The 247067-nt window shown below is 40.7% G+C and overlaps 4 protein-coding genes across 27 annotated transcripts; 3 read left to right on the top strand and 1 right to left on the bottom strand.

Annotated features, from left to right (window-relative positions):
* Nucleotides 1-5296: 5296 nt before the first annotated feature.
* Nucleotides 5297-60295, top strand: atp11c (ATPase phospholipid transporting 11C). Of its 11 annotated transcripts, none has more exons than XR_009790406.1 (31): nt 5297-5825; nt 26680-26799; nt 29685-29774; nt 33290-33370; nt 34786-34893; nt 35992-36120; nt 37092-37180; nt 37621-37671; nt 38053-38117; nt 38196-38277; nt 38368-38518; nt 39276-39473; nt 40997-41167; nt 43216-43427; nt 43505-43576; nt 43658-43731; nt 43884-43987; nt 44078-44259; nt 45455-45721; nt 46304-46478; nt 46984-47086; nt 47168-47313; nt 47396-47455; nt 48016-48143; nt 49069-49204; nt 49284-49349; nt 49447-49550; nt 49625-49778; nt 55352-55501; nt 57268-57299; nt 57815-60295. XR_009790406.1 is itself a non-coding variant. In XM_061787081.1 (31 exons), the coding sequence occupies exons 1-29, from the start codon at nt 5799-5801 to the stop codon at nt 50785-50787; spliced, it is 3435 nt and encodes a 1144-aa protein (XP_061643065.1). In that variant the 5' UTR covers nt 5297-5798; the 3' UTR covers nt 50788; nt 57268-57299; nt 57815-60295. The 11 variants fall into 11 exon arrangements, 9 of the variants coding, with proteins under 9 accessions (XP_061643065.1, XP_061643059.1, XP_061643058.1 ...); XR_009790407.1 differs by lacking the exon at nt 57815-60295 and adding an exon at nt 50698-50788 and having other exon boundaries at nt 55393-55501; nt 57268-57284; XM_061787081.1 differs by lacking the exon at nt 55352-55501 and adding an exon at nt 50698-50788.
* A 2913-nt stretch (nt 60296-63208) lies between these two features.
* Nucleotides 63209-103322, top strand: mcf2a (MCF.2 cell line derived transforming sequence a). Of its 8 annotated transcripts, none has more exons than XM_061787610.1 (31): nt 63209-63566; nt 72906-72974; nt 73079-73193; nt 75843-75933; nt 79568-79687; nt 80668-80784; nt 81055-81204; nt 82545-82669; nt 82757-82871; nt 83677-83796; nt 83944-84135; nt 85795-85986; nt 86072-86243; nt 87174-87250; nt 87322-87407; nt 88881-88947; nt 89030-89145; nt 89364-89433; nt 89531-89623; nt 89714-89806; nt 90475-90600; nt 90696-90917; nt 91434-91526; nt 91608-91686; nt 93513-93576; nt 94526-94591; nt 97992-98092; nt 98378-98484; nt 99060-99172; nt 99847-99950; nt 100794-103322. In XM_061787610.1, the coding sequence occupies exons 1-31, from the start codon at nt 63455-63457 to the stop codon at nt 100832-100834; spliced, it is 3408 nt and encodes a 1135-aa protein (XP_061643594.1). In that variant the 5' UTR covers nt 63209-63454; the 3' UTR covers nt 100835-103322. The 8 variants fall into 8 exon arrangements, 4 of the variants coding, with proteins under 4 accessions (XP_061643594.1, XP_061643595.1, XP_061643597.1 ...); XM_061787611.1 differs by having other exon boundaries at nt 94547-94591; XR_009790458.1 differs by lacking the exons at nt 99847-99950; nt 100794-103322 and adding an exon at nt 95157-95330 and having other exon boundaries at nt 97992-98112; nt 99060-99076.
* A 759-nt stretch (nt 103323-104081) lies between these two features.
* Nucleotides 104082-111032, bottom strand: f9a (coagulation factor IXa). 2 transcript variants are annotated; one of them, XM_061787616.1, is made up of 9 exons: nt 110892-111032; nt 110615-110784; nt 110477-110501; nt 108379-108492; nt 107165-107299; nt 106958-107094; nt 106079-106198; nt 104849-104934; nt 104082-104784 (listed from the first exon to the last, which is right to left on the bottom strand). In XM_061787616.1, the coding sequence occupies exons 1-9, from the start codon at nt 110995-110997 to the stop codon at nt 104403-104405; spliced, it is 1275 nt and encodes a 424-aa protein (XP_061643600.1). In that variant the 5' UTR covers nt 110998-111032; the 3' UTR covers nt 104082-104402. The 2 variants fall into 2 exon arrangements, with proteins under 2 accessions (XP_061643600.1, XP_061643599.1); XM_061787615.1 differs by having other exon boundaries at nt 104082-104934; nt 106075-106198.
* A 5097-nt stretch (nt 111033-116129) lies between these two features.
* Nucleotides 116130-228623, top strand: fgf13a (fibroblast growth factor 13a). Of its 6 annotated transcripts, none has more exons than XM_061788273.1 (7): nt 116130-116350; nt 119224-119384; nt 168670-168837; nt 203471-203581; nt 210537-210640; nt 222210-222408; nt 226725-228623. In XM_061788273.1, exons 2-7 carry the CDS (start codon nt 119336-119338, stop codon nt 226859-226861), a joined length of 768 nt encoding a protein of 255 aa, XP_061644257.1. In that variant the 5' UTR covers nt 116130-116350; nt 119224-119335; the 3' UTR covers nt 226862-228623. The 6 variants fall into 6 exon arrangements, with proteins under 6 accessions (XP_061644257.1, XP_061644261.1, XP_061644255.1 ...); XM_061788271.1 differs by lacking the exon at nt 116130-116350 and adding an exon at nt 118543-118974; XM_061788277.1 differs by lacking the exons at nt 116130-116350; nt 168670-168837 and adding an exon at nt 118540-118974.
* Nucleotides 228624-247067: the final 18444 nt, after the last annotated feature.

Raw genomic sequence — 247067 nt, forward strand, 5'->3', positions numbered from 1 at the left:
GTGCCAACTCCCATTTCACATGAGTTTGAATGTGATTGGTTAATTCGGAATACAGCCACATTCCCAGTTACAAGAGGGTGTGCATACTTGTGCAACCACATTTGTTTTTACTTCCCCTCTCAAAAAGATGCTTTTTTTTCAATTGAGTTGTACAGGTTGTAGGTCACATTAATGGTGAAAAAAAGTTTTGAAATGATGTATTATGGTCTCACAAAAACCTGGTATTTGAACAGGGGTGTGTAGACATTTTATACCCACTGTATACTTTGTGTCCTTTTTGTTTGGAGATGTGTCATAAGATTTGTCTAACAAAAAATACCACAAACCCAATGCCCAGTTAGTCCTTTTGGAAGTGTCTGCGACATGACCAGGCAGTCTAGCGCTCTTCTTTGCACAACGTAAGTGTCCATCACAGAGACAGAAGTTTTATCCGGTGTAACATCACACAACACAGCATCACAACTCCAAATTGGAGCTTTCGGAGCACTGGATTTGTATACATATATTTTTTTCTAATACACACTAGTGTCTGCTGTGTGATTCAATAAACAAAAAACACAATGTAGTAAGTGTAGCCCAATTAGTTAAAAGGTCATGTCAAAGAAAAAAAAAAAAAAAAAAAAAAGAATGGTGTGTCGATCTCGACATGCGATCACCACCAAAGTGTTTTCCGCTCCTTCCTTTCCTTTTATCCCACCGTGTTGAACGTTATAGTGAAAGAAAGAAAAAATAGTCGATACTGAAAGACCCTGTGAAGCTGAAGTGCTGGCCCGAGCCCACTCCAGACAATGCCTTACAAGATACTGTTTAAATTCATATCCACTCCTCCTTTCTTTGAGGGGACACCTTTACAAACCGCTGACCCACTGATACACAATTAGAAGTGATGCGGCAGTTAAGGCGACAAGCAACTCTGTTTAACAGACAGTCTTTGACCCTCCGCCATTGAATAAATATAATGCCCCCAATGAGAGTAAGACACTGGATTGGAGTGAAAAGGGAGCCGGGGACAATTTTAAGCTAAGTAGTTAAAAGACCTTTATGGAGTATAACGCCATTATCCCCGCTGAATAAAAATAGGATTTAGTGTTTTTTTCCACTTAATTTAAATCAAAAGAGTCCCCACCTTACATATTGCACTGGTAATGTAATGGAGAGAGCGCCACAAAAAAGGCTTTGTGGCTCTGACACCTCCTATAGTTGGACCATGTTGTCCTGCAAGCAAAGGGAGAGAAAGAGATTTTCTTCCCGGCGTTGCTATCTACAAACACATTCTAATTGATGCTGCTGCATTCCTTCACTGGATGCATTCAGTGAATAACGAGCCTCGGACTGAATACCCATGAATTGGTCCCCAATAAGCAAAGCAGTAAAGCCTTTCGGGCCCCCTGTCCCTCAATCTCCCCACTCTGCTGTTGCAGCCAGCGAGCAGCACCTCCCCTCCTGAAAAAAAAAAAAAAAAACTTCACCAAAAGCTCTTCTCTTAGTTTTACCGCCCATTAAAGCATGACCATTGTGCGGGGATGCAGTCCACAAAGGCTGTCAATCTCTCTGGGTGCTCCGAAAAGCTTGGACTCACATCGACTGGAGTGACGGACCAACCCCCACGCTCCCCACCTACCCCCACCACCTCCTTCACCCCGCCGTACCCCTGAAAATCCTCTCCCAGAAACTTCTCAGCTAACTATCCTCCACCGCTACCGCCACCCCACTCTCTCCCTTGCTCGCTCGCTCTCTCCAGGCCCAGCGCACAAAGCATCAATCTGTCTTCGGCCTCAGCACCCTTGGCCCTTTGTCCCATGTGCAGGTGCCTCTGAAAGCGCCCACGGTCGCCCCGGCCTCCGCGCACGCCACGCCTAGACCGCGGACAGGAACTGCTGACAAAGGCCCAGTGTGGGAATGAGGGATGCGTGCCGGGCGGGAAAGGGAAGGAGGGGGCGGGGGGCTCCTCTAAGACAGATGGCTGGGGAAGTCTCCCAACTCCTCCACAGAGGCTGTCAGTTTAAATTCACAAGTACAACGGAGACACACGAGGGAGAGCCAGAGAGGGAATGCCCACCAAATTCGACTGCCAGTGTGCACTTTAAATCAACAGCCGAGGCCCCGTTTTATGTTATTTGACAAACTTCTAGTCTATACATGCTTTTTGCATATGAGTCAATGCAAAACGTGACTGACAAAAACGTTGCTTATTCGTGTATGTGCAAATTTGGTCAATTTCATATTTTTTGTCAAATCGATACTATTGGTCTGTCCACACGTCGTCTGATATTTTGGTGTATTACTAACCAATTTAAACTGTTAAAAATAGCTTGAGAACAAATCTATTAACTCTTGAACACTTGAATTATTTGTTACTGCGCAGGAGCCGTGCGGCATTGTGTCACCTCAAGATTGGAAGTCTGGATTTTTAACAATAATGTGTGAAAATAGTTAGGTCAGATACACTTGAGTAATCCTGTTTTGATAAAAATTGATAGCTGTAACGCTTTGGTGTAGAAGGGAAGTGGTCAGCCGCAAAGGTAAGCTGCATGCAGATTCATTTTAGCCAGTTGCACTGCTTAGTCAGCTCATGGTTTTAACACATTTGAAAAATAGTTCGGAAAGGGGATGTGACCACAGCCATTTTTTTTTTCCATCCAAGTTCTCCGTGCAGCCCCACCGCACCGCGACCCTTGCGGCCAGCGACGGCGTGCCGAGAGCCACCTCGGCGGCCAGCGCGACGCTGTCCACTCGGTTGGCCTGGTTTGACGTTGTTGTTTTTTTTTTTCATGTACAATCAATTATAAATATATATAAACGGTGATACGACTTACGCGACGACTGAGCGAAAACGGTGATGTGACGTATGCAGTGGTTTTCCAAGCTCAGCCATGTTGACATCTCAGCTCAAGAGAGAAAGGATTTGGTCATCTCTTAGTCTTGAGAAAGAGAGAGAGAGAGATGACCAAATCCTTTTGTTGCTAACCGGAGTTAAATAATCCTGCCAAGAAACGACAATAGTCTCCTTTTGCAAGAGACTGCATGTGTCCCTGTGAGCCTCTGTGTACGCAGTGGGCGTGTGCAAATGATTGACAGGTCATGCGTCCTGTGAATACGCTATCTCATTGGCTATTCTTGTCCCACCGTGTCAAGTTTTTAAATAACAATTAAAATTAAATTACAGTCATTAGATAGGGCCAGAGAGGAATGATTTATCAAAAGATTATTTTAATAATGTTCTACTGTCAGGTCATAGAGACAGTTTTAACATATGTGGCAAAATGTGTTTATTTAAACTGCAAACTTCGGCTTTTAAGGCTTTTTTTTTCTGGTCGGGGGATTAGCCGGCTGGCACAGGTGACATATTCTACCATTTCAACCAATGACAGTGTAATAAATGAGCGATTTTAGCATCTTAAATTAGCAATTGAACTTGATTTTGGGGTGGTGTTGTGCTGATGTTAGGTACATGATAGCAATATAAGGTATAATACTGATGATGCTGTTGTTTGGTAACTAAAGCAAGATGGTGTTTTATTTGTATTTATTTTTTAATTTTCTGAAAAATAGCCATTTTGGAGATTCGATTCAGACAAGAAACCAGATTGGTATTTTTTTTTAGAGGCAAGGTATAAAAGGATATAGTTTAATTTTAAAGTATGCAGTATTAGAAATGCGAGCAAACACATATTTACTGTGGGCTAATGACATCCCACAATTCATACAGCTACAATGAGCCACACTACATCAAAAATATATTCAACAAGAAATATTTTGTGCTATTAATCGCATTAAATTATTTATGAAATATCTGTAGCTTTGTAGCCTTTCTTGCCTGTGGTTTATTCTCCATGCAACAAGTTGAGGGAGTGCGTTATTTGTGTTGATCGACCGCCATCTCCTGGACAAGAACTTCAATTGCAGCTATCTATTGCACAACTGACAGTCTCCACTTTACGACCGTCTCAACATACGCAGTTTTGACGTTACGAAAGGTGCGCAATGATCTGTGTGAATAGGCATAGGTATACATCACCACGATGCGTAAGAAGAGACCAATGGTTGTTTGTTTATATGTGCCCAGCGATTGGCTGGCGACCAAGGAGTGTGCAAAATGGATGGATGGACACGTAAAGCGAGGACACACTGTATCAGGACTTACAATCGTCTTAAAACGCATAATCGGCTCACTCACCCAAGCCGTTTTATTATTATAATAATAATCATAATCATCATCATAGCTTATAAAGATATATGTAGTGTTACACACTTGTATGTTATTTTCCACTTTACAACAAATACAACAAAAACAAAATAGCCAGCTAAAATTAATTGTCGTAAAATTGTATGTTGCTTGTGTTCCCTGGCTACTTGTTGTCCTGGACCAGGACACTCTTGCTTTCCTGGTTGAACAATTTCAAACAAACAAACAAATAAATAAATGAATACATACAACTCAGCGTTTTTGTCGTGTGGACACTGGGTGGCAGTAGAGGATAACATTAAAGATTGTACGACTGCGTCAATTTGGAGGGATTGCTGGATTTTGTCTGAGTGAACACTGCCTAAAATAAATGGGGAGACTTACTATTTTAAATGGAGGTGAATTATTTCAACGGTGCAGCGCGGTTGCCTTGTAATTGTCATGTCTTGCATGTTCTCCCCGTGCTGTTTGTCGATATGGGCCCTGTGACTGACTGGCGACCATTCCGCGATCCTAATGGGGATAGACACCATAAAAAAAAGGGAATGATTGAACAGACGATTTCAACAGCAAACAGAAATGTCGCAGATCTATCTTATTTCCTCACATGATTGTGTGTATCCTATCCTCTTGACAAGCAAACAAGAGTCACATGCAAATTGCTGCATGTTAGGTGACAATTCTACATTCAACATCGACCAAAACTTTTAACACCCGAAATGCAATATTAACATTGAGTCAGTATCATTTGTGTATGATGATTACATCCATTGCCATTGAGTGTAAAACAGTACTGCATATACACGCACGCGCGCACACACACACACACACAAACACACTCACTCACTCACTCTCTCTCTCTTTCTATGTAAACGCCTGAAAGGTGGGAGACGCGTGACGGCATATATACGAAGCGTAACAAAGGTTCCGTGAATCATGGCGTCACATTCAAGCTCAAGCACACACGTACGAGTTGGAAGGGGATTGCGGAAGCGCCTTTTGTAGTCCGCAAGACCACATTACCCAGAGCGCACCGGGGGACAAAGTTGCCGCACCTTCATTCGGGAGGGGCGAGCTATCTTTTTACTGGAAGAAGACGCTGCCACCTCTCAGTCAGTCAGTCGGTCAGTCAGTGAGACTTCTTTCCGAGGGCGGCGACGCCACCGGAACGCGTCGCCGGTTGTAATCACAAGTTAAACGACTCAAGTGGCAATTTCCGGTATCACTGTGAGGCAGGCGAAGAGGCGAGCCTACCGGGATCCTCGCAGCAGCAACAGGGCGCCCGAGGCAGCCAGCGAGATGTCCGTGTCTGCTCCAGCCTGGAGCCTCGAAGGGAAAAAGCGCGACGGCCGAACCGCGACGCCGAGCCTCCTGGCCGGCCGAGGATGCGAATGGTGACGAGGCGGCGGAGTCCACGACTACTACCCGAACAGAGAGGATGTAGCGTCGCCGTCGCGGCTTTTCCGACTAACGTCCGTAGAATAGAGGATAGATAGTGAAGCTAGCTAACGTTTACATGTAAACTTGCTCGCGGAGGAGCGGAGGGGGAACTGTGGAACCGAAGCCGCCGGCGCGGGAGTCTCTTCGGGGCAGGAGAGTTTTGGAAATCAAGATGCTACGAAGAAGCCTCAACCGACTGGTATGTATCAATGTGTGACTGACACACACACGCACACGCACGCACACGCACGGGGTTAGCTCGTGACCCCCCCCCCCCCCCCCCCCCCCCCCCCCCCCCAGTTTGGGTTTGACGCCAAACTAGCATTAACTGCTGTTTGCTCGCACACAGCGGAGCAGCTGTTGGTCTCAATCGGACGTAATTGAGCCCCTTTGGCGGCTGCCTAACTGTGGGCAAGTTCACCCGAGTCAGGAAGTCACGACGCATTGGAAGTTAACCCCCCTTTTCCTACTTTAAGGTCGCACACGGGCAAGGGATTCCGTCAGCTGTCTTTGCTAAGATGCGCTGGAGTTACAAAGGAGTTGGTACAGTGTTTTGGTTCATACATAACACAAGTGATGTGATTAAAAGCCAAAAACGTGCTTCAGTTTTGGCTTATTTGCCCGAAGGACATTCGTCCACAAGTTTTGTGGTTTATAAAGGCTAGTACAGAGAAAGAGTGGACTCTGTTCTTCCACCAGAAAAAAAACGTTTATATTTAGTATCCCCCCCCCCCCCCCCCCCCCCCCCCCCCGTTCTTCAGTAATTAGCTGGACAGCATGGGCTGGTTTCAGTCAAAACACCAAATCGTGTCAAGCAGAACAGTGACGGACAATCTGATGCTTACCTGTTTTTTTTTTTTTTTTTGTGCTATTGTGAGACCTCAAATTATTAAACAATACAAACATGAGTGAAAAGGGGCTTTTGATAGCAAATTTGATAGCAAAATAATTATTTATTTACAGATAAACAGATTATAAGCGCTGACACACTGCATGGCTTGACTGTGGCTTTTTTTTAAGATTGCTTTCCTCATTCACACCATCAACTGTCATCTTTCCTCACGATCGCGACACACACTTTCTACTACCTACTGCAACACACATTCTGTTTATACCATAACTATACATACTCTGTTCGAGTGTGAGAGATGCCTTAACTTGTCCGACTTTCAATGTGTTAGCATTTCTCTTCCTAATAATTGTTGTGACAAGTGAATATCCACTGCCTAATCTTTCTGTTCTACTCAAATGCTGTGCTGATCTCAAATCCAAAGCGATGCAATGCTGCAATCTACAGGTGTTTGTTAGGGATTACAGTGGCATTCTGAACCTAAAATTTTCCAGATAAAATGGGCAAAACCCTCTTCCGTGCCTACCTGTTGAAAAACGTACTTGACAAATCTATTCGTCAGTGGTAGTAAAACTGTTGGGTTCCAAACAGTTGACGAATATAAACGTCCACGGCAGTGAATGAGTTTACAGGGGTTCACTAATTTTCAGTCATTTGTAACTGTAACAAATGTTTAAAATAGTTGGAGGCATTAGGACTGAGGAACATTTCTGATAATGACTTGCCTTCATCGCTAAAGTTATGTGTTGTTCTTTTTGTCTTAATATTTATAGTGTTTTTACACTTGTTTTACAATTAAGGGTGTTTAAACATTGCCTGAGTGTAGAGTTAAAGCTTTTTGTCATGTTGGTGACGATTTGACCATGGAACAAATGGATTCAATTTCCATGATTTCCTAGGGGAAAAAATGTTTCCAAATCTGAAGAAATTGGAGGTCAACCAGCGTTCTGGAATGAAATGTATTCAATCAAAGGTTCTGTTGTATACGCTTCGATATCTAGCAGTTTGCTGAACATTTTTGTGAACCGTCGACCTCTAAGTACTTTATCCAGAACTCTTTGCTGCTTGACTGCCTTACTCAAAAACACATTGCACCTGTTTAAAAGTTCTGACTCTCGCTTCCTATCAGTTAAAGCTTGTTTATGGCCTTGGAGCAGGCAACCTCACTGACATTTTGGAAGCGGTAGTTTCTAACGCTGCCGGAGAAAACAAAATGCGACTTTTAGGCAGCGTTCCCGATGTATTGAAACCTACGAGAGGGTGCTGCAGTGTGACGGTGCGTCGGATGCTTTACATGCAGTGCTAAAGAGCAGCTTTGTATATTTTATTGCGTAGCCTTTTGTTCAACCATTGCTTTAATTGCCCTCCCCATGCTTGTAATCAGTCATCAGAGGGCTGCTTATGTGTGCAAGGCTAAAGCTAAGCCGCCTTTTTATCATCCACTCATGCACCAGGAACCTGTTGTCACCAGCGGGCTGAATCGTACGGTGTCTGAGAACGAGGATATGTGATATAATAATGATAGCTTCTGACGCTCCTCCTGACCTCTCTCGAATCTTGCCAGGTCAGCTGAATGCGCTCCTTGTGGAGAGAATTGCTGCTGTACTTTCCCCTCGCCGTGAGCTGTAAACAATATTTGTGAAGAGACCTCAGACATGGATGCACACAGTGCTGTTATCTCGGGCTCCTAAATCTCACCACCCGGTGCTTACCCACGGGAAGGAGAAAGGATGAGGGTGGTGTTGGGGGGTACGTAAGTGCCTCTACTAAAAGCATCAGAGGAGGCATGCTGTGTCTTCACTTGACTTTCACTCCTTGATTCCCTTTGCCACCAAACCTTTTTCTTTTCAATAAACGTTAAGGATGGCTTCGAGAATGACAGGGCTGTTTTTTTTCTTTTTCTTCTTCTTCGCCAGGCAGTCAAAGGGGGGAAGCTCCAGAGGTTGTAATGCTCTGAAGGGAATGCAAAATCCCACAGTTGCCTTTGATGTTGGTTCAAGCACTTGAAGGCAGTACTGTGTTCTCGGAGAGGTGGAGCCTGGCGGAAATGCGATAGTAGTTCATTGCGGGGAAATCCGTAGTGATTGCATGGAGAACATGCGGAAACACACGACTGTGGTAAATCCAAGGTCAAATCCACTCTCTTTTAGGAGGCTTTATTTTTTATATGAAATCATCATCATTCAATTAATCTATTGCAGAATCCTAAAAAAGTTTATTCATATGGATTGGTATTTGCATACATTTACTTGATCTACTGCTGTTTTGATGGATGGATGGATCGCTGAATGTCCTAAACTCTTTCAATGGAGGTGATGAACTGCCAAATTGAGTTGCCGTAGCATGGATATTGCTCAACTTCCCTCATCTGATGTGAACTTCCTCTTTAGACCAACTAGTTGAATCACAGTTTTAAGTAATTCTTAACGGCCACACAAGTCTAAGTAAGTTAACTAGGGCTGCAATGATTATTTTAATAACTTGAATAATTTGATAAAAAAAAAAAAAAAAAAAAGTCAAAGAAAAATCTATGCCTCGATGCTTCGCAGTGATCATTTTCCCACACGGACTAATGTTACTGCAGAATCAGGTAGTAGGATGGCGCTACGGCGCCAAGCCAGAAGAAAGAAAATGCATAAAAGTCAGAGAATGTCTGAAGTTTGGGATCATTTCACACTAAAAAAAAAAAAAAGAAGACAACAAAGTGCAACGCGTCTAATGCAATGCAGAACTGGCTTACACGACTCCAGGTCTAACAATTGCTGACACAAAATAACGTAAATGTCCTTAGATAATGTAATATAACCTGCACCGCTAGTTATAAAGTATTGTAATACCTCCAGGTTATCAAGGACAGACAGGCTAGCTGCTGGTGCACTTTTAATCGCTTTATTGAACAAACTGTCACAAAATACGTGCGTCCATACACTAACGGCACGGCTGCAACTGGCACCCAATGACTCATGTCACATGGTTAACAGCCAGTTGACAGCCAGCCGCCAACCTGAGTTCACAATGGCCAACTGTACACTCTAATAATCCGTTGACTAACAAGTCACTCACCAGGCCAAGCCCCACCTTTTAAAGCGACACACATTCCAAGGCACAGATACTACAGTGTAGCATGTGAGGACGGTCATCCCCAACTGGACAAAAATAATACTTCCATGTCATATGCATATTTTGTATTTAATGCAAAATAAATTTTTATGCGATTAGACAAATAGTCGATGGAATAATCAGTAGAATAATTGATTCTAAAAATATTCGATAGCTGGCCAGTCCTAGTCCAAATTTTCAAATGGGGCCGACTGTCGCGTTCGGTGAAAAAAAAAAAAAAAAATTATCTATCCATCTATTTATTTTCAAAGATAAATTAAAGGTCCAGTATGCAGTTTTCAAACTGCGAGCAAGATGTATATTTAGCCTCAGTCACTCCCTAGCCCAGCCCCCTCACGTCTCTGCCCAAAGAAACACCCCCAGCTCACTAATGTGTGTGCCAAACACAAATTATTACAGGTTTGATGTTGTATTTTTTGGAATGTACAATCAATCAAAAATATGAGGTGATCAACTCACCTGACGACCTGATGAGAACAGTGACGTCACTGTATATTTGTATTTCGGCGCCGGTGGTTTTGCAAGCCCAGCACTATGCAACTGTTATATATGTTTACCCTTGATTTGAAGTGGACACTTGTCCATTTCCTTCTTTTTAGCTTTTGTTGCTAACCAGAGTTAAATAATCCAGCTAAGAAAATATAGTAGCGTCATTTTGCGCCAAGGCTGCTCTGTCCGCCCTTGCGAGGCTGTGTGTGTGAGTACAAATGACTGACACGTCATTCTGTCACGCCTCCTGTCTCCACAGGCTCTGAATGGCTATTGTCCCACAGTGCCCCAGTTGTAAAATTATAATTAAAATTAGAGGTATTAGAGTCTACTGTCAGGTAAGGCTATGCATAAGCCGGTGGTGACTCAGATTGGGATTCGAGTGGACATTAAAACGCGATAAGTGAATCTGATTTTACTGACTCGAATAAGAACAAATCTTAGAATATCATACTACTTTACTCTGCCAAGAGCTGCAACAGGTGCCACGCCGCATTTACGTCAAAAAATCCAAAATATTTCAAGTTTTTTAGCGCGTGTTTATAACCGGCGACATTTTAACTTACTGTGCATAGTTTCTGCGCCATGTGGCTTTGGTCTGGTTGGCTGCAGTGGGGACGGCAATGAAGTCTATAACCCCCCACCGAGAAGATGATCTCCGTGGAATCAGGTGTCCTATAGCCGATCCTGATCAGCTGCACGGATATTCATGGCAGCGCCACAACTAAAGCTGGAAACGAGCCATTGCGGTAGGGGGCGACCACGGCAGAATGAATGGGAGAAAGTTGATCCAATGCAGCATGGCAGATGATGCGAGCTAGCCGGCTACCCACCTAGCTAACTAGAAAGGATGCAGCTTGTCCCAGGCAGCAAGGATTTATGACACCGACAGGCGCAAAACCAACCTGGGTGGTTTTACCTTTTGCCACAGAAAGGCGACGGAACCTGGTTAAAGTAACCCGCTTTAAACTAAAACGAGGAGGAGATAGAAGCGGCAGCCAAAACATGCCAACGTACTTTCTTTCCAATTAAATAGTTTTCAAATAATCAAATTCGATTTTTCATTTGATGGACGATGAAGTCTATATTTCAGAATAGTACAAGGAGTAACGGGATTTCATTTTGATTTGGAAGTCATTCGTTACTGTCAACACGAATAAGGAATTGGGATTTAAAGAGCAAGTCCGAGCCTACTGTCATTGAATACAGTTTTAATCTAAGAGAAATTTTTTTTGTTTTTAACTGCAAACTCTCCCTTTAACTGAAATTTAACTTCTTTAAACATGTTAGTCAATTCATGACAAACTTAATTGTTGCTGAAACTTAAAAATTGTCAGCTCATCAATGTAAAATTTTCCCAAATCATTGAGTCACTGCCAACCTTTTGTGAGCATTCTCATACCCAGAATGCCTTGCACTGCATCTCCATGTATAATGAATGAAATGCTTGGCAAAAGATCCCGTGTAAACGTGCCATGAACATTTTCCGACAGTCGGCAACCATAATTTTATGTGCAACAAACTCCTGGCATGTGAAATCCTCTAAAATCAAATAATTCTGTTAGGCACCTCCTCCATTGTCAGCAAGCAGAGGAAACAGCCATACTTACCGTACACATCTTCATTTGTTCCAATCCCTTTCTCACTACATTGCTGTGAAGCAACTTGCACACGGGTCACACGCAAACACATTTTTGCATAGTGAGCTGATGGAAACACACAAGTCATGCGTTTGTCCTGTATCACTCAGAGTGACCTCTTGGGCACTGTTATAGAGCAGAAACCTTTTTTGCGCCATTGACCAGTTTCATCGAAGAATCCAAACGTACGTACGTTGCTATGATCGCTTGGCTGCCACAAGACGTCATGATAGCGGCAAGCACCAATCAGAGGAAAGCTGTTTTCCATATTTATATTAAGAATAACAGTGAGTCCATCAGAGCAAAGCTTATTTACTGTACATATCGAATATTAATGAGAAATCCGGCCAACTGAAGGCGGCACGGTGGCCGACTGGTTAGAGCGTCAGTTCTGAGGACCCGGGTTCAATCCCCGGCCCTGCCTGTGTGGAGTTTGCATGTTCTCCCCGTGCCTGTGTGGGTTTTCTCCGGGCACTCCGGTTTCCTCCCACATCCCAAAAACATGCATGAATTGGAGACTCTAAATTGCCCGTAGGTGTGACTGTGAGTGCGAATGGTTGTTTGTTTGTATGTGCCCTGCGATTGGCTGGCAACCAGTTCAGGGTGTACCCCGCCTCCTGCCCGATGACAGCTGGGATAGGCTCCAGCACGCCCGCGACCCTAGTGAGGAGAAGTGGCTCAGACAATGGATGGATGGATGGATGGATGGATGGACGGACGGCCAGCTGAACTGCCAGGTGTTAAAAGACCAACTAGAATAGATTGAAGAAGGGGATTCTGGGCATTTCCAACCCAAATTAACTTGCAAACCTAATGAAAGGACATCAGATTATGAAAAAAAAATAAAAATTGATGGCATTGGACCTTTAATTTTATGCTATTATATACTGTCGCGACCCTACAGTTGTGTTCCGTGAATTGGGGTTAGTGTTACGACTGTCTGCGAGACCCTGTCCATATGTGAATGTGACTGCAAGAGCGAGTGTTTAAATGTGATTAGAGCGAGTCTCTACGGCCATTGCAACAGACAACTAAGTGGAGAGTGAGTGAGCGAGCCTGTGTTTGGAGACGGAAGCGAGCACAGCGACCTGACAACTGGAAAAAATATACTGCACAGGTGAAGTAACCTAATTTATTTAATAAAAAAAAAAGACATTGAGTCTAATGATCAATAAAATATAGAATTTGAGAAACTCCTACTTACGAGATTCTTTTTTTTTTTTTTCTTTCCCCCCCCTAAGTTGCTGTGCTATCTGTGACTCTTTCATGTGCTTGTGTGGGAAGCTAGTCTGTCTTGTCTAGCATCTCTCAGAAACACGTTGGGAATACTTTATTGACAGATGTGAGACAATCGTCCTTGAACAGAGTTGTCTCTTTGGTGAGCAGTTAAATTCCGAGTGTGGCTGAAGGCCACACACACATGCCGTGCGTTGGTGCACAAGGGCCCATGTGATTTATTAGTGCCTTTTTGATTAGGAGCGACGAATGCATATTGATTTTCGCTGCTCAGTTTAGCCGCCGTTAGTCTTGCACTGTGAGTTAGCCGGCTGGTCGGCCTGCAAAAATCGCTCATTTGTTTCCCCTCCCTTCCTCCCACTTTGCGATCGCTTGCACTTGGCTACAGAGCACATCTGCAACAAACGGGAAGAAAATGTAATGTTATGGACCACAGGCAGTGTGAATGGCTGATTGTGCAGTGATGAAATATAGCGGTGGGCAGCCTCGACTCAACCCAGAACCTTGAGTGAAACCAGTGGGTAGATCTTTATCTTACTTGGATGGGCGTAAAAGAGGACCGTCTGTAGCTTTTTTTTTTTTTTTTTCTATCCTGTGGCAGTCATCCATTTCTGTTCAAAAGTGAGGTTGAATTCTCAGTTTGTATGTCTTAATAATTCAGATATCTTCATTTATTTTGAATCATCTTGCCCATGGTTCCTCCTCCTGACCCGCCTGCCAGGCTTGTGGCACTCCAAATGCATCCTCATCATCCATATATGCATAAAGGCTCCTCCAGAGACTTTCTACTCCTCTCAGAGTGGCGTGAAGAGAATATAGAGACGTCTGCTTGAGACTTTGCTCATCATCCCCCACTTTTTGTTTTATTGTCACCTGTAGGGTGTCCTGTGAGAAGAGATGTGGAACCGAAATGTCAATATGAGGATTTAATGAGCGTGTGGGAGACATAGGAGTATGCCCCCTCCTATGCACACACAAAACAGAGATAGTCAACACACCCTTTAAGCAACAGCCGACAATGATTATCGCCATCGTAAACTTACACCCGGGGCAGGCAGTGTTGCGCCGTCAAGCCAAGTGCCATTTTAAGGTAGTCACACTTCATTGAGGGGAAACGATCTAAAAAAAAATTAAATATTCATCAGAGTTCATTGAACTTGAGCTGATTTCCTCAATTAGCGTCTCTGTGCATTGTCTACAGATGAGTTATGGACAAGAAATGACAGAACATAGAGCTGGCTACATTATTATTAAAAACGATATAATGAATATTTTGGAAGATAGCCACTATTTATCTGTTTTTACTATTAATTGACTTTTGTTCAGGGATTTATCTTAGAACCCATACACAAGAAGGGGGAAAGTAACAGGTTTAAGAACCTTCATCTTAAGTAGCTGAATGTGGCAATTTGTCACATACAGAAATAGTCCGGAGAGCACGGGCACTCGGCTAGAAAAAACATACTCCATTTATGGCCACACTACTTTAAATTCTCTTTAATTATAGATTAAAGTGTGACTAGACTGTAGCTTGAAGTCTCCTCACTTTTGCGCAAACTGGAACTTTTCCTCCCCGAGAACCGAGAATGTTTTCTCACTTTTGTCAGTTTCTCTTTAATTCCCAGGAAGCGTGTCAAGAGGGTGGCAGGAGAAGTCATAGTAATTCCCAAACCAGGCCTGAAGCCCGCAGAAGTGAATGCTTTAAAAAAAAAAAAAAAAAAAAAAAACTTGTTAAAAGATAATTTGCCAGTGAATATAAAACCTCCTTCCAGTTGAAACCTCAACTACATTGTCCCTTCGTTTGTTCTAGTCAGCTATTTAGTCTATGCTTCTATTTCAGGAACAGCATGCCTTCAGTCAAAGAACGCAAACACAGGCCTCTGTGAGCACACCATACTTTTCTTGTGGTTTAAGATGATGCATAACTTATATGCTTTTCAATAGCACAACTTTCTTTACAAATTATTCATTTTCTTTGAATCTTTTCCTCACTGGGATCACGGGTGAGTTGGAGCCTATCCAAGCTGACTTTGAGCGAGAGGCAGGGTACCCCCTTGACTGGTCACCAGCCAATCGTGGGGCACATAAGAAAGCTTGCTCATTCACACTCAAAACAAACAGTAGAAACTCTAAGGTCCATTTCGCGACGGAAGTCAACTTCAGATTTGTTGGATTTCCAACCATTTTTCCCATATAACATTTTGAAAATTGCCTTTATTTGGTGGTGGCATCACACACAAAAAAACAAACGACAGAAAGCCAAAGAAAAAAATGAAAGCAATTTGTAGATTTAATCCTTGAAATAATTACCCAGATGAATCTAAATTTTTTCGTTTTTTGAGGAATACAGTGGACCGGATAGGATAGGCACTGGGCCGGACCTTGAAGAGCGAAAATCTGTCGATAAATGTCACCCATTATGTTTGCATTAGAGGGGGGAAAAATTAAAATTAAAATTAAAACCCCACCAAAATTCTTGACTAAACAGGGATAAACAGCCAATAATCATTTTTGGAGTTGGTTTGCACCATCAAAAGAAAATAAAACATGAAAGGGGGCTTTGGGGGAAGGGGGGAAAAAAAAAATCTGCAACTAGGTGAAGCCACAAGTGCCGAACTATGAAAATGTGGGGGTCTGCTGTATTTTCCTTGTAGTTCTTAAAGATTGTGTGACCTATCCGCCATTATTTTCATAAAGACTTGCCTATTCAGGATTTTCTGTAACATGGCAAAAAAAGTCTTTTTTTTGTTTTTTTTTTTCCTGTGGCAAAATATTGTCTACATTTGATATTTATTGTATTGGAGCGTCTATTTATTTGAGACATTGAAATGTTACGGTCGTCCGTAACCACTTCAAAAAACAAAACAACCAGTTGTCCGCCCAACCAAGCTTCAGCAGTGGAAGGCAGAAGGTCGTTTTGTGGTGGAAGTTCCATCTACACACATGCTCACTCGCTCCGCTTCCAGCCCTACACTCGCGCATCCAATCACTAATTTAACAGAAACTGTTAGACAAACAGCGGCAGAGGATAAATAAGATTGCGTCACGGATGGCTGCTGTGGCCACTTTGCCTCACGATAGTTTTGGCAAACTAGGACTAAACATGGCATCAAACCAGTTGAATCCGCAATAACAGCTCAGTGCAACATAACTAAACCTATCTGTAACTGCCAGTTTGCGTTGTCACTGCATGAATCCAGCGTTTTCGGGTCAGTAAATGCAGAAGTGCTAACCATTCAAGCGCTAACTGCTACATTGCCTAATACCATTACTGTAACTCCAATCTAAGTTCACTGTTTTACTAACGGACTACACCGCTACAGTAATTAATCATCATCAGAATTGGTAAGATAGTTACTGTGCAATGTGTATTTGCATGCTTAGCTGTAAGCTGTTTACTGTACAGCAATGTTTGAAGATGTTTGAAATGCTTTTAAAGTGTTTCGTGATCATAGTTTGTAGTACATTTATGATGTAAACTATTAATATAGACAATTATAATCACTTTTAGATTAGATTTTATTTGCGGATATTTGCTATTTGCGCTCTGACTCGATCCTTATCCCCCGTGAATAGCAGGTGTCCACTGTAATAGAAAATTCTCTTCATAGTGTTGCCACCTGTTATGTTGTCACAAACAGCAGTGACATTTCCACAGTTGCCTTCCCACACGACGGGTGACTTGCTCAAGTGGCGTTAACACAACATGTACCACGTTTTGCGAGGCTTCGAAAAACAAGTCGAGGAAGCAGCTCTTATCGCAAGGTCTCGTCTTCCCCTCCCCCCATTGTCGAGGGACTTGGTGCGATGTAGGGCAGTACCAGCCCACGGTACAGAACACAGTGTCTTATGCTGCTGTGGGTATTCTCACAGAACAATGAGCCTTTGCCTTGGGATCAGTCCTCTGTGGAAGTTGTTACTCTGGTCATCAGTGTGTGCAAACAGCAGAATAGTCGCTGATATGGGCTCGTCATGCAATGCCAATGGCCAAGTATGGGGGGGGGATCCAGGATGGAGGTAAATCCTTTCTCACTGCTGGGTAGTGGCGTTGGCGTTTGATCAAATTTTTGATTAATATTAATGTGGATTATTTCAGATGGTGTGTCCATTAAATTGCAGTTACTTTATATTCCCATGGCATTGATCCGTTCAACTGTCAAATTACTTTTTAATGCAGAGACAAGTACATTTGAAGAGACAAAAAAAGTAAAAAATTCTAGTAGCCTTCAAACTAGTTTTTGCACACACACGCACGTGCGCGCACACACACACACACACACACACACACACACACCATTTGTAAGGGTTCTTTGATATTAATTTAAATTGTAATAGATCTGGAATATTACATTTAACTATACAAAGGATCTTAGTGGTGAAATGAGACAAATTAGCCCATGTTTAGAGCTTGTGTGTTTCACAGGAAAGACAACAAAGGGAGAATAATCTGGCGCAAGAATAGCTTTCATATCGTTTGATGTCTTTGAGCTGCTGTATATCATCATCAAAAGACTGTCAAACCAGCAAGCATTTGGTTGTGTAATCCTAACTACTGAGAGGGTCACAAGACAAGACAACTGCATCTACTCAGGAAAAGAAATGGCACGATTGTCCTTGGTAATGCTTTTGTACCATTTGCGCCTGACTTTTGTCCCTTGTGGGCCACTTGGGTGCTGTACTGCAGTTACCACGGAGTGCAATAATTATCCCCATGGGGGTAAATTTGTGTCAGATGTACTCTTCAAAGGGCAAAACTTGACTCCTCTTTTACAACGGAATAAAATCTTCTAGGTGCTTGCAAGCAAAATTGTTAAAATGTTGAGTTCAAGTGTTTTGGGTTTCTTTGTTGCTATTAACATTGTTATAATGTTAAATGTGTTTGGAAGGTATTTATTTGGTTCCGCTCAGATTTAAAGAATCAGGTGTTGCACCCTAGAGCAGGGGTCGGCAACCTTAAATATGCTTAGAGCCATTTGGACAGTCTCCCACAGAAAAAAAGACCAGCAGTCACAAAACCCTTTTGAAATCTAAAGTGAGGATAACACCGCAGATATCGTTTTTTTTTTGTAAATGTTATTTTATTAGTATATTAAAAAAAAAACGTGTTTTTTAAATCAATGAACTGCTACACAGAACACAAAATGGTATTTCTGCATGTAACAAAAACATTTTGAACACTAAAAAAACCCGCTAGGTTGAAGCTTACTTTCAAATGAAATTTTTTGTATATTTGGGTCTTCCTTGTATTTATGGAATTTAAAGTTAAATTAGCCACCTGCAGTGAAACAAAAATGCAAACCAAAAAAACCCGTCTGCTTCTGTGTTCCGTCATCATTGAATCGTGTGTGGCGTGTGCAGTCATTCATTCATTCATTCATCTTCCATCTTCCTCACTAGGGTCGCGGGGGTGCTGGAGCCAATCCCAGCAATCTTCGGGTGAAAAGCGGGGTACACCCTGAACTGGTCGCCAGCCAATCGCAGGGCACATAGAAACAAACAACCATTCGCACTCACATTCACACCTATGGGCAATTTAGAATCTTCAATTAATGCATGTTCTTGGTATGTGGGAGGAAACCGGAGTGCCTGGAGAAAACCCACGCAGGCACGGGGAGAAAATGCAAACGCCACAAAGGGGGGGGCCGGGATTTGAACCCCGGTCCTCACAACTGTGAGGCAGATGGCGTGCAGTCAGCAGTCAATTAAAAACGACAATTGCACTTAACAGTATATTTATATTACCAGGTGAATTAGATTTTTGTTCCCGAATCTCAGCGTAGCGCATCGGCACATCAGGGCTGTAAACATCACCTTCATTTTCATACAGGATTGTCAAATGTCATTTGTGAGGCATGAGTGATGTTTTTAAAACAGTTGAAGTAGCACTTAGCGAGAAACCTTTTTTTTCTTGAGAAACTTTTCCATCTTGTTCAAAGTGCTGTAAGTAGTGCATGTGCAGGTCATAAAAAAGTCCGAGCTTAGTTCCCTAGTGCTGTGTCCACTTCCCTCAGACCCCTCACACCTCATTAAATGTTGAGTATATTTCACTAGTGGATTTTCTGTACATCTCTGTGGCGCGCTTTCTGCACTTTTGTGTTCCGTGTTACCACCCGAAAACTTAACAAATGCACATTTGTTCGTGTCAAGGTACTTTATGCATGGACAGTTTTACTCGCTAAACACTAGCAGAAGTAGCAGCTTTTATGAGTGACATCTCCCCCCCCCACCCCATCTTCCAAGCCAAAATTGCACTATGCCCATGAAAAAAGGGAATTTATAGTTTTTGACTACAGTGACTCACATAGTCACCTAATAAATGTTAGCTATTGTGTAACCTTGTGCAACTGTCCAAAACACTTCACCAACCAATAAGGCAGCAATGCTCAATTCCTTGATTGCCTTTGTCATAGGACTTGTCAGACGTTCAAATCTGAAAATAACATTTGCCCTGATTTGAAGCATTAGTTGAAATATGTCACCTTGAAAGCACATCGAAGTTCTGAAATTATTTAAACAAAGACTGATTCCAAACATTGTTCAGACGGCACATTTGTATTCCTTCAGTGATGCCACACTAACAAAGAGTATTTAATACCCAAAGCGGTACATTTGGAAGAGTGGGTTATTGTGTGGTTGAAGTGACAAATACTCATCTGAAATGTCGGCCTACTTTCATCGGTGGTGCTGACACACTTCCAAGCTGACATGATACACCATCAAAAATAGGTTGTCTTACATCCTCACTGGATAAATTAGAAATGAAGGAAATTTACACACTTGATTGTCATACTGTACTCTCATTTGACACATAATGATCATGTTTAAACTCTGGTTAGTACACAATTACTTGAAATCTAGGAAAGGATTGTGCATTTGTATTATTTCCTTCAAACATAGTCATTTTTAAAGTAGGGCTTCAACAATTAATCAAATAATTCAATTACAGTAAAGGTCAATGCAAAATCTCTGCCTCGGTGCTTAGCAGGGATAAATTTTTTTCCACACGTACTAATGTTACTGCAGTAGCACGCACCACTCCGTCTAGAAAGGAGTTGGCGCGATGGCGGCGAGCCAGGAGGAGAGAATCCATAAAAGACAGGGTGTGGGATCATTGCACACTTTAAAAGGGAAGGTAAAGTGTAATGTGTACCATAGCAGCGCATCTCCAATCAGTAACACAAAGGAACTTATCAATGTTAGCTACTTTAATAAAGCCTACTATAGCTAGTTAGAATGTATTGTAATGCCCCCGCCATTGGACAAGGATAGACAAATCTGCTGATGTACTTTCAATCATTTTATTCCACAAACTGTAAGAAAACAATCGTGTAATAAGCACATTTATACACGAGCTGTCGATGGCCACACCTCACGCCAAGTCACTCAACATGTAAACCGCTAACGGTTTAGCCAATTAACAGCCAGCCAATTCTACGTTCCAAGCAAAGCCCACACTTTTTAAAGCCATATGCACTCAAGTTACAGATACGACAGTAGAATGTTAGAATGGCGCCCCCCACTAGACAAAAATAATACCTGCACCTCACATGCATGTTATTGTGTTAAATAATGCAAAATATTTTTTTCTCTTTGATTGGATAATCGGTAGAATACTCCATTCTAAAATTATTAGATCACTGCAACCCTAGTTTAAAATGCATTTAAAAGAAAATAGGTCGTGTAATAACCAAACCATTTTAGTGTATTGTCTCTTCTTTTATGTAGAGAAACAAATATTTCAGAGACATCCTGTGTAATGCAGTTGGCTGAACAGCATGAATTGCACAAGTCCACTCAACAGCTCTGATGCAGTATCAACATTCTTAATAACCTGCGTAACATTATTTCATCTGCTTTCAAAGGAAGCCTGTAAAAGGGTGCTGAAATGTTGCTTGTGTAAATTTATTGTGATAGAACTACTTTTCTACTTACAGTGCATCTATTCAACTAAGCGTATGGCAATTGTGACAAAGCACATTGTGAAATAAAGACCTAGTGTGGCAGGAGGCGTGGTCGTCAAGAGTCTGGGTAAACCTTGGAACTTCTTCACAATGTGTATGTCATTAAATCTAAACATAATTTGATGGACATTTTCAAGCTCACTCAATTCTGTAATGCACCATTCGTTTCTTAATTCAGCTCCATTAGGGGCTGGTTATGTGCTTTATTGATCTAATTGGTTTGTCGCTGATACCCTTTCATCAAGGAGCACGATCTACTTAGTATTGACATAGTAGCACTTGACTCTTGGCCATGCTTGCTAACTGTGTTGGCATTGAACGCAGCTTTTGACATCTAATGTCAAGGCAAATGCAATCAGTGATGTATTTCTTCGAGAGCAGCGTTTCGTGTGTGCCGGTGAGCTCACTATTTTTAAAGATGACGTTTGGCCCTGTGACCATCATATTTTACAACGAGCAGTCAGTCGAGCGCAGACCTTCGCCAAGGCTGACAAATACTGCAAAACAGTGGTAGTCACCCACTCTAATTAGTGGCCAGCTTAATACTGTATATAAGAGAAACGGCTAATCAGGACATGAATGAGCACTTACAATGCCTCTAAAATCCTCCATAACAAATAAATTCAGGAAAAAAACGAGGATGATGATTGACGTACATGACCTATTCTACTGCTCTTCTCACAAGTAATGTACCATTTGTGCTATCTAAGTCCAGTTTTTAGTTTTTTTTAAGTGATGCTGTCACGTCACAGTAATTTTGACAAATCAACCCTTGGAATTTCGGCCCGTACGAGCTTACCGGTGAAAAGTTTTAACTGAAACTTGTCTGCCAATTGGAGAAGGGGTTCCCTGAGTTGCAGAGGAAACCAAAGGGTTGAGCAGATATTTTGAAAAATAATCAAGTTTTATACTGTTTTGCTCTTAATTTGAAGATGTTTTTGGACCAGATTTTCTCTCTGTGATATCACACAAAAATGTTAAAAAGCCATTTTTTTTCCTGGCACAAACGAACTCAATTTCTCCAGAACCCAGTTTTGCAAATTCTTGGTGTGTTGTACTCAGGTTGAAGTGGCCACTCCAACCATACTCAGCATTTTTACATGACATGTCATTTTTATGACAGTCTTGTTATGGCTAGCCATGTGCCTCAGTAGCGAGTCTATTTTATTTCACCTATTGTAGCCATGCTAACTCTTGTAGCTGGTTGCAAACATTAATTTCAAGACAGTGTTATAGTAATATATTAACATTACCTTGAATTTTATCAAAGCGTGAGAGAAATTCTCAAACGAGATGACTTTACCGACAAAGGAAAAAGTCGTCAAGCTCACTGACTGCTCGCACCAGCAACGGGAGGGGGAATGGTTGTCTCACTTTGTCTGCACTGATGACTCAAAAAAAAAACAAAAAAAAAAAACAGCTCATACCGCTAATGGAAAATGTTATCGCTTTATAAAACCTTTACTTTTTAGAACCACTGGTACCTTGGAACTGGTAACCGTCCCATGCCTCATATGTAATAATGTAGCGGAAGTTGCCCTGGTAGAAATCTGATTTGTGACTTTTATCAAATATGCTTGATTTCAATGTGAAGATACCTGATTCCAGGCCTCTTAGCCTTTTTCTCTTCATACTGCCATGCTGCATCTCTGTATTGTGCTACTTGAGAGAAAAACATCAGAATTGTCACTTGCAATGTATAACCAGCCTTCGAGCTCCCAACATTTCTTGGCGAATGTCATCAGCAAAGGTCAGAGTTTGCACATACAGCTTTTCAGCAATTGTGTTTAATCTACAGTATATGGAAAAACCTGCAACAACCTTTCGTTACCATGGACATTAGCATGGCTCAAGGGCAAACTGTCCTCTAGAGCTGGCTGCAGGTGGAAGATGTATATCAGAAATCCTATTTCTTTTGTTTGTGAGCTTTTCAGATCACAGAGAGGAAGAGTGATTCAGCCATCTGATACTAATAAATGTACAACTGTAGTCCGTTGGGATGCTGTAGTTTCTTTGAGGGGCTAGTTGTTGTTTTAATATAAAGAAGCAGGATCTGCCCATGTGGTTGGTTCCTTTTTGTACTTCCTCTCTCGCACTATTTCTTCCTCCCACTCTCCCACCTACATCCTCTGGCAGCCGGGTCCATCCGTTCCTGCAGAAGGGCTTATTAATGTGTGCCAACCAAGATGGAGATGGGAGATTTGACAGCCACACTGAGGTGTGAACATGGCTGCTTGTGCAAACAGAGGCCTTATGCAAACATTCTGGCTACTTAATCTTGTCTGCTATATGGGAAATGAGAAGTCTTGACGAATGAATAAAAGCATTGTTACCTTTTGGTTCACGTGTTACTTCACTCGTTATTCTGAGTAAATTGTTGCATAATCAGAAATTCTGAATGTTTTGTTGTCGTTCCAAGAATGGTTTGATACTGAAATCCTGTAAGATTGGTTGCTCTAACACACAGTCACTGGCACCAGACCATGATGAAACGTTCATCGTAATTGGCTCCCTCAACCCAAATGCTGCTCAGCTTTATACTGGATAAAACAGATCCCCAGCTTGTCTATAACAATTTTACAGGGACAGTGTTGCCAGGATATGTGGAAACGTGAAATATGACTATTAGGTTTGTGGTTGGGTCTTCTCGGGCACGTATATGTTAACCTACCACCAATTCTTTGATACCAGAAGAAAGATCTTAACTCATTCACTTGTGTGGATGTTTAGAGTCGTCACCTGCAATCCAACCATTTACGGCCCCTGACGTATATAATCATCAGGTGTGTTTTTCAACAGGTACTGTAGGTGTGGAAGAGGGTTTCGCCCAGCTTGTCTGTAGAATTGGGGTTTGTAAACAAATCTAATGACTAAAAGATCATTGTAGATGTTGTCGTTGTATCACTTTGGATTTGAGATCGGCACAGCTTTTGAGTAGAAAATAAAAGATTAGGCTGTGAATCTTGGCTGGTCACTTTGATTTGGGAGATAAATGCCAGCATGTTGGAAGTGGGATAAGTTTAGGTACCTCGCACTCTGAGTATGTACTGTATAAGTATGTCATTAACAGAGTATGTGTGGCGGTAGCTAGTAGAAAGTGTGTGTCCCAATCGTGAGAAAAGATGACTCGGGTCATGGAGTGAATAGTGAACGCATTTAAAAAAAGACACTGCTGTTCAACTCGAGGCATGCTGTGAGTCAGCGTGACTCACGGTGCATTTCTTGGTTGTCTGTCTGTAAATAAATGATTATTTTGCCATCAGAAGTCCCTCCTCAGTCTTGTTTGTTGTTTTAAAGTTGGTGCTTAAGACGTTTTATTTTCACAAAAGCTTGTTTTTGCCGCTTTTTGGGGAGAAATCAGTGTTTTTGGTCAAACTAAACTATTTTGCCGATTACTAAAGAACAGAAAAAGCTAGAAACAAAAGGTTTTTTTTTCTGGTGAAAGAAGAGAGCCTACTGTTTTGGTAGATTTGGTGCTTATATTGTCACAGAACAGAATATTCTGTGGGTCTAGAAAGATTAGTCAAAATGCTCTAAGACAGCTGGCTGGCAGTATGGGAACTGCTTTTGAAAATGGCTGGCGGTGAATGTTAATAAAACTGTTGAATGGAATAGCTCACTTTATGTGCTCATTATGCTTAAAATAGCTGCTAGCTACAACATTAAAATATTTAGGCAGATTCTGTAAGTGCCCAAAGAAGTTTTTTTTAAGGTGTTTTTGCTGCAAAAAGAACAAATCAATAAAACTATAAAAGAAAGCTTTGCAGGTAAATGTCAGATATTAGAATGGCATTTGGAAGAAAGGAATACAGTTACGTTGTTACTGGGTAACATGGATAGCTTTGGAATGGAACAGTGTATGACCTTTATGGAAGAATAATATGTATATATTTTTGTATACTGCATTAATAAATGTGGAAGGTACAGTAAGAAGCTCAACCTGAGAAAATGGTGCCTTGGGGAAATCCCTAAGCAGTTTAGACATTCAAAAAACAACACTAAAATCCTAAAACTTGAGTGTCTTCAGTCTCCCCACTCCTAGTGACAATTCCCAATTTAAATCCCGTAGTGTGCCTATAAAGTAAAAAAAATATATAGTGAATAAAATAACCTTTTTTTTGTCCCCTATATATCCTGAAATAGCATTTTTTCCCCCCTCAGATTTATGTGAAATTAATGGAAATCTTCTATTATATGTTGTCCAGTTGGTCTTAAAACATGGATTTTGTATTGAACACACAAAATGAAGGAAAATAAAATAACAGATTTGCAGTGGCCCAAAAAAAATCCCAATCAAAATATGTGGTTGCATCACTGCTTTTTCAAGGAATACAGTAGAACGCAAATAATTAAAATAGATGCAACAGATCTGTAAGTAACATTTAGGATGGCGAACCAGAGTTTTAGGAACACAAGTTTCTCATCTTGTTCTATAGCTGCCGTTTTGTCCAACTGTGGTGTCTCACTCTGAACACGACGGGACACCACGTAAATAGAGTAAGTCTATAACACAAGAAGAATTAAGACATGAAAAAGAAACATGGTGGCATGTTTGAATGGATACTGTTGCTGTGAAATGAGCTTTAAATAAAGTGAATAAAAAAGAAATGTGACTTTTTTCAAAATACCAAGTAGCCCAGACAGCGACGGTCGGCCCACTGTAAAAATTCTTCGCGGTGATTGGTCGCACAGCGCAGCTCCCAGCTAATGCTAGTGTGAATGCATGCGCCTGTTTGTGACACACTTTCTATCTCTCCAATGATTGGCATACTAGTACATTACAGTGGGGCAAAAAAGTATTTAGTCAGCCACCAATTGTGCAAATTCTCCCACTTAAAAAGATGAGAGAGGCCTATATACCTCACCTTGAGACAAAATGAGAAAAGAAAATATAATAATTTATCAGCAAATTATGGTGGAAAATACATATTTGGTCACCTACAAAGAAACAAGATTTCTGGCTCTCACAGACCTGAAACTTCCTCTTTAAGAGGCTCCCCTGTCCTCCATTCGTTACCTTTATTAATGGCACCTGTTTGAAATCGTTATCAGTATAAAAGACACCTGTCCACACCTTCAAAAAGTCACACTCCAAACTCCCACTATGGCCAAGACCAAAGAGCTGTCAAAGGACACCAGAAACAAAATTGTAGACCTGCACCAGGAGACTGAATCTGCAATAGGTAAGCAGCTTGGTGTGAAGAAATCAACTGTGGGAGCAAGGGCATTGAAGATGAAACGTGGCTGAGTCTTTCAGCATGACAATGATCCCAAACATACCGCCCGGGCAACAAAGGAGTGGCTTCGTAAGAAGCATTTCAAGGTCCTGGAGTGGCCTAGCCAGTCTCCAGATCTCTTTGGAGGGAGTTGAAAGTCTGTGTTTTCCCAGCGACAGCCTCAAAACATCACTGCTCTAGAGGAGATCTGCATGGAGGAATTGGCCAAAATACCAGCAACAGTGTGTGAAAACCTCGTGAAGACTTACTGAAAATGTTTGACCTCTGTCATTGCCAACAAAGGGTATATAGCAAAGTATTGAGTAATTTTTGAAAAGGTCCAGTATGGCTGATTAACTCGGCCGGCCAATTAATCGGTGGGGCGCTACATAATACACAAGTCAGTTAATTAGCACATTTAATTATGTGCTTGATTTTAATTGGTATTCATTTATGATCTAGCTTTAATCTCTTATATCTTTGTCTTTATTGTCTCTATCTCCAAACACATCCATGCTTACTCCTTTGCTCCTCCCCTCAGCTTAAAGGCGATGAAAGAAGAGTAGACAGTAGGACAATCTACGTTGGTCATCAGCCAGGTTCTGCCAGCGAGCCTTTCATCCCGCCAAAGTTTTGTGACAACAGAATTGTGTCGTCCAAGGTAAGGTGCCACTTTTGATGTACCCTTGCACCACGGCACATTTTAACTGCACAGTACCAGCTCAGCTAAATTTCTCTTTTCCCACCTCAGTGTGTGGTCAGTTTTTCACTTCAAGATTGTACTGCAGGAAACTGCAAATAAATAAATTAATGAATAAATAAAATACAATAAAATAAAGACATGTTGCATGTCGTGCTGGCATATGTGACTTTTTTTTTATCCTTGCCGAAATGTCTGCCACATACGTTTTGAGTGCTGAGTAAGTCTTTAGGAAAATGTTGGAAGATAAGTTTATTTTAGCAACTTGATCTGGTGAAAAGTGGCACACAACATTGCTCATTTGAGCCATCCACCATTTTATGGAATTTAAAAGTATCCCTCGCATTAATTTACTAATGTTTCTGGCAGTTGAAGCGCTCAAGGATTTATGTCCAATTTCCCGCTGTTGTGAAAGGACCATGAAGTTAACCGGAAACTTAATTTGCTGAAACCATATTTGCAGATCTCTGGTGAGATCAGAAGTGCATCACGGATCTGGTGCACGTAGTCCATTGAACGCCTGAGTTGCAAGGAGATACACTAACAACTAAAAACAAAGGTGGAAACCCAGGGTTAACTGACTTCTCGGAAGCGATAAAATGGAGCACTGCAGCAAAATGGAGACTATGGAGTATAGTACTGCTGTGTCCAGTGCTCAGGTGCAGCAACATGGGCAAGCTAACAGTTGCTTTTGGCATTTCTTTAATAAGCAACATGACAAGTTGTCCGTTGCTTGGAATTCTACCTCCTGTGATATTTTTATTTATTTATTTTTAAATCCTCCTTTCCAGTGCCTCTCCAGATGCTCAACCTCTCTTTCAGCAAAAGACAATTATTAGTGTGTCAAGGGAGCGCTGGCTTTGACATACACGTCTATTAATTTCCTGGCAGCTTGAGCAATACAATCATTCTGGGCCCTGATAGAATGCACCCTCCCCTACTGTAAATCTCAACCTCTTGCTTCTGATGCAGGTTCGGGCTAAATTTGGGTGGCTAGCTTATGGTTATAACGGGTGTTGGATGGAAGGAAGCCGGCAGTACAATGGCAGCTGGATATGCAGAGGGACCCCCGTGAGAATGGGCCCATCAATTGCTTCTGCCCGTATGTCAGGGTAAACAGACTTTAATTACCCTGGCTGCAGTCTTTATGCTCCTCCATACCTCGGCTCTGTCATGATTTTGCTTTCGCAGTATGCATTGGCCCGTTGCCACTTTATCCAACTCTTACTTGCTGTTGCACCATGCCGCTGAGACCACCACCACCACTCCCTGCCGCCCCTTTTTTCACCACTCCCGCCCTCTTTTCTCATGACTTCTCCCCCCTTTTCTCTGACAAAATGAGATGGACTGTTCTGCTGTGGCTGCATTTCAAACCCGCCACATGCCTGGTGTAGTATATTCATAAACACCATCTTATTGCTTTGTCTGTGTGTAAAGTATATATGTCAACATTCTTTCCCGTTTGTGTGTGAGTGTGTGCATGTTTTTTTGCCCTGGAGCTGGACCAATACTCCCTTTTCCACCCCTAGTTGTCTAGTTCTCTATTGTGAATGTGTTAGCACAGATACCGATTTGTGTGAGTATATGTTGTGACTCAGCGAGATTGTAAATTTATCTTCTTGGCTGATGGGCTTCGTTCTGCACCCAGAAATTACGTCTATCCTTTATTTATTTATATTATATACAGGCCTACTCAAATGTCTCAAGCCTCACTATTTTCACTGTCTATCAAAGATTTCTTACTCATTCCGACTTTCCATCTTGAGGAGATATAATGCCGCAAGTCTCCCATAACATTTGGAAGAGGTGGAGCTATGACACTTTACAGACAGTTGAAGTGTCCAGTAGGGTTAAGAGATTTGCGCTCAAGCTATTTTCAACACTTTAAATTGGTTATTAATTTGTAAAATGTGGGGACTGACCAATAGTATCGATTTGTGGAAAAAAATATGGAATTGATCAAATTTGAACATACAAGGTTTCCTTCTGTCCAACAGCAACAATAACAATGACTTACTCCCACCTCTGACTACCATCTATTCATCCATCCATCCATTTTCTGAATCGCTTATTTTTTTGCTCCTCTCATGCTGACTGATAACATGACTGTAGTACTGGAGGGGCTCCTACTGCTGCAGAAAAAATCCTTTTGTGTTAAACATACCTTGGCCAATAATTATGATTCTGATGGTTAATGTAAACCACTGCTGGTCAGTCATTGGTAAAGGAGCTTTGTCAGGGCCACCTCTCTAACTTTTGTACTTGACTAGAAATGACAAAAATAAACATGGTAACATTATTTTAACATGTTGCTGTGACTGTTGCTATACTCTAAAGTCTCCACTCTGATGCAGCAGTTTTGCATTTTCTTGCTGTGTGAAAATGGCCTTCTGACCATGGCAAACAGCCACGTCAAGAATTAAAAAAAGGAGACTGGTCCTGCGCATTAGATGTCCAGTGCCAAGTTACCAGCAGGGCTTGGGTGAACTTTCTGTTCGCTGATTAAGGCGCCACTTCTTCCCTAATGACATCCACAGCAGTTATTTTCACTTCCAAATTGCAAAATACCCTGAAACAGTTGCCAATGTCATGGGTTCATTGGCACTGTTCAAGGGTATTTAAATTAAAGATAAATCTCCAGTTTTAATCAATGCAAAACATGTTGCTCCCATGGTTTGCGTCTCTAGTTAGACAAAGTCAAATCTATTGGAAATTGCCGTTGCTCTTCTTCCTACTCCCAGACTGAATGCACATGCCTGTAAATCTTAAATAGTGATTTGTACATTATATTATGTGTAAAAGACATGGAACAGAGTTATTAATCTATTTGTTTTTCATTCCCATAGTATACCGTGTGGAACTTTTTACCAAAGAACTTGTTTGAACAGTTCAGAAGAATTGCCAATTTCTACTTCCTTATCATCTTCCTGGTGCAGGTGAGTAATCATTCACTGAGCACCCTCTTGTCACAGAGTGTTGTTGTAAACTTCAAATATTAAATTGCTCTACAAAGGCCCTCCAGTTGCTGCAGTCCTTCCCTTCCGTTTTGTGCTTTTAGTGACAAGTCTTAAAAATAAAAGGGCACTTGTTGCCTAACCTCCCATCATGTCATACTTTCTCTCTGTCCTCCTTTCTCATCCACACAAATCTTCTCCCCCTGCAGCTGTTACCGCAACGGTAGCTACAAACAGGTCCTAGTGTAAACAGTTGCTCTGGTGCGTCCTCCCTCTCATTACATAGCCTGCAGAGTGACTGCCTCCCAAAGCTTAGTGCTAAACTAGGGAACGTCTTCAGGCCACAAAGGAAATTCCGTCATTATCTAGTGTTGTTGACTCTTTCCTCCATGCTCCTAAAGTTGACAGGACAGCCTGTATATTCCAGTCTGTCTGGTTTGACTCTCCTAGTGGATCCGAAAGAGTCTAAACACTTGCGAGCACTCACCCTGGAGGCTGTTAGTTTTGCTAACCATCTTAGTGTGTGTGTTTACATGCTGCAGAAGAAACAGTGGAAGATGAGGGATGGATCACTTACCAAAAAAAATTAAAAAAACTTCCATTTCTTTATGTAATAAATACAATCATGTTCACTTCTTCGCTTCGTTTTGTACTGCTATGGAGTTACTCATTTTACATTTCTTATTGAGGTTGTCATTAGCAATGGTGCAGAACTGCACAAATGTAACTGTTGCCATTCAAAGAGGTTTGGCATTGAGCTGCAAAGTATTCTGTTGATTGTGTTTTGTAACTAATCATGTTACGTATTTGTATTTATTTATTTTTATAAATTATAAAAACTCTATTTAAAGAAATGTGAGAGTGACTTTTATGTGAGAGCCAGCATAATGCAGTGCAGTTCTACACCACTGCAAACTACACCCAATGATAAGCACTGTTAATATTGTGCCTCTTCAACATGTGTAATCAAGTTCTCTTTTGATTTTGCCACTGTTACGGTGTTGTGGTAGGGAATGCCAAGCACGTATGGCTTCACGGGTGTCCTGGGTTTGCTGAAAACCGTTTATCCAAGCTGCAGCCTGGCTGGCATTTCTCCACTAATCCAAACTCTCTTGAGGGGCTTCTTATTTCTAAACACTCCTTTTTCCCCCCATGCGGGATTCTAACATATCAGAGAAAGCAAAGAGGGGAGATAAACAGTATAGAGACCTTATGTGCACTCCTCCTTTTTTGCCCTGACATCTCTTGGACAGAAATAAACCTTTTCACTCCCCCGTGAGAGCGGTTGTCATGCAAGTGCTGCACCATCAAGCAAATGTCATAGTTCCTCCAAACTGTTCTTTTCGTCTCTTCCCCTTTTGTCAATTGGTGTCTTCCCCCTTTTTGGTTCTCACGTCTACCCCCCCACCTTCAACTTATCTCTGCAGCCCTGCACTGCTAACGTCAGCAGCCAGGAAGCCCTCTGTGTGATTCTGAGCACCACAAATAGGCACAAGGCTGATAAAAAAAAAGCACCACTTTCCTATAAATAGCAATGCGTGTCTTTGCACGAATTTGATCAAATGGGAATAGAATGCCGTGAGAGAGTAAGAGACATGGCACTGAAAGCTCAAGAGAGGAAAAAGGCGGAAGAACAAGGGAAAAACAGGGTGTGGGGTTAGAAAGGGAGAGAATTGGGAAGTGAAGGAGGGAGACACAAGCAAAAACATGCATGCATACACACGTTCTCTCTGTCACTCTGACACACTTCCAAGCTGATACGAGGAGATTTCTGCTGGGCTGATATCACACCAGCACATCGACAACAGCACTGAGAAGATTTTTTTTTTTTTTTTTTTGCATTTTGGTGCAGAGGGGGAAACATACCTGGCTGTTTGCTTGGAGGTTGTAAGATTTTGCCTGTGGTCTGTTTAATAGAAGAACCAATGTTTTGTCAATTCAATTGATGTTTGCTGTTTGCATTTTTAGCTGTACTATTAAAATCACAAAGGGCGTTGACACCCTCCTATTCCAAATATGGTTGTTGTGCTGAAGATAGTCCATCCCGGACTATTTTGAGGAACAGAGATTGCTTTTTATAGTCTGCATTCACCATTAAATTTGTCACAGAGATGACAAATGATGAATCAAACAACAGCTTGGGCTGAAAAGTAAGCTTTGTTGTGCATTCTCTCGATCTCGTTTCCTCCGTGCTGCGGTTTGACCATCTGGCTGGTGCATCACAGGCACATGCTGTCCCCAGTCCTTGGTGTTGTTTTTGTTAAAGCTTCCTCTAATTAGTCAATCCTCCTTTCCAAACATGTGACCAAATGTTTGCTGTAACTTTTTTTAGGAGGATGGACAGTGCTTCAATCGCCCTCTAACATTACTCGCATCAATGCTGAGGGCAGTGTCTCCCCTTGCCCCTTGTCTTCAACCATGGTTAATGACGTTTATGGCCTAGTTCTAGTTAAAAAATGCTTATGCGTTGCACATCATTGTTCTTTAGAGCACAAACTTCATGAGACTCAAATCATGGCGCCAATACTGGCTGAGGCTAAATTGTGCACTCTATTTGGTCTCAAATGCTTTATGATGTGATTCATCCACAATCAATGGAAGTCTCAACCATCAGTCAAGTAATTGTTTTTTTTTCTGGACATCCCTAACCACCAGTTTAGTCTACAGTGTGTTTTTGAATGGTTGGTGTCAGAATTGATCTTTTGTAGGCTCATTTCAATTTTAAAATAGTTAATAGAGTGGTGCCTTGAGATACGAGTGACCTGACTTTCAAGTTTTTCAAGATAGGAGCTGCCATTTGAAGGATTTTTTTTTATTTAATTTTATTTTTTTTGTCACTTTAACTTGCGAGCAAACATTTGAAATACGAGCGCTGTAAGTTGGCAGTGGACTCAACATACCATGTTCTGGCTTACTGAGTGAGACCGGGATCATAAATTCCAGTGTAAATCTCATGATGGTTATAGAAGGCCATTTGTGTGGTTTTAGCGGAAAGCTTTGGTCAGGTGGTGCTCCACAATGGGCTGTTTGGGATTACTTGATTACTGATCCAAATTATCAAACTCTCCCGTTAGTGCAAGGGAAAACTCACATGCTTCAGCTTTTGTGCACACAAACGTTAAACCGGTGAGTCTGACAATGTTTTGGGATTGCCCTTGGCACGATGGTGCTGACAGATTAAGCTAACTCATCCAAAACATCAGTTAATCCACGTGTTTTTGTATTTTTCACGCCTCAGGGGAGTAATTGTAATTTCTTAAAGACACGGACGGACTGCACCCTGCATTTCCTGGAAGAAGGCTTGTCACACCAAACCACTTCCTCTCTCATTCCTCCCACAACAACCATACCCGACACACTTCTGCCGCTTATCAACTCTGCAATGTGTTGATTCAAAGCAAATGGTTATCTTCTAAATGTGAAGGTTACATGTTTAACAGTCTTGATTGGTTTTTATTTTATTTAATTTTTTTTCTCTCTCCCCCCACCCTCAATAGGTGATAGTGGACACCCCCACCAGCCCAGTCACCAGTGGCCTACCTTTATGTTTTGTGATTACAGTGACAGCGATCAAGCAGGTAGGACCCTGCCTATCAAGCCTAGTGTGTGTGTTGATAATATAGTTCTCATGCAATCATAGACCTCCTCCTCGTTCTAACAAGTCACCATTTGTCCTTTTTCCTGTAATGTACATGAGCAATGCTCTCCTGGACTTTGTAATGTAATGCTGTTGAATTCTGATTAGGGAAGATGGAAAATTGGGCCTCTGAAGGAATGACCACTGGGAACTTTTCAATAAGCGTAACTGTCTTTGTTGCTGCCGTGTCCCCTCATCAGATGTATTGTTTAAGGACTGACTTTTGAGTTGGTCTACCGCTGGGGCTTTGAAATGCAGAACAGTGGGTGGACTTCCTTCTGTATATGTATGGGAACCACTGATAGAGTTGGATGGCCTTTTGTATGGCTTTTAAATGGAACAATGTGGCCCGCTTCATGACTCTTTTAATCAAATGTCTTGTTAAACTACTGGCCACTGACTGATGTTTCAAGGGAGATATGGAGATATGAAAACGATGTTTTTTAGGTGTCAAAATATGTCCCAAGTAATGTTTGCAAAGCCTTTAAGGCACATTTGTTTAAAGTCCCTGTCAAGTGAAAGTAAATAGTCTTCTAAATTGGATACACCACAGAGAAAAATGTTAACCCTGCCAAATTGTAATGATTAAAAAAAAATTGACAAGTACTATAAAATTCGGCTTTTAAAATTATGAAAAATCAAGCCAGTCTCCGCTCTCGAATGCTCAGATACCTATACAACAATCCGGAAAAATGGATGCTCTATGTTGACTTCTATTCTGCTTTAAGCAATGGATACATTTTTCTTGACTTTAACTACTTGGCAGCACAAACACATTTACAATTGCAGTCGTAATGCATTTTATACATAGGAGAACCATCCACTAGTTTATACTACAGGATAATGCCTCACATAGAAATTGTATAATACTGTATGTTCTGTATTTCATTGATAAGACTGTATTGTGTTTAACCATGTAGTTTCCAAGTACAGTTTGTTTTTCCTGTCAAAGTGCATGTAAATAAGATGCTCTGATACCATTTAGGGTTTTTTTTCTTTTTCAGTTTTGCCTTTCAACCACCTGGCATCATCACACTCCTTTCACCTTTCCCTGTAATTCTACTTTCTGGCTCAGGCCCTGCCTTGGCTCACCTTCGGATTTGTCTCTTTACCTTCTTTATCGCTGCACCATTCCATCAGTCTCCATCCTTGAGTATTTTTTTGAATACACCTACTCTAGTCTCTGCAAGCGCTTCTTTGCACCTGATACACGTAACACTGAAACTAGTAAATGCTGATCACATGCACCTTCCTTTATTCCTTAGTTCCCTTGTGATTGCTGAGAAAAATAAAGTGCCGGAATGTCTTAATTTCTTTGTTGTATAATCAAAATGTGCCATTCTGAATACGGCACAGGGCTATGAGGACTGGCTACGACACAAGGCTGACAATGAGGTGAACAAGTATCCTGTGACAGTGCTTGAAAATGGTCGGAGGCTACGGAAGGAGAGTGAGAAGATCAAGGTAGCTTACAGCATCCCCGCTAGGCTTTTGAGAAATATAGATTTTCCCAGGAGGTGTAGTTCCAGATGAGAAGATATTAGGACATGCGCTGACTGCTAAACAGATGACATATTTCACTTTTATGATGATGTCTGTCTAGAACAGGGGTGTCACAAACTAATTTTTGTGGTGGGCCGCATCGTAGGTATGGTTTACCTCGGAGGACCATTATGACTGAACTAGGGATGGGCTCGTGCCGATACCAGGTGTCTGCATCGCGCCGATACCAGGTGTCTGCATCGCGCCGATACCAGGTGTCGGGCTCGGGCCGATACCAGGTGTCGGGCTCGGGCCGATACCAGGTGTCGGGCTCGGGCCGATACCAGGTGTCGGGCTCGCGCCGATACCAGGTGTCGGCATCGCGCCGATACCAGGTGTCGGCATCGCGCCGATACCAGGTGTCGGCATCGCGCCGATACCAGGTGTCGGCATCGCGCCGATACCAGGTGTCGGCATCGCGCCGATACCAGGTGTCGGCATCGCGCCGATACCAGGTGTCGGCATCGCGCCGATACCAGGTGTCGTTTCAAGGTAGAATGGTACTTGCGAAGGCTGCCGATACCAGCCACAGATACTTAAGACAAAAAAAATAATCTGACAAAGTCCTACTCGGCAATAGTTGGCACTACACAGCGACGTTTGACACATCGGTGAATTATTATGTGGGTCAGAAAATTAAAAACACAACAAATTAACGGATAACTAGTTTTGAAATCAGAAGTCAGTAAAGTTTAATTTAATTTAAATAATTACATTTAAAGTCAATTTATTTTAAAGGGGATTGGTAAAAAAAACTGAAAAAAGAAATGCTTGCAATATCTCAATCTGCAGTTTTGTTTTTTTTAGCAAGAGATGACGTCGACTCATATTATTTGCATTCGCGGGCCACATGAAATGATGCGGTGGGCCCCCGGGCCATGAGTTTGACACGAATGTTGTCTGCTAGTATTTTTGTAAGTCTGCTAATGTATTAAGTACAACAATAATGTTATGATATTCAAGATGGATATGGATAAATTTTTGAGATGTGGTGTGATGGCCAAAAAATCTCTTGTTTAGGTGGGAGATGTTTTAGAGGTGGAAGAAGATGAGACCTTTCCCTGTGATTTAATCCTGCTCGCATCCAGCAGGGGTGACGACACCTGTTTTGTTACCACTGCTAGTCTGGATGGAGAGTCCAACCATAAAGTAAGTTTAATTGTTTGCAGGCGTATAGCTCAAGGGGAGGGATGTAACACAGAGGAACAGTATCTAAATACAATACAGTGGACCCTCAGTTTTCATAATTAATCCGTTCAAGAAAGTCTGACGAAAACCAAAGCAATATTTCTCCTTAGGAAGGCATGTGAATCCAATGAATCCGTTCCGGACACCCAAAAATAGGTTTTATAGAGAATGACTACCGTTTTAGATACAGAAAACTGTAAAATAAATATTAATGTGTAATGAAGTGGATAAATGAATGTTTAACATCACTTTTTTTCTTTTTGATATCTCTTGATGGCATATGCAGCAAGGAAGGGAGAGAGGAGAGCCATTTTCGTACTTTGCTACGAGTTCTTAAATTCTACTGTCTTCTTTGCCTTTTTTATCAATAGGCTCGGCAACGCTCAGACAAGTTGGGGCAACATCGGCATAACATCCAGTCAAAAGTCAGGCCTTCAAAATAAAATATCAATATACAGTAATAACAGTCTCACTACACCTTCTCTGGCCCATGGAGAAAAACTGTTATTATAATGTGTGCTTTTATTTTGAAGGTCTGACATTTGACAGGATGTGTTACGCCGATGTTGCCTGAGTGTTGCCGAGCAGACCGGGAGGGTTATTGCCTTCAGTTAATAAAAACTTGCATTGAGGACTAGGCCTTGCAGTCTGTTGAACCCTTTTTGCACAACTTACGAAATGCCTCGGACGAACTCTCATCAATTCTGGGAAATGAATAGCCAAGTCACATTTGTATTGTACGGAAACTAAGTGGATATACCAAAATTATATATAAATATATTCATTAATTTTCATTGATAATCGAAACGTACAAAAACTGAGGTTCCACTGTATATGAGTATTTTTCTTAATTGTTTTTACCTATATCAAGGTGTTTTGGTGCTTTTATCCATTGTGTTACATTCATGATACTGCCTTTTCCGCTTCTTCAGACACACTACACTGTTCCAGACATAGAAAAGGATCTGGAATCCCTCAGTGCTACTTTGGAGTGTGAACAGCCTCAGCCTGACCTTTATAAGTAGGTATTCAACAGATTCACCCGACAAGTCTGCATCATTGCATCTCTGTGTTGAAATGTGCAGAATCATTTAAATCATGGTATTTATGGGTTACCCAAAATTATTTTTAACAATTATGGTATCTTGTTTGAAAGAAAAACCCACAATGATCACTAAAACAACATGAAACTGACAAAAGTAATACAAATCAGTCATTGTTAACCTACAATCCAAACTGAGATAACGTGAATCTGATGCTTGGAATTTTCTTAAATGCATATTGACAAGCCATAGTATTTTATTGTGTTATTACCTTTTTCAGTTTCAAGTTATTTTATTATATTTATAAAAGTTTTTGGTAATTGTGGGTTTTTCTTTATTCAGTGGAAGGATAACAAATTGTGTCCATGTCTGTAGTTATGCTTAGCAAGTCATTAATGCGTGTGCGTTTTTGTACTAGGTTTGTCGGCCGTATGCACATCTACAAAAGCAATCAAGAGCCTGCAGTGAGGTGAGAACACTCATTATAGTCCACCGAGCTCAGTTTTCAGTGAGAGCCTGATCAAAACACACTTTGCTTAAGCACCCGTTCATTTGCCTTTCCAGCAAATCATTCTTTTATTGATCCTTTATCGTAGCGCGCTGGTAAAATTAAAAAAGGGTGGCTTGGATTCAGAAACTTCTTCCAAAGCATTCCCTTAATGTAGACATTTATCACTGGCTACCTTCGTAATAGCTGTTTAAACAAATGCCAGTGTCTCTCCCAGAAAAGCCCAGACTGCAGTCATACGGGCATACAATTCCAGCTGGGCTGCCAGGTTTCCATTAAATGAAAGGAGAAGTATGTGGAATTCACTGCCACTGTTTGACTTTTACCGATGTTCCTGTGCAGGTCTTTGGGCCCGGAGAATTTGCTGCTAAAAGGGGCAACTTTAAAGAATACTCAGAAGATCTCTGGTGGGTCGATAGTCACTTGCATCAAGCTTTATTACCAAAAGTAATAAAGTAACTATTCTGCTTCTTATCTTTTTTAAGGTGTTGCTATTTACACTGGCATGGAGACCAAAATGGCTCTCAATTATCAAGGCAAGTCTCAGAAACGCTCTGCTGTGGAGAAGTAAGTTTACACCAGGGTGCCAGTATGTTCCTCCATGTGTGATGCCAACCTTTTGGGTAACCGACATATTTTTTATGTCTTCACTCTCAGGTCCATCAATGCCTTCCTTTTGGTGTACCTTTGCATTTTGGTGAGCAAGGCCCTGGTGTGCACTACGCTCAAGTATGTGTGGCAAAGCAAGCTTGGGCAGGATGATCCTTGGTACAATGAGAAAACCCAGAAAGAGAAGGACACCAATCTGGTGAGTAGATACAGAACATCAGTCGAAAGATGCGTCTACCTCGGATCACATTAGTGGTTTACATTTTGCATACACGGGAGTGCTGTTGTAACCTCTAAGGCACAGGTGTCAAACTCGGACCCGGCGGCCAGATCCGGCCCGCCACATCATTTTATGCGGCCCGCGAAAGCAAATCATGTGTGTCAACTTCCATGATTCTTGCCAAAATCTGTTCCAAACTTCATATTCATATGTAATAAATAGTAATGAGTTATTGTAAGCATGTTTTGCCTCCAAACCCCTTTTACAGTTACTTGAACAATCGCTGAAGAAACCATTATCCTTGACTTATGATTTCAAAACTAGTTATCCATCAATTTGTTGTCTGTGTAATAATATGATGAGGCGATTAAACATTGATATGGTTTTACAATCAGAATGGCCCTCTGAGGAAAACCGTATCTAAAATGTGGCCCGCGACAAAAATTTGTTTGACACCCCTGCTCTAAGGCAACAAATTCATGCACCATATTTTTAATCTTATTTTACAAGCCTTACCCTTTACTGATTGCTCTAGTAAAGTTATGTGGTGTGAAAACGGCACCACAGACCAACACTGTGAAATTGCCCATTTTATTGACTGTTAACCTTCTGCACCAATCAACTATTAACATTTCAATCCTAACAACATGGTTTATTACCCCAACACTGCAGCAGAATGGTTGTTGGTACACAAAAGTAAGATTTATGTTGTGTCCCCCTGCCGCCTTCTCACCAGTATCTAAAGATGTTCACTGACTTCCTGTCATTCATGGTGCTCTTCAACTTCATAATTCCCGTGTCCATGTATGTGACGGTTGAGATGCAAAAGTTTTTGGGATCCTTTTTCATCACCTGGGACAAGGACTTTTTTGACCCTGAAATCAAGGAGGGGGCGCTGGTCAACACCTCTGACCTCAATGAGGAACTCGGTCAGGTCAGTCTTTAACAGAAATTTTTGGGTTTAGCTTATTTACACATAATGCACAATTAGGTTGTCATGTGCACAACCGGTCAAATGTTTTAGAACACCCAAAATGTTTTTATTGAAAGTCAAGTAGTTCAAGTCCAATGAATAACTTCAAATAGTCCAAAGGTAAGTGGGTGAACTGCCAGAGGTTAGAGGAGAGCAGGCATGGTTACCCAAAACGGAAAAATAATGTACATTTCAGAATTACACAATAAGGCAAATGAGCTGGTTCGGGATGAACTGGACAGAAGAGTGAAAACAAAGCATTTACTGAAGAATATTTGATTTTCATTGAAGAAAGAATGCCACAAGTGTGTTTAGCTGTTATATCAGCCTAGGGTGGGTACTTTGAGTCAAAGGTTCGGAGTACATTCTGGTTTAAGGATTGATTCCATGATTTCTTTTGTAACCTAAATTATTTGTTCGGTGCGTAAATTTCAGAGTACAATGAGACATTGAATTGCATGAATTTCAATTAAAACTACAAAAAAATGTTGGTGTTGTAAAATCAGTAGTGTAGAACGTGACTGGTCCCAAAATGGCTTGGCCACAACATTAGGCACACTTGCACATTCTAATGAGATTGGTTAGGTTGAGTTGCCTTTAAAAAGGATAATAATGTTTGCTTTTTATTGACCCTGTCAATTTCCGACTGCATTTAACACTGTGGTTGGTCACCCAGTTTTTGAAACACTTTACAGTGTATAATTCAGTGCTTAATATTGTATTTTTTTAAAGCCGCATTTTATGTACAGCCATTAGATTGTGCATGTTATACTATTGAATCAATCCATCCATTTTTCGTACCTCTTATCCTCACTAGGGTCGCGGGTGAGCTGTGGAGCCTATCTCAGCTGACTCTGGGCGAGAGGCAGGGTACAGCCCAAGCTGGTCACCAGCCTATTGCAGGGCACATATAAACAAACTCGCACTCACATTCACACCTACGGACAATTTAGATTTTTCAATTAACCGACCATGCATGTTTTTGGGGTGTTTTTGGGATGTGGGAGGAAACCGCAGTACCCGGAAAAAACCCACACACGCACGGGTAGAACATACAAAGTCCATATAGGCGAGGCCAGATTTGAACCCGCGTCCCCAGAACTGTGATGCAAATGTGCTAAAGAGTTGTCCACTGTTCTGCCCTACTATTAGATTATTCCAGAAAATGATGAAACATTAACTGGCAGAATGTGATCTCCCCTCTGATTACAACAGATGTACTTTTAAATGCTAATAGGTGACCCCCGAGCACTCCGTGTCATTTTGACTTATTTAGTTTTATGGCGCTTTTAATTGCAGTCAGTTGCCATTGACATTTGGATTTGCCCGGTGATTGAGATGAGAGAGATGCAAATGTAATGCAGTGTGGAAGGTTAATGATCAATCCAGTGATATTCTCTCATTCTGCCTCACTGTTCAAATTGACAACACGTTTTTTTTTAAATGACTTTGGCATTGTGTTTTTTGATGTGTGCTGCCTGCAGGTGGAGTATGTCTTCACAGACAAGACGGGTACCCTCACTCAGAATAACATGGAGTTCATCGAGTGCTGCATCGATGGATTCCAGTACAAGCATCAAGACGCAAACTCAGAGTTAGATGGATTTTGTGTCACAGATGGCCCCGTGAGCAGACTAAAGGAAAAAGCTGGCAGGGTAGGTGTTTGGCAGTGTCGCCCCATCTGTTGTACACAAAAAAAAAAGAAATTCATGCAAGCGGCAACATATGGCTGCAACATCGCTCAGTGCTCCGGAAGGCCCTTCACAGGTCACCCACATACAGTCTAGTTGCCATGTCAGCATATGTATTCAGCAGCCTGATGACTCTTTTATAGACTGTTGTACAACATGTATGTTGATAAGAAGTCTGTTCGGACAATTGGCCGTAAATCTTGAGTTTTAGCTAATCTCTCGCTACTGTATATGACATTGGATCTGCAAACTTGCACACTTGTGTGACTGTCACCCCACAAGTTCCCAGTGGAGGCTTAAGTAATCACACAGGAATCATTACAGCAAATGTAGGTTATTTAAGGTTCAACTATTTTAAAATTTATTTATCTCCGCTCCCTCCTGTGGGGAGTCTGACAACAACTGTATACACCTTGAGACCACCAACAGTCCGCTGGTGGAACAAAAGTCAGCCAACATAAGGACTGTGGGCCTTTTCGGATTCTGCTTTTTGTGTAGGGACTTTCCTTAGCTTTGGTATCTGAGAGAGCTGACTCGAAAGTACTTGAGGAAAGGTTTTTGGAATTCTAAAAACTAGGGGTGTCCCGATCCGATCACCCTGAGACCACCAACAGGCACCCAACATAAGGACTGTGGGCCTGTTTGGATTTTGATAGAAACTTTCCATGTCTTTCGTATCTGAGAAAGCTGACTCGGAGGTACTTGGAGGAAAGGTTGTTGGAATTGTAAAAACTAAGGGTGTCCCAATCCGATCTTTGAGATCGATATCAGTCTGATAAAAAGTAAAAAAAATGTATATCGGTTCGGATTGGACTGATTATTGTTCTCTGTTTGAGTAATATCACTTGATCAAGCCTTTTCCAACATCCCATACTACACAATAAGTAATGTATGTATGATTATTTATGATATTGGATCAGACCGATATCTATATATGCCAAAACTAAAGGCTGCAATATCTGTATTGGGTTAGTGAAAAAGTTGGATCGAGGTACCCCTAATAATGAGGGAGCATTAATTCATTACATTCATTCATTTTCCACACCGCTTATCCTCACTAGGGTTGCGGGCATGCTTGGAGCCTATCCCCAGCTATCTTCAGGCGAGAGGCGAGGTACACCCTGAACTGGTTGCCAACCAATCGCAAGCCACATATAAACAAACAACCATTCGCACTTACATTCACACCTAAGGACAATTTAGAGTCTTCAAATAACCTACCATGCATGTTTTTTTGGGATGTGGGAGGAAACCAGAGTACCCGGAGAAAACCCACGCAGGCACGGGGAGAACATGCAAACTCCACATAAGTGAGGCCAGATTTGAACCCGGGTCCTCAGCACTGTGAGGCACATGTGCTAACCAGACGCTCTCCGTGCCAGGGATCATTCATTATTTGCAGATTTTTACTCTTTGTGGTTGAGCTAGATCTGTAAAGAAATAGATTTTAATTAGAAAATATTTAATTTGTTATTTAATTAATGGATCTGTTTTATTTTCATTATTCTGTATGTCTGTTCGATCTTTATGTGCAGCACTTTGTTACAGCTGCGGTTGTTTTTTAAAGTACCTGCTCCCGAAATAAAATTCAGCTGAGTATGTATTAGTTCATTTGGAAGTTAAACATGATTTACATATCCATCAGTGAGCTAAAGGAAAATTCCAGATTTAAAACCTAAGGACAACACAAAGATGAGTACAGAGTAATTTAAAAATGTTTGTTGTTGTGATTTGCTATGGTGTAAAACTGCACTGCATCTACATAACAGCTGTTTCTTTCTAATATTTTGGTTATCATAGCAACATGACTCTTTATAGTACAAAACCACTGCAAACAAGTTCTAAACACAATCATAGACATGTTTTTTTTCCGGTCACAATTTTTCATACAACTATTTACTGCATTTGGTAAGCTTATGCAAATGTACCCAATGTTGTGGCCACTTAGTGTTTAATCTTAAATACAGACTTTTGGCTCAAATCATTTTTATTCAATGTGATTGAATCGCTAGGAGCGTGAGGAGCTGTTTCTGCGCGCCCTTTGTCTGTGCCACACGGTCCAGGTGAAGGAGTCACCTGTGCCGATTCAGGTCCAAGACAGCAGAATGGCCGACCAGGTGGATTCCCTCGGAGTGGATGCCATCGTGTTCCGTGTCCCCCTGGATGAGAGGGGCTTGATAGCGTCCTCCCCTGATGAGGTCGCCCTGGTCAAGGGGGCCATGAGGTACGGTGCCAGCTGCGGGATTAATTTCTCACTGAACATATGGAATGAATTTTTCGGTGGTTTGTCTCCACCTGCAGGTATGGCTTCACATTTCTGGGTCTCGAAAGTAAAGCCATGAAAATCCTCAACAGGAGCCATGAAGTTGAAGTGTAAGTTAGCACATAAAAACCCACATTAGTCTGTCCTCATTTGTGTCTTAGTGGAATGTTTTTTTTTTTTTTTCTTTTCAGTTATGAACTACTTCATGTGCTGAATTTTGACCCAGTGAGAAGACGGATGAGTGTAATTGTCAAATGCAAATCAGGTGAATGAGTTAAATGGTTTACTTGAATTTGATTTATTTACCACCAAGTAGCACCGCGACCCTAGTGAGGAGAAGCGGTACAGAAAATGGAATGGAACCACCAAGTAGCAATGTCCTAACAATGTGTTGTTGTGCTTATCAATGTCATACAGGTGATATTGTGCTCTTCTGCAAGGGAGCAGACTCCTCAATTTTCCCTCGCGTCAGACAGGAAGAAGTGGGACCGATACGTGTGCACGTGGAGCGGAATGCAAAGGTGGGTGGATGACACATCCTCGCACATCACTAATCACTTCACAACAGATTTATATTAGGCTCTCTTGACACGGTGTGCTTTGCGATGCAGGAGGGCTACAGAACACTGTGTGTGGCTTACAAACTACTCAGCACGGAGGAGTATGCCCGGGCGGATGCACACCTGAGGGAAGCCAGGCTGGCTTTGCAGGACAGAGAGGAGAAACTCATGGCTGTTTATAATGAGGTGGAGACTGGCATGAGTCTCATCGGTGCGACTGCAGTTGAAGATCGGTGGGTGGTTTCTTTGTTTTGTGTGATACTTTAACTTTATGCAGCTGTTTTTTCACACTTATATATTCCTCCTCAGTACATTGTCACCTCTTCATATTTTAGTGGCGGTACTTGGCTTTTTTGTTAGACGATACTGCCATCTGGCGGTTCACATAATGTACATACAGTACACACTAAAGGTTGGGGATGCTGGACTTTGCTTAGATTCAACTCAGCTCAGTTTAGAGAAGGTAAAGATTAAGTTCACCTGTAAATGTTATCGTGCATTTTATCTTATCGGTAATCCTGAAATTTCACCTATAAACCCCATATCCATAACTTTTTTTGTTTTTTTTTGTGAGTAGTGTATCTTCAATCATACTACAAGTAATATACCTCAATTTGCAGCCTGCATTCTTATTTTTACTTTTTTTAAAGTTATTTATTTATTTATATTTTTTTATTTTGTCGGCACATATTGTAGTGGTTAGTACGTCTGCCTCACAGTTAAGAGGTTTCAGGTTCGAATCTCAGTACCAGCCCACCTGTGTGGAGTTTGTATGTGTCACACGACACACCAAAATTTGCGCGTTAGGTCTGTTGAAGACTCCAAGTTGTCTGTAGGGGTGGATGTGAGTGTGAATTTTTGTTTGTCTACATTTTCACTGCGATTGACTGGCATCCAGGGTGTACCCCGCCTCTTGCCCAAAGTCAGCCAGGATGGACTCTAAGCTCACCCATGACCCTAATGAGGACAAGCTTTATTGAAAATGGATGGGTGGCAGTATTTTCTTTCAGATGTTCTGAGAATATTTCCATTCAACTAGGTGAAAATCCACATCATAAAAAATGATGAAAAACTTTGATTTAATTATTATTATGATTATTTTATGATTGGAAGAAGATTAATAAAAAAAAATTTAAACCATCTCTCAAATCATATCCAATTTCAGCATGTGTATGCAAAGTCAGAAGGTGTCAAAACAATTTTTATCAAATTTTGTTTTGCGCCAGCAACTGGTCCAATTTAACATATCCAGATGCTTAAATAGTCCCGTCAGGTTGAAATTCTTGTGCTGGGATCCAAGTAGCTAAAAAGAGGTAAAGTTTGATCTACTAGAATTTACAGAGATTAATCCACATAGCCAAACTGAAACGGTTTGATTTCGCAGTTTTGATTTGATTGAGTTAATGTAGTAAAATTCGTCTTTTGCAGACTTCAAGAAGAGGCTGCAGAAACAATGGAGGCTCTGCAGGGGGCAGGCATTAAGATCTGGGTCCTGACGGGGGACAAAATGGAGACAGCAAAGTCCACCTGTTTCGCCTGTCGCCTGTTTCAGCGGTCCACTGAGCTGTTTGAGCTAACAGTGCGCACTCTTGAAGAAGGAGGTCGGAAGCGCGAGGAACGACTGCACGAGCTCTTACTCGAGTATCACAAGAAAGCAGTGCAGGATGCGCCATCCTTAGAAAACAGTGTCAGCAGGTTGGCGTCTCATTTTGTGATATTTGCTGCATCTCACCCAAAAAAAACTCATCCCTTACATTTTTCCAATTTTTTTCGTTTTCTTTTAATGCGATAATAATGAAGAGATGACTTTGCTGCTATGTAAAGTAGTCAGTGTGCGTCTTACTTTACTGTGCCCTAACTATTTCTCAACACACAGTGATTAAATTGTAAGTAAAAACGGCAAATTTAACACATTCCCCATTCACACCTGAGACCTTGTAACACCAACTAGTCACATGATGCAGGGTAAGGAAAATGGTTAATTTGGCCCACTTTGGGCATTTTCACATAGGGGGGTAGTGCACAGTTTAGACTGATTGTTGTTGTTTTAAGGGGACAGTAAATTCGCACTGTTCTACAAGCTGCACACTGGTTACATTGTAGCAAAGTGTCATTTCTTCAGTGTTCTCCCATGAAAATACACAGTAAAGTCTTTACAAAAATGTGAGGGGTGTACTAATTCTGTGAGCTATTATATCAACACAGTGGAGTAAGAAATTGAAGTGCATGAAAGTCTTTCCTCAAGTGCTTAAAGCCTCATTGTTTTTTTCCAAACAGGAACTGGTCAGTTACCAACCATGAATACGGTTTTATTATTGATGGAGCCACTCTGTCAATGGTGCTCAACTCCACCGATTCCAACTCCAGCCACTACAAGAATCTCTTCCTACAGATTTGCCAAAATTGCACCGCTGTGCTGTGCTGCCGCATGGCTCCATTGCAAAAGGCCCAGGTCAGGAAAAATGTCCACGTATCCATTTTATGTTGCCCTTATCCTCATTGGAGTCATGGGTGAGTTGGAGCCTATCTGAGCTGACTTTGGGCAAGAGGCAAACTACACCCTGGACTGGTTTCCAGTCAATCAGTGCATATATAGACAACCAACCACCCATCTATCCATCCCATCTTTCTGTACTGCTTGCCCTTAGTCACATGTGAGCTGGAGCCGATCCCAGCTGGTGTCAGGTGAGAAGTGGGCTACACCCTGGACTGGTTGGCAGCCACAGGGTGTAAATAGACAAATTACCATTCACCCTCAGCTTCACAATTTATTGTCTTCAATGAACCTTATGTGCTTGTTTTGGGGGATTTAGGGAGGAACCCAGATTGCCCAGAGAAACCTCACACAAGATGTGCTAACCACTATTTTACTGTGCTGGCACAAAAACATTCACTTGTAAATGAATAAATAAAAAAATCTGTCAGATTTCTCATTTGCTGCCTTATTCTTTCTTCAGATAGTAAAACTGGTAAAGAACTCTAAAGGTAACCCGATTACACTCTCCATTGGTGATGGCGCAAATGATGTCAGCATGATTTTGGAAGCTCATGTTGGCATTGGTGAGAAATCTCGTGCTAAATCTGACAAATGCCCAAGTACCCAAAAGTCTTTTGACGAATGATCCGTTGTTGGTATTTCAGGCATTAAGGGTAAAGAAGGTCGACAGGCTGTGAGGAACAGTGACTACGCCATTCCCAAACTAAAGCACCTGAAGAAACTCCTGCTGGCCCATGGACATCTGTACTATGTTCGCATTGCACACTTGGTGCAGTATTTCTTTTACAAGGTAGGATAGCAAAACACTACCCCACCCCACCCCAAACAGGCTAAGAATATGCTTTTGTGCCAATCATCTCATTTGTCTGCAGAACCTGTGCTTCATCTTACCTCAGTTTTTGTACCAGTTTTTCTGTGGCCATTCCCAGCAGGTGAGTATGCTTTGGGAACTTTGGAGGTTTCAAAATGTTGTGATCATAAAAGTAGGCCCTCAAACTCCCTCCCTGTCCCCCATCTTCTTCCCTCAGATTAACCCTCTCTTATTGCCCCTCAGATGTCTGAACGTCTATGCTAGATTCAGACATGTTTTGCATCCCTCAGAGTACAAATGTCTGATCTGTATGTGTAGTGGCAGTATAGACTGTAACTGGAGTTCAATAATTAATTATACACTATCAATATCAAATGGCCTCTTATAAAAGCTGCACATTCATAAATAGAAGACAGTCTAAATCAATTAAGGTGAGAGACTAACTTCATTCATTGTACTCATCTGTTTCTGCAAACAGCTATGCCTCCTCAAGCCAAAAACAAATACTCGAAACATTGTGGAGTAGTAAAGTCGATAAATTAACTAGTTGTCTAGTTTGTACAACCTGTGTGTGTTAGCTTTTTCCGCTCCATGATATTAACCCCTGGTGTCCCTATCCCTTCCCAACCTCTTTTTCCGTTCACATCCCCAACCTCCTTCCATCTTGCCCATCTTGCCTAGCCCCTCTATGATGCAGCCTATCTGACGATGTACAACATCTGCTTCACCTCTATGCCCATCCTGGCTTACAGCCTCTTGGAGCAGCACATCAGCATTCAGGCTTTGCTGAGCAATGCTCCCCTATACAGGTAAACCCTGGAACCTTATCAGATCTGCAAAGTTGTTGTTTTATTTACCTGAACCTGAGCGGTTGTATGCATATATATATTATTTTTTTTGTTAACTCATTTTCTGCCAGCCCTTTTCATACCATTTTGATTGATCTTTCAAGATACAAAGGATAGTGATGTTTTATTTACCGACTCGTGGTCAAGGCATAGACCTACAATATAAGCGAACAGATGCACCAAAACAATTGAAAATACATACATGCATATTTATTCAACAAGAGGCAGTGCTGCCACTGTTTCCAAGTCTGGGATTGGTATCATGGTCCCTTTAACCTTATGTTTGATAAGTACCGAATGATTAAATTTTTTGTCATTCATCCGGCAGTGTATTGTGTATTAAATTTCTTAGTATGGTCTGCAAAGTATTGACTCTTACACTTGCAGTAGTCCATCTTGATCAATTGAGAAATAATTGCAGACTGTGTTTATAGGCTACTTTAACTCCCTGCAGACTAGTTTTATTATGATTTGACCAGAAATGTGCCTTATCAATTGGAGTGCAGTATGCTCTGAGCAAAGAATTTATCATCAATACCTACATGCATTGAAATTGCATCCAAGCATGTTTGCTTACTTTGTCACTGTACCAGGAATAATGAAAATCAGTTAGACATCTCACAATTTGCAGCGCTGAGGTAAAAAATAACTAAGTACACAGCTATCAGTTATTTACAGAACATACTGTTGTTCACATTTGAGAGAACGACCATATTATATGTATAATAATAGAACTAATAATACTAATAATAGTTGTGTAATTATTTACATTCGGGTATTTTCGCAGATTTTTTTGATCAGACATTACTGCACACTTCTTGCTTGTATAGCTAATAAAAAATGTCTCATTTTAATGAAGTGTCGTTTTTTTCTTGCCCATCTTAAGAGAGATTCGTAAGAATGCCATGTTGCGATGGCAACCCTTCCTCTACTGGACATTACTGGGGGTCTTCCATGGTTTGGTCTTCTTCTTCGGTGTCCGATGTATGTTTAGGAACTCGGCCCTGCAGGATGACGGCCAGGTTTGTTTCAGTTCATCCCTTGCCTTGTTGTACTGTGTGAATTTGAGCTCATGTGCTTTGCGTGTATCTTTACATCCAGGTTTATGGAAACTGGTCCTATGGCACAATTGTCTTCACTGTCCTTGTCTTCACTGTCACACTAAAGGTGAATAGCAGCTTAGATGAATACACACTGAATAAGTTTAGCAGGAAAATACGAAGATGTCTCATTTTTTTTTTTTTAACTCATTTTTTTCCACTAGCTTGCTCTGGACACTCGACACTGGACATGGATCAACCACTTTGTAATATGGGGCTCTCTTGCGTTTTACATGCTTTTCAGCTTCTTCTGGGGAGGAATTATTTGGTGAGTAAACAGTAGTATCTTACTCATGTTTCTCGCAGCTCGTGTCAGCCATTGTTTTCTCGACACTGCTGCAGGCCGTTCCTGAGGCAGCAGCGTTTGTATTTTGTGTTTGCCACCATGCTGAGTTCTGTGTCAGCCTGGCTGGTCATCATCCTGCTCATCGGGCTCAGCCTACTGCCAGAGATCCTTCTGGCCGTCTTCCGCAAGCCCTGCAGTCCCTGTTCTCAGGTAGCGCTTGCACACACACACACGCATGCACGCAAACGCTTGGGCGTATATTATTTATTTTGTTTTTACATTAATCCTGCTAAATCCCTAAGTTTTTCTATTTGCTTTTTGTTGGATTTAACCACGTTAAGAGACATGTTACTACTGTACATACTTAGCTAGTCTGGGGGGGGGGACACACAGCATTAGGTACACCTGTATACACACTTGCTTCTCAAACCTTTTTCATCAGGTACCACTTAAATAAAATGCCTTCAAAATAACACCATCATGACTAACATGAAAATACAATAGCGTACTAGAGGCAAACGAGAGAGATTTTATTCCTAAAAAATATATTTAGTATCATTGTAACCCACGGTAACATCACGCAGTTTCACTGCACTTAAACAGGCAGAAAAAAAACTACTTGAATGATTCAATGAAAATATATCTTGAAAATGTAAACTAATAAGTTAAATACAACTACACTCTTTCGCTGTCACCCAAGTCATTCGCCAGGCCCCACACAGTCACAGACACTACAGTATTGAATGCAAGTATGGCGACCCTAAGTGGACAACAACAATACCTGCACCTCACATGCACATTTTGTTGTTTGATCATGCAAAATAATTTTTTTTATCTAAATATTCAATGGGATAATTGGTAGAATAGTCATTTCTAATCATATTTCATAGCTACACTCCCTGCTAGAAACCCAATGATAAACATTTTGTTAAATTAAATTATGCAGGTGTACCTAATATTATGTCTAGTGTGCATATGTATACACCGTGCTTTCTGATGTAGATTGCCTATTGTTTTTGGAACTAATTTTCCTTCCTAGAACCGCTTTCAGTACTTAACACTTTCCCCTCACTCTACTTCACTGTCTCTGCTCTCGCTTCCTCCGTGGACCCCCGCCCCGGTCTTAAAGATGAAGCACCGCCTTCCTTCCTCGGGGACTTCTACCATCTTCATGTTGTCGCAGACCGCTAGCACGCACAGCTTCTCATGGAGTGACTGAGGTCTCTTTCTCTTTCTGTTAGTCTCTCTGCCCTTTCTGTGTCTGCACTTTTTCATTCCTTTCCCCACTGGAGTCTCCTCGTTTCCCACCCTTCACATAATCACTTAATCAAAATTTGCAAAAAGCTTGATTGAATCAACCGGCACCTTCAAACCTTAATTTTAGGACTTAAAGAGGAGGAGCAGAGTGATGGAGGACTGAAAGTCTGTGCCAAAAACAGAACCAAAAAAAAAACATAAATTGATCAAGTGTCTCATTATTTTGTGCGCGTTTGTGTCGGTCAGGCGTGTGTCTCCCTGCTGCCACAGCATGTGCAGTGCAGTCTGGTCAATTCAGCACACCCAAGCATCCCAGTCTGCATGAGGCTCAAGTCAGCAACCAGATAATGGACACACACCGCAAAACCCCCTTCTGGCCACTCCATTCTGTTTGTCTATGTGTGTGTATGTTTAGTGTGCTTCAGAGTTCAGGGCACGAGTGGGAGAACTTTTGATTTTTGAACATTTGTTTTTTAAAATGGACAGATGGGCCAAATCGATTGGCATTTTCTTATTTGTAATTATACAGTAATTATGGCTAACCAATTGTGTCGTAAAAAATGTTAAATGTGTGGTGTTCCTCGCATAATCTCAGACTTTATTGCTTTGGCGCCATTTTCTGGCATCTACAGCAATTCTTAACCTTTTTGGGGGGATTTCAATTACCCGCGGTGTTCGCTATAACGCATATAACGGCGGAACGCGAATAACGGCGGAACACTGTGTGTAAACATTTTTTTTACAATTGTTGGTTTTACTTACAACATAATGTAATAGATCAATTAAACTGTTAAATAAAACATTATTACGTACTGTACATTTTAATTACCCACTTGTTAGGACAAATGGCTTAATAATGGCCGAAACGTATTTGCAGGATTTTCTGATTGCCGGATTTCACCTTGACGAATAACATTCTGCAAGAAAACTTTTTCAAAATAAGTGCACTTTTCAGATAGGTTTTGCTTTTCAGCCTTTACATGATAATGGATCATACAGGATTTTCAAAATGCAAATGCTTGGTAGGCCGGACAAAATAACAGAGTAGGCTCTACGTGTCTCACGGGCCTTACTTTGCCCATCCCTGATATAGGTGCTGGACCTATAATTATATTGTATGTCATGTTAAATGTTAAATGTTCAAATAGAGTAGCTACATGAGTCTCAAACAATTGAGTCAAAAATGTAACTTTAACGGTGGTAAGCAAAGAAGGAGCAGGTATTATATTTGTCTGATTTACTGTTGGAAGAGGTGTTTTAAAAACCTTGTCAATGTTCATGTGTCTCGCTGTATCAAGTCCTCTTTTGTATATTTCTACTGCTTGTGTCTGACAGCAATCATAAGACAGAGTAAGGCCTGGTACACACAAGGATTTTTCAAATCTTTATGGATTTTTTGATCTGTCTGACAGACCCCACACACAAAGATAAAAATCGGGCATTTAACAGTTTTGGTCATATTGTGTGTAGTGTGTTCCGATAATCGCAACACATAACACCACACGCATAAGGATTCTGTTCCACCACTGATCTACAAACAAGTCAGCGAAGGCAGATACAGTATATCACATGATCACACGTGATCTCACAAAAACGAAGAGGGGGAGACCCTTCCGGTTATGTGCAGAGTGTTGTCGAAGGGACAAAAAAAAAAATAAAACTTTGGAAAATACTTATCGTCTGGGGAACCCACTTTTACACAAAAAACAACATCGGGTAAGATATGTTTGTTTTTATTTACGGTCATTTCCTTGTTCGTCACTAAGGGCACTTCTTGATTGGCTACATTCCATTTCACGTCACAATTCCCGGAGTCATGACTCGGGGAGACGTCGGCTTTCCCCACACCCACACGCACAAAGATTTTTGGTCGTACATATTGAACTCGTTAAATATTTAAGATTTTCGGCCCGACCCATTTCTTACTATCGAGTCGGGACAAATTACTCTCAACACACCTCAGACGTAAGGATAATCTTCTATGATAATCTTATAAGACATACGATTGCCTGGCGTTTGACGTCCTTTGTTGGGAAAGAGCAAAATCGAGACGAAACCAGCCCGATGGTCTTTGTGTGTACTAGGCCTAAGGCCATGTATGTGTGTGCTTGTATGAGGGGCCATAAGGAACCTAATTCAGGATTACCTCTCATACGCACTATTGAAGCACTCTCACATTCAACTCTCATGTTTTTCACTCACACAAGTGAAAACGCTCTTACACTAGTGAAACACTTAAACACGAGTGAAATGCCCTTATAGACACTAGTGAAACACTCATACACAAAAAGGTTGTTTTTTTTTCACTCACATCCACGAGTGAAACGTACTTACTGGTTGGTGAAACACACAATAGTGAAATGCTCAAACACTAAGCTCTCATACAGACAGCTGAATTTTAATTTTTTATATTGATTTATTTTTTTGCTCCCTTTCAGTGGTAAAACACCCTCAGACACACTACTAATAGTCTCATACACACTACTGGAATGCTCTCACACTCTAGTGAAATGCTTGGATACACACAACCTTTTTGCCGCACACACCACTGCTAAAACGCTCTCATAGAGACTGCTGAAACACCCACACACTCAGGCCAGTCAAACGTTCTTATAGACCATGTGTCAAACTGGTGGCCCGGGGGCCATATTTGCCCCGCCACATCATTTTAAGTGGCCAGCCAAAGCAATCATGTGCGGCGACTTAAATGTTTTTGCTGAAATACTAAAATTGCAAATGGCCTTCCCTTTCAATAACGTTGCGATATTAAGGATTTTTTTGTTACCAAGCCCCCTCTTGAAGTAAATTGCATACGAGTTGAACAGTTTTTTTTTTTTTTTACTGGCGTCTGATTTCAAAACTAGTTATCCAACAATTTGTTGTTTATATGTACAACCCCAATTCCAATGAAGTTGGGACGTTGTCTTAAACATAAATAAAAACAGAATACAATGATTTGCAAATCATGTACAACCTATATTTAATTGTATACACTACAAAGACTAGATATTTAATGTTGAAACTGATACACTTTATTGTTTTTAGCAAATAATCATTAACTTAGAATTTTATGGCTGTGACACATTCCAAAAGAGCTGTGACAGGTGGCAAAAAAGACTGAGAAAGTTGAGGAATGCTCATCAAACACCTGTTTGGAACATCCCACAGGTGAACAGGCTAATTGGGAACACGTGGGTGCCATGATTGGGTATAAAAGGAGCTTCCCTGAATTGCTCAGTCATTCACAAGCAAAGATGGGGCAAGCTTCACCTCTTTGTGAACAAGTGCGTGAGAAAATAGTCGAACAGTTTAAGGACAATGTTCCTCAACGTACAATTGCAAGGAATTTAGGGATTTCATCATATACGGTCCATAATATCATCAAAAGGTTCAGCGAATCTGGAGAAATCACTGGATGTAAGCGGCAACGCCGAAAACCAACATTGAATGCCCGTGACATTCGATCCCTCAGGCGGCACTGCATCAAAAAACAACATCAATGTGTAAAGGATATCACCACATGGGCTCAGGAACACTTCAGAAAACCAGTGTCAGTAAATACGGTTCGGCGCTACATCTGTAAATGCAACTTGAATCTCTACTATGCAAAGCAAAAGCCATTTATCAACAAAACCCAGAAACGCCGCCAGCTTCTCTGGGTCCAAGCTAATCTAAGATGGACTGATGCAAAGTGGAAAAGTGTTCTTTGGTCCGACGAGTCCACATTTCAAATTGTTTTTGGAAATTGTGGACGTCGTATCCTCCGACCCAAAGAGAAAAACGAACCATCTGGACTGTTTTGGATGCAAAGTTCAAAAGCCAGCATCTGTGATGGTATGGGGCTGTGTTAGTGCCAATGGCATGGGTAACTTACACATTTGTGAAGGCACCATTAATGCTAAAAGGTACATACAGGTTTTGGAGAAACATATGCTGCCATCCAAGCAACGTCTTTTTCATGGACGTCCCTGCTTATTTCAGCAAGACGATGCCAAACCACATTCTGCATGTGTTACAACAGCGTGGCTTCATAGTAAAAGAGTGCGGGTACTAGACTGGCCTGCCTGTAGTCCAGACCTGTCTCCCATTGAAAATGTGTGGTGCATTATGAAGCGTAAAATACGACAACGGAGACCCTGGACTGTTGAACAGCTGAAGCTGTACATCAAGCAAGAATGGGAAAGAATTCCACCTACAAAGTTTCAACAATTAGTGTCCTCAGTTCCCAAACGTTTCTTGAATGTTGTTAAAAGAAAAGGTGATGTAACAGTGGTAAACATGACCCTGTCCAAGCTTTTTTTGAATGTGTTGCAGCCATAAAATTCTAAGTTAATGATTATTTGCTAAAAACAAGAAGAAAATGTAGTTGTGTGTGAGCATTTTAATAGTGTACGTAAGAGCGTTTCACTTGTATATATGTATGTGAGAGGGAAAAAAATAATCTGTTATGTTTCAGATTGTTTCATTCGTGTGCATGAGAGGTAATCCTGAATAATGTCCCTGACAGCCCCTCATTTGCTTGGCAGCTTAGTTACGTCTATGGTGTCCTCTTGCCTCACCCTTCCAGAAGAATCCAGTTGAGTCGAATGCGGGGAGCGTCCCGTCCCCGCGGTCATCAGCCAGGCCCCTGCTCATGAGAACCTTTACAGATGAGTCCAATACTGTCATTTAAACAGGTACCAGTCCACCTTCGGGCCTTTTAAGCCAATCCAAGACTGGCTTCCAACCCTACCGCCTCAGCCGGTATCTTCACAGTCCTGGGTCCTAACTTAGTCTTTAGGCACCAAATCCAAACAAGACGTCGTGTGTGGCTTTGTGTTGTGCAATCTGAAATTGGTTGGCTGAAGAGATGCACGATTTCTATCAAATTTGTGTTCACTTTTCAATAAAACTGAAAAACATTTTTAAATACTATTTTATGACCAAATCCTTTCAGCCTCCCTTTTGATGCCTCCCCGCTCTCACCCCACAGCACGTGCTTTGAAAAATCGAAATGTGTCTTTTGAGTGTGACTGTTTCCAGCATTGTTGCGTTTACCCACCAGTCAGTGTGTATCAATACAGCTGATGCGTTTGATTCTGCGTTTGCTATTTTAGTGCAATGAGGTGGTCATGTGTGCATGTTGGAACTATGCCTTTATTGTTAGTTTTAACCTCTAGCAGAATGCAGCTGCAATACATTATATCGGCACAGTGGATTTAAAGAGTGGCCTGTCACTATAGTACTCATCCTGGTTCTTTCTCAATCAAACTTTATCAGTCCCTATTTCTATTTAGTAATATTTGGATATGCAGTGGTGCCTTGAGATTTGAGTTACCAGGCTTTCGATTTTTTTGTTGTTTTTTTTTTGTTTTTTTGTTTTTTAGTTTTTTGTGTGTGTGTGAAGTGAGACGTAGACAGAACACTCACAGGCATATATATTTATCCTCTGTGAAGAACGACTAATATTACTACATCTTACTGAGCATACATGACTATCTCATTCATTTGCATCCATATGTTAGTATTAGTCTGCCTCCTGGTGGCTAGGGCACCGGAAGGAGCAGCACAATATCCATTGAATTGAGGCAAAAAACTTTGGCAAATTTTTAAAGATTTATTTACACTCTCTTTAAATGGGTAATTACTGTATGTCTTTAATAAAGCACATTATTATAGAGTGCTAGTTCTCATTAAAAAAGAACAAGTTAAAAACATTTTTATTGAATTTGGAGGAGTAGTTGATAGTAGTAGGTGAGAGATTAATGGCATTTACATTCATTTCAATTGGGCAAGATAATATTCTGATATGAGTGTTTTGATGACCATGTAACAAATTAAACTCATGCCTGTATTTCAAGCACCACTGTATTGACAAACTATTAATTTTCTAGTATGTTTGCTAATTTTGACCAAAGCAAAACAACCAATCACAACTTTTCAATATGGAATCAGGTTGAAAAGATTATGCAATTTTTTTACGTAAAAGTTGATTAATTAAAATATTTGTGAAAAGAAACTGGATGACTATGTTTTAACATGTATCAGACATTTTTGGTGTTACGGTGACTAACAGTTAATGACAAAGAGGCTTTTCTACTGTCAACATTTGGTTTTCAGTGTCCAAAATGTTCATATTGCAGCTGATTCAAATGACCTTGTAACTGCTAAGTGATATTTTTGGCAACATTTTTTAGAAACAATGTGAGCAAAGTCCTATCTCACGCTTCCCTCGGAAGCTGCAAACTTCCACCAATTCTCTCTGCAATGTGAACATCCAAAGCAGCAGCTGTGTGGTCAGAGGGTGTAGCTATTTTGTTCATAGTAGTTTTGTTTTTGTGTGTGTATGTGTGTTTTGACCACGTCCTGTAGCTAGAGCGAAGTGTGACCGCACCGTGACTTCTGAATGTGTTGTTGAACAATGGCATCAGGTGCTTAACCTTCATTTGTGTTCTCCAACTAGCTGCCCGACGATGACTGCCAGTGAGCACCCAGGTAAAGCAAAAGGAGAAAGACTAATATTCACTGTTGGGAAGTATCCAAAGTACAAATACTTCCTGACTGTACTTAAGTAGATTTTGCAGGTATCAGTACTTGAATTTGCAATTTTCTGATGAATTTTCACTTTTTTCCCCACATTTGAAAACATCTGCACGTTTGTTCTCCTTACTTTGTCAAATACTCCATCAATGGCCTCATTTATGAGAATTGTTTGTTGATGGGTACAAAAATAATTTGTGGTTGAAAAATGTCTTATGCCATCTTCAAAACTGGTGTTAAAAAAATTGTCTAAAACAAAAAAAAAACATTTGCTACCTCTTGACTGTTTCTCTTACAGCCTTCCTTCAATCAAGAGAATTTGGCCTACTAATTTCTCTGTACATCTGGTTGCAGTTTATTCTCTCTGTGACGACTTTTTTTGTATTATTGTTTTTGCCCTTTCAGCACTTTGCTGGTGCATACATTAACCACCACCCCCTACCCCCCCCCCCCCCCCACCCTCCCTTCAGGCTGCAGATGTGACACCCATCTCATACAAGCAGCTGAAAGAACGCCAGTGAAGCGACACACGGCAAGAGTGGCAGCAGCAAAAGCAGCCACATTTCAGGGTTCCATGCCAATCAGGTCAGATGCGTGACCATCACGGGAGAAGGCAAAACGGCACTTCTGACTCTGGGTTGAGGGGGGGGGGGAACTCAACTCTCTGTCCTCCCTTGTCCAATTTTGACAGCCGAACACACACACACACAGGGGCGCTGCTCTTACATGCCTGCAGGCCAGTGCCCTGCATTATTTTTGAACCTATCTACTCAGAAGACAGACCACTATTTTGTCTTTTACCTACAAATGAATGCATACACAGCTGCCTTGTCCCAATCTCTGACTGCTATGTTTTAACAAGCAGTTACAATGTTACCACTCACACCCAACGCTCGTCTGCATGGGGGATAATAATAATAATAATAAAAATCAGTCTTTGTAAAGCAATGTTTTAAAGATGACATGGCCAAGGTCTGTTTAATGGTTATTTTTTTCATTTCCAACATAGATATCACTTTACTCATTTTTTTTTCCTCAATCAAAGGTCTGGAAACCTGTCGCTCAAGTCGGAGTGTTAGCGGATACCCGTCCATGCGCTCTAAAAAGTCCAAAATGTGTGTGCCTGTGTGTCTGCGTAAGATTAAGGAATAGATTAGCGATTTAGGGGCACTGTGGCAAAGCTCATAGCGTGACCTAAATAGTCACGCATCAACTGTTTGTGTTTAATTTAAAGAGTCCAATTAAGATGAGAGAAATAATATATGTGCTATTCCGTACGGATCTCAGATGCTGAAAGCCAAAAAACACGTATGTGACCTAAGTGGGTTTTTTTTGTTTGTTTGCTGTCCACAAAATTCTGTAACGGGACAAAAGACGCTACAAATGTCTTTGTGACTACTTGAATATGTGTTCTTATGAGCATTTACTTGGTAATCGAGTTTGATTAGTTTGCCACATAAAGTGGTGCCTTGACTTACGAGTTTAATTTGTTCCGAGACCGCATTCTTAACTCAAATTATCTTTGATGTCAAGTTTGGGGCTGGGTCAAAGGCGAGGAATGCAAGGCAATAACATGGAGGACCCAAGTACAGGGAGGCAATGCAGTAGTGCATTAAAAAGTATATTTAATTCCGGAAACAAAGATCATGAAAAAGTCTAAATGCTAAATTAACAAAGTCCAAAATCTAAACACAAAGTAACAAAAACACTTTAGTAAGCCCAAAACAAGAAACGACATGATTGGTGAAATAACTGAGCGACAACTGGCGACTATGACACGGCACAGACAGACACAAATACACCTGGCAATGACAAGAACTGAAAGAAACCAGGGAACTAAATACAAACGGATTGACGAGACAACGAGGAACACCTGGACAAGACACGATTGGCTGGAGAGAGCTGATTGGTCGACACAAGGTAGACAAGACGACAACGACAAACATGGAACACAAAAAAACATGGAACAAAACTAAACACAACCCAAACCAAAACACAGACCATGACATTTGAAATGAATTGACGTGCCATTAATTTGTTCCAGCCTCCCAAATAAAATGGTTAGAATCAGCCAAACGACAACTTGAAAAACTCTTAAGTTGGGTCACTCGTATCTCAAGGCACTACTGTATTTGAAGAAGAAGAAAAAAACCACCTCCAAATACATGGCAGACATGCTGCTCAATAATTTAAGCTAGATTTACCCAAATAAGAAGTGACTTGGGTCAATGTTACTTTTCGGAATCCTACTAAATTCTTCAACCATTCCTGCACTGTTGGTGAAACGTCAGGAATGAAATGTTAATGGTTCACCAAGGCACATGGACCTCTGTATGTACAGTATGACCCACTGTGTGGTTATATAATGCATATGATACATTCCATTCAATCATGCAAATATTTTGAGTTACACTATATCAAGGCTTTGTTTTTCAATGAGTATATTGTTACATATTTATTACCATTGTACTCACAAATGTTCTATTTTTAAGTCTTTTATTATGGAGGGTTAGCCTGTGTTGATATTCTTACCAAAAAAAAAGGAAAAAAATGCTTTCAGGCTTTTTTGTTACCTCCACACTGCACTGTGCTGGCAACAAAAGTCGAGCCTGGTTTGTTAAAAAACTTTACAACCTTTAAGTGGCATATGTGATGCTGGTTTCCTTTTTTCCAGTGCTTAAAATCTTTGTGGAACCTAATGTTTTGCTTGTCTAAACCAGAGAATAAATCAAAAGAGTGGATTGTATTTTTAACTTTTTTTCTTTCTTTCCCTAGTCACTTTTTTGTAAGAAAATCAAAATGTACCAAAAACCAAGAGGTTATGGACACTGTACCATCTCGTGCCCTTTTGGCTCGCCGGCCTCAAACACTCCTAAACCTCTAAGGTGAATGTATTGAAATCATATTTAAATCCTGAAGGTTTTACCGTAATAAAGACCATTTTGAAGAAATCGTCCCGTGCTCTTTTTTTGTGTTTGTGCGTGTGGTTAGTTGAGCACACTAAGCATACGCTGTGCAGTAATGACATGGCACGCAGGCTAAGCTGGATCAACTGTGTGGCTGAGGCCTTCCATGTACAGCAGAAGGGTCCAAACAACAAAGGCTGCAATGGCCATTTTCACATTGTTCACTTGTAATTTATTAAACACGCTAAAACCAATCTGTAAGTGGAGGCAAAGATAAACATACAAAGGAAAGGCAAATAGCATAAAGTCGAACGAACAGTTGCGATTCATACTACTTTCCTCTAAAATGAAATGACTAGTTATCTAGGTATTATGTATTTTAGTTGTAAATTGTTTTGTTGCAGCTTTCCATATTGAGGAAACGTCTACAATTATTTGTAGTGGTAGTTGTCATGGGTATCGCAACCCCCACTGATACTGCCCTCCCGCCCACCTTTTAAATTTTTTATTTTTTTAAAGTGTCAAATGTTATTTTCAGTACTGCTGGTATATACAGCGGGCAGTCTTTTATAAGGTACCTGAAAGCAATACCTGAGTAAAAGTACAAGTATCATCATAAAATAACTTTGGTAGAAGTTGGTAACCTTGTAGAATATTACTTGAGTAAAATTCAAAGTATCTGGCATTTGCTGTACAGGTAAGTTTGCAATTTTCAAAGAAAAAAAGATAATGATGATCTTCCACTACTGACCTGCTACGTTGTCTTCCCAGAAAAGCACCTTATTCATAACTATTATACTACTATACCACCACTTTGAATTTTTCATTTTTTGTGAGGCCACAAGGGTGTGCCTGCGTGTTTGTGACATGATTGATGCCTCCTAAGTCACGCCATCTGCCTCTGATTGGTTGTTTGTCCTTGGGCATGGTGGTTTCTTGTATATCACAGTAGAGATGGCTGATTATTTCTCACAGATCCTTTTTATCATGTACTACTGTCAGGTTATGACAGTTTTAACAAATGTGACAAAAAGTGTTATTTTTTTATTATTGCTAACTCCCGCTTTAAGTATCAAATGTGCTTTTTTTTAATGAGTGGTTCGAGTTTCGAAAATATAAAAACCTAATGGATACATGTTGGCTACTATGCATGTATAAAATGCAATGTATGTTTTGAACTCCAGTTTGAGATATATTTAATTCACCTCAATTCAAGATATAAACTTGTCCCTTTTCAGATTTAAGTTTTAACTAGGCAAAATGAGATGTATACTGGAATTAGCACAAAAGTTAGGTACAGTGGGAGGAAAACGTGACATAACCTCGAGAGCTATTCACAGGAATCTTGATAAACTGCAAGAGTTTTGTAAAGAGGAATTGTTCAAAATGTTGAAAAAAGATGCACATCTGATCCACAACTACAGGAAACGTTTGGTTGAGGTTATTGCTGCCAAAGGAGGGTCAACCAGTTATTAAATCCAAGGGTTACTTATTACTTAGAGAGGCACTAAACAAGCCCAAAGAAAATGGCATGTAAATTCGACACACCACTGAGAAGAGTAATGTTAACAAGCTTACCAAATTTGAATGAAAAAAATTATAAAAAATCGCTAAGTATATAAAATCATGTTTCAAAGGCCACCTCTCAGATGCTGTGGATGGAATCAAACATATTGTGGGGTGTGATAGCTTATACGATGTAAAATCACATTAGGAGGCTTAACTTCAAAATGGAATACTTTAATCATAAAAATAAGCACACAACTCAACTTACCATTGTCGGTGGTGATGTAACGTCACAGCTGAACGCGGCACCTCATGACTGCGGGACGGTAGGAGGAAGCCCAGGTGGTAAGACAGTCGGCACTGCCCCATTCACTCGTATCAAGTTACCTACGGAGCCATGTTGTCTGGTGAAAGTTTACAAAACTATGCGTCGTAAAATGTGCACTGCAGAGTTGGGTGGTGGTGTTGATGTTCAGCTTGCCATCTATGTGTGTCTTTAAAAAGTCAATTTCATCACTCTCTTATTTCCTCATGTTTTGGGGAGCTTGAAAAACATCATAGAGCTCTTTCTTTAAATTGAGGCATCCAGCGAAGACGGATTTCGGGGTGTAGCTGTCATTAGCTTGCTAACTGCACACTGGAGTTGTAAATGGGCCTTGTTATGGCAGCTAACCACAGTTAACTCACAACTGAGCAGCATAGCCAAACAAAATGACATCACTTTGTATTTATAGTGAGGGAGGGAACTCGCGCTAGAAAGTATACGCCCCAGCCTTGTGATGTCATTTAGCCCCGCCCACAAAATCAGGAAAAATCAAATGGTTAAAAAGATGCTTAAGCTATATCTCAACAATTCAGCACTATATTGTTTTTAGTCTTTGCATACGTTGTCAGCACTTCAAACATATCAGTGTTTTGTTTCTAAATACATTAAATATCTGCTTAGAGCCTCTTTAATGGACGATTTTGCACTAGTGGGGCCGCAAATGGCCGCCGCGCCATAGTTTGGACACCCCTGACGTACAGGAAACGTGTCTGCATCCGTCATGTCGTAGGCCTCGCAGCCCTCGACTGGATCTAAGAAAAGATTCAGTGTGGGTCACTTTAATGCACAATGACACGCTTGTTCCCTTTGAATGTGATTGCTGTGCGGCAAATTGCCGACTAAGGGTGTGTTGGGACTTTCTTGTGCTCTCACAAAAGCGCTCTCTTCCACAGCTGCTTCATGTCGGTGACTCCAAGAATGCTCGCAGCCAAACAATTCTCCCCACTGTGTAGCTTTCAGAGCACTACACCGAAGCCATAAAACATGGGAGCATGAATTACAGTGAGGAGTTGGCTTGCTGTCAGGACTTTTTAGTGCAGAGGCGACACACGAAAGCCCAAAGAGAGGGAGAGGGAGCCAGGGAGGGAGGGAAGCTGGAGGAGGGGCAGCACACAGGCAGTAAGTGGTCAGACGGAAGGAATCATGTTTGTTGTGAGTGAGGAAACAGCTGATCGAACGTTTGCTTTCTCTTGCGCAGAGGCGCCGCGTGCAGCTGTAGGTCAGCAAGTTCCAGCAGCTTGAATGAAGCCTGGCTGGAGATGCTTACATACACTCACAAACTGTGTATGTAGAACTGGGAAGAGGATGTGAGAGGCTCTGGATTACTCTTCTCGTCTGCTGTCTGGTTGCGTTCCGGCCACCGGCGAGGTGGAATGGGCCCGGCCTCGATGCAGGAGGAGTCCAGCATGGCCGAGACCGAGGAAGAGATGGAGAGCTATGGCTGCCTCCTGCAGGCCGGATCCCAACTGGAGAGCACACTGCAGCGTGAGTACATTTAACGCATTTAACACAATGGGTGCTGTAAAATAATGCACTGGTAATGTATAAATACAGTGAATTTGCTGAAGTCTACACACACCCCTTCAAATGGCAGGTTTTGTGATGTGAAAAAAAATTAGAGAGGTGAATGATTTCAAAACTTTTTCCACCTATAACCTGTTATAATGACCTATAATATGTACAGGGGGAGTGAAAATAAATGAATGGCAATGTGGTGGCACAAGTGTGCACACCCTGTTAACTGGGGATGTGGCTGTGGTCATTCAGAATAAACCATTTAAACCCATCTTCAATGGGACTCAGCACACACCTGCCATCATTTAAAGTGCCTTGATTAAAAACAAATAAAGTTCAGTTGTTCTAGTAGGTATTTTTTTTGTTAATTACTCAGTTACAAGTTACATTTACTTAGTTGCAGTTACAGTGTCTTATTTACAGTTGGTTACAGTTACCTACTTGGTTACAAACTTCAGAATTAGCCAATCAATCCTATCTCGTGTTAAATGGGAGTAGAGGTGGGAAGCCACAAATTGTACTCAATTAAGAGTACTTTAGAATAATATGACTCGAGAAAAGGTAAAAAGCAGTCCTCCAAATAATTACTCATGAAACAGTATTCATTGAAAAAAGTACTCGAGTACTGAGTAACTTGATGTGTTTGTGTTTAATCAAAGCAAGAACGTCAAGTAGAAAAATATATAAAATGGGAACGCGCAAATTCAGATATTAGCCAATAATATCACTTTAACTGAAACAAGTAAACAAATTTAATCCCTATGAAATAACTGCCATGCACATTTTCTCATGTTTGGGAGATTTTGTATTGGTCCGATGAAACCAAGGTATAACTTTTCGACCATGGTTCCAAACATTGTTTAGCGCAAACACCAAAAGAGTGAAGCACGGTGGTGGTGGCGGCATCATGCTTTAGGGGTGTTTTATTACATTTTTTACTTTTATTTTTTTTCCAGCTGCAAGTGGGGCTTTAGTCAAGGTGGAGGGAATTATGGACAGTTTGAAATAGCAGTCAATATAAGCACAAAACCATGAGAAAGCAACAAAAATGCCAGGAAAAAGCCCACTAGAACAGCTAAAGTGTGTCTGGGGTTATTTAGAGGCCCTTAAATGGTGGCAGGTGTGTGCTTACTCACTCCCTTTTAATGAGTTTGAATACGAATTTGTTTGATTTTTTTCAATTGAGTTGTACAGGTTATAGGTCACAATGGTGGAGAAAGTTATGAAAAGATTTACAACCCCAATTCAAATGAAGTTGGGACGTTGTGTTAAAGGTAAATAAAAACAGAATACAATGATTTGCAAATCATGTTCAACCTATAGTTAATTGAATACACTACAAAGACAAGATATTTAATGTTCACACTGATAAACTTCATTGTTTTTAGCAAATAATCATTAACTTAGAATTTTATGGCTGCAACACGTTCCAAAAAAGATGGGACAGGGTCATGTTTACCACTGTGTTACATCAGCTTTTCTTTTAACAACATTCAATAAACGTTTGGTAACTGAGGACACTAATTGTTGAAGCTTTGTAGGTGGAATTCTTTCCCATTCTTGCTTGATGTACAGCTTCAGCTGTTCAACAGTCCGGGGTCTCCTTTGTCGTATTTTACGCTTCATAATGCGCCACACATTTTCAATGGGAGACAGGTCTGCACTGCAGGCAGGCCATTCTAGTACCCGCACTCTTTTACTACGAAGCCACGCTGTTTTAACACATGCAGAAGGTGCTTTGGCATTGTCTTGCTGAAATAAGCAGGGGCGTCCATGAAAAGGACGCTGCTTGGATGGCAGCATATGTTTCTCCAAAACCTGTATGTACCTTTCAGCATTAATTGTGCCTTCACAGATGTGTAAGTTACCCATGCCATTGGCACTAACACAGCCCCATACCATCACAGATGCTGGCTTTTGAACTTTGCGTCCATAACAGCCCGGATGGTTCTTTTCCTCTTTGGCTCGGAGGACACGACGTCCACAATTTCCAAAAACAATGTGAAATGTGCACTCGTCGGACCACAGAACACTTTTCATCAGTCCATCTTAGATGAGCTCGGGCCCAGAGAAGCCGGCGGCGTTTCTGGGTGTTGTTGATAAATGGCTTTTGCTTTGCAAAGTAGAGTTTTAAGTTGCACTTACGGATGTAGCGCCGAACTGTATTTACTGACATTGTTTTCTGAAGTGTTCCTGAGCCCGTGTGGTGATATCCTTTACACATTGACGTCGGTTTTTGATGCAGTGCCGCCTGAGGGATCGAAGGTCACAGGCATTCAATGTTGGTTTTTGGCCTTGCCGCTTACATGCAGTGATTTCTCCAGATTCTCTGAACCTTTTGATGATGATATGGACCGTAGATGATGAAATCCCTAAATTCCTTGCAATTGTACGTTGAGGAACATTGTCCTTAAACTGTTCGACTATTTTCTCACGCACTTGTTCACAGAGGTGAACCTTGCCCCATCTTTGCTTGTGATTGACTGAGCAATTCAGGGAAGCTCCTTTTATACCCAATCATGGCACTCACCTGTTCCCAATTAGCCTGTTCACCTGTGGGATGTTCAAACAGGTGTTTGATGAGGATTCCTTAACTTTCGCAGTCTTTTTTGCCACCTGTCCCAGCTTTTTTGGAACGTGTTGCAGCCATAAAATTCTAAGTTAATGATTATTTGCTAAAAACAATAAAGTTTATCAGTTTGAATATTAAATATATTGTCTTTGTAGTGTATTCAATTAACTATAGGTTGAACAGGATTTGCCAATCATTGTATTCTGTTTTTATTTAGGTTTAACACAACGTCCCAACTTCATTGGAATTGGGGGTTGTATCTTGCTCTCTTTTTTTTTTTTTTTTTTTTTTTTTTTTTTTTGCATCACAAAAACCTGGCATTTAAACAGGGGCGTGTGGAATATTTTTATCCACTGAATGTGCAACTTCCAGGCTATGGAAGAAGTGAACACTGTATGTTTTGCTCAGTATCATTCATGTTCCACTTCCCTGCAGTTACAGGGATTAAGTTTCCCATTTGAAGCTGTCACAGATGGTTTCCTAATTTTCCTTCCTAAAAATTTGTCATGCAGTCACATACTCGTTCGCCACAGCAATTTGGAAAATGTGCCTTTTATAAACATAATAATGCTCACTTTTCAGACAGGCTTGTCGTTTGCATTGTCTAAAGCACACTGTGTTTGTAGGGACTATGCTGCTGGTGTACCTAAAGTCACCAGTGAGTTTATAGTAGAGGAAAACTGCTGTAAACACTGAAAATGTTTACATGATGTGTGACATCTAAAATCTGTTACTAATGAAACTGCTCTGTCATAATACAATGTTAACGTATACATTTTAGAATGTTTTATTCATGCAATTTGAGTAGGAGGTGCTGTATGAGTGTCATGGAGACTCTCACCTCCCCCCAGAAGCTAATAGGATTACTTTGGCAGGCTCATCTCATTGTTTAATTAACGGTCCTTTGCCTTTTCCGTCTACGTTTTGGTGTGTGTAAACTGAGAGCACAAGGGAAAAATCCTTAGCAAATTTGTTTTTGTATATGTGCAGATTAGGTTAATCTTACAAGTGATCGATCCAGTGGTAAACATAAACAGAAATTCATGATGTGATACTGTAACCTGAGATTGATGGTTATCATGCATGTGCCTTATCTGTCATAGCTAAATGAGAAAATTGTATTGGGGGGGAAAAAAAAGATCAAGAATAAAAATTAAAATAGAAGACGAATAGCATGAAATCAAGATTTGTGACAGTTGATGGCTTAATCCGTATTGGTACTGTTGTCATGGAGATAATCCCTTTTTGAGGCATTATTTATTGATGTAGATCATTTTTGGGGTAGGATATCATGTTATGTCATTTAGTAAGCGTAAAGTCAATTCAACCCTTAATTTAAAGTAATTATTGTCACCATTTCAAACAAAAGAGCAGGCCTTAATTATCCTAATCAAAGACACAATGAACTTTGCTATGCTGTTTTTATTTACGAATGTGTAATTACTTTGTGATCACTGTAAGAAGTTTCATTCTTTTTTATATGCTGTACTATATGAAAATAGTTTCGTAAAATACAGTAACATTTAATGAAGGAGAGGACATAGATTCGATCTGTTTCACTCTACTGTAGTGATTCCAGTCCACTGTGTTAATGTACCGTAAAATATCATTAGGTGTTCCGCGGGAAATTTGGCTTAAAATTATTCTTTATTTACTACCAAAAAATGTATCTTTATTTATTTATGCCAGTGATGTATAGCTACAGGCAGAACAATTAAATGTTCTTCCAACTAAACAGACCCACATTTCACACCAAGTAAATCATTTGTAATTGAGACGAGATCATCATTATTTCAGAATGTACAGTACTTTTTGTAACATTTTTGTTTGGTGGTGTGCCCTGAGATTCAGGAAGTCAGTAGCACACACCTCAGACCATTTTCTGATTAACTCCAAATAAAGTTCAGATGTTCTAGAAGGCTTTTCCTGACATTTTTGTTGTTACAGCCATGATCTTCCACAGCATCAGAGGGATCTCGTTGTTCAAAGGTATGAGTTAAGAGAGAGGTACAAAACATTTTCCGAGGGATTAAATATACCACAGAACACAGTAAAGACAGTGGAGAAAATATGGCATAACGGTGACATTAGTGAAAACTGGACGTCCCTCCAACATCTACGAAAAGATGAGAATAAAACTCATTGTGGAGGCTTCCAAGAGGCCCACAGCAACATTGAAGGAGCTGCAGGAAATGTCAAGAAAAGCCAACGAGAACAACTGAGCTCTGTTTGTCGTTAATCCGAGGCACTTTAAATGGTGGCAGGTGTGTGCTGACTTCAATTAAACATGAATTTCAGTGTGATTGCGTAATTGTGAACACAGCTGCATCCCAGTTATGAGAGAGTTTGCGCACCAAATGATTTCATTGGTTAATTTGTACTTACTCTCGTAAAAAATGTAAAGGTTTTTCTCTTTTTGAGTTTTAAAGTTTAGAGGTTCATTAATTTTTGAAATCTACTGTATCTTGGTCTCATTTTTTAATATCACTAAAACTTGGCATTTGAACAGGGGTGTGTAGATTTTTATATCCACTATACACAACTAAAAACTGAAGTTTTTTTTTTTAGTATATATAAACAGGCAGTTGTGTAAATGTGTGGTGTTATCCTTTGACACAACACAGGTGCACTGATCCTTGTTTTAAAATAGTACAAAAACACAAACCGCATTTACGTTTTTGTCCAATTTCCCACTAAATTCTGCTTTCAATTAGAATGCATTCACCTCCTAAACTTTTCCTGTTGCACACAAAGCGTGTTGGCATATTCTCTTGACCCAGAAAGTGCTGCAGCACGAGGTTACCTCTCTCTCTCTCGCTCTCTCGATGTGTATTAGAAATGTATTTGCACGTTCATGAAGGGGATTTTCGTGCTCGGGGGATTAAAGGTGTTTGCGCTTTTTCTTTTTTAAAAAAAGAATACATCTTGTGCTATTTCTACAGGTTACATCTTTTACAAACGTTCACAGATTATTCATCCATGTTTGCGTCAAAACTGATCATTATGTGTATGATAAAAATCTCAGTGTTTGGTCAACACGGAAAAGTGCCACCATGTCAGATTACTTTGCCAGATTTGAGGGATTTGTAGGGGGGTGACAACTAAACCTTGTTTTCTCCAACATTCCTCTACTCAGGATTATTTCATTCCCACCTCTGCAAAACCTGGAAAGGTTGTGACAAATCTCTGAGGAACGCGAACACAATTGGCCTACTGGAGATCTTGGATGATTGTTTATCTGGGTCAAGCTTCTTGTGTGACGTCAGTCTGCTGTAAAATGTGACGCTTTCTCAACCATTAGAGGCCCTATCAAGTAGCACCTTTATTATGTATTATTATTATTATTATTATTATTATTGACACCCTTTTTGGAATTCTAGTCCTTCCAAATTTCTCAACTGATTGTAACCATTCCAACTTCAAAATTTCTGGCTCATTCAGGACATCATGTGAACTATTATCCTCATTCCAATAATGATCTTTTAAAAAAAAAATTATTCCACACTTTCACAGTGAAACTTCCAAATGAAGAAACATTTTACATGCATAATGTATTTATCTCCTCGTTCCACACTTCTCGACCGGTTGAAACCACTCCAACTTCAAAATGTTCACTTCATTTGGGGCATCTTGGGAACTATCCATTTAACATTACAGAATTCCACACTTTTCACAATAAAATTCCAGAATAAAGAGACATTTTGCAAATTGACCTCCTCCTTGCAAATTTCTCGACTACCATTCCTACTTCAAACTTTTACATTCCAAAAATAATGCTCCCTGTCATTGTTCTACTAGTTCTATATAAACCCCAATTCCACTGAAATTTTGATGTCTAAAACGTAATTCAAAACAGAATACAATGATTTGCAAATCAATTTCAACCTATATACAATTCATACACTACAAAGACAAGATATTTAACTTTCAAACTGATGCAAATATTCTCTCATTTTGTATTTGATGACTGCAGCACGTTCCAAAAAAGCTGGGACAGGGGCAACACAAGGGTGAAACTTCACAAATGCTCCAAAAACAACTGTTTGGAACATTCCACAGGTGAAGGTTAATTGGACACAGGTGAGTGTCCTGATTGTGTATAAAAGGAGCATTCCCCGAAAGGCTCAGTTGTTCACAAGCAAGAATGGGGTGAGATTCACCACTGCATGAGCAAATAGTAATAATAATATCACCAAAAGATTCAGAGAATTTGGAGAAATCTTCTCACGTAAGCAGGAAGGTGGAAAACCAAAATTGAATGCCCGTGACCTTCGATCCCTCAGGTGGCACTGAGTTAAAAACCGCCATCGTTGTCTAAAGGATATAGCCACGCGGGCTCAGGAACACCTTAGAAAAAAAATTGTCAGTTAACACAGTTCGTCATCTACAAATGCAAGTTAAAACACTACCGCACAAAGTATAAACCGTATATCAATGACACACAGAAACGGCCCCGGCTTCTCTGGTCTCAAGCTCATCTGAGCTGGACTGACGGAAAGTGGAAAAGTGTGCTGTGGTCTGACGGGTCCATATTTCAAATTGTTTTTGGAAATCATGGACGTCGTGTCCTCCGGACCATCCGGATTGTTATCAGCGCAAAGTAAGCCAGCATCTGTGATGTTATGGGGGTGTTAGCAGGGGTTACTTGCACATCTGTAAAGGTGCCATTTATGCTGAAAGGTGCATACAGGTTTTGGAGCAACATACTCTTTACCGACATCCAAGCAACATCTTTTTCAGGGACGTCCCTGCTTATTTAGGCAAGGCAATGCATTAAATATCTTGTCTTTTTTAGAGTATTCACTTGAATATATGTTGAAAAGGATTTGCAAATCATTGTATTCTGTTTTTAGTTTTACACAATGTCCCAACTTCATTGGAATTGAGATTTGTATTTTATCAATGTTCAGCGATTGCTTCTCTGTCAGAGCAAGCAAACTAAAGTGATCAATGTTCCTTGTCACGTTGTACCTTTTACCCTTTTTATTTTGAATGATATTCAGCACATGGTAATGGAGCTGTAGCTGAAGTAACATTTACAGTAACTTTTCTCCTCATTACATTCTACAAATGTTCACAGATTATTTTAGAGCCAGCTATTGATTTTTGAATTGTATTTATTTATTCACTGCCTTGATGGTAGAGTTGTCTACTGGTTGTGACATTTCCTACCTAGCCAGTGGGCTGGAAATGCTCTGTCCATGAGCTTGTGAAGGCATCTTAAATTCTCTCTCATGTTCCTGAAGTGCAGCACAGTGTAAATGTCAATTTATCCCAGGTAACTTCATTCCGCCTCTCCCTGTGGCTTGGCTCGGGGCTCAGACGCTCTCAGTTACACACACTCGCATCAAATATTCAGCAGGTAGGATCAGAGCTCATTACATGCTCCCTCACCAGCCCGACAAACTCCATTACAGCATTCAGTGCAGCCAAACGCACACCTCACTCGCTCCATTGCTCGCTATCTCTCATCTTTTTTCCGGCGTTCTGCTCAAATTAATTTTTTATTTCGCTCCATTAAATATGAGCAAATACTTCATAGGGATCAATGCCATCTTCTTGCATTAATCACAAGTATTAGTCTTTGTTTGTGTTGTTTTCCATATTTTGGTTTCAGAGAAAAGGGATAGAGGTGTATTTTGGCCACTTTGGCCAGCAATGCATCATTCTAATGTATTCTAATTTAAAAAGAGGCTACAAATGTGAAGAAAACAGTTCATCTTGTGTTTTTTTATTGTTGAAATAAGTCGGCTGTAAAAAAAAAAATTACTGTGAAATATAGAAATACGTGAAAACACAATTTATGATGATGAAATAACAGTGTCCTGGCCTTTCCGGGTACAGTAATGTTTACATTCACTGTGGTTACTGCTAGCCCACCATCTCGCAGAATGCAGCATAGCTTTAGCATTGCATTTTGGGGTGTGGTGGCCATTTTAGGCAAAAAAAAACAATGATACCTGAAGCACAGAAGCAATGATGTGTATGCATCGCAAGAAACAACACAAAGTTCTGAGCCTTCAGCACCCATGCCAAGACTGGCTGTAAAAAGAAAATAGTCCCCAACCTGAGGTAATTTTTCTTTTAAAAAATTTTGTTCATAAACCAAATTGTTCATAAACCGGGTCATTCATAAACCGAGGTTCTGCTTTATCTGTATACTGTATATGACTAATTATAATTACCAGTATTTACATTAACATATAAATCAAACAAAATTTTACAAATTCTAATTAGTAATGTTTTACCTTCTTTTTTTTCAAATGTATTTAATTTACTTGCTCAAAGGCAACACAATCAGTTGAAGTGCATTTTTATGTTATTGTATTATTAATTTACTATGATCTTATTTATTTCCACCTTTCCCCATGATTGAATCTGTGGTGGTAATCTTTAATTGTTTTCCACTTTGATGTAATAAAAAGAGTCTCTATTCTTTTGCAGGTTTATTTTATTATTTATTTCCAATGTATTTATTTTTGTCTTCCCTGTGATTTCATTAGTTAAAGTTGTCATAGGAAACACGTGAACCCCATCTTGCTTGAACGTGATAGAGAGAGGAACGAGGTCTACTTTTTATCCTTGCACTAAAACAAAACATTATGAGGTTATAATTAACATAGAATACATTTTATAAGTGAAAAGGGATACTGTATTTGTCTAACACAAGCCAATAAACTGTTTCTCACCTCAAGGTAATAAAAAAATAGCTTTGCGCTTTTTCTATTTTCTTGCAGAGGTGAATGTACCCTTGAGCATGAAGGAAGTCAGAGGCTACATTGAGAAACAGGTTGCATACCTGTCAGGTGAGGTATTTTTTTTTTATTAAAATGAGTAACCACGTGTGTATTGACTCCCCAGAGAAGCACACAGAACACATACTGTATTTTATGTATGTCCACCACCCCAGGTGGCCGTGGAGAAGACTCCAGCGTCATCATCACGCTCCCGGAAAGCTCAGCCTTCAGGGACATACCAGAGGAGGCCTTGGCTAAAGTCTTCACGTACCTCACGCTCATCCCTCGGTTTGTCCTGACGTCATTCTGTGTGTGTGTGTGTGTTTGTCTCTCTCTCTCTCTCGCTCTCGCTCTCATGTAGCCCCAGACATACGAGGAGAAAAAATATATATATATAATTGTGGCCACTGCATACAGTAAATATAGATTAAGATAGATTTTACATATTTACCTCCTCCTCCTTGCACATTTCTTGACTGATTCAAACCATCCAGGGAATTGTTAATCACATTTTCAAAATCCCCACATTTTCCAGTACAATTTTCCATGTTTCATTACAAAATTAACTCAAATGCTGATTTTTTTTTTTTTTTTCCTCCCCATATTTATATCCTCCATTCTACATTTGACTGATTCAGACTATTTCAACTCAGAGTCTCGCATTCTACAATTAATTTAAGCTCATATCTTCAATATTTGTGCAGATATTGCATTCTGTGTTTATTTCTCTATATCAAAACAAGAATGTGTTGGTTTTCAATGAGCTGGCAGTTGACAGCACAGTGCATTAAATGATGAATACTAATACTAATTTGCGGACACAATTTAGGTATAGTTTGAGCATGAAAGGTGACTTTGCGCCCATGAAGTAGGTATAATAAAATAAAAGTTAAGAATGTTATCATTTCTGGACAGTTGGCTAAGCAAACAAATTGAGCACAACTTCTCTAGCTAGAAACGATAGTGTTTCCAAGTTTTTATTGAGCCACGGTGCAAATTTTACACTAAAAATAATCTCACTGCACACCACTAAAGTGAAAAGAATGTCACAAAAAGTATGTATATTGAAATAATGGCAATTTTACATACAAATTTACCGACTCAGTGTGAAATATTTGTTTAATGAATGACATCAGGTGGCTACACCGGTTAATGTACCTTCTGCCGTCAAGTGGAAGAGCGTTTAATTGTTCTGCCTGTCTCTATACGTCAATGGCTTAGAAAGGGTAGATGAACAACACAAAACGTTCCAAAAAAGCTGGGACAGGTTCATGTTTACCACTGTGTTACATCACCTTTCCTTTTAACAACATTAAATAACGTTTGGGAACTGAGGACACTAATTGGTGAAGCTTTGAAGGTGGAATTCTTTCCCATTCTTGCTTGATATACAGCTGCAGCTGTTCAACAGTCCGGGGTGTCCGTTGTCGTATTTTACGCTTCATAATGCGCCACACATGGGAGACAGGTCTGGAGTGCAGGCAGGCCAGTCTAGTACCCACACTCTTTTACTACGAAGCCACGCTGAACACAGAACACTTTTCCACTTTGCATCAGTCCATCTTAAATGACCTCGGGCCCAGAGAATTCGGCGCCATTTCTGGGTGTTGGTGATAAATGGCTTTTGCTTTGCAAAGTAGAGTTTTAAGTTGCACTTACGGATGTAGCGCCGAACTGTATTTACTGACATTGTTTTCTGAAGTGTTCCTGAGCCCATGTGGTGATATCCTTTACACATTGATGTCGTTTTTTGATGCAGTGCCGCCTGAGGGATCGAAGGTCACGGGCATTCAATGTTGGTTTTCGGCCTTGCCGCTCTGATTTCTCCAGATTCTCTGAACCTTTTGATGATTTTATGGACCGTAGATGATGAAATCCCTAAATTCCTTGCAATTGTACGTTGAGGAACATTGTCCTTAAACTGTTTGACTATTTTCTCACGCACTTGTTCACAAAGAGGTGAACCTCGCCCCATCTTTGCTTGTGAATGACTGAGCAATTCAGGGAAGCTCCTTTTATACCCAATCATGGTACCCACCTGTTCCCAATTAGCCTGTTCACCTGTGGGATGTTCCAATCAGGTGTTTGATAAGCATTCCTCAACTTTCTCAGTCTTTTTTGCCACCTGTCACAGGTTTTTTGGAACGTGTTGCAGCCATAAAATTCCAAGTTAATGATTATTTGCTAAAAACAATCAAGTTTATCAGTTTGAACATTAAATATCTTGTCTTTGTAGTGTATTCAATTAAATATAGGTTGAACATGATTTCCAAAACATTGTATTCTGTTTTTATTTATGTTTAACACAACGTCCCAACTTCATTGGAATTGGGGTTGTACAATGTGGCCACAATATGCTGCAGTGCACCAAATGTGTTCTGTTTACATTCTGGGCACAGCCTCACCAGGGCCTCACCAGACAGTGTTTCAGAACTATTGCAGATGCCAGCACATGCAATGATTCAGGGAATTCTCACATTGTCTCTTGACAAATCTACAGCGGCAGTTGTCAGACTTTTGGGCCTAGGGACCTCTTACAGGGCAGAATTTTTCCCCCTCAGATCTGCAAATTAAAACACAAGTGTCATGTGCACCCCTAAATATAATTGGAATAACTTTTTTTTTTTGAACAATTAAATTCATGATCTGTTTAATAGAAAGAAACACAACCAATTTCAAATAAATTAAATTAAATATTTATCCATCATAGCTAGCTGATGTGCATTGCTTCCACTAACAACATGGTTGCGAACAGGTCGGTGATTGTTTACAAAAGCGGTCAGTGGTGCCAACTTAGCCATTTTATCACGACTTTTTTGACCACAAGGCAACTGTTTTTAAAAAAAGTCATTAGTATATTTAATTAGAAACAGACAACTTGAGCAGGGCCATGTTCACATAGCTTTGATGTGAATCCTCCCCCCCACCCCCCCACAGAACGAGGCAACCGGGAGTAAAGTTCATCATCATTTTAGACCGGAGACTGGACACCTGGGCTTCTATCAAGACTGCATTGGCCAGAATAGCAGTGAGTTTTTGTGTCTTATGTTTCTTTTGATTCCGTTTGAATGTTTTAAACTGGTCCTGTACGGCTGCTTAGTCACTCATTGTGGTTGATCTGTATGCCTTTTCATGCTGGTACAGCTTTGCTGTGCCAGAGGAGAGTTTCATATATATTACTCCCTCTCTTGTAAATTGCATCATGGACAGGACAGGACAGGATGTGGCTCGTGGTAAACAGGCCTGGACTGGACAGGACACAACAACTCATGACAAATAGGACCAGACAGAGCAGGACGGGGCATTGGTGGACTCGAGAAGTAGCAAATATGACAGGACTGAATTGGACTGGACGTGACTAGGAGCAAACAGGACAGGTAGGGGCTGGACAAGATGAGTAGCAAATACGACAGAAAAAGACTGAATTGGATTGGACAGGACACAACAAGTAGCAAACAGGATAGGACAGGACAGGATGTGGCTAGTAATAAACAGGACTGGACAGGAACAGAAGCAAATAGACAGGGCATTACATAACGAGTAGCAAATAGGACAGGACGTGACAAGTAGCAATTAGGAGAGACTGTAACGTGTAACAAATAGGACAGGACAGGTTGTGACTAAGTACAGGGCTAGACTGGGCTAAACTGAACTGTACAGAGTAGGCCAGGACACAACGAGTAGCAAATAAGAAAGGACAGGACATGATGAGTAGCCAATTTGACTGGGTTGGACAGGGCAGGATACGACGACTAGCCAATAGGACAGGACACTATGTGGATGGTTTTCAACACTTTCTGCTCTCAACATTAGGTATAGCTAAAAAAAAAAAAAGATTATTAGAAATATTCTCCCTTTACAACGAAAATAATTCACTGAACATTATGTTTATTATTGCTTGCTTGTGGTGGTGCACAACTGCAGTGCTGCATCATTCTCAGAGCGGTTTCAAATATTTTGGAATGACCTAGCACTGATTGAAATGCAAAACAACCCCCCCCCCCCCCCAAAAAAAAGTGTGATGACGCGGGACTCTGCAGAGAGGATGAAGATGAAGATGAGGAGGCAGACACAGAGTGTTAGCCTGCATCCTTCCTTCTTCCTTGTGTGAGCGAGGCAGCTGCTGCTTGCTGTGTCCTAATGGAGCTGTAAAATATTCAAGCCAAATAGATGTGCTGTTATCGCAACATGGCTGAGACATGTTGCCGGAGAGGATTCGCAAAGATCCGGACCAGCCCGGTAACGACTAGTTAAATGTTTTATTCCCTCGCTGCAGGAGTTTGGGTGAAGTTTGAGGGTGGGAATGCGGCAGTGAGTTGAGCGCTGTTGTGTGTACGTGTGTGTAGCGCTCGTCTGCTTAGTCATGCAGGAGTCTCTGCGTGGAAGGAAAGGAAGACCCAAGTGGGCAGAGTGTGCCATGCATGTTCGCCAACATGCGTGCGTCAATGACGTCAGTCGCTCAGTGACAAGGAGGGCGTGTCAGGACAAATCAATGTCAACAATTATTTCACATTCAAACACGTCACCCTGCAACGGGAAAATAGAAAATCAAACAACTAATGAATACAGGTTAACGTTGAATGGGTTTAAAAGACGTATTTGCATTTTTTGAACACAGCAGTATACTTTAATAGATACAGGAGTGCCTTGAATTATTTTTTTATAATGTGGAAAATAACTCGAAATGATTGTGCTTTAAAACATACGGTAATAACACAATTGAATAGAACAAAGAATCAAACAGTGTTTGCATTATGATGATTCAATGGGCGTTGTGCTGCTTATTCTGGTGTGCACACCTTGGACACAAGGGGGAAGTATAAATCATACAGTCATGGAAAAAATTGTTTCCACCCTTGTTTCTTCAGTTTCGTGTTCATTTTTAATGCTTGGTACAAGTCAAGGTACATTTGTTTGGACAAATATGATGATGACTACAAAAAGAGTTTAATTTAAGGGCTGATATCTAGTCATTTTTTGGGGTTTTTCTTCATAACCAAAATCACTGGGAATACAGTTAAACTTTAGCATGTCACATAAGACAAAGTTTTATGGAATCAGCTGCATTTCTGTCATAGTGATTGTATTCTTCAAGTAATATACCTTTGTCGTAACAGGCATTAGAACAACACTGAAGAAGAAAAAAAGGTCGAATAATTTTTTTCCCCATGACTGTACGGACATACTGTGCTACGTGTAGATTTGATAATGAAACACAGAAGACAGTCACAAATAAGCTCCAATAATATTAGCCATTTTTTACAGAGGATAAATAATATATGCCTGTGAGAATTGTTGTATGCGCTGTCTGCAAGTGTTGCTCCTGTTTGTGTTCATACAGTATATATGTTGTTGATGAAAGGTTAAAATTATCGCAACATCAATGCTAGTTCTGTTAGCCTGCTCGTGATGTTTTGCATTGTGTGTTAGCATTAAGCTAGACTTTTGAGTGCTTAAAGAAAGTCCCAATTCCGAATCAAGTCTACGCGTTTGACTGCTTGATGTCAGGTGCTAAATAACTCATGTGGCGTGTCGTAATGATTCATGAGAGGAGAAACAGAGATCTACTGCTTTAAAAAAGCTGTAGCTAGCTTAAAGTAGCTGTCTGGTGGGTGCATATGCTAATTAAATACAGTTAATAATTTTAAGATAAAAATGCAGCATGTGAGGCGGATATGGCAAGCTATTTGAGAATTTATTCCAGATCCTACTTTTGCGCTGAAGTGTCCATGCACTAGTACACTCGTTGTCCTCACAAGTAAGACTATTTAGTGCACTAATAGAACGACTAGGGGCACTATTATAATGACTATATGTTACTAGTGAAGCGAAACTGTGCACTAGTTGACATTTGCACATGACTAGCACTAGAAGTGAAGCGCTAGATGTTAACTACTAGAATTTTATGACACTAACAGTACTAGGTGGACGCAGTTGGCAACTAGTGCACAGTTTTGCCTGACTTGTAACATTAGTCGTTCGACTAGTGCGCAGAAATGTCACACTGTAGTGGAAAGTAGTAGTGTAGAACAACTTCACTAGTAAGACAGTTGCTCTACTAATGCAACCTAGTCTTTCTACTAGTGCACAGAAATATCATACAGTGGCGTAAAAAGTTATTAGTAAGACAGTCAGTCTACTAGTGCTAACCTGTTTTACTATTGTGCATAAATGTTCAAACAATAGTGGAAGGCATTATTGTAAAAATGTCACTATTAAGATGGTCATTCTACTAGTGTGCCCTAGTCGTTTTACTAGTGTGAAAAATGTCATACAATAGTGAAGGGAAGAGGTAGGAAAAATGTCACAAGTGCACCCCCGTGGTCCCACTAGTGCGCTGAATGCTCTTACAAGTGAGAACAAAAGAGCAGACTAGTCTTGTACATCAGTGGTCCCCAATCCCCGGTCGACAGCCGGTCTGTGAAAAAAAGCCTACTCTAAACCGGTCCGTGGTGCAAAAAAGGTTGGGGACCGCAATTCAGCGCACTAGTAGGATATGGACTAAATGCTCAAACGGCTTCCCACAGGCTGACGATATCACAAGTCACCTGTAAAGCCGTAACCCTCTTTTCTGTTGTTCAGAATCAGAATCAGATTCTTCTTGAATCATGTGATTCGAGTGGATCTTGTGAATGTTGTTTTGTTCCATTGTGAAATTGTAGGCCTCCTTTCCCGGGAACCTCCACCTGGTCCTGGTCCTCCGACCCACCAGCTTCTTCCATCGCACCTACACCGACATCGGCTTTCGCTTCAGCCAAGAAAACTTCATGCTCAAAATGCCGGTAAGGCAACCTAACTTATATTATATTGTATTATATTATTATTATTAAATTATAGCCAGTTGGCTCTTAATATGGAACTTAAATATGGTTAGGGAAATATATTTGAGCATAATCATGACTAAAATAACCATATTTCATGCAAGTACAGCAGTACCTTGACTTACAAGTGGCCCTACTTATCAAGTTTTTAGTTACGAGGTGTCACTTGGTCAATTTTTTTGCTTTGTGCTGTGAGCGCTGTAATGCCCTTGTATGTGGGAAAGGAGAGCTTTCTATGTATGTCTGCATATGACAAAACAAAATAATGTATTACCCTAAATTCCCAGCTAATTCACTTCTCATGCAAAGTTTCCAATTGGGAATTTTGCAAATATTTTCCCAGTTTAACTTCCTATTGTAATTTACCAGAGATTTACCATTAAATTTGCAACGCTAGTCATGGGCTTAACTTCAAAAGAATTTGATTTGGTAGAATCCTGTTGCTCATGCGATGCCATAAATACAAATACTGTATCTCTATGTATTGTTTTTGTATGTTTAATGTAAAAGGTTATCAGAATCAGAATCAGAATCATATTTATTTGCCAAGTATGTCCAAAACACATATGATATAATATAATAATATACCTTTACAGGGCAGGGGATCACTTTCTTTTTCTTTACATTTCATATAGTTATCACTTGGTTTTACGGTTCATGACTCAAGTTAGGTTTTGAGAATTATTATGCACACGTAGAAAAATGGAGTTGATTTAATTTTAAAGTGCAATCCCACAGTATCATTTTAAATTCCAAATGCCTGGGACTTGAAATTTTGTGCTTTTCTATACAAGCACTGTGATCACTTATAATGCGCGCATGTGGATGATAAACTAAGGAAAACTGCATGTTTTGTAAAAAGATACTTCATGAGATTTTCACAATGTATTTGTATTTCTATGGTAAATATATGACTTTATGTTTTGGATGTGACCAATCAGGTGGTGATGCTGAGCTCCGTCACAGATCTGCTGAAGTACATCAATGAAAACCAGCTGACATCAGAGTTTGGAGGCACTCTCGACTACTGTCACAGCGACTGGATTGTTTTAAGAACGGTATTCTAGTCTGTTGTATGTGCCCAGAACATTAGGTACACCATTGTTTGGCACAACAAATCTGTCAGTGTCTTCCACCAATGTGGGATTTGATTTGTTTAGTTAGTATGATTACGCCCATACTAAAACTGATTTGAGCAAAACCCTTAACCCTGTAGGTCTTGAAAAAAAAATAAAAAAAATAAAATCATCATCATAATCATAACTCCTGATTTAGAAGATACATTTTCACATATTTTTCTGTTTGTACCCACTCTGGTTCTATTGCAGGCAATTGAAAGTTTTGCCGTCACAGTCAAAGACGTGGCACACATGCTGCAGGCCTTCGGCACTGAACTGGCCGAGACGGCCATGCCCAGCGAGGGCGACGCCATCCAGAGTCTCCTGGAGTGTCACAGTGAAAAATACAGGAAGCTTAAAGTACCTTTTGTTAACATGATATTTGTTTGTGTCGTTCCAGAATTGCAGGATATTTTCTGCCCCCAATGAAATATCAAATAATCCATGCAGAAAATACAGAAAAAAATGCAACTGTAACTGTAGTAAACCTTTTCCCTATATATTGTTTAGAATAAAATAGCTCTTGAAGACAGATACATTTTTTTCTCTTCTAGATGATTCAAGGATTCAAGAACTTTGTCATACCAACACACATTTACACATGATATGGGACAAAATTTTATACCCAAGGTCACATATTAGCCCAATAATTCTTAAGACTCGCTAAACAAATAGAATAAAAAATGAGGTCAAATAAGACAGCAGCAAGGATTTTAATGTAGCAAAAATACAAATGCCAGAGGCTTGAATTGGACATAATATTGATCAACTTACATATCAAATATAACAGATAAAATAATTTTTTTATATTTTTTTTGTATAATTTTCTTGATATTTCTTCCTTGTAATTGTTAAAAAAAAAATTAACACATACATATAATTATTAGTGGTGATTCCACTCTAAAGTTGTCTCAACATACAGAACAGCAAAAAAAATTGTGAGCGACTGAATGAATCATCAGAAATGTCATCATCAAGCTAATTGCTCTGACCATGGGTAGAGCCAAGTGTGCTTCTATTTTTAATATTTAATATAAATCTCAGTGTTTCTTTTTTGGAGTACAGCTAAGTTTGTTCTTGGCGAGTTAGCACAGCAGCTAAAACTGCTACAATGTACTTTAGCGCAAAAACTCCGTTAGCATTGATTTGCAAACCTATTACTTTATATACATCCATCCATCCATCCATCTTCTACCGCTTATCCGAGGTCGGGTTGCGGGGGCAGTAGCTTTAGCAGGGACGCCCAGACTTCCCTTTCCCCAGCCACTTCATCCATCTCTTCCGGGGGGATCCCGAGGCGTTCCCAGACCACTTTATATACAGTAATACTCAAATTAAATTAGTATTAAATTTAAATGTATTTAATTGTAAAGCAATATTTTTTTTTTATATTTTGTTTTTCAGGTAACGGAGTATCTGTAGCAGGTTTTATGCCAAACATAGCAAAATATATGATATGACAAATGAAATATAAAAAGTGTGCTATTGATAGCTGAGCTGTACAAATCAACATATAGGATGGTTTAATACCAGTTTTATCTTGAAAACATAAAATATTAGAAAATAAATACTGTACATAGTCTTCTTTTCAAAAATCTTGTTGTCTAAATTGTCCTTCAATTCTGCACTAACTAGTTTTTTCTCACAAGTACTATTGTAGCTCATGATTCATTGCAATAAACGCTGTTCACCTGTGACAGGAGGCTATTCGATCTTTGTCAAAAGAGGGCCAACGTCTTCTCTCAAGCCTGGAGACCACCACCAGCACCAGGGACAACGATGACCCTGACTGGGACGTCCAGCTGGACCGGGAGACGGTTCAACGGTGAGAGATCTTCAAGCAGCACTCAACTCAATGAGATGACTTGTAAATAACCACAATTGCTCTTAATTGTCTTCTTTTATTTTGTAGGCTCCTGGCTCAACTCCGAGACATGGAGTTGGCCTTCGACGGCTACTTTGAGAAGCACCGTCTAAAACTGCACCAGTACCTGCAGTTGCTCACATATGAGCAAAGCTTTCAAGAGGTAAACATAAATGTCATGTATTTGTGCTGTCAAAAAAGAAAAAAACATTCATTTTTCTATCAGTCACAAAATTAATTTTTGTGAGATTAAGGTTGTATATTTTTGCTAAAATAGTTGTCTATTTTTTGAGACAGAAACTCCAAATATTATGAGCATAAGGTTTTGCATTTTCCAGAATAAAAGTTGTATTTTTAGAAAATAGTTATATTTTTTAAATAATAATTGTAATGATTAATGATAACTTTGAAAGAAAAAGGGTAAAAAAAATTTAGATAAAAACTAATATTACAAGAATGAAGTTGTATATTTTTACCACCAGAAATTATATATTTCTTTTCGATTTTAAATGAATGTTGTAATATTGTGAGTATAAATTATTGTTTTTATTTTATGCGAAAGAAAGTGGTTATTTTTAAGGAAGAAACAACATTTTCAAGAGAAAATTTTGAATATTTTTCTAGATTGCAGTAAAGCTGCGTTATTAACAGAATAAAGTTGTATAATTTCAATATATCTAAATATTCTAAATATTTTATTTTTTCTAAATTAAAATCATAATACCGTATAATTTCATAGTATTTTTTTCCCCCTCTTGAGTGCACTACTCCTTCATAAAAAAACAAATCTAAGGGCTTCTTTCATAATCTTGTGTCATAGGATTAATTTCAGTCATCCGTGAAACAAGATATGTAAAATTAGACCTTGTCAGCCCTTACTGGTCCCAGTTGTCATTGAATTGTCTTCAAACTGCATTTCTCTAGGTCAGACCACAAACCCTCCTAATTTTGTTTTGCTGACTTTTCAGATGGAGTCGTGTCTGTCGCGTGTGTCGTCTCAGCAGAGCGAGCTGTCCACGTCCGTCGACACGCTGGCTCAAGTCGAGCAGGCTCTCAAACAGCTGGACACTTTGGAAACATTTGCTCAGGTTTGTGACGTGACGGTGAGTCAGCTGCGGGAGGGTCCAGCTCCCTTGGACCCTGAACAGGATAAGAGCTATGGGAAATGGAATGATGGAAGTTTTGTCACTGCCATCCATTGTAAAACTCGCAATCTGCTGCTTTCGCCCCGACAGGAAGTGATGTCACACGCCCAGATCATCATCCTCCACGGGCACCAGCTGTCAGCGGGCCACCATTACGCCACCGCTCTTATCATGCAACGTTGCAACGAGCTGCGGCATCACTGCGATGGCCTCACTGCTGCTCTGGGGAGCAAACGCTGTCATCTCCTCCAAGCGCAGCAGCTGCTGATGTCTCTGGACCAGGTAGCTCCATGAATGGACTTGAACCTGTGTTGTGAAGTCATGAAGTACAAATACTTTGTTACTGTACTTAAGTAGAATTTTCCGGTATCTTTACTTGACTGGAGGATTTATTTTTCTCACTACTTTTTACTTTTGCTCCCTACTTTTGAAAACAGACATCTGTACTTTCTACTCCTTATTTTGTCAAATACGCTTATTACTTTTTCAACCATGGTAGACTGTATTTTTTCAGTGGTAATTTTGATTTAATTTAGCATTTTTTTGGACTTATTTCACAATGTTAGTAAAGCTATGGAAACGTCGTTTTGATACAATAATGTTTTGTTTGTTATCAAAATGGGTGTTTTATATAATTGTCAGTGAACATACGTGTTTCTTTTTGTATTTAAGTACATAAGTACTAAGTAAAGGTGCTGAATTGCTACGTCTACATCATAGGTGTAAAACGCAAGGCCCAGGGACCAGATCCGGCCCGCCACATCCTTTGATGTGGCCCGCGAAAGCAAATCATGTTCGTCGACATGTTTCTCGATGAAGTTCCACAATGGATTGGGAATTGCAGGCATTTTTGTTACCAGTCCCCCTTTTAAAATTAAATGAGTTGAACAGTTTTCATTAGTTTCTGATTTCAAAACTAGTTACTGGTATCCATAAATTTGTTGTGTGTTTGTAATAATATAATACATTTATATGGTTTCACACTCATAGCAGACCTCTGCAAACCATAACTACGATGTCGCCTCCACCAAAAAAAATGAGTTTGACGTCCCTGTATAATCTACATTTACCATAGTTTTATTTATTTATTTTTACAATATCTTTTTACAAGTGTCTGCACTTCTGCTTCAAGTTCAAAGTGTGAGTACTTTTGCTTCCAGTTATCATTAGCTAATTTAGCTTTTTTTACTTGGTTCACTTAGTCAACAAACTTATATGAAGACATTGTTTTGATAGCATAAATGTTAGCAAAAGAGGGAAAACTAATTTGTGTGCATAACGTCCATCCATCCATTTTCTCTACCGCTGATCCTCACTAGGGTCGCGGGTGTGGTGGAGCCAATTCCAGCGGTCGTTGGGCGAGAGGTGGGGTACACCCTGAACTGGTCGCCAGCCAATCGCAGGGCTCATATAAACGAACAACTATTCGCTCTCACATTTCGAGTCTTTAATCAACCTACCACGCATGTTTTGGGGATGTGGGAGGAAACCGGAGTACCCGGAGAAAACCCACGCAGCCACAGGGAGAACATGCAAACTCCACACAGGCAGAGCCGGGATTTGAACCCCGGTCCTCAGAACTGTGAGGCAGATATGCTAACCAATCGCCCACCTTGTGCATAACTTGTGGCAAGTTATCAAAACGTTCATTTTTGTACTTAAGTACATTTCATAGTCTGTATTTTTTTTAAGTGCAGGAGTTGAATCAGTAGTTCAATTTTACCAGGGTCTTTTTTTATGTATTTATTTATTTTTTATAACACAAGTACCTTTAGTTCTACTGTACTGTGCTTGTGCTTGAGCAGAAGAATGCGAGAATATAGGTGATCGTTTGCTCATGAAAGTTTGATTCCGAACAATTTATCCTCCCCGCTTTTAAAATAATGGCTTCACCCTTCATCTGCACATACATGGGTATATCCTTATCTTCACCCGCTTTAGGCCCAGACCTGGTGTGATGATGGAGCCTATCTGCTGGCCAATCAGCTCATGGAGAACTTCCAGTCCAAGGAGGGGGCTCAGACTGCTTTGAAGGCCATCGAGAGCTTTCTGGAAGGCTCGCCGTCCGTAATGACATCTGGACCTGACGTTCTGGCTCTGGAGTATGAAGCTGTCATTACCCCTCAACTGCAGGTCCGGTATATTTAGGTCTGTTGCAAAATGCTCCAGAATAAAGAGTCTGAACGGGGACTTATGCAATGTTATCCTCATCCGGTAGGGGAAGATAAGTAAAACGTTTGAGAAGCACGCAGCCGTGCAGCAGATGATCCAGAACAGACGGGCTGGTCTGAGGAAGCTTGCCGACAAACACGTCCGACCGATCCAGTTGGTGGCCCCCCGTGCTGAGAACCCACCTCGCTCTAAATCGCCAATCTTCTCTCCCAAGCATTGTACAGTCTAAGCACATTATTTAAAAAAATATATCGCTATACACTATTGTTCAACAGTTTGGGGGCATTTAGGAATGTCCTTATTTTCGAAAGTAAGCACAGTAAATATTCAGTTTTTCACAAAAGTGAGCCCACCCCTCACATTTTGGTGAATATTTATTTAGGTTTTTTTCATGGGACAACATTGAAGAAATGACACTTTGCTACAATGTAAAGTATGTTTACTTCAGTTTAGTGTATTCACATGTTAAGTAATACAGCTGCACACACACAAGCATTGATCCCAGTCAGAAGATTTAAGCAAATTATAAATACACGGACAGTAATACAATTTGTAGTTTCCTCTTGAAGATTGAGGGATTGGATAGTTTTTTTTAGATGATCATGAAGCTGGTTCCAAATCTGTGGACCGTGGCACACAACACGTAGGCTGGGGTTTTGTAGCCTTAGCTTTTTCCCAGTGATAATATCTTTATGCCTGCTGTTGTGTGCATGTAGAGAAGAGCTAGTTAAGATAAGATAAAACTTTTTTTGAATGTGTTGCAGCCATAAAATTCTAAGTTAATGATTATTGGCTAAAAAAAAATCAAGTTTATCAGTTAGAACATTAAATATCTTGTCTTTGTTGTGTATTCAATTAAAAATAGGTTGAACATGATTTGCAAATCATTATATTCTGTTTTTATTTATGTTTAACACAATGTCCCAACTTCATTGGAATTGGGGTTGTAATAAATAACAAATACGCACTAGTATGTTGTACAAACGCGACTAAATGATTATTAAACTCACTTTTTGGCATTTACACCAGAACTTCAGAGCAAAAGCCGACACGTACATGACCCCCATTTGTGCATATTATGAAAATAGACTGCACTGTATCACACAAACATATTTCAATAAGTTGACGATCTGATCTTCTTTTTACAGCTGACGGTTTAAAATTCACATTTGATCTCCCTCTGCCCGGAAAGAGGGCATCCAGAAAAGGCCCCAACGCTCGCAAAGTAAGACATTTTCACACACACTTCTGGTTTTTGGACGAGTAAACATGACTTAAGGAGATGCGTGTGTCCAGATCGAGGTGATTCACGACTACCAGGACAGCCGCAGCTGTGTGTCGTACGGCGTGGAGGGAGAGGACAGCCCGGATGTCCTCAAGCGGTGAGGACAACAAGCCCTTTTGTCCATCTTCATGTTGTACTCTCTGATTTTATTTGATTTTATTTGATGTATTTTTTGTACTGCAGGGGTGGGCAAAGTATGGTTCTTGAATACATTCCAATGAGCATTTACATTATTGAGTTGTGTTCAATTTGTTGCATTCATTTAGCTGTTTTGGCTAAAAGTGGTTCACTAAAATGTATTCATTTTTATTTGTATTCATTCACTGCATTGAATAATTTGGTAGTTGATTTATTGTCTAGAGTAAAAGAAACAAATTGTAAAATAAAAATGTTATTTAATTAATTTATTTATTTTAGGTGGCAGGTGGATGACTGGTTAGCACATCTGCCTCACAGTTCTGAGGACCGGGGTTCAAATCCCGCCCCCGCCTGTGTAGAGTTTGCATGTTCTCCCCGAACCTGCGTGGGTTTTCTCTGGGCACTCCGGTTTCCTGCCTCATCCCAAAAACATGCATGGTAGGTTGATTGAGGACTCTAAATTGCCCTTAAGTGTGAATGTGTGCGCGAATGGTTGTTTGTTTATATGTCCCCTGCGATTGGCTGGCGTCCAGTTCAGGGTGAACCCCGCCTCTCGCCCGAAGATGGCTTGGATAGGCTCTAGCACGCCTGCGACCTCTGTGAGGATCAAGCGGCACTGAAAATGGATTCTTTATTTTATAAAATAATTGGTCATTTGATTATAGTTACATTAATTATGCATAATGGAGTTAAATAATGAGAATGAGAGAGAGAACTGGTTTCGCGGATTTCTGTGGCAGCCTATCTGCCCTTATTTGGCAAAAAAAATCGAACTTATTTGGTAAAAAGTCTAATTAAGAAATAGCTTATACACGTTACTTATTGTGTGTATGTTACAAACAGACAACCGCTTTGCACTAATAAAGCCAATGTAAACAGTGATGCGTTGAAATACGACATAGCAGTACACTAATAGTCTTGTGGCATATTGGTGCCAGGGAACTGTGTTGAAGTAAGTTGAGGGGCTTCATTTAGACATGAGCATTGCTTTGCTGCCATCTTTTTGCCAAGTAACTATGTTGAAGTGAGTTGAAGAGCTTCATTAAGACGTAAGTAGTGCTTTGCCACCACTTGCAGCATCTTGGCGCTAAGGAACCATGTTGAAATGAGTTGAGAAATTTCATTTCGACAAAAGTAGCGATTTGTCACCATCTTGTGTCATCTATAGGCAATTATAAATCTTTTTAGGGGGGCTGTCAGTTACTCATGAATTTTGGCTATTAGTATGTTAATGTATTATTTAAAATAACTATATGACATATTTTATAAGCATCTTTTTAACTCTTTTTTTTTTTTTAAGCTTCATCTCCATTTGAAATATCAAATGTGGCCCACCGCTGCTCGAATGACAGCATTGTGTCTCCCTCCCTTAGTCTAACGTGTTTATTTTTACCTTCTTTTGCATGTTTGTGTGCCCATGTGTGTGTCACAGTCATGTGATAAGGGAGCTCATCGAGACGGAGAGGATCTACGTGGAAGAGCTGCTGTCGGTCCTCCTCGTGAGAACAAACGTCCTCCTCCTCCTCCTCCTCACCGTATGCGATCCGGTCGTGAGGCCGGCTGACTGTGATGCCGTTACAGGGCTACAAAGCGGAGATGGACAACCCGCTTCTGGCGGCTCTCCTGCCGCCCGTCCTGCGGGCCCAGAGAGGCGTCCTCTTCGGAAACATGCCCGACATCTACAACTTTCACAGCAGGCAGGTCCTACATGGCTGCGACCACGTGTGGAGAATACAAGCCTGAATGGTCAAGCTAATTGCTATAAAAAAAAAAACTTTCCTTTCTTTTAGATGTAATGGCCAGGTGTCTCGATATTTTTGTCCCTTTCGAGTTCTATGTGTCAGTGTCTATATACAGTATATGCATCTAAATTGATGTTTATTTGTTTGTCCCTGACCTTTTTTGGCCAACCCAGCATGTTTCTCCAGGACCTTGAAGGATGTCTGGATACTCCTGAAGGTGTGGGAGTTTGCTTTCTTGCCAGGGTGAGAAGGCAATTACAGTATTCTAAAATATGGTTTGGTTATTGTATGAAAATGTTTCTTTTGTTCAAAAAATCAAATACGATTCATGTGACAACAGAAGGAGAACTTCCAAATGTACGAATGCTACTGTCAGAATAAACCCCGTTCAGACGCTCTGTGGCGACAGTTCTCTGATCGCCCCTTCTTCCAGGTCATTTCACCACATGATAATCCACATGTGCAAATATGTCTACAATCACAACGCCCGTTTAACTCGTAAATAATCTTTGTATTCATTCAGGTGTGCCAGAAGAAGCTCGGCCACAAACTGGGCCTGGACTCTTACCTGCTGAAACCAGTTCAACGCCTCACCAAGTATCAACTGCTCCTCAAGGTATAACTAAAGTTGAAAACGTGCACAAGCTACACAGACAACACAACCAATGGTGGTACTAGCTTGAATGGCGGCCTGTGTGAGACTCCCCACCATAATTATTTTATATGAAACATGCATGTAAATGAACTAAAATTATGTTGTTAATGTGTAATTAACTAAACTATCAATACACAAATGGTATTGATAAATGGTGAAAAAAAAGGGCCCATTTAAATGCAATTTGTGTACTTTTACTTTCCATAAACCTACACATTACCATCAACATTTTTCTAAGAATGATAACCTTACTTTTATGCAATTATTTGAATACAAAAAAAGTAATAATAACAGGGTTAGGGTTAAAATAATAGTAATTTTATGTAATGAAGTCATTACTGTATATTTTTATAAAGTACATTATCGAGTGCTAGTTTTCTCTTTAAAAAAAAAAAAAAAAACACTACGAAAATATTTTATTTTTGGGCATTTCCAAAGAATGATAATTTGAGTGTTTTGAGTTACGATCGTGGTCACGAAAGGGATTCAATCTATATCTCAAGGTACCACTATTTGTTAAATGAGTACCAAATATTTGGGTGAACACTGTATTGTATACAAGCCATTAAATAGTCATTTTTACACATTACGTTACATATGAAATGTTATCTGTGTGTTTGTGCTCCCAGGAGCTGCTGAAACACAGCACTGACTGCGATGGATCGTCTGAGCTGCAGGGGGCGCTAACAGCCATGCTTGACCTGCTCAAATCAGTCAATGACTCCATGCATCAGATAGCAATCACAGGATATGAGGCGAGGCCCATAAAACAGGCTTTATTTATTTATTTTAAACATACCGTTTCCAGATAAATAAGCAACTTCCCGCCCGTGTCCTTACACTGCGTCAGGGGGACATTTGCGAGCTGGGCCGCGTGCTGATGCAAGGCTCTTTCAGTGTGTGGATCAGCCACAAGAAAGGGCCCACGCGCATGAAGGAGCTGGCCCGCTTCAAGCCCATGCAGCGCCACCTCTTCCTCTACGAGAGCGTGCTGCTCTTCTGCAAGAGGAGGGAGGAGCACGGCGACGGCTGCGATAAGACGCCCTCGTACGGCTTCAAGCACTGCATAAAGGTGGGCCTTTTACTTCCATCCATCCATCCCTCCATTTTATATACTGTAGTCATCCCCTAAAGATGCCTTGTCCAAATAGGAAAATAGTACACTAATGAGGGAGTACTGGGTTAGAAAAAAAATGTCTGACAAACAACCAACAAAATCCACAATAAGAAACCTACTGAGTTGTTAAATGAATACTGATACTTTCAGTCAAAACTGAGCATTATTATCACGACAGAATTTTTCATAGAGCTGTCTGATTGGATCTCATTATAATCTAAATTTGGCTTTCAGAAATCCTACCCATATTTCTACAACAATCCTAGAACATCTGGTAATGGGCTATTAAAAGTGTTGACATCATCTGATGGATTTCTACTTTTATGAAATGATAATATCGGACAAATTCTGATTCATTACTCGGGTAGATGTGACAAATGTGATAGCTGATGTAAGCCCTGTTTATGATGATGATGAGGATGTTTTCGCTATTCATGCCCATATGCAGTGTGTGTGTATGTGTCTTGGCAGATGACTGCTGTGGGGATCACAGAGAACGTCAAAGGAGATCCAAGGAAGTTTGAGATCTGGTACAGCGGCAGGGAGGAGGTGTATGTGGTTCAGGTAAGGAGTCTGTAAAACAAGTGATTTGTCACTAAACTGCAAACAGGTCACAAATAGAACGCACGTGTTGCTCTGTTGCAGGCTTCCAGCGTGGGGGTGAAGACGTCGTGGCTCAGCGAGCTGCGGCGAATCTTGACCAACCAGCAGAAGTTGCTCAGAGGTCAGTGGTGGACTCGTGCACGAATAAATTAATAGACAATACGAAGTCGGGTTTGGGACAATTCAAAACAATGTGATTGTTAGTGCAGCTAACTAGCGCAAGTACAGATATAGCGGTGTTTTGAGATACTAGTTTAATTTGTGGAAATGGAATGAAAAAGGCCATTAGTCCAGCCTTCCCCCCAAAAAATCCCAACCCCAAATTTTTGTTGTTTTTAATGAAAAAAAACTAGCACGCTATAATATTGATATGATATAATGAAATCGAATGTAGAGAATTCAACATTTTTTGCTTCAATTCAGTGGTCAATATGCTTCTTCTTCTGGTGTGCTTACCTTGGCCACATAGGGGGAAGTATAATACAGACATGCAGATACATGAAGACGGTCACTCCTGAGTAAGCTGATGTAATTAAGACTATATAGGAATTGGTGGTGACTCAAATAGGGGTTTGAGTGGATGTAGAAAAGTCATTAGCGAATCTGAATGTTCAGACTCGAATCAGAACGACTCTTAGAATATCATACTACTTTATTCTGACAAGAGCTACAACTGCTGCCATGCCGCATTTACCTAAAAAAACAAACAAACAAAGTATTCCACGATTATTAGCCTGTTTTCATGGCCGACGGCATTTGGACTTACTGTGCACAGTTTCAGGGCATGTGTGCATTTGGCCTCAGTGGCTGCAGTGGCAACGTCGATGAAGTCCACTAAGAGAATGATCGCCGCAGAAGTATGCGTTCGATAGCCGAGCCCGAGGAGCTGCACGGATATTCATTGCAACCAAAGCTGGAAAGCAGCCATCGCTGGATGGGGGCAGCTGCAGCAGAATTAATAGGAGAACAGCGTGGCAAGATGACGAAAGCTAGCCGCCTAACCGGCCACTTTGCTAGCTAGCTAGCTGGAAACGAGGCAGCTGGTTCCAGTCAGCAAGACTTTACGGGATTGAGAGGCGTAAAACCAATCCGGGTTCTACTTTTAGCCACGGGTTAGCGGTACAGTGAGGGATCCTGGTTCAAGTAAGCCATTTTAAACTAAAAAGAAAAACTTTTCCAGAGGGAGAAGTGGCAGCCAATACGTGTCAGCATACTCGCTTTCCGGTTGAATAGATAGATTTCAAATAATCCAATTAGATTTTTCATTTGTTGGATTATGACATGCCTGAATTTCAGAATAGTACAAGGACTCATTCGTTACTCTCAACGCAAATAACGAATCAGGATTTACAGGGTGGATGCCAGCCCAAGCTGTAATATTAGTTGGAGATCAAAAAATATACCATATGCATGTAATAGTATTGTTAGGTTACCTGTCTCCTGTACGTATTGCTCCCGTTTGATATTCGTTGTTTTAAGGGTTATAATGCCACAACACCAATGCTATCATTTTGCATTTTTTTTCTTCGTGTTAAGCTAAATGGACTAAACCAAAGCTATGTGGTTGTTTTATATACACAATGCGCAATTGTCTTTTTATCTCACACAAGTCAAAGCAAAAAGTCGGATGAAGGATGGAGCTTGTATATTAAAAAAAAAATAATAATAATAATTAATTCGGGTCACTTGTATCTCAAGGCACCACTGCATAAAAAGTGGCTAACGTGAGAATACATGTTTTGACTGAGCAAGATTGTGTGACTTGGCTTACGTATGACTTACTGAACTCAAGCAATGACTTGACTCGACAAATAAATGACGAATCAAGATATGCAAGTTTTTTTTACTCAGTCTCAACAATTGAGCCCTGAGACTTATTTATGACTTACGCATATGTGACTTACTCCAAATAGTCACCAGGTGCATAACTGTCTGTTCTCCTTCCAGACGAGGCTCATCAAAACGGACAACTGGTAGAGCACATGCATCTTTCTCCACCACCTTGTGAGAGGTCAGTGCCCCTCTTTTTCTCAAAATTGACCTTTTCACAATGTTTGTAAATAATCGGCGCCAGGCTACTTCAGGGTAGCAAAAATGATTGACTTCCACTGACTTGAACTGAAAACGATGACACAAACTTGTTTGGGGTCGCATCCCCATATATACTTTTTCTTAATGTTTGTGAACACTAAGCGCTGGAGTACTTCCGGTAGATGTGATAAATAGTTATGTAAATAAGATCGCAAGACCGCCTGGGAACCAAACTTCCATAATCGCATTAGTGGAAGACATTTTCTCACAGTTATGTATAAAATGTTTATTAGGTTGTCTTACAGTAATTTTGACAAAACATAATGGCTAACCTGCTAGCTAAGGTCAACTCTACAACATACTATCCATTTCACAGTCAAAAGAGCTTGTCTGTGAACTAATCCAAGCGACAGAAATTAAATCAACAGAATGAATTCAATTAATTACAGTTTATTAATGATCTTGTTAATGAATCTGAATATCCAGCACGTCTATTTTTGAATCAATCTACCCGTTGAAATGTCCCAATCACATTTTTTTTTTTTGAGTCCGAGTCCAGGTCTGAGTCACTTGATTTTGAGTATCTGCCGATACAGAGTCCTGATCCGATACCTCGGCAATGCCTTAAGAAAAAAGACAGCACGTTCAAAATGTCTCAACTTTCTTAACTTTTATTTATAAGAAAGAAATATCCTAACATGATACCTTTTTATGTATACAATGTTTGGTTGGGTTGTCTTTGAGTAATTAGGCAAAACACAATGGCTAGCTTGCTAGTAGACTACAGCAAGCTATCCATTTCAGTGTCAAAACAGCACGTCTGTGCCATTAATAAGAGGAACAGAAAAGTCAATCAATTAGCCAGTCCCTACCAAGATTTCTCATGTATAATACACTCTTGAGTATAATACTAATAGGCTCTGGGACAGTTGTCCCCTTTCCCCCCCCAGTTCGACACCCCTGGGGGGTGCCCGTGAGGACATCATGATTCTCGGGTAAGCATCGAAAATGTACCTTATTATACTGTATATTAATTTGTAACATTAAAAATTACATATTTTGGAATGAAAGTACACCTATTTCACAACCCCTAGGTACATGTATACTTTTATACAATGTGGTAAAAAAATCCTTTTATCTTTGTATAATACGCTCTATCGACATTTGATGAATTTTCTAGGGGAAAAAAGTGTATCATGCATGAGAAATTACGGTATGTCTGAATTATGTCCACCACATAACATCTTTTCAGCTGAAGGGTTTGTTTACTAGTGGGTTTGTTTACTAAAGATGAAATTGGAGTTTTTGCCACCCGAAAGTATGTGTGACATCATGTTGAAAAGGTCTATTGTTTTTCAAATACTGTACATACAGACACACATGGCCAGGTGGTGTTACAAATTGCGTAGTTTCACATACATAGATACGATCAATGCAGATTGGGTCAAAGCGACATCACATAGACAGAGTCCACGGCTTTGTGTGGGCGCAGCAGCCATTATGTCCAACTGTGTCTGGTTGACACCCCCCCCCCCCCTATACACCCACCCCTCACTGCAGGGGCATGCGGCCATCCAGAGGGGCTCCGAGGGGCTGTCTGCCGGGGCTGCACTTGATCTCTGCAACATCTGACGTGTTTATGTGCCTGCGCTCCCAAAGCCCCCGTCACCGAAGCCCCCGGCAACGGCCCCGTCTTCGCCCCCAGTGCCACTGACCTGCCGTAAAAGCTCAGTGGTAAACTTAGCCCATGTGTTTCCATAGCGGCCATGACTTTGCAATCTTATTTGCATATTACACAAAATCTGTTTTTGCATGCTGAAACAAACATGAGTTTTGGGCTCTTTTCCAATATTTTGGAAGTGCATCGAGCCATTCTGGGTGAAAACAACATTAGGTACAAAAAACATAATCCATCTATCCATCCATTTTCTATAGCACTTGTCCTCATTCGGGTTTAAATGGCTCAACTTCCTAACTGCCCTTGCTAGACACAACCTACCAAGTGAATATCGAGTGACAGGAGGGAATGGGCAGTCATGGTACTACTCCAAGACATGGAAAAAAAATGCCACCCATTATACACTATATTAAATCCTTCTCAACCTTTATTCAGTTGAATACACTACGAAGACAGGATATTTAATTTTGTAATTGATGAATATTATGTTATTGTCAGGCGACAATGCATTAAAAACCGGCATCATTGTGTAAAGGATATCGCTTCGTGGGCAACACTTCAGAAAACCATTGTGAGTTGACACAGTTCGTTGCAACATCCTACAAAAGCAAGTTAAAACTCTACCAAGCGAAGCGAAAGCCATATTTCATTGACACACAGAAACACCGCCAGTTTTCTAAGTTTATGGAGACCACAGCTGTGTTACAAATTGTGAATGCTGAGACTGTTGATGAACTTTTGAATAGATTCACCTGGAAAACCTCAAATGTCATGAATGCTGTCGCTCCTATTAAAAGTAAGACAATCTTGAGGCGATCTAGAACACCGTGGAGGAGCACAATGATGGTAAAGACCTCTAAATCAAAGTGTAGGAAAGCAGAACGTAAGTGGAGAGAAACTAAACTCCAAATTGACTATGACCTCTACAGACAAAGTCTGTCAGCAGATAAATGCAATGAATTTTGTTTATTTTAGTGTGAAAATACAATCCATCAGGTTAAATATCAGCAAAATGACAAAATGATGCTATATCTGAAGCCACCCAGGAACAACTCTATTACCATGTCAGAATTTGATACAGTTGGCCAAAACACTGTAGAGAAAACGATTTAGCAGCTGAAACCATCAACGAACTGTCTTGACTCAAATGCCAGCTGACTTTTTAAAGCTATTGCGAAGTGTGTGCTCGCTGATTTGCAGGAAAAAATTCATTGTTCACTTCAGTCAGGCGAGTTTCCTAAAGCTCTTAAAGTAGCTGCCATTAAGCCACTTCTTAAAAAAAAATAAAAATAAAAATAAAAAACGCTCGATGCTTCCATGTTAGCAAACTATAGACCCATCTCAAATCTCCGCTTCATAGCCAAGATTGGCAATAAAGTTATTTTTAATTAAACTTAAATTGACTTTTTGACAAATTTCAATCAGGTTTCAGAAGTCATCACCGTTCAGAATCAGCTCTTATCAAAGTGCTGAATGATATAAGGTTGAATACTGACTCGGGAAAGGTGTCAATTCTGGTCTTGTTCGATTTCAGTGCAGCTTTTGTTACAGTAGATCAAAATATACTGCTGAACAGGTTGTAAATGTCGGTAGGACTAAATGGAATAGTCCTTAAGTTGTTCAGGTCTTACCTGGAGTAAAGGAGTTATTTCGTAACCGTTGGAAGTGTTCAATCTCATCGAATGGCAATGACCTGTGGGGTCCCTCAAGGGTCAGTTCTTGGACCCTTCCTGTTCAGCCTGTATATTCTACCCTTTGGTCAAATTCTTCAGACCCTTAAAGTTTGACTATCATATCTATGCAGATGGCACTGTTAAATCTAGCAGTGTCTCCAGATGACTACAGTTCAATTGAGTTGTTGTGTCACTGTCTAAAACAGATGACAAATAATGACAAATCCACTGAAATCTTTTATTACCCTGCAGTGCATTGCATTAGACTGGGAAGTATTTTTTGGGAAGCGGGGGGTTAAATAAAATAACGCATGCTGCTAATGTACACAAGGTGGCATGGTGCATTATTTCCTCCCACATTCCAAAAACATGCATGTTAGGGTAAGTGAAGACTGTAAATTGTCCGTAAGTGTGTATATGAGTGCAAAGGATTGTTTGTCTGTATGTGCCTTGTGATTGGCTGGTGACACATCCAGTGTGTAGCCTGCCTCTCAACCAAATTCAGCTCGGATGGGCTGCAGCTCACAGGCAACTAATGGGGACAAACGCTATAGAAAACGAACAAATGAATAAATCAAAAACAAAAACAAAGTATCATTGAGCAAGTGTACCTGATTTTGTCTCCCCTGAATGTTGCACATTTGAGCTGACATGCTTTCAGTTTCCACCTGAACAAGGCTTGGGTGTCACTCCATGCATTCTCCTTCTTTTGTCATGATGACCACTTTTTAAGGTGGCTGTTATCTGCTTTCTAAATAAAATATAATTGAATTTACTTATCCCCCCCCCCCCCCCCCCCCACCCCAAATTCGGATATCGTCTGAAGCTTTCCTCATGCTAGCTAAACACACAAACGCAGTTAATCCTCTATCTATAGAGAAGCTTGCACACATCTGCTCCAATGTCCCATCATGCCGTCTGGCTGTCTGAATGCTCATACTTTACATGTACAGGCAGCAGCGCATATGTTGTTCCATGACATTAAACCGCGCACCAGCTTTCCGAACAAATGACTCAATTTGTTTTGTGTGTCATTCTTACCAGTAAGCAGCAGAGAGAGTCAGTGAGCTCAGAGGACACCGAGTCGGGAAAGAGCAGTCCGGACGCCCAGCAACGTGCCCCCAAATACCAGCTCAACCGCAGGAGTGCGTACAACTCACAATCTGTGCGTCAAATGCAACATAATCAAGATTGCTTTTATCACAATAATACTGCAACGGTTACTTAGCTCCAGTACGCTCGTTATTTCTCTTTTGATGAAATATTCTGATTTATTCAATACTGGAAGTGGGGGAAAAAAAGTGTCTGAAAAATAAGTGCTCAAGCACAGATCCCTGAAAAAGAATCTACTTAACTAAAGTAATCAAGTATTTACAATATATTTTGTTACTTCCCACCACTGTTCAGCACTAAACAGAAAGTTTGTCCAGGTTGGCCGGGAGCTCATCATCAGTCGGTGAACATCTGCAAGGGTCTGGATGAGAAAAGTGGCAGTCAAGACAAGTTCCACCAGTCTGACACACAACTGGTGAAACTGGTGAGCCCTATTAAAAGCCCTACACTTTGGTTTATTTTGATATAACCATTTTGTTTTTGTTTTTTTCCACTTCCATTGTTAAAAGTTGAGACATTCATAGTTCCTTTAGAATGTCACCCCTTACTACAACTGGTGGTGTTTGTCTCTGGTGGGTGAAGTAAATAGCGGGACTTCACACTTAAAATTTAGAACTGAAGAAGGCTTTTGGATTAAAGGTGAAATGTCTTCAACAAACAAGAAGAGTCCAGTTGCTTTCATTGACTTTTATATTTTTGGTTAGAAGAGAATGTTACAAATGATGTCTTTATACATTCTCAATCACCCAGGTCATCCGTACCTTCTGCCATGTAGTGAAATAGCATATATAGTAATTGTTCTGCCTGTGTGTTGCTGGTATAGATAGATGAACAAATATACATTATTTGTAGTAAACAAATACAGTAATACATTTTGGACCAATTAAGTAAAATCCCACGCACACCTGATGATCTCTCACTGCACATTACAGTGGTTGGGAATCACTGAACTAGCTCATCCTCACTAATGGAATCTGTTTGCCCGTATGTCTGTGTCAGTCTCGAGGCAGATATCGAGCCTTGGCCGACTGCCTTCAAAACGGACTGGACAGTGTCCTCATCAAATGCGGCGATGTCATCCAGTTGATGTGGGAAGACAACAAAGGCCGCTGGTGAGTCTGCCACCCTGTCACCACTAACGAGGCCACATGTGAACACACAATGTATGGATTGACACATGTAGCAATACTAGGAAGGGCCTCCAGGGACAAAATTCAGGATTACCTCTCACATACATTTCTGAAACGCATTGTAAGTGAAAAGAAAAAAATCAGTACTTTGCGTGTGAGCATTTTAGTTGTGTGAGAGAGCGTTTCAGTAGTGCATATGAGCAAAAAAAAAATACAATAAAGTGTGAGAGCATTTCAGTAGTGTGTGTGTGAAAGCTTTGTAGTAGTCCTTATTAGAGCATTTTCGGTAGTGTGCTTGAGAGCACTTCAGTATTGTGTATGAGAGCATTTCAGTCGTATGTATGAGAGTGTTTCAGTCGTGTGTCTGAGAGCATTTCAGTAGCATGTATGAAAGCGTTTCAGTAGTGTGAATTAGTGTTTCAGTCGTGAGTGTTTCAGTTGTGTGTGAGAGTATTTCAGCAGAGCATGTGAGTGAAAAAAATTCTGTACTGTATGAGAGCGATTTAGTGTTGAATGCGAGAGCCTTTGTGTACTGTATGTTAGCAAAAAAAATATTTCAGTAGTGTGTGAGAGGTAATCTTAAATTATGTCCCTGATGTCCACTCATATGTATTTGTCAACTTTTTCCTTCTCCCACATGTTACCCGCCCGGTCAGGCTGGTGAAGAATCTGAGTCGACACCAAGATGGCTTCATTGCGTCTGCTAGCCTGCAAGTGACCATAAGGGGGAGCAGTCGAACAGCCTCCTCCAGACTCAGGGGTAAAAGGATTTTGGATTTCAGCAGAGGTGGCAAAATTATTCTCACACCGTATTTGAGTAGAGGTACAGACTCTGAAATCCTAATTAACTCATTCACTGCTGTGGATGTTGATATTTGTCAACTGGAATACAACAATGTGTTGCCACACAGGAGAAAAAAAAGTATAAAGTGAATGTTTCTCACATCGATTAAGAGGGAGAGAAATGCCAGCACGTTGGAAGTCGGACAAGTTTAGGCACCTCACACTTGAATGTATGGTAAAAATATATGAGAAATGGTAACGCATTTTTATGTACTGAATGATGATGATGAACGCCATGTAAAAAAGCCACTGACGTTCAACTACGATGAGTCAACATCGCTCACGAAACATTTCTTATTTCTATATCTGTAAACTCATTATTTTTCTCTTTCTCAGTCTTGTTTTTGTTGTCTTATAGTTTGAGGTGTCACAAAAGCAAATATTAGTAGCGTCAGTCACTGTTCTGCTTATCGTTTTTTCACAGTAAGCTCATTTTCTCTGCTTTTGGCTGAAACCCACCTATGTGCGACTACTGATTATCAATCAAATCAGAAATTAAATTAGAAATAAACTTTAGCGTTCACTCATTCTTTTAGTAGGTTCGGTTCTTATATTGTCACAGAATACAATATTCTGTGGGTCTTTAAAGAACAGTCAAAGTGCTCTAAAACAGCCGACAATATGGGGAACTCTGCTTTGAAACGCCTGTCAATGAATGAGTTAAGTACTGGAAAGTATTTATACTTTGTAACTTCCTACAACTGGATTTGAGCATCTGTGACAATGACTTTGATCTCATTCCGCTATGTTTTCCTTGCAGAAATGGGCAACGCCAGGGCGAGAAAGCTTAGTTCTCCTTAGAGAGAAGGAGATCAGACCAAAGAAACAGGTCCAGTCCTCGCTTTGTGGCACATTGTCTCATTCCCTGCCATTGACGGCTATATCAGTCAAAGTATCCATGTTTACTGTGATGGCTTGCAGTGAATGTTAAGGAGTTGGATTTCATATCCCTACATGTTCGGATTGACAATCCGGATTCCACTGGTGTTTTCTCATCACGCTGACATATTGTCAACGTATGCCGAGGACGAAGACTGTGGGAGAGGTGCGTGCTTTCCTACGATTCCAAAGTGCGGATATGACTCTCAATTGGACGTGTGTGTTAGGCTTTACTGAATGGATGCTCAAGTCCAGGACTGCAATGGATTTTCCACAGCATATTCATGTTTGACTGCAAGCAATCATCATAGACAAAATGGCTTGAAGAAAATCATGGATCTGAAGGTCATAGCACATACTAATCAGATTGCGCTGATCTAATTCCAGTACTCCTCGGAGACACCAGGAGGCATTCTGTACTTTCATGGTATCTGAGGGCTGCTACAATACTTTGTATTTTTTTTAGACATCTGCTTGACATCACACTCACTTTCTAAGGGAATGTCTTGCCCTTTGTATCAGTCCTTCTGTGTTCTGCCTCATGTGCTCTTCTGTGTGAAAGTGCCAAAATAGGGTTTTCACTGGGGTTTTTCCTTTTGTTTTAAGGTTTTAATAAGTAAGAATCACAACGACAATCTCTGTAACAAAGAAGGAGTGTGGCCTTTGTGTGCCGTCTGCCTGGCTGTTTATTCCTGTGTTAGCATGTATGAGGTATATGAATGGGATGCACAACACCAGACTTCAGCAGGGTTCATGTAATATAGTGAACCCCCATTTATTGTGAGCGACACGTTTCAGACGCACCAGTGATAAGTGAAAAAGACGTAACAGAGAGACCTTATAATTGTTTATATTATATAATAGACTCCCGCCGCATAAGGCCCGCTGCACACCGAATGACACAACCGAACGCGACAGAACTGGATAATCGTGAAAAACATAGCCGCTCACTGCCGCACAGCGCGATTGACCCTTGCACACCACCAACTCCCTGCAGTGAAAACACTTCTGGTGTTCTTATCGGGAAACAATGTTTTGAAGCACCACATATACTACTGTATTCTTTTTTTTTTTTTTTTTATTAAAACCACGAACATGGCATGATTGTCGAGGAAGAAACCGATTGCCCTGGCCAACGTGTCTATATTATAGCAATACAAAAAGAGGAAAAGGGCGAGAAATAAAGGAAAGGGTCTGGATATTGAGCGGCTATTGGCAATGATCACACCATTCCCTAATTGCACTAAGAGCGTGTATTTCAGTGACAGAGACTCTTCACACTTTTTGTTAGCTACAGTTACATAATGAAATTATAAATATAGTTGTCCCTCACGATATTGCCATTCCCTATTTGCAGCTTTGCTACATTGCAGATTTTTAAAATCGTATTTATATCGCCGATCAGTCGCTATATCGCAGGATTTTGTGGTGATCATTTTTCCACACGGGCTGTTACTGCAGAGAAATAATCACGCTGCATCTTATGTTCAGTAGCGCCCGGCATCTTGTGGCACAATGTGGTACTACACTGAAATCACGCAACTCTAAATTCGGAACGTTTGCTTAAAAACCCGCAATATAGTGGTGGCATGAAAGATGAACCGATATACCAGGGGTTCGCTTCGCTGTCCACATGATGAAGATGAATACAACCGACCAATGGTAAGGGAGCGGTGCTCCTTACTTCCTGTTGTTAGCCCCGCCCTCCACGCTTCCCAAGTAGGCTGACTTTAATGAGAGGGGATCATGATATATCAATGCGTGTTCAACACTTCATGAAATATTGATGGCATATCTAAATAAATTTACCAAAACCGATTGAGCGCTCCCACCGAGGAGCAGTTTTGGAATGGCCGCGACGTTTGATATGTAAATGTATCTTGGAAGCAGTAAGAGCCTGGTCACATGACATGTTTCCGTTGTTCAAATATGTATTTTTCCTTCACTTTGCATGCCGTCTCCCCTCCCCAAGTGAAATCCTGTCTCCGTTTATTCATAAGAGCCACGATTGTTTGAATGCTTATACGCAACAAAATGAGCTGATATTTTGTTGCTGCAGATTTTGCACAGATTTTCCAAACACGGAAAACCTTCTCAAATAAAAGCTTGAAGCTTTTATTCATCCAGTTGAGCCAAGAAGCCTAAACCTGGCTATGAATGTTTCTTTAATCCAACTAAACAATAGATAGATTTGTATTGTTAGGTTTGTTTTCACATTTTTAGCCACGAATTTGCAATCTGATTATTGAATAGATGAATATTTATTGCAATAACTGCTGTGTTAATAAGGCTACACTTTTCATAATTACAATGTTTAAGAAAACAGTCCATAAACCCCAATTGAATCAATTTGTCCCATTTGCAGGGTTTGGATTAAAGCCTATGACAACAATAAAGTGGTGCAGATGTTCTCTTTGTGGCTTTTTTTGCCCAGAAAACAACACTGTTGAATGTACCTCTGCATGGAAAACTGTTTTTATTTTTTTTTCCTTTTTACCAGCAGATGGCAGCAAGTTGATGCGGTTAAGCGGTTTATACATTGAGCTACTCACTATATGATAATCTTCCACTTGAAGCTTTTGAACAACCTGAAATACGAACGGGTAAACATTTATCACCCTCCGAAGCATCCGCTGTAGTGAGCTTTTCTTGATACCGATCAGGTTCCAGTAGCAGTGTGACACGATTTGGCAAAAGTTCAAATATTGTATGTCAAAATGCTGAGTCTGTTGGAATGGCCACTTGACCAAGAATTTACGAAACTCTGTGATGGGTTTCGGAGAAATTGAGTTTTTTTTTATTTTGTTTTTGGGGGGGGGAGAGAGAGAGAGAGAGAGGGGGAACGTTTTTTGTGTGATATCGCCACTAGAAAATCTATTTAAAAAAAAAAAAAAAAAAAAAACTCTTTCAAATGACAGTAAAACGGTATAACTTGATTGCTTCTTAACATATCTCCTCAACCCTTTCGTTTTGTCTGCCCTTTTCCGATTGTCTGACAAATTTCTGGTAAAAACATCCACCAATAAGCTCATATGGGCAGGGGCGGACCTACGTGGTGGCAAGGGGTGGCCCCGGCCCCCACAGTCGAAGAAAAAGAGCAAAAAGAGTGTGAAGTGACTTTTGAGACACCTCGTATATGAGAATTTCCAGAAATTATTTGGAATAAATCCTCAAGGTAACATTTTTATTTCATTGAAGATATAAATCAAGTTATATCCACAAATCTGGCCTGTATTGTAATTTCTATAAATCCAATCCAAGGAAAAGATTATATTTGACACTTCCAGCCTACAAGTATTACCTACTGTATACCAATTGGAAGCAATTATGGCAAACTTGAATTTAGTTGTAATCCCAAACTGTCCTTTTCAAAGTTGGTTCTGATGCAAATTCTTCAACTAACAACTATCAAGTTTATTGCCATGGCAGAAGACCCATGTCATCTTCAGGCCTTGGCGTGACCTCGTGGTGGTCCGACCCATGGATCATGTTATGGATCCATTTGGAGTAAGTAGACACGCGGGTGTACACCCCGTATTTGCCATCCTTTGCACACTCTTCCCCCCAGCTCACGATGCCCGTCAGGAACCACGTGTTGTGGCGCCTGTTGGAGTGAGGACCCCCGCTGTCGCCCTGGCACGCGTCTTTGGACTCGTCGTAGTATCCGGCGCAGAACATGGCGGGCGTGATCCTGGCGCTGCTGGTGAACTTGCACTCGGTCCGGCTCGTGAAGGGAACCTCCACCTTTTTTAACGTGTTGGACGGGAGTCCGAGGTAGCGCGTTCTGCCCCAGCCGCTGACCGTGGCGGGTGAGGCGCTCTTCACCAAGGCTTCGGTGAAGGCCTGGGGCCCGATGCAGATGGGCCGCACGTCTGTGGAGAAGTTGATGGGTGTTTGGAGGTGGAGCAGGGCGATGTCGTGATCGTGCAAGCTCACGCTGGCATTGTACAGCGGGAACATGTGCTGCTGGGAGACTTGGATATCCTGCTCTGTGTCCTCTTTGACTTTAATGTTGTATTCGCCTGTGGGAAGACGGGACGCAGTCACATCAAACAGAGTTACGAAAAGACGTTTGGCCATATTCTCCCATTCGTGCGAAAATACATTACAGCAACAGACATTCTTCGGTCCTTTTCTGACTTATGTACACGTGAGGATATGGGCCTTAGTCCATTTTCTGAAGGTCCATGTAGGCTACTAGTATGCGCTTGACAATTCAGTGTAGTAGTGCCTCTTTTATCCTAATAGTAAACAGTTAATCCTTCCTAGCATGACGGTACATGGACCCTAAAAGGATCGTTCATTGAGCAGGCAGCAGTCAATAGAGTACTCGAAACTATCTTAACGACAGTGCAACGAACAGAGGAGTCCCTAAACAGAACAACGACTTAAGGTACCGTGAAACGTACAACATGCGAGTACTATTAACTAAGAGGGAAACACACAGCTACTAACATTAATGATAAAAGATGTGATTAGCTGCAACTGTCAGCAAAATTCCACCAGGTCGCCTATGCTGGCATGTTTGCATCAATTTCCGCGACGCTACCGTATTGAATAAATGATCAAATGGCAGTTTGAGCATGTATTTTATTAGCACAGAGGACCCCCACAAACAGTATTTGTAGTTGTCTATCCCCCAGGTTTTTTCGGAAACCCCTGCGAGCATCAATTTTTCACAAATTTTCCCAGTCCGTAACCCCCACGCATAGCAGGTGTCCGCTGTAGTAGCAGCAGCAGCAGCACACAGATGGCAACTAGAGCACATTTTTGCCTTATCAGTAAAATGTAGTTCTCCTACTAGCAAGCCAAAGAGTACTAGTACATGGACCTTATATGGATATCAATGATATCATATCCTTGATAAGCAGGTGCGTAGATACATGTTTCCTAGTTGGGAAAAATAGTGTTACTAGCGCAGCACAATAGTTTACTAGTAAGGTTTAACTGCATACTAGAGTAGAACAAATGTTCCACTTCGTTAAAAAACGGTACTAGCAAGACCTCGTTCTACTAGTGCACCCTAGTCATTTTACTATTGCACTAAATTGTCCCACGAGTGAGGATAAAGTTGATACCAATACAGAGACCTTAAGCTAGATATCAATGATATTGAATACTGTAAATGTTTTGCATTGTGAGGAGCTAAAAAGGGGTCGTACCCACTCTCACGTAGAAGGGGCCCAGCGACTCGGCCAGACAGTGGGCGGCGGTGATGACCCACTGCTCACCCAGAATGGAGCCCCCGCAGAACACCGCACCAGATTTACTATCTACCAAGGCCGCCTGGATGGGCAGAAAGAAAGGTGAGCTTGTGGTCAAGACGAAAACGTTGTACTGCATGTGGATGTATTTTGCATGTTGTTGGTTTTTTGTTTGTTTTTTTGTCCCGTTCGGCTGTTGGGTCAAGCAGAATGGAGGATCTTGTATCCCTTGTATGCCGGAAGAGTTTTACTGTGTCACAGTGGAGTTTTTAAGCTTCCGCTGTGTCTTCTTAGTATCATAATTGATGTTTATTGAGAATCAGAATCGATCAGTCGAACAGCACAAAGTTTCTAGAGCGGAGAGAGAAACGAAGACAAAAGACAAAGCACTAATTGTAATTGTAAATGTTTTCAACGTGATGTGTGGGCCAGTTTAGTTGTACACAAATGTATTATTCTGTTGTATGAATGGCAACAGATTAATTCAGTGTTTCTGAACTGTTGTCAACCTGGGACCCGTATTTCCCTATTCTTGAAAACTCATGACCCACTTTTATCAAAGTTAAGAAAAATAAAGATAATATATAGTTTTTGCTACTTGCTGTCCGTGACCCACCCGTATTGGCTCTGCGACCCACTTTTGGTTCCTGAACGCACCAGTTGAGAATTACTGGGTTAATTGTACTTTCTATCATCATGTGGAAAGCATTTAAATGACATTTTATGTCATTGGCATGGAAAGATGAACAAGTATACATTATTTGTGGTAAATAAATAATAATATTCAGACAAATCAAGAATAATTTGATCAATTGTGCACATGTGCACATTATGTAAATACCTGCCAGGGGATCTCTGCTGGGGTGACGAAATCTCCACCAACAATTCGCGTCAGGGTTTGCGGCCAAGTTGTGTTGGAGGTGGGGACGAGAGACCGAGCTGTTCTCATCAGAGCAGTCCTACCGCATGCGAACTCGACTTGTAAGGCAAATTATTATGATTATAAAATGCAGAATTATTGTGATTTTTCGTAGCGTGGCTGATGTACCTTCTGGTTCACAGCTGATCCCATCCTGCATCAGCTTGTATCCTTCCGCACAGTAACATTTGCCTCCGGCATGGCCCATTGATTCACAAAAATGCCCACAGTCTCCATTATTGAGATCACACCTTTTCTGTAAATCTGAGAAGAGATTATTTTTTTTCTGTACATATGGGCATAAAATCCTAGCATTGTACAAAAAAAAAAAACAGTCTAACCCTCTCTCTCAACTCACTGCTGGCCATTTGTGTCCACCACGCTTTCCCTATTTTGAATCATTTTAGCTGTGTTGAGAATTATTGTCTGATTCTTCCCCGACTTCAGCTCTTTAAGTAAATCGATAATATACTCTAAACATGAAATTGTACCCTTTAGCTCTATTGTGGGCACTTTGGCTAATTGAAACCCATGGAAATTGTTAAAATGTTTTAATACGGCGGCACAGTGGACGACTTGTTAGAGCGTCTGGCTCACAGTTCTGAGGTCCGGGGTTCAATCCCCGGCCCCGCTTGTATGGACTTTGCATGTTCTCCCCGTGCCTGCGTGGGTTTTCTCCAGGCACTCCGGTTTCTTCCCACATCCCACAAAACGTGCACGGTAGGTTAATTGAAGACTCTAAATTGCCCGTAGGTGTGAATGTGACTGCGAATGGTTGTTTGTTCATATGTGTCCTGCGATTGGCTGGCAACCAGTTCAGGGTGTACCCCGCCTCCTGCCCGATGATAGCCGGGATAGGCTCCAGCATGCCCGCGACCCGAGCGAGGAGAAGCGGCTCGGAAAATCGATGGATGGATGGATTGAATCAAACAATTTAGATAAAATGGGTTTCATTCTAGACTCAACACTTGATGAAATGTTAGTTTAAAAAATATATATATTCTCTACTAGATTACATTATCGGTTTTTGGACAATAGAGCTCTTTCATGTAACAGTTTTAGTTTCCAAAACGGGCTGAAATGGCCTACAGCACTCCATCCGATTGAATCAGAATATGAAAAAATGGAGAGGTTGAAAAAGTCACTCAACAAGTGATGTTAGTTAAAAAATCATGTATTAACAGAAGCAAAGAAAATATATGGCTGTGTGCGCGCATGGCCAAAAATTGCCATGAACAAGCTTTAGGGGTAGTAAAATACAACAAGGTCTGGTGGTTAAACGAGTGCTAGTTATTGCCGTTTTCTGTACATTCAAATAGACAGCTGGATGATTTGTCCCTTACCGATCTCACAGTTGACGCCGCTGAAGCCGTTTCGACACTTACACGTGTAGGAGCCGATGCCGTCATTGCAAGTGGCCTTGTGGAGGCATGGTTTCAACTTACACTGGTCACCATCTGAGGACATTTCAGGTACATCAACGCATATCACCAGGTTTTTCATGCCATACCAACCAATCACCACCAACCATCGTTACGCAACTGACTCCCCTTTTTTCCTTAAACATTCATGAACATGACGCGAGACTGCTCTTAAAGCAACAAAAGATCGAGAAGGCTCCAGGCCCGGATGGTGTGTCTTCCTCCTGCCTCAAAGTCCATGCTGATCAGCTGGCTTAAGTATTTACTCAGAAATTCAATCGGTCTTTGGAACTCTTTGAAGTCCCATCCTGCTTCAAATGCTCCACTAATATACTATGATAATCCCAGTCCCTAAGAAACCAGCAATTTCAAGCCCGAATGACTGCAGGCCTGTCGTTTTGACACCTGGGGTCATGAAGTCCTTTGAACGCCTCGTGTTGAACCACCTGAAGAGTGTCACAAGCCCATTGTTGGACCCCCTGCAGTTTGTCACTGTAGAGAAAAGGTCAATGGATGATGCAGTCACTAAGCACTCCAACCTGGAACATCTTGACGCCGCAGAAACCTATGCGATAATCCTGTTCGTGGACTTGAACTCCACCAAGTTCCTCCAGCTCAGCCATCTGCCAGTGGATTTATAGCTTCCTGACAGGCAGGAGACAGGCAGGTGAGGCTCGGGGAAACCACCTCATCCACACGCACCCTCACCACTGGGGCGCCCCAAGGATGCGTCCTCTCGCCGCTGCTGTTCACTCTCTACATGAACGTCAATACTTCAACGCTCCCAGCTGTCAAACTCCTGAAGTTTGCAGATGAAACCACAGTCATCGGCCTTATTAACAATGGCAACCGGTCTGCGTATCAACAGGAAGTGGAGCGACTGGTGCTCTAGTGTCACTCTTCGAGACCTTCAAGTTCCTGGGAAAATAATCTCTCGGGACCTGAAGTGGGAGACCAACATTAACTTCATCCTCAAAGAGCGTTAATCATCCATCACAGTCTGGTTTGGTCCTACTATAAAGAAGGACAAAATCTGGCTGCAACGGACAATCAGGACCGCTGAGAGGATCATCGCCCACTCTTGAGGACTTGCACGCAGCAAGAAGACCAGCGCAGGTAAAATTATCTCGGAGTCACCATACCCCGGACAGCTCCTTCACTCTTGTAGGCGCTACCAAACAATGTGCACATTAAAACCAGCAGACACTCCAACAGCTTCTTTCTCCATGCTATTAACCTCTTTAACAGTTGACTCATAATTTCATAGTGACAACTTGTAATTTTTCCACATCTCTTTACTGCCATTACTACTGCAATCACTTGCAAAACTGTTGTATCAGTATTACTGCACTACTAGACAATTTATATCGTTTCATGACTCTACTTTTATGTTCATGTCCGATATATTTTCGTTTTCGTAGATTGTCTGCTTTAGTACTAGAGTGGCTCCAACTACCGGAGAGAAATTCCCTGTATGTTTTAACAACTAATAAAGATGATTTTCTGATTCTGGAGCATGGTGTCAAAGTATGATGATTCTTTCGAGGATGCTCTGTGAAACCTTCACACACCAGTTTCACCGATTGATGCGGAATTCGGTGGACATGTTTATTGTAACAAGACACACACAAAAAGTCTCAAGAACCCATAAACAAAACTGAACAGGAAGTTCAGTTTGGTTGAAGCGGCCATTTTGGTGGAGTTCCGCGGCTTGTACTTTAACAAACTCCTACAAGGGAATCTCCAAATGATCCCCGACCAGAAGAATGTATTCTTAGACAGATGGGTGACGCTGCATTGCAAAACCTTTGTGCCTACACCATTGATAATGACGTCAAAGTTTGATGATCACTTTAAGGATTCACCATGAAAAAGGCGGTCCAGGGCCCTGTTTCTTGCTGCTTTCAGTCTTTGTATTATTTTTAACATACACAGTTTCTGCAAACTATGCCTATGAAATAGTTGAGTGATGCGCTCTGACAAAATGAAGTACATAATATATGGGTTTTGTCATCCTTACCCATGTACGCATTCCAGAACTCCACCTGAAACAACAGTGATGCTGCTTTCAATGACCACGGAAAAAAAAAACAAGCTGTGGATCAATGGAGAAATTGGTGGAGAAAAAAAATCAAGTCAATATAGGGGAAAGACGCACTGTTTTTTCTGTATTCTCAAAGATCTCCCTGGCCTCCTCAAAGTCACATATTTCCTCCACACATTCTCTTTCCAGGTTGCCCTCCAGCAGCTCCTCAAACACGCCCCTGTTTTCACGCTTGTTTCTCCTCAGGACGCCATGAGCCGCTTTGCCGGACACGAACACTGGGCCTGCAGCCAAACGTGTCAATGGGAGTTATCTTTCAAAAACCAAATTCATAAAATAAGTAACATATGACATCTGAGGAGGAGAAACGTTTCACATATTTCCGTCATACCTGCAAGACTCAGTTGAAAGGACGACAACAGCGCACAAGCGAGAAAGAAGTTCGCCATCACAAACAAACACAAACTCCAAAGTGCACAATGATTGTGTTTGCACATGCAGACTACACTCGCTGTGGGTCATGTGACCCATGTGGAAAGTTTGGGAAAGCCTGACTGTGCCAACACTGGGTGTTTTAACGGAGCCAAAGGGTGAAAACAATTTTTAAATACAATACATACTGTGACCCCCATGTATTTTATATCCTGGTTAAAAAAATAATAATAATAAAAGAAAAAATCTGCAAAAAGCCAAATTCGTGAATGACTAGTGGGAATGAGAATGAGGTGCACTTTAGCCTTTTCCCCACAAGAGGAAGCACAAACACCTGCAACATAAACACAGTAAGATGATCAAGCAAATATTTGCATTACTTAACGCGTAAAAAGGCCAATATATTTATATATAGCAACTTTAAAAAAAAAAAAAAAAAAAAACGTTCAAGCATTCCATGATGCTTTGTGGCTAGAGGGCTGAAAATGTGGCTCTGCACTGTTTTGTCCTTTATATTTCATTGAACCCTGAACGGGTCGCAGGCACATACAGACTATTTCATCTTCAATTAACCTAACGTGTATGATTTCAGAATGTGGGAGGAAGCCGGGGTACAACATAATCAACAACAACAATGATAACCACTTTAACAAGCATTAAAAACAATCATTCGAACATCACTATTCCTAATAACCACAACAACTGTGATAACAACCATAACAACAACAACCATAAGAACAACATGATCAGCCGTGCTGCGAGTTGAGCAGCCTAACAACTGACAGTGCAGTTGCACGGATGGATGGAGCTGAGGCCAGCTATTGATTGGCGAACATCTCCTTGAAGTCTCTGTCTTCACTCACTCGCCCCTGGCATCTCGGCTCGGCCGAGGAAGCCATGCCGGGTCCAATTAGATCAGTCTCCACAATAGGGTCACGCACACATAATAGTAATGAAACAAAACGCTCTTCATGCTATCTGAGTGCTTTTGGTGTTTCCGTACAGTGGCACTGTTGCTGGGATTGAGAGGAGTCAGGTTAGGCCAGATCAGAGCTCAGGCTAATCGCCATGGAAACCTGGGGTTATTCGCGGATCCTTAATATCTTTTCCCGCATCGCACTTTATGGAACTCAAACAAGAGCTAAATAAAGTGGGGTGAGCACACAGTGTTAGTGTGAATAAGTCAACACACACGACGCACCACATACACACGCAATCCATGCAGATCAGCTGTCAGGCTGATGAAATTTACACGTGAACCCGCTGCTACGAGCGTAATAAAAACGCAATCTAGGGACGGGCGAAGTCAATTACGGCGGTCGGCGCGGCAGAAATACGAGGCGCTGTTGCCACTTTCGACCCTGACCTCTCTTGGATTTGAAATAACTCGCTGACCCCGTGAGGACCTTTTGGGGACCGAGGTCAGGACGCCACAGAAGACACATGGGAGGAACGAGCCGGTGCAACAATCTGAAATGAGGAGTAGTGTTTAACGAAGTCCATCAGTTTAACGCGCAGGCCTTTGAACCAAACATCCCTCCCGGATTGCTCATTAGCATTTTAGCTCCCCCTTAGCTTCTATCATATTGCCTCACTGCTCTCAGGTTGGATTTACACTGCATGGGTCAAGTGACACAATTTAGTGTTTTTGTTTTCAATTGGCACAATTAAACATGCGGATATGCATCACAGCACCGTGAATAGAAAAAAAACCTCCGCATATTTGCGGTTTGGCATTTGCAAATCTGCTTTGTCCCACTTTTTTGGGGACCTAGCTTCCATTATTTGCTGAAAAACTCACTATTTCTTTGCTGAGGTTAAGCCGTGTCGCACATAAATATATTACTGGGGCACCATTTGGTGTGTCTTTGCGCCAAGCTCCATGTTGAACCAAGGGGAGGAGCTTCATTTAGTCAGGCCGTATTGTACAAGAACTTTTTTTAATAGTAGACAGCAATGCACTACTAGTGTCTAAAAGCGCCTCAACTCACTTTAACATAGGTCCTTGGCACCAAGATGCCGGCAAAGCACTACTTTTGTCCCAATGAAGCTCCTCAACTCACCTCAATATAGTTCCTTGGCACCAACATGCCGCAAGATGGCGGCGATGCACTACTTTTGTCCAAACGAAGCAATGTGAGAAGAATCCGCCCAGGCTCACTAAACGCTCTAATCTTTCAAGTCTGTGCTTATATACTGTATTATTGTTCAGTTCAGTGTTTGTCACTGTATCGTGTTGACGCTTGTGGCGTTACTTACGTGCAGTTTGAGAATGTAAACACAGTCATATCGGATATGCGTCACTTGAAACTAGGTATTTAAAAAAAAAAAAATAAATAAAAATCGGATACGGATGTTAAATTGAAATCGAGCACTTGGACCTGCCATGTAAATTCAGCCCTCCTGCTCCTAAATTGAGCATTGCACTGTATCCGAAACGCTCATCTTATCGGCCATGGCCAGCTTGAACTGGACCTGAACCTGCAATCAGAGGCAGATTAATAACCACACTGGATGCCATTGGGATATTGGTCACACAACAAGCATCCACTTGCTCCCGCGGATGACGTCAGGAGCGATCTCTCTCACAAGCGTCACTTGCCGTGAATATACAAGGTCGGTGTGCAATTGGAAAACTGATTACAAAAGCACACTTTGAAATAAAAGGCTAAGACACATCCTAGACTGACTAAAGAAGGTAACTATTGAACAGGTTTAACATTTACGATTGTCCACCCCAATTGTTTCTCAAGCAGATCAGGAAGGAAATGTCTCTCTTAACACACCACAAACCTGAGGGTAATTGCTCATTGCTGACTTTGATTGCAAGGCAAGGGGCAAAGTAAGGTCAAATTAGGTCTGATTAGCGGTATGTGTGTATCCCGCTTCATTGTGCATATTCATTTAGGATACTTACACAAATATACATTTTAAAGAAAGTCATGGGGAAAAGAATGGTGCACAAAAAAAAAAAAGAATTCTTCCTAAATGCTACCATCCTCAATCTATTTTTTTGGGCATTTCCTTTGCGATAACATCAGCATTTACACGCAATTCTATTATTGTTCATTATCCAATCAAATACAAAACTAATGCTTAGTGATGTTTTTGGAATACCTGCCGTATAATTGCAGCCAGTTTAATGTTTATTATGATAAAATTGAAAGCCTTCCGCAAACTGGTCCCACAAGCTGGAAATGTGCAATTTTCATAGTAAAATGGAGACTTAATATCCTAAATTTGTAATTCAACCCCAGATTAGTTAATTAATAAAGTAGCCTTAATTCCACTATTCAGTGCAGTTAAACAAATAATTTTCTGTGACAATCCACTCATCTTTTTTCAGTCTAATCTTGATTCTTGTTCTGTGTCTGTGACAACAAATAGTCTACCCTCTCTCTCAATTTACAATAATAATCGGATCTGCACAAAAGTTGCTCAGCTATCATCATAATCATTAGTATTTAGTGGCAAAAAAAAAAAAGACTGTCCCTTTGGGGGTCCGGAGGTGGAAAAGTGCCCCACCCCCCGAGGCCTCGTTTGGTTGGGCAACAATTGGAGCAACCCTAGGGACTTGGGGGGGGGGAAACATGAAACAAAGACAGGAAAGCCTCCTTCGTTGGATCTTATTTGCTGTTCTTTTTTACTTTTATTTGCTCATCTTTATTACTTGTATGCTGGAACTGTAAACCAGACTGTATTTCCACTGAGTGGAGAAGTGTCGGCTTGTGATGTCACGCATCAGAGCAGCCAGAACTAGGCTACAGGGCGACACTTTAAACTGGCCCGACGGGGCGATGCCTTTCTTGCAAAGGGCAAAGGGGGCCACAGGCCACGGACACTGAGTGAACGCAACCCAGTGACATTTCTGCATCTAACTGACCCCCACCCCCTCCACGCTCTCCTGACTCACTGCCAGCACCAGGCTGGTCATTCACTCCACTCGTCAGACCCTCAAATGTTATAGACTGAACTCCCGTGATGTCGCACCTCTTTAAATCGTTGGCTTTTACAGCATTTTGACTGGTCTTGCAAGACCCACAGAATATTGTGTTATGTGACAATATCAGCACCAAACTAACCAAAAGAAAGAGTAGACTCTTTTCATTTACCAGAAAGATTTTTTTTCTACCTCTTTCCCTTCTTTAGTAATCAGCCATAGAACATGGGTTGGTTTCACCAAAAACACCTGTTTTTGATCAAAAAGCAGAGAAAATTAGCTCATTTGTGAAAAGAAACTTCAAGCAGAACAGAAATGTTAACGCACATTTTTTTCTTCTTCTGTGACACGCCAAACTATATAACAGAGACTGAGGAAGGGCTTTTCATGGCAAATACTCTGTTTATACCAAACATATACAAGTACATACTCTTTTCGAGTATGAAGTCACTAAACTTGTCCGACTTCCAATATGTTGGCATTTTTCTCTCTCATAGCCAACGTGGTAAGCCGTGATTCACCGCCTAATCTTTAGCACCTCAAAAGCTAAGTTTATCGCAAATCCAAAGCGATGCAACACCGCCATCTACAGCCATCTGTTAGTCACTACAGTGGTTTACAAACCTGAATTTTACAGACAAGCTGGGCGGGACCACACCTACCTGTGGAAAAACGTACTTGACAAATATATACGTCGGGGGCAGTAAACGGTTGGCTTCCACTTGACGAATATAAACGTCCATGGCAGTGGATGAGTTATTATAGCTGGCATCAATATTAGTTAATAAATATTTTAAAAATACATAGATTTTAAATGATTAACTAGATAGTACATGTTATTTGTCTTCTAAGATTATGGGAGCTTCTTGAAACTTTCAAGAATAATTGTTCTGTACTACATTCAGAACCATGTTGACTTTGGATAAAACCAGACACCAGATTCTGGACAGTTCAAAATCATACACTGTTACTTATCAGCTTTCCTGTCACTTCACAAATGTCCTATCAAGTAATTAGAATAAAATCAACAAATATGCTCTGCAGAATCCGATTTATGACTACGGCTGCAATTGTTTCAAGAGTGGTAGCGAAGTCACTAATTGAAAGTGAGCAAAGAGGCCATAGAGGTTGCCTCAAACATCTCAGCGAGATTAGAGCATGAGGAAAAGTTTGAAAGGCGTCCAGTTTCTTCTAAAAATAGCCAGCATAAAGATCGTGTGACCCTCAAGGCTGCAGGTCTTTTTTTCTTGGCGGCCGCTGGGTGCGGAACACCTTCAAGGCCAAGACGGGACAAATAAACCCTGCGATAGCCTGAGAGGAGATGATTAATAAAGATACTCCTCATAATAAGCACACTTAACGTTTATGTTAATGTTATATGTTATGTTTGTGTGGAAATAATCAGGATTTTTTTCCACTGCCTTGCTCCATGTTGTGAATGTGAGGAAAAGGATGCTGCACCTCTTTTAGGGCTAAAGGTAAGCATGGACTGGTGCTTTTATTTTGTGTGAGGCCTCTTTAAAAGGTTACATGTTAGTCAACAGTCACACATGGCATGGGCATTATTGCATTGTATTGCCAGATTTTTTTATTTGGATTTTCTTATTTACAAATGAATTTAATGACCATTAAGCAAAATGACATGCACATTAAACACCAGCACGACAGGTACATATTTTATCTGCAAGCCAATTCAGTATGATTCCAAGATTGGACTTGTTTGTTGTCATTTGCTCACTTAACCACTCAAATCTTTACAAAAAAAAACACTGACTGGACATTTTATTAGGTAAACCCACCCAATGTAGAAGAGCTTTCAGTATGATGTCGTTGTTCTTTCCTACTGCAATAATAATAATAATAATAATAAAAATGAGTAGCTGTGATTGGCTGGCGACCAGTTCATGGTGTACCCCGCCTCTCGCCCGAAAATAGCTGGGATAGGCTCCAGCACGCCCGTGACCCTATTGAGAATAAATCGGGTCAGTTCTTGGACCCCTCCTGTTCAGTCTGTATATGCTACCTTTTGTTCAAATTCTTCAGAACCTTAATGTTGACTACCATAGCTATGCAGATGACACACAGAGATATCTAGCAGTGTCTCAAGATGAGTACAGTTCAATTGAGGTGTTGTGTCACTGTCTAAAACAGATAGATAACTGGATGAGCCAAACCTTTCTTCAATTAAACCGCAACAACACTGATAAATTGTTTTTGGCAATAAAGAAAAGAGGATTGCTGTGAGTAAATACCTGCAGTCACTCTCTTTAAAAAGCAAAGCCCAAGACCAAAACCTTGGTGTATTGATAGATTCCGACCTGTCTTTCAACTGTCATATCAACTCAATTACTAAAACTGCCTTCTACCATCTGAAGAACATATCCGGAGTGAAGGCTTGCATGTGCCAAGCAGAGCAGGAGAAGCTCATCCATTCTTTTTATATCAAGTAGACTTGACTATTGTAAAGGTCTTCTGACTGGACTCCCCAAAAAGAGCATTAAACAGATGCAGCTCATTCAGGATGCTGTAGCTCGGGTTCTGACCAGAACAAAGAGGTCAGAGCATATTACTCCAATTCTAAAGTCTCTCCACTGGCTCCCAGACAGCTTTAGAATAGATTTTAAAGTTCTGCTACTGGTCTATAAATCACTAAATGGTTTAGGTCCTGAATACATGAAATAAATGCTAATGGAATATAAAACCAGTAGGGCTCTGAGATCGACAGACTCAGGGCAAATAGTGGAGTCCAAAGCGAACATGTTGAAGCAGCATTTAGCTATTATGCTGCACACAAATGGAATAAGTTGCTAACAGAAGTGACGTCAGCCCCAAGTGTGAATGTTTTTAAGTCCTGGTTAAAAACTCTTTTTTATTCTTTTTAGAGCATTTCCACTTTTAAATATTTATTGCACTGTACGCCGTTTTAATTGCACTTTTATTTTCTCTCTCTTTGTTTTAAATGTTTTTTTTTTCTTTTAAAAAGAAAAATGCTTTTAATCATGTGAAGCACATTGAGTTACATTGTGTATGAAATGTGCTATGTATATAAATAAGTTTACTTTGCTTTTGCTGTGCTACTACTAATATAATAATAAAGCTTTGTTCTCCATTTTTATCAACAACAATAATAATACTAATAATAATACAATTGATACAAAAATAAAGGCCTTGTTTTTTTTATATACAGTCCAGTAAATTAGATTCTACTGGTGTCCAAAATATATTTTGCCAAATGGTAACCAAAATATTAGGAACACCTCTCAGTATACACTCCAACACCACTGCAACCTATACAACCATAATCATGTTTTCACTACTACTAATATAAAGTAAAATGAATGAGAACATTGAAGTCTGGATTTACAAAAATAAATAAAATAAAAAATTTGGGGATGCACTGGATCTCATTGAAATGTGCATGTGTCCCTAATATTGTGACCAGTGAGTGTATGACACACACGCGCGCATACACACACACACACACACACACACACACACCCATCTATGCATTCAATCGCATCATGTACGTCACGTGATCACCGCGGAAGCGAAAATGCGCAAAGAGCGCCACGGCCAGACGCAGCATCTCGACACCAGCTCTCGAAAAAGACCACATTTGCCATATCCACGAAAATACGATTTAAAAAAAATAATTAAAAAAAATGTTTTATTTTATTTATTTTTTCCATTTTAAAGCAACACGGATGGGAGCGAGCCAATCGGCGCGTGCGTGACGTGGGAGCGCGCTGTGGTTGCGTGTCCTGTTGATTGTGACCGAAGGGGAGAAAAAGCTCAGACAGACAAGCTCGAGAAGCTCCACTGACAAGAAGCCACACTGGATGGCCTCGCTCCAGCGCTTTGTTTGTACATAGACCCCCGTTTTTCTCCTTTTGGGACTGCTTTTTATTTATTTTTTAAATATATATATATATATATATATTTTTTTTTTTTTTAAGCGTCATTTGTTTCTGCACAGTCTCTCACCGTACTGCGCGTCGTTGTCCCCTCTCGCTTGCGTCTATGCAACCTAACAGCATTGATGGTGGGAGCGTGTGCTTTTATCCACGTGCATTGATGTAGCACGCAGCGAGGACGAGATAAGGTAGGATCGAGCGGAAACGCACACGTTCACAATTGCGATTTGTGCAGACGTGCGTGTGCGTGGCATATGGTCCACGTAGCATCCTCACGCTGTTTGTTTTCACTGCTAGAACCCCCCCCCCCCTTCCACGCGCACACACGAGCGAGAGGGACCATTGTCTCAGTCCTCATTGCTCCCCGATTGCGCGTGGAAAAGCAAAAAGGGGGTAAAATGCAATTCGGGTGACTCTCTGCCCCCTCTCCCATACAGAGCCCTTATCTCAGCACCTGGAAGCCTGCGGGAGGATTTGATTGAGGACAAAGCAGCCATCAACATAAGGATTCTTGTCGAAATCGGGAATTACGCATCCAAACTGGGATCTATGAGCGGAAAAGTGGCGAAGCCTAAAGAAGACAAGGATGCTTCCAAGGGTAAGAGGCGAAATCCATTTCATTTGGCCTTGCTCGGAATGCCTTATTAACAGCCCGACTTCAATAATAACAATAATAATAATAATTGTAATAACAGAAATGAGGGTTGTTCATTCATTCCCCCCTGCATGGTGCACCGGGTCACTGTGAGCAATGATGGTGAGCAGTTGTCAGCATGTGGACGCAGCAGGCCCACATTGTGCACGATGAGCTTTTGTTTTGGCGATTGCAATGCCGCAACCAATCATAGCACACATGCAGATTGTAAAAAGAAAAAGAAAAAGGATGCAAGCAGAAAGGTGGAGACGTGTGCTATCAAATCCATTCTGTCTTCTCCTGGCATCCTGTTGACTTGCACGAATGTCTTCTAGGAAAAAAAAACAACAAAAACATACATTTGAACTTTCTTTTTGCTACCAATTGACAAAGGTGGCGTGGCTGTTTATCGCCATGGCGACACGGTGTAGTCAAGGTTACCGGAGAGACCAGTACAGGTATACTTCGCGTACACACACAAGCATACAGCCGTATGGACAGTTTGACACACCAGTGTTTCTTCCCACTAATTCAATTGCACGCTTACACTGGAAAGTATGAAATGTGTGCTACAGATCAATATACGCTTGACGGGCTTAATTAAGCACAGGTGCTGCAAGTTGTTTCACTTGACTCACTTCACTTGAGCCTGTTTTCAAAAAGGCGTTAGGGCCATATACGAGATTGGCGAAGAACTACGATTCAAAATGGGTATTATTATATTCGTCCATCCATTTTCTGTGGCGCTTCTCCTCATTAGGTTTGCAGGTGAGCTGGAGTCTATCACAGCTGACTTTGGGCACAGGCAGGGTACACCATGGACGGGTCTTTTGTTTTTTTTTTTGCATCACAGACTAGTTTTGCGTAAAGATATTTTGTCAGATAAACAAATGGTTAAAAATACATTTCACTATTACATCGAATGCAGTTGTTGTAATAAACGGGAGCGCCGCGCTTGCTTCTCTCTAATGAGCCGGTGCCATCTTGGGCTAATCTTATTTTTCTTTCAAAAATTTGCTAGGGATTCTCTTTTAATGCCTGGTATTTGGGCTCCATGTGCCATAGCAGTATCGATGGCTTCATTGGCTCATTTGCAAGCTGTCGTGATATATTATGCGGAGCGGGTTTAGTGCGTGCGAGTCAGCTAGCAATAAACCCGTAGAACTGCAGATACTGTCTCCCTAAATACAGCTTTCTTTTTGTTAAAAGTTGTAGACTCTTCTTCTGTCTCATTATCTGGCCCGTTCCCGTCTTTGAAGAAGCTCTCAAACATGTTACTATATAGATTTTTTTTTTCTACACATTTTTGCTACTTGCTTGTGGGCTTAGGTTTGCTTAAACAAACTACAATTCTTTTCTGGAAAAAAAAGGGAGGAGGTTTAATGACATTTCAAATTAAACATCGACAGCTTCAATCTTTTCTGTGAGTCAACAAGTTTGACATTCTGCCAAAGTCGCTAAATTGTTGCTAGCCATGCAGCCGCTCGCCAGGGACTGAGCTGCAGCGGCAGTTACAGTTCCTGTCCCTTACCTAATATGTTCTGTGTGGGAACCCTAATAATCGCGTCCTATATTTTAGAATTGTTCCTGCATTTAATTATTATAATAAAATAAAATAAAAAAAGAAACAGTTTTGAACAGAAGTCACGGCAAAATTGTGGCAGTCTTTCCTGGGCCACATAAACTGAAGCGGAGGGTCGGATCTGGCCCGAAGGCCTTGAGTTTGATACCTGTGCTATAGACTGTGTGTCTTTTTCTAAAATTAAATGTAATTTAATTATCATAATTATGAATGTGACATTATTATCATTGAATAGCATACGGGGTCACATGCTTAAGTGACCAAGTATATCTATTTTTGAAGCTACTGTCCTACCTTTATGTTAATGAGTATAACCTTTACTGTCTAATCCGATTGCATGGATGACCTACCAACTTGATGTGTTCTCTATTTGCCTCAATTACTGGAAGAGGTCCTTGAGCAACACACTGAAGATTTTAATTGTTCCTGATGAACCGTTTGGCAACAGTAGCCACCAATACTCAACGTGCGTATGTGTGTGTGTGTGTGTGTGAAAAGTGTAAAGTGAAACTATATCCATACTTATATCGAAAAGCATCTTTAAAAAAAAATAAGGGTATATTACCCTTTGCTTAGTTCGTGACACTTGGAAACACTCAACTTTGAAATGTGCGTCTGTTGTTTTGTGCTGACAACGGAGTGAGAGAAATGCGCTGGCAAAATTGATTCCGAGATTAACCTCAAGAGCAGCTTTCCTTCTTAAACTCCCCCTCCAAATCAATGGCCGCTGTGAATGGCTGACTCACTCAAGTTCTGTAGCATGGACCGATCCCAAACACGTCTTCATCTTTACACAAGAACACAGTGCAAAAAACACAGGAAGATCCACATGAGGGCTCTGCATAAAAAGAAAAAAAAATGCGTGGAATTGTTTGTTGATTATTGGGGGAAAAAAAAAAAAAAGAGCAACATGACACACAGACAAGTTGCATCAATGCGACCTCTGCTATGGCATCCATTTCGATGGTTTTTATTGACGACAACGGACATCAGAAACTACTATATCATTATTTGAATTTTGGGCGAATAATCACACATCTGTGGGTCAACGTTAGCATTAGCATACCTGAAAGCCTGTTAAGAGTGCACTGCTGCTGAAGCCGTGCTCCACACACCATCGTCCAAATTTGAGCATTTAAACCTTTACATCAAAAAAATGATCCTGAACAATTATCCTGTTGTGTGGGGTGTATTAACAATGATTTTTGTTCCCCAACAAAATTTGCATCGTTGGTGAATAGCATCTTATTGTCACAGATGTAACGGCGAATGAAGAATGCACATCACCCAAAAAAGAAAGAAACTGTAAGCGAGACCCGAAATTGCCGAAATTCTCACACGTTTCCTCGCTTTGTGGTAGTCTGCTTCTTCCTTGACAATCACACCATGTTTTTCTGGTTCAATGGAAAAATAACAGTGCGGTATACTGTAAGTGAAGCCTCAAAAACCCATACAGGATCGCAATTTTTCCGTTGGAGGGCGTTGGTAGACATGAGGTGTTCAATCTTTTTGGTGTGCGGCGAAGTGTCGCCGACAGTAATGTTTTTCAAAATGGTCCACGTCAGTCGCGTTCTGCTGCGACGCTCGGTGTGCGGCGGGTCTTACATGCGTGTTTTTGGAATGTGGTTTTTGGACGTCTGAGAACCCGGAGAAAATCCACACAAGTGTGGCGAGAACATGCAAACTCCAGAGAGGAAGGCCGGAACCCAGATTTGAACCCTATACCTTAGAACTGTGATGCAGTCCCCGGTAAAATTTGATAATTTTTTACAGCTGTTGGGAATCACTGCTCTGCAGATATATCATTCGGAAAAAGTTATGTCACATAATTATTCATTGTGCTCATCAAAATATGAGCCAATATAATGTGCGTGCCGGGAGTAAAGCTGACTAATTTTACCCAAACACCTTTTACGTGACACACGTGTTGTTCAAGTGTCTAATCCAGAGTTTAACAAAGTTAACGTTGTGCCCTTTTAGTGAGAGTAATGTAATTTCTTCCGTGCGGGTCATCCAGTCAAGGCCACGCCGCTCCTCCTCCTTTTCTTCCCTCTCGGCCGACACACGCAGGGTGGCGGATGTGTCGAAGCATCGGCGTGGATATCAACACCAGTGATTCACGTTGTGTTAGGTTCCTCGCTGTCCTTGTGAAGCTAACGCAGGGCGACAAAGTGATGTGTCGATCCATGACGCACGCACTCCCTTGGCTCTGCGGCGCTTTCGCTCCTGAGCCGGAAAAGTCTTGATAGATCGACTCTCGTTTTGCACAACGAGTATTAAACATAAGAACAGCTCCGTCTTAACTGGCTGGCCTGATGACACAAGTAAAGATCTTTTTATTTTATTTTTATTTTTTTTCCACTGACAATCTTGCTGATGTGGCAAAAGTACTCACACCCTGTACGTCAGTACAGATACAGTGGATATTGTGGAAAAGTCTAAACACCCCTCTTCAAATGCTCGTTTTTTTTTTTTTTTTTTATATATAAAAAGAATGACAGGAAGATAATGCATTTCAAAACTTTTCCCCACCATTAATGTGACTTACAACCCGGACGTCTCAACTGAGAAAAAGAAGAAAAAATAAAAAATCCTTTCAAGACGGGAAGTAAAAATAAACAACTGATATAATGTGGTTGCACCAGCTGCACCCTCTTATAACTGAGATGTGGCATTCAGAATGAACCAATGACATTCAAACTCGACCTGCCACTGTTAAAAATGCCTCTGATTAAACCTGAATAATATTCAGATGTTCTAGTGGGCTTTTTCTGACATTTCTGCCTGTTATTTGAAACTGTTTATCCACGACAGCCCCAGTTTCAGATGAAAAAAAAAACCCAGTCCAATAATGGCCAAAAAGTTCAGCCTTGGTTTTGTCTGACCATAACATATTTTTCCACGATTTTGTTCTAGGTAATAGGCCACATTAATGGTGGAAAAAGTTACTTCACACCACACTGCATTCTTGCCCAATGGACTGTGAGTATCAGTCGATTTGCACTGCCGATCATAACGCAGGCATATTATCATTCACAAGTCAATCAATAAATGCCCAGTGAGGACGCGTGGAACTGCTTCATGATTTAATTGAATCATTGCACTGAAGTTAGCACTCAAATGCAACATAGATTCCGCGACACATCCACGAGACATGTTCCGGTGAGAGTGATGCGGATTGGTTCCCTGTCAAAATTCTGTCCCGTTACTGATGTAGATTGGGCCGCAGCGCCCGGAGCAAAGTGACTCGCCTCGCATCAGAGATGTGCCACTCTCCATCGCGGCATCGCGTGCGGATCCGTGTTTGGAAGTGTTGAGGGCTCGTCCTCGCTTCTGGTGTCAGCTCGGGTTTGGGAGTGACGCTGGTGTCATGTGATTTGTGCTTTAGCATTTTGTTTTTGAAGGAGAAGGATGGAAAAGCTTTGTTTAATCCTTGCATAATGTGAGTGTCAAATTGACCCGTTTTGACATTTGACTGCAATAAAAATAGCTTAAATGTTTTTTTTTTTGTGTGTTAAAATTGAATAACCTTTCTTGAAATTAATTATTTGTGTACACTGAGGCAGTTCCGGCTCAAATTTAACCCGCGTCTACTAAAATGGATTTTAGATTTACCAGTGTTCATTAAATCAAGCAAAATTGTGGGAATATTGAAACTGTACATGCTATAAATGTGTGTGTGTGTGTGTGTGTGTTTTTTATTATTATTTTTTTTATGGACAGTGGTAAAAAGAGGAAGCTTGAAAGAGTCCTGAAAACTGTCCGAGTTTCCACCATTTGAACAAAAGCCCGCAGGTCTCAAAACATGGAAGGAGTAAAACAACATAAGAATGATCGTATAGGCTAATACTACCGATAGTTATCCAAAAACAAGTGGAGTAAAACAAAATACAATTTCCCTTTTCTGTGAAGCATTGATTAGGGATTAATAATTGAATTTCATTGTAATTTTTTAAATTTACGAATTTAAGTTTTTTCAATTTCAATTTCATGTTGAAAAGATCTGGCGTTCATAATTTGAAATGCACAATTATTATGAGTACAGTTGACCTGGGTCAAAATTGACCGTCACACTACACTTCCACGTGTGCATGGAAAATGAGCAGTATGTTTATAATTATGACATCATGTTCACATTCGAAAAAGACCCCTCATCGTCAATTATTGTACCTTCAGATGCCAAATGCAGAATCCTTAATAACACGATGTCATTGATCACATGTTCCATAAGAGGCGAGCAGTTCTATAACCAGTGCTCCTCTTTGCATTATGCGATAATAGAAAAGCTCACTGTGTATTCCTTTTGTTTAATTTGTTTAATAGCTGATAATCTTCCCCAAAGTGCCACTTAGTCTATTGTCTACCGCTCTCTATGCATTTTTGCTGTCTATATTTAGAAATGTATAATACCACCTACCATTCTCATGCAGACAATACCCATGTGTACCTCCCACTGAAGCTACGTATGTGTCCTGTTTTTATCTCAGCACAGAAGCACTGATGGTGTAACAATCCTGCATGGCTGGCGCTAACTTTTCTTCTTTTAAATTGAAGTTGCTCTAAAACAGCTGGGGCTGTCAAGTTCTTGCATGGGTACCATATTTCTTCTCCTGTGGCGATATCATTTCATGCCAATGTGTCATGATTTTTGCTTGTTAAATATTTCCAAATCACATTTTCAGTTCAGCATTTCACGTGGCGATCAGTAAATATTTCTCTGTAGAGGAAACTGTCACGTTTATTGGTTAGGTCCAAGCGGGTAAAACATCCGAAGCCGGAAGCCAACCATTTACTGCCGCCGACGAGGTTTTTAAACCACTTTAATAACTAACAGCAGCGTTGCATCAATTTGGATTTGAGATCAGCACAGCTTTTTAGTAGAAGATAAAGATTAGGCGGTGAATCTCTGTTTGTCACGTCGATTACGAGGGATAGAAATGCCAACACGTTTGAAGTCGGACATGTTTAGGAACCTATGTATGTATGTATTTGTATGTTACAAACAGTATGTGTCGCCGTAGGTAGTAGAGCTTAAGAGCGTAAGAAAGTGCGTGACGCGGTCATGACAAAAAAAGAAAATAAATGACGCAGTTCATGGAGTAAATGAGGAACACAATATAAAAAAAAGCCACTGATGTTCAACTCGAGCTATGCGTCAACGTCGCTCACGGCGTGTTTCTTACGTGTACCTCTCTAAATAGATTATTAGTTGCCATAAAAAAGTCCCTTTTTAGTCTTTGATGTTTTGCAGTATGAGGTGTCACAAAAGCTAAAGAATTCAAGTGTCAAAGTCCCTGTTGTGCTTGACATCTTTCTTTTCACAAAAACCTGTTTTGTCTGCTTTCTTGTTCAGAAACCGACTCGTGTTCTAATGCTGGTTACTAAAGAATGGAAAAAGCTTGAAACAAAAATGTTTTTTCTCTGGTGAAGAAGAGTGTTGACGCATTCTTTTGTGAGGTTCAGTGGTTATATTGTCACAGAACACAATAATCTGCGTGTGTTGACATATTACTCAAATGCTGTAAAATGGCTATTGGTGAATGAGTTAATAAAGAAAAGTAGCATTGTTAAATATTCATATTGATTAATTTTGTAACAAACACCCCAAAAAAACAATGGAAATGATTTTTAATGTCGAAATTAGCAGGCATTTGGAAAGTGTTTTCCCAAGTGTTTAATGAATCTATATAATGTATGAGTACTGAAATAAATTACTATTTCTACCATATTCTACTTTGAGATGTATATGTATTTTAAAATCTTTCCATCCTCAGAATTGCATCAGCGTTGGTTTTTTTTTTCTATTGCAATTTGTATTTGTTTTTGTTACGTCACCTCTGCCAGTGTTTTTTGTTTTTTTTTGCCCTCAAAGCCCCTAAACACTTGAATATTCTAGTGCATTAGTCAGCGTGCGGCTCTAATCCGCAGAGTTTCCGAGGTGAACGGCTTTTGGGAGCTCAGCGGCCGTCGCATGCAGTTGGCACTGATATTCTGTGGCCACACAACTCGCAAAAACAATTGCCCGGGTTTCTTGTACTGTGAGTGACCCTGTTCGCTACCTCGCATCCTGCTCTGGTTTTCACTCACAGACCCGCTGACGGTTTGAATCTAATGTAAAAGCATCTGGCCGTGCGCCGACGGGCTCTCGTACTGACAACAGCACTGACGCGATCGCGCGTCGGCGCCATGTCAAAAAAACAGAGCAGCTAACACTGTGTTGATGTTTAGGATCGAATATTATTGTACTTACTGATCCATCAAACTAGTTTGTTTGTTTTCAGAGTGAATAATCAATCTTATGTATACACAAAAGTTCTCATCAGAATAATGGCGTTGTTTAGAACTCCACATAGGTAACCGATTAGTACCTCAGGGATTTGGATTATGGAAAATGTTACTTTCAGAAAAGAACTCGGTCGTGCAGCGGTAGTTAATCCCGTCTAAATATCATCCTCATAATTGTGGCGGTGTGTCTCACACGCCCCCAATAACAATAATGCATTCATTCAACAGAAGATGAAATTGTTCAGATCGCTGATCTGTTCCTCTGGAATGCTAAAATCGTGGAGCCAACTTGGCTCAGCACTTTAATGGACAAGGATGAATATGTGAGTACATTACTGGCTTAATATCTCTTTTTTAAAAAAAAAAAAAAAAAGAAGATGTTTCTGTTGAAGCCACGAGGAGGCCACCTCCACAGAACTGCGAGGAATTGGAGTACTGTCACGTGGAATTATTGTGATTTAACATGAGTGAGTTGAAAAAAATAGATGTTCTGTGATCGGGACAATACTGGTGAAATATTCTTACATGGCCAAGTCAAGGTCTCACACTTAGACTATGTTGTGTGCAAAGGTTTTACAGCATGCTGATTTCTACATTTTAAAATCCCACCCAGGATTAATAGTTGCTGTGGACATGAACTAATTAAAGTTGGTGAAAACTATAAAGGGGATTAAGGCGAAGTAGGAAAGCAAGGCGATAAGGCAGGACCAGGCCTAATAAACAGGGGTTACAGGCTGGAACTGAGCAAGCCAGGGAGGCCACGGGTCCTCCGTAGCGCAAATGATTGTTTCTGCTTTGAGTCCAAGGCGGATTAGTGATTGCTCCCGAACTTTCAAGCCGGAAACTCTGAATTCAAGGTTCACCAAATGGTCACCGCCAGATCTTCTCAAATCGTGCTGTTTACTTTAATCTACTATTTATTTAGTTTAAAAAATAAAATAAAATGAAAACACTGCATCTACTCGCCTACGGGGGCTGCCATTTTTACGTCTTTGTGTTTCCAAAAGTTGCGAGAATGTGACATGAATCTGCCCCTCCTTCCGGCGACAGGGAGGAAGTGACGTCACTGTGTAACTACTAGCTTAGTTTGTTAAAAATTTATTTTTAGGAACTACAACTGTGTCAGGCTGTCACTATCCAAGGTAAGTTACTGATATTTTTATCTTAACTCCTAGTTTTCCCCATTACCTTCAGTTCATCATTTAGCATTTAGCTGACAAAAAGTTGACATTAGAACAAATATTAGCTTGAGAAGTTAATGAAACACGGCAACTAGATGGTAGTAAACCGTCAAGAGGTTCCTGCGTTAATGTTGTTGTGACACGAAAACGAGCTACGTTGGGGCTTTCATTGACTATTTCGGCTTACCATAATTGCATTAGTTATTCTAGTCAAAGACTGTCAATGCGCCACTCGCATGCCGCATTTCAAGGGAATGAGAGAAGACGCTTCGATTGGACAGAATTGAAGTCGTCTGTGATGACGCCCACACCAGAGCACACGTCCCACTTTTAAATGCACTGGGCTACGCTGGTTCACGAAATTAGCAACACCAGGTCTAACCCACCTCCTCGCGGTGTTACTCCAAGCGCAGGGCTGGATTTAAGCCAGTCACGCAAATAGAGCCCTATATGTTACAGAAGGTTGCTGTGTAGTACTCTCTATCCAAGAGTTGAACCTAGACCTCCTAAAATAAAGAACTAACTGACCACAACATTAAAATACCAGCCTCTTGCTTGGTCATGGTCATGCAGTAAAAACTACTTGTGTAAGACTCGGTCGCACGAATAAACAAATATGAGAACCCAAGAATACCTGGTTTAAAAAATACATGGGAACATAACCTAAAACCGACTTGGAAGGGTACTGCTTAGGTCAAATAGTTGAGTGCCTTTATGTGTTTTGGTAGGTGAGACTGCAAAGTTTGTCGGATAAGAAGTTCAAGACGATCAAAAGTAAGCAATTTGAAAAGATGTCCGTTAATTAAGGCACTAAGTGACCCCCATACCTTCAGCGACGGGCCACGCTCCCTGGAGGTTAATACTATTGACTGCATCGATCTGTGGGGCGCTCTCTCAAAGAGGCTGCTTCATTAGGACTGACATGTGGACATGTGGATGCCAGAAATTACTGCCAATGTCTAGCTGTCTAACAGGTGAAGATGGGGTGACATTCATGAAATATAAGGGATTATTCAGTAATTCAGTCATAACTGACATTTGTAGTAATACTCAAGAAGTTGTATTCATTTTTCACTATACACAAAACAATGGCAGCTAATTTGAAGACGAATGCATCAGAAAGTAGATTCATGTCCTAGTTATTGTCTAGAGTGGCCAGAGCTCTTTGTATTGGTTTCTTCTTGAAGTGGAATACGGAAGATGATATATCGCGGAAAGCCATTAGCACCATTCTGCAGGGAAAGCTAAGCCATTCAGCGCTGATGAGAAGAAGGAAAGATGGAAGGGTAATGCTGCCCTAGTGACATATTCAAGGCAGAGAGGATGAAAGACGAAATGGCAGAAGGTTGGTATCCCAGCATATGGAACCCGGAGGTACTGTATTAGATATCCTCTCAAATAAAACGCAGCGGCCATCTTTTCATGCATGTTTAAAACGTTTTCAGTGTGGCATTGCTTTCTATTTGGGGAACATTTGAAACAACGCTGAAGAAATACACTGTGCAGACGATTGCTAAATATAGCAGCGATCCTTCAACAGTCCCCGAAGCCAATTTGAGTCTAGAGAAGGCTGAACATCACGGCTGCGCCTGGCTGTTTCTCATCAGGGAGACGTCATTTACATAATGAGGTGCTGCCACGGCAACCACGGCATCACGCTAAGACATGCTCGCAGCCCGAGAGACACCCTCCGTATGGAAAGACACACTTGATTAGGAAATAAAGGGTGGGAGAGCAGCTGTAAATGAGCTGTCCTCTGGGGTGGGTCTTTGGTATTCTGCTATGATGCTCCATGAACTTATCATAACCCTAATTTACAATCTATGACAGTCTTTGGTTGAATGTGGCGTTTTACCAAGCATCATGCTTATATATGCTACGATACATTCTCTTCACAGATTTTCAGTTTACTTTAAGACACGTTGCAGTGAAATTGCGCTATAGCGAAAATCCTTGCATAATTGACAGATATGTTTAAAATGGCCTAGACGTTGCGACAAAGCACTACTTTTGGCTAAATGAAACTCCTCAGCCCACTTCAATCTAGTTCCTCGGTACCAAGATGCCATAAATTGGTGGCAAAGCACACGTTTTGTCGAAATGAAACTCCTCAATTCATTTCTAGTGAATTTGCAAATGCCGAGTTCATTTTACTGATAATCAGGCCAAATTAAAGTATTTATTTTCCCCGCTTCCAAGCAAAGTCATCAAAGGCTCGATTTTCGGATCGCTCTAAAACATTATTCTGGAGTGTAAAGAGTGATTTTTCTCCCCCAGTCTGCTCAGAAAACACTCGGGGCTGACAGTCTTTAATGTTAAACCGGTTTAATATTTACATTCACAAATCCTCGACATGAAAAGGCACAATGCCTAATTAGGAAGCGACTTGAAATGTGTCCAATGTTGCCGAACACAATTAGAGGAACAGTTGGTTGTGTTGAGTATTTGTATAACGCAAGCCCCAAGTCGTTCAACACAATGACAATGCCATGATGACTGGAAAAGATGACCGTTATTTCTATTATTACTCTTCCTTCTTGCTATTGTCCAGCAGTCCGGATGCCCGGTGGCACCAAGCTGCCTCTCCCAGGTTAATCTTTGTACTACAACAGTGATCTGATTAGTTTGTTGGTGGAGCTACTGTTGTGCATGTGTAGTGAGACCATCTGCAAGGTAACTTTAGTGTCGGATGGCGCAGAAATAAAAGTTTGTGTCGCTGTAGTCTGTACGCTGTCAGATCCAGTCACTTATACAAGGATCTTTACGATATTTGTGACTATGATTACTATTAGTAAAGTCGCACTTTAAATGAAGTTTCACAAGCTCGGTCCGAGTGTTTTCATTTTCTACCCTTACAAACTTTTGGTTTTGTCACATGTCATCAGAGATTGTCCGTGGTGAGCGAGCGCACGGTTTTCAGCATGATGAGGAGGGACAGGTCGTTGCCTACACTGCAGTATGGGGTGAGGGGGCTATGACGGCGAGAGGGTGAAAAGCGAAAGGACAAACAGTGCGAGAGAGAGAGAGACAGAGAGAGAGAGAGAGAGAGAAAGCGAGTTGTGATCTAATAGTATTCCATAACAGCAGAAATGACGAGCATAAAGAATATGAACGCCGCTTTAGGCCAAATGAAAAGGTTGCCTGCAATGACAAGAAAGCACTTCAGCTGTAGTTAAAGGTTACCATTGAAAATTAAGACAGGGACAATGTTCAAATTCTTCTGTTCTGTCGGTCCCTTAATTTGACTTTTTTGACACCACAGTAGGGGGGCACGGTGGCCTGCTCCTTTGCATGGAGGCCTCAGAGTTCAGACTTGGAATTTGCCTGTTCTCCCCTTGCTTGCCTGGGTTTTCTCCAATAGATAGGGTTAAGAATCATCTGGTTGTTGATGATGTAGATAGATAGATAGATAGATAGATAGATAGATAGATAGATAGATAGATAGACCGACAGACAGACAGACAGACAATGTGTTACCACAGGTAATTTAAACTGGGACCTTTTGTAAAAACAAAGCTTGAACTTTTTGGCCATTATTCCAAAAAGTAGGCTTTACAGTAACACATGGTGGTGATAGAATCTTTTTTTTTAATGTATTTATTTTTATTCAGATAGACTTGGATAAGGTGGAGGGAATCAGTCAGTCAGTTTCAATAAGAGTTGCATGGTTAATTCTGAACACACCCACGTCATAGGAGGGTGTGCACGTTTGTCCAACCACATAAGCTCTAGTGTTTATTTTTATTTCCCTTCTCAAATAATTTCATTTTTCTTCTGTCTAGGTCGGGTATAGGTCACATTAATGCTGGAAAAGGTTTTTAAATGTCGCTGTAGTCCTTATCTTGTTCTGATTTAAAAAAATAAAATATTTTTTAATATCACAAAAACCTGGCATTTGAACAGGGGTGTGTAGACTTTTTATATCCACTGTTTGTGTGTGTGTTCTCTGTCATGGCATAGAAGGATTGCAGATCTCGCTGTAATTGGCTGAATGCGAAACGAAGTCATCTGCAGTTTGTTTATAGCTCCGATTGCTGCCATGTTTGCCTGCCATGACGCCACCGCTCTGAATTGCAGATGTCATATTTATTCATACGTGGTAGTTTACTTTTCGTGTGTCCCCATCATGGGGCGGTGATAGAACGGAAACAATGATTCACTGCCAGTTTCAATTTGTCTTGCTTGAGTATACCGATTTAAGAGTGTACCTTGCATAAAGGGCAAGTACAAAAACATCGCATGGAAAAATGATGACTTCATCATCTGCTTAAATGCCACCATAGCATAGACTGATGAGAGATTGTTAACAGAAGTAGGAAGTTCATTATATCAATTAAAAACAGGCGTTCCTTGAGCTGTTTCTCACTGGAGTCGGCACAGTGATCTGTAAATAGACACCATTTATAGCCTTAATATTGATTCAATACTTGGGATGTTTTCCATTTGTCAACTGTGACAGTTGGATGAGTGGCGGTGCAGGCGGGATGATATGATAATCTTGAAATGACAGCAGATATTTTTGTGTCAGTGGGGGATTGAGAGGAAGTGCTTCTTGTGCCGTATATTGTATCTGCAAATGTGCATGCATGTTTTGGCCTATGGCAAACCAAAAGCCATTTATCAACAACACCCAGAAACGCCGCCGGCTTCTCTGGGCCCGAGCTCATCTAAGATGGACTGATGCAAAGTGGAAAAGTGTTCTGTGGTCCGATGAGTCCACATTTCAAATTGTTTTTGGAAATTGTGGACGTAGTGTCCTCCGGGCCAAAGAGGAAAAGAACCATCCGGGCTGTTATGGACGCAAAGTTCAAAAGCCAGCACCTGTGAGGGTATGGGGCTGTGTTAGTGCCAATGGCATGGGTAATTTACACATCTGTGAAGGCACCATTAATGCTGAAAGGTACATACAGGTTTTGGAGAAACATATGCTGCCATCCAAGCAACGTCTTTTTCATGGACGCCCGTGCTTATTTCAGCAAGACAATGCTAAACCACATTCTGCACGTGTTACAACAGCGTGACTTCGTAGTAAAATAAGTCCAATACTGGCCTGCCTGTAGTCCAGACCTGTCTCCCATTGAAAATGTGTGGCACATTATGAAGTGTAAAATATGACAACGGAGACCCCGGACTGTTGAACAGCTGAAGCTGTACATCAAGCAAGAATGGGAAACAATTCCACTTAGAAAGCTCCAACAATTAGTGTCCCCAGTTCCCAAATGTTTATTGAATGTTGTTCAAAGAAAAGGTGATGTAACAGTGGTAAACATGACCCTGTCCCAGATTTTTTGGAGCGTGTTGCAGCCATAAAATTCTAAGTTAATGATTATTTGCTAAAAACAATACATTTGATCAGTTTGAACATTAAATATCTTGTCTTTGTAGTGTATTCAATTAAATATAGGTCGAACATGATTTGCAAATCATTGTATTCTGTTATTATTTATGTTTAACACAACGTCCCAACTTCATTGGAATTGGGGTTTTAAATTGGCCGCATAATTTAATCACAATCTGGCAATAGTCAGTTTCTAATGGATTTACATTTGAAGTTGAGTTACTAACTTGGTCATGCAACAAATTAAACTTGTAAGTCAAGGTACCACTATACCTGCAGCAGAAAGCAGCCACACAATAACATTATGTAATCCTTCCCACGTCTGGCTTAATGCATTTGAAATGTAATATTCACATGGCGGCATGAATAATAAAAGGAACTGTGATTCTTCACATCTATTGCAACAAAAATCACAGCCTTTGTGCTTGTGGCTTCACTGAAGACGTACAATATGAACTCGTCATTTGAAATGTTAAACCAACTCCATTTCATGCACATCTTTTATTAGATGGGCCAGCAGAGAATCAAAGTTAACATGTTTTTTAGGGTTGTATGAGCAGATTGTGTGTAGGCCGTCCTCACACTTGTACCGCAATTAGTCATCACAGTCGTTTAATAGATGCACTTATGCGCCTCCTTCCTCGTGAAAGTAAAACAATGATTTCTATTTGTGTCTTGACATCTCACTCTTTTTCTTTCTTAGCTTGACCTTATTTTAAAAATCTAAAACTCATAAGGAACATCTGTGAACCTCTCCAGACTCTTATTAATCCTCTCGACACTCCTATTAACCTCTACCACTCTACCAGACTCTTATAAATACTTTCTATACTCTTAAAAAAGTTTGAAACTTCTAAACATACAATAATCCAAAGTAGTATTGTACACTATTTACATTGTGTTGTTGTTTTACAATGTTGATGATTTACAATGTTGATTTTACCACAAAAGAATTACAACATACACTCAAAATCCTGCCATATGATGAATTATGTGTGCTATGAATATGAAAAAACAAATCCCCACTGCATTGAATCCGCAATAGGTGAACCGCAATATAGCGAGGGAACACTGTACTTGAGTACTCATTTTATAGACTTGGCAAGTTTTTTTTAATCATTCAAATTTCGTAGGTTTTTTAACCACTTTCTTCTCTGTGGTGTGTAAAATTTAGCGGACATTTATTTAGAGTATTCCCAATTCGCCCAGATGGCTTCGACTCCACCTTCCCAAAAGTTACAGTACATGTCAGGCTGGTGGCATCGTTGTCGTAGTATCGGAGCATCTTTTTTTTTTCAATTCAAAGTACCGAACACATCGCCGACTTGCCGCATCTAAACGTAAAAAAAAAAAAAATTTGTGCTCCGCTTGGGTGACTAACGTGACAAACACCCCTGCAATATTATGCACAAATATTGATGTCACATTATAAATGTATTCACTCGTGGATTGTAAGGGAGGATGGTTGCTTTTTGCGTTTGCTGCTGACTCCTGTGAAATTGCTCAGTGTTCAACAGCGTGTGTGTCTGTGTGTAGAAATGTGTGTGGGTGAGTGCATGCTCAGTGCTCCATGCTGTAAAAGCTTTGAGGGACAGATGGCAACTCGGGCTCAGTGTGACTTGGGCTACCGGTCCTCTTGTCTTTGGCTGCATGTCTCCATCCTGTCTTGGCTGCAGCATCACAGCATTAACAAATCCACCCAGCCACACAGTGCTCACAAACACAAACACAGTGTCTTCTGGACCAATATCTGGCTCCTCTCTTTTTTATTTTTATTTTTATTTTTTTAACCTTGCAGGATAACTGGGCTGGATAGCCTTTAAGCCCTACCTTCTGCTTCCACCTGACCAATGCTCAAATTCAAACCAACATACTAATGACTGAGACACTGAACACGCCCAGCAGTTTTTTTTTTTCATTTCCACTTAATGGCAGCACATCAAACTCATATATATATATATATATATATATATATATATATATATGTTCGCATACAGTATGTCATATTGTAGATAATAGGGAACCTGTGCTACCAGCATATACCATGCAACTAAAAGCTATGTGTTCTTCCAAAAAATGACTATTATATCGGGCCTTTTCTCCCAAAGACAGTGACCCAACTTAAGTTTTTGAGCTGTCGTTCCCCCAAATTTTTTTGATTTTACTTGCCAGGAAGAATTTGAGATCGAGCACTCGATGGTGGCAGTGAACTCAACTTCACAGCAAGCAGTTCTTTGGCAGATAGTGACCCACACAGCTTTGGCTTCCGCTAACTTAACGCTAACACACAATGCAAAACACCATAGACAGGCTTAACGATTAGCATCGATAGTCGGGTTGTTATAACCCCTCAAGCAACAGACATTTGAACACAAACGATGCATCAACACATGTAGACAGACGATATAACAGTACTCACAGGCATATATTCTTTATACTCTGAAAAAAAAACAACCTATATTTGACTCACTCACTCACAGTATTGTGACTGTTTTCATCGTTTGTGTCGTAATTACTTTTTTACACAATTGAGACTAGTGGCCAATTAGGTCACACTGCATTTAATTGATCATGATGCACAAACTATTTAATTCTTTATATTCTATTTAATTTTTGGGAGGCTGGAAAGGATTAATGGCAATTCTATTCATTTCATTGGGAAAAGATGATGAGATTCAAGAGTTTTCAGTTAAGAGCATGGTCATGGAACAAATTAAACTTGGAAACTAGGAAAGGAACACATAGTCGTGTAATGAACTAAATCTAATGCTATCAACACATGACAACAGATTAACAACAAGGCCCTACCTGCTACACACACTGCATGTCAGTGTGTGTTTGTAGCATTATGACAAGTTAAAATTGTGGAAGATGAGTCACTTGTATGAAGTGTCCTTGTGACACTCTTCTATCACAAAGCTTTTTGAATATATTTACATGAAACAGCAAATTTATTCCCTTCTAAGCTGATGAGAGTATGCAAAATGTCCTTTTAAGGGGAACGGAGGACAAAAATTGCAATTAATTATGAGCAATCAAGCGATTAACGCGTGTTAACGTGTTTTTCAGCTCTATTGATGGCACAGTAACACTCGAACTAATCAGTAGAGAATAACCTTTAGCGAGCTTATTATTTATCTAATGCGCTTTGAGGCATGTTTTATGAAATAGTATTAGCGCGATAGGCACGTTGGGCCCATTTTTGATGTATTTATTCAGCCACACAAAACGGGAGAAATAATAGACACAACTGTCAGTATGATACAGTGGAATAAGAAACATACAGTGTTGCTACATAAAAACCTCCCTGGGACTGTCACATAGAAATGGGCAACATTTTTATTCCGTACCACTCCCTTGTAATCCTACACGCATTAGCTCAACTGTTTAGCCCTGACTTAATAACTCAGCGATAATTATCCACCGACTGCAAACCAAATTAATGAATGATGCAGTAGAAAAATTTGTGCAGCGTAAATCTCGCCCTATCGATCTTCAAGTGGAGGGAGACAGCTGGATGATGAGAAAAGGGCCGTAACGCTTACGAAAATTTATGATGGCTTCTCCAGCTATCGTTCATCCTGCTCTCTCTCTGGGTAAATAAAAAAGAAGAAAACAGACAATGGAACCTCTAAAGTTGAACACAATCCATCCTGGGATAGTGGTGGCATACATCCAGTCATCCATTCATCCTCCCTCCAGTGGTATGTGAATGAATCACTGCCTAAGTACAGTTCAGTTGTATTTAACTTTTAAATTCAATATATTTGCATTTACTCTTAAAGAACTGTTTTATTTTTATTTATGTTTTAGGTATTAGGTAACTTTTATTTGCAAATACATTTGAAATGATTCATTATTTATTAGTATTTTTATTTTTATATATTTAAAGGCAGTGTTCATTTTCAAACTGCATGTTACAGTGGCTTACAATAATATTAAATTATATGCTTTAGTAATAAAGGCCTACTATGCTACTGTGATTTGCGTCATCTGTTCTCACAGTCGCAATCACACATACTCTGCTTACACCATACATGCAGTATACAGTGCATACTGTACTCCAGTGTGGGGTGCCTAAACTTGTCCGACAGCCAATGTGTTGGGATTTTTCTCCCTCATAATCAACGTTGCAAGCCAAGATTTGCCACCTAGTCTTTATCTTCAACTCAAAAGCTGTGCTGACCCCAAATCCAGAGCAATGCAATGCCACCAATTACAGGGATATGTTAGTCATTACAGTGGTTAACAAACCTGAATTTCATACCTACTCTTTTAAAAACGTACTTGACGAATATATACGTCTGTGGCAGTAAATGGTTGGATTCCAATTGACAAATGTACATGTCCACGGCAGTGAATGAGTTCGTGGTCATGATGGTGGTTCTTGGAAAGCTTAGCATTTTGTTTAGGTGGTACTTGGTGTTTAAAAAAAATGTAAACCACTGCTTTAGATGCTCACTGAGCATAAGTCTACCAATCTATACTAACACATCGCAAAATTTGCTCTCGCATGACATCATCCTTTTGTAGTTTTTTTTTTATTTCGGTTGGACTCCGACCTTTTGTTCAAATTTCGAGGTTTGTATGTACAGCATTTTATTCCATCATGGCGGCGTCTTCTTTCTATTGATGTGTGTTACAGATCAAAATGTGCTTGTGTTGTTTCTATTTTTTTGCTATTCTATTTTTTTGCTCCAAATAGCACCCACACAAACAGGGTTGGTAATATGGATCAACATGCAGGTGCATCCATCAAGGCCACAAATTTACAATGTAAATCACCTGGCTCCAGTTAGCACGAACCAGCGTCGAGATTTTATGTTTTCATGGAGTCAATGTGGTAGAAATACTGAAGGCAAACATCATGCCATTATAACAGAATGACAGCAGCATACCAACAATCCAGTGAGGTATTGCCTCATTGATATCCAAACATAGCAGGCATTTAATTGCAGTGTTGGTGTTGCTATGTTTTGCGCCCCCATCCTTTTCAAAACTATTTGGCTCTGAACTTAGTACAGGTTTGCGGCGTCTAATTGAGGTGTTTGTCTTTGCAAAACGATCCCCGCCAGCCCGCCGCTGCCTGGCGGCTAATGAGCACTTGGGTCGGGGCCCCCTGCCTGCTGATTGAAAGGGGGGGTAAAAGACGACAAACGGAAGAAGAATGGCCCGACGGTGGCAGATATTCATGCAGCCTACGCTGTTGCTTCTGCTCGTTAATGGGCAGTTATCTGGTTGCTTTATGTGGTCATTCTGTGGAGATTTGCTGAAACTTTGATTTCTTTAATTTAGAGGTAAATAAAACCTCAAAGAGCACCAATTTGCAATGAACTTGCACGTAGCAATTGCTTGTGAGCTGATTCCAACTACAGAGGTACCTTGATGTACCAGAAGAATGAAGAAGAATCATCTTTTATTGTCATGAACATGCATGCATGCACACGAAATTTGTTCTCTGCATTTAACCCATCACAGTGAACACATACACATGTTAGTGGAACACACTGGAGCAGGGGGCAGCTGAAGCGCCCGGGGAGCATTTCGGGGTATCAGTGTCTTGCTCAAGGACACCACAGCCGTGAGTCCGGGGGATGTTGGCGGTGGTCCAGTCGGGGTTTTGAACCTAGGTCCCCCACGGTGGCAGGCGATGATCTTAACCATTGGGCCACGGCTGCCCGTGGCCCAATGGTTAAGATCGTCCATATTTCGAGTTTTTTGAGTGACGAACTGTCACTTAGTGGATTTTTGTGCTTTGTGTTAAGAACCAAAATTTTAGTTACAACTAAGCAAAATGCTAATTTATTTACAGATATACAACTAAGAAATGTGCCGTGAGCAACGAGTGTGGCTTTTTTACATGGCGTTTACCGTTCACGATCTTTTCTCACGATCGCAACGCACACGTTCTACTACCTACCATGACACATACTTTGTTTATACCATAGATATAAATACTCTCTTTTATTTTGAGGTGCCTAGATTTCTCCAACTTACATATTTTTGCCATTTCTCCCCCTCATAATCAACGTGCAAAGCCGAGATTCACCCCCATCTTCTCCCTGTGAATGAGTTACATACGCAATCTTAATATGTCTTCACCTTGACCTTTTGTACCAGCTTGTGTTAGCGAAATACGAGCTTTTGTTTTGAAGGGTCTGGATTTGTCTCAGAGGCGAGGTGGAAGGGCACATCTTGACCTCATGCCTTTCCCATCTGTTTTGTGCATGTGTCTGTGTGTGTTTGTGTGCGCGTGTGTGTGTAAGAGCCTCGTGCTCTTGTGCATGTGGTCTGATATAACATGGAGAGAGAGAGAGGTCAAGTCAGTCTTGTGTTGGTCCTCAAACATCACATACGAATGGCGATTCGGGACATAATTCAGGATTACATCTATTACGCTATTGAATTGCTCTTATATACACTACTGAAATTCTGAAATTCTGTCATCCACATTATTGAACGTACCTCAAACACACTTGATTTTTTTGTCGCTTATGTAAACTACTCTCTCTCATACACAACTACTGAAATGCTGTTCTACACTCTACTGAAATTGTTTTGCTCATATACACTACTGAAACGCTTTCATATACACTGCTGAATTTATTTCACTCGTGGGACTACTGAGTCACTCTTGTTCACACTATTGAAAGGCACATTTCAATATATTAAATGAACAAATTTATTGTGTGTGAAAGGATATCAGTAGTGTGTGGGAGAGTGTTTAACTGGTGTGTATGGGTGTGTTTTAGTAGTGTGTATGGGAGTGTTTTAGTAGTGTATATGAGAGCGTTTCGGTAGTGCATGAGTAAAAAACTATTCAGTAGTGTGTTTGAGAGTGTTTCAGTAGTGATATGAGAGCATTTCAATAGCACATATGAGAGGGTTTCAGCAGTGTGTATGAGAGTGTTACCGTAGTGGCATGAGAGCATTTGAGTAGTGTGTATGAGTTTTTTGGAGGGGTTACTTTACTTTTTAAAATTCAAATTAATTTAAGTGCGAAGGCATATTTTTCTCATAAAATAGAACATTTTCAACATAGAATATCTACCATGTCGTGACTTTTTTTTTTTTTTCTCCATTTGGCGCGCCAAGGCCGAAGGTTTGCCGAATTTTTCGTGGGAATTCCGACAAAATTGTCACTTGAAGACATGGTTCTCTCCGCTGTGCACAGCTGTGTTCATCCTCATATTTGACAACACTGATGTATCACGCCCATTTGTGCATGGCTGAGGCCTATGCGCTGTCTGGCAAGTTTACGTCATGTGACTCTTGTCTGTCCCTCCCCCTTCTTGTGTCTCCCTAGTTCTTCATGTGCGCACAGATGACTTGCTACAGATGGTGTATAAACCCTCCTTAGAAAGATTTGAAATGTGTTCTCGTTAACAGCCAGCAGCGTGATGAAGTATTGCGCCATTATGACAAATGAATGAATGCAGTTTTCAGACTGTCATTGATTTTCTTGGATTTTTCATGCAATAATAACAACTGAATCGAAATGTTCTTTTACCTCACTCCGCTTCCTCTGCGCCATTACCTGTAATTTACCCTAGCAGAACTTTTTTAAAAAAAAAGGCTTTAAATCATTCTGCCTGTCTACTTTGCGTCTGTAACTTAACACTCTCCTAAAATGCTCTGCTCTCTGCCTCAGCAATACTTATAATTCACAGTGTCAAATTTGACGTCGCCTTGGTGACCAAAGAGCTTGTAATATACTCGGCCCGAGGTTTAGCCGTTTGCATCGGATGACTTGTCAAGAGTGCAGCGTGCGCAGGAATGATGACAAACATTACTTGTAATTGTGTGATAAAGCAGAGCTGGTCGGACAGTTGACGCTATGACTTTTTACCTCAGCTATTCATAGCTTAGATTAAGTCAAGAAGTCTGACAAGTGCGCAGCTGTTCGAGAAGGTCTCTAGAATGCTTCGTTTACAAAAATCAGCTTGAACCACTCATCTGTAGTGGCACCTAATCAAGTTATCTCTCTGTACTTTTTAATATGGAGTCGGTTTAGGACCATGCTTCTGATAATATAGTAAAATTGTTCTTCATAAATAAAAGTTATACTTGTCTGTGATTTTTCCAAGTTTAAGAAATCACATTGTTTGGATTACGTTTGCAATGGACTGCCATGAAATCAGTAAGCTGCACATGGCTGCATTAGCTAGCGACAGTTATAGATATCTTAACCAACATTCTTTGCCTACGCCATCAAAAATATAAACAATAATATCCACAGCAAATGACTTGCTGATGATCGCCAGCACTTCCTCGAATTGCTGTACGATCATCTATCGAGTTTGGGTTCATAGTTAAAGCTAATCGGGAGTGTTTACTAGCTTCATCGGTAAGAACCAGCGAACTTTGGAGCCGTGAACACACTTAGCAGCACAAGCGGACAGACCTTTTTTTACGTCCTTACCATTATTGATCAAATCATATGAAATTGACCCTCAGAGTCTTTGAAGTGTAAGGCACAGCTGTTCTTTAAACAGCTGTGCAGTCGGCCCCCGTACATTCGTTGTTCAACAGTTGCGAACTACGTTGATTTTTTTTTTGGGAACTGAACCCTTTGAATCCACAGAAATCCTCACTGAGTTGCGATTTTCTATGACATGGCAAAAAAAAGTACAAACATTTATTTTTGTTTCATTTCGTGGCAAAATACTCTTTATAGTATGTTTGTACTTTTGGAGAACAGGTTTGAGGTTGGAGTGGTTAAAATGTCCCATTTTGTTACGTACAGTCTATTAGTCTATTATATTGTTTATCTACGATAAGGGCTAGAGTTGTCATGTTGACCCACGGTGAGATGTGAACAGCGAGGTTGAACACAGCACTGAACTATTTTGCTAGATAAAATAACATCAGCACTTTAGCATTCAACATCCATCCAGCAGTATTTATCCATCATCTGAATACGATATTCCACCCGTTCACTGTTGTTAACTATTAAGCCATCTTGTCGAGGTACCGCACTGACAACAGACTAGTTAGCGGCTAGCCTGGTGCAGAGCCTAAGGAGCAAATTAGTTTTTGGATGTTCTTAGGACTGAAATGTCAGATGATAGAAGATGTTTGTAAGTGTACAAAATGTCATTAAAGTGTGATCATAGTTTGTGGTACATTTGTGGTCTACACAAGTAATATAGTATAGCAATTATAACTTTTTCCCTTACCACAAATTATGTCACTTTTAGGGGGCATCAATTTTATGCGTGAATTTGCTAATTGCGGTCTGGCTCTGTCCCTAACCCACGCGAACAGCGGGGGTCCACTGTATCCAAAATTCAAGCATTATAATCACATTCATGCATCAAGAATTTTAAGCACTGCAGGGAACCCAAGTTATCAACCACATTGTTTAAATATCAGAAAATGAATGATACAATAATTGAAGTAACCCTATTACTTCACAATTAGATGCATTAAACAGATATTTAAGTGGTCTGTCTTATTGTCATTCATCGTCCCTTGTCAACATCACTGATGTATTGTCACATTATGCCATTCACCAGGACCTAAAGTCTTGTATTCTTAGAACAGTTTCTCCTCGTGCACAAGCAAAAATGGCGAGAACAACATAGGGTGTAGATCCCAGGGTGCAGTGGGAGTGCTTGAAGAAATGTAAGCAGCTTAAACAGTCCATGATGTTGTCATCTGCTCTCAGCTGAGCTCCCAAAATAACAGGCCCTCCGGGTAGCGACTGGCAAAGCAGAGCGGGGCCAACCAGCCAACAGACAGACAGAGACCCAGAACAGCCCGGCCCAGATTAGATCCACTTACTCGGTCCACTTAGGAGCAGATTCGACACACCTAAGAAATGTATATGCTGCAAGTGGGCCATGTTCTGTGTAGTATGTCCGTTCCAAAATCACCTGCCTGCTCACTTTGACTGACAACTTGGAAAAACTTGAAAATGGATAAAATGAGCTTTTATGTCTTTATATTTTATCGCTTGTTTTTGGTTTTGTTGTATTGTTTTTGTGACAGTGGCCTCTTGGAAAAGTAAATTTGGACCTCTGTATGTTCCACATATATTGAGGACTGACAATAAATCCGACCATACTATAGCATTCCGTCACTGCCTAGCCAGAGTCCAGTTTGCACGGCGGCATAAGAACACATAGTCACTTAGTTGGCACAAGAAGGTAAGCTCACTGCTTTTAATTGTTTTATTCAGATTTATACAATTTTATTAATCCCGCTACGGGCAATTCATTTACAGCTTCCAGGTCCAAATGCACATTCAGCATCAACAGATAAACATAATAAACAATATCGTAATATTGTACATTTATGGCAGAGAAATTTTTCATCCAAGATATGAACTGTAATTTTCACTTTACTACTGAATTCGTGTAGGTTAGTGATAGACTACGGTGCATTCTGACTGACATATATATTTGGGTTACGTCGCCACCGTAGGAACGGAACTGTCATGAACCGAGGATAAGACAAAGAAGAAATTAATGAGAGAGAGAGAGATGAGAACAATAGATGGAAATATATCTACCAAATGGTGATGAAACGGTATACGGGTTTATCCCTATCCCTAAAATTCCAGACTATTGCCATTACCTTTTTAAAGTGTAATTATCGTTACGACTGTGTTTAGCGTCTGGAGGTCTAATGCACAATCGAATATTGGTGGAGACATGGCGGAAGAACATTTTCATTATTTTAGCTCTAATGGAAGTAAGGTTCACTGCTACATGTTTTTAATTGTTTTATGATTAACACCAGTTAAAAAGAATGCTGCTTAAAACCTTACTTTACCTCTACAGTTAAACTCCTGGAATATATTAATTATATTTCTGTCATTCAAAACAAAAAATCAATGTAACAGTGTCCTATACTGTGCCCAATGGAGACTACTACCCTTAACCCTCGGAGGCTATCAACCGTAGTGCTATTGGGTGTGTTATGTAAGGCAGCCATTGCTCTCGATCGTGTGAGTTATACGTAAAGGTCGGATGGTTCTGACTGAGGTAGCCTCATTTATAAGGTCTTGCTGCATGACTCGCTGCATTATTTATGATCCATGACACTACGTGGCAGTGGCAAAGAGCTGTAAGGGTTACTGGAAGAGCAAAGCCCGGGGTTTCTTACTATGCCCCCTGTTGATTTGTGATTGCCTAAACCCAGCCAAGCCAACCATGTCTATGAATGACTGCTTCTCCAAGGTCAGAAGCCTAATTGCAATCATATCACCAGCTAACAGAGTCCTTACTGACCCCACAGTAAACCGCCACCTGCCGCACCCTGACATCAATTCTGCTTGTTAGACCCCTGGTTGTGGTCAGCTGTTGTGTTGCAAGAGCGGTTTAATTTGAGGCTTTAATTGCTTGCTAAGTTGTCATCATGCGCTCGGCCTTGGAGTGGCATGTTCACAGTCCCGCTGCTTCGTGTGTTCCAGTGCCTGTTTACGTGCCGGGTCAAGGAGGAGGCTGACATGTTGACTTGAAGGCATGCGGAGGATGGGGAGAATGCTGCTAGTTGGAGGTGATTGGGTGCTGAGTGGCTCTGAAGTTTTATAACCTTATGTTGTGGCCGCGGTGCGTAGGCTGCAGGGTGACCTCTGAGGTTTCGTCTTGTGACAGGTGGCAGAGGCACAAAGAAAAAGAAGAAAAAAAGGAATCAGGTCATTTGGGTAACATATCTACTCGCGTCTATTTTAGATCTCCTGAAATATTTGTGTAAAGAAAGGGGCTATTCAGGTTTTGAATAGCATGTTCTTTAAAATGGACATTTGTCTACATTTCCTTAATTGACGATGTGGGGAAATTGACCAGTTGTTCATTACTGTTTAAAAGCTTTGGGTCACTCAAACCATCTCATGTTTTCCATGAAAATACACTTTTACAGTATATACAGTATAAAGTACTGTTCCAAAGTTTGGGGTCACCTTGAGATGACCTTAATTTTTTAAAGAAAATCAAATTATACTAAAAAATTATAATAATAAAAAAAATACCCACATGGGTACTGACCAATAGTATCAATTTGTGAAAAAATATGAAATCGAACAAAATTTGAACCATTGAGGTTTCGGCTCAACAATGGCAATAGGAGGATAGGAACCTTGGCTCAGGCCTTCCTGTGTGGTGTTTGTATGTTCTCACTGTGCTTGTGTGGGTTTTATCCAGGTACTCTGGCTTGCTTCCACATTCCAAAAAGATTCATGTTCGTTTAATTGAAGATTCAACATTGAATCAGCCTTTTTAAAACTTCCTTGGATTTTGGGTTAGAAGAACCTGCTTCATTTTGAAGCTCGAACCCAAGAGGTGGTAGTGGCCAAAGTTCAAATCAGTGCATCATCCTTACAGCTTTGCCAAAATCAATCTTTCACTGACCGACTGCAAGAGCCTTAATGAATCGGAATGATATCCAAAGCCAGATTCTAGAGGCAAAGGTCATATGGGTTTGTGCATTTTTCAATTACCTTTATTTACTGCAAATCAATGAGTACTGCAGACTTTTATCTATTTTTCAACTTTATTTAGAACTTTGGTTTGGGATAGCAAGTTGAAATAGTGAAGTACAGCTATTCTGCCTCTATTTGTCCTCACAATCTATCAATCATTCCCTCACAATTTGCTCTTGAAGCCTCCCTCCCCTGGTATTTCAGCTGTCCGGTATGATCCTAAAACATACCTCATCCAGTCTTGCTGTATTACCCACAATAAGACAATCTCCCAATCCCTGAGCCGCCACCTTATTGTGGGGGAGGCCTTTGTGTGTCCCATTAATCATAGGAGCTAAGTTGTGTGGGGCTTTACGCCCCTGGTAGGATCTCCCGTGGCAAACAGGTCCTAGGTCTGGTACCTGACAAAGCATGGCTCTGAACCCCCTATGATGAGTCCTAACTTTGGATCACGTTTTCTCTCGTCCGGACGCAGACCTTCTACAGCCACTTTTCCACTCTGGAGTTTCCCCCTGTGAGAGGGGGCGAGCAGGTGTGGGCATGATGATTGCCCCCCGGCGCGGTGCCTTTACGTTTGGGTTTACATCAGTAGATGAGAGGGTAGCCTCCTCTTTTGGGTGGAGGAACGGATCCTAACTGTTGTCTGTGCCTATGCACCAAACAACACTTCAGATTACCCACCCTTCTTGGAGTCCTTGGAAGGGGTGCTGGAGAGCGCTCCCGCTGGGGAGTTCCTCGTTGTGCTGGGGGACTTCAATGCTCACGTGGGCAATGACACTGAAACCTGGAAGGGCGCAATTGGGAAGAACGGCCTCCCCGTTCAGAACCTCAGCGTTGTGCTATTATTGGACTTCTGTGCTTGTTGTGAGTTGTCCATAATGAACACTATGTTCAGATGTAAGGGTGTCCACATGTGCACTTGGCACCAGGAGCCTCTGGGCCCCAGTTCGATGATTGACTTTGTGGTCGTGTCATCAGACTTGCGACTGCATGTCTTGGTACACTTGGATGAAGAGAGGGGCAGAGCTGTCAACCGATCACCACCTGGTGGTGTGTTGGCTTTAATGGTGTGGGAAGACGCCGGTTCGACCTGGCAGACCCAAACGTATTGTGAGGGTCTGCTGGGTACGTCTAGCAGAGTGCACACTGCAGATACTTTGTTTATTGCAACGCTAACGTAAAATGGATTAAGCATGGGTTGATTGGTCAAGTGTGGAGATTGAGGCTCAAGGATGACATATTAGAGAAGCGACCATTGTTGTGTTACTGTCTGAGATGCTTTAGTATAGCAACGGAGCAAACTCAATACTGCACACATATTGTACGGTATATCGTACAGTAGACATTTTTGATGCAATATTGATGCAATGTTGGAAAAATTCAGAACCAAATTACACCATAGTTGTATCCTTTAACATTACCAGGCAATCTTTTTCAAACCTTCAGTGATTATCGTATTAATTTTTAACAATTTCAACAAAAAATGCATGATGTTAGCTTAATGTTAAGGTCTGCGTTCTGAGGGAAACTGAACTATGTTTTCAATACAGCTAGCCTTCTACTGTTAACAGCTCTCGGAGACTTCCGCTGGGCTGTATTATTTTTATACACTGTGACATGAATGCGGCCATCTTTTTGGCTTTAAAACAGCAAGTGCTGCTATGGATCATCCCAAGTACTATGGCCTTACGACATAATATCAGTTGCTACACTTGTTTGCATGCTGTCGTATCACGGAGCAGCGAGCATATTGGGTTTATTCTTAGTAGCGCTTCATCTCAGTTGAATGGGACATCTGGCCTTGTGGCAATCCAATGATAGTATATGGAAATGAAGGCTGCATGAAGGATGTTGCCACTCCAGCAATTTTGACATTTATATCCAGTAGGTTGCAGCTGCAGTCTTCTTGAAAAAAAGTCCACGACTGTGGGTATTAGGTTACTATTACCAGTGATTCTTTATCACTGCAAAACGTCTGTGCGAGTGTGATTTATTGGTAAGAACGGGCATTATGCCATACTTTAAATTGAAAAGCTGGAAGAGTTTAACATTTTTAGATGTACCATATTAATGAGCTATAATATTTCATGGCGGCTCATTAGCAATTTATTTTCCCAGTGCTTTAAATGTATTGCGAATAATACAAAGTGCACAGCCAGTGACTGAGCCAACACGTTGCTGCAACACGTGACCATCAAATATTGATTATTACACTCACAGTGCTTGCCAATTATTCTTCTTGAAGGGAAGGTTTGTGGATGTTTCACCCATGTGCGTTCAAAAGTTTAAAGAAAGTCAAATAAAGTTCACCTGTAAAAGTTATAGTGCACTTTAGGTTCACCCTTAAATTTCAGCTGAAAGCCCAATATCGCTAACTTTTCGTGAGAAGTGTATATGACATGCATGCAAACACGTAAACAGCTCATTTTCACGGAAGCATGGCTTGGCGCATATGCACTGTGACATTAATCACCAGGTGAAGGCCCAGTTAGCAGCAAGCTGACAACGCAGACACGAGGTCAGATAGCGAGATGTAGCGAGCAATGAATGCTGGATTGTGATAATTGTTCTCTATTAGACAGTTATCGAGCGGCGCACTAACCGCCGGCATCCCTCGGGGAGAAACTGCCTCATTTCGGTAACGTTGCGGTACTGCTGTTTTAGGTGTCGTCATGGTGATTATTGCGACAGCGCAGCAGTTCAGTGCTTTGTGGCTCAGCCGTGTTGGCGCATGCAAACACACACACACACAAAGTGGCAGCTATAGTAATCTGCCTGTGCAGATGTGGAAGGATGCATGGGGAAGGCATGAATCATTGAGGAGATCAGTCATTCCCAATCACATTAGTGTGCCGTGAGAGGTCAGCAGTTACTGTATACTGTGGCAAATTATCCAATTTAACTAAATTGGTCCAAAAAGAATTAATTATTTGTTCCAGTAGATTGATTGATTAAACAGTTTATTTTGAAAAATAGAAGTACCAACAAAAACAAAGAAATGAATTATCTCCAATATACTGTAAATACCCCATACTGCTACACCATGTGACCTGCCGGTCGGAAAAGGATTAGGGAGAAGTTGAAACTCACTGAGATAATACCCCTGTGTGATGACCCACAAGAAGGAGACGTTCAGGGATGTTTTTGTTCAAGGGAGGGGCAGGAGATGAAAGAGTCAATGGGAGTTGTTGGCTTCAAAAGGGATTGGCTTCAAAGGGCATGGTTGACTGGGTTAAAAAGTTGAGTTTGTATGTGGAGAGTAAAATGACCTGAATGGTTCTGATTTACTCGTCTTGTTATTTACCACATCTCCAAAATTGTCTCCACACCTTCACAATTACCTTAAATAGGTCATCCATTATTTTTTGTTTTGTTTCTTACTGACAAGACTCCAACAGGTTTGGGTGAATGGATCCATTTCCAGCAGCAGGCTTTCCTGTAAAGGTTCACTCCAAGGTTGTGTCCTGCCAGCATTGCCTTTTCTAAAGTACAGACAGCTGTAGAATGTAATAGTCAGGAGGGCAGTCATATTGTGAAGTTTTCTGACGATACAGCTCACCTGTTTCTTCTCCACGGCCCATAGAACGATTATGGTAATGCTTTACCAGGTTTTGTCCTATGGTGTGATGATAACACCCTGGATCTTAAGGTTCTTAAAACCAAGGAATATGCTCATAATGATGAAGTTGAGCTTGTTGACTCATACTAATAATACATTGGCACTGTGTTCATCTCACAGTCGAAGTTTGACTTGAGCACAGTTGCGGTTGTAATGCGAGGTCAACAAAAGGATACATTTCTTGCAAAAGCTCAATTTCTTTTCTGTGTCTGATAATGCTTTATGTAATTTTTATCCGTCTTATTGAAAGCTTTAACCTCGTTGGTTAAATGGGTTGTCAATCAAAGACAAAAAAAACTGCCTGAACATCATTGCTGAAGTCTGCTCTAACAAAACTGGAGTCAAGCAGAGAGACTTGAACTCTCTCCTTGGGAGAAACAGGTGGCAGAAAAAAAAAGCCATAAAAGCTATCACCCAAAAACAACATATTCTTGCCACAGAATTTGTCCTGATTTCCCCAGGAAGATGTTACTGTGTGCCCCTGAGGAGGACAAAGACATACTCAAAGACACAAGCACTCTTTTTAAATGAATCACTTGTCTTTTAAGCTTTTAAATTATGCGAGTTTATTGTGTTGAAGTGCTCTTATCTCATTGTTCTCATTTATGCATTTCTTGTAACTGGTCACATAACCTTTTTGTCTTTTTTTATTTGTATTTTTTTTAATGACAGTATTTATTAAGTGTTTGCCTGTTGAGGCTGCATGTGTGCTTGGACCTGGAAGCTGCAAACAAATTACCAGCACTGGGATCAATAAAGTTGGCTCAGTCTGAATCTGAATCAGAAATGCAATCCGAAATACATACAGACTATACATAACCATATAGGCACAAATTCCACATAAATACCCCCAAAAACCTATTCGGTGGTGTGCCGTGAGATTTTTCTCATGTAAAAATATGAGCCTCGGCTCAATAAACGTTGAGAAACACTAGAGTTGATTATTGATCAAATAAAAAATGAAACCAGAGCCAAGTACAACCAACACTGTGGCCTACTGACCTACGCCGACTCTGGAACAGTAACTGGAACGTAACAAGTGGCTTCAGTTACAAAAACAATTTTCACACAGTGATCGCCCGGCAACTGATCCCTTCTTTCACCTCCGTCTGTCCCTCACGTGAGGCCAGTGCATACTTGGTGAGCTTGTTTCATGGGATGTGTCGATGGTTATTTATTTATCAGCAGTCTCGCGCAGCCACATTTTGCTATTTCTCACATTACTGTTTCACCAGCTAATCTTTTGCACGGGTCAGGATTTTAAATCATTTGCTGTATTTTGTGCCAGATCAGCAGATTAATATAGTAACCTCATGAGCCATTGAAGTGTGCAAACGAAAGTAGATAAATAGCTCACGGTTGTTGTTTTTTTTTTTTTTGGGAGATATTTTATACTCATTTTACTTTGAACCCTGTAAACTTAGCCAAATGATAATTTTACTACCAGTTTTGCAACATGTTTTTGCTCCCCTACAGTTTAGAGTGTAATTTATTTACAGTATATTCCTTTACTATATTTTTTTTACTTATGTTAACTTTTCACCCCAAAATACGATTTTAATGATAATACATACTGTAAATGGCATACTATTCTTTCATCATACTTATTTCGGAATGGGCATTTGAGTAAATTTCTTTCATAGATGTTCTGAACTTCTCGCCATCACGCCCTTCCTCACTGTCATATTTTTTTCATTTTTATCATTTTTGATTGCCTCACTCATGCTATCACCAGCGAACACGTTCTCATTGTTTTGTCACTCTAATAAAGAACAAAAGAAAACAATAACAAAGATACCTTTTCTTTTCTGATCATCTATGACAAGTGCTTAATAACACTGTCTTTAGCAGTTTATCTTTTCTTAGTAGTGATTCGGACTGTACAGCCCTTTGATTACTTGTTTAGCAAAAGCTCCGCCCGCCGACAACGCACCTACCAGCGCGTTAATTCATAACGCTGCTTGCATCGGTGTTTGACTGAATGTGCGTAGGCTAGACTTCTGCGGAGCTCCCGCCTGGCGAGGACAGCTAGTTTGACATGATTACGTCGACATTAACCGTTTCGTGTCTTAATTAAAGACACAACTGTGAACGTTAAGAATGACGCGACCATGGTTGCCGTGGTAACAAAAAATACACCGTTTCCCTAACTACAAGCTCTAGTGTACAACTAAAATGACTATAACTAAAAGTAAAACATCGAAGAACTATTTTGGCTGCAAATATGATCCTTGTGGCCTCTCAGTCTGTGAGCTATTTGTGTTGGCTGTGGATGAAAATATCACTACATAGAATAACTACTGCTCTCATGAAAAGCCTGGGTTAGTCGCCCAATTGCTAGTGCAAGTGCTTGTAGGTCCCTGGAGGAGTGTAGCTTTCCATCTCACGTTTGTGTTTTTGTGTGTGTGTGTCTTGTGTGTGCTGTTCGCGTCTGGTGAGCGTGGGTGGTTTGATAGCGCTGAGTAAAGCAGCTGTCTTAAACAGTTCCTATGTAATCTCACTGATCACGCACCCTGTAAACACCAGAAAGTAAACCCAGCCTGGAGCTGGACCCAGAAATGGAAACACACACACGCACATCCACACACACGCTCACACACACTTTGCACATGCCTGTACAAAGAAATCTAGCCGCAAAGGGTGAATTATTAAAATAACGCCATAGAAATTTCATGGACACTCACTGCTCTTGCTTGTGCTTTCCACCATCTGCACAGCGTTACATTCTGTTCATTTTCCATGCACCCCTAGTCTGTTCTGGGGCATTTTTGACTCAAGCCAAGAAGATCCTCAGAATTAATTTCTGAATCAAAATGTATTGATAGCTTGTCTGACATTTATAAATGGATGATTAATCCTGAATAAATGTTTCAGAAATATGGGAAAGTGTATTTTTTTTATGTTACACCACTCATTTTTGGATAAAAACATCTACTGACGTATACTTTTATTGCAACTATCTACTGTAAGTAAATTCCATTTATACTTGTTTTTGCAAGTACAAATCTCGTGCCACTGACCTCTGTATGATTTCTCTTCCTTATGTTTAGTATATATGATCACTGTGACGCTGTTTTACCATTTCACTGTTTAGAGATTTTTCCATAAGCCTTCACAGACCAACAGGTTGGTGTTTCTGCGGTAACATTTGCAAATGTGGTGGGAACACCGACTATTCTCACAGGTTCAAGCTCCATCTTTAACACTGTTATCACTGCCCAGTAAAAAAAAAAAAATACACACATTTATGACATTTACAGTTTAACGGTTTCAAGATTCTCACCATTACCACCATTATCTTGATGTAACACACACTTGACACAAACACAAATTTGAATTCCATTTTAGTAGACATTGGTCAAATTTGAACCTGGAACAACTTTAGTGTAAACAAACTTTGTAACACCTGTACTAGATAATGACATGTTTAAATATTTCCATTTTTGTGTAATTTGGGTGTCTTTATTTACAAAAAAAAAATAAAAATAAAAAAATAAATCAAATTTCATAGTGAAAGAATGACATTTAGCGTATTTTTCCTGCTGTCAAAACAGCTCAAATTTGTATTTGTATTTAAGGGTTAAGCAAATGACACGCTTTCTTTCCAAAGATCCCAACTTTCCACAGATGGGCTCATGTTCTATGAATATCTTGTAACAGTGACAGGCAGGCAGCAAACTGTGTGTGTCATGTTGAAATACTTCAAGTGCACCGCTGGCATGAGAGGGATGCAATGCAGTGAAATCTTTTCACCATCACATTTGGATGTCAGGTGACGGTGGAAGCTTCCACATCCTTGCACCTCCTTCTCGTCGCGCTAAACTAGAAGTAAACTGTAAATTGTAAGGCATTTATAAAAGATACACCGCAACATGTCTGGATGACCTCACTGCATAATTCATGTGGCTAAATCCTGTGCCCTCAAACCCCCACCGCCACTGTTGCTACATTCGTCCACGTCATAAATCGACTAATTTTAACCCACGACCACCACCACACACACACACAGTCACACACATATACAGAAGAAAACACACCCTAACAGTCTAGTGCAGAGACTGAAGTACAACTGATTTGCAACCCTTTGAGGCCATCTTTTATCCCAATTTACCTCACATGTAGAAAGGAAAACATTCCACATGTATCTCAATGATTTCAATATACTTGAGAGACATAATGTCACAAAACCATGTGGAAATGAGGGAATATAAAACAACAACATTACTCACACTTTTGATATGTAAGAGGGCCGTATCGAGGTTCAAATGGTGGCGTAAAATTGCAGGACTGTACCATTTTTTTATTATGGGGGTGGAAGAGCATTTGCATTTTGACTCAAATGATAAAAATAGAAAATAATTTCCATTAAAAAAAGGGAAAAAATTATGGACTGTCACACTTTACGCAGATGAACCTGACTCCACATTTGGGGTGGGATTGGTGCTTCTATTGCGCCTTACACGGTAAAAATCTTCATCTTCTGAACCGCTTTAATCTCAAGCGGGTCGCGGTAGTGCTGGAGCCTATCCCAGCTTACTTCGGGCAGGAGGCGGGGTACACCCTGAACTGGTTGCCAGCCAATCGCAGGGCACATAGAAACAAACAACCATTCGCACTCACGTTCACACCTACGGGCAATTTAGAGTCTTCAAATAACCTACCATGCATGTTTTGGGGATGTGGGAGGAAACCCGGAGAACGTGCAATCTCCACACAGGCGGGGCCGGGATTTGAACCCCGGTCCTCAGAACTGTGAGGCAGATGTGCTAACCAGTCTTCTGCCGTGCCGGCAGAAAATTAATTCTTCTACTAAAATTGGATAGAATTCAATAGGGCTTTGTGCATGTGATTAAAAAAAAGTAAGTCTACTTGTGAGCACCATACTTGTGGCTCCACACTGTCATTGTTCTCTGCTTCATACGTGCATGTGCGCGCATGTGTGTGTGTGTGTCCATGTATATTAACAGCTGTGATAGCTTGGCTGATGGGGTAGTAAATGTTTATTCGACCAAGGCAGAGCAATTGAAGAAAAAATGGCTCAAATGATGATATGAGCCTTCTCTGCTAGTTTGAATGTAAATCGAAAAGATGTTATGTGAGGTAAATTATTGCTTGGACGGGAGACGGAATGGCAAATAGGAAACAATGTGTACACAAATCTTTGATTCAGGGTCAAATTGTCACCATCGTTCAACCTTTATGAATTGGAAACGCATCAGTAACATTACTTATTGTGTTCCACACATTTTTAAGATTTCTCCTTAAAATGCAATAATAACACAATTTAGGTGTTTTCCAAGTTGACCATAGCCCAAAAAGGGCTCCACATTGGAAATGCATGTCATCAAGAAAGCAAGCCGTAACATGCTAATCCCACATATTTGATGATTCAGATAGCTGTTCCTAAATCCTCCTCTCCTCTCTCTGAATGCCTGGATTTGAATGCTTTACGTAATCCTGCACGGAGGCCAGGCTAGTTGGCACTCGTGGGTCGGAATTGATCCTTTGACTCTGCTTTTGTTTGCTTGTTTGCCTCTTTTCCACTGCTATTGTATCACCAGGTTAGATAGTAATATATGACTAGATGGATAGATGGTAAATGGGCTTTTACTCTTATAATGCTTTTCTACCTTCAAGGTACTCAAAGCGCTTTAACACTGTCTCCTCATTCACCGACCGATGATGCAACATCAGGAGCAACTGGGGTTTCAGTGTCTTGCTCGAGGACACTCCAACACGGTGACAGGGCTTTACGATCAAACTCACAACCTTTAGTTTGAGAGACAACCACTGTACCACGTGAGCCATGCCGCTCCTCTTTTCACCGCAGACATATTTCGCGGTTGTACTATACTTGATGCTCGATATTGAACATATTTACTCCTCTTTTCACCTCCTCTGCTTATACTGCAACTTCCTGCTCTGACAAGCAGAGGAGGTTTTAAGCGTGCGCGTTCTTCGGTTGACCGTCAGGGATGTGATTTGTTTGACGGAAGGAAGACGCTGCTCTCCCAAAGACTGTATTATCTTTGTGAAAGACACTCGGAACAGGCTTCTTTTTTTTTTTAAAGGGAATAATTCATTAAGAGGTTTTCCACGATGTGGGAAGGATGAGTGCTAATTTGATTTGATGGTGCTCACAAGTGTTTTGTGTGTACAAAGTGATTATGAGATGAGAGCATCATTGATATAGCTCTTACTGGATCTCACTGAATTGCGCAGGTGTACCTAATGTGTCCCGCGAGTATGTCGGATTTCATGATGCAGCTGCTCTGTTTTTAATTCACACACTGTTGCGCAACTACCTCAGTGACATCTGTTGTTTCCCCCCCCCCCCCCCCCCCCCTTGTTTGTTATTTGAAGTCTAAGTAATTGCCAGTACGGTATATACATTTCAAGGGAAGTCATTGTTTTAAGTTTAGCTTAATGCATCTCTTGGTTTTGCAATTCTCTGCTATTTATTGATTAATTTTTCTGTTAAAAAAAAAAATTAAAAATTTCAGGCATAGGAAATAATCTTTTCCATGGTTAACTGTCACCATAAAATAACCTGTATCAAATGTACAGGACATTTCAGTAATATTTAAAAATTCTGAGCTGTCATTATGATGCGTATGGTTAATAAAATGTGAGATTTATTAGTCCTACAATAGGTACGGTAGGTCAAATTTCACTGTATATTTACTTCTTTTTTTTCGCATGTTCACTTCTTAATGCCCCTGTTGTGATTGCTCCATCTTTGTGAATAAGCACTGCGAGAAAACAAAACAAAACAAAACACAAAAAGTCAAGAAGAAGCAAAACATGCTGAGCTGATGTCTAGTGTAGTTGTAGTGTGTGGTTTCAAAGTCAAGCTTTGTGTCACGTATTTTCCCTCAAATATTGTTCAAGTTCCGATTTGTAAATGATTAACCAGTAGAAATGTTTTTTCTGGAATTTTGGAATATGACTAAAGACCCTGTAAAGAGACCAAAAAATGCCCTTGTGGATTTGACACACCACAGAAAAGAGTGTCGTTAACAAGTTTGCCAAATTGTAATGATTTAAAAAAAAAAAAAAGATTCCTAAATCATTAAAAATAAAGCCCGCCTTCAAGCTACAAGACTGTGTGGGCGTGTCCACTGAATGTAATTATAATATCTTTTGGTAATGTGTGACCATGCAGCTGCTGTGTTTAACGCACTGGTTCATAAGGACTGTGAGGAGGAGGCACTGTACTAATCATTTTATGCGTAAAAAGACAACAGATGATCCCTATTAAAACCTTTGATGAATGCTATTTATAAACATTATCGCCAACAGCAGACTGTCCATTGTGCTTTAATATTTGGGTGATAAGCAGGCAGTGACAATGGAACAAATGGCAGCCATATATGGCTTTGATACAGAGTTGTACAATTAAGTGTAGGTACAATACATGTATGTACATACAGTTGCATGTATAATAAGCACGCAGTATATGTACAATAACTATTAGAAATTGACATCATAAATACGCAAAAAACAACAACTGTCAAGGCACAATTTTCATAATCATGTAGCATAGACAATAAATAATTCATAATTGGAGTTTTCATAGACTTAAAAAAAACATTTCACACCATGCATTGATCATAGTATAGTAATGAATAAATTAGAGAGATATGGATACGAGGTCTGGCATACAAGTAGATGAAAGTTACTTGGAAGACAGATTTCAATATGTGCAATTTGATAATAAATACTCAAATCAATTAAAGATCACATATGGGGTTGTCCAAGGATCTGTGTTGTCCCCCAAATGTCACCGTTTGCAGGTTTTTGTGGTGTTGAAAGCAGGAGGTGGTGGACCCAAATGTGAAAGAATCACTGAATTAAATATACAGTAAATTTAAAACATGAAATACAGTCAAGCACATTGGAAGGAATGAAAATGTTCTATTTTCCTATATTGAAGGGCAGTCTTAATGATCTAACGGTGCATAATGGTGCAATGTCTTACAATAATATTAAATATGCTTTTGTAGGAATAAAACCTCTGCCTACTTTTTGATGAACAAGACGAAACATGCCCAAGTCTATCGCTAATCTATGCTAATGTATTAGCAGTCGTATTTATAGTAGTCATATCTGTGTGAACACTTCTAGGCCATAAATATCCAACAATACAATGAAAACCAGTAAGTACGGCGGCAACCGAGCTTGCCTTCTTGTCCCGCGTGACCTTGTATTCTTACGCCACTGAGCAAACTAGATAAATGTGCACCGTTTGTCACCTCAAAACATCTTACTGTATGTCAGTACAGTCAGGAGTGGGACCCACTGTCATCCCCCTGTAATCATGTTAAAGCAAGAACAGTACAACAATGTATCAGTCTTAAAGCCATAAAAGAACAGAAATCCCAATTTAAAGCAATTCTATAGCAGCCATCATCCAAGGTGCTGCATATATCATGCTTTACATTCCATTTGTCAAATCCGTTTACAAAGGAGCCTTTTGAATACATCCACTGTTAATATATACTGTATATTTTTTAATCATGTCACACACACTTTTGTCTTATCAGAACGAGTCTTTGTGTGATGTTTTACATTTCAATCCCACACTACTTCCATCACCCACCAGGTTCATAGATTGATGACATACATCTCTGACTCATCAAGTGGTGCGCGTGTGGATGTGCACGTGTACTGTATGTGTGTAGACCACAGCCAATTTGGGCTCTCTCCAAGGCCCTTCTCTAATACCGGATAAAGACTCTTTCATATGAGCGCTCTATACGTCCATCATGAGCCAGTTAACGACAGTTTCATCACATGCATACATTTTGGCAGGCAAGCACTGGTATCGCCCTACAACACCCACCACCTACAACAGCAACAAACGCACACACACACACACACACACCCGACGCACACTATATCAACTTGCCAAGCCTGTAATGATGGAGCTCATCTATCCTCAAATTTTCCTTCATTATTGTGGCTGCAGTTTCCTGAGGGCGTTTTGCCACGGTCCAATAAATGTGACATGGGCGGATTCACATTCACATCAGGAAGTCACTTGCTATCAAAGCTAGTGTTTTAAAAAAAAAAAAATATGTTTTGTACATTTTACATCTCACTCGTCTTTACGTTTGTATGGCCATCAATGTTGCAAGTAGAGTTAATGGGTCATTGGCTAATTGTTAATTTAGCATTTTTTTGATGCCACCTTGGTTTTATATGGGTAAATGTCTCCCATGCTGAAAGTCCTATTTTCGAAAAGCTATTGATTTAAAGTTTTAGCCATTCTTAGTAAAGTTAATCATAATAATCTTAATAGTTGCAACACTTTCACATATTCATACATATGTATTCATATTTAAGAAATAACACAATTTATTTTGCTCTCCGCTGTTGTGTGAATGCAAAATGGTTGCCTCATACTGGCACTTCAGCTCACATATCCCTCTGGTGCATTGCGACAACATAATGAGGCTCTCTCCAGTGGCATTAACAGTAAAAAAAAGTTTGAGTGACAAAAAAGGACCATTTGGAAAAGAGCCCCCCCCCCCCCCCCCAAAAAAAAAAGGAACTCTAAAGACACTAATATGCATTTGTGTTAGTTATCATGGAAAATGCATATTAAGCAATACGAGAAACCTCTTATATAACAAAAAAATGTCATTTGCATCTTCAGAAAACGTTGCAAATCATGAAACTTCATTTCGGACACGTCTGAAAGGTATGCTGAGGTATCGTGACGGCTTGTACTTGAACTCAAGGGACTCGACTCTGACTCGGGTGCAAAAAAACATGATTGGGACTTCCCTAGTAACTGGACAGGAAAATTGTTTTTCCACTGATGAAGACATTATGCTTTTGGCTTCCTTTGTTTACATGTCCAATATGTCATGAGATGAAAAGACATAAATGATTGCAGAGTGCAATGCATGAACAATATTTTTGAAGTTTTGAGTAATTGCCAGTATTACTGGAAACTGATTTTCTTCATGCATCCTGCTTCTTTTTACACAAACAGAATTAGAATCAGACTTGAATCATTCTCACTAGAGCAGCAACAACATTTATCCTCACTGAGTGATGGATCTGGATACGGTCCCATCAACTTTCTGATGGGTTTCGTGCTCGGTTACTAGTAATTCTCTATCTGTCTGGCAGGGATCATTCCGTAAATTTGGTATCATTGTATGTCAAAACCAAACAATAAAGCATAACAGACGACGGCTCAGAAAGGGAGGTCACATCTCCAGGTGCATAATACTTAACACTTTTAATCTCAATATCAAACTTTCAGGTCTTTGTCTTGAATATTACCGAACAAAATAAGCTTTTGTTAGCTTGGGTTCTGACATCTGTAACTGACTGGTGAACGGGTGTAGTCCACCTTTCGCCTAGAGTCAGCTGGGATAGGCTCATGTTCTCTGTGACTATAAACAGGATAAGTGGTATAGAAAATGAATGAATGGAGGGATGGGTTCTGGGGTAAAAGCTATTTTTCTCTGTCGAAAAGTTGTTATAGTGGAGATGTTGTGGCACTACATACACAGACATACTTGTTCTCCTACTCAGGCGAAACGACACAAGGTACTCAGAGCGGCGTCATCGTGGTTGAAATTCCACGAGGACTACCTGCTATTTGTCAAGTGTTTGACGAATGCTTAGAATCCATGACTTGAGTAAATTAAGCATATTGTGTGTCATAAATTATTGTGTCTCATATTTCTGCGGAGCTGCCGGGGCTCCACTTGATAAGAACTCCTCTCGGAGATAAGACAGGCATTGTTAGCAGGAGGGTTCAACTCATAGTGGCCTGTTACATAACAGCTTGTCTACACACAATCAAGTGTGCTTGGACAAGGAGGCGCAGGATGGTTATTGCATATCACTTGCTTTATACTCCGTGGAGTAAATAATACCTGCACCGATCACATTAAAGCTACTAAGGCCATCAATAAAACTGGAAAATGCCTTTTCTGTCAACGGGGGGAGGTTTAAATAAATGAGCAAGTCACCTAAGAGAGATACAACTCAAGCCTGCTTCTTCTATTGGACTCACCTCACCCTTACGGAACGATTTATTTCTGTCAGAGGTGCAAGGACATCTATTGCAACCTACTGAAGGTCCAGTGTAACAACGCTGGTGCCTGTAGATCATGGACCATAATGAACCCTTGGTGACAGCTCACTCCAGAGTGCTTGATCTGATCGAGAGTGAGATCCCAGGCCCTGCTACGTCATCCATCATGTAGCCTTTCAATTCCAATATGTGCTCTTCATCAAGGCTGTGGCACTGATGAAGGAGACAGGCTGTAAAAGACGGGCTTCGACCTCCATCCCTTGTTTGTCCTCAGAGTTTTCATGCATCCATGCAGTTTGTTGTCTCATAGTGAAGAAAGAGACACGCTGCAATCGGGCTTTTGCTGAAGTTGTGTTTTGCCGTTTGGGAATATAATACAAGAGACATGGCAGCAAGGTGGAGCATGTGTCTAGCACATCTGCCCCCCAGAAAGTTCGAGTCTTGGCTCAGACCTTCCTTCCTGTCTGGAGTTTGCTTGTTCTCCCCATGCTTGCGTGGGTTTATTCCTCCCGCATTCCAATAAATATGCATAATAGATTATTTCAAAACTCTAAATCAGTGTTTCCCAACCTTTATTGAGCCAAGACATTTTGTCATCCATCCATTTTATACAGCTTATCTAGGGTTGGGTCGCAGGGGGAGGCAACCTAAATAGCCAAGGCAAGACTTCCCTCTTCCCAGCCACATCATCCAGTTCTATCGGGGAGATCCCGAGACCATCCCAGGCCAGGCCAGAGTCTCCAGCGTGTGCTGGGTCTTCCCCAAGGCCTCCCCCTTGTGTGTTATGCCAGAGAGGCGTCTAGGAGACATTCCAAACCAGATGCCCAAGCAACTTCATCTGGCTCTTCTCGATGCGGAGAAGCAAGGGCTCGACTCTGAGCCACTCCCACAAGGCCAAGCTTCTCACCCTATCAATAAGGGAGAACCTGGACACCAGGCGGACGAAACTGATTTCAGCCGCTTGTATCCGCAATCTTGTTCTTTCATTCACGGTCCACAGCTCTTGACCATAGGTGAGGGTAAGAACATATATCGACTGGTAAATCTTCACCACGACAGACCGATGTGGCATAACTGCAGACACAGCTCCAAACTGCCTGTCGATCTCCCACTAAATTATTCCCTCACTTGTGAACAAGATCCTAACATACTTGAACTTTTGTTTAAAAAGAGTTTTGAGATTAGACAAATCCCACGGAACACCAAACTAAAATGTCTCAATTTACTCACAACATACTGTACATAGTGTGAAATGTGAGCCTGTTTAGTTGAAATTATGAATCAGTTTTATGAATGGCAACAGATGGATCACAGGCATGGATAGATGAACAAATATACATTTTTCATAGTTAATAAATCATGATTTCCAGACCAATTCAGTGAAACTGGATAATTTCGCTCGGCACTCCTAATGATCTCTCACAGCACACTTAAGCGTAATTGGGAGGAATCACTCAATTTTCCATAGGTATGAATGTGAGTGTCAAAGGCTATTTGTCTGTAGGTGCCCTGTGATTGCCTGGCAACCAGTCCAGGGTGTTAGCTGGGAGTGGCGTGTACTGCATAAGCAGAGGAAAATGGATGGCTACAAGAGTGCATTGTTGTGACGAAATACAGTTGAGGCAGGCGATGTTGGCTGACCTCCGATTTGCTCGCTGCCATAAAAAATTTTTTTTTATTAACTGTACAAGCGTTTCTTCATCTTAGTTCATCATTATTGTCATCTTAGCCATGTTGTACTTAGCAGCCAGGTCGGACAGACAATTGTACAGTATATAGCTCTGTTTCTGTTCGAAAGCTGTCATCACATTATTCCTATTCTGGTATCACCTGTACCCTTCCCTGGTGGCATTAGGAAAATCCTAAATAAAGGCTCACACAAAAAAAAATTAAATACAACTGAACTTCATTTCAGCAGTGATTCTTTTGCATACCATTAAGGGAGCCCTCATACACTTGTGTATATTTATCTGCTCACTTATCCGAGGTTTTATGTTAACAGATGCCTAATTGAGGCTCAAGCTTTGGATTTGAAATTTAAAGGAACCCTTCATTTTTTTTTTCTATTGTCTATCACAGTTCAAGCAAATGAGATGAAACTAACTTGGGAATTTTATTCTGGTTTTATGAGCTGGAAGACACCATTCTCCTGAGGTCTTTTTGGACGTCATGGTTGCTTGCTGCCGAGAAGATTGCATTTGATTTTCTCAATCAATTTGCGAGACGTGTGTGGGTTAGTTCACCTTGATGGACGGCCACAGACCTTCCTCCCGGGGCCTCAGTTGCAGCAGAATGGGGTCAAATTCATTGAGGGAAAGAAACTATGGCACTCTTTCAGTCATTCCTTGGCTGCATTAAAGTTTTAGTAGTTGTGGATTTCTTCCCAGGGGGCATGTCTGTGGGCTTTCTCTTGTCCTTCTACTGGTGCAGAAATGTCGCTGTAGGTTATTTAGGAGCCTGTATGAGGAACAGGGGATGCGGGTATGCAGGTCAGTATTTAGTAGAAGCACCCTTTTGAGCTAATCAGCCATGAGTCTTTTTGGGAATGATGCAACAAGTTTTTCACACCTGTATTTGGGGATCCTCTGCCATTCCTCCTTGCAGAGCCTCTCCAGTTCTGTCAGGTTGGATGGTGAACATTGGTGGCAAGCCATTTTCAGGTCTGTCCAGAGATGCTCAATTGGGGTAAATACGGGGCTCTGGCTGGGCCATTCAAAAACAGTCACGGAGTTGTTCTGAAGCCACTCCTTCGGTATTTTAGCTGTGTGCTTAGGGTCATTGTCTTTTGAACCTTAGGCCCAGTCTGAGGTTCTGAGCACTCTGTCGAAGGTTTTCGTCCAGGATATCCCTGTACTTGGCCGCATTCACCTTTTCTTCGACTACAACCAGTCTCCCTGTCCCTGCAGCTGAAAAACACCCCCACAGCATGATGCTGCCACCACCATGCTTCACTGTTGGAACTGTATTGGACAGGTTATGAGTAGTGCCTGGTTTTCTCCACATGCCACTTAGAATTAAGGCCATCAATTTCTATCTTGGTCTCATCAGACCAGAGAATCTTATTTCTCTCCATCTTGGAGTCCTTCCGGTGTTTTTTTTAATGAATTATTTTTTTTTAGCAAACTCCATCCAGGCTTTCATGTCCTGCACTGAGGAGAGGCTCCCGTCAGGCCACTCTGCCATAAAGGCCCGACTGATGGTTGACTTTCTAGAACTTTCTCCCATCTCCTGACTGCATCTCTGGAGCTCAGCCACAGTGATCTTTGGGTTCTTCTTTACCTCTCTCACCAAGGCTCTTCTTCTCCAATTGCTCAGTTTGGCCGGACGGCCAGCTCTAGGAAGGGTTCTGGTCGTACCAAACGTCTTCCATTTCAGGATTATGGAGGCCACTGTCCTCTTAGGAACCTTAGGTGCATCAGACATTTTTTTGTAAGCTTGGCCAGATCTGTGCCTTGCCACAATTCTGTCTCTGAGCTCTTCAGGCAGTTCCTTTGACCTCCTGATTCTCATTTGCTCTGTCATGCACTGTGAGCTGTAAGGTCTTATATAGACAGGTGTGTGGCTTTCCTAGTCAAGTCCAATCAGTATAATCAAACACAGCTGGACTCCAATGAAGGTGAAGAACCATCTTAAGGATGATCAGAGGAAATGGACAGCACCCGAGTTAAATATGACTGTCACAGCAAAGGGTCTGAATACTTATAGCTGTGTGATATTTGAGTTTTTCCTTTTTAATAAATCAGCAAAAATTTCAATTAAGTTTTTTTCTGTCAATATGGGGTGCTGTGTGTACATTAATGAGGAAAAAATGAACTTAAATGATTTTAACAAATGGCTGCAATATAACGAAGAGTGAAAGATTTACGGGGTTCTGAAAACTTTCCGTACCCACTGTATGTCCTGTGGCACACAATGGATTAAGTGATGAAATGTTTCCGCCTGTGCAACCCTGATTATCTGCCTTTTTGAGTGGACGTTTTATGCAGTACGTTTTTTGACATCATTATTAATGACTCTTGTACGCAAGTGGATTTTGTGCTTGAACTGTTGTTAAATAGGCGTTCCTTTTTTCCCCATGCTTGTCATAAGATGATTTAAACCCAGATATTATATAGTTTGCCTAAAAAATACAGCCAAAAGTAAGGTAAGAGTGACATATCAAATATAAAGTTGTTGGGCTCTTATTCTAAATAAATGCAGTATGGTAATTTTTCATCTTTAACGCGCTCTCAAGTATAATACGTTCCACCAAAATCGCCCTTGCCTGGCAGAATTTTCCTATGTATAATATACACCCTATAAGTGCTGGTATCCATGTTTAAAAATATTTGCGTTTTTTTTGTTTTTGTTTTTTTAAATTAGGTTTTTCGAAAAGAAATTCTGCTTTGTGTGCATGCGCTGAGGAAAAAAGTATTGTTCAATTCTGAAGATTTTAATCAGATGACGTTTGTGTCGCTTCCTCACTATTTCTACTCGAGTTCTCATATTAGCAAAGAACAACGACAGTGATCGACTCAAATCAATGCTCAATGATAAGTATAACGTTTTAATAGCACTGTTGAAATTATTACAGTCTTACATAGCAGTAAACAATTTACCGTTACTCTCTACACACCGTCATTCATTCGCTCGGCGGTTCGGTCGGGGACTTGAGAAACTCTGTGCCAGCCTCTGTCGCCCGTCTGGGGTGAGGAGTGGCCACTGACGAGGCGTCAAGCTCTGTGGGAGGACCGCCGAGGAGGATAGAGCGTCTCTGTCTTGATGCGGAGCGGGTCTGTCGTGCAGGTGTCAGCCCGGGTGGGTGTGTACGCCCTGTTCGGAGGGAGAAAAGGGTTAGAACGCTAGCGCGAGGCTGGCCGGCGGGGGCTCACCAATGGCGTTGTCATGATTCTTGGTGAGGAGCGAAAATTATATGTTGGCGCATATTGTATATGTATACATTTGTAACATTAGACATTACATACTGTATAATATTGGAATTAAAGTACACCTTTTTTACAAGCCCTAGGTGCCGGTATATCGATACAATGTGGTAAAAAACAAGTTTCGTTTTCCTTCTACCTATGTATAATATGCAGGCAGAGAGATATTCATTTAGCGATATTATTATTATTATTATTATGGTTGTAGTTTGCACTGATGTATGAGTGCATTGCATCATATTGAGAGCCGTTCAATATGTTTTCGTTACTTTAGTTACCCCCTTGAGGGCGAACTGTAATAAACTATTAACTATTGGGAAAAAAATATTATTAAAAACTATTATGAAAATAGCACTCGATAATGTTGTACTTTATAAAAACATAGCAATGACAGTTAAATAAAATGTAAAGAATTATGCAGATTTAAACACATATTTTTGCTTCAATTCAATGGACATTTTGGTGCTTCTTCAGGTATGTGCGCCTCGGCCACCTGGGGGCAGTTTAAAACAGACATACGGATATACAGTACATGAAGACGGTCACTCCGCAGTAAGCTACAATTATATTAGTGATTCTTCTCAGAGGATAAAAAATATATGCCTCTTTGTATTGTTATACTATCTGTCTACATTTGTTTCTCCACCTGTTGTGTTCAAATATCTATTATAACACTGCGACACCCATGCTATTCGTTATCCTGTCTATGCCATTTTGTATTGTTGGTATTAAGATCAGCAGATCCCTTTATCTAAAGGCACCACTCTATATATATATTTTTTCAGTAATTATGGAAATACATTGTTCACACATATTCTAAATGTAGATCTAATTTGGCTTTTTTGTTGGTTGTGGTGATTCCTAGTTAAATTATTATTATTATTTTTTTTTAAAAGTCATTTCCATTCAGAGGAAGGCACACTTAAGTCCATTAGAGGAAAATAAGACTGCATTTATTTGTCCTGATTTTGTTATTTGGTAATCCATCAACAGTGAGAAAGTGGGTCAGTGATTGGCGCCAAGTTGGGTATGTGCCCACAAGAGGACAGATGCAACAGACACACACACACACACACATGCAGACGCAGGGCTTTTCACAGGATCCCAGAAGACGATTAGACACATATGTTCACATGTGTGCACATACATACAGTAAGTGCTTAGCATCACTCGGGGTGAGCATGATGCCGAGTGTGTGTCACCCTTGCCTGGTGTGACGCAGGGTTCCCGTGCATGCCTTCACACCTGCTTGCCTGCTTGTAAATGGAATGTGTGTGGAAGTAAAAGCGGGGATACTAGCGATTTTACTAATGACATGACCTTGCAGTCTGCACGCTTGCCTTGCAGTTTGTTGCAACTGTTGCTGCAGCCCCTTTTTTCAATCCCTGCCATAACATGAATATTGAACAGTGAGCTATTCTGCTGTTTATTTTCTATATGAGGTTCATTTCAGATGTTTGCTTTCCTTTTTTAACCATCAGGCCTTGATTAATTTTACTACCCTTTCAGCTTGTTGGTGGCTATCTTTGACCACGTTCAGACATTTTAGATTTTTATGTTTTTGCTTCTTTTACTTGTTAAAGTTTTTAAACAACATAAGCTCTTGTCATTAGTACAAACAATTCCTTTGCTTTTTATTTTTAACCCTTTAAATTCCAGTTTGTTTGCACAATGCACAAATTGTTAAAAAACCTAAGAAATTATTCTCATACAAACTTTATTTTATATTGCTACAGCCAGTAGAGGGGTCTCTGACTTCTTAAATTATTACATGAAATTGTTCAGTAAGTTATAAATAATATAATCTAGTAGAAATCATAAAAAAATAACATTTCCAAGTGTTGACTCGAGAATGAAATCCATTTTACCCAAATTGTGCAATTAAATCTAGTACAAAATTGGCTAAAAGTGGCCACGATAGAGCCATAAGGTACAATTTGATGTAAAGATATTTATACCCGCCAATGATAGCTGACGAACAGCCCTAAATCCTCACGTCAGCCATCAACAAATTCCTCCAACGCCCTCCTGTAAGTCAAAAGACAGACAAAACTATATAATCTGCTTTGATAATGAAACAAAGACAAGCAGTGGTTCATCAATAACCTATTTTTTGTAAAAATGTACAGTTAATATCCCCAAAGAAATCCAACCATCGTTTCTCTCAACCTTGTTCCCGCTCACAATCCTTTTCCCCCTTCCACAAGCCCCACCCCCGACTCACGCATCCAATCACAAATCACAGATGCCTTTATGGTCTCACAAAGGGTCGGATCTTTTTAATCTCTTGCAACAGTGGATGTAACGCAACTGCAGGTTTGCTACAATACATTATTGCAAAGCATTCCTGACTCCTGTAATTATTTTTAATGTTACGTGAATTGGCATTAGATTTTTACAATTTCTGATTCTTTGTGAGGCATAAAAGTGTCTGAATGTGATTGGATGAGCAAGTCGGCGGATGGGGCCTGTGAGGACGGTCACAGCAGGGAGAGTGAGTGAGACGGCCATTGTTTGGAGGCACTTACAGCGAGATGGCAACTGAAAAAAAGAAAATAAATCAAGGCTGTCATCGAATATTCGAAGTTGACTCGAAGATCATCACCTTAGTGTCGACTACAAAACATTTGAAGTCGTTCATCCCTAAGTAGACACGAATGGCCAGCATAGACTCCAGAGGAGTAATCTTTATCTAAAGCAACTTTTGTTGGCTCTTTCTTTGCCTGTGTGTGTTTTTTTAAAGCATTTTCTGTTGTTGTTGTTTTTCTTTTTTCTTTCTCTGTGTGTGGTGAGTTTTCTAACCTCAGTTCATTCTGTTATGGCACCGCCGCAGTCCAGGATGATGCTGCCCCAGGTACCCAGGAGTACATTATGTTACGGCAGGACTCCATCCACTCTGCGGATATAAGGAGTAAAGGTTCCCCGTTTCGTGCTAAGTGTCACGAAATCTTCTGCTGCCCGCTGAAGCAAGCCGTCCACAAAGAGAACGCTGAGCCCGAAGGTTTGTTTGCACCCCCTCCTTGTTTTTGATTTTCTGATGCTCCCCGTGCCTGTATCCGTCTTGTCCCCACTCCCCACCACCAGTCTCTTTTTCTCTCGCTCTCTCCCTCGTATTCTGTGTGACCTGGTAGGTCCCTCCAAGCCTCCAGACTCTTTTATTCCTGCCCCATTTTTTTTGTTAGAGAGAAACGGTTGTCTCTCTCTAGTCTGTTTGTATACAAACATGTGTTTCTGAATGTTTAGCCTATGCTTCCTTGCAGGGTGACTTCGGGATTGTTTACATGACACCATTTTCTTAAAAAGTGTTCTTTTGGTGTTTCATCTACATGAAAGTGACGTTTTACAGCATAGGTCTCGAACTCATTTTTGTCACAGGCTGCATTGTCGTTATGGTTACCCTTAGTGGACCGCTATGACTGTGAAAACCATATAAATCTATAATAACCTCAACATATTCAGGGCTCCATACTAACTTTTTTTTTTTTTTTACTTGGAACACAGTGGCTTCAACTTGAAATTTTAGGGGTGCACATTGTAAATCAAATTGCAGTAAATATTTTCTCTCATTTTTGCTGTATTACTGATAAATACTGTGACAATAAATGCAGAAACTACAATGTTTTAAATTCACATTTTATTGTAAACGTTTTGACAACAGAATCAAAATAAAGAAGTTATAACGCTTAAATACTAAAAATGAAAAGTCAATGTTTAGGCCAGCAGTGCCAGTATATTATCAGCAAATTTCGTGTTCCCCGCATGTTGTGGGTATTGACAATTGACCTCTTCTCACGCCACAAACGCAACACAACCATTTCTTTACAAAACGAGTTGGACTCATCAGGATTTGTCTCCTCTGTCTCTTTAGGACAGGTGTGTCAAACTCATTTTGTTCACAGGCTACAGTGTAGTTATGGTTTCTGTCAGAAGGCTGTTACAACTGACTCATCATATTATTATTTATACACAAAAAAACTAATGGATAACTAGATTTTAGGGATAATAATTTGTTCAACTATTTTTCAAGAACTGTAAAAAGGGTTATTGTAACAAAAAAAAAACTCTTATAAAATCTCAACATTATTATTTATTACTTATGACAATTAAACATTTTGGTACAGATAGTAGCAAGAATCATGGAAGTTGACACACACGGACCACATAAAATGATGTAGTGGGCCAGATCTGGGCCCCGGGCATTGAGTTTGAGACAATGCTCGAGGAGGTTTGTTGGGGAGGAAGTAAGCACTGGTAGTCCTCTTCGCCATTGTTTACAAGCGTTATGTGAAACCTGTAAATTTGCACGATAACACCCAGACCCGCCTTTTTTTACACATTAGCCAATCACAGTGGTCATTGGCTTCCCCGCTCTTCCGCACATTGGCCCACCTTCTTCTCTGGTGTTCGTCTCATTTCTTCTTCTTCCGGAGTTAATGTTGGGTGGCAAAGCAGCTCTTCTGTGCATTATTTCTAAAAACTGGGCTGAAGTGTGGAGCAGACGTTTGTCAGCAATGGAATGACATAAAATAAAATAATAATATATATATATATATAATTTATATATATATTGTGTGGTTTTTTTCAAGAATATAGAGTCGACCCCATCTATTCATGTAGGATAGGGTCGCAGCGTGACAGCAAATAGCGAAAATCCTCGAACACCAAATAATTGATGGTCCCCTATAATTGCCATGAGGAAGAAAAAAAAATACAAAAAGAAAAACGAATAACCAGCGGATTGGGTAAAAGAAAGTGAATAAGTGGGATGGGGTCTGCCCCAAAAATCTGTGAATAGGTTAATTTCCCCTCCTTGAGCTGTCACCTTATTGTGGTGGGGGGTTTGTGTGTCCCAATGATCCTAGGAGCTAAGTTGTCTGGGGCTTGATGCCCCTGGCAGGGTCACCCATGGCAAACAGGTCCTAGGTGAGGGACCAGACAAAGCAGAGCTCCAAAAACCTCAATGAAGATGGAAAATTCAGGAAGACGTTTTCCCTTGCCCGGACGCGGGTGCCCCCTCTGGAGCAAGGCTTGGAGGTGGGGCTCGAAGGCGAGCGCCTGGTGGCCGGGCCTGCACCAATGGGGCCCGGCCGGCCACTGCCCGAAAGAGTAACGTGGGTCCCCCTTCCCATTGGCTCACCACCTGTGGGAGGGGCCATAGGGGTCGGGTGCAGTGTGAGCTGGGCGGTGGCCGAAGGCATTGGTGATCCAGTCCCCGGCTACAGAAGCTGGCTCTAGGGACGTGGAATGTCACTTCTCTGGCAGGGAAGGAGCCCGAGCTGGTGTGCGAGGTCGAGAAGTTCCGATTAGATATAGTCTGGCTCGCCTCCACACAGCTTGGGCTCTGGTACCAGACCTCTTGAGAGGGGTTGGACTCTCTTCCACTCTGGAGTTGCCCACGGTGAGAGGCGCCGAGCAGGTGTGGGTATACTTATTGCCCCCCGGCTTGGCGCTTGTACATTGGGGTTCACCACGGTGGACGAGAGGGTAGCCTCCCTTCGCCTTCGGGTGGGGGGAAGGGTCCTGACTGTTGTTTGTGCCTATGCACTGCTGGGGACTCCAGCGTTCTGCTGGGGGGACTTCAATGCTCTTGTGGGCAATGACAATGAGACCTGGAAGGGCGTGATTGATTGGGAGGAACGCCCCCCCTCCCCCGATCAGAACCCGAGCGGTGTTCTGTTATTGGACATCTGTGCTCATGACCGATTGTCCATAACAAACACCATGTTCAAGCATAAGGGTGTCCACACGTGCACTTGGCACCAGGACACCCTATGTACCGAACCCCCTTATACGGGCTGTTCGGTCCCTGTACGAGTCAGAGTTTTGGTCCACATTGTCAGACTCGTTTCCAGTGAGGGTTGGACTCCGCCATTGCTGCCCTTTGTCACCGATTCTGTTCATAACTTTTATGGACAGAATTTGTAGGCGCAGGGGAGGCGTAGAGGGGGTTCGGTTTGGTGGCCTCAGTATTGCATCTCTGCTTTTTGCAGATGATATGGTTCTGTTGGCTTCATCAAGCCGTGATCTCCAACTCTCACTGGAGCGGTTCGCAACCGAGTGTGAAGCGGCTGGGATGAGAATCAGCACCTCCAAATCTGAGACCATGGTCCTCAGTCGGAAAACGGTGGCGTGCCCTCTCCGGGTCGGGGATGAGATCCTGCCCCAAGTGGAGGAGTTCAAGTATCTTGGGGTCTTGTTCACGAGTGAGAGAAGAATGGAACGGGAGATCGACAGGCGGATCGGTGCAGCATCTGCAGTGATGCAGAGTTTGTATCAGTCCGTTGTGGTAAAGAAGGAGCTAAGCCGAATGGCTAAGCTCTCTATTTACCGGTCGATCTACGTTCCTACCCTCACCTATGGTCACGAGCTGTAGGTCGTGACCGAAAAAACAAGAACCCGGATACAAGCGGCCGAAATGGGTTTCCTGCGCAGGGTGTCCGGGCTCTCCCTTAGAGATAGAGTGAGAAATTGTTAAAATTTGACTTTAATATATTATTATGACTTTATCTTGGTAAAATAGGTTTTCATCAATAACCTATTTTCTTGTAAGATAATGACTTTTTACCCCAACAAAATTGTAAAGATTACGTTTTTGCCTTTATTCTCATAACATTACAATTTTTTCTAAAAAAAATATTAATTTCTTATTCTAAAATTTTATTTTAATTTTTAAAATGTTCTATTTCTTTTCTTACAGCTTCTAGGGGTACGCATGGTAGTTATGGATTACAGTAGGATTACAAGGGAGCCCTTGGACTAATTCTTCCCTGGACCCAAAAAGTTTGAGAACCCCTGTATAATAGGTATTTCTATAGTTCCAAAAAAATAAATATGTTAGTGCTCCACTCCAAGCATGCTACGGTAACCTGCAACAACTGGCACTCGGCCACAATGAACCACTCATTTATCATCTACCTCTCCCAAAAGAGTGTTGCGATTGTATAAATTGCTTTCCTTTGCACACTTGGTGATAGCTAAGATATCAATTAGTTCCTGTCATGAACGGAACAGAGGATAGGACCCAAAAATGCACGACTCCAAAACAAATGGACAGTTTCAAAAAGAGAGGTTTAATATACAGGCAGAGGTCGGTACAGAGGCAGGCAATCTAAAAAAGGCAACAGTATCCAAAAACGTGAGGCAAAAAGGCTAGGTCGATAATCGGAACAGGGTCTATTCTTACTGTGAGTCTGTGACGTGGAAACAAGGAATGCTGGAACACGACGACAAGGTACAACGAACTGGCGACTAGAAATAATGAGACACGAGGTTAAATGCAAGGGGTAATTAGGCTGAACGAGGCACAGGTGGTGAAGATGTTCTCAGAAGCAGGTCTGTGCGAGACGGGGGGGAAAACAACAACCGGAACACACACCCATGACGGTACCCTCCCCTTAATGGCTGGATGAGCGAGTCATCCACGATAAACGCAGACTGCACCCATGAACGTTCCTCAGGCCCGTAGCCCTCCCAGTCCACCAGATATTGAACGCCCCCCCCCCAACCTCCCTCCGCCTCCGACGAGACGACAACAGCCGCCTCAGAGTGAAGACAGGGCCCCCATCCACGAACCGGGGTGGGGTGGTGGGGGGGGGAGGGTGCCTGGAAGCCGGGACCAGAGGGGATTCCCGGGCGGGCTTGAGCAGGCTGATGTGAAAAGCAGGGTGGACCCGCATGAACCTTGGGAGCCTAAGCTTCACGGTGACAGGGTTGATGATCTTTGTGATGGGGAAGGGCCCAACGAACCTGGGAGCGAGCTTCATGGACTCCACGCGGAGTGGAATATGTTTGGTAGAGAGCCAAACTCGCTGACCCACTTGTACACTTTCCACCCACTTTCCAACGGTCAGCATCAGCGTTTTTGTAGGACCGTCCCTGGCGCAGCAGCATCTGGCGGGCTCGCTCCCAGGTCCTCCTGCAGCTGGAACTGTGGACTCTGGGACTATGGCAGGAAATAGAGATTGTTGGTAACCATGCGCAACGTGAAAAAGGCGATAGACCAGTGGATGCAGAGGGGAGGGAATTGGGAGAGAATTCCACCCAAACCATTTTCTGAGACCAGGATCGTGGCTCCTGTGAAGCGAGACATCGTAGCCCAATCTCCAGGTCCTGGTTCAGCCTCTCAGTTTGTCCATTTGTTTCAGGGTAAAACCAAGATGACAGACGGTAGCACCTCTGACATTGCAAAACTCCTTCCAAAATTTTGAAATGAATTGGGGACCCCTATTGGATACCACATTCTTGGGGAAACCAGGGAACTTGAATACCGGGTGTATCATTAACTCGGCAGTGTCTTTAGCTGAGGGGAGTTTCGGGAGTGCAATGAAGTGTGCCATTTTAGAGAACCTGTCCACAACTGTGAGAATGGTGGTATTTCCTTTCAGTAATCCCAGTAATCCCGTCACAAAGTCTACGGAGATGTCTGACCGAGGACGTTGTGGTATTGGCAGGGGTCGCATCTCCCCAGAAGGACGTTTACGAGAGGACTTGTTAGCAGCACATACCTGTCAAGCATTGACATAATTGGTAACATCCCTTCTAACATTGGGCCACCAAAAGCGCTGTTCGACCACAGATTTGAGTCTTAGCAATGCCTGGGTGACACACAGTCCGATTAGTGTGAGCCAAGTGGATGACTCTTCCCCTTAAGCTCGGAACCACATAAAGCCTGTTTTCAGGGCAATTTTCAGGGCTAAGAGTGTTCTTCAGAGCCACCTTTACCGCAATGTCCCAAACAAAAGCAGATACGAAACATGACTTGTGCAAAATGGTTTTAGGGTTGGACAAAGAATTCTAGCCGTCAGTTCGTTCTGTCATGAACGGAACAGAGGATAGGACCCAAAAATGCACGACTCCAAAACAAATGGACAGTTTCAAAAAGAGAGGTTTAATATACGGGCAGAGGTCGGTACACAGGCAGGCAATCCAAAAAAGGCAACAGTATCCAAAAACTTAGGGGGGGGGGTGCTCTTACATAAGCTGCTCACGAGGACGTCATTATGGAGGGAAACTGGGCTAAACCACGTCAAGCAGGCAACACACCAACATAGATAGACATGCAGCAACATTCAAATGACTGTGACACAGCAGATTTTTGAGAACTCTGTTTGTTGATGACGTATGTAATTTCTGCACCATTCCCTCCTCTTTGTATTATCACTGCCAATGGCTAATGGTTAATGGTGAGGTTTTATAAGTTTTGAGTCTCCATATTGTCTATTACATATGCATGAAGCTTAGTTCATGTTAGACCAGCTATCGCGTAGCTAAACTGTGACTTTAACGTATCTTACCTGTCTTTGTAGGTTTTATAGTGACGGATTAAGTTATATTACGTAGTTGTTGTGCCTCTTATCTTTGAATTACGAACCTTGCATGTTGACATTCTCTTTTTCTTTTAATCCAAATTTTATAATCTTCAGAGCTCCCCACATGATACTTGCTTCTTGAGGTGGCCTCTGCACTCAAAACAGTCAAGTCGGGTTTCATGAATACAAAGCCAGTCGTTTTTTTTTAAATATCAATTTTACCCAAGAAAGTCCTATAATTGGCGACTTGAGTCATGACACAATATGTGACACGAGTCCCCCACCTAACTTTTATGTGGTGACTATCGGCCTCAACCTCTTGGGTTAGGAGATACTGTAAAAAAAGAAGAAAAAGACAATACAAGTTGTATTGTTAGTAATCGAGTTTCCCTGCAGAAGTTGATCGGATCAAATAGTTAATGCAGTTGTTCCACTGTGTCCTTCCAATAAGGAACACAAATAAGTGAATCAGGTTTGGACCTGTGGCGCCACTGATGAGTCACAGTGACATCGGAGCAGAGCTGCAGAGAAACACAAGGACAAAGATCTGAGGTTTAACTTGACTCTTCTTCAATAGACATGTCCGCTACCTGCTCCCTATCAGTACTATGCATTTTCCTTTCGGCTCAGACTGTGTCACCACCTCTGGCTTCTTCGTCTTTCGTGTGTGACTCTTTTAATATGCACCGTTTCTCCAGAGCTGAAACAAAACAGCACGCCTGAGGGGACAGATCTGTGCAAATAGCGCATCCATATTTCAGGCGACTGCGAGACTTTGTTTATACTCGCATGTTCTGTGATTTATAGATGCACCGACAGACAAATATCCACATTGATGTCTAAACAGAAACATATGGTGTGAGCAGTGTCTGCCCCTTTAACACTTCTTGTAACAAGGAATACGCTGATCTTCCCAATTCTATTAGGGCATTTTAAATGGTGATCTCAACTATGACTATCAATTTTATCTGTATTTTTATCTCCCTCACATAGTAGCTATAATCCATTGCCGCTTTGCGTTCTTTCCAATTTAAATATAGACTTTCACCAAATGGTGAAGATTATTTAACTCAAAATTTAACCAGGTTATGAATCGTTTTCGACATTGATTAGATTAATTTTTTTTTAACTCCACGTGCAAAAAAACAGAAATATTGTACCAGTAATTGTTACATTGCGGCTCAAAGTTTTAATAAAGAAGACCTTTTCTATGATTTTTTTTCTTCTTCACTTATCTTCTAATAAGCGTATATCAATCATCACATATAATCGCTATTGAAGCATAATTTTACGATATTGTATCAAGTAACTCTTTGATTCCCACTCCATAATATACTGTAGTGATAAAGTTTTGTACAATTTCCTCAGGCTAAAGCAGAGATACCAGAAGCTACTTTCCACAAAGTAAGAATTTATTTAACCACCTGTGCTGCTCAGCATTCTGTTCAATATCAACAGCAATTACTTTAATCTGTGCAGTGAAAATAGCTCATCTGACGCTCATTCAGTCACGAGAATGTAAACAGCCGTACAGCAAGAGTGAGGCCCATCTTTATTCATTTCCCACGCCCCATGCAAAATGCATGGTGGTGATTCACCGCAAAGCCGACGCAGTGCAATTTCCTTTGACGGCGCCGCCATCGCTCCCCATAACCACGTCCCGTTACAGCAGTGTCTCATCTGGTCCTGCACCACAACCGCGTTGACAAGATACGGACGCTCGGCCTTGGGACGCTCTGATAACAACATGCTTCATTTGACTTTTGCACTCTGTCTTTCAGCCCGGACTCGTGTTTATCAATGTCTGCTGATTGATGATAAAATGATGCGAGTGCTGATGTGATTTGGTGCACGGAGAGTGTCGGCTAGGCTGGCAGGAGAGCATCAATGTCACATCTGCAGTTTGGCAGCGCTTCTCTGACCTTTTGGGGACCTTCTAAAAGCTTAATAGGTCTTTTTCCATCATGTTAAATTTTCACTAAGTGCCTTTTAGATATAAATGGTTGTGCCAAATAATCTTACACAGTGATATAAAAATATCCAGTAAAAACTGAAAGACCACTACAAAATTAGCAGTTTTCTGATGTTGCTCTTTATGCTGTAGGTACAGGGCATATGTTTGAGTAAAATTAATGTTTGTGTTTCATTCAATAAACTACTGACAAAATAACTTTCAAATTCTGAATACAAATATTGTCATTTAGAGCATGCATTTGTAGAAAATGGAAGAAAGAAATCATCTCCTTATATATATACAGTGGGTACAGAAAGTTTTCAGACCCCCTTAAATTTTTCACTCTTTGTTATATTTGTTAAAATAATTTAAGTTAATTTTTTTCCCTCATTAATGTACACACAGCACCCCATATTGACAGAAAAAATGGAATTGTTGAAACTTTTGTTGATTTATTAAAAGAGAAAAACTGAAATATCACACAGCCATAAGTAATCAGACCATTTGCTGTGACACTCATGTATTTAACTCGGGGTGCTGTCCATTTCTTCTGATCATCCTTAAGATGGTTCTACACCTTCATTGGAGTCCAGCTGTGTTTGATTATACTGATTGGACTTGACTAGGAAAGCCACACACCTGTCTATATAAGACCTTACAGCTCACAGTGCATGACAGAGCAAATGAGAATCGGGAGGTCAAAGGAACTGCCTGAAGAGCTCAGAGACAAAATTGTGGCAAGGCACAGATCTGGCCAAGGTTTCAAAAAAATTCCTCTACACTTAAGGTTCCTAAGAGCACAGTGGCCTCCGTAATCCTTAAATGGAAGACGTTTGGGACGACCAGAACCCTTCCAAGAGCTGGCCGTCCAGCCAAACTGAGCAATTGGAGAAGAAGAGCCTTGGTGAGAGAGGTAAAGAATAACACAAAGATCACTGTGGCTGAGCTCCAGAGATGCAGTCGGGAGATGGGAGAAAGTTCTAGAAAGTCAACCATCACTGCAGCCCTCCACCAGTCGGGGCTTTATGCCAGAGTGGCCCGACGGAAGCCTCTCCTCAGTGCAAGACACATAAAAGACACATAGAGTTTGATAAAAAAATAATAATAATAAAAAAAAAAACACCTGAAGGACTCCAAGATGATGAGAAATAAGATTATCTGGTCTGATGAGACCAAGATAGAACTGCTCGGCCTTAATTCTAAGTGCTATGTGTGGAGAAAACCAGGCTCATCAGCTGCCCAATACAGTCCCAACAGTGAAGCATGGTGGTGGCAGCATCATGCTGTGGGGGTGTTTTTCAGCTGCAGGGACAGGACGACTGGTTGCAATAGAAGGAACCATGATTGCAACCAAGTACAGGGATATCCTGGACGAAAACGTCCAGAGTGCTCACAATCTCAGACTGGGCTGTGTGTACATTAATCGGGGGGAAAAAAATGAACCAAGCGCGCTTGTGTTGGAATTCAAAAGACACTAGAATGGAATCACTGTTATATATGTAGAGATGCTGATTTAAAAAAAAATGCAATCGTCTCTTCATTTTTTCCTGAGCTGTATGTTGCATGCACTACATACGGTGACTTTAACATAGCGTTGACAGCAGTTTGTCATATAATCTTGCTGTGTTGTATAAACCCATGGCATGTACTGTATGTCTTATGTCAGGGTTCACCAAGGAGTGTGCCAATCTGCTTGCCATGGTCAGCTCATGAGGCAGCCGGTTTCTGTCATCATGCAAACATGTCAGCAAATGAAGATGACTTCCAGGAAAGATTAAAAGTCAGGAGAGTAATTTTTTTTCACATTCATTGTTGTCACAGGAGAAAGAAGAACTTTAAAGTCAAAATATCTGTCTTGTCTCTTCCCCATCTCCTCTTCTGCATTGCACATTTTCACACGCCGGCCATGACACTGATTGTTTGTTTACTTGCTTCCTAATGGTGCTTAATTGTCTGGAACATGTCCAGCATGTTTCGCGCTTGCTTTTGCCAATTCAGTGTCAACTCTAGTGATCTGTGGGCAATCTGTTCTCCCTCCGATGCTCTTACAGCTTCTTAGGAAATAACTAATACTAAAACAAGTGATTTACGATCACATGAAGACAACATATGAGGACGCTTGCTGCTGGTGGGCACCTGTGTTTCATATTTCACTCTTTAGCTGTTGCTTAATATAGGATGATAGTCGTCTTTCTACTGAAGCATGACAGTGGGGTTCTAATCATGTTTATTCATGGATTTGTTTTTAATAAATCTGTTGGGGTGTACTTAACTAATGTTAAGTACTGTGTCTTGTCTATGGGTTAGTGTTATGGTTAGTTTTTTGGAAGGGGGCCATAGGCAGAGGTGGGTAGAGTAGCCAAAAAGATTACTCAAGTGAAAGAATTGTCACTTTAGAATTATTTTGACTCAAGTAAAAATAGAATAGTCTGTACTGACAAACTCCTGAGCAACCTCTGAGTTATTATTATTATTTTTTATTTCAGATTTCAGATAGACAAGAAAGAAGGCAGGAATGTGCACACTCAGATCTTGTCCAACAATATCACTTTATCTAACACTTTATCTAATATAATGAACTTTCTTTGTTTGACATTCATTAAATGGCACAAGGCCGCACGGTGTAGACTGGTTAAAGCGTCTGCCTCACAGTTCTGAGGACCGGGGTTCAATCCCCGGCCCCGCCTGTGTGGAGTTTGCATGTTCTCCCCGTGCCTGGGGGGGTTTTCTCCAGGCACTCCAGTTTCCTCCCACATCCCAAAAACATGCATGCTAGGTTCATTGAAGACTCTAAATTGCCCGTAGGTGTGAATGTGAGTGCGGATGGTTGTTTGTTTGTATGTGCCCTGCGATTGGCTGGCAACCAGTTTGGGGTGTGCCCCGCCTCTTGCCCGGAGGCAGCTGGGATGGGCTCCGGCGCTCCCGCAACACCGGAAAATGGATGGATGGATGGAAATGGCACAATAAGCTCACCAGCGAGACATTACATTTTCCCAAGTTCAAAGTGGGGTTCTTGTAGGCTGAAATGTGGACATTTTTACGGAGACACAGATGACAGACAGCGCATGGCGTACTGTGGTCAAACGCCGTTGGTTCTGCCAAGTTTCACGTAAATGAGTCACGTTGAAAACTTTGCTTTTGTGTGGGGCCGCCATGACTGTGTGTGTGGTCATGTGACTGCCTGCTGGCTCTGTTTGATTAGTGAAATGGACCCAAACATCACCAGTGGTTACATTGGATTGGTGAAAGAGAGTCAGGTGACAGCGCCCGAGGCAGAAGTCTGTCTGACACCCCCCAAAAAATTAAATAAAGTAGGTCGCATAAGCAATAATAGATTAATAAAAGTGATAGTCGTGAGCAGAATATAGCTCAATATAATGGAGTAAAAGTAGTGTTTCTTCTTAATAAAAATAGTCAAGTAAAAGTAAAATATATGTTGCATTAAAGCTACTCTGTCAAGTAGCAATAATGTGTGATAATATCTGAGGCTAAATGTAATAATATCGCTTCTCCAGGACAAAAGACTAATTTCCCGAATAAACGGTCAAATAATTTTCTGATTAATGCATCAGGCATGAGCACCGATGTTCTATGAAAAGAGTCAAAATACTCAATGGAGCGCACGTCGAGTGGTCTTATCAAATATTCATTCCCTTTCACTGCATCATTAGGAGCCCACTGTGATCAAGGTCATTTTAAATGCATGTGCCAAGACAATGGAGATCTTCTTTATAAATACTGCATACTGTTAATGAAAGGATCATTCTTCAAGTGTCAGAACGCGAGCCGGCTCCCTGTAGCATGCAGTTCACTTCAGTAGGGCGTGCAGCACGCTGCCGTTTTCAACCGCAGGTGTTTGTTAAACGATTCCCCCGTGCGAGTTACTCATTTGGGCCACGTGACGTGCACTTCATCACCTACAACAAGTCCCAGCAGAATGTACTGCCGCTTTCGGTCGCGCTTCGTCGTTCTTACTACACACAACTGCACACGTCATGTTTGGCTGTATGAATTTACAACTTTTGCCATTTTGGAGAAAAATATGGAGCTATAAAAATCAAGAACCCCCAACTGTCGTCATGCATCACGTCAACACACAAGCTGACCATTTCGCACTGTTCAGTTCAGTTAGCATTTAAATGATGAACTCCAGCTTGGAAATGGGAGTCGGCCCAGTGTTGCAAAGATGGATCATGAAAGGTGTTGAGTGTAATAATGGACAAATACGTCAATACTGGAACTAAACCATAATTTAGACCAGTGTTCATCTGAAATCTATGCTTTTATTGCTTCATTTCTGCACTTAACATAAAAATGACGAACATGTATTTAGCCCACTCCAGTTCTTAGTGGCTCTTTTGCACGTGTAAGCTATGTGCACTTGCATATTCACATTTTATTGTCAAGCTTAGTTTGTTTATATTCCCTGAAGTCCTACAGCCTGATCGCAGTCATTAGCATTTGCTCGCAAATCCAGTAGCTGCTCTTGCAGTTATTTGAATTTTGCACATCTAATCAGAGCCTGCCAGAATTTATCGACAGATGTGCAGTGTATTTTATTCTATCGCGCTTTCACTTCTGTCATTTTTTTTTTTTGCACATATTCTCTGGAGGAAATATTAAAAAGACCTTAAAAAGAACCTGCAAACACAATTTTCTATCATGTGCTAGTAATGTGAAGGGAAAAGGGCAACAGGGTTTTGATGAAAAACAACGTCTCTTCAGTGTAATCATCAAAATGCCACAAAAAAGGCTCTTGGGCGTGCAATGCACGTGTGTGATCTGGCGGGCTTCTGTTGCGTGTTTGCGAGTAATGTGATGTAATGGCCCCACTGGGAGTACTGATGATCCCATGCAAATTTTCATCAACATCAACATCATCGTTATCACGAAGCCGCCATCTCTAATCTGTGCTCCTGAATGCCAGAGCGTTGCTGATTATGTCCTAATCCCTTTGACCCTGCCTGATGATGGTGCATATTGCAGGTCATGCCTCGAGATCCAGGAACTTTACTGCTTACCCTTTCTTACGCTATAAGATTCAGATTTCTTGTTGCTGACCTTTTCGATGTAAAATCAACACAGCCGCAGCTTGCTTCACCTGCAGAACTTCAGGCTTTCTAATGTGGTATGAGCTACAGTGATTTTGCACTGATCCTTCAATCGTGCTCTGTGGAATTATTCAATCATGTTAAAGCATAACCTCTCACGGCTTGCATAGATGGCTTTAGGGCCTCATAGGATGGGAGGGGCCCAGTGGGAATAGGCGACATTGTGTAATTACTCCCCCTTTGGTCAAACAACGATATGCAGTTCATTGTTATGAACAGTGGAGGAGACTTATTTGATTTGATTGACTGTGTGTTCTCTCATTTACTAAAAAACTAGGGCTGCAAATTTCAAAATAGGAGCAAGTCCATCCATCCATCCATTTTCTGAGCCGCTTCTCCTCACTCGGGTCGCGGGCGTGCTGGAGCCTATCCCAGCTATCATCGGGCAGGAGGCGGGGTACACCCTGAACTGGTTGCCAGCCAATCGCAGTAGGAGCAAGTCATACGTGTTCAAATAAAGTGCTTCACGTCAGAAAAAAAAAAAAGTTTTCCCCTTTTCTGTTTGGCATCTTAATTGACACAACTGTGAAGTCTCAAGCATTTTTACATATTTTAATTGAACAAATGTTAACAACAGAGCCGTTTTAGAGGTTTTGTTTGTTCAGAACCTTTATGTTTTGTTTCATAATGACGTTTCTCTGTCTTTAACTCAACTTCCACGCTGAGTCTGTTTCCCTCTCCCCGGCTACGTTTTTCCTCGTCACTGTCTTGGCTAAGACTAACTAACTAAGTGATCACCGCCTGAGATGCGGATTTCATTGGCTGAAGCGGTGGCAGTGATTGGTCGGTATGATTCGGCACTACCGTAAAGCCTATAATGCTGTGCTGCTTAAAATAGAAGCGCCTTGTATATCTTTAATCATAACCTCTTTTTTTGGCGACAGAGAGGTTCCATATGGGACTGCTTCTGGCTCCGGACCCAGACCACGGTCCGCCAGTTAGTGCCTGCTGCTATATGGTAATAAATAGAATACTATAGCATCTGTGTCATTGCCATGGAGACTTGAACGCAACAGGTTACTCAATAGAATAAAATAGAATAGAATGATTTTCTTCCTGTGCCTGGGTGGGTTTTCTCCGGGCACTCCGGTTTCTTCCCACATCCCAAAAACATGCAGGGAAGGTTAATTGAATATTTTGAATTGTCCGTAGGTGTGAATGTGAGTGTGAATGGTTGTTTATATGTGCCCTGCGATTGGCTGGCGACCAGTTCAGGGTGTACCACGCCTCTCGCCCGAAGTTAGCTGGGATAGGCTCCAGCATGCCCGTCGGCGACCCTAGTGAGGATAAGCGGAACGGAAAATGAATGAATGAATGAATGAATGAACGAATGAGATGAATGTCACAGGAACAAAGAAAAATTTTCACAATTTTTCAGCACTGAGGTGTACAAAGTCTCTAATAAGAGCATGATGATCAGAACATGTTTCTTTTCACAAAATGATGTTATAACTGATTTTTGACTTGACTTTTTTACCTTCTTTTACTTCAGTTTTTTTTTTTTTTTTTTCTTTGCACCCATCACAAACTGTGAAAACAGAAAAGAAAAACCTGTCTCCTAAACCTAAATGGTACTGCTTGATGGCCAGGCATACAGTATATGTTGAACAACACTGGCAATATTAAGAATCTGACTTTCTACAGTACAAAATGTTAATTGGACAGAATCGAAGCTGCAAACCTGCGGTTTCCTCTGTGTTCTTGTCTTGGTATTCAGAATTGGTTGTAGTGTCAAACAGAGTTGATGGTTTGTTTTCTGTTTTTTATTTTTTCAGTCTGCCATGCATGCAAATTGACACCAGAGAGAAAGAAAGAGGGGATTGCACTGAGATGAGTTTCGGGTTAGGGTTAGATGAGCAGCATTTATGAAGAAGAAAAAAAAAAGATTTGTGAGTGAAGCAATATCCAACAAACACACACTCCAAAACAAAACAAAAACAAAATAATATACTTTTGTGCCTTTGGATCATTTAGCTTCCCTTTCTTGCTTTTTGATGACTTCATTAGCACAGCGAGACCGAAGAATGCATGAATATGAAACAGGGTTCGTTCCTATTTAACTGCGATTAGATGCTGCGTGAGAGCATAAACAGATTACTGATGTCGCCATCCACAGCGGGCGGTCGCTGTTTCTGTTTTTACTTCTGTTCTCCGTGTAAAACAAATGCATCACATACAGTTTGCATTCATGAATTCATTCATTAGTTTTTATATAGCGCAATGGGCTCATGTGTTTAAGGCACACTTTGGCCTCAAACTGACCTGTTTTCCCAGCATCTCCCTGCAGGCGAGTTTTGAGATCCCATCACCGTGTAATGCCGACAAAGGGATTAGATTAGAACAATGTGTAAGGATTTAAGCCTGCGCTGCAATATCACCAATCCAAAGATTGTCTTTTTTAGCAGTGTTACACTCCACGTACAGACAGAGACCCACTATTGCCTCACTACTGGGTTTTGCCCTACTTTTTATTCCTCCACTCTGGATGGTTCTCTCTCAGTGCCGCACTGCTCCTCCCAAACAGTCTCCTCCCGCCATCCATCACCATTACGCGTCTATTGATTGGTCACTGGGCCGACATCACTAGCAAGCGCGGCGAATGAAAGGCAGGCATCGGGCTGCTCAGGTTCTGATTGGTAACATGGCCTATTTACTCAACAGCTCAGTCACGTTTGAGTCACTATCACCATAAGGTGCATTTGAGAATTCCCCATTTCACCCCCGAAAAGAATTTCCATTGAATTTTGTATTTGTTATTTTAAGTACAGTATATGTTATGATTAGGTTAATTGAAGACTCTAAATTGCCCGTAGGTGTGAATGTGAGTGTGAATGGTTGTTTGTTTATGTGTGCCCTGCGATTGGCTGGCAACCAGTTCAGGGTGTACCCCGCCTCTTGCCCGATGATAGCTGGGATAGGCTCCAGCACGCCCGCGACCCTTGTGAGGATAAGCGGCTCAGAAAATGGATGGATGGATATATGCTATGATGTTAGAAATGCATACTGGTCAAGCTCCGACAGTTGTTTATGTATTAACTGCAAACACGTTGCACATCGCAATTGTACTGCATAACTGCTAATACGAACCAAGGCGCTCAAGTTCTTATATAGCGAGGGGGGTGCGACTCATGCCACAGCCCAAAAAAAATTATCAAAACTGAAACAGTACAAAACAATTAAACGCTATATCGTCACAATTAAGTACTACATACTTCTCAGTCCTTGCACATTTTTCCCCCCAGCAATTATCTTCAAACGTATAAACAAATCTCTGAAGTCACTTTACAGGGTCTTTAACCACACACTGTAGTTAGCAGAGAAGTGTGTGGGACGTGCAAACTCATGTACATCCAATAGGAAATAAAATTAACAAAACATTTAAAGAGATTTATCATTGTACAGGTATGTGTGCAAATGTTTGGTCACTTATAATAGGACCTCAGACCTTCATTATTCTGCTCCATTTTCATGTGGACTGAGCGGGTCTGATGAGGACAGCAAAGGCACTTTATAGTAATATTTGCCGTGTACTGCCTCCACCCTCTCCATTCCAGCTACTGCTTTGGTCTTTTGAGCAAGTGGAAATAATCCCAGCCAATCTGCGCCGTGCAATCCTCATGGCATTGTGATCCATTGTGGGATCGACTGGTATGCTTTTGACTTTCAGCCTTCTCCGCCTGACCTGCAGTCAGCTACGATCGCGGTGCAGTGTCACCTACGCGAGCACACCAGCGGCGGGGGAAATGCAGTGAGCGACTGTCTCCGAACTGAAATGAGCTTCATTAATGTTCATATCCAAGTTGGCTCCACTGCACATTTGACCTCGTTGCATAATTTCCAGTTTTCCTTGAGGACGAGCCTTGGAGATGTCATGGGGTAATACTGAGGACAGAAACATGCGTAATAGTCTTGAAGACAGTTTTATTTTTTTGTAGAACTCAAACAACCGCATGAATGAAGATGATGACAAATATCAAATATTTGCCAGGTTTCCATGGATACTTTCATTTTATTGCTGTACAGTTAGATTTTAGACAAAGTTTAGATTATTGGGGAAAAAAAGATCTGTTGGATCAGTTTGCTTGTTGAAGTTTTAGATAACATAATAATAATAATAATAATGATAAAATATAATAGTTTTTATAAGTTTGAAATAAAACTTAAAATTTTAGTTTATTTTTGAAATGATTATATTAACCTATTTTGTATTTATTTTATTACTTTACTTAATTTTAGATAACATAATAATAATAATAATGATAAAATACAATAGTTTTTATAAGTTTGAAATAAAACTTAAAATTAGAGTTTTTGTTATTTTTGAAATGATTATATTAACCTATTTTGTATTTATTGTATTACTTTACTTAAATTGTAGCTAAATAAAAATAATAAAAATTAAATACAGGGCTGCAACTATAGGATATTTTTAGAATTGATCATTCTAGCGATATCCCATTGATTATTCAATAATGAGAAAACAATCGGTTTTGCAATATTTAACAACAACACCAATACAAAACATGCATGTGAGGTGCAGATATTACTTTTGTCCACTTGGGGTCACCACCCTCACATTCTACACTAATGAAATTTGACTTCAGGACAATCTAGTTTCGGGATATTTTCATGCACTGTGTACATGAGCTAAATTTGTATCTTTTTTAATTTCACCAATATTTCACCAATTGCCACTGCGTAAGAAACTCTGTTCCGTGGGATGGACTGTGGTTGTGTACCACTATGCATCTGTTGTTTTGTTTATAGAGTAACAGTACGGTGCTGCCTTGATATACAAGCAACCCGTGATACGAGCTGTCATTTGGACGATTTTTTTTTGCTTTGACGTGAACAAAAATTTGAGAAACGAGCACAGTATGGTGGCAGTAAACTCATATCAGTTCATAACAAACAGCAGTTTGGAAAATAGTGAACAATTATTTTTAAAAAGCTTCAAGCTGTAGTTTACTATCAAACTAAACACACAGAGTTTTGCATTAAAAAGTCTGCTTAGCTTAATGCTAAAAACAATGCAAAATGGCTTAGATGGGCTAACGAATAGCATCACAGTGGGGTGTTGTAAACAGAATAACACTCACAGGTTTGTTTTATCCTCTGTCAAAACAACTAATATTGCTGAAGCTTACTGAGTCACTTACAGTAGTTAATTTAATAAATAAATAAATAAATAAATAATTCTTGTCTGACAGTATTATAATACCCTGCGGTGGCCACACAACAGGAGCCACAATGAGTTAATTATTCATGATGCACAAAGTGTTTGATTCTTTACATTCTATTATTTATATTATATATATTTCTATTACTATGGTTTGCTAAAGGTCAATATTATAGAATGCTTTTTTAAATAATTTTTGTTCTTTTGTTGTTGTTTTTTTTATGTTTTTTTGGGGAGGCTGGAAGGGATTAATGGCAATTCCATTCATTTCAAGGGGGAAGGTTGATTTGAGACATAAGTGTTTGCGTTATGACCGTGGCCACGGAACGAGTTACACTTGTATCTCAAGGCATCACTGCATCTGTTTTAGTGAGATAAAACCATTGGCCTTTTTTTGTAATCTTGATGTAAAGTATCAATGATATTCTAAAAAAAAAAAGCAGCTTTCTATAGTTTGAAAAGTGGTTGAAAATAGTCTATGAGCACTGAAAAAAAAATCTAAAATGAGCATCCTTTGTTGTATCGAGCAGTAAATAGAACATTTACTCCAGGTTTGTCTCAGAGATTAGATCTTTTATCTGATCTGTGATGTGTCACAATAGTGAAGCGTATATAGGTCAGCATCATCTCACTCGCTGTATTTTTGGACCGTGACTGAGGTAAAATTAGCACAGTTTTATTAATACAAACATTCAGACAGCTTCTTTGACAGCATCCCCTTCAGATTCCTTGATTTTATTTTTTGTTCCCGTTGTCTGTGCCGTGAGCCCATTTATACACGGTTACGAGAGTGAATAAAAATGATGGGGCTACTTATTGTCTTTTCTACTCTTAAAATGCAGTTTCGCTTTGCCAAAGGGCCTCCATTGACTCACCATCTCTAGTTCACACTTTAGATTGCTCACTTTTTGGCAAGTGACCATCTCCTGCTCTCGATGCCCTCCTCACTCCAGCTACCTCCTGTTGTGCTGCTGGCAGGAGCGATAATGGACGTGCTTCTGACAACACTCGTTTAGAAGCATGTGTTCCATTTGGCAGGTTGGCTGTGGTTGCTGCGTGTGCTGCTTGTGCCTGTTCTCCAATTGTCTGCATGCATGCACACATCCGACTGAAGGTTCTCACAGTGTTGTGCTGGAAAAAAATATGTTTGGAAGATTCAAGTAAGCAATCGCTTCACCTTAGCATAGCATCTCTGCTGTTGCAGTGGCAAACCTACTGATACTAAGTACTGCAGTGCAGTGTTGGGAAAGTTCATTTTCTACACGAACTAGTTCAAAGTTCAATTCATTGTTCCCAAAATTAACTAGTTCAGTTCATAGTTTGTAATTTAAAATTTTGAACTAAGTTCACTGTTCCAAAAATGAACAAGTTCATAGTTATTGTTTTTTCAATCATGCATGTTGCTGACGGAATATTACCCTAAAAAACTGGCATTTCATTTCCCAATTGTTGCCGCCTAGTAATCAGCTGCAGCCCTACAATCTCAAAAAACAGGAGGAAAAACCTGTTGCTTGAATGGTCTTTTTTAAAACGAGAACCTAAAACAAAAACAGGACTTTTGTCCTTAAAGTGCAAACACACAACACAGTATGACAGGAGCAATAGTGAAAATATATTGATGACTTTGTATTCCTAGCAGCTCTGGCTGACTGTACTAACAAAATATTTTTATCTTATCTAGTCTTATATCCATCCATCCATTTTCTGAGCCACTTCTCCTCACGAGGGTCGCGGGCGTGCTGAAGCCTATCCCAGCTATCATCGGGCAGGAGGCGGGGTATACTCTGAAGTGGTTGCCAGCCAATCGCAGGGCACATACAAACAAACAACCATTCACACTCACATTCACACCTACGGGCAATTTAGAGTTGTCAATTAACCTACCGTGCATGTTTTTGGGATGTGGGAGAAAACCGGAGTGCCCGGAGAAAACCCACGCAGGCACGGGGAGAACATGCAAACTCCACATAGGCGGGGCCGGGGATTGAACCCGGTCCTCAGAACTGTGAGGCAGACGCTCTAACCAGTCCTCACCGTGCTGCCTAGTCTTATATTACAATACAAAATAAATTCCATAATATGACAGCGTGAGGCGGCACGGTGGCCGACTGGTTAGAGCGTCAGCCTCACAGTTCTGAGGACCCGGGTTCAATCCCCGGCCCCGCCTGTGTGGAGTTTGCATGTTCTCCCCGTGCCTGCGTGGGTTTTCTCCGGGCACTCCGGTTTCCTCCCACATCCCAAAAACATGCATTAATTGGAGACTCTAAATTGCCCGTAGGCATGACTGTGAGTGCGAATGGTTGTTTGTTTCGATGTGGCCTGCGATTGGCTGGCAACCAGTTCAGGGTGTACCCCGCCTCCTGCCCGATGACAGCTGGGATAGGCTCCAGTACGCCCGCGACCCTAGTGAGGAGAAGCGGCTCAGAAAATGGATGGATGGATGACAGCGTGATACAGTGCGTTATCTAAAGCATTCTGATGCAAATATTTTTCCTAACAAAGAACACAGTCTCTCCCATTTACAGTGTGTCGCTGACCATACCTCGCACAGGTAAACATGAATGGCGGCCGCACTGAATCGGTTGCCAGGCTCATATATAGTGTGTTCAGCCAGGTTTTGTTCTGGAATTCCCAGACAAACCCTGGCACTCTTGAATGAAAATGAACTTTCGTTCAAAAACCGTTCACAGACGCCAGAATGAGGGCGTCTTTCATGAGGTAGAAATTAGCAAAATTCAGTCCATGTTCGACCAAAATATAAACTAGTTCATTATATATATACAATTTTAGGACATGGGACTGCCTTCCAGTTATCTATCTTCCTTTTTAGCAGACTAACAATCTTAGCTAGCGTGCCACTATATTTGTGCCACTTTACCCTTGTTTTTGGAGTTAACTTTTTTCTAGCTAATTGACCTTTGAGTTACCGATCTTTCAATTTTGCTAACTAGCAGGCTTGCCATATTAGCTAACTTGCTACCATGTCGACCAGCTTTAGCCTTATTTCTAACTTTATAGTTTTCTATCTCGCTAGCCATGCTTCTAGTTAGCTATCTATCTTTCTAGCAGGCTAGCTAGAAAGAGACTAAGCTAACTTACTATATTACTTTATCGACTGTCTTTTCTACCTGTCTATCTGTCTGTCTACATGGAATTGTTAGAGGAAGCCTGGGAGCACGAAATATTGATCACAGTTACACACAAAACCTTGTGACACCCATTACCTCTTCCATCAATCCCTTAATTTCTCTCACAGGAGTAATAAAGTATGTATGTCTATAAATGTAACGTCAGCAAATTGCCATACACATGAACAATGTCGTCTATCTGATAGCAAGTCAAATATAGGCTTGTACTCTGTCACCGATATCACTACTTAATGACACTGATTTTCCATTACAAATTTTGACCTTTAATCTCAGCTTCAATATGATGCAGGAAGGCAGTTTTACAGCTAATGGCTATAGTGCGATAGATCAGTGGTTCTCTCAAAAAGTGCATACCCAGTACCTACATATGGGGAGCATATGCCAATAAAACAAACATACTGTACTAAACCATTTACGCTGCCCTACCTTACCTTTGAGCCAATTATAAGTTGACTTTGTCATATCATCACAAAAATCTGACATCGCTGCATTAATAGTATTTTTTTTAATGAAAGATGGATTATTACAGGGAAAAAATCAAATACTGAATCTTTTAAGAACAAAATGCGGATTTTTTTTTGATAATATAGTCCTTTTTAATAAAAGGTGTAACATTGCAAGAATCAAGTTGTATTTTATTTAAAGTACTTACTAACCTCATTAGACTTAGACTTCAATATCATAATATTGTGACTTTTCTTTTCTTTGAAAGTACAACTTTATTTTTGCATTTATGCAGGGCTTGACATTGATCCCAGCTTTAGATTGGAAAAAGATTTAGTCAGAATCAATATTGCCAACAATTATCTTAATAATAAATATCATTGTTTATTTTTTTTAAGCTATGTTTTGCTCTCAAAACTGCCTCAGTAGCCTCTTGCTGATGCTGCTCTTGTCTGCCTTTTGTGATGATGCACATGCGCAGTAGTGGTCATCCGGGATGAAAAGCTGCGGCTAACTGCCATCAGTAATGGAGCCCAAACATTTGAGCATTTCACCAAAAATGCTAATTATGGGAAACTTTATTAAAAGCTAAATGTACTATTGCCTTAATTGTCTTTAGTTTTCACATACTGTACCTTAAACACTTCATGATGGTTATATAGGAGCAGCTAGCAGCTGTTTGCTGGTGCGATAAAGTGCAAGTGACATATAGTCCGATTAGTCGACTAATCGCAAAAATAATCTGTGCTTTTGACAAATGCATTTTTTGTGGCTAGTAAAAACGTCGAGTGCCTTGTAACTCTTGGAAACCAGTAGTCACAGTGTCTGGTGAGCTAAGAAGTTGTCATTCCCTGTTCCCATAAAGTGAAGCTTTGACAACCCTTGTAGATTATGGACATGAATGCTGTCTTTCGAGTGGAAAACCCTCTACAGAGCCGCACTTTAGGTTTAGGTTTGTTTTGTTAGAAGAAGACCACAGCACGGTGTCCAAGTTGTTTGGCCGAGTTAGGGTTACAGACAGCTGACCGTTGTGAGGTCCTGGGTTCGAACCTTGGCTCTGGCCTTCCTGTGGGGAGTTTGCATGTTCTCTCCGTGCTTCCATGGGTTGTCTCCGCTTACCCCTTCTTCCTCTCACACCCCCAAAACATCCATGTTAGGTTCATGAAAGACTCTAAATTGTCCATTGGTGTGAATGTGAGCTTGAACTGCTATATGTCTACAGTATATGTGCCCTATGATTGGCTAGCTACCGCTCCAGGGTGTACCCGGCTTTTTGCCCACAGTCAGCTGGGATAGGCACCAGCTCACCCGTAACCCTAATGTGGATAATGTTGGATGTTACTGTATCACTATCAATATGAAAACAAGTGAAACAAATATTGCTGTGCATAGCAAACATATTTGTCCAAAAGCCATTGTATGAGTTGCTTGTGGTAAGTTTGTGAAGGTCCAGACTGCTATTTATTTTACACCTATTCTACAATTTGTACGATTACGAGGCAAACTCACGGACAACAAACACCTGGCAGCGTCCACGCATCCCGAAATTGCTCCAGTGCTTTGTTTCGCTGCCATATTCAGCCTCCATTGATGATCTGTAAAAAATATTTTGGTTGTTTCTGTGCTCAAGGAGAAAAAAAAGTGAGATAATTTGTGGCAGTGCTGATCACAAGCACTTTGAAGCCAGTGACTGAACAAAAGTTTAGAGGTTACATGACAGATGCCAGGAATTCTGTCTGTGCCTAATTAGCTGCAGCATATTGCTTTGCATGTGTGTGTGTGTGTGTGTGTGTGTGCGTGCGCGTGTGTTTTAAGTGATATCAAGCTGGAACTGGTGATGGTGTAAAGAGGAACATCTTTCTTTCTCTATCTATCTTACTGGCCGGCTAGCTTTATTAGGTAACATGCTATTTTATTGTCTAGCTTTACCCTTGTTTATTTTACCTTGCTTTTTTTTTTTTACCTAGCTAGACTTCCATATCACTATGGCTTAGTAGCCGGCCAGCTCTTGCTAGCTAGCTTAGCTAACCCTGCTACTCTCTCTCTCTCTCTCTCTCTCTCCACCTCTTTGGGGGAGAAACTTTATTCACAAAGACCACAAACCCAAAGTACTAAAACATAAAATATGTATAAAAAATTATCATAGTGCACTGCCACTACTTGCAAAAATCTGCAAATGACAACCGTGCAAAAAGGTTTGTAATTGCATATAGATGCCACAAGATGGCAGTAGAACAATATTCTTATGTTAAACATGGCTTTGACCTGAACACTAAAACAGCGAATGAGTTTTTCATCAAATAACTGAGGCAGTTCCCCTTGGAAAAAAATCTGTGAATAGGCAAATTCATAAATGTAGAAGAATAAGGTATATGTCGTTCAGCATATTTATTTGTAGATTGTGCTAACAAAATGTAAATATGCAGAACCCATTGGCAAAATTCAGTTGCTCTAACTTATTAACTTATTTTTAAACAGAATACAATTGCTTGTAACGTATTATGAATAATGAAGTAAGGACCATAGAAGGTGTGTTGAATGCAGCCGTGTTGATCTTGCGGAATTTGAGTGTTTTCGCTCCACGCAGCACATTATCTCTCCTCCCCCTTCCGCCTCTAGCTCACACATCCACCTATGGATGTGCAGTCTCCATGGCAACGCGTATCACATGGTAGACCACGGTGGTCCAGCGTGTGGCCATGGATTTACTACATCCGTGAGCACACGGAAGTGGAACGCAGCCCGCAGCGTGATTGGATCCAGTGTTTTCTCTTTCACATTAAGTTGAATTGGACACAGTTATAGTATCCAATGAGGCTAATTAAGATGAATATTTAGGGCAAGGTGCGTTTATTTGGATAGCACCGATCATACACAATGCAAATCCATAGTGCTTTACAGAGGCAAAGAAATAATGATTCTAAACAAGATGAAAATCAAGATAAAATGATCAAATAAAAGCAGCATAAATGAGAAAACACAACAGTAAAACACGTAGATGGTCAAGTTCGAGTCCCCAAATAAAAACAAGATGGTGAAAACAAGAAGTTATATTTTTGATTTATGAAAAAGCAGGAGTGAACAATAAAGTTTTTAGGCAGGATTTAAATGTATCAACGGTTTGCATTACATTGTTTGGTTCGGTTTCTGGAAACACTCAATAAGGACGAGGAACTGTGTTGAATTGAGATGAGGAGCTTTATTTAGACAAAAATAGAGCTTTGTCACTATCTTGGTGCTGAGGAACTATCCTGAAGTGAGGTGAAGAGCTTTATTCAACACAAAGGTAGTGCTTGGGGCCAATGAACTATTTTGAAGTGAGTTTAGGAGATTCATATAGACAACAGTAATGCTTTTCCACCATCTTGTGGCATCTTGGTACCAAGGAACAATGTTGAAATGAGTCAAGGAGCTTCATGTATACAAAAATAATGCTTTCCCGCATAGTGTGGCATTTTGGTGCCAAGGACTTTGTTGAAGTCAGTTGAGGATCTTTATTTTGACAAATGTAATGCTTTGCTGTCATCTTGTAGCGTCTTAGAGCCAAGGAGCTATGTTCAAGTGAGTTGAGGAGCTTTATTATGACAAATGTAGTGCTTTGCTGCTGTCTTGTGGCATCTTGGTGCTAAGAGCTATGGTGAAGTCAGTTGAGTAGCTTCATTTAGGCAATCATCATCATGATCATACTCATCTTGTGGCATCCATAGGCAATTGCAATATAAACCTTTTTAATGGGGAGTCCATTTCTTGTGGATTTTTGGGGGCTTGGTCTTTAAATATACAGTACTGTACATCCTGTGTGTGCGTGCGCGCGCGCGTGTGTGTAGCGTGTGTGTGTGTGTGTGCGCGCTGGGTGGCTGGGTAGCAGTATACAGTAATTGAAGTTGAGACCAGAATCCCACAGCGGAGTGACCGAAATTCTTAGGAACTACAATAATTAAACTACTCGTGACCACACAAACAAGCAATGACTAGCACCCAAACACACACACAAACACACAAAAGCAGTTTGCGCTGTTTGTGTGTGTGAAATGATGACTTTAAGTTGAACAGAAGTGTCGAGGTTACCATTCCTGACTTTTTAAATGTTACTTTCATTTAAATTAATGCATTTCAGATTTGGATGATGGTTGTTAGATTTTTGTGACTGCTGAGCTCATGCCCCCCCCCCCCCCCCCCTCTTGTATTTAGGCCTTCTAATCTAAAATAATGAGATGAGTTCACTTCACTGCTCGATATAATCTATACCTTTTAATAAATAATACATTAATTTGTTTTCCGGGTACACTGGCTCCCTCCCGCATGACAAAAACGTGCATCAACATTGAAGACTCTAAATTATCCATCGCTGTGAATATGTACACCGCCTCTCGCCCAAATTGAGGTGGGATAGGCTCCAGTTCACCCGCCACCCTAATGAAGAGAGGAGCTATAGAAAAAAGATGGACATCTCTCTGCCAAATGGAGAGGCCAATGTCCTCGCTGTAAAATGCACTCTCGATAGCCAGTTGTTTTCTGCCATCTAGTGGTCACAAGCTATAACAACTGCAGCTTCCATCCATTTTCAATTGTGCTTTTGTCCTCAATGGGGTGGCGAAGGGAGATGGAGCCTATCCCAGCTGACTGGGTGACAGAGGGTGATGAGCAACGATAGAAACATTAGGTATGGCAAAGGGTGGCAAGTACTGATTTCGCCCCAAGGTTGTGTTCAAACCATCATGTCATCAGTCCCTAGTTATGCTCGTTATCTATCTCGGCATACACAGGAAGTCCACTAACCTGTTTTCCGGGTTTGCTCACCTGACGTTCCGCATAAAGGGAATTTTCACTATTCATGGTAGGGATGTGCCCTTTTTCCACTGCAAATAGTTGGGGTTCAACGCATATTTATTTATAAAATCCATTTAAAACAAAGTGCTGTACGTAAGATTGAACATAAAACATCAAATACAATACTAAAAACATAATAAGAATAGCATGAATCAATAATATTTTCTCATGAATGTATAGAAAAAGTGCTCCCTTCACATTTGCATTTGGCATACAGGTCTGGAATTTTATTTTATTATTTTTAATTTGTCGCACAGTCTACATGTTGTGTGAAGCTGTTAGTGGATGAGAGAGAGAGAGGCAAACATAATTGAAGACTCCAATGACCGATGACCAGTATGAGGGCTTGCATGACAACACCCTTGATAGCTGTAAAGTTTGAATGTAAACAAACAGCTGTTAGTTTGTCTACACATACAGGAGGAATGGTTCAAAATCTCCTGTTCCATTTAATCTTCTCTCTCGCTTCACATTACTTCGTTTCAGCACCAACTCTCGTCCCTCTCCATAGCGCCTCACGGTTTTAGCATCGTAGACAAATGGCGAAAGTCCGATAGTGCCGATCGTCTCGGCTAAATAAAATATCCCATCTGAAACGCTCTGATATTGCAAACTTTTTAGCACGACACAAAAAGAATAAGATGGTGGAAAGTATAAATAAAGAAGACAAAGGAGCTGTTGTAAATGCCTGACGATTCACAGGCGCACACAGCCAGCGCTGATATTCTCCCCTAAAGAATGTCACGGCTAAAACTCTGTAAATCATCCAAAATGGTTTAGCACAATGCACAACATCCTATGTAGGTTCCATGAGGGTCCAAAAGTCCAATGACAGAAAAGGTATCATAACATTACAAGCGTCTATAAATAGAAAACATCATACCCGAGGTTATAAATAACAATGAGTACTTTTATAGGATGCAATGAAACCATAGCACATGATGAATTGTGAAAGCTCTAATGCGTGCATGTCATCAATTTGTCAAAGTTTGCAGAAGCAGGGTGCTTTTTGTTAGGACCTGGTACTCGCTTTGACAGAGGAGACAGATGTCCTTGTAAACATTCTTTGTCTAAGGCACACGCTGCCATATTGTTGTCTCACTCGATTGGCCGTCGATATTTGTTCAGTTCAGAGTGGAAAGGCCCACAATAACCGGTTTAGTCGGTGCATTATCGGATCACTTTACAGCATCTGTGTAACATGAGAGCAAAGTCTCGTCTGCTCCCCCGGATGACAAGAAGTGTCCATTTTTCGACCACTTTTACCCTCAACCTGACCCTCGCGCACACACACACGTGCGCACACATGCAGCATCAGACCTCCAAATGAATGTTTAATGAGCCTTTAAGTCCTAATGTCGCTTAACGTCCTCTAATGATCTGGCCACGCCTCGATGCTCGCTCTTCTCTTGCGCGCATCTTCTCCAACTTTGCTGAATGCGCGCCGGAGGCTTCTCCACTCCGCCCGACACCGCCCGGAACGCACTTGCTGCACACAACCATGAGTTTTCCTTTAAGAAAAACAGTCTCAGGTAGGTTGCGGGGTTTATTTTTAGCATCCTTGATTGTGTTTTTAGTGTTATATTTTTAGAGCTGCGTTTTAGTAGTGTAGCTCATGTATGAGCTCTCCTTGGTGCTGAAATGTGAATTTGTGGCTCATTGTGGCTGTTTAATGCTGCAATTTGTTTTTCGAGCATTATGTTTATGTTGCATTGTGCTTCATTCATGAGATACCCACCTAAAACATTTTTTGTAGCTTTTGTGGGTAAATTCAGCTTTTAAGGATTTGCTTCTCTACACTTGGCAGTTAGCACTTGATTTTTTCAGCTTGAGAGGAATCAAACTGTTTATTATACACTGTAAAAAGTACTTAATTTTCAGTTGCACAGGATTAAAATGTGGTAAAAGCAATGTAATTGTCCCCTCTTAGTTAAACACATTTTAATCCTGTGCAACCAATGTACGTCCGCATTAAGTACATACAAAGAATTTTTTTTTTTTAGTGCAGGAGACACTACATAATTTAGGCAGCATGGTGAACAAGGGATTCGCACATCTGCACAGCAGCTCTGGGTTTGGGGGTTCAAATCCGGGCTCTGGCCTCTCTGTGTCATTCCAAATGCATTTTACGTTCGTTGAAGACTCTTAATTGTCCTTAGGTGTGAATGGGAGTGTGCTGTTTTTTTTGTTTACATGTACCCTGCGATTGGCTGCCGACCAGTCCAGAGTTTACCCTACCTCTCATTCAAAGTCAGCTTGGATAGACTACTGCTCGCCCTTCAACCTAATGAGGACAAGCACGATGTGTAGAAAATGGATGGACAGCATAAGTTATTTGAGGGACAGAAAAGGACCATAGATGGTTTGTATACAAACAAAAGCCACCCCCCCCCCCTCCAAAAAAAACCCACGTTTTAGTGCGCTCTACGAGTCGCATTTTGCAAGACAATTTATATTTCAAAATATAAATGTAACATTATTTGCATAGTGCTGGAAGTCGGGGGCGGCTGCAGTTTTGCTTAGAGACGCCAGAGGGAGCCATCGTTCAGTTTGTCAAGCTCAGAGTGTGTCAGGTTTGAGGTGAGTGTGGCATCGCCTCTCTACGTCGTATATTTATGGTCACTTTAACTTTAATGGTGTTACCTGTCAAACGAGGGCGTTGATAGAAAGAAGAATAGTGGGAAAGGCTATCGATTATGAAATATACATGAGAATGGACCCTGAACGCCTCACGATGATACAAGCAGTGGATGAGCAGTGTCAGTGTCAGCTTTATCATCAGGTAATTGGTGAAGACAAAACTAACAATAGTAAGACGTGTAAAGTCGTGATCATATCTCAAGCATCCATCCATCCATATTCTGTACCGCTTATCATCACTAGGGTCGTGGGCGTGATGGAGCCTATCCCAGCAACTAAAATGGAAAAACTCACAAAGAATGTACAATTATTGTTTAGGGTTCAAAATTCGATTTTTCAAGTCAATGTTTCAAGTACCGAACTGATATGTTTTCTATATAAGTTATATTTTTTTCAGTAATTTCTTCATGTTTCAGATGAAAAAAAACAACATCCATCCATCCATCCATCCATCCATTTTCTGAGCCGCTTCTCCTCACTAGGGTCGCGGGCGTGCTGGAGCCTATCCCAGCTGTCATCGGGCAGGAGGCGGGGTACACCCTGAACTGGTTGCCAGCCAATCGCAACAACAACAATGACGTTTTAATTTTAATCAGCATTTACTTAAACCTTACTGTACATACTGTTCATTTTCATCAAATTATGAACTACGGATCTTTTTAAAATGTATTAAGAGCCTGTCTGACATTAATAAATTTGTTGATTACCCTTAACCAATGCTTCACAGAAAAGGGAAAGTATACTTTTGATATTTTACTTTACATATTTTTTAATACAATAAGCACATCTCTGAGTAGTTTGTTGTATTTAATGTATAGGAACATTCTTATGCCGTTTTCCTCTACTTTCAAGATTCCCCCATGACCCTTCAAAGAGCAACAGGTGCATGTTTCCATGGGAACCTGTGCAAAGATGGTGGAAACACCGACAGTTCTCGGGGACTGTTTCAAGCACCCCTGTGAACACTGTTACACTGTCCCATAAAAAAAAATTATAACAATAATACACACATGTATGGCATGCGTAGTTTCAAGATTCCCATCATTAGCACCATTTTCCTGAATTTAACACACATTAATACATTTAAAATCCATTTTAAAAAAAGCTTAGTCAGCATAAACAAACTTTGTAGCACCTGAAAAAAAACGACATTTTAAAATATTTTCATTTTGGGGTATTTTAGGCGGCACGGTGACCGACTGGTTTGAGCGTCTGCCTCACAGTTCTGAGGACCGGGATTAAATCCCCGGCCCCGCCTGTGTGGAGTTTGCATGTTCTCCCCGTGCCTGCTTGAGTTTTCTCCAGGTACTACGGTTTCCTCCCTCATCCCAAAAACATGCGTGGTAGGTTAATTGACAACTCTAAATTGCCCGTAGGTGTGAATGTGAGTGTGAATGGTTGTTTGTTTGTATGTGCCCTGCGATTGGCTGGCAACCAGTTCAGGGTGTCCCCCGCCTCCTGCCCAATGATAGCTGGGATAGGCTCCAGCACGCCCGCGACCCTAGTGAGGTGAAACGGCTCAGAAAATGGATGGGTTGATGGGTATTTTAGGTCACTTTAGGAAAAGTCATCACATTTCAGGGTGAACGAATGACATTTAAGGTGTTTTTGTATTGCTGTCAAATGTCAAAATGGGTCATATCTGACCCAAACATTATTCAAGGGTTAACCTTAAAAAAAAAAAAAAATGCAAGAATGGTTAGTTAACCTAACAGTCAGCATAAATTAGGATTTCTGCTGAATATGCACAATCTACTTTACTACCCTTCTGCTCATTTCCCAATGGATCAAATCAGATCTGCCTTATTAGTTGATATTGACAATCCCTTGCACACTTGCTGTCTGCGTCTGTGCACTCGCTCCAAAACCCCCCACCGTCCGCTGTCCACCGTCCACCCCCTCCATGCTGCTCATCGTATGAGTTGGAGGTAGGATGCGCTCAGGCAGCTCTCGGCAGTCTGCGCCTCGCCTCCAACATGAGGCGCGCACCGCTGCCACTTCGCCTCGCCTCACTTGAAGAGAGCAAAGAAAAAGCAATGTCAGTGATAGGCTGACATCCATCCGAGCCTCCCTCCCGCTTTTATCGTCATCACGTCAACTACTGAAGACAAGTGTGCCACAAACAGGTGTTCACCAGTGCGGCTGCACGTTGGATCCTCGCTCAGCAGGAGCGTGCGTGCAGCTGCAGCATGATGTAAAGGAGCTTCAGAGAATATTTGCGGAGAATATGATGCAGCTGAAGGGAGAAACGCTTTGCAAGGATGCGCAATGGAACGGCTTCTTTAATTCCAGGAGAAGTCAATTCCTGACTTGTAAATTTTCAGTTTGACTCCAGACTGAAGCTTCTTCACTGTTGTTTATTTAGCAAGTACGGGTGTCGGACCACCATCCCTGTTTGTGACTTGGACTCAAAACAAGAGGTGGTGTTTGTTATCTTCCGGCTGTCAAAGTGGCTATGGCCGCAGCCATCGCCAGCTCCCTCATTAGGCAGAAAAGGCAAGCGAGGGAGCGGGAAAAGTCCAACGCCTGCCGCTGTGTCAGCAGCCCCAGTAAGAGCAAAGGAAGCTGCGACAAGCCCAGCCGACTCAATGTTTTCTCCAGGGTCAAACTCTTCGGATCCAAGAAGAGGCGCAGGAGGCGACCAGGTCTGTTACGTAACATTCTCCTCGGCTATTGGAACAAATGTGAAATTGAGCTCTTTTATATGCAGGAGTGGAAAGATGAATGACAAAGTTGGTAGCAGAATATGGGGAATCCCGTCTGGTGTTAAATGTCCACTGAGAAGTCACCTTTAGCTTCTGAACCTTAATTAGCGGAGCGACAAATTAAAGCGACGCTTCATTTGTTATTCAAAAATTCACACCGGCTGCAACACGCTTAAGTACTTGTTATGCTGAATGTGTTATAGTTATTTTCTAAATATTTCATTGTTTACTGTGGGTGAGTTTGGTAAGAAAGAAGAGTACTGCATTGTTGATAGATCTCACCATACCTAGTGTTTCGCGACATTTATTGAGCGAAGGCATAATGTCAATTTTAACATAAGAAAAAAACGGCACACAACACACACAAATATCACAAAAAGTATACATGCCAAAATGATGATCTCAGTCTCAATTTACACACAATCTTTTGTTGACCACAAAGCTGATATACTGCACTGATATTGAATTATTCACCTGTCACTATTTGTCGCTGGCATAGATAGGTGAACAGAGATATATTATGTGTAGCGAACAAAAAGCAATTTGTACACCACACAGTGGTTGGCAATCACTAACTTAGACACATCCACAGAACACACAATGCAAAAGTTTAATCTGAAAATATGCCTTTGCAAAGATAATGATGCACAGTTTTGAATACTGTAATTTCACATGTACCGTGCAGACCCCCCCTCCACAAAAAGTAATCAAAACTCAATAGTGTGTATTAGACAAACGTATAGTAAAATATATAAAAATCGTTCACAGTGAAATGAGGTATATGAGTAGATATGTGTTTTAGAACAAGTAAAGAACAAGTAATCCTCAGTATTAATAATATTACTGATCAGAATTGATTCGAAAAACTAATGAGGAGATGGTCACCATTAACATTTATTACGATGATAGCTGGGATAGGCTCCAGCGCTCCCGCGACCCTTGTGAGGATAAGCGGCTCAGATAATGGATGGATGGAGATATAAATTGGATAGAAAGTCATGGGTGTATGGGCAATATACATAGGAAAAAGGGTTTTCCTAATTTTTTTGAGTCAATTTTGGGGGTGCGCATTATACCCGAGTGTGCATTATACACAAGAAATGGCGGTATGTTTCATGATAAATAAGGTTAGTTGAAACAAATTGTAATACCTCAATCAAAACTTGCATTTTATCTTTGTAAAGACTTTTTGAGGTTCATTGAATTTAACTGGTGGACCTAATAATTTGACCTAAATTACACAACTTGACATTAGAAGAAGTGGCATTAATTTTTAAAGACACCTAGATAACATTGTATGTTCCTCAGTGCAGGTCCAGCGTGCTTCTTGTTATTGCAGTCCAAGTATGTTGCACTCTGAGGCCCAAAGCTCTCCTGCCTGTATATCCACTGAGACAACAGCTAAATATCTGATCTTGCCTCACTGGTACCTGGTGCTCATTTTCTGACAGCTTTGCATGAGGATGGCATGGCATCATATACTGTACTGTCAATCATCAGCCGTTCAAATGTTCAGATTTTTGGTAGCCTTCTGCTTTGACATTAAGAGTCTGGGACATATTGGTAACGTTTAGGTCATGGAAAAGATAAAACAAAAACAAAAAAAGGATTACCATGGAGTTCCGTTATGTAGCGTGTTTTCAAAAGTTCCTTGGAACTCAGTCCTCAAAGTGGATCAAAAAGATAACCTGAAGAAATGTGACTCTTTGCATTTAAATTGCATTAGAAAGCGTATCCAGTTCTACTTCTGGTCCACTTCACAGGTCAAACCACTTAGAGATATAAATATAACACAAGGAGACTTGAAACAGAACCACTTTGCATCTGTAAATAAGCAAATTCACTCAATTAATTTGAGTCTTGAGTTGTTGTTTGTGTTCAGATATGCACAGAATTTGCTGACTAATCAGTCTGTTTGCTTGGACAGCATGTCAAAACACCCTCCAACACGAGTACTTCTTTCATTTGCATCAAATAGGATATTTTACATTTCCAGCCATCGCTGGGATAGAATAACAAGAAACCTTTTCGTAAAGGTCAAATGGGGGTATGATTAAGATGAAAAGGCTGGGGCGCCTACATTTGGGACCGTAACAAAGCAGTAGAGAGCGTCTAGGTCTTATCACACACCGTGCTGATGGAAGACCGGCAGGCGGCTTCTTGTATTTAGCACCGATGCACTCACAAATGAAATGTTGTTGCTTTCGTGAATACCAGCGTAAAAATAAGGAGACGTCACAGTATACACATAAGACAATTGGTGTGTCTGCTTGTGCCCCACCAAAAACCCAAACTTCTTTTCCTGCCTCCACAGAGCCCCAGCTGAAGGGGATTGTGACCAAGCTGTACAGTCGACAGGGTTTCCACCTACAGCTGCAGGCAGACGGAACCATTGATGGAACCAAGGAGGAGGACAACGGCTACAGTAAGTCTCTGGGGAACACTACTAGAACAATAATGACAATGCAACCACCACTCAAATGAGTCAATAGCCTGATGTTAATTTATTTTTTGGGCTCATCTCATTTCTGTATTTACAACAACCTAGCTCCTACCACCAGAAATTCCATCGCGCAGATGAGGAGATTGACCTAGGAACAAGGCGGTAGGAGCTAGAAAAGTTTGGGGGAAATGAGACAATCATTCCTCGATGACATCATTTCATGGGGACGTCTACTAAAGATGACGTCAGGTCATTGACGTGTGTCACAAAGGAACCGTGTGCGTGGCTGAATTATTACTACCACCGCAAATGACCACTTTATACTTTGTGGGATTTAATAAAGTCAAATACTGTTAGTATTCATAACTTTGCAGATGCAAAGATGACCGTGAGTAGTCTCCCAAGTCTGTCTCCACCCCCCATGTGCACAGCGCATATTAAGATTGGCTCATAAATATGTATAAAGTTTTGATATGTTGCTTGAGTATTACTTTGAATGCAAAAACTGTGTAGAACCAACAGAACATTTTTATTTCGTGTATGTCTAGAAAATTTACTTTTTCACATTAAAAAAACTATAATACATTTAATGAATGAATTTAATGAATGTAACATGATAATATAATAATAGTAATAAATCAGGTGTGATTCTATTGGCTTTGAAACAATGGTAGCATAAAGTGTTTTTATGGCAAAACACCATTTTGAGTGCTGAATGTCCACACCCAAAGTGAAAGTCATGTTTCAGGAAAATGACAGGATCTAGTTAAACAAACCAAAAATTTTAAAATATAGTGTGCACATTTTTGTACCATTTTCTATAAAAGTATTCCTTAGGACTCCCCACCCCCCCACCCATAAAATGTAATATAAGTTAACTACCTCATTAATGGGGCTCTCCTTTTTTTTGAATTTTTTTTTATCATTACTCAAATGTCTGTTATGTTGTCCAATTTGTTGTACTTTGTGATTCAAAAGCACCCAATCATAGCTAGGCTTCATCAAATTCTTCTTATATATATATATATATATATATATATATATATATGTATTTTCTATAGCCATGGCAAAGTTCTTGTGTGCAGCATTCTGTTGTGTAAACTGATGCGCCCCAATCGCTGCCTCTCTGCCCACTGGCTCATTGTTTTCCAATAGACAGATTAAAGAGGAGATCAATGGCAAAGCAACAGCGCAGCCACTTGTCTGCTGTAGAGATAATGCAGCAGCAATGGACCGCTTATAATTAGCTGGTGCTTTTACACGAGTGCAGTTTAATGAACCTGTGCGATATATCTACTTTTCCTGTGTGCAGGAAATCTGCACTGAATTAACACATTTTCCAAACAAAAATGAAACTCTATTTTGTGTCCAATCATCTGCCTGAATGAAATAGCAGCAACTTTTACCACTGTCCTAAGAAAGATGCATCACTCTCTGGAAGAAAAAAAAAGACAATTATGTTACACTACACCTGCATTTCCTCACTTACATGAAAAACTAGCACTACAATAGTTGTGAGGAGAAAATTAAAGAGTGCTGCCTCAATTGGAAAAAGGAGCAAGAGTGAAGCTCTTTGCAGGACTCCAAAAATAGCGTTGTTAGGTGCTGGGTGCGCTTGTCTCCATGGTGACGGAGAGCACAGTCCTCTTGGAGCTGTTGGTGTCTTGTGATGGTGGGGGAGGACCTACTGACGCGCACATGTGCACATAAGCAAGAACAAGAGTTTGATCCTTGTTAATGTGGCTCCCTTCCCTTAACTAGAACAACATCAGTAAGAGCAAATCAGATCCTAGTATAGTCCATTAATTTAGCTTAAAATCCCCAAAAAGTAATGCATGCTAAAGACAGTGTCTATGTGAAGGGGTGGATGGGAAGCGACAGTTAAACAGGCCAAAATCAAGACAGAAGTCGGAGGGTGAGGCAGGGTGAGTGATTAGTTATATGTTAGATGCAGTGTCACCAAATGCGACAGTGTGGAATTAAGTTTAATAATGACCCGAGTGAGGATAAGCGGTAAATAAAATGGATGGATGGAAGTATAAAATAAGTCAACATTTTTATTGAGGTACCCGTTCTAATTTCCTCGGGTAGGACATTGCAGAGTACAGGAACCCAGATAGAGAATGCTCTAGAACCTGAGGACTTCTTTTTACTGCTCGGAGTCACCAAAAGACCAGGATGTGTGCCAAAGGCTCGAGTGGCACTATAAGCCAGAAGTGTATGGCTTTACTTTTGACCAATCGGAAGCCAGAAGAAAGGTCAAAATGGAAACAAAAAATAATAATAAAGAATAATGCTGACGATAACACACCCCCAAATATCACATGCTAAATCGCAATCGCAATATTTAAATAAATAAATAAGTAAATAAATAAATCACAATTAGAGTATTTTCCCGAATCGTTCAGCTATAGTCCTGATCGATGACTAAATAATTTTAATTGGGCCCACATCATTAAAGCTTATTGGCTTTCCAGTGACAAGGACTGGCTAAGTGTGGTTAAACACACACCTGATGTTGTGGCTTACTACACACAGGAGATTTTTTCATACTGTTTAGCCACATTGGCTAAAACGTTTCATGACCCAGTGCCAACCCTGGTGTGGCATTAGTTCAAGCAGACTCGTGTTTGTTTATTGTTGTGATCAGATTATATTAAATTCAGTAAATTATGACCAATTTATGCAATTCTGCAATTGGTCATTCAGGGTTCACATACATTTGCTCCTACTGTATAGAACACGAGACAGACTTTTAGGCTCCCCCGAAGCCTTATTGCTATTTGTGCACCGGCAAAGGTCAATAAGTGATTTGAGGCCTGCACTGGTTGCCCTCCTTCAGGGTGCTCAGGTGTTTTCCAGCAGCCGGGAAGTAACTGGGCTCTCCCGTCTTGAGAGTGAGCAGCTGGTAACCATGTGAAATGAAGACGACTGATTGAGTATGTGCGTGCTTGTGCGTGTGCATGTGCGCATGTTGCAACGTGAGAGGAGTAATCTCAGTGAGGAGGAGGGCATTTCTAAAAAGACTCTTACTTGTTGAGAGATGTTGACATATTATGAAGGAAGTGGAAATGGGAGGGGCGTGGTGGAATGCTACCAGTCTTGTGAGAAGGTCGATTCTTCCGCGCCACACTCGTCCAAGCTTTTCGCCCTAGGGTGGGTCATTGGTGGTGGTAATAATAATTAGGATACAGAAGGAACTACAATGAATCTCCACCTTTTCCCTGTTCGCCATTCACAAATTCACCTATTAAGCTTTTTTTTTTTTTTTTTAAGAGACCATCCTTAGCTATTCTCTGAAAAAAAATCACTTATTAGCAGTTTGTGGTATACTTATGGTTTAAACCAGTGGTTGAAGGCCTAAATATTCATCAAAAAATAGGCAGTTTTTTTCTTAAAAGGCATATTTAATGTTGTAATCCACTGAAACTATCTGCAGTTTTAACATTAACACTGTGCTTAAATATAGGCAAATAAAAAAAATTGCACATAAGGATTCAATCAAACTGTATTGCACATAAAACAAAAAATTAATATATAATTGTAGTATAAAACCTAAATGTTTGAAAATGAACATTTCTGAAATGTTTAATGCACATCTAGTACTTCAAAGTTTAAATACAACTGACCTGTACTTAGCTAATGTACTGTACTTGATTAAGTTTAAGCCAGTGTAACATTATGCACAGTGTGAACATTTAATTCATTGATTATTTTGCACACATTAGAGGCAGCATGCGTACCTACCACACTTTTGAGTATTACCGATTTAAACTCTTAATATAGAATTTAAGTACCTTTTTTTTTTTTGCTATTTGGGGTAGGGCTGGTTCCCTATCCCTCACAAATAGTGGGGGGGGGGGGGGGGGGGGGGTGTCAATGCCACCCCCAATTGAGTAAAGAAGAGTGTTCCAGTACTTTTGTCTACATAGTGTGTTTTGCAGTTCTGCCGCGAATTCCGTTTTCCTCAAAATTGCACACGCCTGGTCTGGCTGCCCCTCAGGAGCAGTCAGGGCTGTCTTGCTCAAGTACAGTTGTTGGATGTGCAGACAGGTGGAGCCGGGAGAGTGGAAGGGCCGGGAGACGGTATCGAAGCTCTTGGCCCGCGAGGAGTTGACAGTTGACAAGCCACTGCAGCTTGTGGGTGTCTGCACTGTTTAGGTGATAAGGGTGAACGTAATGGCCCTTCTAAAAGCTCCAACGGGGCACTTTGCTCAGAGGTGTCCAACGACAGAGACAATTGTAAGGACACTCTGTGACCTACAGCTCAACTGTTCCGAGAAGTAGGGACAGACATTGGAACACATAATCTTGATTTAAAAAAATATTTTTTAAAAATTGCATTTTTTTTCCACAATGAAATATCTAAATAATTATAATAACGATGATAGTAATGATGATAATAATAATAAATATTCAGTCCATTCATTTTCCACCAGTCTGAGTTGTAGCTATGAAACATACTGTACCGCAGTATTAAAAAAAAAACTATTGCAGTAGAAAAACATGTTTCTGGAATCACACTCGAACATGTACATCTTGTTCTGACTTCTGTTGCATTGATGAAAATATTCTTCGTCATCTTCCTTTTTGAACATATAAGTGTGTGTTTCATTGTCTATTGTTTTTATTGATACTATGTTTGGTGTTGTTTTCATGTTTCAGATAAATGTTTAAAACCAATTTGAAAATCCACACAATTATAATCAAAAATTAATTACGCCCACCAGTAGTGACTATGGAAGTATTTTTCGTCAGTGTTAAGTCATTGAGAATCATCAAAACATCAGTCGTAGTTCCACAGGGTTGTGTCCTAAATCCTGTCATGTTCACATTATTTGCATCAGGTAAAAGATAAAATAATCTCTATGAATTTATTATATGTAATATTCCATATGGTTAACTAACTTCTAACTTCCATATGGTTAACTAACTTCTCATTTTTGGCTTTGCAACTATGGTGTGTATAAAGTGGGGAGTTTTCATAGTAAAATCGAATATTTTGTGCAGAATGTTCTCATTCTAAGTGAGGGCCATGTTTCAGGTAAATAATCCAGTTCAAACAAAGTACGAGTAGTAGTGTGTACATTTTTAAACAATTTCATACAACATTTTTATGAGAACTTCATTTTGCCATCCATTTTCTACACCACTTATCCTCACTAGGGTCACAGGTATGCTGGAGCCTATCCCAGCTAACTGCGGGCGAGAGGCGGGGTAGACCCTGAACTGGTTGCCAGCCATTCGCACGGCACATATAAACAAACAATCATTCACACTCACATTCACACCTACGGGTAATCATTCACACTCACATTCACACCTACGGGCAATTTAGAGTCTTCAATTAACCTACCGTGTATGTTTTTGGGATGCGGGAGGAAACCGGACTACCTGGAGAAAACCCACGCAGGCAGGGGAGACTTTGAGGCAGATCTACTAATTAAATATTTTTTTTGTAAAACAAAACAGTTCCATAATAACAGCATTATGAAAGAATACATCTTGATATTTAATTTAATTCATTTTTTATAGGTAGGTGAAGGATCTGCCTTATTTAATAACTCAGATCAAACATAGTGCTTAAAAAAATAAGTATTTGATACATGTTATGTTACATAGACCTAACTTCTAAACTATGCTAAGCTATGGTGGGTTTGTGTCAAAATAGCATGTTGGTACAGAGGTTTTACACAGGGAAATAATCAAGTTAGAAGAAAATATAATGTGTACATTTTTGTACAATTCTCTAATAATTTATTGAATGGTTTTTTTCCCCTCCAATTATTAATATTATTATTTTAAAACAAAATAGAACGTGTGGTCAGATTATTGTATCAGTGTTGAAAGCAGCACTGTTTGGGACTCTGTCCAGATTAGAACAGAGACGTTTCACTGTTTGTTGTCTGCATTAGCAAAGACTATTGGTTGCATTTTGTTGCCTCTATTCAGCTTGTGGGTTCCCTGCCAGCATTTTATGGAGCACAGACGCTCTTATACAACACAAGGCTGATATTAATTAGTTGTACCTCATTGACCAGCGAGACTGCTGCTGCTGCTGTTGGTTCTCTCAGCCGCATGCTTCACACTCTGCGCGACACAGACCTCGTACACGATGTGTATGCGCTTGAGTGTCTACAATGTCAAAAGAGGATTCACAGTAATTGTCTTCCTTCTGAACAAGGAACAAGTTGGTAATTATTTTGTGACTGTATTTACAAAACATAACAAAACATGTTTCTATCACTTGAGAGGCACAGTAAATACTGGCATGCATGAAACTGTTGAGTTTTAGTAGCCCAATTTACATAAGCAACATGTAATAAAGCCTTTAAAGGTGCCTGTAAACCACAAATTTTGTTTTGTTTTAGCCTTGGGGCTGTGAAGGTAATTTGATTTTACACTGCTATTCTAAATCTAAATTGACTGCAGTGATTGCATGGTTGTTGAAATTAGTTTGCTATCTACTTGCTACTAAACTACAAAAGGTTGTTTTATAAATGTGTCAAGACACGCACCATTTATCAATCCATCCATTTTCTGTACCGCTTATCCTCACTAGGGTCGCGGACGTGCTGGAGCCTATCCCAGCAACTAAAATGGGGAAAAAAAAAAAAAAAAAAAAAAAAAAAAATCTGTGAGCAGTGAATTTCTTAAAAAGTAACTTTTCTTCCCGCTTTTTTGCATTATGTTGTTGGTTTTTTTTATACCATCAAGTGACACCTCAACCATTTGGTAGAGGCTCATATTTTAAAAACTATAGATTTGTGTTCAAACTGCGCAAAGGAAATATAAAATGCTAACTTTTTTAGTATTGGTTGTTATAGAGCTAATCCAATCTGAATTGTAATCTTAGTCATTGTTTTATTGATGACTTAAAGAAGTCTGTCACAGGCGCTCTATTTGCTTTTGTGTGTGTGTGTGTGTTTCTCTTTAGCCACTTTCAACCTTATTCCGGTGGGTCTACGAGTGGTGGCCATCCAGGGGGTGCAGACCAAACTCTACCTGGCTATGAACAGTGAGGGCTACCTGTACACGTCGGTGAGTCTCTCGCCAAATGTGTGTGTTGACAAATGACTGCATATGTTTCTTATTGAGAGTGATAACATGTTGCGTTGAAGGGCATCTGTTGCTTGGCATCAACCATACTTGCTTTCCAACAGTTTTACAAACTAACATACTGTACGTCACGATTCACGACAGATGGACTTTATTGTGCGTCGGTCTGTCAAATGTCGTCAACTGTTATTAGCACAGCTATGCTAATTACATCGGACGTTCTGTGCTCACACTGTGTTGGCGTTGGAGCCTCAAACCACATGTCAGCTGCTGTGTGTCATCATAAACAATTTTAAACAGACCACTCTGGAGTATGGCACATACATTTCACTAGATTTGACTTTTATTAGGAATTAAATGATTTGCGTTTTACCAATGAATCATAAAAGAAACGGTTAGTATTACTGTTTCAAATCTGACTTATCGTTCATACTGTCTTAATGCAGTGATTCGTAACCACTGTGCCACCGCACATTACTGTACCGAGGGAGCTCCTTAGGTGTTCCTTGATAAATTACCCAATTTCCCTTTAAAGTTATTTATGTACTACAAACAATATATCTTTCTTCATCTGTTAGCAATGTATAGTGACAGACAGAACAATTAAATACTCTTCCACTAGAGGGCAGAAGGTACAATTACTGTATTCACCTGTCAGCATGACGACATTAGAACTAAAAAAAATAATAATTCACAGCGACAATTCTTAAACAATTCTTCTAAGAAGAGGCTTGATGCTTTCATTGCCACTCCCAGCTCACGTTTACTGTCAACCTAAACATAAAACAAAGACAGTTATACTTTGTGTACTTGAAACAACCACCTTCTGCTCAGTTAATGGTAATACACATTGCAAAACGCCATAGATGGACTAATGAATACCATCGATAGTTGTGGTGTTATAATCATTTAAGCAATAGACTTTTGAACACAAAATCTGCAGCAACACATCTAGACAGACAATATAACAATACTCACATGCATATAAACACTGGGGAACAATGTGGGAAAAAAAATTCTGAGTTAGATTTTTATGCTGATTAAAACAAAAATTGGCATGCTGATTCCAAAATTGCAGTCAGTATGCTGTTTTGTTTTTTAGTTTTCAAAGCTTGTAACTATTACATCTTATTGTTTTATTTACATAGGTATAGATTTCCTTTGTTCCACTTTGTTCTCACTTTGTTCAAAAACAGCTGTCAGACCAAACTCAACAAAAATTGTGTTCCCCAGTGTTGTACTCTTCGAAAAACCAAAATGAATGGTTTTTTTTTTTTTTTCAAAAGTCTACTTGAGACAAATCTTGCAACTTTTTGGGTGTTATTGGGGACTTTTGAAGAACCAAAGCCCTTCCCAGATTAAGTCTGAACTTGAGACGTTCACCCCTCCGCATACAGACTCCAAGTTACTGGCTGATTTTATCTGCCACCTCATCATCAGTAGAAACTAGTGTCTGCAGGTAAACAATGAAAAAAGTTGGATCCACAGAGAAACCCCAACAAAATCTGTTTTCCTGCATTGAAGGGTAAACTGGGAATTAGCCCTGAATTGCAGGTATCCCTGAGTACAGCCCTCGAGTCCCAGGCACAGATCGGTCTGGAGCCTCAAGCAGGAACGACTAACAGCTGGATAAAAGTATTTGAATTGACAAAAAGTTGAATGTAGCCAACAGGAGTTAGAGCCTTGTGAATATTATCAGCTCAAAATGCAGCAAATCACAATCCTATCCTAAAGAAGTCTTTGTTAAAAAATTGCAATTATCTGTTTGTATATGACTTATATTTCCTAGTGTAAATATTATCAGCTCAAAATGCAGCAAATCACAATCCTATCCTAAAGAAGTCTTTGTTAAAAAATTGCAATTATCTGTTTGTATATGACTTATATTTCCTAGTGTAAGCAGCAGAACATTTAAGGACATTTTTTTCATTTCTAGCCACTAAATTTAAACAGGATTTCTTTAGAGATAGTCATAGAAGTAGCTATCAGTTGTTCAGTTAGAACAAAGGAAGTAACGTGATTCAGACTTAAAATAACAACATGACTAGTTTGCTGTCAAGTGCCAACCTAGCCCTTATTTATAATTAAACGTGCGACCTCCATGAATAAATCAGTTGCAGGCCACTGAGAAGAGCGTCAGGCTGGCGGGATGTGCACCCAGGGGGTAGCAGACTAGACACAAGTATGCACTTGCCAGACAATCCTCATAGTCAAATTAGTAAAGATTGTTCTGCACGACTAAAGGTCTCACTTGGCAGCGTCAATCTTTATTGAAACAAAAAAGCTTGTTTGTTTTCATTCTATTTGCAGGAAATAGTTGCCTTTAGGGCTCCCTACCTCTGACCTTCTCACGCTTGCGTGGAAATGCATTTATACACATTCTAGTTGAATTTTGCTTCAAGCAGTCATTCTATTAGAGTCACTTCAATTTAAAAGTTAAATGTTGTACAAGAAAAGCAATTAAAGCCAAGCTCCGACAAAGCATCTGCAAGCTTTTTGACAGTACAGTACTTTAACACTTAAATCTTTTTGAACACAGCAGGCGCTGTAACGTCTTTACGATTGTGATCAATTGCTTGACAAATTAGCACACCTATGGGGAAAATATCATGGTAATTGCTATAGACTACACAATCTGAAAAACCCCTCCCACACATTTAGACGCTGTATTTATATCTCACCGCTCCAGGAGTCCACGGCTCCCAGTGAGTGATATTGAATAATGTATACTGAGTGTGTCCAAATAAAACAACATATGCAGCATGATGTAATGTGATTAATGAGAAAGATCTATATCGCGAGCAATTTTTTTTTTTCACTGGGTTTTGATTCTTTTGTTTAATTATGGAATAGTTTTAAAAAAAATCTATTTTAACTACATTGCTGCCTTACGATACGAGTGACGCGGCTCAGGAATTTTTCAAGATATGAAAAGTCATTCGGCTGATCTTTTGCTTTGACTTGCGAGCAAACATTTGAGATGAGAGTGGTGGCATCGAACTCAACTCACCTCACAACAAGCAGCAAATTGGCAGATAGTGAACAATTATTTTTTTAAAAAAGGCTTCAAGTTGATCATTGCAATTCCCAGTTACCTTTGTTCTTGTTTTTTCTTTGTGCTCTTTTTTTTTTTTAACCATCAATTGACATCTCAACAATTTGGTAGAGGCTTATATTTTTAAAACTACTGTGTTGATTTTTGTTATAACTGTCCAAAGAAATTATAAAAAGCTTTTTGCTTTGGTATTGTTTGTAAAAGGGTTAATACAATCACGAACTTTGCTACGCTGGTGTTCTTATTTATTGATATGTACCGCAACTGTAACTGCTCTCGGCCATTCTTGAAGAGTTTTATCCTACTCGTGGACATTTTTTCAGAGTTCCGCAGGGTTCTGTAGTAAGCCCTATTACTTTATTCTTTATTTCAGACCCAGGGCGGTGTATATCACAGAGTTAAAAAAATATTTAAAAGGTAAAAAAACCTAATAATAATAACAATAATAAAGTGAAGCGAGCTATTATAATTGCTTATGTTTCCATAGCTGTATGTGCAGTTTTGTCAAAAAAACACACAGCATAGTGACACGTGCATGCAATTCAGGAACACACACAAGCAACGGCAGTCACCTCATCGTGTCAAATACAGAATATGTCTTCTGGTTAAGCTACACTGAAGGTAACATTTTCGGACGTGGAGTGTGTAGTCCTGATAATGGCTGTCTTACTTGCAGTGCAGCAGAATATAAAGTGCTCTCTGCAAACCATACATGAACATAGCCAATGACTAGTTGGTATTTCTGAAAGACTCCCATTCAACAAATGACCCAATCTGGACTGACAAATAGAGGGTCAGGTGCGGCATCTGTTACATCAATTAAAGGAAACACACATAGAGTAGTATGTATAAAAGGAGAGACGCAGCATGTATGCAATTGTAAAGTAAATTTACCCAACAAATGAATAATTCATGTGTACAATTTTCTTTTTGTGCATTTCAAATTTGCAAATCTTGAGCTTGTGCACGACGCATACAGGAGCCTACATTAGGTAAAAAGAGAGCAAGCGTGTGAGAGAACATGGGCAGTGAGAGGAAGAGTGCATGTGTGGGTGAGGCAGAATGCACCAGTGAAAATATATTCATCTATCAGCGTCAATGTGTGGGTGAAGAAGCAGCAATTAATATGTATTTCACTATACTACTGTAATCTCTTCCTCCTTCTACTTTGGCAAAAGTAGATGCATGTATAAAAACATTCAAATGCAGCCAATGTAGAAATTCAAGCTGATCAGGCTTAATAAGTTTCAGATCTTTTTGTATTTTTGTTCGATTATGACCTAAGTGGTGCTGAGCGCCCACATATTTCCCCTGATGCTATTAAGTTCTCGTCATATTTCAATTATACTGACTCACCGATGCTCCTGTCTCGTCTGGACCGCGGGAGAAATTGAGAGTAAAGGCTCTCTAGTTATGAGGTTACGCGGTTAAGCGTTACCTTGAAACACGGCTTACTATTTGATGTGGCCCATTTAAAGACCATGAAGTAATTTTGGAGATTTGTTTCTAAATATATTATACGTTTTAAGGTAATTCCTGAAAACGTGCAAAGAATGGTTTTAAAGAGTTTTCCCCATTTCAGGTTTCCTGATTTTTTTTGGGAACCAATAAGGAACGATTGTGGTCCTTCTTTTCCCCCTCCATAGCTGTGAAGTCTAATTTACTTTTAAGTCACTGATATAGTTATAGACAGTAGTGCATTTATATTTATATATACTGTTGGGGTGTAACTAATTCCATGTAACAAGATCACATAATTTATAACAAAATTTATATAATTCTAATCCAATCTGAAATTTCCATGTTTACAATTATAGTAATATTTGAAGAATAGCTACAAAAGCTTTGATTTCTATTTTTTTTGTTTTTTTTGCGTATCACTTCCTCCTTCTAAAGCTGACGCTTGTGATTGGCTCTCTCTGGTCATGTGCCATTCTGCTTTCGTCTCAAACATGACATATTTTTCCAAATATGACATCAAAGTGCCACCTTGCGGTGCAATCTATTAGCTCGCCTGAGATTTTGAAAAGGTTAGACTCACAGTTGAACACATAAAAAAAAAACATTGACGTTTGAACAGTTTCATCTTTATACAGTAATTTTTTGTATTTTTATTTTTTACAGAACTTTCACTTCTCTGGGTTGTCATATGAAGCAATATTCTCTAAATTGTGCACATTTGTCATTAGGTCATCTAGTGGTTTTCCACATGCTCTACACGTAATGTGCCTGTTAAAACCCAACAGAATTGTGTTATACTTACCAACATCACTGTCTGATTATTTTAATTTACATTTGTTTTATAAAGTTTCCTCCCTTTGGTAAATTGAAATTCCCAACCCTTTTTTTATACCCAAAATAAAAATATGTAAATATAGGATTTCATAGAAAGCGTTTTTTGAATGATAAGGTACAATCCCAAACAAAAGTTCATTTGCAATGTTGCCATCTTAAAAACAGCAAAATGTCTGATTAAAATTTGTATGATCTAGTTTTCACAGATTTTGCTTGTGTTGAACTTTCCAGTAGTTTATACAGTCACCTAGTTTTGATGTTTTTTTTCCTAAATGTCATTTTAGATTGTAAAATACTTTTGTGCTTTAACTTCCCCCTTCCTTTTACATTCAAAGAGAAACGTCTGCCCTTCTTCTACACAATGAAACATCATCCCTGTATTGATTTTTAAATGCATAACTACAACATCCAGACTTAATTCCAAAGCAAAAAGTAAACAATTGTGCTTGAGTAGTCTGGCCTTGTGTTTCCATCCTGTTAAATATGTACTTTGCTCACATCCACCCCTTTTCAACCATGCAAGTTCAATACTTTCAGTAAATAACCATTGCTGTCATGTTCCACTCCACTGAGCCGCATCATTTATGCGTGTGTTGGCCTCAATGTGTATTTCGGTTGTGTGGGTATATTTTAAGGTTTCATTCTAATCCATTACACTCCAGACAGGGAATTAGAAAAACAGACATAGCAAAGTTTATCTTTCGTTGTTTGTCTAGAATTGCGCACAGTGATGATTCCAATGGTGTGATTGGTGTCATTTTATCGTGGATGTGGCAGCTAAATGCACCTGGGGCGTCGCTCGGCATCGATTTGGCTCATTTTGTGAAAGAAAAGCCACGCAGCCGATATCTCCACCGAGGAGATTAAATCCATTATGCAAGTATTTCTCCTGCTGCTGATTGGATCAGGAAAACATTACTGCGCAATGATTATTCACCTCAAGCCAACGTAACGCAATCTTAGAGTGGATTATAATTGATAGTTTTCTTGACAGGACCACAGAATCAGTTGCCTGCTAAATGCTAATTGCATGTTAGAGCAGAGCTGGCAATGCAAAAGAAACAGAACCTGATATGAGTCATACTGTAAGTCTGCATTGGTGCGCCTGCTGTGTTCAAAAAGGTTTAAGTGTTGAAGAAATGCCGCTGGGTGTTGAGGACAAGAAACAAGCGCAGAGGTGGGGGAAAAGCTGCTGCAACCACCAATAACAATGACACTATAACAAGTAGAGCGGATCAGGATGCAAGTGGACTACAATGAACTATTCTATTAACAGAAACAAAATGCTTTTTTTCGTAACACTTTAAAATGCCACAAGATGGTGCCAAAGCCCTGGCTAATTGGAAAGTAGAAATTGGTGTCAAGGAAGTTAGGTTCACAACATCTGAGCAATTCGACTTTTGCAAATTCACCTATTAACCAATTTTTTTTTGGGGGGGGGGGGGGGGGGGGGGGGGAGCTAGTTAAGTTAAGTTATTTGCTGAAAAATTCCTCTATTCATCATTTTGGTGTTCCGGCTGCTTGTGCTGTTTATCAGAAGTTAACACTGTTCTCTAACGCTATTCTGTGTGTCGTGTGTATTGTGGCAGGAACTCGACTCAACTTACTTAGCAGCGAGTGAACAATTTTTCAAAAACCAGGATTCTCACACCCATTTGAGTTTTACTGTCAAATTAAACATGAAACCCCGATAATTACATTTTATCTATTTAAAACAACCACATAGCTTTGCCTATATTTTGCTGGATTAATGCTAACACAACGGGAGACTCCATAGATGAGCTAACGAATAGACTCTGTGTTGCGGTGTTACAGCCCTTCAAGCAACAGATGTTTGAACACAAATGGGGGAGCAGCACATGTAGACAGATAACATAACAATACTCACAGGCATATATTCTTTATCCTCTGCAAAGAATGAGTGACATTACTTGCTTACCATGGATGGAGCAGCACAATGTCCATTGAATTGAAGCAAAAACTGTTAACTTCGTGACATTGTATTTAATTATGTCATTATTGTATGTTGTTTTTTTTTATGAAGTACAATATCATAGAGTGTTATGTTTCTTATTCAAACACATTGCAAACATATTTTTGGTATGTTTTTGGGAGGCTGGAACAAATTAATGGCATTTTCATTCATTTCATTTCAATAGGGAAATATGATTAGAGATAGAAGGTCACAGAACAAATTAAACTCGTATCTCAAGGCATCACTGTAATATTGTTCTATAAATATTTTCCTTGCAGCTTATCTACGTCATAAATAAAGTCTGGACTCGATGTAAGTTCATCAGCATTTCATCATTTGGCTCAGGCCTTGCAATACTTTTTATTTAAGCATCGAGTTGGTGTAATGGGCTCATTAAAAGTCCATCCCAACACAACAGGCAAATTTGGGAGGGAGGCAGGGAAAGCACTTGGCTGATATTATTACAATGGATATACTGTCTTACTTTAAATAATGTGCCCTCACTCCATCTGGCACTGATGTTAGTGAGAGATTTTTTCCTCGACTGGCAGACTGGTATCAGCGAACAAAAGACAATGGAAGGAGACGCTGCTGGCTTCTGTTCAAAAGAATCTCAATGTTCCTGTCAATCAGGGTCCATCTCAGAATAGAAATGGGGATTCCCCCCACCATTTTGGGCCCGCCTCGTGTCAGTCGGAGCAAATGGTGTCGCCCTTCGAGCTGGCCCAACAAGGCGGAACTACTCGCCAGCAGCCTGTCTTGGCACCAATAGGGCCTGGATATGGATCTGTTTATCAGCAGGCGCCTTTTTTTTTTTTTTTTTTTTTCGCTACACTGAATGGAAGCAGCCAAATGCACATAAGCCAATTACTAGAGGTAGAGCGCTACTCTTGCCTCGAGAGCTGAGCAGCATTTTGCGTTGCTTTGAACGTCCGTTCGTGCGCGAGCGAGATGGATGATGCCGAACATCTCGAAGAGCGGCGACGCTTGCCGGAAATTTGAATGGAGTCAGAAATAAAAATAGTTAGGCTTTTGAGGAAGGTCAGCGTTATTGACAGGCAATATAACGTTGACCCTTTACCCAAACAAATCTGTTTGATACAAAGCAGTGACTGGTCCTGCATCACTAATACAGTTACTGATACTGAAAAGGAAAAATAAGTAATCAAGTTGTCATTTGGGCGGCATAGTGGACGACTGGTTAGCACATCTGCCTCACAGTTCAAACCCCGGTCCCGCCTGTGTGGAGTTTGCATGTTCTCCCCATACCTGTGTGGGTTTTCTCCAGGCACTCCGGTTTCCTCCCACATCCCAAAAAAACATGCATTAATTGAAGACTCTAAATTACCTGTAGGTTTGAATGTGAGTGCGAATGGTTGTTTGTTTCTATGTGCCCTGCGATTGGCTGTCGACCAGTTCTATGTGTACCCCGCCTTTCGCCCAAAGATGGCTGGGATAGGCTCCAGCACCCCTGCGACCCTAGTGAGGATAAGCGGAACGGAAGAATGAATGAATGAAAGTTGTCATTTGAAGTTGTCACCTTTCTATTGACTTCTCTCTATTTTAAACAGAAAACCCCGAAGTACTTGATCAATTTACAGTTTTTCTCGCTTTTTGCCAGACAAAATGATGGAACTATAAATACAATGCAACCTCTGTTCACAAATGTAATTCATTCCATGACTCTTCACGAACTGAAAAAACATTCACAAACCGAGGTAATGCAGAATGTAGATTTATTGACGTTATTTTTATTGTTGGGTGGTTCAAAATAAACATTGCACAGCATAAAAATAAGTGAAAACACACTTTTATTATGAAGAAATAATGGTGTCTTTGTTAGCAAATCACTTTTAAACATCTTAGCCTTTTCACATAGAGTGCTGTTTAAATTCATGAAAACTGCTAGCCCAAAATGGCCACCATAACACACCATGCGAAGTGGGACGTGGCATGACCCTTCCGCACATCCATACCAGGACTTTTTGCTAACCGAAAATAGTGCGTAAACAGAGATATATATTTTTTTTTTTAATATTTAGTGCGTAATCTGAATTTTATGTTTGCCGCTGCTTTTAGAAATAATGCACAGTGGTACCTCAATTTGCAAGAGCCCCAATTTACAAACCCCAATTCCAATGAACTGTGTTGTAAATGGCTGGAGTCAGAGCACCTGATGTCACTCACTAGGCCACACCCTTTGAATCCACACGTCACCACACGAATACTACAGTGTGTGTGTGTCTTTTATCATTTAGCATTTACAATACAGTGCATAAAAAATGCAGTTTTTTTGGAGGGGCTCGATCGGATTAATGGGATTTTAACAGTTTACAGCAGGGAAAATCGTTAGATGACTTGATCCTTTCGATTTGTTCCTCTTACTGGAGCATATCCACACCCTTTAGGTGATAAGCTCTCCGAGGGTGCAGTATTATGGTAGTGATGTTCATACTCACTCTATATGGCGAATTCTATACTATCCTTGCCTGTAAATTATGAAGCAGATTGTTTTTGTGAGCGTATTACCTCTGGTGCTGAAGCTTGGCAATGCTAACACAGTGAATGCATCAGTCAAAAAAAATGTTGTGTTGTCGCTGCAAGGTACTCTTGAGGTGGATTTTGGCGAGCGCCATACTGCGCAAAAGTGTTTCTCCTGTCTGTCTGTCTTCCACTTCGTATTCCAAACAATTTTAATATTTGCTACATTTTTGTAACTCGTCACGATTAGATTGTGTTTTCCTCAAACTTGGCTCTTTAAGGTATTTTACTGATCCTTAAGCAGGCACTTTGTTTCTTGGCAAAAGGCAATTTTGTCTTGTGTTTGTTGTAATATAATTATGCCTTGTGTGTTTTTATTTTATACGTGTATTTTAGTAGCACTAATTATATATTTTTGGACATCTGAGCAGGGGCGTAATTAGTAATTTGGGGCCCAAAGCAAACCCAGTCATGTAACTAGTTTTTTTTTTTAAATCCTCAAATACTGTACTTCAGTTCAATTTAGGCCACTTTGTCCTCCTTTTGAAATCTGTTACAATTATGTGACATCTGAAGCTCCTAGATACATAACTGTTTTTATGTCGTCCCCCCCATCCAGTGAATAAGTGTCATCAAAGATTGGGAATATGAATGTTTATCATCAACTAGAAAGTGTGATTTGGAGAAAATTTCCTGAGCTAGATAAAGTACCTGAAATCCTAATTGTCTAAAAACTGAATCATCGCAACGCTTTTACTGTAATTGATAAGAACATTAATCACCATTTAATATAGTCTACCATTCCGCCCACTTCATTAATATTACTCACAGCTTTGTGATAAAGTGTCACTCTTGTCACTCTCCACTTCATCTCTACTGCATCCTCTTCAGCTAACACTGACTGCCGTGTTATAATAGTGCATGGCTCTTGCTGTTCTCAGTTATGTCCATTCGTTGTTGTTGTTTTTTTGTTAGTAGTTTCTGCTGGCTTTCTCCTATTCTCTGCTTCACTGGGATAACTCAGTTTCATACTCTCAACTGTGCTAGCAAGTTGTTTTTGCAGCTGTCTTCCTGAATCAAGTCTGCACATGCGCAATAAGAAGATGGAGTAGTCCATTACGTGAAAATGGAAGGAAGGACAATCGAAATGATTAAGCATGTGTTTTTAGCATGTGAATTTTAATTAAAAGGATTATAATTCCTTGAAGAAAACCTTAATCAGTTTTTGAGACTTTTACAGGCCCCTGGAAATATCAGAAACCACATTTAGAATTTTTATTTTGAGTTGAGGATTTTTTGTCTTCTGTCTTTTTAATCCAGGAAGTGCATATTTTATACAAAATGCTAATCTCAACGTGTAATTACATATCTAATGTTTGGTTTTAGACGAACAAAGACATGGAAATCTCATACAAAGCCAAATTACCCAGTCCTGCAAAATCTAAAATTCAGTAGGCCTGAATCATAATGAAGTAGCCGTGCATAATTAACAGCTCAGAGCAATATGAGAATATGCTCATTATCTCTCTCTTTTATTAATGCTCATCTGTATCTGTCATTTGTGTTATCTGTGCTATAACGCAGTAAATGCAATGAATAGAGATTCAAAAGAGCCAATAGCTTTAATGCAAATGTGCATGTCTATTTTATGATGTAGCAGAGTTCAATGCACTCTCAATTGATTGCATTTTAGCTGTTTGTGCTTAGACAGGCTGTAAAAATTGTTCCGCTTTTCCTTCCTCCAGGAACACTTCACGCCGGAATGCAAATTCAAGGAGTCGGTGTTCGAGAACTACTACGTGACATACTCCTCCATGATCTACCGCCAGCAGCAGTCAGGCAGGGGCTGGTACCTTGGTCTGAACAAGGAGGGAGAAATCATGAAGGGCAACCATGTCAAGAAGAACAAGCCGGCAGCCCATTTCCTTCCTAAACCTCTAAAAGGTGAGAAAATCTAATAATGTCTTGTCTGCCGTCTTGTGTAATATCATGATCAATCACGTTCGATTCTCAAGCTATCAATCAAACTAAATACATACAATACGTTTTACAATATAAATCACACAAAAAGTTTTGTACTTTTCATGGGGGATAGGAAGCAAACCCTACCGCGAATAGCAAAAATCTGCGAATAATTGATGCTAATTGATGATAATTGGTTTATAATTTCCTATAGGTGCCACAAGATGTTGGCAATACACTACTTTTGTCAGTATGAAACTTCTCGACTCACTTCAACATAGTTCCTTGGCACTAAAATCCCACAAGATGGTGGCAAAGCTCTAGTTTTGTCTAAATGAAGCTCCTCAACTCAGTCACACATAGTTCCTTGCCACCAAGATGCCATAAGATGCCAGCAAATCAGAAAAGCAATACTTCTGTGTTTTGGCCTGAGCACAAAACATCTGTAAATGCTAAACCGGTAATATGCATGGGTTTACTGTACTGTATCATGTTCACAAAAGGGCATTTGTACGGCAAAATAAGCGCCACTGCTCCTTTTATGTTGTCATAAAAGGTCCTGCCGCAACACACTTCACCATCCTGGTGCTACATTTAAAACATTGTTTCACAATAGAATATTATTACAAATTCAATGCAGTGTCAAATCATCAAATAACAGGATAATATTCTATGAAGTCATCCCAGTAGTAATATGAGTTATGAACTATGGTTAGAGAGGGAAACATGCCTCTAACCTTAAAAGAAAATGTGGTGGTTGATTTATGGTCCCTGGTTTATTTATGCCCTGAATAAAGAGAAAGAACGATGTATCGTCCATCATAAAAACATTTACACCTTCATTATGTGACGACCTTTTGTCAAAAGAGCAAACATTTTCTGGTTTTATTGGGTTAGGTCGATCAATCAATGGGTTATAAATCAACCATCACATCCCTTTCTGACGTAAGCAGGCCTGTTACCCTCTCTATAGGTGTTTTGAGGTTAAATTATAGTCGTGATACGGCTTCTTCGTCTGTGGGCTTTGTCGAATCTCTTCCGGCTGGCCTCATTAGGAATCCATGCGTGTGCCCCTTGAGACCGCTGTAATAGCCTTTCGCTTTCATTTAACCGGCCATCCAGGGGGTCTTACATTCACTTAAGGATCCATAGCCACAGAATGATTGTCTTGCTTTATGCTGAGAAAGGACGACGTGAGGAAAAGAACACACTGAGGTGAGATGAATTCATGGAAGTGGGAAAAGGGCCATTGCCTGCTTTTTTATGCATTTGGTCAAAGAGCAAATTCTGAATCTTCAGGAAAAAGAAAGTGTATCTTTATCAGTACAACTAATATTTCTTATACTGTTGCTGTAATAAGAATTAAGTCCTGATACTTCATGTACTGACTGTAGTTTGTGAAAAGCTTAGCGGGTGAAACAAGCACAAAGAGGAATAAAAGCGAATTTGTTGTATGGGTTGATAAAGATTCAGTGGCCATGCTGTTTCAGGGCACCAATTAATTAAGAAAAGTCGGCGGCAGCATCCCTTCGAGCTATTACTCTCCTCCTCCTCTTGTTTTTCTTCTTCTGGTTCCACTTATTTGAAACTCAAGTCTGGATGATGCAAGTGCAGCTGCTATTATTTCATCTTTTTTTTCCCTCAGAACAATCATGTTACAGATCATCAGAATGGCCACTCGCTGGACAATACATGAAGTAAACCGGCAAAATCTAATGAGATTCAATGCAGGAGCTGTGTCAAACTAAGATAAAAATGATCATCAAATTAAGTTTGTTATTGTTATTTGCAGTGGTGTAGAACAACACTGAATCATATTTAGAGTTGCTTCTAATATTTGGCCCCTCGCATGTAGCTTAATAAGTTGCTGAAATATTTAAGATGGTGGTCAACAACAAGGTTGATAATCCTTACATATTGTTAATGCTTTTGAAATAAATAGAAAGAACCATTGGTGTTTGAGGGGTGAGGTCAGTTGCCACCATTTTATCCCTGTATCGCTAATGAGACAATGCATAGTACAGACTACAGTGAAATGCATACATTGACTGATGTGTTTACAGTGTTGTCAGGATCACTGCTCTAACCCAAAAATGCTGGGCTCAGTGAAGTGTGCGAAGGAACGCGTCTGCTGTTTCCGTCGTGGCCTCCCTTTGGGATGAACGTCGAATAGCATTCTAGGCAGAAGGATGTTGACAACATCCTGAAACCAAATACTGCGGACCTTCGATTACAGCGATTCTGTCTCAAAGTGGCTGCTGAGAAGCAAATTGGGCGAATGCTGCACACACAGCAGAGGCAAAGCACATGCAAATGCTGAATTTATAATGCGAGGCTGTGAATACAGGATTTGTTTTTAAGTGCAGCACCAACTTGATCGGCTGTGACGTCTTGATTCAGCACTTTGCAGCAAGTCAGCCCCGTGCAGGACCCTTTCTGAGCTCATCGCTTTGGTTTCCACACAGACATTATGATTCACTCTATGAATCATAGGAGCTTGTTTTCATGAGATTTTTTTTTTTTTTTTTACGTATCTTAAAAAATGTGTTGTAAGATTATTCTTTAACTGTCCCACAGTGGGCACGTGTTTGATTGTATCGCTGTTTTCTTTTGTACGTTATCATCCAACTCCCAACCAAAACTCTTCGTTAAGGTTGGGAGTTAATGGTAGGGTACGGGTTTAGGGTCCGAGGGGTTGGATTAGGGTTTAGATAGGCTTTAGGTTAGTGTTACTGTTAAGAGTAGGGGCTTAGGGTTTAATTTAGTTTTTAAGATTAATTCAGGTTGATTATTTGTTAGACTAGGCTTTTGGTTGGGTTAAGGTTTAGACTTTGGGTTTAGGTTAGGGATTTGGATTCGCGTTTAAAGGGGACATATTTTGCCCAACCAACTTTTTCTAGTACTTGGGATGTAATATTGACTCTGTGGTGCCTCAGTAAACGTGAAATTAAAATCGTCCACGCATTCCTGAGTTCCAGACGTTTTTCTGCCGAGAGGCCCGAAATCAGGTCATTCGTCTTTCTCGAGCTTAACTACGTCACTAGCAATGATCTCCGCCTACCTCTCCGCTCCCGAGCCAGCGCTGTCAGCATAACAAACACGTGTGCTCTTACAAGTGGGTCTTCTACATGGTGGCAACCAATCAATGGAAAGGGGGCGGTCTTAGCCAAATATGGACAAAGCAGATACAAAACTGGGTCAAACAGCAGTAGGTGTCAGAGGGGCCTTTTCTGGACACTCGTATGACAAAACCAAGGTGTTTTTTTTTAATTAAATTGACACTTTTATCCTAAGTCCCTGTTAGAGAATCACTCTATAGATGGAAATAGCCAAAATACCGGACCTTTAAGTTCGGTGTTAAGGTTTAGTTTAGGTTGAGTGATTTGGTAGGGGTTAAGTTAGGCTAGGGCTAGTGTTAATCGCTTAGCGTTTAGATGAAGGATAGAGGTAAATTTCAGATTCATTTTAGTGTAGAGGGGTTAATGGAAAGTGATAAGGTTTTCGTGTGGGTAGCGTTTAGGTTAGGAAAAAGGATAAGGGTTAGGGTTGTGATTATTTTTATAGGAATTGTTACGGTTAGGATTTGACAGGGTTTAGTTTAAGGGTAAAGTTAGTATTTGGGTTAAGTCAAAGGGCAAAGCTCCACTTGAAATTAATGTGGAGCTGGCATGGGCTCAGGTCCTCCTTTTTTTTCCCTGTCATTTAAATCCTCCCTCTGGAAATAACAAAACAAGATGAAACAGAACATTCTCTTTAAGAAAAACATTTTAATTTTTTTTTCAAGAAACAAGAAAGGGGGGTTGGTTAGGGTAGTGCGGTGGTTGGTTTGGGTAATCAATCAATCAAAAGGTTAGCTTTAGTTTCAGGGGTAGGATTAGGGTGTAGTTTAGGGGAAACAATATTTTCTATCAGGGGTGGGACAGTTGAGTTAACTGCGTTTTATGGGCCAAGTAAACAACCAACGCTACTTGTGTCACAGATTAAGCAAGATGGTGCTTCTTAAAATGTTCATCTGTTTGAAGCAGGATGCAGTTACAACTGTGAGTGGGTGAACGCGTTACAGGCGTGCTCACACACACACGGCATCGATGCAAAATGAATTACAGAAAACGAAACCCGCGGCGGTCCAAGAGCGTATTGTCAGTGCAGAGCATAACAAAACTCTGTTTTACCGAGTATCATTCAATTTCTAATCTCTGCTTTCAGTACCATTTCTTACTTAGTTCGTGCGACAACACACCAGAGTGGTGACTCCTGGAATTGTTTTTGAATCTACCGTTCTCTCCTCCTTTCCACAGTGGCGATGTACAGAGAGCCATCCCTCCACGACCTAACGGAATTCTCCCGCTCCGGTAGTGGCACACCCACCAAGAGTCGGAGTGCCTCTGCAATGCTGAACGGCGGCAAAGCTGTGAGCCAGAACGAGTCAACGTAGCGCCGCCTGCCAGAGTCAACCTTGAAACCTTACCTCCAACAGAGCGTGAATCCAAGCAGACCCTTTCTCCAATCAGCAGTTCAGCGCTTGCTGCAACGTACCACACATTAACTCCTAGAAAACATCAATAACTATAATTAAAACACACTTAACACGGCGCATTTATCATGACTTCCAACACGTTAACAACGGCATTAATAGCAAGACATGTCACGGCACATTAACCATCCTAGACACAAAATGTAGTCTAATTTATTTACTATTTACTCACCAGTTAGCTCATCTATTTATTGATGATTTTTCTTATTTTCTTGTGCACACAAACATTTCTGAGCTCATGTAGAGAACGAGCACTTGTGCGTCCATCAGGCAGGGACAGGAGGTGAGTGGACATTCAGGACAACCAGGTGTGGGTCTTGGAGGCAAGCCCTGATCTCTGTCTCATCCATGCTTCTGTGAATACAAAGCCTATAAACTCCCTGGCGTGGCCCGACCCGGTTCTGCTGGTGACCCGAGGCCCCGGCCAGACAGTAGCTCTCCTTGCGTCCCAGTGCACATGCTCAGAGACTGAGCTCTCTAGCATGGGGAAAACCAAGCCGACGCTAATCGGACCTGACATGTGAGGTCCGAGCGTGGAGGCTCTTTTCCCTTTTTAAGAGACGCCACAGCTGCCCTTCTTTCTGCTAATTTCACAATTAGCCAAGAACGTTTCATTTCTTTTATCGACTGGTTTTCATTTGTCCCCTCTTGTTGTCCCACCCTCAACATTGTTCAGTATTTTGGTCGCACAGTTGAAAGGGGTTCCAGCAAACCAAAGACTGAACAAAAGAGTGTCCCTTTAAGTCGAAGATGCCAGTATGAAGGCAAAGCTGGATTTCCCCCCCCCCCCCCCCCCCCCCCCTCTCCAATGTACATTTATTTTGGACTAGTGCAAACATGGCTAGAGGAAATGATGATGTCAGTCACACTGGAGTGTTCGATGTTTTTTGTTTTTCTTTTTGAGAGGATCCGCTTGACGGCCGAGGTACGACGCGACTATTCGGTGTGTCCCCCGTTCCCTTCTTGTTCTGTCACAATGTCTGTCTCTTGTCCTTGTGGTTTGTTTCTTCCGTGCTCGTGTCATAACTCCACCTCGTCATTCTTTTTGGTCAATTTCTTCTGACTGACCATAGAAATATGGCTTTTCAGGATGCTCGTTATATGTTTGAGTAACTTGTTGTGGTGATGATTTTTTTCTATCTATATTTAAAACAAAACAAAAAAGAATACTGTGCACTTTTAGGTGTCTTTAACATTTTATAGGGATGTCATATTTGTAAAAGTATATTTAAAAAAAAAAAAAATGGGTGGGGCGGGCTTCATAAATTGACATCTTCCCTCTCTTGCATAGGGCATGTACAACACAAAGATATACAAAAAAAGGACCCTTTTTTTGTGTCCGTTGACGCTACATATTACTTCTTTCTGGTACATGCTTTTTGCAGGACTTCTTGTTCTCGGTTCCCTCGAGAGGTGGTTTGTATTAGGTGAATCTATCTGTTGCATGGGAGAACGCAGGGGACTTGTGGTCTAGAGCTGCATGATGTAGGCTGTATGTAATTACCCCATGTTGGATCATATGTTCCAAGCTACCAGGATAAACTCAAACAACATTATGCAGGCAGATGTCCAGGCTGCCTGATGACTTCCAGTTGTTTATTATTTGTTGTATACACAAAAAATGCACTGAATAAAAGGTTTATATTAAGATATACTTTTAAAATGTGTCACAATTTCTTATTTGGTTCTCTTTGCTTACCTTTTCGGCTTTTCCAAATTACACTGCCTTTATTGCACCTTCCAACCATGAATGTGATATCAGAGGGTAATTCTTTTGCATTTGAGAAGCTGTAACCGAAACTCTTCCTGGAAACTATTCGACAGCAGGGGTTTTGTAGTCAACGCTGAAGTGATAATGGTCGAGTTGACTTCGACTAATCGATGATGCCATCAATATGTTTTGGGGGGATTTTTCAGCCGTCAACTTGCTGTGCGCAACACAAGACGGATGCTCACTCACTCCCCAGCCATCCTCGGTTGCACAGGCCCCACCTCCTTACATCCAATCACACTCAGGCGCTCGCTCCTCCAATCACATTCACGGACTCGCATATGGTTGGAACTTGCAAAACTCTAACCCCAATTCACATAGTTGCTACTTTTTGTTTTCTTATTCCACAATAAGGAGCTGCCCCAACAAGGAGTGTTAAAAGAAGAACGTGGGAACGAAAAAAGAATACAGGTATACACCGAAAGTTATGTGACATATGTTGACTCCCATTTAAAGCTGTAAGACTCCAATGTCACCATACAATACACATTGTCACTTGCTAAAGCTTTTTATGATGGCAACCGTGTGACCCTTGAAAAGATTATTATTAAATTAATTCAAACTTTTTCCCAAAGCCAAGTCAGAGCTTGACCTTGTGTTCTGTACTGTTATACGCAAGCTAACTCTTTTCCAATGTATTACAATAACATCTCCAAGCAAGAGCATTGCTCACTGTCTAGTATTATAATTAGGAGAATAACACTTGAGTGCTACTTTAAAGTATATTTTAAAAGCGAAGAGGAAGGATACAATGCAAGGTGGCAATTGGGTGACTCGCCATCTCTAAGACGAGGCGAGAACTGTAAAGGAGGTCAAGTTTTGGTAATAAGGTCACCTCGTTCTGTCTGTCGTCACGGAGAATAGCACTTTCGCTAATTGGGGGTTTTGTTCATGATGAGTCTCCTCGGGTGGACGGCCACTCTAAATGTCAGCCATGATGAGGGTAAAGGATGTCAAAATGAGATGCAATAAGTAGGGGTGTAGGAAAAGTGCAAAGAGAATCAACTGAAAAATACAGAGGGCTTTTTGACATCTTTGAAAAAAAAAAAAAGGCACAAAAAAGGCATCACATACAGTATTTGCCTGTCAACAATATATTAATGTTTAATAGGACATTTTAAAAGCTTTGCAGTGTGTTCCTAAAATTCAACTAGTAATGAAAATTGTCCAAAAAAATAAGTCTCATGATTTTGGCATTTAGCAAATAGAAATAATTTTGGTAATTCTAATTGCGTTAAAACAGGGAAGGTTTAGTCTGATTTCATGTCAGACAGTGAGAGAAAAAGTGCATGTGTCTTTTTATATAGTGTATGCACACTTCTGGTTTCAACTGTATTTACATTTGTTACAGCAGTCTAGTGGTTAGGACAAAATATACTCAGGCTTCCTCCCACATTCCGAAATCCTAAATTATCCATAGGTGTGGATGTGATTGTGGATGGTTATTTGTCTATATGTGCCCTATGATTGACTGCCGACCAGTCCAGGGTGTACACCGTCTCTTGTCCAAAGTCATTTGTGATTGTCACCAGGTCACCTGTAAAAGAGGACAAATGCTAGAGAAAATGGACCACCAAAATGCCACTAATCGCTTTTCCATCCCGCAACAACGAGGCACTCTAAAACAGTCACACTAGCCCAAAGCCCCGCCCGGTCCACACACTGGCTGTCAAGTCAGACTTTTTTTTTTTTCCTCCCCATGTCGTGTGTGCACTTATGGCTGACAACAAGGTGGTCTAAAGCGGCCACACCAGCGCAAAGCACCTGTCCACAATGGCCATCCAGTTGGAATTAAAAAATAAATAAATAAATAAATAATCCCCCCATCTCACTATTGTTGCTGTTGCTTTATCTGCGTCATGTGCAGGTACTCATGGCAGACAACGAGGCACTCTAAAGCAGCCACGCCAGTATTCTATCCGAAGAGAAGATTCAATTTAGAGGTGTAGGCATAGCTAGCGAGGTAACCATGTCTCAAATGTGTCGGTTGACTGCTGATGCAGATGAAGGTGCACAAAGTTTTTGTATAGATAAGGGAAGGGCTGCCCGTGACAGGGCCCAAGTGCGTCACAGGACCCCATTTTATCCATCACCAAAACAAACAGGAAAACTGAAATGTTGAAAAAGACTTTCACATGTATGTCAAACATGTATATTGTATTTAGAAACAAAACTCTGAATTCACTTTTCATGGTGTTTTAAAAGTACATTTAAAGATGATTCACTGAAGACAGAAAAAAAATTGAATCTTTTATTCAACAAAAGTGAAAAAGCCAAGATCGACAGAAAAAAGATATTCTGTGATCAAGATCACACCTCTCCAAGAGTGCGGAGTTTTTAGTTGCTGGAAAATGTTACTGACACACAAACAAATGGGAGTGCCAAAATCACCTCTGCGTTGGAGGCAATAATAAATGAGTAAAAACATAGCTGCTAGATGGCACTTTGCACATCCTCACGTAGTCCCTCCTCCTCCTCCTCAAAAGGTTGGAGACAGTGGAGGCATCAATTTGGTCTTTGGAGACTGCCTCATTACGCCCATCGCCAGCAGAGACAGGAGAACTAATAGGCTGCTGTAATATTGGCCCTGATATGAGCTACTTCATCGTTCATGTAGTTTGACATCTCCCTACTCCCTTCATTTCCTTTCGTCCGTCTCTAGACTCCATTCATTAAGCGTCGACAGTCCAATTCATTACAGAGTCTGCCTGGTTCAAACACGGGGATGGGAACAAGCGCCTACTCTCCTTTAGAGAAACTGTCATCTGCCCCTTCCACCCAGATGTTGTTGATTCCCCACGTAATAACAAATAAAAAGCATAGCTACAAATACCAAGGCTGTGACACACACACACTAATTGACTGTATGTCTATGCTTGACCGAAGAACTTAAATATAAAAAACTCTCCTAGCCCAACTATTTCTGATTACAATCGATTTTTCAAAACACTGTCTGCTTGTCAACGCTTCGCTACCAAAGGAAAAAGCTTCAGCGGACGACAGGCCCTGCTGCCCATTGTGTCTGTGTGCCTTTGTGTCAGGCTCCAAGTAAGTACAACAGAGGTCTTTTTTTCATTAAATTTCCCGCAAACCCAAACCCCTAAGTAAGTAACCCAAACCCCTGAGTAGGTTTTTTTTTTTTTTTTAATTGTCACTGGAGATTTGTTTTACAGATAGTAATTTTCCCCCAGCCAGTCAAGAAGCCAATGCGTGAAATTACAGTTATTATTAAAAAAAAAAGACGTTACTCTATAACTCCAAGCCAACCTTCAAGAAATAAAACCCATGTTTAAACAAGAAGAGTAGTAATAATACAACAATATTTTACAAATGTATTTATAACGTAAAGTAAAACAGTACTAATTGTTAATAATACATAATTACATAAACTAACTAGATGAGTTTTTGAGCAGAAAAATCTAGCACTATTCATTCAGTCAAACATTCAATAGTACGATTCCACCTTTTATCGTGTAGTGTGACAAACTCAGATCACAATCATTTCTTAAAGTCCATCGTTTAGTTAAGGGTTGGATGCATTCATGTAAGGAAAATGTATGCATCAATATACGGTATATATCTGACACGTTATTTATTCATGCTTTACGAGAGATGAACATTAAGTGCTGCACATTTCCACTGAATGTGATTTTTACATCAACTAATTACACAGTGCAAATAATAAACAAGAGAGCTTCGTACTGTGGCCAGCGGAGGTAAAAATCTGCAGCGAGAGAGTTTGTCTGCTCCATTAATGATGCATGTCTCCCAGAAGGATTATTAAATGTCAGAGGCAAACGGCATGAAGCTCTTCCTCTTTGGACTGACTGACTGGAATGGCATCGGCTACTCCCAAGACCCAACTATTTGTATTCAAACAACAAAGTACATTTTCTGTAATATGTCCTTTTGAATCAAGTGTGTGCTAAGTGCAGGTGATATCAGAATCGGATAACAAAAGAGGATCAATCAGCTGCCCTTTCGTCTTTCCGTGTTGTTGCGTTGAAAGGATCAGTGAGTGTCTGTGTCACTTTGTCAGGTGCATTTCAAACAAACCAAAGTAGCAGGATCGCAAAGACTTTGTCTGCGTCTATGTCTGTGATTTCACACAGTGACCACACTGAGAGGTCATACACCTGTCTTTCTGGATCTCATTGCCATCCATCAAACAGAGACTAGTGGAGAAGTACATACAATACTGTGGGGTCACACCAGACAATTTCATCTTTTCTATTGTATACTGTATATAAACTACCATTCAAATGTTCAAGGGTGACTTCGAAATGTCCTTATTTTTTTTGGAAAAGCAATGATTTTACCATTTTCTTTCAAAATAAGGACATTTCTCCTCAAAGTTTTTAAAGACATAGGTGCACACTCACGCATTTGTTTAAATCATACCTACCAAAAGTGACCCAAAATGTTTGCAACCCATATAAGAGCCTGCCATTTCTACAACTGAAGATGGAATTGCTTTATTTGTTACACAAATGAATTTGATTTGATAAAGATTCAGTCCTTACATTTGGTTAATCATGGTTGTAATTTCTGCCTTCAAGTCTCTGATTGTCTGGGGGTTGTTCTCATAAACATGGTCTTTCAAATCATACCGGCGATTCATCCAGGTAACAATTAAAATTGAAACTTCCCTCGAGATTTTGCCTGCACAGATTGAAATGACCTGGTCTGAAAATAGGTTCTCCATGTAAAATAAATCCTCTGCTCAGTTGTCCAAGGCATTTTCAGAAAAAGCTACTGAAGGTTCATTTTGTTATCCCTTCCTTTCGAATAATCTAAAAAATAAATAGCATTTTTTAATTAGGGGTGTCCCTAGCCGATCTTTGAGATCGGAAATCAGTCCGATGTTAGCAAAAAAAAACAAAACAAGGAACGGATCGACTGGATCTAAAATCTTGGATTTTATCACTCTTGTACAAGCAGTTCATTCCCTGCTCCAAACCAGCACTTCTATCCAGCAGGACCTGGATGCCATTATTGTTCTCTGTTTGAGTAATATCACTTGATCGAGCCTTTACTAACATTCCATACTACAAAATAATAAATTATACTTGATTGTTGCTGAAATCGCATCTGACCGATATCGGCCAAAACGCAAAACTGCAACATCGGTATCGGATCAGAAGTGAAAATGTTGGAACGGGACATCCCCATTATTAATAACAGTTTTATCGGCCGTAGTATTGTTCGCAGTCATTTTGGGTCGCCATTATGCCATTTTAGTCTCTTGCGCTCCCTTACCCCCTGACATCTGGATTATGTTGCTGTCGTATGTCGTTGATTAAGGGCTACAGAAATAAACTTGACCTGACCTGACGTAATCATTTTTCAATACTTAGCTAAATGCTAGCAATGGAAAACAAATAATTCATGTTGTTACACGAGAATTAAAAGTTCTTTTCAGGTGTCGAAGCAGCCATCATTATGCAACAGAATAACACTTCAATACGCTTCTGTTTTGTTGCTTCCAACTGGAATTGCTTCATGCGGTAAACGCTGCTGCACAGCCAAGTGGCTCCCTCCGGGCTGGAGGAACCACTCGTTTCCCCACCCTGTTATTTCATCTCATCCTACTTAGCAGACTGCAACGTCAACACACACTCGTTCAACCCCTACACTCTTGTTTTTTTGCGATTAGCAAATTTTTAGAACCAAGCAATGGGTTGGCTTTTCATCACCTGTTTTCTTCCTAATGCAGCACGTTGCTCCCACCCCAGTTCTCTTCCACCTGTTCTCCATGTGCAGGAGGGAATCCCAACGCTCGCCTCGCCGCGATGGATGAGGTCAGGTGCTTACATAACTGGGGGAGAAGGCAGCAGACAAGCAGCACTTGTCAGCTTGCATGGAAGCAATAAGACAGGCAAGAAGCAGCCAGATCAATTATTAATCAAGCCTCTGCAGCGTGAATGCATTCTGCCCTCCCGCTGTGCCACAGTGTAGCAGACAGCTTTAAGGTGAGGGTCTATATGGAGAAAACAGTTTGCCTCCACTTGTTTGTCAGGCTTTGTTCACGCCACTGGAGAAATAACAACTTTACCGACAACTGCAATATGTCTGTGTAGATTGTCAGTTAATCCCGGTCACGGTGAGCCGCAAAGGTTGAACTGGACGCTTGTTTGTTGATTACGTTTAATCTAAAAGGCTTCTCCAGTTCTTCATTTTTAGGGGTGCTTCTTTCACACCTCTTTCAAAGTAGCATTCCACAATTTGGATATCATTGTCCTCAAAGTCATTTCATTTTGAGATGCAATGCCAAATGAACTGCTGACTCGGGACCTAGAGAAGCTGCCGTCCTATTTCTGCCTATACAAACTCTGCCTTTACAAAGCTAATGTTGCTTAGTTTTTGTTGATAGTCAAAGTGTTATTAATTGTATATATTGGATTCACAGATAACCTGCTTTTATTTGGTTCATGTTCAAATTTAATGCATTTGATATCTCAACATCGGTCGTTTCTTCAATTTTATTAGATTTTTTTTTTTTTTCAAATTATGTCATTTGTAGGCAGCACGGTGGATGACTGGTTAAAGCGTCAGCCTCACAGTTCTGAGTACCCGGGTTCAATCCCCGGCCCCGCCTGTGTGGAGTTTGCATGTTCTCCCCGTGCCTGCGTGGGTTTTCTCCGGGCGCTCCGGTTTCCTCCCACTTCCCAAAAACATGCATTAATTGGAGACTCTAAATTGCCCGTAGGTGTGACTGTGAGTGCGAATGGTTGTTTGTTTGTATGTGCCCTGCGATTGGCTGGTAAGCAGTTCAGGGTGTACCCCGCCTCCTGCCCGATGACAGCTGGGATAGGCTCCAGCGCGCCCGCGACCCGAGTGAGGAGAAGCGGCTCAGAAAATGGATGGATGGATGGATGTCATTCGTTGTATCAGGTCCAAATTATTATCCAAATGATATTTTTCTCAGATTTTCCTAAATAGTCAAAGCAAATGACAGCATAATTTTCAAGTCATCAACTATTAGAGTATGATTAAAATGTTTTGGAACAAACTTCCCAATAATTGCAGTTTTTTATTTTTTTAAATAAATAAACATCTTACAATGCACTGTTCCACATCGATACGCACAACAACGTTTCAAAACATTATATAGGTTACAAAGAACTGCAAATAGTCATTTGTTGAATTTGCAGCATTAGGTCATATTTACACAAATCAAAAGCTACAGTATTTCAATCACTATGTTAACAGGTGAAATTACATTGTAACATGCCGTAAGTACCCCTTATTTGATATTAGCGTCACAATTCTTGCATCCATTTTACTTTTAAACAGCAATTCTGTGAGTGCATGATACTGCTAGGTCATTAAAAATCATATTTCCTGGTATGCAGCCTATGTCAGGGGTTGGAATCTCATCACTTCTTTTCATATAAAACCACCACGCAGTCTAATGTCTTTACTTTCTTGCAACGGTGAGTGTCTTTTTTCTCTCTCTCCGCATCCCTCGATTACACAGCTCTCCTGCCTTCGCCTTCCACACAATTACACACTGCTTCTCACTTCCCCAGTGGCTCTCTGCTCTGCTATTTCTCGTTCGCATCTGAAGCGCACTTTCCATTGTTCACTTTCTCTTTGCCTGCGGCACTGAGCCTCCCTGCGTTCTCTGCCGTCGTCTTTTATTGCGTCGACTGGCCCCTCGCACTGTGCTGTTGTGGAAATTGCTTTGGCTTGAGTACACCTTCGCCTCCCTGTCTAATCCTTTGCGGTTGATCGGCACACACGTCCGTAGTGGAAATCGTGGCTAGAGCGAATAGTGCACTTGGCCTTGAGCCCCATCAAGTGCTGAGGCACCGAGCTCCAATGGACCACCATGTCGATATCCTTCTCAGCTGTCTGTCAGCTCTCTAAGTGATGTGGAGCCAGCAACCCAGAGGGACGCATAAATAGTGTCAAGTATAAGATGGTATTCAATTAAACTTTTTGTCACAGCTGCCATATTTATCTACAGGTCTGTAAAAAAAAAACTCACCTTGTTGGTGAGAAAAATAAATTGAGTAGATTTAAATAACTTTCTATTAGACAAGATAAGACTGCCTAGTAACATAGTAGCCACTGCAAAAGGGACACACTACGAGTCAAACCTTCTATCATCAGGTTTGTAGAAGACATTTTCTCATAGATTTCGTTGGGTTGTATTTAACGTAATTTAGCTATACTTTATAATGGCGTAAGCAGGTTGGAAAGGGTAGAGGAAAGAGTCAGGTGTGTTATGTGATAGAAGAGTCTCTGCTATACGATAAAGGGGAAGGTTTTTAAAACAGTGGTGAGGAAACAACCATGACGTAAGGATTAAACAACAGGAAGCAGATTTGGCGTTTGCATATGGTGTTATGGTGAGATGCCGGAAATTCAAATGTCCTGTTGAGCTCTCATTTTTCATTCTTGGACTTTTCAAAATTGCATCAAGGCTCTTTCGGGACATGAGCAAATAACATCACTGCAGGTGAGCAGTGAATGACAAAAAGTCTAAGGATCTACTGCTTATGTAATGATTACCACAGGTAAGTCACAAGTCTTAAGCTTCAAGTTTCAAGTAAGTCCCAAGTTACTGTGCCAAAAATCATTGCGTAAAGTTAAGTTCACACTGAATTCCAAGCAACTCATGACTCAGACTAAGCAAGTTAGAAGTCAAGTCATGCAATCTAAGCTGTAATTGCGTCGCTTAGCTGTATTAACACATTCACAATCACTTTTTTCGTGGTCTCTGTATTGTCTCTTTGTCTTTTCAATTGAACGCATGACGGACATGACGATTAGTTCATGTTTGACCAGATAAACTAAAACTAAAGCAACCCGGAGGGAAAAGAAAATGGATGGATGGAAATATGCTAACATTAGCTTAATATATTTCTGCGCCTAAGCTTTGGACCGTGCAATATTTTCCTCTACAGTCTCCACCTTTGCTTCAGCGTTCTATTTTCTTGATGCCCTCAGTCTCCTTGCTTATAGTATGATTCATTTTTATTATTATTATTATTATTGTTGGCAACAGCTGAGAAGTAAATGCAGAAGAAACTTATCTCATCTTTGTGCAGTGGCCAAATTGCTGAGTTTTGATGAATGAGCTTGTTTTATGAAGATTTGCTCTTTCTTGTGTTCGTCCAAGTTTATCTTGCTCTTCCTCTCTGTTTACGAGCACAACTCAAAACTGAGTCACACCTGTGACAGAGAAAGGCTGCTGCTGTTGTTGGCTAGTCAGTGTGTTATTATTATAATTTTTTTTTTTTTTTTTTGGCTGGACCCAGCAAAGTAACAGCAGTGCTCGCATCTGTTGTGAGACAACTCGCTGTGACATCACTGATCAACGTGTTATAAAGCGTTCCTGTCAATGTGTGAGAGGGTGTAATGTTGTTGTTGTTTTTTTGCTTGCCCGTTGTTATCACCTATGATGACTGATTACCACTTAACGAATACACACTCATTCCTGTCAATTAACCATGATGACCCTTTAAAGCCGTAATTGCTTTCCTCTTGTTTTCAAATGCGCCTCGGACCTGTCCTAAAAACAGTTCACCAGTGATGGGACATTGTAATTTCCTAGGAATGTTGTCCAAGTGATCATTTGAAAATGGAAACTGGAGTGAATTTTGAAGATGTCTGAGTGATGCATTCACAGTGTACACACTTGTACTGACATAATCCACATGATTTATGCAAATATAGTCCAACAACAGCAACACAGCTCAAGTACTAGCAGGAAGTATTCACTATACAGCTCAGGGGGAAAAAACAACAACAACAACAACAACTCCTTGACATAATTCTGCAAGCGGCCAATGAGAAGATGCAGAGGAGACAGAGGAGCATGGTCGGTGACTCTGGGCGGCCCGCGGAAGGCAGCCCGTTACCATGGCAGCAGAGTAGTCACGGCTGGTGTTGCTGGGTCGGTGGTGGCTGGCAGCTGGTTGGCGAACAGCAGCAGATGGAGCAACGCGGGTTTCCAAGAACACGCAGGCACTGTCCGTCGCCTACATGTGTCACATCCTTCCTCGTCATAATCCACGAGGCAGCACGCACGCACGCTCAGAGAGACGCAGGGCTGCTCTGCCGGGACTTGATTGGGCTTTCTCATGCTTTGAGCCTTTTATGTGGCAGATCACAACGAACAAAGGGCCAATGTGTCATGCCTTCATCCATCATTGACACCTCTTAACCTGTAACCTCTTAACCTATCGTGAGGTCAAAAGCGGTATACAGATTTATTTGCTTCTTGGGGGATCGAGACATTGTCTTTTTATTTCCATTCGCAATATCATAAAGAAAGGAGGATTTCATGTTGACCAATCAATGGGGCTGCCTTGTGTCGGTCAACCTTTTAAGTGTTGTAGACTGTCAGCTGGAACAAAAGCAAATCATATTTGCGTCAAAGTCACAGTTCTGCTTGACATTTTTTCTACTCACAAAAAGCAAATTTTCTATTGCTGATTACTAAAGAAAGAAAATGCTAGAATTTTTTTTCGAATGAAAGTAGAGAGTACGCTTTCTTTTGGTGGATTCTGTGCTTTTATTATCACAGAACATAAGATTCTGTGGGCCTCGATGGATCGGTCAAAATCCTCTAAAATGGCTGGAAATATGGAGAACTACTTTGAGAACAACTGGCAGTGAATGAATTATTCTGATGGAAGATATTTGCATTGTTGTCATTGTTGTAACAAAGAACTGTTAGCGTTATTTGAAAAAGTTCTCAGAAATTGACTTAAAAAGCAATTAAGTCACATGTGCACAAGTGCCTGCACGTGAGCACGGCGTGGTGTTCTTCTCCAGTAAAAGCCGAGCAGAGGAGGCAGCTGAAAGCAATAACCGGCGGATCACAGAGCCCACGACTGTGAACTTCTGTAACTTCGCAGTCCTCCTCTCGCCTTGATGAAGACACATCCAAACATAGCTTGGCAGTAAGAAATAGAAAACTTGCTTACAGACTGCTTACACAGAAAAACGTCTCATCTTTTGGGTTGAAGCAGATCGCATGAAGTGATGATCACAAATCGAGGCAAAGACAGTAGTTATTTCTTAATTTATTTTTAAATGAATCATTAAATAACATGCTGCTCCTTACTATTCCACAAATCTGTCACGAACCGATCATTGAATCATTTCTCTTTGTGTAGTTACCATGGCAACTGCAATTATGGTCCAGCAAGATGGCATTGTCTCCAATTAGAGGACAGGCATGCGCCGTGCCAACCGGTCAGTGTGTCTTTATTGCGCTGTGCTGCGGCGGCCACGGCACGCACCGTAAAGAGAGATGAGCGGCGTGAGTGAATGTGATGCAAAACGGAGCGGTCGTCATGTCGGGCTCAGTTGACCTCCCGTGGATGAGTGCGCTGTCGCTCGTACCCGATAACATTGTATGATGCCACATTGACCAAGAGCAGTGACAATGTGTTAGCGATTACGCAAGGTGCTCTTTTGCATAAAGAGAGTTCTCCATGCAAGACTATTGCAACACATTTAAAGGGCATGGGAGGAGCCGCTTTGATGGGACAGGTTTGAATTTGGCTTTGAACACGCCCACATTCGGTACGCCGGTCTATTTAATTACCAACACCAGTTCTAATCCACCTCTTTGCAGCTACACCACATACAGCGCTGCATTTATGCCAGCCATGAAAATAGAGCCCTATGTGTTTTTACAAATTCTAAAGAATTTTTAAATGCCAAAAACAGTTTTTTTAGGCTGACTGAAGACAACGTTGTCGCCACGAATCATTCTTGAAGCAGACAAGATTAAAAAAAATCCAGCCATGGATAGGGAATATCTAGTTTTTCTGAATGTATTGTCGTCGTTTCTCCATGTTGCTGCTGTCCCTATTTTTTTCCGACGTCCCAAGATCTCAATCAATCAATCAGGATACCTCGATTCATGTCTTTTTTTTTTACATCATGTTGTCATCAGTGGATGTTGAGAAAAAGTCACGTGCCTGTTATGAAAAAGTAAGGAGTAGAAAGTACAGATGATTTGTTTAGATGAAGGGAGTAAAATTGAAAAGACATCAGAAAAATAAACGCTCAAGTAAAAACTCTATTTCAGTACTGTTATTAAACATTTGTTCTTTTTTTACTTTCCACCACTGTTGCTAGGATCTACAAACATACACCCTTTAACTAATGCCTTTCTGCCACTGTTGCAGTTAATATCTTGTACTTCATCCATATTACCCCCGTCTGATCCACAGTGAAATAAAAGAATCTAAGAGCAAGATGGATGAAAATATATCAATGTTATTAATAATGTGGAAGCCCGATGCAAAAAAAACACCTTGGGAATGACAAAGATGGAGGAGGCCAAATTTTGGAAGTCTTGCCACAGGCTTCAGGCTGAAGCAAGAAGTCAAAAGATTTGAAATGGGAACATGCGATCACGAAGCTATTAAGCTATTTTATTAAGTACTTCTCACTTGTTTGGTGCTTGTGCAGTCAGCTATGATAACAATATTTAAAATTAATGCATTTATTCAGTATGAAGGACACAGCATAAAGTGGCTCACCCATCATTTTATGGGTTTCCTACAAAACTATAAATCATGTTCAGTAATTGGCCAAAGGAGGACATTTTTGTTGTTGTTGTTGTTGTTGGTATAATACTGAAAATGTGCAATTCAGTACACAACTCAGTCAAAGGATTACATAACCTGCAGCAGCAAAGCAGCAACAATACAAAAAAAAAAAAATAATAAAAAAAATCTAACAAAATAATACTAGCATAATATACTGAAGATCAGCAAACAGTGTGGAATTTCTGTCACTTTCACCTTGAAAACTTAGTCCACTCTTTGGGAATTGTGGCCAGGAGATACAGTATGACTAAATCTGTAACTATGCTATATGAACATACCGTACATTTTTGCTAACCACTTTTCTACCATACTGCCTACCTGTAATACAACACTAAAAAAAAAAATATTGACTTAAAATTTTCTGATCTGCGGTAAAATGCAATTTCTTTTTGTTTGTTAAACACAAATACTCTTTGAAAAAAAACTCCAAAGTGCGTCACGTGGCACCGTTTCAGCCACGCCCGAAAAGTCCGAAAAACTAAAATGGTGAAAACCAGTTGAACACTATAGCTCCACAAGTGAGTTATCAGACTGCACATTTTTAGCAATTATTTCCAAACATACAGTACATAATGTGTTTAAAAACAAATCTCTAAATTCACTTTACAAGGTCATTAAATTAAAGGACAAGATTTATTTTGCCAGTTCAGGAAGTCGTGTTCACTCGTACCTTGCCCACTAAAATAATTTTTTTTTTACAAAAACGTCAGACGTCAATTAACCACCTTGGAGAAAAAAAACAAAAGCACGTGGTGTGATTAGGTGTCTGTCATCATTACTATCATCTTGTTACGCTGGTTAAGAAGGTGTATCAAAGTTTATTCAGTCCTGAACAGTAACATTAGCACCAACGCTAGTGCTAAGACAACATGAGTGCTGTCTACAAAATAAGCTACAAGTAATATACAGTTTTGGGGTTCACAGTGGCAATGCCAGTCACTATTCTGCTTGATAAAACAGACTGGTAACAGTGTTACAATATTTTGTCATCCAGTTCTTACAGTACACGTGGCCTTGTGTGTATTATTGCCTATTTGTGTATGAGTCTGTCAGGCTTGCCCCCTCTCTCCCCCTCCAATGCTAACAGCTTAATGGGCACCCCGCTGTGCCTCTTGAGCCCCCCCTCCCCTCCTCCCCTGGGGAGGGGGCACACTCTGAGAGGAGAGGAGCACAAAGGCACAGGCATGTCTCTTGAGAGGCGTGTCTGTGTGGGACTGAGGGCCGCTGCTGCGCTGACTGGGCCTGGCCTCATGGTGATTACTCTCCCAGGGGGGTCCGCTTTGTGGGCCCTGACACCCAGAACCTCACCTTTACATAGCCCCCTGCTGAGCCCCACCAGGAGGTCTGAGAGCACCCCTGTCCATCACCACTTGTTGGCAAAAGAGGCCACTTCCTAGACAGTAGATAGATCTAGCTCTCTAGATCTAGCTGTCTAAGACACGTGCAGCAGAGATATCTATGCGTCTGCACTTACCTGGAATTCTGCACTTACCTGGAATTAACAGATGGTATGATCCAAGAAAAAAAAGCAACATTTATGCACTCCGGGCTATTAAGCAACAACTCATCAGGTCTAATGTAAATAAAACAATAGATTGAAATTCATTGTTCCATAGTAGGCTACTACTGTAGCAGACTGTCAGTGTGGGTATATCTGCTTCCCTCATCGATTTCTGTCTCTGTTGTATTACTCGAAACACACACACTCATTTTCCCCCCTCGGGCTCTGGCAAGTATTGTATTAGAAAGGCATCTATTGAAAGGACACGTTAGATTTTAACTGCTGATGATGGACGATCCATCTGTGTCTGTCCACTGCAATCGATAGGCTCTCTAAGCAGGAATAGTGATGCGAGATACACTAAGTTCTCCTGTGGTAATCGTGGCTTCCGGGGAAAATGTTGACTTTTTCAGATAGCATTAGACACAGCGACATGGTATTCTGCAATCAGATAATTAAAAGAGATACAAAATATGGATATGATTTCCAACCACTGTGCCGCAGCGTATTACAAGTAGTATGCCATGGGAAATTATCAAATGTCACTTAATTGGTCCCAAAATGATTTATTTACTACAAATTCTGTATCTTTGCTCATGTATCTATGCCAGCGCCATATAGTGACAGGCAGAACGATTAAATGCTATTCCACTAGATGGCAGAAGTTCAAATTAACCTGCGTATCTACCTGTTGCCATTCCTAGAACACAATCATAGCTTTGTGGTTGACGAAACAGGCCCAGATTCCGCATTGAGGAAGACCATTTGTGAGTAAATTGAGATGCAATCATCATTATTTTAATACATATAGTTTTTGCCACTTTTTTTTTGTTTGGTGGTGTGCTGTGAGATTTTTCTAAATGTAAAATACGTACCGTGACTCAATTAGAACGAGAAACACTGAAATACGGCGATTGATTTCAACACTACAGTGAAGTGAGTGTTGGGTGTACTGTACATCACAACTTGTGGAAGTTCCTAACCCTAACCAGCCCACCTCTGATACTGCGAAAATGGTATATTGGCTTCTATTCTGTGTCAGTGCCTTTTATACCGAACAGCGGCATGCGATAAAAGGCCGAAAAATGCTATCTTTTACTGGCTGTGTAGTGTATATTATATGTGAGGTCTTAGCCATAATCCTTTGGGGCCAAAACCTCAAAATGAATCTCGTTTCGAGTAACTGATGTGGAAAATTGAGAACGTTGATTCAGTTTCTCACAATCTAGAATCCCTGCAGGTATAATCCCAAAACTGATTACACAATATGAAAAATTCCTGACCTCACTTACAGTATATGACCTGAGGCATATTTTACTGCATATCAACATCATGTGGCGTCGTTTGAGGTGAACATTACTCACGTTCTGTGCCACCTTATTGAAAAGCAAATCACCTTGGTGATGCATTATTCAACTCCGGAGGAATCGCCACTGTGGGGTCAAGTAAATCCAAGGTAAGCATCTTGCAACTGGAAAATTGCAATGAACTATTTATGACACTTCCATTACGGTCACGAGTTCCTTCCTACTTTTTTCCTTGCTTTTTTATTTTTTATATTTTGATTCTTTGTTAGTAACAGCTGACCAAACCTGCCACTGTGGCACAGGTCAGAAGTGGTTAAGCTCTTTTGTTGTGTTGTTGTGTTGTGGTCTGATGAAACCAAAGTTGGACTTTGTATCCATAATTTTAATGTTTAATGTTTAATGTGGAGTTTGCATGTTCTCCCCGTGCCTGCGTGGGTTTTCTCCGGGCACTCCGGTTTCCTCCCACATCCCAAAAACATGCACGTTAATTGAAAACTCTAAATTGCCCATAGGTGTGAATGTGAGTGCGAATGGTTGTTTGTTTGTATGTGCCCTGCGATTGGCTGGCAACCAGTTCAGGGTGTACCCCGCCTCCTGCCCGATGACAGCTGGGATAGGCTCCAGCACGCCCGCGACCCTAGTGAGGAGAAGCGGCTCAGAAAATGGATGGATGGATGGATGTTTAATGTTTGACCCAAACAAACACTGCTCTTTACCAAAGCACAATACCTACAGTGAAACAAGGTGGAGGGAATTATGAACAGCTCTCGAAAAAGCAGTCAGTGTTGGCAAAAATAAAATAAAAGAAAAAAACAAATTCTGGCTTTTTCTAGAAAGCAACATAAATAAATAAAAATGTCAGGAAAAGCCTCCTGACTCTCATTTAACATGAATTTGAATGTGATTCTGTTAATTCTGAACACATCCTAGTTGCAAGAGGGTGTGCACATTTATCCAATCACGTGTTTATTTTGACATCCCCTCTTGAAAAGATTATTATTTTTCACACAATTTAAACTCGACATAAAAATGTGATCTGTATTCTGCGCGCACACAAAAATCTTACCATGTGATCAACTGCCTGTACAATTCCAAAGTATCCCTGAGGGGGGGTCAATGAAAAAAACTAAAATAGTACATTCTCAACATTTTCTGTAGAAATAAAAAAAAAATTGGCAAACAGCCCGTTGAACTATTTAGTTGACTGTTGTTCAGGCAGCCTATAATGAAAAGTTTGATACATTTGAAGAGTAAAAATGAGAAGGAGGAAATTGAATTTTTCAGGCTAATTTTTTTGTTCATGGACGATTACAGTTCTCATAGCAGGTTTTAAAGCTATCGTATTCTTCTACAGTGGATGCGAAAGAAGATGGAGGAGATAAAGTGAGGAAAGGAAATGGTTGAAAGAAGGCATGAGTGATGGAAAAGACAATTGCCTCAACTTGTTTAAAAGAATATCCTGTTAGCCCTGTAGTACTCGACCAATTGTATTTTAAGTCAGTCTCGTCTTGGACGCAGGCATCATCAGATCAATCAAAACTGCAGTGCTTGATCTGTGCATAATATGATTTAGTTTGTCAAATATAATTACTGTGATGACTGGATATAACCAACCACTTGTATGCAACCTATGAGGTTGTTTATTTTTTATTTTTTTCCTGCCAGGTAGGACATTTTGTGGGTTTCCACAAACTTACATGCATTGCCTTGGTTTCGTTTTATGCTCTCTTGACTACACAATAAAACATTATATCCTGCATGTGATGCAGCCAACATAAAGTGAGGATAAGCGGTACGGAAAATGGATGGATGGATGGATGGATGGAATTTAAAAAAAAAAGAAAGCTGGTGCTTTGTTATTCTTGCCGAGTTTGTCAATATTTTATTAGCTTGTCGCGTAGAATTTCCAAGTGTTCTCCATAGAAAACAAGTGTGATGGTGGCTCACTTGCTTCTTAGAGTGACATTTTTTTGGGGTGCCTTAAACCCCTCAAGACTCGTGTGTCAGTGAAAATGCCGCACACATACACGAACACACACGCACACGCACGAAAGAAGAAAACCTCCGGCCACGGTTGTCACGTTACTAACCCTCTCTGTATAAAGCTGCATGACAGTGAAGCCATCTTGAGGGGATTGAGCAGATTTAATTAAATTCTATTAACCATATTTTGTCGCTTAATGACGCTGGGGACACAACTTCTCACCATAGCTGAAGTTAAATGCTGTTGAATTAAATGAAATGTAGAATGCATGTGAAAATTGGAAAATGTTAAACTACTGAATTATAGGAGAAATATAATTAGAATTGTTGAATCAGTGCGATCGATGAGAATTTTACAGCTTGCTGCGTACTACTTATGTGCTGTTTCTCATGAGAACTGTTTAAAATGCTAACATGCTCACTATGGTAATGCTAACATACTGTATAACAAAATTGTGAATGGAAAGCAAATGAATGAATGAGCCGAACAATTTGAAAGTGGAATACTATCGTTTTAATTGGTAAAGAAATGTGGAAGGATGATGTAAACATTTTTGAATTTCTGCATTTGCTAATTTATTTATTTTTTTGGGGGGGGGGGGGAATATGAAATACTGAAAAAAGTGTGATATTGGGGACTGTTAAAAATTGTTCCATAGATGCCCTGAATGATCTGAGCTGTTTAGAGTTTGAAGGGTTTGAATCGGTGAAAAAATGCGAAAGGATAAGGCAAATTTGTAAAATATCTGCGCTCATTTGGGAATCTGTGGAATACTATAAAGCAAAGGTGAAAAATACATTCCAAAATGGCACAAGTGAACTGAACAGTTTGAAGCTGGAATGGTCAAAATAATACTTAAATAAGTAAAAGAAAAAATGCCAATTGACAAAAATATGTTGCCATTCATTTCAATGAGATTATTTTTTTTTTCAGGAAAAATGTGTAATTGTGGAAGTTTTA

This window comes from Phyllopteryx taeniolatus, chromosome 10 (assembly GCF_024500385.1).
Source record: "Phyllopteryx taeniolatus isolate TA_2022b chromosome 10, UOR_Ptae_1.2, whole genome shotgun sequence".
NCBI lineage: Eukaryota > Metazoa > Chordata > Actinopteri > Syngnathiformes > Syngnathidae > Phyllopteryx > Phyllopteryx taeniolatus.

Excerpts from the sequence above, each read along its gene's own strand:
- f9a (XM_061787615.1), bottom strand. The coding sequence starts at position 110,997 with ATGTGCAAACACAATCATTGTGCACTTTGGAGTTTGTGTTTGTTTGTG. Across the intron at positions 110,502-110,614 it reads TTGAGAATACAGAAAAAACA|GTGGAGTTCTGGAATGCGTA; the intron begins GTGCGTCTTTCC and ends CTGTTGTTTCAG. Across the intron at positions 108,493-110,476 it reads GTTCTGGAATGCGTACATGG|ATGGTGACCAGTGTAAGTTG; the intron begins GTAAGGATGACA and ends AAATGTCCTCAG.
- mcf2a (XM_061787610.1), top strand. The coding sequence starts at position 63,455 with ATGGGCCCGGCCTCGATGCAGGAGGAGTCCAGCATGGCCGAGACCGAG. Across the intron at positions 82,872-83,676 it reads ATGAGCAAAGCTTTCAAGAG|ATGGAGTCGTGTCTGTCGCG; the intron begins GTAAACATAAAT and ends CTGACTTTTCAG. Across the intron at positions 86,244-87,173 it reads AATCTTCTCTCCCAAGCATT|CTGACGGTTTAAAATTCACA; the intron begins GTACAGTCTAAG and ends TTCTTTTTACAG.
- fgf13a (XM_061788273.1), top strand. The coding sequence starts at position 119,336 with ATGAGCGGAAAAGTGGCGAAGCCTAAAGAAGACAAGGATGCTTCCAAG. Across the intron at positions 119,385-168,669 it reads AGACAAGGATGCTTCCAAGG|TCCAGGATGATGCTGCCCCA; the intron begins GTAAGAGGCGAA and ends GCACCGCCGCAG. Across the intron at positions 168,838-203,470 it reads AGAGAACGCTGAGCCCGAAG|AGCCCCAGCTGAAGGGGATT; the intron begins GTTTGTTTGCAC and ends CTGCCTCCACAG.
- atp11c (XM_061787074.1), top strand. The coding sequence starts at position 5,799 with ATGCTACGAAGAAGCCTCAACCGACTG. Across the intron at positions 43,732-43,883 it reads AATTGTCAAATGCAAATCAG|GTGATATTGTGCTCTTCTGC; the intron begins GTGAATGAGTTA and ends AATGTCATACAG. Across the intron at positions 43,988-44,077 it reads ACGTGGAGCGGAATGCAAAG|GAGGGCTACAGAACACTGTG; the intron begins GTGGGTGGATGA and ends TTTGCGATGCAG.